The following is a 288,358-nucleotide window of genomic DNA, read 5'->3' as shown; positions in this document are numbered from 1 at the left end:
CAGCTCATTGCAGTCTCTAGCTGCAGCGAACTGAAAAGTGGAGCGACCCAGGCATCTGTGTGCTTTGGCGACCTTTAACAGAATGTGACTGGCAGAACCGGTGTTGTACGTGGAGGATGAGGGCTGCAGTAGGTTTCTCAGATAGGGGGGAATGAGGCCTATGAGGGTTTTATAGATAAGCATCAACCAATGGGTCTTGCGACGGGTATACAGAAATGACCAGTTTACAGAGGAGTATAGAGTGCAGTGATGTGTCCTATAAGAAGCATTGGTGGCAAATCTGAAAATATGATGGCCATATGGTAAAGAACATCTAGCCATGAGAGCACCCTTACCTGACGATCTATAAATTACGTTGCTGTAATCTAAACTGGGTAGGATGGTCATCTGAATCAGGGTTTGTTTGGCAGCTGGTGTGAACGAGGAACGATTACGATAGAGGAAACCAAGTCTAGAATTAACCTTAGCCTGCAGCTTGGATATGTGCTGAGAGAAGGACAGTGTACCGTCTAGCCATACTCCCAAGTACTTGTATGAGGTGACTACCTCAAACACTAAACCCTCAATCACACCGGTGGAGAGAGGTGCATTCTTCTTACCGAACCACATGACCATTGTTTTGGAGGTGTTCAGAACAAGGTTAAGGGCAGAGAAAGCTTTTTTGGACACTAAGAAAGCTTCCTCAGCGTGATAACATTGAACGTTTGCTTATTTGTCTCATTGCAGTCAGCGACACTATTACCATATGGCTTTCTCCATAAGATTAACTCCTAGGTACGGTGACCATGTGACTAATCCATTCCTTGTGCCAGGCCAGCCCCGTCTCTCTCTCTTGCTCTCTCACTCTCTTTCAGGGAGGACATCCCACAAATCACTTTTACTTAATCTGGGATTAAATGATGCAGCTATTTTTGTTGGCCTGTTGTCTGACTTTGATTCAGTGCCATGCTGTGTTGGCTGGGAGAGAGAAATACCCTTTGTACACCGTACCAGGGGCAGGCAGCTAGATTCAGCCCTGGGATGATTTTTGTCCAAGGGGATTGTCGGGGGGCCAGAACATAGCTATAATAATTTGTACACTGCAAATTGACCACAAATAAACACAAAAAGAGATTGAATTTGAAAATAACAATAATTTCATACCTTGATTACATTGAGACACGATCACATATTTGTATTTGTATTTATTAAGGATCCCCATGGCAGCAACTACTCTTCCTGGGGTCTAGCAACATTAAGACAGTTATGTACAGTTTAAAATATGACATGATATTACATTTCATAACACTTTCCCCAATACATTTAGTGTGTTCCCTCAGGCCACAATTCCACTATCACATATTTACAACACAACATCCATGTGTACGTGTGTGTAGAGTGTGTGTCTTATCATGTGTATGTATGTCTGTGCCTGTGTCTGTCTCTTCACGGTCCCTGCTGTTCCATAAGGTGTATTTTAAGCTGTTTTTTAAATTCTACTGATTGCATCACTTACCTGATGTGGAATAGAGTTTCATGTAGCCATGGCTCTATGTAGTTTATCTTGCCAATGAAAAAATAATTGAAGTAATTGGCAATATTAGTGGGTCTTTTGATGCGTGAGCCATCTGATTCAATGAATGATGGAGCTGAGTTTGCCTTTTTGCCCAAAATGTAATTTAAGGTGCTCCAAAGCTTTTTACTATCATTCTTTATGTCATGTATCTTTGTTTCATAGTGTAGTTTCTTCTTCTTTTTATTCAGTTTAGTCACATGATTTCTCAATTTGCAGTACATTAGCAAATCGGTTGTGCAGCCAGACTTATTTGCTATTCCTTTTACCTCATCCGTTTCAACCAAACAATTTTTCAATTCCTCATCAATCCACAGAGATTTGATCATTTTTACAGTCATTTTGTTAATGGAGGCATGCTTATTAGTAACTGGAATAAGCAATTTCATAAATGAGTCAAGAGCAGCATTTGGTTTCTCCTCATTACACACCACAGACCGACAAATATGATTTACATCATCAACATAGTACTCACTACAAAACTTATTGTATGACCTCTTATACCCTATATTAGGCCCAGCCTTTGTAACATTAGTTTTCCTTGATATGGCTACTATATTGTGATCACTACATCCGATGGATTTGGATACTGCTTTAAAGCAAATTTCTGCAGCATTAGTAAAGATGTGATCAATACATGCTGTTTGTAACTACCCTGGCAGGTTGACTGATAACCTGAACCAGGTTGTAGGCACTAGTTACAGTTTGAAGACTTCTCTTGAGTGGGTAGCCTGATGAAAGCCAGTCAATATTTAAATCACCCAGAAAATATATCTCTCTCTTGATATCACATACATTATCAAGCATTTCACACATGTTATCCAGATACTGACTGTTGGCACTTGGTGTGCTATAGCAGCTTCCCACCAGAATGAGCTTTAGGTGGGCCTCCCTGGTGGCGCAGTGGTCTAGGGCAGTGCATGCAGCGCTAGCTGCCCCACCAGAGACTCTGGGTTCGGACAATTGGCCTAGTGTCGTCCGGGTTAGCCGGGTTAGCGAGGGTTTGGCCGGTAGGGATATCCTTATCTCATGCGCACCAGCAACTCCCGTGGCGGGCCGGGCGCAGTGCGCGCTAACCAAGGGGGCCAGGTGTCACGTTCCTGACCTGTTTCTGTTAGTTTTTGTATGTGTTAGTTGGTCAGGACGTGAGCTTGGGTGGGCAGTCTATGTTTTCTGTTTCTATGTTTGTTCAAGGGGTGACCTAATATAGCTCTCAATTAGAGGCAGGTGGATTTCATTTCCTCTGATTGAGAGTCATATTAAGGTAGGTGTTTTCACACTGTTTGTTGTGGGTGGTTGTCTCCTGTGTCTGTGTCTGTCATTGCGCCACACGGGACTGTTTTCGGTTTGTTTATATGTTCGTTCTTTTATGTAGTCAGTTTCCCAGTTCATGCGTTCTTCGTGTTTCATGTGAGTTCGCCGTTCAGGTCTGTCTACGTCGTTTTGTTATTTTGTTAATTTATCAAGTGTATTTCGGTTTGTCTTGTTCAATAAATCATGTCATATTCCAATGCTGCATTTTGGTCAAATCCCTGCTCCTCCTCTTCGGATGAGGAGGAAGAAAGCCTTTACACCAGGTGCACGGTGTTTCCTCCGACACATTGGTACGGCTGGCTTCCGGGTTGGAGGCGCGCTGTGTTAAGAAGCAGTGCAGCTTGGTTGTTTTGTGTTTTGGAGGACGCATGGCTTTCGACCTTCGTCTCTCCCGAGCCCGTACGGGAGTTGTAGCGATGAGACAAGATAGTAATTACTAGCATTTGGATACCACGAAAATTGGGGGGAAAAGGGGGTAAACATTTTTTTTTAAAGAATGGGCTTTAGATGAGGCAGATTACTAGCCATATTACTTCAACAGTATTTAACATGAGATCCTCTCTAAGCTTAACAGGAATGTGGTTCTGAAAATAAACAGCCACACCTCCTCCTTTGGCATTTCTGTCTTTTCTGTAGATATTATAATCATGTATTGCTACCACTGTATCATCAAAGGTATTATCTAAATCAGTTTCAGAGATTGTCAGAATATGAATATCATCTGTTACTAGCAAATTATTGATTTCATGAACCTTGCATCTTAAGCTAAATCTGTTAACTTATACTATTTTTAGCACTTTTCTGGGTTGCTTGATTGTTTTCATTGCTTTACTGAGAAGCTTAGCAGAAGTAGATCAAAAATGTATCACTAGCCACTTTAAACAATGCCACTTAATATAATGTATATGTATATACTGTACTCTATATCATCTACTGCATCTTGCCATCTTTATGTAATACATGTATCACTAGCCACTTTGAACTATGCACTTTTATGTTTACATACCCTACATTACTCATCTCATATGTATATACTGTACTCGATACCATCTACTCCATCTTGCTTATGCCGTTCTGTTCCATCACTCATTCATTCATATATCTTTATGTACATATTCTTTATACCCTTACACTTGTGAGTATAAGGTAGTAGTTGTGGAATTGTTAGGTTAGATTACTCGTTGGTTATTACTGCATTGTCGGAACTAGAAGCACAAGCATTTCACTACACTCGCATTAACATCTGCTAACCATGTGTATGTGACAAATAAAAATTTGATTTGATTTGACACGCTCATGTTATTTATGTTAGTGCAGGGTACGCTGCACACAGTGAACTTCCTACTACAGTGCCTTGCAAAATTATTCACCCACTTGGCATTTTGCTTATTTTGTTGCCTTACAACATGGAATTAAAATAGTTTTTTGGGGGTGGGTTCCTGCTGGTGTACAGCAATATTTAAGTCACACTACAGATACCACAGATTCTCAATTGGATTGAGGTCTGTGCTTTGACTAGGCCATTCCAAGATATTTAAATGTTTCCCCTTATGCTTAGGGTCTGTCACATCTGCTCCTGCCATGCCCTCTAGTGTTCATCCGGTGTCTCCTTGACCTGCAGCCACTCACCCCGTACTCTCTCTCTGTGTGAGTGGAGACAGGTGTGCCGGAGTCAGAGCAGATTCCCACCAGCTGCAACCCGTTCCATAATCAAGACCTCTACAAATACTCAGTCCTGCCACTTCCACTCTGCCCGGTCGTAATCTCTGCTCAGTCAGTTTATGCTTCTAGCTATTTGTTATTATTCAAGATCCTGTTACCCTGACTGACGCTGTTTATCCTCTCCACTGCAGTTTCGCCGCTCTGACTCTGGTCCCTGTCTCTTGTTCCATGTCTCGCCACCCTGCTACACTGTTCTGTATTCGGCACACTACTACTCCCTTGGATTCACCTCCTTACCTGCTTACCCTGTCTCAATCCCATTCACTCCAGCCTCCGCATCTGGTTTCCTACAACCCACCCGAGCTTCCCCTGGCCTGCACTCCATCTCTCCCTGTTTTGCAATAAATACCTTGGTTAATTCATCCCAGTTTCCTCGTCTGAGTCTGCTCTTGGGTTCCCCTGTGCCGCTCCACCTAACAGGGTCATTGTCCTGCTGGAAGGTGAACATCCGTCCCAGTCTCAAATCTCTGGAAGACAAACAGGTTTCCCTCAAGAATTTCCCTGTATTTAGCACCATCCATCATTCATTACATTTACATTTACATTTAAGTCATTTAGCAGACGCTCTTATCCAGAGCGACTTACAAATTGGTGCATTCACCTTATGATATCCAGTGGAACAACCACTTTACAATAGTGCATCTAACTCTTTTAAGGGGGGGGGGGGGGTTAGAAGGATTACTTTATCCTATCCTAGGTATTCCTTAAAGAGGTGGGGTTTCAGGTGTCTCCGGAAGGTGGTGATTGACTCCGCTGACCTGGCGTCGTGAGGGAGTTTGTTCCACCATTGGGGTGCCAGAGCAGCGAACAGTTTTGACTGGGCTGAGCAGGAACTGTACTTCCTCAGAGGTAGGGAGGCGAGCAGGCCAGAGGTGGATGAACGCAGTGCCCTTGTTTGGGTGTAGGGCCTGATCAGAGCCTGAAGGTACGGAGGTGCCGTTCCCCTCACAGCTCCGTAGGCAAGCACCATGGTCTTGTAGCGGATGCGAGCTTCAACTGGAAGCCAGTGGAGAGAGCGGAGGAGCGGGGTGACGTGAGAGAACTTGGGAAAGTTGAACACCAGACGGGCTGCAGCGTTCTGGATGAGTTGTAGGGGTTTAATGGCACAGGCAGGGAGCCCAGCCAACAGCGAGTTGCAGTAATCCAGACGGGAGATGACAAGTGCCTGGATTAGGACCTGCGCCGCTTCCTGTGTGAGGCAGGGTCGTACTCTGCGAATGTTGTAGAGCATGAACCTACAGGAACGGGTCACCGCCTTGATGTTAGTTGAGAACGACAGGGTGTTGTCCAGGATCACGCCAAGGTTCTTAGCACTCTGGGAGGAGGACACAATGGAGTTGTCAACCGTGATGGCGAGATCATGGAACGGGCAGTCCTTCCCCGGGAGGAAGAGCAGCTCCGTCTTGCCGAGGTTCAGCTTGAGGTGGTGATCCGTCATCCACACTGATATGTCTGCCAGACATGCAGAGATGCGATTCACCACCTGGTTATCAGAGGGGGGAAAGGAGAAGATTAATTGTGTGTCGTCTGCATAGCAATGATAGGAGAGACCATGTGAGGATATGACAGAGCCAAGTGACTTGGTGTATAGCGAGAATAGGAGAGGGCCTAGAACAGAGCCCTGGGGGACACCAGTGGTGAGAGCACGTGGTGCGGAGACAGATTCTCGCCACGCCACCTGGTAGGAGCGACCTGTCAGGTAGGACGCAATCCAAGCGTGGGCCGCGCCGGAGATGCCCAGCTCGGAGAGGGTGGAGAGGAGGATCTGATGGTTCACAGTATCAAAGGCAGCCGATAGGTCTAGAAGGATGAGAGCAGAGGAGAGAGAGTTAGCTTTAGCAGTGCGGAGCGCCTCCGTGACACAGAGAAGAGCAGTTCATTCCTTAAATTCTGACCAGTTTTCCAGTCCTTGCCGATGGGAGAAAAAAAAAAAACAGTGTTCTCAGGGTGATGAGAGGTGTTGGGTTTGCGCCAGATATGGCGCTTTCCTTGATGGCCAAAAAGCTACATTTTAGTATCATCTTTACAGAGTACCTTCTATATGTTTGGGGAGTCTCCCACATGCCTTTTGGCAAACACCATACGCGTTTCCTTATTTTTTTTCATAAGCAATATGTTTTTTTTCTGCCCATTTCTGTAAAGCCCAGCTCTGGAGTGTACGGCTTAAAGTGGTCCTATGGACAGATACTCCAATCTCCGCTGTGGAGCTTTGCAGCTCCTTCAGGGTTATCTTTGGTCTCTTTGTTGCCTCTCTGATTAATGCCCTCCTTGCCTGGTCTGTGAGATTTGGTGGGCGGCCCTCTCTTGGCAGGTTTGTTGTGGTGTCATATTCTTGACATTTTTTAATAATGGATTTAATGGTGCTCCGTGGGATGTTCAAAGTTTGGGATATTTTTTTATAACCCAACCCTGATCTGTACTTCTCCACAACTTTGTCCCTGACCTGTTTAGCGAGCTCCTTGGTCTTCATAGTGCTGCTTAGTGGTTGCAGACTCTGGGGACTTTCAGAACAGGTGTATATATACTGACATCATGTGACAGATCATGTGACACTTAGATTGCACACAAGTGGACTATATTTAATTAATTATGTGACTTCTGAAGGTAATTGGTTGCACCCGATCTTATTCAGGGGCTTCATAGCAAAGGGGGTGAATACATATGCACGCACCACTTTTCCAAGGTTTTTTTTTTAAACAAGTTTTTTCATTTCACTTCACCAATTTGGACTAGTTTGTGAATGTCTATTACATGAAATTCAAACAAAAATCTATTTAAATTACAGGTTGTAATGCAACAAAATAGGAAAAATGGCAAGGGGTGAATACTTTTGCAAGGCACTGTAGGGCACACTGCCTTAGTGTTAACAGTATAACGCTGGTTCATTGGCACATGATTACCACATACAATAGCTGTAGGATCAGTAGAGGCATTCAGGGCAGTTAGAGGGACATGAATTTACATTGTGTCTTCCAATGCCCCTGAAGTATTATGACAACTCAGCGACACGATGGTAGGGATTAGCTGAGCTGGGCTTGGGTGATTGATAAGTCATTGTCTCAACGCAGCCTTATGATGCTGTGAAAGGATCCAGGAACCCAAATGATTTACATGGATCCCATCCTCCTTATAAAACAAGCTTTGTTTCCAGAAGGTATCAAAATTGTCAATCATGTTACACCCACAAAGCTACATGTCTTTTTATTTGTAGGAATACTTGGGGTCAGATTTCCTGAAGTAAAATTATTTTTAGCTGATTGCTGGTGATTTGAGTCTTTTTTGACTATAAACTAAAATCCATTTACTAAAATCTTTGGCGGGAGGGCAGGGGGGGGGGGGGAAACACAATCACAGGCCGGATTTGAGGACCGCCTGTTGCCGCCCCTGCCGTAAATGCATCATAAGCCAGTCTTAATCCCACATGTGAAATTAGACAGGGGAACTTTGTCCGTCCTGTCTTGCCAGACAGTGCAGTGGGGTAATAAAAGCACACCTTTGTTTGCCCCATCTTTCACAGATCTCTGATTGTCCTCACTTAGCAAGGCTTCCAGATTGCCCTATGAGGACAGTGAGATTAGGATAATTAAGATAAAATACTTCTACCAACACTGTGGACATAATGTCTAGGTGTCTTTTGTTCTGCAGTATGTTTATCACACTTGAACCGTACCAAGACTAAAATGAGCTGGTTAAATACATTATAGAGGGAACTGATTTAATTGAGCTCTTTTTTGAATTGCTTCACTGATGCTACTACTCACTTGGCTTCACTTTGACTGTAAATATAGCGTAGGGATTTCTTATAAACACACAACACTGTGAGAGAGAGTTCTGCGGCTGGAATATTTGCTTGGAACTATAGTGGGGAACTGCAGCATTGTTCTTCAAGGTGAACTGTCCAACTATTTCCTACTCAGTGGGCCTATTGGGGAAACAATCTATTGATGAGTCAACCATTTTGTCCCAAAATGAACTTTCTATACCACAGCAGCACTAGGAGATAGAGCTCCAACAACCTGCCTCCCTTGCCTCAGATTGGATTGTCCAATATAAAATGATCTGTGTTCGGATTTGCAGGTTAAGAAAGCTTAGGGCTTTAATTTCATGACGTCACATTAATTAGCGGACACTTTGATCCTTTCAGCCTGTAAGCCACTACATTCAGTCAGTTTGTAGCGTAGTACAGGACTTGTTGGTGATTTGTAACGGACCACAGAAGAGAATGCACGTCGGCGCAAACCGAGGCCTCTAACTAAGCACCTTTTACACTTCCCTTTCGACTTTCCCGGGTGATGCGTCTGTAAGAGAAGGGAGGGAAAAGCAAACACTTCAAAATGGGAGACAAGGATAGTGTGGAAAAGTACCTGGAGAACAATCCCCAGTTCGCTAAAGAGTACTTTGATAAAAAGTTGCGCCCCGAATTAATCACGACAGCGTTCACAGAAAATCTTGAGATCAAAGATCCGACTTCGTTCAAAGATGTCTCCCAAATTCAGGAGGCCAACATCATCTTTGACCTTGTCAAAGAAATGCAATCGGAAATCGTTATGGAAAAAGCATTGCACAAGGTCCTGCAGAGAGTTTGCATGATTTTGAACGCCGACCGGTGCAGTTACTTTGATCTTCGATCTAGAAACGGAATACCTGAACTTACAACGATGCTCTTCAATGTCACTCCTAGCACCAAATTTGAGGAGAACCTCGTCAACCCCACTGGTGAGATTGTGTTTCCAATCGATATGGGTGTAGTTGGATACACAGCGCACTCCAAAAAGATGCAAAACATTCCGGATGTTACCAAGGTGAGTGCCTTTGTCAGCAGGTGCCCAACCGCCAAAGTGCGCGTAAAATGTGTACATGCGCCACCAAAGCACCCATAAAATGTCCAAAAGCAGTCGTAATTTACACACAATTTTTCGTGTCAGATCTAAATTCTTAAAAATGTCATTTGTTGCTCAGATAAGTTAGACATTTTAATTGATGCAGATTTGAGAAGATATTTAAAGAAATATAAAGTGTTAATGCATGTCTCTGAAGGCCTAAGCCCATGAAGTTTAATGATTGTTGTCCGTCTGCTATTTTTGTTCAGTTCAATTGATGAATTTCTTGAAGGGGTTGTCTAATAGTTTTGATTATCCAGAAGTCTGACCAAGGAAAACTTCATAGTCTGATTAGGTCTACAGCAAAGTCAGCTTCAACAAGTATAAGTGAAATTACAAGTATGATGGAATGAGTAATTCATTCTAAATGTTAATGTTAACCACTTAGTTTCTACAATAAAATTATGATTTGAATGACTGTTATTCTCCTGTGTAGTGCAGAATTACAATTTTTGTTTGCCATACAACTGTCATTATCTGGTTGATTTGCTAATTGGATACATTAATTGATATATATATATTTGTATTATTTAATTCAAGTCATCATGATAATATATTGTATCATATTCAAAACAAAAATGTCCAGTTGTATGATTGCAAAGCTGTTGATGTTAAAGTATGGACGACTGAAGAGAAAGCAGGTTGACATTTATTGTCATGAATCTTGCCCCGGAGGCAGAACTGAGCGAGTCCTGCTCGATGGGCCAGCTGCAAAGTAAAAATTTGCTATATCGTAAAAATGTATGAAACAAAAATGTGCTTTTTGGACTTCATTTACAGTAAGGTTAGGGTTAGGCATTGGTGTAAGTCGTGTGGTTAAGGTTGGGGTAAGGTTTACGTGCCTACAGGACAAGATTCATGACAATAAATGCCAACCTGCTAAAACAAATCTGTAATTGCAATTGGTTAACATACTGTAGATTACTGGATGAAAACCCTATTACATGTATAAGTTAACTACAGAATTCAAGTAGGGGTTCAGTCTATGCTTTTTTTAGCCAGTGTATGTCCATAGTTTTTCTCGTTTGATTAGCCCATGATATTTTCATTGATTGAAAATCATCTTTATTACTTTTGAGACAATGGTTATATAATTGGGCCATTTACATGACATCCATTATGTGCAGGCTGCAAAAACCATAGCCAGCAGAGGTCGTTTTTTGCCTAGCGACTGTTAATTGTACTCAATAGGCCTTTTCACATGGCATTATCTTAGCCCAGGGCTAAGGAGGCTGTTAGCCCTGGGCTTATTGCAGTGTGAACGCAGCTAATGTCTTGATCCAATATACTCTTTTCTTTTTCACTTCCAGAATAACCGCTTCAGTGACTTTGTGGATAAGCAGACAGGATACAAAACCAAAAACATGCTCACATACCCCATCATGGCTGATAAAGAATGCCTTGGCGTTGTAATGGCACTTAACAAAATTGGGGCCGAAGAATTCTCAAAAGCCGACGAGGAAGTAAGTCCTGAGCTCTCAAAAGAAAAATACCAGTCTTAGAAAGGTTTCTCAGTGTTAGTAATTATGGGAATAACTTTATTTATTTTTTACAATGAATACATAATAGCACAATTCACACAGCACATGACATATACAGATACTGTATAGCCTACATTACCCCAGTAATCAATATTCATGATGTTAAGGCCCAATTTGGGTGGTTCTGGACCGGTTCCGACTGACATTTTGGTGGACAAATCGCTCTGTGAACGTCGTAGGGTCCCGTGTCTTATAGTGTCAGAAAGCCCCATATCTCCTTAGTCAAACAATCGTGTAGGATTCCAATAAAAAAATCAAATTACAAATATAAATAAAATCCTGCAGGATTTTATCCAATAAGACTAGTACCAAAATCAGATAGGGTTTTTCTATTTACATTTTAGTCATTTAGCAGATAATCTTATCCAGAGAGACTTACGGTAGTGAGTGCATATATTGTCCGTGGGAATCGAACCCAAAACCCTGGCATTGGAAGTGTCATGTCTATCAAGTGAGCCACACAGGATTCTAATTAGATTCTAATTGGATCCTTGTATTGGAATCCTGTAGAATTTCAATGTTTTTCCTCCTGTACAATTTCTATTGATTTTGTTGACGGGAATTGTATAGATAATAACATTACATTCTAAAGGATTTATCCTCAAAACTTGTTAATACACTAGAGTTAACTTGGCAGCACCCTCCAAACCTCTTAGACAATTACCTATGAAGGCGGACAGTGAACACGTGAACTATAATAACATCATGCAACCAATATTGAACTGCCACCCTTGCCACTCAAGATGTTGACCCTATAGTGGGGAACCGCCGGCAGTGTCGCCTCTACCCAGTAGCTACTGTATCTCGTGCAGCCTCAGCCACCCAAGGTCCATGGGACACAACGCGATTAAATATTTGCATCTGGTGCATCTGCATCACACATTGTCAAACTTACTGAGATTGTCCACAAGGACAAATCTCTGCACCCCCATCACCAAATATCTTCCCACGGGGAGTGTGGGAGGGAGAAAGGGAGGGAGGGAGAAAGGGAGGGATGGAGGGAGAGGAGGGTGGTACAACCCTGGGAGGGAAGGAGTTGGAGGTTCAATTATCTTCAGGTTTTTTATTTCCCTCTCCCTATCCCAACATAAAGAGGACAAAGGGAGCGTTCCCTTTTTTGTATGCATAGCTGACAAATATACAGTTGAAGTTGAAAGATTACATAGACTTAGGTTGGAGTCATTAAAACTCGTTTTTCAACCACTCCACAAATTTCTTGTTAACAAACTATAAAGTTGGTTAGGACATCTACTGTGTGCATGACACAAGTAATTTTTCCAACAATTGTTTACAGACAGATTATTTCAATTATAATTCACTGGATCACAATTCCAGTGGGTCAGAAGTTTACATACACTAAGTTGACTGTACTTTTAAACAGCTTGGAAAAATCCAGAAAATTATGTCATGGCTTTAGAAGCTTCTGATAGGCTACTTGACATAATTTGAGTCAATTGGAGGTGTACCTGTGGATGTATTTCAAGACCTACCTTCAAACTCAGTGCCTCTCTGCTTGACATCATGGGAAAATCTAAAGAAATCAGTCAAGACCTCCACAAGTCTGGTTAATCCTTGGGAGCAATTTCCAAATGCCTGAAGGTACCACGCTCATCTGCACAAACAATAGTACGCAAGTATAAACACCATGGGACCACACAGCCGTCATACCGCTCAGGAAGGAGACACGTTCTGTCTCCTAGAGATGTACGTACTTTGGTGCGAAAAGTGCAAATCAATCCCAGAAGAACAGCAAAGGACCTTGTGAAGATGCTGGAGGAAACCGGTACAAAAGTATCTATATCCACAGTAAAACGAGTCCTATATCGACATAACCTGAAAGGCTGCTCAGCAAGGAAGAAGCCACTGTTCTAAAACCGCCATAAAAAAGCCAGGGGGACAAAGATCATACTTTTTGGAGAAATATCCTCTGGTCTGATGAAACAAAAATAGAACTGTTTGGCCATAATGACCCTCATTATGTTTGGAGGAAAAAGGGGGATGCTTGCAAGCCGAAGAACACCATCCCAACCATGAAGCACGGGGGTGGCAGCATTATGTTGTGGGGGTACTTTGCTGCAGGTGGGACTGGTGCACTTCACAAAATAGATGGCATCATGAGGTAGGAACATTATGTGGATATATTAAAGCAACATCTCGACATCAGTCAGGAAGTTAAAGCTTGGTCGTAAATGGGTCTTCCAAATGGACAATGACCCCAAGCATACTTCCAAAGTTGTGGCAAAATGGCTTAAGGACAACAAAGTCAAGGTATTGGAGTGGCCGTCACAAAGGCCTGACCTCAATCCTATAGAAAATGTGTGGGCAGAACTGAAAAAGTGTGAGCGAGCAAGGAGGCCTACAAATCTGACTCAGTTACACCAGCTCTGTCAGGAGGAATGGGCCAAAATTCACCCAACTTATTGTGGGAAGCTTGTGGAAGGCTACCCGAAACGTTTGACCCTAGTTAAACAATTTCAAGGCAATGCTACCAAATACTAATTGAGTGTATGTAAACTTCTGACCCACTGGCAATGTGATGAATGAAATAAAAGCTGAAATAAATCATTCTCTCTACTATTATTCTGACATTTCACATACTTAAAATAAAGTGGTGATCCTAACTGACCTAAGACAGGGAATTTTTACTAGAATTAAATGTCAGGAATTGTGAAACTGAGTTTAAATGTATTTGGCTATGGTGTATGTAAACTTTCAACTTCAACTGTATATAAAATGAACTAAATGCTTATCTTTGTGCTACTGTACCTAAACATTTATTTTCCTTCTACTTTTTTTGCATATAAGGAATGTAAAGATTCTGTACATTCTAAGGGGAATCCCCCCCCTCCCCAAACATCTTGTGTTATTGTAACGTTGTCTATAGTATTGTATGTCATATTGTAATGTCTAATTCAAAGACAAGAAGTTGCATGAATAAGCATCATATCAAATAACTCAAGTGAGTGTTTAGAGAGTTTGTTGAAAAAGGTGTACTGTATTGGTGGTCAGACTGTAAATGAACTTGTAGCCTTGAATACCTCCCATATTGTGGTTGTGAATAAAACTGAAATTAATATAAAACAGTTGTTTTTTTGTACTGGAACAAATGACAACAAACTATCATTTAATGGGTTCAATTAAGAAAATATGTTCTAGTAGGATTCTGATTGGGGTGACAAGATCCTACAATCCTATAAGAATGGTATGGATAATTCCCCATAGGATTCAACGGAGAAACACATTTTTGATATCAATAATTCCATTGTTTATATAAATAAGTCAGGATGCTCTCGATGGTGCAGCTGTAGAACCTTTTGAGGATCTGAGGACACATTCCAAATCTTTTCAGTCTCCTGAGGGGGAATAGGTTTTGTTGTGCCCTCTTCACGACTGTCTGGGTGTGCTTGGACCATGTTAGTTTGTTGGTGATGTGGACGCCAAGGAACTTGCAGCTCTCAACCTGTTCCACTACAGCCCCATCGATGAGAATGGGGGTGTGCTCGGTCCTCCTTTTTCTTTGTATTGATCACGTTGAGGGAGAGGTTGTTGTCCTGGCACCACACAGCCAGGTCTCTGACCAACTCCCTATAGACCAGGGGTGTCAAACATACGGCCCGCGGGCCGGAACCGGCCCCCAAGGAGGTTCGATCAGGCCCGCAGGATAATTTGAAAGTGGAAAAAATGCATAAAAGACATGGAATTAATATTTTTAATTCGCTGCAATTCATGGATTATCCGCTAAGGGGCGCACTCTTTCCATCAGAGTAGAAGACAAGCCGCATCACTGAGACAGACTGAAAACAGCAGACGGTATCAATGCGCCATCTGCTGCTTGTTACGACGTTGTTAATACCTTGGTCTCTACCTCTCCGCTACACCCTCATTAGCCAAAATGTCGTTATCCAAACGGAGAAAAGTAGATAAGGAGTGTAGAATTTTCAAAGAAAAATGGACCACGTCCTATTTATTTACAGAGATGCACGGAAAACCTTCGTGCTTGGTGTGTTTGCAACAAGTTTCGGTATTGAAGGAATATAATATTCGACGCCACTACGAGACTCATCACAGCGAAAAATATGACGGCTTGCAAGGACAACTGAGAAGAGATAAGATTAACGAATTGCTGGCGGGTCTGAGGAAACAGCAGTCAACTTTCATCCAGAGCCGAGAAGTCAGTGAAGCAGCGGTAAAAGCCAGCTACCTAATTGCTAGCGAAATTGCATTAGCATCGAAGCCGTATTCCGACGGTGACTTTATTAAACGATGCATGATGAAGGCGGCTGAACTTGTATGTCCCGAGAAGCGACAAGCTTTTGCCAATATTAGCCTGACGAGGAATACTATAGCAGAGAGGATTTCGGAACTATCGGCAGATTTAGACAGTCAATTGAAACAGAGAGTCAAGTCATTTATTGCATTTTCCGTGGCAATTGACGAGAGCACTGACATCACAGACGTGGCCCAACTGGCCATATTTATTCGAGGAGTTGATGAGACATTGACTGTTACTGAAGAGTTTCTTGAGTTGGTGCCAATGATGGACACCACAACAGCCGAGGACATTTTCGGCTCTGTCGTTGCTGCATTGGACAGAGTTGGAGTGGACTGGTCCCGCGCTGTCAGCCTGGCTACAGACGGCGCGCCATCCATGGTCGGAAAGAAAGCAGGTGTCGCGACAAAGTTCAAAGACAAAGTACAAGCCCTTAATGGAGGAGATCGTTTCTGGACATTTCACTGTATTTTGCACCAGGAGGCATTGTGTTGCAAGTCGCTGAAAATGGACCACGTCATGGAGGTGGTTGTTCGCACTGTAAATTTCATCCGGTCCAGAGGTCTGAACCATCGTCAGTTTGACAAACTTCTCAGCGACAGCAACATTACCCACAGCCTGCCATACCACACTGAAGTGAGATGGTTAAGCCGAGGCGCTGTGCTGAGGCATTTCTTTGATCTACGAGAGGAAATCGGACAGTTCATGGAGAAAAAAGGAAAACCGGTGTTGGAATTACAATCTCAGGAATGGCTACGGGACCTTGCATTCTTGGTTGATATTACTGAACACTTGAACAATCTGAACAAAATGTTGCAAGGCCGCAAAAAAGTTGTCACACAGTTTTCTGACAACATACATGCATTTAAGTTGAAGCTGACTGTGGGAGATGCAACTGGCAAATGGCAACCCTGCTCATTTCCCCTGTCTGAGAGATGTGTGTGTGACCAGACCTGATGCGGACATGAAACGGTACAAAGACAAAATTGCAGGACTACTGCGGGAGTTTGAGAAACGTTTTCAGGTATTTGGTGAACTTGAGACAGAATTTTCAGTTTTTCGCTCACCTTTCACAGTTAAAGCTTCTGATCTGCCGGTCGAAATTCAGCTAGAGATAATTGATTTGCAGTGTGATGCAGATTTGAAGGGCAAATTTGCCTCTGTAGGTCTGGACAGATTTTATCAGTATCTACTACCAGGGTACCCCAAATTAACAGCCCTGGCTGCTAAAATTTTGTGCATGTTTGGGACAACCTACCTTTGTGAACAAATTTTCTCAGTGATGAATATCAATAAAACAAAAATGCGTTCAAGGCTCACAAACAAGCACTTAAATTACATTCTGAAAGTGACAGCTAGTAAGGACATGACACCTGGTGTTGATGCACTTGTACAGGCCAAAAGATGCCAAGTTTCAGGAACAAATACAAGTCCAGACTAGACTAACACCTTTAAAATGCTGCCTTAGATACTGTTTGCATTGAAAGAATACAGCTCTGTGAAGATGAATCCTTACTGTGGTGATTTAAAAAATGTGCACTTTAATGTTAGTCAGCAGCTTCAAAACAAAAGTTGTGTGATGGAATTCTACTGTTCATACAACTCCATAAATTTTCAGTATGTATTGTATGTGTATGTATGTTTCATGTATGAAGTTTACAGATTTACAGGACAGGCGAACACTTTCTTCATTACACATTTAAAATCACTCTCCTTAGTTTGTAAGGTGTACGCAGGGATTACATTTAGATTTTATATGCGTATGTGTAAGTGGTTTAAAAATTCCTTTCTTTAAAAGTCTCATTTAATCTTAAAGTGCATTACTATATTTTTCAGTACCAATTAAAGTTTTGTGCCTTTGTACAATCAGTGGGATCAGTTGCAATGCATATTTGTGAATGATAAAAGTAAATTGCACATTTGTCTAAGGAAATATGAGGTGTTTCATGAAATGTTTTGTAAAAGGATAGTTCATTAAATTTCAATATTTTCCTAATGTTCTTGTGCTTCTTTACACCAAAACAAAGGAAAGACATGATATTTTGGTTATTTATAGCAGAGTATGGTATAATTTTAATGGTCCGGCCCACTTGACATCTCCCTAGGCCGTATGTGGCCCACGATGCGAAATGAGTTTGACACTCCTGCTATAGACTGTCTCATTGTTGTCGGTGATCAGGCCTAACACTGCTGTGTCATCGGCAAACTTGATGATGGTGTTGGAGTCGTGCCTGGCCAAGCAGTCATGAGTGAGGAAGTACAGGAGGTGACTGATCATGCACCCCTGATGGACCCCCGTGTTGGGGATCAGCGTGGCTAATGTGTTGTTCCTTACCATCTGGGGATGGCCCGTCAGGAAGTCCAGGATCCAGTTGCAGAGGGGGGTTTCTAGTCCCAGGGTCCTTAGCTTAGTGATGAGCTATGTGAGGGCACTATGGTGTTGAATGCTGAATTGTAGTCAATGAATAGCATTCTCACATAGGTGTTCCTTTTGTCCAGGTGGGAATGGGCAGTGTTGAGTGCATCATCTGTGGATCTGTTGGGGCGGTATGCAAATTGGAGTGGGTCTAGGTTTTCTGGGATAATGGTGTCGATGAGCCTTTACCAGCCTTTCAAAGCACTTCATGGCTACAGACGTGAGTACTACGGGTCGGTAATCATTTAGGCAGGTTACCTTAGTGTTCTTGGGCACAGGGACTATGGTGGTCTGCTTGAAACATGTTGGTAATACAGACTCAGTCAGGGACAGATTGAAATTGTCAGTGAAGACACTCGCCAGTTGGTCAGCGCATGCTCGGAGTACACGTCCTGGTAATCCGTCTGGCCCTGCGGCCTTGTGAATGTTGACCTGTTTAAAGGTCTTACTCACATTGGCTACGGAGAGTGTGATCACACATTCATCCGGAACAGCTGGTGCTCTCATGCATGTTTCAGTATTACTTGCCTCGAAGCGAGCATAAAATTAATTTAGCTCTTCTGGTAGGTTTGTGTCGCTGGGCAGCTCGTAGTCTGTAATAGTTTGCAAGCCCTGCCACATCCGACGAGCGTCAGAGCCGGTGTAGTACGATTCAATCTTAGAGTTATGGGATCGTAAAACGGCGGCCATCTCCATCGGTGCCATTATCAAATTATTCCTGGTACAGAAACTTGATCAATTTTCTGGAAAATAGTCACCCCTTAACTGTCACTAATTATGATCATATTTATTTTACAGTTATAAGAAATGTGAAATCTTATATTAAGTCATTTATAATGTGAGTGTTGCTATATTTAGAAAGCATTTCAGTCATTTCAAGCCCTAATGCCCCACGTTTTCTAAATAGGAAGAAAATCATATACTGTAGGATTTTTCATATTTTCATCGTATTTGTACTACGTACTTGAGCTTGTGTCCTAAAAAGCTAGTACACCACAGCAATTAATAACTCTTTTTACTAGAAAGGTGAGTTCCAGACCTTTATAAAACTATGCAACATTACCAGTTGTTGTTTATGACCAACTCATGAAAAATAATTACGTTTTGGTACGTCTATTTAGGCGGAAATAATTGTTTTGCCATATAATTCAACTGTTTAAAAGCCACAAAGATACTGCCACAAAACTATTAGGGGTTCTCTAGATCATGAGAGGTGGCGATACTGCATATTCAATGTTAGCGCGGTGTGAGGGATGTATGACATCAGTAGTCTGGACGTCACATCAGATGAATGCCTGTCTGCTGTACTGATGATTTGATTTGATTTGGTTTTCAGCTCTGGAACAAGTACATGGTCTTTGCACACGTCATTGCCCTGCAGCATCACACTGCATACATGTACAATGTGGAATCCAGGAGGAGTCAGGTAAGAACCCAGTGAACCCCATCATTCAACATGAGCTGTCCGTCAACTGTGTCAATCATGCTGGCCCTTGAATACAAAGACACAGTTCACCAAGGTAATTTTCTATTAGTGTCTGACACAAGAATAAGATGATAAGATAAAATATAATTTAAAGTTTCCTGTAAAGCCATGTTATTCCATTATAACAGTTTCCCTAAAAAAAAAACGAATATCCACTTTTCTCCATTTTGTTTCACTAGGTACTTCTGTGGTCTGCCAGCAAAGTGTTTGAAGAGTTGACAGACATTGAGAGACAGTTTCACAAAGCTCTGTACACTGTTAGAATCTACCTCAATTGTGAAAGATACTCCGTGGGCCTCTTGGACATGACCAAAGAGAAGGTTTGTTACTAGTGTATAATATGCTGAGGCATATTGCTGTTTTGTCACTGTCTTGAGATGGGCGCCATTTTGGATCTGCCCCCTCTGTGGTTGCTAAATGGATACACTGAAGTCCTGACTGCTGTCTTCCCTCGCTTCATACAGGAGTTCTACGATGAGTGGCCAGTGAAGCTGGGAGACGTACCGCCATACAGCGGACCAAAGACCCCCGACGGAAGGGTAAGCATCCATTGTCCTTTTGATATGATTTTCTCCAAGCATTCTGCTCTTTCCTCTACTGCCTTGTCTATGGCACAATCACAGCCGGTGAATGTTGTTCTGTGCGTCTGCAGGAAGTCATCTTCTACAAGATTATTGACTATCTCTTAGAAGGACCCAAAGAGGAAATCAAAGTCATACCGTAAATACCAGTAGCTTCTTGGTAGAAATCATTAATTATTATTATTATTATGCTCTCTGAATGAACAAAAAAAAGTCTCCAAGTACCAAAACCTATCACTCACTCTCTTACTCCCTCCCTCTGTTCCATGCAGGGGACCTCCTATTGACCACTGGGCCCTTGTCAGTGGACTCCCCACCTATGTTTCTGAGAACGGCTTTGTAAGTTGATGTGAAAGAAGTGCATGTAGTCCATACAGTAACCACAGACGATATACTATCCACAAGCATGTAGGGCCTACTGTAGACAGGGATTTTACTGAAATATGTCTTCTTCTTCCCCTGCAGATTTGTAACATGATGAATGTTGCCGCTGATGACTACTTCACCTTCCAGGTGAGGAGTCAGGGCCCCAATTGGATGGATGGTATTAAGTATAGGATGACCTTGGTGTTACAATATATCGAGTCCTTAGCAACACGTGCTATTTGAAGAGGACCACCAGCCCTCAGATTGGTGTTGGATTGCTAAAATGCAATATTCTAGGGATAATTCTCAAAGTGTTTACTAATCGACTTCATGCCGTTTTGTCTTTCAGAAAGAGGCTGTGGATGAGTCAGGTTTCGTCATCAAGAACGTCTTGTCCCTTCCCATCGTCAACAAAAAGGAAGAAATCGTGGGTATTGCCACTTTCTTCAACAGGAAAGATGGGAAACCATTCGATGAGCACGACGAACAGATCACTGAGGTGAGTGCATAGACATCAGTCATATCAACCGCTCATACATCCTGTCATGGGTTACATGTGAATGCAAGAGGTGCTAAATACCTGTCTGCATTGTTCCAGGCCCTCACTCAGTTCCTGGGATGGTCGGTGCTCAACTGCGACACGTACGACAGACTGAACAGGATGGAGTGGAGAAAGGACATCGCCCAGGAGATGCTCATGTGTCAGAGCAGATGCACCAACACTGAAATGCAGAGTATCCTGGTGAGACCTGAGACATGTTAGAGCGTAGACCTTATAGACAGCGGAGATTCACAGAGGAAACTAGCCTCATGGGACATACCTTTGCTACTCTCTTCTCTTTCAGCTATAAAAATAAATAGAATTGGTGTGCGACTCTCTTTATTTTTTATAGCTTATATTTTATCCGCCGTTGGTCAGTACCTTTCTCTGGGTGTGCGCCAGCTCATGTTTTTTTTATTTGACTCTTTTCTCTTTCCACAGAACACAAAGGAGAAGTTTGATGCCGACCCAGAGGACTGTGATCAGAAGGAGATGTACAAACTCTTGGTAAGACCACGTGCAAGACTGTCAGTGAAAGTGGGTAGAGACACAATGATAATGTGGCCCAGAGTGGTGTTTGAATGATATTTTTGCCCTTCTGTAGAGATCAAACTGCCCTGTGGCCATAGATGTCGACCTGCTGCTGTTCTCCTTCAGCGACTTCCCTGTGACAGAGCACGGCCTCATCATGTGTGGAATTCGCTGCTTCTTTGAGCTGAACGTGGTGGAGAAGTTCAAAGTGCCCGCAGAGGTCAGTCATGAAGCCCCTGGCTAGTAAAACAATCATGTTCATTTAGATGTCTTTATTTTTGTTGTAACCTCAGCACTATACATTACATGTCCCCAGAATGCATGCAATGTATGTACTGTACATGACTCAATATATTAACAAAGCTTTTGCCTTTTCGGTATCTAATTTATTTTGTTGAGCCTAATGTTTTCCAAATACAAGGCCATGTCCTACTGGTTTGGTCATATAAAGCAGTGGTTCCCAACCAGGGGCACTAGGACCATCCACATGGGATACTTGAAAAGACTCATGAGACCATAGGCCTACTGGTAAAATGCACATGAGGGGGTACTTCAGAGGTACTCCGGGCAGAGAAAAAAACTGTTGGTGGTACAATAACCGAAAAAGGTTGGGAACCACTGATATAGATCATTAGTAAAGGCATGTCTAATTGTTTCCTCTCCACATGTACAACCAGACCCTGACCCGATGGATGTACACTGTCCGGAAAGGTTACCGTGACATCACCTACCACAACTGGAGACACGGCTTCAATGTGGGCCAGACCATGTTCTGTCTCCTACAGGTGAGTCCTCTGCTCCTTCAGTACCAATCATATCACCTGATACCTACAGTGCCATGAACAATTATTTTCCCCCTTTCTGATTTTCTCAATTTTTTCATATTTTTGATACTGTTATCAGATCTTCAACCAAAATGTAATATTAAATAAAGGGAACCTGAGTTTACAAAAAAAGTTTGTTTTTACATTTTTTTAACCCAATTCCCCTGTGTGAAAAAATTATTGCCCCCTTACACTCAATAACTGTTTGTGCCATCTTTAGCTGCAATGACTGCAACCAAATGCATCTGGTGGTTGTTGATCAGTCTCTCACATCGCTGTGGAGGAATTTTGACCCACTCTTCCATGCAGAACTGCTTTAACTCAGTGATGTTTGTGGGTTTTCAAGCATGAACTGCTCGTTTCAAGTCCTGCCACAACATCTCAATTGAGATTAGGTCTGGACTTTCACTTGGCCATTGCAAAACTTCACATTTGTTACTTTTTAACCATTTTCATGTGGACTTGATTGTGTGTTTTGGATCATTGTCTTGCTGTATGACCCAGCTGCTCTTCAGCTTCAGCTCACAGACGGATGGCCTGACATTCTCCTGTCGAATTCTCTGACACAGAGCAGAATTCATGGTTCCTTCTATTAAGGCAAGTCATCCAGGTCCTGAGGCAGCAAAGCATCCGCAAACCATCACACTACCACCACCATGCTTGACCGTTGGTATAAGGTTCTTACTGTGGAATGCAGTGTTTGGTTTTCGCCAGACGTAATGGGACCCATCTCGTCCAAAACGTTGACTCAAGTTTGTCAAAAAGCACCTGGAAGCACCTGGATGATCATCAAGATCAAATTAAATCAAGTTTATTTTATATAGCCCTTCGTACATCAGCTAATATCTCGAAGTGCTGTACAGAAACCCAGCCTAAAACCCCAAACAGCGAGCAATGCAGGTGTAGAAGCACGGTGGCTAGGAAAAACTCCCTAGAAAGGCCAAAACCTAGGAAGAAACCTAGAGAGGAACCAGGCTATGAGGGGTGGCCAGTCCTCTTCTGGCTGTGCCGGGTGGAGATTATAACAGAACATGGCCAAGATGTTCAAAATGTTCATAAGTGACAAGCATGGTCAAATAATAATCAGGAATAAATGTCAGTTGGCTTTTCATAGCCGATCATTAAGAGTTGAAAACAGCAGGTCTGGGACAGGTAGGGGTTCCATAACCGCAGGCAGAACAGTTGAAACTGGAATAGCAGCAAGGCCAGGTGGACTGGGGACAGCAAGGAGTCATCATGCCCGGTGGTCCTGACGTATGGTCCTAGGGCTCAGGTCCTCAGAGAGAGAAAGAAAGAGAGAAGGAGAGAATTAGAGAGAGACAAGATTTTCAAAATGTTCATAAATGACAAGCATGGTCAAATAATAATCAGGAATAAATGTCAGTTGGCTTTTCATAGCCGATCATTAAGAGTTGAAAGCAGCAGGTCTGGGACAGGTAGGGGTTCCATAACCGCAGGCAGAACAGTTGAAACTGGAACAGCAGCAAGGCCAGGTGGACTGGGGACAGCAAGGAGTCATCATGCCCGGTAGTCCTGACGTATGGTCCTAGGGCTCAGGTTCTCCGAGAGAGAGAAAGAAAGAGAGAAGGAGAGAATTAGAGAGAACATACTTAAATTCACACAGGACACTGGATAAGACAGGAGAAGTACTCCAGATATAACCAACTGACCCTAGCCCCCCGACACATAAACTACTGCAGCATAAATACTGGAGGCTGAGACAGGAGGGGTCAGGAGACACTGTGGCCCCATCCGATGATACCCCCGGACAGGGCCAAACAGGAAGGATATAACCCCACCCACTTTGCCAAAGCACAGCCCCCGCACCACTAGAGGGATACCTTCAACCACCAACTTACAATCCTGAGACAAGGCCGAGTATAGCCCACAAAGATCTCCACCACAGCACAACCCAAGGGGGGGGTGCCAACCCAGACAGGAAGATCACGTCAGTAACTCAACCCACTCAAGTGACGCACCCCTCCCAGGGACGGCATGAAAGAGCACCAGTAAGCCAGTGACTCAGCCCCTGTAATAGGGTTAGAGGCAGAGAATCCCAGTGGAGAGAGGGGAACCGGCCAGGCAGAGACAGCAAGACTCTTTCAAGACTCTTGAAAGGTTGTTCTATGGACAGATGAGTCAAAAATATCACTTTTTGGACGACATGGGCACCACTATGCCTTTGGTTGGAGTCATTGCAGCTAAAGGTGGCACAACCAGTGTAAGGGGGCAATTACTTTTTCCCACAGGGGCATTGGGTGTTGCATAACTTTGTTTCTGAAATAAATATGTAATTGTTGTGTTATTTGTTCACTCGGGTTCCCTTTATCTAATATTACGTTTTGGTTAAAGATCTGATAACATTCACTATCAAAAATATCAAAAGTAGAGAAAATTAGAAAGGGGGAAAATACTTTTTCACAGCACTGTACATGGCTAAGTGTAGATTGTGCAGAATAACTGGGCATTAAATCACCGATAGAAGAGTAGTTCAAACTTCCTATTTATTTAGAGAAACATTGATGCTGCCCACTAATGATACTGGATCAATCACCTGACACATCCATTTTGTTCGATAGTGGATCACCCCACCCCTCCCGTTTTGTTTGATAATGAATCAGCCCACCCTTTTGCTTCACAGACTGGCAGGCTGAGGAAATATTACTCTGACCTGGATGCCTTTGCCATGGTGGCTGCTGCATTCTGCCACGATATTGACCACAGGGGGACCAACAACTTATACCAGACAAAGTAAGGCCCCCTCTGTTTACCTATGAGCACTCAAACCACTCCCTAAATAATCACTGTTTAGTTGTCTGTTCTTGGTTTGGAAGGTGTTGTTCGGAGTCTAACGATTGTGTTACCCCTCTCTCTGACCTGCAGGAGTGGATCGCCTTTAGCCAAACTGCACGGATCCTCCATCATGGAGAGGCACCATCTGGAATATAGCAAGACGCTCATGGCTGAGGAGGTTCGAGACCCCGACTCCTGTTACGTCTGTGGCCAAAATGGCACCCTGTTCCCTATTACATTTGAGTAATTTAGCAAACACTCTTATCCAGAGCGACTTACAGTAGTGAGTGCATACAATTTTGCCAGTTATCAGTTGCCACCTTCATCCACCTTTCCAGACGTTTGGGAGATAGGACTCCTGTATCCACCTTGTCAGACGTTTGGGAGATAGGACTCCTGTATCCGCCTTGTCAGACGTTTGGGAGATAGGACTCCTGTATCCGCCTTGTCAGACGTTTGGGAGATAGGACTCCTGTATCCGCCTTGTCAGACGTTTGGGATATAGGACTCCTGTATCCGCCTTGTCAGATGTTTGGGAGATAGGACTCCTGTATCCGCCTTGTCAGACGTTTGGGAGATAGGACTCCTGTATCCGCCTTGTCAGACGTTTGGGAGATAGGACTCCTGTATCCGCCTTGTCAGACGTTTGGGAGATAGGACTCCTGTATCCGCCTTGTCAGACGTTTGGGAGATAGGACTCCTGTATCCACCTTGTCAGACGTTTGGGAGATAGGACTCCTGTATCCACCTTGTCAGACGTTTGGGAGATAGGACTCCTGTATCCGCCTTGTCAGACGTTTGGGAGATAGGACTCCTGTATCCACCTTGTCAGACGTTTGGGAGATAGGACTCCTGTATCCGCCTTGTCAGACGTTTGGGAGATAGGACTCCTGTATCCGCCTTGTCAGACGTTTGGGAGATAGGACTCCTGTATCCGCCTTGTCAGACGTTTGGGAGATAGGACTCCTGTATCCGCCTTGTCAGACGTTTGGGAGATAGGACTCCTGTATCTACCTTGTCAGACGTTTGGGAGATAGGACTCCTGTATCCACCTTGTCAGCCGTTGAGGACTTGTGGTTTTGTAATTGGAGTTGTCCATCTCCTAGACTGGCTGCACACCAGGGTTTGAGAGCCCAGTCTACCCTATATTTTCCTGTAACCCTGGGTGGGGGCCCTAACCGGGTGCTGTCAGCCGGAGCCAGCTGAGCCCGAGATTCGCGTTGGGGCAGGGGCGTCACTCCCTGAGGTAGCATGCAAGGCAGAGCAGAGCAAAATAAGGGAAGTCAGAGCAAAGCAAGCATGGCAAAGCTATGCTACCCGCTACCCCTACATAGTGCACTACTTTTGGCCAGCGTTTGCATACAAGGTAATTGTGGGAGTTGAATTCTTACCTTTTTTCTCTACTCCCCCTTTAGAGCCTGAACATTTTTGTGAATCTCCAGAAGCGGCAGTTTGAGACTGTACAGCACTTGTTTGACGTCTGCATCATTGCCACTGATCTGGCGTTGTACTTCAAGTGGGTTTTTACAATTGTTATGGTCTCTGATACAGCTGCTTTTAAACATACTAAATCAGTATCACTTGTCATGTGTGCAATGTTCTAACTTGACTGTTGATCTGGCCCCCAGAAAAAGAACTATGTTCCAGAATATTGTGAACGCCACTGAGCCAATGGAAACCGAGAAGGACAAAATCGAGCACATTTCCAACAACGCCATCAGGAAGGAAATTATCATGTGAGTAGGAATGTTCTTCTTTCCCACATCTCAGGGATTTGCTGCAGTTGTCCACTTTTCTTAAAGTCCACATTGTCGCAGTTCTCGGTTTCTTACGTAATATGAATTAATATAACAATACTGTCCCATCTTGTGTATCAGGGCCATGATGATGACAGGTTGTGACTTGTCTGCCATCACCAAACCATGGGAGGTCCAGAGCAAGGTGGATACTATATCTGTCCACCATGTCATGAAACAACACAGCAAAGAAAAAAAAAATATCCCAATTCCCTCAAGACAATATAGACCACAGGATGCTCTGATGTGTAAATTAGTACTGATACAATCTTTTCTATGAATGATCTATCTCCTAGGTGGCTCTAATGGTCGCAGCTGAGTTCTGGGAGCAAGGTGACTTGGAAAGGACCGTTCTCGATCAGCAACCCATTGTGAGTTTGTGAAGAAAACTGCTGTTTCTTTACAATATACTGTATGTTTATAGAGTAATCACACATTTTTGTTAGTTCTCTGTTTGAGTTGATCTTCCCCATTTAATTTCATTGATCCTCAGCCCATGATGGACAGAAACTGTGCAGCAGAGTTACCCAAGATGCAGTGCGGTTTCATTCAGTTTGTGTGTGCGTTCGTATACAAGGTAACTGCCTGGCTGGTTGAAGCTCAACCAAGCCCTGTTTTGTGTCTTAATTCATTGGAATCAGTTGATTTAGAAAGAATTCAACTTGTGTTATTTGTCATTAGGTATAATGTTCTATCAATTGTTTTTGGAAACGGAATCATCCTTCGAAAAAATAGATGAGATCAGTTTCTCTGTGAACCATCAATGTCATCTTCAGTGAGGAGGTCATCCAGTTTAGACCACCATGAGTGACCAGTAGGCCTATCCATCTCCAAGTTTGCATCCGCTGAACTCCACAGCAGGAATGTTTGCACCGTGAGGAATATGTCAGGTTGAGTGACTGTCCCGGGCACGAGAATGCTTGCAATAATGGGGTCTACTTGTGTGCAGGAATTCTCGAGGTTCCACGTAGAGATCACCCCAATGTTTGATGGGCTGAACAACAACCTAAAGAACTGGAAAGAGCTGGCCGACATCCACGCCGCCAAGATGGCGGCCATTGAAGAAGAGAAAAAGAAGCTTGAAGCACCAGCAGGTAACATTTGAAATACAGTCAGAACTCAGCCAAGAAATCAGGGTTGGAGTGAATTTTGAATGAAAGTCAATTCAACCCATGAATTGAAATTCTATTTTGATTTGAATTTAACAAGAGTGTACACAAAACATTAGGAACACCTTCCTAATATTGAGTTGAAACCCCATTTGCCCTAAGAACAGCCTCAATTCATCGGGGCATGCACTCTACAAGGTGTCGAAAGCGTTCCACAGGGATGCTGTCCCACGTTGACTCCAATGCTTCCCACAGTTGTGTCATGTTGGCTGGATGTCCATTGGGTGGGGGACAATTCTTGATACACACGGGAAACTGTTGAGCATGAAAAACCCAGCATAATTGCAGTTCACACTCAAAACAGTGCACCTGACACCTACTACCCCTTAAATCTTTATCTTGCCAATTTTTATTTATTTTAGTAGGCAGGTCAGTTAAAAATAACAAATTCCTATTTACAATGATGGCCTACCAGGAAACAGTGGGTTAACTGCCGGGTTCATGGGCAGAACAACATATTTTGACATTGTCAGCTCAGCGATTCGATCCAGCAACTTTTCAGTTACTGGCCCAACGCTCTAACCACTAGAGTACCTGCCGCCCCATTCACCCTCTGAATGGCACACATGCACAATCCATGTCTCAATTGTCTCAAGGCTTAAAAAGCCTTCTTTAACCTGTCTCCTTCCCTTCATCTACACTGATTGAAGTGGATTTAACAAGTGACATCAATAAGATTCAAAGATTTCACCTGGATTCACTTGGTTAGTCTACGTCATGGAAAGAGCACATGTTCCTAATGTTTTGTGCACTCACATTTTTTACATTTGTATAAGATAAGATACACTATATCTACAAAAGTATGTGGACAAATTAGTGGATTTGGCTATTTCAACCACACCCGTTGCTGACAGGTAAAAAATCTAGCACACAGCCATGCAATCTCCATAGACAAACTTTTGCCGTAGAATGGACTTATTGAAGAGCTCAGTGACTTTCAACGAGGCACCGTCATAGGATACCACATTTCCTACAAGTCAGTTCGTCAAATTTATGGCCTTGCTAGAGCTGCCCAGGTCAACTGTAAGTGCTGTTATTGTGAAGTGGAAACATCTAGAAGCAGCAATGGCTCAGGCGCAAAGTGGTAGGCCACACAAGCTCACAGAACAGGATCGCCGAGTGCTGAAGCGTGGAGCGTGTAAAAATCGTCTGTCCTCAGTTCCAAACTGCCTCTGGAAACAACTTCAACACAAGAACTGTTCGCTGGGAGCTTTATGAAATGCGTTTCCATGGCATAGCAGCCACACACATGCCTAAGATCACCATGCACAATGCCAAGCTGTTGGCTGGAGTGGTGTAAAGCTCGCCGCCATTGGACTGGAGCAGAATCAAGCTTCACCATCTGGCAGTCCGACGGACGAATCTGGCTTTGGCGGATGCCAGGAGAATGCTACCTGCCCAAATGCACACTACCAACAGTAAAGTTTGATGGAGGAGGAATAATGGTCTGGGGCTGTTTTTAAGGGTTCGGGCCCCTTAGTTCCAGTGAAGGGAAATCTTAACGCGACAGCATACATTCTAGACAATTCTGTGCTTCCAACTTTGTGGCAACAGTTTGGGGAAGGCCCTTTCCTGTTTCAGCATGACAATGCCCCAGTGCACAAAGCAAAGTCCATACAGAAATGGGTTGTCGAGATCGGTGTGGAAGAACTTGACTGGCCTGCACAGAGCCCTGACCTCAACCCCATCGAACACCTTTGGGATGAATTGGTATGCCGACTGCGAGCCAGGCCTAATCGCCCCAAAATCAGTGCCGACCTCACTAATGCTCTTGTGGCTGAATAGAAGCAAGTCTCAGCAGCAATGTTCCAACATCTAGTGGAAAGCCTTCCCAGAAGAATGGAGGCTGTTATAGCGGCAACGGGGGGACCAGCTCCATATTAATGACCATGATTTTGGAATGAGATGTTCGAAGAGCAGGTGTCCACATACTTTTGATCATGTGGTATAGTACTTTTTTAATCACCCAATGGGTGCTTAATAAAGTGATATAGTGACGTATAGAAGTCATTAACCATAACATTTTTATTGAATTAAATTTGCAGTTGCTACAACCATTTGTGGACTTATACATGTATTATATATAATCATTGATTCTTGAAGAATATAACTTATAAATGCCTTATGAGCTTAGTTCAACTGTCTGAAACCAAAATATAAGCTTGCTTTACTCCAATGTCTGTAAACAAAGTAAATGTAACCAACACGGCCTAGCCTCAAAACATGGTTAAAAGTATATTTGTGATATCATAGATGGCCAGTCCTTGCATCCATAGCTCTGTTAATGAATTTCAGAGTGGTAACATTTCTCCAGGCCCATCCCTCAGCTTTTTACCTTAACAGGGGCAGGGTGTACGCTTTGCTATTGTTTCAAGTGCTGATTGCCACTTTGATATACATTATATTCTATTGTGGCCAATTCAAATTCAACAATTGAATTAGAATTAAAGGGCTGTTTGCAGAATGGACCCAACCCTGCAAGATATACTATTGTACAATCTCCCAAGAAATAGCAACAATGGTAAATAGCCTACCATTCTTTTAGACACAGTGCCTAAGCCTTGTCCATGCACACAGATGCCAAGCCACCAGGGGCACAGCAGGCCACCGGACCATTGTTTTTAGACAGGCCTGGGCTAAACATGTCAGACAGGGCTGAAAATGGACCAGCCCATCTGGCATTTGCCCAAAATGCCAGATGGCCAGTCCGCCCCTGAGGTTACGTTGGTTAAGTTATCAACAAACTAAGACCACCTTCTTACTCTTTATCTTGCTGCTTGCTGTCTTGCTATGAACTCAAATCAATCCAAAAAATTGATTTGTCTTGCTATGTATGTTGTTGCTGCTTGCTGCCTTGCTGTCTTGCTTTCTGTTTGAACAGTAGAGGAGGCAGCAGAGGTTGGAAAGTCCAAGACCTGCACCATCGCCTAACCTCCTGGATTGTGCCCCAGTCCTGACCGTGTAGGCAGAGGATCCCTGGGTGCAGCAAGCAGTCAGTGGGGAGACCGTGTGAAGATGTGTCCCTGTGTGGACTGACTTAATCACTTCCCCTCATTCTCAGGACTTGATAAGCCAATTCTGATGGATCAACACACTCATCGCAGATGTACCAGCAGTTGACGCATTACCATATCTTGACAGCGCACTTAAAGTAGAGCTTATCTTTCACAGATAACTATAGGTACGACTTTATCGACAACTAACATAATCCAAGTAATGAAACAAACATTACATCTGAACATCTGTCAAATGGCATATACTTTATTTAATTTACTTAGACATGTATTCTGCTTTGGGAAATATCTACCTGTACATGTTTATCCATACTCTGATGATCCATAAAGATATTAGGGGGACAGTTCAGTGGACAAACTTTTATAACTGAGCTGTTTTATTAGAACAGGAAAACTCATTTCAGGAATTTTAAGAACAAATATGAGTATGAAATAACACAAACTAATTCTGTTGAAAGTCAGTCACTGTTCATTTGGAAGGATTTACTGTAAGAGCACAAGCCTCTTCCCAAAACTCAAACTTTTAACTTGTTTTAGCAAATGACAATTGACTTTACCGAGGGCTAATACAATAGCAATGCTCAAAACGTGTACACACTCCTGAGCCTTGTGAGGTTACATTTATGTTAATATTGAAAGTATATATTTTTTTGATTGTCAGAGATTTTCTACTTCATGTATTTTAAGAGTGGAGTCAGTTCAAAGCCTACGTCTTTAGATTGTATGGACTTGGTCCATGGTTATGGTTCACAGTCACATTTGAGCATCAGGTGTCCATTGTGTTCAATTTTAAACTGCACATTTCCCCAATAACTTGAAAATGTAATATATATGATGATAATATATTTGTGTATCATAAATTGCAATTCAATAACCTTTAAAAAAAAATGGAGATTATGCTACTGTATCATGTATGTTTATGCTCCAAAGAAATGTAGTTCATCACATAAATGTGAAAATGAAACCTACAATTCGCCCCAAACTGTTTTGCTTGCTATTAGGAGGCAATCCTTGGAAAGGCTCCATCACCGTCGTAAATATCTTCAGGTACCTGACCATAAGATGATTTGATGGGATTGAGTTTACTTGTCAGTCGGCTTTCGAGATCTGCACAGCTTGAAACTTTAAATACCCTACTTACTGTAGATAAAGCAGGCTACCGAAGTCTTAGATCTACTCTGTGTGAAAGGCACCATGTTTGTTTGATGGGGACAAGCCTGCAATGTGGCCTCAGTCAGGCCAAAGTTCCTCTTCTCTTTGTTTGACCATTTGAGGCTTATTTGAGGACCGGTGTAAAATTAACTTAAGCAACAATGAGAAAGTGAATTGATGAAGCCAACTGAATTGCAATGGGATTTACATAAAGAAAAACTCCTTTAGAAATCCTGCCAAGCAATCTCCTTTTGACCTACTGTAACAGGTGGCCAAGACATCTGTGGAGACATCCGTGAGTAGCCTTAAGCAGGAAACACAGGGCAGGCAAAGTTTGACTTCCTTGTTTATGCAACGTGCCCTCACTAAATCAATGGAAAATCAATCAAGAGCAGTAATCCAATGAGGGTGGCTTTGACAGCCACTCTACATCTTAAATGGATTCTCTGAATTTCTGTTCCTAGAGGTGATAGGCAGGGCAGGCTGCTTGGATTTGGGCTCCACAATGGGATAAGGCGAACAGTATGAGAAGCAGTGTGGGAAAGTGACAATCTATTCTGCTCGTACATTTAAAGGACACAAAATGTATATCTACTAATTCTATTGCGTTATCATTGAGAGAGATTAGAATTTGACATTTGATGTCTGATGAAATGAATTCTACTGTATGTACGTGTCATAAGATGTAACATGTTAACAAAATAAAGGCATTCATCAAAGTCTGTGGGATTCTTGTCACATTCTTTAAACTTGCCCACTGAATTGAACAGTTTTACCCACGACCCTTGAAATGGAATAGCGCATTGATATACAGTAGACACAGGACTAAATTGAAACACTTTGGGGTAGACAGTCCTCATGACTCCTGTATCGTGCATGGAGATTACCCTATAAAGCTGGATTAGCCCTGGGAAAAGATCAGCCAATTGCGTTGCTGTCAAGACCAATGCACTTTGACGCAATTTGAGTAAGCACATTGAGCGATGTCTGCATGAGGTGTTTCATGATCCTTATCATCCTGTGTCATCATATACAGCTTTTTTTTTTTTTTTTTTACAGTATACTGCATTAACTATACAACACATACTATACAACACATTTTTCAATCAAGGACAATTCAGAGCAAAATGTTATTCAATCTTATTTCTGTGACAACATAGGCCTGCAGTATTGTAATATGAGATCCAAACGCTTTGATTGGGTAGTAGGGCATATTTATTAGCACAGAGAAACACCGATCAAAGTAGAATAGGTACTATGGTTGACTTCCTCTTTAACCTGCATGAGTGGTTATCATGCGTTGACTCAGTGTATCTGTGGACTCCTTTAGAAAGAAGAGTAATTACTGAAGATTAAAGCCGTTGTGTCTAATCCCCGGGCAAGGGGCACGCAACTGAACTTCCTGACGAAATGAGCACACGAGCCTCTCCAGGCATAATTCACAGCTTCCTAATCGTAGCGCTACACCATCGAACATTGGTTCATATGGTTTGGACATCTATAACCCTACAGACAGAACATTGGTTAACTATAACCCTACAGGAAGAACATTAACAATGTGTTAATACATGTACTTTCCAATGCATTGGCTTTTATTTGGTCTCTCTACTACCATGGTTGAATGTTTTGCTTCCTCTAGTTCTCTTCGGATATTGATCTTTCTTGGGAGTTCTTCGTGGTTTTACATGGCACTCTATGCATATTGTAGTCTTTATTTCAGTTATTCAAAAAAAAAAGCGATTTTATTTAGCTTCAGATAAACAAAAATATTCAACAAGGACAACTTCGAACACCAAATCAATTACATCAATGTCTGGACACGTAGACTCTTGCTGGCAGAAATCCAAGGCCAGCGTGGTCAAAGAAACATGTCCTCAAAATACTCGTCAAACTTCTCCTCACTGGAAGACAGAAAATAGTCACGTCAGACTTTAAATGGCTGGTATTAGTGGTCAAAGGCCTAACAGGACATTGTAAAGGTGAGCTAATGTGAGAGTGCTAAGCTCACCTGGACTTCTCCTCCATGGTGGGGGCTGGGCCTTTCCAGTGGTCTGCCTCCGACAGGCTCTCTGGCTCCTCACTGTGTTCTCCCTCTGCTACAGGGCAGGAAGGAGACCATACAAATCAGAAAAATGTTATTCATCAAGAGATTTTCATGTACTACATTCAATCATAATGCTTTCATAAACAAACACGTAATAACAAGCTTCAACTGAGGGATTGCTGCAGCACATGAAAAAAATAGGTACAGCGCTTAAGGTTTGAAGAGGGTCTGAAGAGTCAAGTCCCGACTTAAACTTATAAGAGTAGATGGCCCTTGGTCTGCACCGTGGCTTTAGAGTTTGGCCTTCGTGGGCAACGACTGCTTTTACTTATGTTAAAGCGACAACCAAGGGTAAGCAGGCCCATACTTCAAGTGCAGCTGACAGTGTGAACGGACCGAAGCCGCAATAATAGCATGACCGTTGTCGGACTTTGCAGGGAAGACTCCCCTGAGGCTTAAGGGTCAAGCTTGCACACATGTTTTAAAAGGTATTTAAAGGCACCCGTAATGGATGTGGACACTAGGGCCAGTCTGTTCTGCTTGCTCTGAAGGTGTAAGATAATAAACTGGTTGACTTGGTAGGGAGGTGGAGAGTGAGAAGGAACGGTACCTTTGTCTGACTCTTGGGAGTCGTCCTCAGAGTTACTGGGGGAGGAGTGGTCTGCAAGGGGAGAGAGGAACACAGGAAGGGATCAGTCAGTTTAACTTGGACAGCCAACTATGTGCAGTTGACATTGAGTAACAAAAAAAAAAGCAACATGACCGTTGAAGGGTCATTAATAAGCTAAAAGTGTTCAGCCAGCTATTATGTAATATCTCAGCTATTATGTAATGGACAATTCCACAGTAAGAGTAACAGAGTCCGATTTTTCACTTAAAAATATCAAACAAAAACCAATGATTGCAAAGTTAAACAAACCATACAACTCTGTGTATAAGGGCTACTTTTCACAACTTCCACAGAAAACGTCACAAAAACAAATGTACTTTAAGAATGACGCAGATGAAAACGTCGGTAACAGAATGATGGTACAAACAGCACAAACCATCATTCTGTTTTTGCATCTGCGCAATACTTCAAGTAAATGTGTTTTTGTAAGGTTTTCGGTGGACATTTTTAAAAAGTAGCCCTTGTGCATAAAGTTGTATGGTTTGCTTAACTTTGCAATCATTGGTTTTTGTTTGACACGCATTTTCAAAGTGAAAAATCGGAGTCTCAGTGTCACTTTTCACGTGAAATTGCCCTAATATCTCAACACTGTAGTAGGCCTATTTGTTATTTCTTGTGAACCTTTATTTAACTAGGCAAGTCAGTTAAGAACAAATTCTTATTTACAATGACGGCCTACACCCATCCAAACCCGGACTACGCTGGGCCAATTGTGCGCCAGCCTATGGGACTCCCAATCACGTCCGGTTGTGATACAGCCTGGAATCGAACCAGGGTCTTTAGTGATGCCTCTATCGCAGATGCCTTGCCTTAGACCGCTGTGCCACTCAGGAGCCCAGAGTGTACAAAACAATAACACCTGCTCTTTCCATGACATAAACAGACCAGGTGAATCCAGGTGAAAGCTATAATCCCATGTTGATGCAACTTGTTAAATCCACTAAAATCAGTGTAGATGAAGGGGAGGAGACAGATTAAAGGATTTTTAAGCCTCAAGAAGATTCAGATATGGATTGTGTATAAGTGCCATTCTGAGGGTGAACTTGCAAGACAAAATATAGAAGTGCCTTTGAACGGGTGATGGTAGTAGGTGCCAGGCACACCGGTTTGTGCCAAGAACTGCAATGTTGCTGGGTTTTTCACGCTCAACAGTTTCCCATGTGTATCAAGAATAGTCCATCACCCAAATGAAATCCAGCCAACTTGACAACTGTGGGAAGCAATGGAGTCAACATGGGCCAGCATTCCTGTGGAATGCTGTCAATACTTTGTAGAGTCGATGCCCTGACAAATTGAGGCTGTTATGTGGGGAAACTCAATATTAGGAAGGTGGTATACTATGTTTGGTATACTCACTGCAAGTTATTCATGGGTGTGAGTCGGCAAATCCTTATTACTTTTACGCCATCAAGACATTAGTACAAACACCTTCTGCACTTTTAATGTCATCACCATGGCCTGTTATTTTTGTTTACCTATAGCCATAGCTGTACAAAGATATGAAACGGTGGAGTCTTGCCTTTTTGCCTCTTTTTATGTTTGTTTTTGTGTTTCTTGGAGCCTTTCTTGGATCTCTTTGACTGTGGCTCAACTTCATTTTCCTCAGACGACTTTGGTCTTTTTCTCTTGGCGATCACCTCCTTTCTCCTGAAAAAAAAAGGTCATTCGTTTCAATTTTGCCAATCGTCAAACATTAACTGTGACATCTTGACAGCACAACAAAGGGGCATAACGTGGGGTACGTGTTCAATAGATGATGATAAACTGATAAGGAATAATTAGAGATTCAACTTACTTGTGATGATAGTTGAGTTTGAAGGAGCACTCTGGGCAGAGTCCTAGAAAATACCATCTCTGTCAGTACGGCAAACAATTGGAATCGAGGATATGACCTACGAAATGATTAGTGACAAACTGCTTGATATCGCTACATTTACTTTTAAGTAAACAAAGTTTATTTTGCTTGTCGGAGTTTCCTCAGGGATGACAATGAGAGAAGGGAGTTATTCTCCTGGCTTTACGAATGCGATTTGCTTCAACATGATACTGGAGCGAGGATTTAAAGTCCCAACCCTAGCTTAGACGGCCAGTAAACAACAGAGCTCTTACGGAGTTTGACCAGTGCGTTTCTCTTCTCTCCCTGCTCCACATAGGCAAAATTCACCTCCCAGCTCTTCAGGCCATCCTCCTTCTCACAGCGCTTGTTCCCACACAGAAACTGGCCTACAGTGTCAATAGAACAGAAAGAGGATTCAACTGCATTTCCATACCGTACAGAGCAGAGCAATAGAGAGTGACTGAGTAATAATCCGTATAGTGTAAAAACAATGTACTCTCATGACGACCTGCATTTTGCAGTTTTTTTTTTTGGAAACCCTCGGAAACCTGCATCCGGGCAGGTTTCATGAAATAGAACAGACTGAGGGGAAATATTTTCAAGTATATGAAGTCACCCAGTATTATACCTATTTTAAGGCAAATTCTACACGTAGGATAGTCTGAATACAATGCGCGAAATGCCAATGTAAAGCTCAACAAGGGTGTGTTCCCCTGTGCGCTTCATTATCACATATGTCACTACTAATCAAGTCAAATTAGCTCTCAATTGGAGGAAAGGTGCATAAACATGGCTGTATCTCTACGGTTCACACCTTGTTGTGTTACAGCCAGAACTTTAAATGGATTATATTGTTTTTTGTCACTGGCCTACACACAACAACCCATAATGTCAAAGTGAAATTATGTTTTATTTTTTTTACCCCTTTCTCTCCCCAATTTCGTGGTATCCAATTGGTAGTTACAGTCTTGTCTCATCGCTGCAACTCCCGTACGGACTCGGGAGAGGCGAAGGTCGAGAGCCGTGCGTCCTCCAAAACACAACCCAACCAAGCCGCGTTGCTTCTTGACACAATGCCCACTTCACCCGGAATCCAGAAGCACCAATGTGTCGGAGGAAACACCGTACACCTGGCGACCGGGTCAGCGTGCGCTGCGCCCGGCCCGCCACAGGAGTCGCTAGTGCGCGATGGGACAAGGACATCCCTGTCGGCCAAACCCTCCCCTAACCCGGACGACGCTGGGCCAATTGTGCGCCGCCCCATGGGTCTCCCCGTCGCGGCCGGCTGCGACAGAGCCTGGACTCTAACCCAGAATCTCTAGTGGCACAGCTAGCACTGCTATGCAGTGCCGTAGACCACTGCGCCACTCAGGAAGCAAAGTCGAAATCTGTTTGTTGACATTTTTACAAATTAATAAAAAATGAAAAGCTGAACTATATTGAGTCAGTAAGTATTCAACCCCTTTGTTATTGCAAGCCTAAATAAGTTCAGGAGTCACAATTTGCTTAACAAGGTCACATAATAAATTGCACGGACTCTGTGTGCAATAATAGAGTTAAAAATGACTTTTGAATGACTTCCTCATCTCTATACCCCAACATACAATTATCTGTAAAGTTCCTCAGTCGGAGCAGGGAATTTCAAACACAGATTCAACCACAAAGATCAGGTTGGTTTTCCACAAAGAAAGGCACCTATTGGTCGATGGGTAAAAAAAAACAGACATTGAATATCCCTTTGAGCATAGTGAAGTTATTAATACACCCATTCACTACAAAGATACAGGCTTCCTGTTAGAGCTGTCGCTCTCCTCATCCTCGGATGAGGTGAGGAGAGAAGGATCTTCAGACCAAAATGCGGAGTCAGGGAAATAAGCCATCTTTATTTATAAACGACAAAACTGATGGCAACACGAAACAAAACAAAACACTTTCAAAACTTACAAAATAACAAAAACGACGTAGAACGAAACCTGAACATAAACTTACATAACTGAAACGTAAACTCACGAACAGGCAACAGACGACATCGAAACAAAACGAACAGCCAAACAGTCCCGTAAGTGAATATATATCGACAACACGAAAGACATCACAGGAGACATTCACCCACCAACACACAGTGATAATGCCCTACCTAAATATGACTCTTGATTAGAGGAAAATGCAAACCACCTGCCTCTAATCAAGAGCCATACCAGGCAAACCGAAACCAACATAGAAACAGGTAACATAGACTGCCCACCCAAAACACATGCCCTGACCAAAAACACATAAAAACTAACATAAATAGGTCAGGACTGTTACAGTACCCCCCCCCCCAAGGTGCGAACGCCGGGCGCACCAGCACAAAGTCCAGGGGAGGGTCCGGGTGGGCAGTTGACCACGGTGGTGGCTCCGGTTCAGGACGCTGTCCCCGCACCACCATAGTCACTCCCCTCTTCTTTCTACCCCTTCCACTGACCACCCAAACATTAGCTTCCCCTAAATAAACAGCTAGCACCGGGACAAAGGGCAGCACCGGGACAAGGGGTAGCACCGGGACAAGGGGCAGCACCAGAACAAGGGGCAGCACCAGGATAAGGACCATCACTGGAATAAGGGGCAGCACCGGGACAAGGGGCAGCACCGGGACAAGGGGCAGCACCGGGACAAGGGGCAGCACCGGGACAAGGGGCAGCACCGGGACAAGGGGCAACACCGGGACAAGGGGCAACACCGGGACAAGGGGCAACACCGGGACAAGGGGCAGATCCCGGCTGAAGGACTCTGGCAGGTCCTGTTTGGACGGCTCTGGCAGGTCCATGCTGGCTGACGGCTCTCGACGCTCATGGCAGACTGACGGCTCTCGACGCTCATGGCAGGCTGACGGCTCTCGACGCTCATGGCAGGCTGACGGCTCTCGACGCTCATGGCAGGCTGACGGCTCTCGACGCTCATGGCAGGCTGACGGCTCTCGACGCTCATGGCAGGCTGACGGCTCTCGACGCTCATGGCGCTCTGACGGCTCTGGCTGCTCATGGCTCTCTGACGGCTCTGGCTGCTCATGGCTCACTGACGGCTCTGGCTGCTCATGGCTCTCTGACGGCTCTGGCTGCTCATGGCTCGCTGGCGGCTCTGGCAGATCCTGTCTGGTTGGCGGCTCTGGCAGATCCTGTCTGGTTGGCGGCTCTGGCAGATCCTGTCTGGTTGGCGGCTCTGGCAGATCCTGTCTGGTTGGCGGCTCTGGCAGATCCTGTCTGGTTGGCGGCTCTGGCAGATCCTGTCTGTCTGACGGCTCTAGCGGCTCCTGTCTGGCTGATGGCTCTAGCGGCTCCTGTCTGGCTGACGGCTCTGTAGGCACATGGCAGACGGGCGGCTTTGCAGGCTCATGGCAGACGGGCGGCTTTGCAGGCTCCTGGCAGACGGATGGCTCAGATGGCGCTGGGGAGACGGATGGCTCAGATGGCGCTGGGGAGACGGATGGCTCAGATGGCGCTGGGGCGACGGATGGCTCAGATGGCGCTGGAGAGACGGATGGCTCAGATGGCGCTGGGGAGACGGATGGCTCAGATGGCGCTGGGGAGACGGATGGCTCTGGCCGGATATGGCGCACTGTAGACCTGGTGCGTGGTGCCGGAACTGGAGGCACCGTGCTAATGACAAGCACCTTCCTACTAGTGCGGGGAGCAGGGACAGGGCACACTGTATTCTCAAAGCCTACTCTATCCCTGATGCGTGGTACCGGCACTGGTGACGCCGGGCTGAGGACAAGCACATCAGGATTAGTAGGGGGAGAATATACAGTGTGTACAGGGCTCTGGAGACGCACTGGTAGCTTAGTGCGTGGGGCCGGAACTGGAGGCACCGGGCTAGATACACGCACTACAGGGAGAGTGCGTGGAGGAGGAACAGGGCTCAGGATACGCACTGGTAGCCTAGTGCGTAGTGTAGACACTGTAGGTACTAGGCTGGGGCGGGGAGGTGGTGCCGGAAATACCGGACCGTGGAGGCGTACTGGCTCTCTTGAGCATTGAGCCTGCCCGACCTTACCTGGTTGAATGCTCCCGGTTGCCCGACCAGTGCGGGGAGGTGGAATAACCCGCACCGGGCTATGTAGGCGAACCGGGGAAACCATGCGTAAGGCAGGTGCCATGTATGCCGGCCCGAGGAGACGCACTGGAGACCAGACGCGTTGAGCCGGCCTCATGACACCTGGCTCAATACCCAATCTAGCCCTCCCAGTGCGGGGAGGTGGAATAACCCGCACCGGGCTATGCACTCGTACAGGAGACACCGTGCGCTCTACTGCGTAACACGGCGCCTGCCCGTACTCCCGCTCTCCACGGTAAGCCTGGGAAGTGGGCGCAGGTCTCCTACCTGCCCTTGGCCCACTACCCTTTAGCCCCCCCCCAAGAAATTTTTGGGAGTTACTCACGGGCTTTTTCGGCTTCCGTGCCAGACGCGTTCCCTCATAGCTCCGGTTCCTCTCTCCGGTAGCCTCCGCTCTCCTCAGTGCCTCCAGCTGTTCCCATGGGAGGCGATCCCTCCCAGCCAGGATCTCCTCCCAAGTGTAGCAACCCTTTCCGTCCAAAACATCGTCCCATGTCCATTGCTCCTTCTTTTCCTGTCCCTTTCTCCTTTGACTCCGCTGCTTGGCTCTGGGTTGTTGGGTGATTCTGTTAGAGCTGTCGCTCTCCTCATCCTCGGATGAGGTGAGGAGAGAAGGATCTTCAGACCAAAATGCGGAGTCAGGGAAATAAGCCATCTTTATTTATAAACGACAAAACTGATGGCAACACGAAACAAAACAAAACACTTTCAAAACTTACAAAATAACAAAAACGACGTAGAACGAAACCTGAACATAAACTTACATAACTGAAACGTAAACTCACGAACAGGCAACAGACGACATCGAAACAAAACGAACAGCCAAACAGTCCCGTAAGTGAATATATATCGACAACACGAAAGACATCACAGGAGACATTCACCCACCAACACACAGTGATAATGCCCTACCTAAATATGACTCTTGATTAGAGGAAAATGCAAACCACCTGCCTCTAATCAAGAGCCATACCAGGCAAACCGAAACCAACATAGAAACAGGTAACATAGACTGCCCACCCAAAACACATGCCCTGACCAAAAACACATAAAAACTAACATAAATAGGTCAGGACTGTTACACTTCCTTCCTAACTCAGTTGCCAGAGAGGAAGGAAATCGCTCAGGGATTTCACCGTGAGGCCAATGGTGAATTTAAAATAGTTAGAGTTTAATGTATGTGATAGGACATTGTAGTTACTCCACAATACTAACATAAATTGACAGAGTGAAAAGAAGGAAGCCTGTACAGAATAAAAATATTCCAAAACATGCATCCTGTTTGCTGCAAACCACTAAAGTAAAACTGCAAAAAATATGGCAAAGCAATTCACTTTTTGTCCTGAATACAAAGTGTTGTTTGGGGAAAATCCAATACAACACATACTGAGTACCACTCTCCATATTTTCAAGCATAGTGGTGGCTGGATCATGTTATAGGTATGCTTCTAATCATTAAGTTTTTCAGGATAACAAATAAACGGAGCTAAGCACATGCAAAATCCTAGAGGAAAACCTGGTTCAGTCTGCTTTTCATCAGACACTGGAAGATTAATTCACCTTTCAGCAGGACAATAACTTAAAGCACAAGGCCAAATCTACACTGGAGTTGCTTACCATGAAGACAGTGAATGTTCCTGAGTGGCCTGGTTACAATTCTGACTTAAAACGGCTTGAAAATCTATGGCAAGACCTGAAAATAGTTGTATAGCAATGTTCAACCACCAACTTGACAGAGCTTTAAGAATTTTTTTTATAATAATTGTACAATCCAGATGTGGAAAGACTCAAAACTGTAATCTCTACCAAAGGTGCTTCTACAAAGTATTGACTCAGGGATGTGAATATTTCTGTAAATTAGATATTTCTGTATTTCATTTTCAATCAATTTTAAAAAAATTCGAAAAACATGTTTTCGCTTTGTCATTATGGGGTAGTGTGTGTAGACTGGTGAGAAAAAATATATGTAATCCATTTTAAATTCAGGCTGTAACACAACAAAATGTGTAATAAGTCAAGGGTATTTACTACTTCTGAAGGCCCTGTATATAGGATGTGACTAGTCAGAAGACACCTCCGTTCTGATCAACAGTCAAGAGCTGTGGTTGACCTACCGAGGTTCCTACTGCTGCGGTCTAATCTTATTTTGCACCACCAGGGCTCCTGTTAGTCCTCTCCTCCTGCAAGCAGGAGACATGAAGCAGGAAGTGGCCAGTGGCCTTAACCCTGATTGGCTATCAACAACCTGGGTTTATCTTTAGCAGGCTTAATGATGGATCCTCCAGATTGCCCAGGAGGAAAAGTGTCATGAGCGGTCGGGACTGTTCGCCCCTTCTTTCTTGTCGTCCTGCTGTTTAGGAGTCCTTAGACCTCACCTGACCCCAGGCTGCTGGAGCTGGCAACATGCCACAAGCTGCCTTCCTGACATGCAGGCTAATTAACGCCTTATCTGCCAGAATAAAGACCATTCTCTCCGATGCTGACAGCTGTGATTATACTTACCAATGGAAAAGCATAAGCGACAAGAGTTAGAGGTCACTTCTAGAGAGACAGTGTCAACATGACTTTAGGCCGCTGGAGATGGCTACATGCCATGAGCTGCACGTGCAGGCTAATTATTAACACCTTATCTGCCAGATAAGGCTCCATTCTCCCGGATGTTGGCGAGTCGTTCTAACAATAGTAGAAATTGAAATTGTGCACTAATAGACTTTTAAAAGCCTGTTATATTTAATGAAGTGACCTTTAATATAAACCACATGGAACATTTAATACATCATATTTTTTATATGAACAAAAAAAAAAAAATTGTCAAAAAAACTATCTGCATTCTGGCATGTTCCACGTCAAGTTTCGTGGAAGATTTGAACCCACTTAACCCCAAAATGTCTCCCAAGTTTTCACCATCATTGTAAAACCCTAGTTTTAATTTAATTCGTGAAGATGAATGTTTATTTCATACGATAACGGATTCATTTACGTTTGTCCTTCATTTTAAGGTCGACCCTGTCACGTAAACTGAACTCTCGTTTTAATAGCAAAAACAGTGAACGTCTAATAGTCAAATCATAGTGTAAAAGAAGGTGAGCTGATTCAAAAAGAAAAAAATGGTAATTTTCTTGGTGTTTTGTGGTAGAAAACTGAGAGTCGAGCATAACACATCAACCCTGTTACCCATAAATAGATGGGCAAGAAACGTTTTTTTCCCCCCCAACAAGTAAATTTTTGTTACGCTTACTTTCAATTGCCCCTCCCTGTTGTACACAACATGCTTCCATTCCCCCTGTCACAGGGGAGTTATGTCTGATTTAAGATCAAATCATCAACCCTGTTACGGTCGACTGAATCTTTAATTGGCCCTTTTCCTGTTACTTAAATAGACCTTTTGAGATAGGAAAACATGTTTTTTTTATGAAGTGGAACATGTGCTCTTTATGTCAGAATATTCTAATTAGGTGAAATAAACTGTTTTTTAAAAAAGAATTACACTACCAAAAAGGCACTCTTTCCGTGGAACGACTCTGGTAGCTGTGATTATAAAGCATGTTAAGCAATGAAAAGGGAGTTACTCTCTAGGGAAAGGCCCCGGTCTTAGAGATACAGCGTATGACCTGAGTGGAATGGATCCATGGCTTGGGTCCCTGTGTCCTTTTAGTTTGGACACACTGTAACTGGCTTCTATGCCGTTTAACTTTCTAAAACATACTGTAAAGTTTCACCAACAACTGTTCCCAAAACTAGCCCTTGATCACGACTCTCAGTTCCATTACATTACCCCTAAGAATCATTGGACGAAGGCGTCTTCTGTACGGGGGAGTTTTGTTAAAAGCCTCAACGCTTGGTCTGAACATTAACACGACGCATCACTTGCGGTACGGTTTTGGAAGCATAAGGACCTTCTCTTTCATATCAGCAAGAAATAATTTACAAAAAACAAATATGGTTAAATTGATACACATCTTTACAGGGTTAGTGTTACCACCCGACATCTCCATGTTACAGCGCTTGTTTACGGAAGACAGACAGAAGACCGAGGAGACCAGCTGTGCTAATTAGCCATCTAGCATGTGCCAAACACCTGTGTATAAGCGTAACTCTGTGTAAAGGAAGTGTAGTTTCTCCGGATGGAGGCACTCACAGCTGTATGGATCTGTGCAAAACTGCTACAGTAAGTGTAGCTTTTGTATTTGAAGGATTCTTTCTCGCAGACAAAAGACAAGGGCCATATGTTTTGAAAGCTGCATCGCAAGCAATGATTATTGACGTTTCTAAACGCTCAAACACACCTTCTGGGTTGTAGTTCACATGAGCGATGAACATAAAGAGTTCATCGCTCGCCTTTGACCAGCGGTATGCACTCACAGCATCAGATGTGGATGGTAACAGCCTCCCGAGTCGCGCAGTGGTCTAAACATTCTCGCCATATAGAGATAAATGATGATTATGTCGTAAATAATTCACAAATATTGTTAATAAAAACCAATGCTCATGCTACTTGAGTCAACAGTGATTAAGTGGCCCAACACTCAGAATTGGGGGTCCTGCTCCCCCACTCGACGTCGCCAGTTTACTAACCACCGGTCCTGGCAACCCATCACGATGCACACCTGGACTTCATCACTACCCTGAAAACTTCCCCTTTATCTAGCACTCCCTAGCATCTCTCTTCAGGCAGTATTGGTTGAGTTTTTATGTCCGGATGCTTCTCTTGTTCTGTACTCTCCATGTTTGCTATTATTAAACTCACCATTTACACCGGTTTCCTGTTACGATATTGAAAGACATCTGCTGTTTCAAAGTGAGCAAAATAAACTAATTAGAATATTATATAAACGCACATGTTTTTATGTCTGGGACCTTTGAACAGAAAGTATCCAACTCATGGAATTACAAACTGATTGCAGACAGACATGTCGAAAGATGAACTACTGACCTTGCTTGATCAACACATCTTCATGTGTACTAATCTCGGTTAACGCAGAACTAGAATCTTGCGTAATTGGGTCTATACTTGTTGTGGAGAGTGGAGAGTTCTGGAGAGTGGAGGGTTCTGGTTTGCGAAGTCTCCGCCCTTGCAAAAGGAACCTCTCAGCCAAACCCAACCCTGACACATCCAAACAACCCAGTGACCATAACCCAAACACCGGAACTACTCGTTATCCCACGCATCCCATTCAGTCTCGACAGATTCTACGGTTTACACTCCAGTCTCATCATGACGTAGGCCCTACGTACTTCAGACTGGGGGATTCTCCAAACACCAGCTTGGTTGGCAACAGTGTTGATTTAGGACACACTTTGTTGAATCGTGTCAACTGGGTTTCAAGGAGCACACATTGTCACATGCTAAAGTAGTTGGACACACCATTGCCATATGGGGATGGACAGACATGGTCTTAGCTAAGACAGATGGCATATAAACAGTATGCTAAGGCTCAGACGGTAAGAGGGTTAGGGGCCCTAGCGCTCCAGCGGCAGACAAATCAAATGTTATGTCGCATGTGCCTAATACAACAGATGTAGACCTTACTGTGAAATGCTTACTTACAAGCTCTTAACCAACAATGCAGTTCAAAAAATTGAGTTAAGAAAATCATTTAAAAAGTACACAATAAAATAACAATAACGAGGCTATCTACATGGGGTACCAGTACTGAATCAATTTGCGAGGGTACAGGTTAGTCGGGGTAATTTGTACATGTAGGTACGGGTAAAGTGACTATGCATAGATAATAAACAGCGAGAAGTAACGGTGTAAAAACAAAGGGGGGGGGGGTAAATAATGTAAATAATCCGGGTGGCCATTTGATTAATTGTTCAACAGTCTTATAGCTTGGGGGTAGAAGCTGTTAAGGAGCCTTTTGGACCTAGACTTGGTGCTCCGGTACCGCTTGTCGTGCGGTAGCAGAGAAAACAGTCTAGGTCTTGGGTGACTGGAGTCTTTGATTATTTTTGGGGCCTTCCTCTGACACCGCCACCAGTGAGGAGAAGACAGAAACATAAGGCTGAGGGGAGACGATCCTTCTAAGAAAAGCATCGGGTCCTTTTCTTATCAAATGAATGCCGTGCTGTATAGAGGGTGAAAAAAGGTTTATGACCCCTTTGGCAAAACAACAGCTGTAAAAGGCTTGCTATAAAACCTTGTGTATAGTAAGAAAGTGCTGTTGCTGAATCTTTCCTAGTGTGGCCAAAACAGGTAACTAACGTTCATTACACATGTTTAGATCAATACTTGACCTAACCCAAAGCAACATGACCTGTGACACAGAGATAGCATGAAACTAAAGTATCACTAGCATTGGCCAGAGAGAGAACATGCCTGGCCTCTTACACATGTAGATGATCGGATTCGAGGTCATGGATTGGTCATTGCATCCCATTGAAGAGGGAATGATAGTACAGCGCATCGCCTGTGAACTTTGATGTTCTGAGTCAGCCTTTTAATCCCGTGGCACTGCCTACAGAATAGCAGTAAACGAAAATACAAGGGCGGGATTAGCTAGAGTGACTTAATCTGGTACAGCATATTGGCTTATTCAGCTTTCTCGGAGTGGCAAGAATAGATCATTCTGTTCAATGCATTACTTAAAGTGTCTCAGTGCACTCACCTTGTAGCATTTCCCAATAACCTGTTCTATTTATGCTTTCTATCACCCACAAAGCTTTTTAAAATAATTTACAAGTGGATAATTGAATGGCTACTCTATTTGTGTAGTTACTTCCTAAGTACCAGGGAAGAAGGAGATTTATTTGGAAGCATCAATGGCAGACATCACACATCTATTTGTTTTGGGGAAATACATTTATCTGGTGATTATTTTCCACATAATGGGATGCAATGACCAATCCATGCTCTGGCTGAGAGTTTCCATTTAGGGGAGTGGAGACTTTGCTAGTTTAGTTAGTATCTAGTATCTTTTCTCATACATCTCCCCCAGAACCTAATCGAGCGACACAATTACGGTAGATTTTATTTCTGGGTTTCCGAGATTAATGTTAACCAAAAGTGGTTAACTGTGATCCTGGAGCGCCGCAGGTACCATCGAGTTTTGTTCCAACCAGATACCACACCTACTTCTAGAAATCAGCTCACCAACTAAGCTTACTGACTATTCTTAGTGGTTGGATACATTTCACCCTCCTCTCCTCAGTCGAAATCCAAAGAAGTAAACTAAACCTTACGTGCCTGCCATGTGGTATGACAAGAACAGGGTTGTCAACCCCTGAAAGCTGAGTCAAAGTAAGCACGTCTTGATCTTTATCGCCATCTAGTGGTAGAGTTCCGAATTACGTCTGACTACAGCTGTTGGTTGATAGGTACAAACGTATGTCCCCGACTCCAGGTATTGGCATTTTAATGGTGAATTGTACAAGCAATTAACTGAATAAACAACAAACGAATAAACAGAAAACAGAACTTTCATCAATGTATACATTCATAATGTATAAATGTCTCTGAATTTAAAATGTAATAAAGACTACCTTTGCCAGAGACGACTTCCTTTTCTACGCGCCATCGGAACCCAAACTGGAGGAAAAGTGCAGTCATCCTCATTAATCATATAATACCAATAGAATACTATGTATTCACACTTACATAAACACTACCGTTCAAAAGTTTGGGGTCACTCAGAAATGTCCTTGTTTTGAAAGAAAAGCACATTTTTTGTCCATTAAAATAACATAAAATTGACCAGAAATACAGTGTAGACATTGTTAATGTTGTAAATGACTATTGTAGATGGAAACCGCTGATTTTTAATGGCCAGCATCCCGGAGTCGCCTCTTCATTGTTGACGTTGAGACTGATGTTTTGCGGGTACTATTTAATGAAGCTGCCAGTTGAGGACTTGTGAGGCTTCTGTTTCTCAAACTAGACACTCTAATGTACTAATGTCCTCTTGATCAGTTGTGTACCGAGGCCTCCCACTCTTCTTTCTATTCTGGTTAGAGACAGTTTGCACTGTTCTGTGAAGGGAGTAGTACACAGCGTTGTTCGAGATCTTCAGTTTCTTGGCAATTTCTCACATGGAATAGCCTTCATTTCTCAGAACAAGAATAGACTCACGAGTTCCAGAAGAAAGTGCTTTGTTTCTAGCCATTTTGAGCCTGTAATCAAAGCCACAATTGCTGATGCTCCAGATACTCAACTAGTCTAAAGTAGGCCAGGTTTACTGCTTCTTTAATCAGTACAACAGTTTTCAGCTGTGCTAACATAATTGCAAAATGGTTTTCTAACGATCAATTAGCCTTTTAAAATGATAAACTTGGATTAGCTAACACAATGTGCCATTGGAACACAGGAGTGATGGTTGCTGATAATGGGCATCTGTACGACTATGTAGATATTCCATTTAAAATCAGCCATTTCCAGCTACAATAGTAATTTACAACATTAACAATGTCTACACTGTATTTTTGATCAATTTGATGTTATTTTAATGGACAATTATTTTGCTTTTCTTTCAAAAACAAGGTCATTTCTAAGTGACCCCAAACTTTTGAAAGGTACTGTATATATATATAAAAATACCACATACCTTGTTTTCTTTATATCTGCTTAGGTCAGCGATACAGTACTCTTTGAAGAGCTTGTCATAGTACTTCTTTGCTAGTTCTTTCTCCCTGATAATAAAAGAGCAGCTATTGGTGACCAATATTTCCAACAGTGGCAAAGAAAAGTATTTTGTTTAACAGTACTTACCATGTCATTTCTTCTTCATCCTCATCCCGCCACAGGAAGCGATGGTTTTCACGCACCACATCCAGGTCCGATTTATCATTGGCCCTTAGGTTTACAATGACAAATGACGTGTCAGCATTTTTTCATATCACACAAAGATGTATCATTATGAAGATCTCTACTCCACATATTAGGCAACGTTAAAAACAAAAGCAAAACTTACGTGGAGCGTCTGAGATCCTCCACTTTCCCACCATAATACAATATGTAGTCACTGACAAACTTTTTATGTCTCTCAAACTGAAGGTAAATGGTTAGGGAATCAATGATAATAAAATCATTCATAAAAATAAGGAACTGAATTAATATTGCATCCTGGGGGAAAAAACAAGAGATATTGAACATTGTTGCTGGGTGAAGTACATTCAGAGGGAACTTTGCTGCTATTCTGGCAGGTACACACTCCCAAACATGAATCTTCAATCACAATGCACTCTAACTTGCGACGGGGGGACCTTTTATCGTTTTCTTACTTGTGAAAGCTCATCATCGTCAATTTTAGAAGGATACAGCATTCATTGATATCAGGTGATGACGTCGGTTTCTGGCTTCCTCCCTGTGTGGGAACACAAAACACTTGCAGTCACTAACAGAAAACATAATTGACGCCAGGCAACGATGCTTCATTATGAAAGAGACCGATACTGTACCTGTCATATTCATGAGTGGCAACATCCCTATGTGCCACCTTTGTGTGTCTTGCTTTCTGAAAAGGCTTCCGCAGTAGATCCTCTTCACGTTTCCTGCAAGTCAACATGAATGGGAAAAAAATGAAAAAAATGGCATGTAGTATCTTGAAGTAGGCTAATTGTTTGGATTTGAGTTTAGATTGCTATATGATCATCTGGCCCTTACCTTTTCACTCCACGTTGAGACGTCTCCCCCTGGCCCTCATCATCACTGAAGTCGGAGTCATACCCTCCGCCTCCATGGACCTGCAAGAAAGGTAATCTTTCTGTCATCATGCTATATAGCTTGTGAGAGCTTGTTAGGCCCTCGCGATAGTAGGCCTATAATCTATTGTTTAGCCATCAAGCACAGGCAGGCTAAATCTACAGAAATAGGAAAGGTAGCTTATGAAATATTCATTGGTTCGGAAGCATGTGTAACTCAACATGGGAGGCAGGTAGCCTAGTGGTTAGAGCATTGGACTAGTAACCGAAAGGTTGCAGGATCGAACCCCCGAGCTGACAAGGTAAAAATCTGTTGTTCTGCCCCTGAACAAAGCACTGTTCCTATGTCATCATTGAAAATAAGAATTTCTTCTTCACTGACTTGCCTAGTTAAATAAAAATTATAAAATCAGCTTTATCAAATGGCCATCTCAGCAGACTGGATGAAACACCACACCGGGGCTGCATTGCAGTGATATCTGCAACGTGAAGGTCAGGATGTGGGACTGAATTGGTTAGGTAACTACATTTAACATATAGCAAGGAATTGATCATTTGGAGAGAAATTGGCACTCACTCACTTTACTTTGACTCTGGCTAGAGAGTTAACGTTTGCCCAAATGTAAGTCAGGGAACTTGCTTTAGCTACTTGCTGCTGTTGACCATGGCCATTGCTGTCGACAATATGCATTTTTTTTAGGGCAAGGTACAGTATATAAGTAGCTAGCGTTGTCTCCTAAGTTGCACACAATGTGTAACATGTGCAGCTAGCCATAAAGCATTGAAGCTAGCGTGTTGACTAGGTCCAGATACAGCTAGATATGTGATATGGATGAAACAAATGGATCAAGTATAAATACACTATAAAGTAGTCCATTTTGTCTGACCTAAGATAAAGTCGAGATACAACTACCTTTACGAGACTGTCCATATTTCTCGCCATGCTCACAATTAGCCTACGGTTTGTTTACATTGGAAAGTCTTCTTCTTCTTTGCGTTGGCAGATCGCATTCCACTGTTAAGGTGCATACACCGCCACCTACTGTACTGGAGGCCAGTCACAGCCTACCTACATTAAATTATCTTCATTAGTCCTGTTCCTCTAAGAAAGTGAAATAGAGCCCTAGACCCCCCCCCCCAACTACACCACCCAAACTCCAACCCTGTCCAACTTCTCTAACCCTTTTACACAATATCTCCCTATCTATGTCATACAGTTCACAAAATATCAACACATGCTCACCATATCCTCCACTAAACACTCATCGCACAGCCCGGTTTCATGTCTCCCTATCATTTTTACATTTACATTTAAGTCATTTAGCAGACGCTCTTATCCAGAGCGACTTACAAATTGGAAAGTTCATACATATTCACCCTGGTCCCCCCGTGGGAATTGAACCCTGGTCCCCCCGTGGGAAATGAACCCACAACCCTGGCGTTGCAAGCGCTATGCTCTACCAACTGAGCAACACGGGACCACAACGTGGCATTCAAACCTGTGTGCCCAAACCTTAGTCTACTCCACACAACTTCGTCTCTCCTACACCCCATGCTCCCCAATTCTTCCTTAACTGACCAGTGCACGTAATAGAATTGCCTCCCCTTACTACTAGCATCCCACTCCCTTTGCCAAAGATCAAGCCCTTTTGCCCCGACCAAGGACTTGACATCCCTGCGGCCCAAACGGGACCTGCCCCCTCTCTCCTCACCACACTCTTAGCCACAACATCAAGCCCAAACATCTCTACCCTCCACAACCAAATGGGCGGGAACCCAGCAAAAGCTTACCACCACTCCCATCCTCTCCAATCCCATTAACAGCATTATCATCTCCACAAAGAAGTCTCCCTTATCTGACCTGCCCGCCTTCACACTACTCAACACTGCAGCCGAATCAGAGCAAATCATCACTCAGTGGTTTTACCTCCTCCTCCACCCATCTCAAACCTATAATCATGTCCATCAACTCGGCTGCATACACCAACACATTATCAGTTAACCGCTTACATACTCTAACGTTGAAATCTGGGATATACACCCCTGCCCCCACCCTACCACTAACTGGATCATTTGAACCATCTGTATATATCCTTAAAAACGAATAAAACCAATTATCTACAGTAGATATCTCTTCACACACCTTCTCACGTCCTCATCCCATTCTCTCCTACCCTCAATCATATCCACATCTACACTTGGTTTCGTAAACAGCCACAGAGGAACATTCCCCAATGCAATTGCTGGCCCCATCTCTCTCTCCCCCAGTCCAAATTCTACCACTTTCTTAAAAAAATAAAATGGTATCCCTTTTTCTCCCCAATTTTGTGGTATCCAATTGTTAGTAGTTACTGTCTTGTCACTACAACTCCCGTATGGACTCGGGAGAGGCGAAGGTCGAAAGCCATGCGTCCTCCAAAACACAACCCAACCAAGCCGCACTGCTTCTTAACACAGCGCGCATCCAACCTGGAAGCACCAATGTGTCGGAGGAAACACTGTGCCTGGCCCACCACAGGAGTTGCTAGTGCGCGACGAGACAAGGATATCCCTGCCGGGCAAACCCTCACGACGCTAGGCCAATTGAGCGTCGCCCCATGGCTGCGACCGTGAGGCACTGCGATGCAGTGAGGCACTGCGGTGCAGTGAGGCACTGCGATGCAGTGAGGCACTGCGATGCTGCGCCTTAGACCACTGCGCCACCCGGAGGCCCCCAAATTCTACCCCTTTCTGCCCATTTGTCCACCTGTACACCCACTCCTCGCTTCCAGCAGTCCCCAGTTGCCGTGACCGCAGGATGTCCTTTTGAACTCTCTTTCAACCTCGCCCAGTACGCTAATGCAAGTTTGTCCCGCCTTATCCTCAGTGGCAGGTGGCAGTTCCCCACTATAAAGCTGCAATGCCTCAACAGGTGTCGTATTGGCAAAGTCGCGTATTGATTACGTATAAGAGAACGTTTATGATTGGAGGGGCTGGAGCATAGAGATCCTATTCAATTCTAGCTCTAATTTCTAATTACATGGCCTGGAGAATGTGTGTCACACAAAAAGAAAGGTGGATTAAATGTATTTATAACAGTAAACTGTCACAACCAATGATATATATAAACACCATTGGCCAAATCAAAGAATTTCCAACAAATGTGATGCTGGAATCAACCCATAGCCTAATACCGAATACACAAGATCAGATATTCAGGTGCTGATTTTAATAATAAAAACAAAGTTGTTTTTGAGAAGAAAAAAAGAAGCAGCAAATATGGAGACAAATCTAAATACAGTAGGCCCCTAGTCTATTTTGAACATGCACACATAGAGATCCACATAGAAATCCACAGAGTTGAGCACAGACTAGCATTTCTATGAAGTTCCGACTCGTTTGATTCGCGATGCAGTCGATACTTCAATTAAAATTCTTAAACCCTTATCGTGTACCAGAGTAGGCTGGTGGGAGAAACTATAGAAGGACGAGCTCATTGTAAAGGCTGGAATGGAATGGAATGTGAGAATGCTATTCATTGACTACAGCTCGGCGTTCAACACCATAGTGCCCTCAAAGACAAAGGAGATGATCGTGGACTACAGGAAAAGGAGGACCGAGCACGCCCCCATTCTCATCGACGGGGCTGTGGTGGAGCAGGTTGAGAGCTTCAAGTTCCTTGGTGTCCACATCAACAACAAACTGGCATGGTCCAAGCACACCAAGACAGTCGTGAAGAGGACACGACAAACCTATTCCCCCTCAGGAGACTAAAAAGATTTGGCATGGGTCCTCAAATCTTTTACAGCTGTACCATAGAGTGCATCCTGACGGGTTGCGTCACTGCCTGGTATGGCAACTGCTCGGCCTCCGACCGCAAGGCACTACAGAGGGTAGTGCATATGGCCCAGTACATCACCGGGGCCACGCTTCCTGCCATCCAGGACCTCTATACCAGGCGGTGTCAGAGGAAGGCCCTAAAAATTGTCAAAGACTCCAGCCACCCTAGTCATAGACTGTTCTCTCTGCTACCGCACGGCAAGCGGTACCGGTGCGCCAAGTCTAGGTCCAAGAGGCCTCTAAACAGCTTCTACCCCCAAGCCATATGACTCCTGAATGACTAATCAAATGGCAACCCTGACAGCATTGCCCCCCCACCTTAAAATTGCATGGTTGGTTAAGGGCTTGAAAGTAAGCATTTCACTGTAATGTTTCGCATGTGACAAATAACATTGGATTTGATTTGAATGGTATCAAACTGTATATACAGTTGAAATCGGAAGTTTACATACACCTTAGCCAAATAAATTTAAGCTCAGTTTTTCACAATTCCTGACATTTAATCCTGTAAAAATTCCCTGTCTTAGGTCAGTTAGGATCACCACTTTATTTTAAGAATGTGAAATGTCAGAATAATAGAAGAGAGAATGATTTATTTCAGCTTTTATTTCTTTCATCACATTCCCAGTGGGTCAGAAGTTTACATACACTCAATTAGTATTTGGTAGCATTGCCTTTAAATTGTTTAACTTGGGTCAAACTTTTTGTGTAGCTTTCCACAAGCTTCCCACAATAAGTTGGGTGAATTTTGGCCCATTCCTCCTGACAGAGCTGGTGTAACTGAGTCAGGTTTGTAGACCTCCTTGCTCGCACACACTTTTCAGTTCTGCCCACAAATTTTCTTTGGGATTGAGGTCAGGGCTTTGTGATGGCCACTCCAATACCTTGACTTTGTTGTCCTTAAGCCATTTTGCCACAACTTTGGAAGTATGCTTGGGGTCATTGTCCATTTGGAAAACCCATTTGCGACCAAGCTTTAACTTCCTGACTGATGTCGAGATGTTGCTTTAATATATCCACATAATGTTCCTGCCTCATGATGCCATCTATTTTGTGAAGTGCACCAGTCCCTCCTGCAGCAAGCACCGCCACAAGATGATGCTGCCACCCCTGTGCTTCACGGTTGGGATGGTGTTCTTCGGCTTGCAAGCCTCCCCCTTTTTCCTCCAAACATAATGATGGTCATTATGGCCAAACAGTTCTATTTTTGTTTCATCAGACCCGAGGACATTTCTCCAAAAAGTACGATCTTTGTCCCCATGTGCAGTTGCAAACCGTAGTCTGGCTTTTTTATAGAGGTTTTGGAGCAGTGGCTTCTTCCTTGCTGAGCGGCCTTTCAGGTTATGTCGATATCGGACTCATTTGACTGTGGATATAGATACTTTTGTGCTTGTTTCCTCCAGCATATTCACAAGGTCCTTTGCTGTTGTTCTGGGATTGATTTGCACTTTTCGCACCATCTCTAGGAGATAGAACGCATCTCCTTCCTGAGCGCTATGACGGCTGCGTGGCCCATGGTGTTTATACTTGCATACTATTGTTTGTACAGATGAACGTGGTACCTTCAGGCATTTGGAAATTGCTCCCAAGGATGAACCAGACTTTTGGAGGTCTACAATTATTTTTCTGAGGTCTTGGCTGGTTTCTTTAGATTTTCCCATGATGTCAAGCGAAGAGTCACTGAGGAGTTTAACGGTAGGCCTTGAAATACATCCACAGGTACACCTCCAATTGACTCAAATTATGTCAATTAGCCTATCAGAATCTTCTAAAGCCATGACATAATTTCCTGGAAATTTCCAAGCTGTTTAAATGCACAGTCAACTTAGTGTATGTAAACTTCTGACCCATTGGAATTGTGATACAGTGAATTATTGTCACGCCCTGACCTTAGTTATATATGTTTTCTGTATTATTTTGGTCAGGTCATGGTGTGACGAGGGTGGGTATGCGTGTTTTGTGTTGTCTAGGGTTTTTGTAGATCTATGGGGTTTTTGTAAGTGTAGGTGATTGTAGGTCTATGTTGGCCTGAATTGGTTCCCAATCAGAGGCAGCTGTTTAACGTTGTCTCTGATTGGGGATCCTATTTAGGTTGCCATTTTCCATTTAGGTATTGTGGTTTATTGTCTATGTGTAGTTGCATGTCAGCACTAGTTGTTTATAGCTTCATGTTCGTTTTGTTGTCTTGTTAGTTTGTTTAAGTGTTCTTTCTTTATTAAAAGAAGAATGTATTCCAATCACGCTGTGCCTCGGTCTCCTCACTACGACGAACGTGACAATTATAAGTGAAATAATCTGTCTGTAAACAATTGTTGGAAAAATGACTTGTGTCATGCACACAGTAGATGTCCTAAACGACTTGCCAAAACTATAGTTTGTTTACAAGAAATTTGTGGAGTGGTTGAAAAACGAGTTTTAATGACTCCAACCAAAGTGTATATAAACTTCCGACTTCAACTGTATATAATTTGGTCAGTATACATGCCATTTTTACATTTCTTATACCATTAGGACATGGTTCACTGACTTTTGGGTGTCGGAAGACGACTTCCTGTGATCATATTGGGCAAATGGACATAAAATCCTGATTTGGTACTTTCAATACTTATATATGCCGTTTGGACATTTCTTATTCCATTTGGACATGGTTCACTGACTTTTGGGTTCGGGAGCCAACTTCCTATGATCATATATGGCAAATGGACATAACATAGGCCTTATGAACAAACTCAATAAAATAAGACAAATGTATGTCCATACGGTTACTACATATGTATAATTGACAAAATTTCACCCTTGAGACCTGACTTTGTGACCATTTCCGATATGAAATCCTATGGTGGGGCACTCTCGCCCCCCAATGGGATTTTTGGTTTATGACGCTTGGCATTTGCAATATTCCGGTTGCTTTTGATGAACTGCTGTCCGTTTGAGTGGTATTTGCGATCGTGTATATGGTTTGCCCAATGCCATTCATTTTTGTCAATTTCATTGGGGTCTTCCCTTACCTGAACACTAACTTTAACCCCTACCCTTACCCTAACCATAATCCTTACTTAGTCTTAACCATTTCAAATGTAAACTTTAATGGGGTAGGGACATCCCAAGGATGTCACATCTTTTGCTCATTTGCATAGCTCGTTGTTTAAATCCAGCATTCACTTCCAGCATTTTATTCAATTTCTTCATTTTCTGCACTGTGTTATCATTTACACACTATCACATTTATTTTGTCTTAATATCCCTCTGTTTCAACAACAGCAAAAACTTTTCCTTGACAGAATAATTATTCTCCTCTTTGACTGTGCATTTTCTGAGTTTATACCTTCACCACTAGATGGTTATTGGCCGATTTCAATGGGTTCTGTACTCCTGAAGTGGTTGACTGTTTTTGTGCTTGCCAGTTAGCTAGCTGTTCTCAGCTGTTAGCAGCCAATGGCTTGCAGTTTCTGACTGGCATTAAAAACTGATGATTGCCATAATTTTTCGAGTCATTACTGAATTAATTACTAAATCAAACATTAATCCTTGTAAACAACTAATGGTAATTTATGGTAACCTGGTAAACAATTAATTTAGACGCAACATTTATTTGATACAGGCGTTTATTTGCTGAAATGTGTGCCATTGCGCGGCTATAAAAAGGGACACGAGGCTATTTAAAACTCAGCGATTTAATTGAAGTTTTACAGTTGGTTAATAACAATATAATCAAAAACCAAATCAAAATCATAATAATAATACAATTGTAATAGCCTATGTAATATGATGCAGCTAAATATATTATCCTCCTCACAGATCTTATTTTAATCAGTTTTGTTCACAGGGGGCTTACTTACCAGTTACATTTCTGTGCTCAACCAAATATTTTTTTCTTTGTAGCTCTCTCAGCGAACATACTGAATCACATGCTGTGTCTTTTTGTTGACTTTAATGGGGGATCATCCCCAATAACAGTGGAGTTCTGTTCAAGACTGGAAAAGTTCACTCCTACTATCCCACCATTTTCCGAGGACTTCAATTACAGCATTCAGAAGAATAAGAGATCTATTGTTCCCATTTGGCATAACTGATCTATAACGGAATCTTTACTGGAATCTATGAGCGCACATAAGTACAGTCAGGTAGCAGATATGATTAATGGTTACATCTCCACCCCATTTCCCTACACAAAAAAATATTGTTTTCAAATATTAGTGTTATTTAACACTGTTCAACACTGTTAAACATAGGAATTTGTGGTTTGGGGTGGATTATCCCTTTAAAAAGTTTGGATTTCAGCAAACAAAGAAAGGCAAACAACAACAGAGGACACATACTGTAGGTACATACTACGCAGTGGAGCTTGGTGGGAGAAGCTATAGGAGGGCGGCTCATTGGAATGGCTGGAATGGAACAGCGTCAAACATGTCCCGTCCATACAGTTGAAGTCGGAAGTTTACATACACTTAGGTTGGAGTCATTGAAACTAATTTTTCAACCACTCCACAAATGTCTTGTTAACAAACTATAGTTTTGGAAAGTCGGTTAGGACATCTACTGTGTGCATGACACAAGTCATTTTTCCAACAATTGTTTACAGACAGATTATTTCACTTATAATTCACTGTATCACAATTCCAGTGGGTCAGAAGTTGACATGCACTAAGTTGACTGTGCCTTTAAACAGCTTGGAAATTTCCAGGAAATTATGTCATGGCTTTAGAAGCTTCTGATAGGCTAATTGACATCATTTGAGTCAATTCGAGGTGTACCTGTGGATGTATTTCAAGGCATACCTTCAAGCTCAGTGCCTCTTTGCTTGACATCATAGGAAAATCAAAAGAAATCAGCCAAGACCTCAGAAAAATAATTGTAGACCTCCAAAAGTCTGGTTCATCCTTGGGAGCAATTTCCAAATTCCTGAAGGTACCACGTTCATCTGTACAAACAATAGTATGCAAGTATAAACCCCAAGGGACCACACAGCCGTCATACCGCTCAGGAAGGAGACGCGTTCTGTCTCCTAGAGATGAACGTACTTTGGTGCGAAAAGTGCAAATCAATCCCAGAACAACAGCAAAGGACCTTGTGAAGATGCTGGAGGAAACAGGTACAAAAGTATCTATATCCACAGTAAAACGAGTCCTATGTCGACATAAACTGAAAGGCCGCTCAGCAAGGAAGAAGCCACTGCTCCAAAACAGCCATAAAAAAGCCAGACTATGGTTTGCAACTGCACATGGGGACAAAGATTGTACTTTTTGGAGAAATGTCCTCTGGTCGGATGAAACAAAAATAGAACTGTTTGGCCATAATGACCATCGTTATGTTTGGAGGAAAAAGGGGGAGGCTTGCAAGCCGAAGAACACCATCCCAACCGTGAAGCACGGGGGTGGCAGCATCATGTTGTGGGGGTGCTTTGCTGCAGGAGGGACTGGTGCAGATCACAAAATAGATGGCGTCATGAGGAAGGAACATTATGTGGATATATTGAAGCAACATCTCGACATCAGTCAGGAAGTTAAAGCTTGGTCACAAATGGGTCTTCCAAATAGACAATGACCCCAAGCATACTTCCAAAGTTGGGGCAAAATGACTTAAGGACAACAAAGTCAAGGTATTGGAGTGGCCATCACAAAGCCCTAACCTCAATCCCAAAGAAAATTTGTGGGCAGAACTGAAGAAGCGTGTGCGAGCAAGGAGGCCTACAAACCTTATGAAGTTACACCAGCTCTGTCAGGAGGAATGGACCAAAATTCACCCAACTTATTGTGGGAAGCTTGTGGAAGGCTACCTGAAATGTTTGACCCAAGTTAAACAATTTCAAGGCAATGCTACCAAATACTAATTGAGTGTATGTAAACTTCTGACCCACTGGGAATGTGGTGATAGAAATAAAAGCTGAAATAAATCATTCTCTCTACTATTATTCTGACATTTCACAATCTTAAAATAAAGTGGTGATCCTAACTGACCTAAGACAGGGAATTTTTACTAGGATTAAATGTCAGGAATTGTGAAAAGCACCATGTTTTCACTGTTAATGGTTAATTCCACATGGTACAGATCTGGAGGACCGTAGGAACTTTCCTGTTGTTGAATTGTGCTTCTAGCCTTAACGGTTCTACCACTGTCATCCAAAAGCACCTCAAATTTAGGTCAGGCTTCATTTTGGGCCTTGTTCTATGACCTTTCTGGATGTCAATATATTACCTCGAAAACGTTAGAGACAGCTGCTCTTCACATATGTGGCTCTTTATATGCCCCCCAAACATAATCTGGAAATATATCAAATTCAGACTATACATGGATACGTATCACAACCTAAATGGAACTTGTAAGTCTTCCAAAAAGAGCAAAATATCAGGGATAAAAAACTGGTTTTCTATTATGTACGGCGGTTCGTGGGGTGCCTAATCACACATATGAAATTTTGGAAAGATGTGACCTTTTTAACCCTTCGAAACAGCCCCATGACCGCAATTTAGGATTGCACAGGTCGGGAGGACCTTAGGAACGTTCCTGTGGTTGAATTGTGTTTCTAGCCTCAACAGTTCTGCCGCTGTCACCCAAAAGCACCTCAAATTTAGGTCAGACTTCATTTTGGGCCTACTTATTTGCACGGTTGCTGCAGTCAGACCGAGCGAGCTACGGCCAAGTAGGGCATCTCCTTGAATTTGGCATGGCCTAGAGACTAGGTTGATGTAGAGGTACAGGTGACCCTGAACACGTGGCAAAAGGACTTTTGAAAATTGCCTGCACAGAAGCAGAGTTAGAGCATAACCTGTAAACCCATGTTATCCTTATGGAGAAACTCGGATGTGTCAGACTACATGAACTGGCGCGAGCAGCTAGAATAACTCTGTGGTTTATCCGCCCCAACCTCCCCCTGATGAGCCCATCGAAAACGGAGTGTCTCTGTGTGACCCAGAGGCCGCAATATGTCTAAAGCATCATTAAATCACTACTAGTCAGGCTTCATTCCGGGCCTACTATTTGCACGGTCGCTGAGGTCAGACCAAGTGAGCTACGGTCAAGTGGGGCTTCTCTTTGAACTCGGCACGGCCTAGAGACTAGGTTGATGCCATTTGTTTCCCTTTCTGTGATGATTTAAGCCTGCACATTCTGGGATTTCAGCCTTATTTGATGGTGAAGTTCATAATTCCCCTTTAGGATATGAAGGGGACCATTCAATCTTTTCATGTTGATATCTGTAGAGGTACAGGTGACCCTGAACAGGTGGCAAAAGGAATTGGATAACCCATGTTATCCTTAGGGAGAAACTCAGATGTGTCAGACTACATGTACCGGCTATATGTCAGGCTTCATTCTGGGCCTACTATTGGCACGATCGCTGCAGTCAGACCAAGTGAGCTACGGTCAAGTGGGGCATCTCCTTGAACTCGGCACGGCCTAGAGACTACAGTGATGCCATTTGCCAACACTTTCAGTGTTGATTTCAGCATGTTCATTTGGTGTCGGTTCATCACTGTTTAAACTTATTGGAAATGGACATTAAGTCAGCCATCAAGTCAGCCATCCATCAGTCAATAAGATATCATACTGATACCAAACTGTTACATACTGACACCAAACCCACTTTGTCCAACTCGTTTAGAAGCCAACTATCACATATTTCAGAGCTGGTCATATTTCAGAGCTGGCTTTCAAACCATCTTTGATGGTTTGAACGCAGGTAACTATTGCAGGCTCCGTGTATCTGTAAGCCCCACGCTGTGTCACTCCATATTGACTGTGTGTGTGAGTACAACAAATCACAGAAAATCCCATAGAGCTCTGAAACCCGCCTCAACTGGATCTATAACTTAACTTTACGATTTCTCGTAAAACACGATCGTTAAATATCTGATTCTATTTTTCCTTACACCGTAGGTTTATGTACTTTGACGTGAAGCGGTCAAATTAGCGCTGTATTACCATTTTTTACCTTTAATCCCACAAAATGTGCATTAACTCAAAGAGCATTGTGGCCTCGACGCCATCTTGTTTCTGGGCTAAAAGTACATTTGGCCACCCCTGTGCTCACCGAGTTATGTCTTCGAAGTCTGATCCGTTTCCGAGAAACGGCCATGTCCATTTGGTGATGTCCATTTGCCATATAAAGCCAGTCGCCATCTGGTGGAATTTTCCGAAACAACAGGAAAAAGACAAAAATGTTATATCACGGAAACGATGTGTCCTGGAAACTTTATTTCATGACTTCCCGGAAGACCGGGCCCTGGGGGACGACCTATGGTCGTCGGCCTATTTTAATAACACCCGAGGATTTCTAGTAAGGGACCATCCATTTGCCATATGGAGATCTTCATCAACTATAAGGGAAATGCCACAAGCGTCCCTTATGTAGGGCATGGATGTCCCAAGGATGGTTAGGGTAAGGATAGGGGCTAAAGTTAGTGTTTACGTTAAGGATGTCCCACGGACTGTTTCCACAGACCCTCCTAATGAATAGGCCGTTCCGCATTAAACATTCATGGATTTTGTGCGAGCATTAATAATAGCCTGCATCCCAGTTGTGACTAGATGGAGTACAGCTACGACTGGAAGTGACTTTTCATAGCTGGTTAAGAGAGCATTTTAGCTAACCCTAACCCTTTACCTAACCTTAACCTATTTATCCTATCATGCTACATTCATTTTCCTAACCTGCTACGGTAACTGGGAACTCTCAAAAATACGAAGTCAAATCATGTCAGTGATCTTCAAGTCGGAATGTCGTAGCACTAGAAAGAGGCCAGAGTTCCCGAGTTGGAATTCCGAGTTGGTTGTTCAAATCAATTTTTCCCAGTCAGCGCTTGTTTTTTTCCAAGTTCCCAGTTGTTTTGAACGCAGAAAAACCCATAAAACCATTCATTTTTCCCATAGAGTTTTCTAGAAACACTTCAAATGTGTGTAAAGTGTAGGCTTACCCTGGAGTGACGTTTTGATAACCGTGTAAATCTCTCTAGGACAAGGTGACTTATCAATATATTTGCCTGTATTTACCCCCCCAAAAATGAAATGCTAATTAGCTGCTAATGTGGCTATCATAAAGAACTACAAATGGCATGATGATCTGGAGAAGACTGCTGAATCGAGGCAAAGGTAAGAATCTCTGTATTAACGATATAATGTTAGCTAAATGTAGTAATGAATAATTGGCTACATTTCTTTAAATGGACTGAACTGTCAACTGTCTTGTGCAGGTTTTAAATTGACAATACCTGTTAGCAAAGGTGTCAGCTAGAGATGATGTGCAGTAGCTTGCAGGGATTTGTAGTCTCGTGTGAAGTCTACTTCGATGCTAGTTAGCATTTTCAAATCTGAGTATATGTAGAGCCAATTATATTGATAAGTCACCTTGTCCGAGAGAAATGTACATGGTTATCAAAACGTTACGCCAGGGTTAGCCTATGTGAAACACAGCCCTTGTTTTAAGTGTTTCTAAAGTCCCCTGTGGAAAAACAATTGGAACCATTTTCCTGTTCGACAGCTAAATTGTATGGGTATTAGGACACCTCCACTGTGGGGCTCCATACCACCCAGTCATAAAATAAGCGCAGATCTCTGAGCTCTCTCTCTAGGGACTGAGGCTTTCATCGTTTCTTATATATGCACAAGCCAAATAGATGCTCAGTCAGAGTTTCATAATAAAACACAGAGCCAACCTAGTTACAAAAAAATACAATATAAAATTGTGTAGCCTACATTGTGTACATTTTCACTTTTGGAATGACAACGTATTTTGGAGGATTTTATTTCGACCAAGGATCGGTGACGTTTTGTCGTATTTTCCCTGTCCTGCATTTACATACTGCGCCTTGCAGAACGAATCTTTTGGATTAGTGCCTGGTCATTGAGATACAAGCTGCATACATCACTGCATAACTCGAAGCAAATACAGACATTCAAGATTTGACATTGAAACATTTTAAGTTTGGATATTTAATTGAGGTTCATGTTCAGAAATCTTCGACGGACTGGTTGTCACCAGAGAGCACCAAAAGGATGGGATATGGAAACAAAACCCTGAAAAAATGCACGGTCTTGCTTTGCGTCGCCACCATCCTGCTTTTAGCGGAGAGCAGAAGAGTGAAGCAACCTAGATGCCCCGCATCTTGTACGTGCACCAAAGATAATGCATTGTGTGAAAATATAAGATCGGTCCCTCACAGCTTTCCACCTGATGTCTTTTCCTTGTAAGTGCTTCGAATTAAATATTCTAAATTATTTAAATAATAATATTGGCAATGGCATTATGATGGGGATATCGTATAATCTCTCTTTGTCGAGTATTAGGAACATGTTGAATGGAATTAATAACACCGCAAATAAAGCAGCTAATCGAAATAATGTACGGCTACAACCAAATCAAATTAAATGGTTGATATATTATCAATAACATGAATCTTTTGTGCCATGTTTCTATTCAGATCTTTTCTCAAATCAGGATTCACCCAAATCACTGGAGGAAGCTTCTTACACTCTCCAGCGCTACATCTTCTGTGAGTTTGACGTTACTAAACGATGTTTTGTAATATATGTTAACATGATGGTCCATGTGCATTAGCAAAGCACAGCTCTGCTACCTCAGAGGAAGAGCATGATTATGTAATAACACACTACATGAACTCAGTGGGGCGTAGGATATTGGCTGCTTAGCTGAAATAAAAACTGCTCAATGAAATTAAACCCAAAACTTTTCTCGGGAATACTGTTACTCCACTGCAGTAAATCGATTGTCTGAGGACCCACCCATATCTCACCATGATAGGCTACAGTGTGAAAACATTTCAGGAAAACATGCATCTGTGACATGGTTGCTAATGATGCAAAATTAGTCAAGAGTTTGTGGGCAATATTAATAATACTGAATAGGCTATGTTATGACAAGTTTTGTTGGGACCACATATGTTATTGTTATAGGCTTGTGAAACAGTGTTGTTTTGGAAACTCAGAGTAAGAAAACATTACAAGTGTGAACAGAAGGATTAGGCTACATGAAAATGAAGTGGTTCACATTTTTTAGCAGTGGGTTGCTTGGAAACTCAACCACAATGTGAAATATGTATATTCAAGTGTGAGTAAAAGCAAAAATGTTATAGAAATGATGTAATGTAAACTATTTTCTTAACAGCCTATTCACTGCCAACACATTTGACTCAATTGATGAGGATGCATTCCTAGGTCTACCGCATCTGGAGTACCTGTGAGTTGTACTCTCTCTAATGGATACGATCCTCAAATTACTGCACCTGTACATAGCCCATCTATAATTTAGCCCAAACAACTACCTCTTTACCTACTGTATTTATTTATTTTGCTCCTTTGCACCCCATTATTTCTATCTCTACTTTGCACCTTCTTCCACTGCAAACCAACCATTCCAGTGTTTTTTTTTTACTTGCTATATTGTATTTACTTCGCCACCATGGCCTTTTTATATTTTTATTTATCTATATATATATTTTGTTTGCCTTCACCTCCCTTATCTCACCTCACTTGCTCATATTGTATATAGACTTATTTTTCACTGTATTATTGACTGTATGTTTGTTTTACTCCATGTGTAACTATGTGTTGTTGTATGTGTCGAACTGCTTTGCTTTATCTTGGCCAGGTCGCAATTGTAAATGAGAACGTGTTCTCAATTTGCCTACCTGGTTAAATAAAGGTGAAATAAAATAAATAAATAAAAATGCATCATATGTTGATTAAATCTCAAAATATGTTATTAAATGTTAACTCATTCACAGGTTTATCGAAAACAACAAAATTGCATCAATATCACAATATGCATTCCGGGGCCTAAAAGCAGTTATACACCTGTAAGTATAAGAATGTCATATTTTACTTAATTACAATCCGAAAATGTGTTAGAACAATGGCCTTGTGTCATTTGCATATTGTGTTAACCATACTTGAACATTTTTCGAGTCACAAGCTAGTCTCAAGGTCTGAGTCTCAAGTTGAGTCCCAAGTAGAACAAGTCGAGTCTCGAGTCAAGTCCAAGACGTGCATTCTTAGTCACACGTTTTTTTAAGTCAAGTCTCAAATCAAGTTAAAAAAAAATATCTATACATGCAATGACTTGTTCAAATAAAAATATTTGTCAATTGAGGCTACCGGACAGCCTTTTCCATTATTTTGTCTACAACACATTTTGATGATGTACTAATTCATTTAAACAACAAATTCCAAATGCAAGCTTCATAAGTAAATTATGAATTTCACGCAATATTGACTTACCAAAAGAACAGTAGGCCTATGCTAGTAATTGTTGCTTGATGCCACATTGCGGGTGAGATTGCAAAGTAAACAGTTAGCCTAATATTTTTGATCACCAAACAATTTTTGGAGCTGCATATGACAATCCAACGCACCCGATCCTATGGCTTACAGCAAATCATAGGTTCTCAAACTTTTTGACCCGCAAGCTTTGAAACACTCATTTTTAGAGGTTGCGGATCAAAGAGTTTGTGAACCTATGAACTAGCGAACATATTGCTGATTTGCTGTACAGTTATAGAATCGGGTGCGTCAAATTGTAGGGAGGATTGCCATACATGCAGTTACAACAGTTTGGTGATCACGTACAAGCACGCGCACACAGGTCGAACAAGCGCGCACAATCGCTGCGCGAATGTTGCCTGTCATTACAGCCGTACACGGCTGATGATGCATTTTTTAAATGCAATATAAAGAAATAAACGATGTTTTCCACCAGCATTTTGAGCTGAAAGTCATTCATGTTTGCAATGTCACCGCCTTCCTGTAGCCTATGCGGCAGAGGTTGAGGATCAGTTGGAAGGCATGGTCTGCCTGTAGCCTTTTCTTCCTCACAAATATCGTCATTTATTTAATATGTTACATGTTCATCCTACAAGTATTGAAGGCAGTGCTAGGTTATAGTTATCTTTAGACATATAACCAGTACCCACCACTGAGGTATATAATTCACCCAACCAAGGCCTATCATCTGAAATATGAAAATTATCAATTAAATCACCAGATAGCCTATTGTTCTGGCACAGATGCGTCCGTTGCAGATTGCAAAACTGTATTTTATATGGATAATATGAACGCAGGCTACTTTGTCTGTTTTTTGACAGACAAAACCAGAGAAAATGAAACAAGTGCTTTATGGTCACTAATCGCTAAATGTGCGCCCGCCTTTGCTCGCCAATGCTGATGTCTGGTCATTTGTCAAAAGTCTCTGGCTGCATGGAGAGTAAGTGTGCTACAAAATGAATGACAAAACATTACACAACCTGGCCAGATAATTTCAAGTCATCAGTCTCAAGGCAAAGTTGAGTCCCACGTCTTGAGTTTCCAAATCCATTCTCAAGTCATCAATTTTGTGACCTTGAGTCAGACTCAAGTCAAAGTCATGTGACTCTAGTCCGCACCTCTGTTGCTTTTCCCGTGGTGCATAGCATTATCAAAACCATTGTTCACTGAGGCCTCCCATAGGTACATTCAAATATTAAGGAAATGTACCTCGGTTGTATTATTGTGAAAACTGCATATGATGCAAATCCTATTCCAGTGATATTAAGCAAGGTTAGTCTCCCTCACTTCTGCCATATCAAGTTGCCAAAGGACACTGTGGTGGGTCTATGTAAACTTGGTGACCTCGCTGACTGGGAATACTTCCAGTTTTCATTTCAGAATATTTGCTAATAGGGGAGACCGGGGATGGTTGTAAAACTTTATTATATATGTAAATCAAACTGCAAATGCATGGTGTTGTCTTATATACAAGGAGTGAAGTGTTACAATCTACCCCATGATCTGAGTTAGTTGTAAAAAGTGCTTGGTGAATTGTAACAGATTGAAAAAGTGCATAAATCATGACATGCAACTAATTTTTGAACGCCTTTATTGAGACCATGAGAGCAACATTGCCATGTTTAACATATTCGTTTGGCAGAAATAATAATAAATATAAATCTTTTTTTTGTTAATTTTTATTTAACTAGGCAAGTTATTTAACCCTCCACTAAATGGTCTTTCTCAACCAAACAACAACTAGGCTAAACTAAACACCTGAACATTTCTGGTGTGTGTGTGTGTGTGATCAGAGTCACAGTGGTACAGGCTTGGTGCCTCCATAATTTGCATTCCTAGCACTGCAACCAGACCTCCTTGGACTTGGAATTGTTAAAGTGCTCCATGCACACAATGCAGAAGTTTTCCTCATTGAAGAAATCTGAATCTTCTGGTTCAATCTGCTTTATTTTGTATTTTTATCTGAAGCAGGACACTTTTTGTTGTTGTTCGGTGTGGTTTGTTTTGGCTTGCTTCTTTCGATCTGTTTTTTTTAAAGGGGAGCAACATTTGTTTTGCCTTCTGAGTGCTTGAATGGGTGTACATCAACTGGGTTGAAATCAGAAGAGTAATCAGGCGTTTCCACCTGGCCTAGAGAGTTGGCCTGGAAGGCAGCTGGAGAGGTGGCCTGGAAGGCAGCTGGAGAGGTGGCCTGGAAGGCAGCTGGAGAGGTGGCCTGGAAGGCAGCTGGAGAGGTGGCCTGGAAGGCAGCTGGAGAGGTGGCCTGGAAGGCAGCTGGAGAGGTGGCCTGGAAGGCAGTTGGAGAGGTGGCCTGGGAGGCAGCTGGAGAGGTGGCCTGGAAGGCAGCTGGAGAGGTGGCCTGGAAGGCAGTTGGAGAGGTGGCCTGGAAGGCAGCTGGAGAGGTGGCCTGGAAGGCAGCTGGAGAGGTGGCCTGGGAGGCAGTTGGAGAGGTGGCCTGGAAGGCAGCTGGAGAGGTGGCCTGGAAGGCCGCTGGAGAGGTGGCCTGGAAGGCAGCTGGAGAGGTGGCCTGGAAGGCAGTTGGAGAGGTGGCCTGGAAGGCAGCTGGAGAGGTGGCCTGGAAGGCGGTTGGAGAGGTGGCCTGGAAGGCGGCTGGAGAGCTGGCCTGGGAGGCAGCTGGAGAGATGGCCTGGAAGGCAGCTGGAGAGGTGGCCTGGGAGGCAGCTGGAGAGGCGGCCTGGAAGGCAGCTGGAGAGGTGGCCTGGAAGGCGGCTGGAGAGGTGGCCTGGGAGGCGGCTGGAGAGGTGGCCTGGGAGGCAGCTGGAGAGATGGCCTGGGAGGCGGCTGGAGAGGTGGCCTGGAAGGCAGCTGGAGAGGTGGCCTGGAAGGCAACTGGAGAGGTGGCCTGGAAGGCAGCTGGAGAGGTGGCCTGGAAGGCGGCTGGAGAGGTGGCCTGGAAGGCGGTTGGAGAGGTGGCCTGGAAGGCGGCTGGAGAGGTGGCCTGGAAGGCAGCTGGAGAGGTGGCCTGGAAGGCAGTTGGAGAGGTGGCCTGGAAGGCAGCGGGGGATGTGGCCTGGAAGGCAGTTGGAGAGGTGGCCTGGAAGGCAGCTGGAGAGGTGGCCTGGAAGGCAGTTGGAGAGGTGGCCTGGAAGGCAGCTGGGGATGTGGCCTGGAAGGCAGTTGGAGAGGTGGCCTGGAAGGCAGCTGGAGAGGTGGCCTGGAAGGCAGCTGGAGAGGTGGCCTGGGAGGCAGCTGGAGAGGTGGCCTGGGAGGCAGCTGGAGAGGTGGCCTGGAAGGAAGCTGGAGAGGTGGCCTGGGAGGCAGCTGGAGAGATGACCTGGGAGGCAGCTGGAGAGGTGGCCTGGGAGGCAGCTGGAGAGGTGGCCTGGGAGGCAGCTGGAGAGGTGGCTTGGATAGCAGTGGGCACAGTGGGCATAAATCAGCTGCCCTCAAGAGATACTCTGACAACTTCGGCTCCTGCTCGTCAATGAAGACCCTGTTCCCACTACGGTAGCTTACAAGCTCTCTCGACCCCTTCTCCAGTGGTTTCTTTCTCTCTTTGCAGAATCTGCACAGTATCACATGACCTATGCCATACAACTTTGCAACTGATCTGATTGATTTCCCTTACTCTGTTACTTCCTTTTACGTTATTTTCAAAGTGTGGAGAGGTACTCCCCTGTGTCTTTCTTTTCCATGATCTAGGCATGCTGAAAGTAAAAGAAAACATGTACCAAAAACATCCAGTTTTAGTCGGGGTTAATTGTAACATGTTACAACTAACCCTTACCCTTGCAGCCATTAGCTAGCTTCCATTTTAGCTCAATTTTAACACTTTACCATTGCTAACTTGCATCAAATATCTCTACACAGACTGATTATAAACCTGATATAAGTTAGGTGAATGAAACTACACTTTTATACAATCACAAAAACACATTTGGTCAAAATAATTACTTTCTTACCTCAAAATCAGATTTCTGTCATTAAGAATCTGCAGAGTTTATCACAGTGACTTGCTTTTTCACAAGAGGATTCAGGACTAAACTGATCATGTGCACAGTGAATCATATGATTCTACCTCGCTCCTGATTGGAGGAATTGCAAGTGTTACAACTGTCCCTTGTTACCACCATCCCCGGTCTCCCCTACACTCCTTTCTATAGAAAAAAAGACAAACATGAGTGGACATATAAGTTTGCAGAATCGTTATTCTAAGAATGTATCGCCTTTCACTATTTTCAGTAGATTGTCTGAGTGTACTGTGTACTCTTGAAAATCTAATTATAACCAAGAACAATATGTCCTGGGGAGCAAAACAAAATGTGATATCTGCTCTGTAACCTCTCCTCCTTACTCATACTGCCTGGACTGAAGTGACGGTCAGGGCCCACCCAGTGACAAAGGGGAAACATAATGCTGAGTTCCAAGAACATATCTTTTTGGAAGTCAGACACAATGTATTGTGTTGATTCAGGACATACTGTATGTTGTGGTCTAAAACCCAATGTTTTCCCCTTTTTTAATCAGGAGCCTGGCCTATAATAACCTGGGTACATTACCCAAAGATGTTTTCAAGGGCATGGATGCTTTGGTTAAAGTGTGAGTATTTTTTATTTTCTTCACATAACCAGCAGCTTAATCTGCAACATCACCATCTAAAGTGTACTTACGTAAAACAAAAAAGTTGTCATTTTCATTCAAAATATTCCGGTTTTGATTTATGCATACTGTGTTAACCTGTTTTACCAGGGATCTGAAAGGGAACAACCTGGAATGTGACTGCAAACTAAAGTGGCTGGTGGAGTGGATGCATACCACCAATGCGATGGTTGATCAGATCCCCTGCAGTGGGCCATCGCTTTTCCAAGGGAAACTGATCAATGACCTTGTGCCCGGGTCTTTTGACTGCATAACTGCAGGTGATTGGTGCAATTATTTTAAATCAAATCAAATTTTATTTGTCACATGCACCGAATACAAAAGTGAAATGCTTACTTACAAGCCCTTAATTAACCAACAATGCAGTTAAGAAAAATACATGTTAAGTAAAAAATAAGAAATAAAATTAACAAATAATTAAAGAGCAGCAGTAAAATAACAATAGCGAGGCGATATACAGGGGTTACCGGTACAGAGTCAATGTGCTCGGGCACCGGTTAGTCGAGGTAATTGAGGTAATATGTACATGTAGGTACAGTTAAAGTGACTATGCATTGCACACCTTGCAATGTTAATCTCCTTAACCACGGCTGCTTCGTGCTATTCAGCAGTGGCGATTACACAATAGACTCAAAGACTGTAAATTAATTACCAGTCAGGATAAAGTGAAAATGATAACACTAATACTGTAGAGTATGTACCTAGAGTAGCCTACAGAACACTAAAAACAGTCACCAAGGAAGAATGCCAGTAATGTTGCCTTCTCTGGTAGTGATGGTAATCCTTATCAACTTCGACTTCAAGTCATCTGCCCTGGGCTCTTTGTGTACCTCTGACCCAATCTTCGGGCTACGCAAGAGGAAATGCAGGCGAAAAAGAGAAGAGCGGGCATCCTGGTGGGACTAAGGCGAAGGGAAAATTGTCCACCACTTCCCTGTATTCTATTGGCCACTCGATAATAAGATGGAAGACTGATCGCAGCTTTGCTGTCAACGGGACTCTCGTAACTGCAATATTCTGTTTTTCTGAAACATGGCTTTCAGACCCCCCACAGCTATCCAACTCGATGGATTCTCCATTCACTGAGCGTACAGGACATTGGATTCAGGGAAATCAATAGGGGAGGGGTATGTCTCTTCATCACCAACAATGTATTGTTCACCCGTCTCCTTTGCTACTAAGGGCGATAAAGTCCTAGACCACTGTTACTCAACCCACATGCAAGCATACAAGGCCAACCATTATCCCCCCTTAGGCAAATCAGATCATGACTCATGCTTCCTGTTTACAAACAGAAGCTCAAACAGGAAGTACCCGTGACGCGTTCCGTGGACATTTATTTACAATGACGGTAGATCAAAATCAAATCAAATTTATTTGTCACATACACATGGTTAGCAGATGTTAATGCAAGTGTAGCGAAATGCTTGTGCTTCTAGTTCCGACCATGCAGTAATATCTAACAAGTAATATAACCTAACAATCTCACAACAACTACCTTATACACACAAGTGTAAAGGAATTAATATAAATATGTACATAAAAATATATAAATGAGTGATGGCCGAACGGCATAGGCAAGATGCAGTAGATGGTATAGAGTACAGTATATACATATGAGATGAGTAATGTAGGGTATGATAAAATTGTATAAAGTGGCATTGTTTAAAGTGGCTAGTGATACATTTAATTACATCAAGATGGCAAGATGCAGTAGATGGTATAGCGTACAATATATACATATGAGATGAGTAATATAGGGTATGTAAACATTATATAATATAAAGTGGCTAGTGATAAATTGATTACATAATTTTTTCCAATATTAAAGTGGCTGGAGTTGAGTCAGTATGTTGGCAGCAGCCACTCAATGTTAGTGATGGCTGTTTAACAGTCTGATGGCCTTGAGATAGAAGCTGTTTTTCAGTCTCTCGGTCCCCGCTTTGATGCACCTGTACTGACCTCGCCTTCTGGATGATCGCGGGGTGAACAGGCAGTGGCTTGGGTGGTTGTTGTCCTTGATGATCTTTTTGGCCTTCCTGTGACATCGGGTGGTGTAGGTGTCCTGGAGGGCAGGTAGTTTGCACCCGGTGATGCGTTGTGCAGACCTCACTACCCTCTGGAGAGCCTTACGGTTATGGGCGGAGCAGCTGCCGTACCAGGTGGTGATACAGCCCGACAGGATGCTCTCGATTGTGCATCTGTAGAAGTTTGAGTGTTTTTGGTGACAAGCCAAATTTCTTCAGCCTCCTGAGGTTGAAGAGGCGCTACTGCACCTTCTTCACAACGCTGTCTGTGAGGGTGGACCATTTCAGTTTGTCCGTGATGTGTACGCCGAGGAACTTAAAACTCTCCACCCTCTCCACTACTGTCCCGTCAATGTAGATAGAACATAGGCTGCTCCCTCTGCTGTTTCCTGAAGTCCACGATCATCTCCTTTGTTTTGTTGACATTGAGTGTGAGGTTATTTTCCTGACACCACACTCCGAGGGCCCTCACCTCCTCCCTGTAGGCCGTCCCGTCGTTGTTGGTAATAAAGCCTACCACTGTAGTGTTGTCTGCAAACTTGATGATTGAGTTGGAGGCGTGCATGGCCACGCAGTCGTGGGTGAACAGGGAGTACAGGAGAGGGCTGAGAACGCACCCTTGTGGGGACCCAGTGTTGAGGATCAGCGGGGTGGAGATGTTGTTACCTAGCCTCACCACCTGGGGGCGGCCCTTCAGGAAGTCCAGGACCCAGTTGCACAGGGCGGGGTCGAGACCCAGGGTCTCGAGCTTAATGACGAGTTTGGAGGGTACTATGGTGTTAAATGCTGAGCTGTAATCGATGAACAGCATTCTTGCATAGGTATTCCTCTTGTCCAGATGTGTTAGGGCAGTGTGCAGTGTGATGGCAATTGCGTCGTCTGTGGACCTATTGGGGCGGTAGGAACGCGAAGTGAGGCGGCCATCTCTGTTGGCGCCGAAAGATAGATAAATGATCCCCAAAGCGTAAGCTATACTGCAGGACTGCTTTCCTAGCGCTGACTGGAATATGTTCTGGGACTGCACCGATAGCATCAATGAGCTGGCAACCTCAGTCACCGGCTTCATCAGGAAACACATTGCATACGTTTTCCCCACAGTGAAAGTTTTCTGCTTCCCCAATCAAAAGCCCTGGATTAACACTGAGGTAAGTGCTAAAATAAAAGACAGAACTATTGCACACTCAGGGCTACCACAGCCAACCCCGGCACTATGGCTGACATGAACACGTACAAGAAGTTCCGCTACGACCTTCGCAAAGCCATCAAACAGACAAAAGGACAATATGGGAATCCTATTACACAGGCTCTGACACTCGACGTATGTGACAGGGGCTACAGTTCATTACGGATTACAAAGGAAGACCTAGCCATGATCTGCCCAACGATGCCTCTCTACCAGACGAACTCAATGCATTTTATGCACGCTTCAATAAAAACAACCACAAGCTGTGCATGAGGGCCCCCGCCATCCCATTGGACTGGGTGATCTCGCTCTGAGGCCGACGTCAGTAAAGCTTTTAATCTGGTCAATACTCGCAAGGCCACGGGGCCAGACGGTTCTCATAATATGCAGACCAGCTGGCAGGCATCTTCACGGTCATTTTCAACCTCTCCTGGTCCCAGTCTGTAATCCCCACGTCTAGAGCTGACCACCATCATTCCTGTTCCCAAGAACTCTAAGGCTACCTGCCACCACCATGCTTCACCGTAGGGACGGTGCAAGGTTTCCTCCAGACAAGAAGCTTGGCATTCAGGTCAAAGAGTTCAATCCTGGTTTCATCAGACCAGAGTTTCTCATGGTCTGATGAAACCAAGATTGAACTCTTTGACCTGAATGCCAAGCTTCATGTCTGGAGGAAACCTTACACCGTCCATACGGTGAAGCATGGTGGTGGCAGCATCATGCTTTGGGGATGTTTTTCAGTGGCAGGGACTGGGAGACTAATCAGGATTGAGGGAAAGATGAACGAAGCAAAGTACAGAGAGATCCTTGTTGAAAACCTGCTCCAGAGCGCTCAGGACCTCAGACTGGGGAGAAGGTTCACCTTCCAACAGGACAACGACCCTAAGCACACAGCCAAGACAATGCAGCAGTGGCTTCGGGACTAGTCTCTGAATGTCTTTGAGTGGCCCAGCCAGAGCCCGGACTTGAACCCGATCGAACATCTCTGGAGAGATCTGAAAATAGCTGTGCAGCGATGTCCCCATCCAACCTGACAGAGCTTGAGAGGATCTGCAGAGAAGAATGGGAGAAACTCCCCAAATACAGGTGTGCCAAGCTTGTAGCGTCATACCCAAGAAGACTCGAGGCTGTAAACGCTGCCAAAACATTTCTAAAAATATTGTGTATTTATTCCTCGTGTTATTATTTATTATTTGTCTATTATTTATCTCTTTTTCTCTCTGCATTGTTGGGCCCGTAAGTAAGCATTTCACTGTTAGTTTACGAAGCATGTGACAAATTCTATTTTATGCTTAGTCTAATACAGTTTAAAAAAAATTAAAGATACCAAAAATGTTTTAGTCCAATCAACGTTGCAAATTATCATGTGGCGGTCCATGGTATTGATTTCTGTGTGTGTGTGTGTGTGTGCGCCATGTGAGCAAGTAGAAAATACATGTTGACTCACCCTACTTGTACGCTAGATGAATGTCCAGTCTAGCCTGTTGGATACCCTAAACTAGAGTTGGTTGCCCCCCCCACCCTCTTGGCCACCCTCTTGACAGCGGTGAGAAACATTTAGGATTTAAAGTAAATTTGACTCATTTTACCATGGGGCAGTGAGAAAAAATGCTAATTTCCTACAATCTAAACAATTTGTCATGACTTATGCCATGTTAATATGATATATGAGTGAGAATGACTGACAAAATCAATGGGGGCCCCCTGGATGTCAGGGCCCTGGGCATGTGTCCTGCGTTCCCTTCAGTATTCGGCCACGAATACTACAAGTTTAGATAGTCTAGCCAGATTAACTACCAATCTAAAAATTGTTAGCTGGCATGGCTAATTGAGTGTCTTTCAGTGACTGACATACTAAGAGAAACACTGCTGAAGGATAAAAAACCACATGTAAAAAATTGCTCCTGGTGTATTCTACTATTCTTACTCTCAATAGTAATTTGTGACCCTGATGGAGTTCCAAAAAATGAAAATTAAGCGACCGCTTATTTTGCTTATGCCTGTAGCCGGCCCTGTGAATGCCAATGCCTCCTCCTCTATTTCATGTTGGCAAAACGGTCTATGACTGTCAGTACACGCAGTACATGCACCTTCAAAAAAGATAGCTCAGATGTGCGAGTGCCTTTTGAATTTTGTATTGTGGAGTAACTACAATATTGTTTTTCCGTCCTCAGTTTTTTCCTATCACAGCCATTAAACTCTAACTGTTTTAAAGTCACCATTGGCCTTATGATGAAATCCCAGAGCGGTTTCCTTCCTCTCCGGCAACGGAGTTAGGAAGGACTCCTGTATCTTTGTAGTGACTGGGTGTACTGATACACCATCCAAAGTGTAATTAATAACTTCACCGTGCTCAAAGTGGTATTCAATTTTTCTTCCACTTTGACATCAGAGTATTTTGAGTAGACTGTTGACAAGAAAATTACAATTTAATCCATTTTAAACTCACTTTGTAACGCAAGAAATGTGGAAAAGGTCAGGGGCTGTGAATACTTTCTGAAGGCACTGTACTTGCATTCTTGTGTTCAACTTACATCATACTTCTTGTTTTTTTATTCCATTTTCTAGGATCTATATTATTATTGCTTCATTGTTGGGAAATAGCTCTCAAGTAAGAATTTCACTGTACTGTCTTACACCGGTTTTGCACGTGGCGAATAAACATTGAAACATTACATCTGTTTTGTATTGCAGAGTTTGCCTCTTATCAGCCACTGATGTTTGAGTCCATTTCAGTGGAATCCTTTACCTTTGGCATGGATACATTTGTTGTGTTTGCCCAGCCCTTTACTGGAACGTGCAGCTTCCTGGAATGGGATCACGTTGAAACTGTTTTCAGAACCTATGACAGCATTCAAAGTGAGCAATGTTTATTTTATATCCCTATGTGTGAATACAGTGTCATACTATATCTTGTGGATCATAACATTTATAGTGTATATGTATTTAGTGTTTCTCGCGAATATTGACTTCATGTTCCTATATTCTAATACTTTGTTTTTGGTCCTTGTTTTACAGGTACATCCACTGTGGTATGCAAACCCATGGTGATTGATAATCAGCTGTTCATCTTCGTAGCCCAGCTCTTTGGTGGCTCTCACATTTACAAGCGGGACATCTCAGCCAACAAATTCATCAAAATCCAGGATATTGACATCCTAAAAATCCGGAAACCTAATGACATTGAGACTTTCCTCATAGACGGTGAGTCCTTCTTCGTGATCGCAGACAGCTCCAAGGCCGGTTATACCACAGTGTACAAGTGGAACGGCAATGGGTTCTACTCTCACCAGTCCCTCCATCTCTGGTACCGTGACACAGACGTGGAGTACCTGGAGATCTCTGGTAAGCCCCATCTGATCCTAGCCAGCAGTTCCCAGAGGCCTGTCGTCTACCAGTGGAGCAAGAGTCTGAAGCAGTTCGACAGGCGCACTGATATCCCCGAAATGGAGGATGTGTTTGCGGTCAAGCACTTCAAGGTGAAGAGTGAACTTTTCATCTGCCTGACGCGTTTTATTGGGGACTCCAAGGTGATGAGGTGGGACGGCGCCATGTTCAAAGAGGTACAGACAATGCCTTCGCGGGGCTCCATGGTGTTCCAGCCAGTCTCCATCGGCAACTGGCAGTACGCCATCCTCGGCAGCGACTACTCCCTGACGCAGGTCTATCAGTGGGATTTGAAGAGGGGCCAATTTGTTCACTTCCAGGACCTGAACATCCAGGCACCAAGGGCATTCTCTCTGGTGTCCATTGACAACAGAGAGTTTCTGCTGGCCTCCAGCTTTAGAGGGAAAACTCAGATATACGAGCACATAATGATTGACCTGAGTAATAATTAATTAATGAAAACAATTAAGGAGTGTGTAGTTGATAAATGCAGTATCACTGAACACTGGAGGGGATGACTATACTGTAGGGCTATATGCATGATATAGTCCACTTATAAGAATTCCTGATGAATGCCTTGCTAGAAACATCTACTGTATCCCTTCCTTTCACATCACTCTCCTCTTTTCTTCCTCGTAGACAAACCAATTGTTGACTTACTGCAACTAAGCCCTACACTACGACAATAGCTGTGCTTTAGGTAAAGCAAATAACGAGAATACATTCAAATGTAAGTCAAATGTTAAATCTAACATTTAACTGACAAACAATTTGCCAAATAAAATGTTTACGTTTTTATAATGAGTCAATTCATTTATACGATACCGCATTTTGTATGTAGAGGGGACCACTCCAATCATGTTATCTTTCATATGGAGCTAGTTTTAGATTTTGAAATTACATTTTGAATTTAATGTAGGTCAAGATATGTAACTGCAATACTACAAAAAACATGTGTATTCTAATATGTAGTAAGAGTGTCTTTTGTTTTTAATTTAGCTGTATTTTATGTATAGTAGGCTAGTAATAAACACATTTCATAAAACCATAAATGCGTTATCTTCATGTCCTTGTTTAATAAAACACCACAATTGCATTAGCCTACACTAGTGGCGGCTGGTGGGAGGAGCTATAGGAGAACGGGCCCATTGTAATGGCTGGAATGGAATAAATGGAACAGTATCAAACATATGGAAACTGTGTTTGACCCTGTTCCAAAAACTCCATTCCAGCCATTACAATGTGCCCATCCTCCTACAGCTCCTCCCACCAGCCTCCACAGGCCTACACATATTCAAATCTTGATCATTCTATAACAAGAAGAGCACTTTAGTTAAGTACCCCAATAATGTCCACTATTCTTTCAGATTTTTTGAATAAGGTGAAGGTTGAACCGTTTGTTGAACTTGACCTGAATTTAAGGTAACGTTTTGGTTGGCCAACTGGCTTGCCCCTTACCGGTATGTCATTTGCTTGAGCGCGGCTAGAAGGGATCCATCTTTTGACAAATTAACGTCAAAAGTAAAAATAAAAAAATTGTGCATTTTAGCTACCCCTAACTCTTTTCCTAGCCTTAAACTAATTATCCTAACCTGCTACCAAAAGTCAAATCTGAGGTTAATTTGACAAACGCTGGATCCCTTCTAGCCATGACCCTGGAGAGCTGCCCACTGGAGCTGCCCCCCGTGGTTAAAGTAACTATTGCATGCTACTACAGTGGCCACTAAGGTTACATATTAAACCGGTGTGACAACTCACTCACTCGTAGACATAAAGGGTGTAAAATACATCCAAGGCATGCTCACCTGTTGCAGTTGCATTTTACAATGGGGGATTTGAAGGACAGTAATAGTATAGACGACAGAGTTCTATCGGCCGTTCACCTTAGACAGGGGGACATTAAAGTTGTATTTCACAAAGTTGGCGATGACGACGACGATGAACACACTACTGAGAGGATTAATTTACAAAGTAACAGTCATGATGAGCGGGGTAATGAAGAGGCAAGGACTAGAACAGTGGAAAGCAGTGCGAAGCAAAGATTATGTCCACCCTTGTGTTGTAGAATTGGCGGCCGCGGGGATCCCATCTCAAAGGACGCAGGAGACACAGTTGCCACAGGTAGCCTTCAAGCTAAAACTAGAGATAATTTATATAATTTAGCTAGCTATCTTTAGAGGTCTACCAACGTAACCACTTGAACACACTTGTTTGTGGTTTATTAACACAGTCCATTATATGACTGGATCTGCTTCCATCTAGGTAAAGTTGTATGACCTTTGAGGTAGACGGTAATGAGAAATTATAACCAGCGGAGCCAATGACGACCACCGTAGCAGTACATTATGTAACGGACGTAATCGTGGTTCTCTAATTACTATACTGGTAATAAATATTGCCTCACTAACTCGTTCAGATTAAACTACCTAATAGCCTATATTGCATCATTGTGGCCGCTTCACCCCCACTTTAATCTGTCTGATTATGAATTATCGAATGGTAATCCGTTTAAACATTTTCATCATCCTCAAAGGGATGACGAGGCATTTTCCCACCAGGATTAATTACATGATGTAGCTCTAGGATGGTGGACCCCGTTTTTACACCAGGAAATACCTAGGCATTTATTTAAAAACATGTAACATGGGTTTCTCACTTATAATTTAAAAGGCAGGGAGGGGTCTCCAACCTTTTTTATCATTTTTTATAACCTTTTCTACTTAAAAATATGTAGTAGCTACTTATATATATATTTGTATATATAGCTTTCAAATAGGAACATTCTTGTCTTCTTCTCTACCCTGCAACTCTTCCCCGGGTACTTGGTGTAGGCAACAAGAGGTTGCTCTGTTATACCTGGTAAGATACACTGAGTGTACAGAACATTAAGAACAACTGCTTTTTCCATGACAGACAGACCAGGTCAATCCAGGTCACTTGTTAAATCCACTTCAAGCTGTGTAGATGAAGGGGAGGAGACAGGTTAAAGCAGCATTTTTAAGCCTTGAGGAAACTGAGAATGTGTGTCTTTCAGAGTGTAAATGCCATTCACTGAATGTGAAAGACAAAAGATTGAAGTGCCTTTGAACGTGGTATGATAAGTAGGTGCCAGGCACACCGGTTTGAGTGTGTCAAGAACTGCAATGCTGCTGGGTTTTTTACGCTCAACAGTTACCCGTGTGTATCAAGAATGGTCCACTACCCAATGGATATCCAGCCAATTTGACAACTGTGGGAAGCATTGGAGTCAACATGGGCCAGCATTTCGACACCTTGTAGAGTCCATTCCCCGCAGAATTTAAGCTGTTCCGAGGGCAATGTTTTGTACACTCGGTGTAATGGCTAATAAACAGCATTTGGAATGACAGGCCCCATAAAATGACCAAATTCTGTTCTCAGTAAAAAAAAAATGTCCTGGTATGGGTCTTTTCTGTTTTTTACTCTCATATTACACGTATTCATAGAGAAACGGCAAAAATGTATCTGCGTTAGAGACCTCTAACACCCAGGAAGCTCTCCCATTCACCAGCTCTGCAAGTGTTATAATATCAAAATACGTTCTGTACTCACCAAATATGTTTCACTGATCAACTATCTTCCTTTACTCCCGTTACGGCCAGTACAGTGCCTTCAGAAAGTATTCATACCCCTTGACTTATTACATATTTTGATGTGTTACAGTCTGAATTCAAAATGTTCTCACCCATCTATACACAATACCCCATAATAACTAAATGAAAACATGTTTTTAGAAATTTACATTCACATTTACATTTACATTCAAATTTACATTTTCAAAAATTTACAATCACACCCCTGAGTCAATACTTTGTAGAAGCACCTTTGGCAGTGATTACAGCTTTGAGTCTTTCTGGGTACGTCTGTAAGAGCTTTCCACACCAGGATTGTGCAACATTTTCCCATTATTCTTTTCAAAGTTCTTCAAGCTTTGTCAAATTGGTTGTTGATGATTGCTAGACAACCATTTTCAGGTCAAGTAGATTTAATCAAAACTGAAACTCGTCCACTCCGGAACATTCACTGTCTTCTTGTGTTTTAGGTTATTGTCCTGGTGAAAGGTGAATTCATCTCCCAGTGTCTGGTGGAAAGCAGAAAACCAGGTTTTCCTCTAGGATTTTGCCTGTGCTTAGTTCCATTACATTTATTTTCTGTCCTGAAAAACTCTGCAGTCCTTAACAATTACAAGCATACCCATAACATGATGGAACCACCACTATGCTTTGAAATTTGGAGGTTGGTACTCAGTAATGTGTTTGTTGGATTTGCCCCAAACATAATGCTTTGTATTCAGGTCAAAAAGCTAATAACTTGCCACATTTTTTGCAATATTACTTTAGAGCCTTGATGCAGTCAGGATGCATGTTTTGGAATATTTGTATTCTGTACAAGCTTCCTTCTTTTCACTCTGTCAATTAAGTTAGTATTGTGGAGTAACTACAATGTTGTTGATCCATCCTCAGTTTTTTCCTATCACAGCCATTCAACTCTGTAACTGTTTAAAGTCACAATTGGCATCATGGTGAAATCCCTGAGCGGTTTCCTTCCTCTCCAGCAACTGAGTTAAGAACGATGCCTGTATCTCTGTCGTGTATTGATACACCATCCAAAGTGTAATTAATAACTTCACCATGCTCAAAGGGGTATTCACTGTCTGCTTTTTTATTTTTAGCCATCTACCAATAGGTGCCCTTCTTTGCAAGGCATTGGAAATCCTCCTTGTTTTTATTTTATAAATTTATTTACCCAGGCAAGTCAGATAAGAACAAATTATTATTTACAATGACGGCATACACCGTCCAAACCCGGACGATACTGGGCCAATTGTGCGCCGCCCTATGGGACCAGTTGTGATACAGCCTGGATTCAAACCAGGTGGTCTGTCACGTTCCTGACCTATTTCTGTTAGTTTGTTGTATGTGTTAGTTGGTCAGGACGTGAGTTTGGGTGGGCATATTATGTTTTCTGTTTCTATGTTGGTTTAAGGGTTGCCTAGTATGGCTCTTAATTAGAGGCAGATGTTTGGCGTTCCTCTAATTGAGAGTCATATTTAAGTAGGTTGTTTCACAGTGTTCGTTGTGGGTGGTTGTCTCCTGTGTCAGTGTTTGTCGCACCATACGGGACTGTTCGGTTTGTTTTGTACATTGTCATTTTGTGTAGTCTATTTTCCCTGTTCGTGCATTCTTCGTGTTTAATGTAAGTTCGTCGTCCAGGTCTGTCTACTCCGTTTGTTGTTTTGTTAGTTATAGTGAAGTTCGTGTTTTTTCGTCTTGTCTTTAAATAAATTATGTGTTCACAACCCGCTGCGCCTTGGTTCCATCACTACTCCTCCTCTTCGGTTGAAGAGGAGGAGGACCACCGTTACAGAACCACCCACCATATCCAGAATCAAGCAGCGGTGTAATCGGAGGAAGGGACAGCGCAAGAAGGAGGAATGGACTTGGGACGATGTTTTGGACGGTAAAGGTTGCTACACATGGGAGGAGATCCTGGCTGGAAGGGATCGCCGTCCATGGGAACAGCTGGAGGCACTGAGGAGAGCAGAGGCAACCGGAGAGGGGAACCGGCGTTATGAGGGGACGGAAGCCCGAAAAGCCCGTGAGTACCACCCAAAAATTTCTTGGGGGGTGGCTAAGAGGTAGTGGGCCAAGGGCAGGTAGGAGACCTGCGCCCACTTCCCAGGCTAACCGTGGAGAGCGGGAGTACGGGCAGACGCCATGTTACGCAGTAGAGCGCACGGTGTCTCCTGTACGTGTGCATAGCCCGGTGCGGGTTATTCCACCTCCCCGCAGTGGTAGGGCTAGATTGAGCATTGAGCCAAGTGCCATGAAGCCGGCTCTACATATCTGGCCACAAGTACGTCTCCTTGGGCCGGCTTACATGGCACCAGCCTTACGCATGGTTTCCCCGGTTCGCCTACATAGCCCGCTGCGGGTTATTCCACCTCCCCGCACTGGTCGGGCGACGGGGAGCATTCAGCCAGGTAAGGTTGGGCAGGCTCAGTGTTCAAGGGAGCCAATACGCTTGCACAGTCTGGTATTTCCGGCGCTACCTCCCCGCCCCAGCCCAGTACCACCAGTGCCTACACCCCGCACCAGGCTTCCAGTGCGTTTTCAGAGCCCTGTTCCTCCTCCACGCACTCTCTCTATGGTGCGTGTCTCCAGTCCGGTGCCTCCAGTTCCGGCACCACGCACTAAGCCACCTGTGCGTCTCCAGAGCCCTGTACACACTGTTCCTTCTCCCCGTACTCGTCCTGATGTGCGTGCACTCAGCCCGGTGCCACCAGTGCCGGTATCACGCACCAGGCATATAGTACGCTTTGAGAGTCCAGTGTGCCCTGTCCCTGCTCCCCGCACTAGGCTTGAAGTGCGTGTCTCCTGTCCGGTGCCTCCAGTTCCGGCACCACGCACCAGGCCTACAGTGCGTATCAGCCGGCCAGAGTCTGCCGTCTGCCCAACGGCGTCTGAACTGTCCGTCTGCCAAGCGCCGCATGAACTGCCCGTCTGCCATGAGCCTACAGAGCCTTCCGCCAGACAGGAGCAGCCAAAGCCTTCCGCCAGACAGGATCAGTCTGAGCCATCCGTCTCCGCAGCGCCATCTGAGCCATCCGTCTCCGCAGCGCCATCTGAGCCATCCGTCTCCCCAGCGCCATCTGAGCCATCCGTCTCCCCAGCGCCATCTGAGCCATCCGTCTCCCCAGCGCCGTCTGAGCCATCCGTCTGTCCCGAGCCATTAGAGCCGCCCGTCTGTCCCGAGCCGTCAGAGCCGTTAGTCAGTCAGGAGCCGCTAGAGCCATTCGTCAGTCAGGATCTGCCAGAACCGCCAACCAGACAGGATCTGCCAGAGCCGCCAACCAGACAGGATCTGCCAGAGCCGCCAACCAGACAGGATCTGCCAGAGCCGTCAGTGAGCCATGAGCGTCCAGAGCCGTCAGCCAGCCATGAGCGTCCAGAGCCGTCAGCCAGCCATGAGCGTCCAGAGCCGTCAGCCAGCCATGAGCGACCAGAGCCGTCAGCCAGCCATGAGCGTCCAGAGCCGTCAGCCAGCCATGAGCGTCCAGAGTCGTCAGCCAGTCATGAGCTGTCCCTCAGCCCAGAGCGGCTATTTATCCAGAACTGCCCTTAAGTCCAGAGCTGTCTCTCTGTCCGGAGCTGCCTTTCAGTCCGGAGTTGCCCCTCTATCCTGAGCTACCTACCTCTCTATCCTGAACTACCTCTCTATCCTGAGCTATCCCTCTGTCCTGAGCTATCCCTCTATCCCGGTGCTGCCCCTTGTGTCGATGTTACCCAAAAGTTTTAGTGGGTGTAATATGAGGGTGGTCATTTGTAGGGGGAGATGTAAGCTGGGATTGACTATGGTGGGGTGGGGACCTCGCCCTGAGCCTGAGCCACCACCGTGGTCAGATGCCCACCCAGACCCTCCCCTGGACTTTGTGCTGGTGCGCCCGGAGTTCGCACCTTATGGGGGGGGTTATGTCACGTTCCTGACCTATTTCTGTTAGTTTGTTGTATGTGTTAGTTGGTCAGGACGTGAGTTTGGGTGGGCATTCTATGTTTTCTGTTTCTATGTTGGTTTAAGGGTTGCCTGGTATGGCTCTTAATTAGAGGCAGGTGTTTGGCGTTCCTCTAATTGAGAGTCATATTTAGGTAGGTTGTTTCACAGTGTTCGTTGTGGGTGGTTGTCTCCTGTGTCAGTGTTTGTCGCACCATACGGGACTGTTCGGTTTGTTTTGTACATCGTCATTTTGTGTAGTCTATTTTCCCTGTTCGTGCGTTCTTCGTGTTTAATGTAAGTTCGTCGTCCAGGTCTGTCTACTCCGTTTGTTGTTTTGTTAGTTATAGTGAAGTTTGTGTTTTTTCGTCTTGTCTTTAAATAAATTATGTGTTCACAACCCGCTGCGCCTTGGTTCCATCACTACTCCTCCTCTTCGGTTGAAGAGGAGGAGGACCACCGTTACAGTGTCTGTAGTGACGCCTCTAGCACTGAGATGCAGTGCCTTAGTCACTAGTGCGCGATGGCACAAGAACATCCCGGCCAAACCCTCCCCTAATCCCGACAACGCTGGGCCAATTGTGCGCCGCTCCATGGGTCTCTCGGTCGCGGCCAGCTACGACAGAGCCTGCACCACTCAGTAGGCCTCAAAACATCTCAATTTAATAAATGTTAAATTCAGGTTGGAACACAACAAAATGTGGAAAAAGTCAAGGGGTGTGAATAATTTCTGAAGGCACTATGTACAGTATGTACTTCCAAAAAAAAATCTAAATAAAAATGTACAAGTAACCGGGAGAAATATGCATATGTAATTCACATATTACTGCCACGCACATGTCGGAAGTCTACAACAGCTCAATACATTGGTGGTGCCGAAGAGTCATTTTTTCGATTGCTTGTACATTTATATTCATACCTTTTTTGGATGTCCATACTGGCCGTAACGGGAGTAAATGAGATAGTCCATATTTGGTGAGTAGCGAATGTTTTTTATGACGCTTGCAGAGCTGGTGAATGGGAGTTTGAATCTGAGCTTCCTGGGCGTTAGAGAGGTCTCTCAGACAGAGATACTGGGGCAACTGACCTGGTTACATACAAATAGCCAGCTATACAGCCTAGATAGACGTGCACACCAAACAGACAGAGTAAATATTGCTGGAAATGATTGGCAGACTGTGTTACATTTGACTTTTTAAGACAAAAGTGCCTAACCAGGGATATTGTCAATGTGGCTTAGTAGCCGGGAGCTTTATGTTTATGACAGATGGAACACATGAAAAAATGAATGCACTTTCAGAATAGATTGGCCGAGCTATTGATACAGTAGGTGCGCTGCGAGCTACTGGTAGCTTGCAATCTACCTGTTGGAGACCTCTGATTTAAGGTATGATTACAAAGTGGGAAAGAATGAGCACCTACAGTACTCACAGGGTGTAAATAAAACTCACAAGGAAGTCTGACAATGGTGTTGTCTGTTCTCAGATGAGTAATGCTCTTCCGCGTCCTTCCACACTGTTTTCCATATATCTAGCCAGTACAGGCTAAAATGGCCCCTTATACTTCCTGTTCAATATGAGTCTCCCTCCATTTAGGGGACATTGGTTCATTGCCTTCTTTCTATGTTGGCAATAAACACGAGTAATCAGTAGGTACAGTGTGTGACAGGCCAACTCCCAGGTAGATATATCTAATCATATTCAACACCTCAAATCACCCTGCAGCTTTCAATTTGTCAAGAAGCTGCCAGTAATTCAGCTTTAGCGGGGATTATTTTCAACGAAGTGGCTTTTGATATCACATTTGAGTACTGTACCTCTTCCCCATCTCAGACAAACAACTACTAAATGACTTCCATCTTAGTTGGTTAATGTTCAGTTCCATTCAAGCTATTTTAACCAGTTCATGTGTCCTTCTCCCTCTGTCCTCAGAGAATAAACATTGTCCAGGACTGGGCCTGTTTTATGGCCTGCTGGCAACAGTATGCTTCTCCATTATAGCTCTTCTGGTGAAGACAATAGATGGAGTCCATGCTGTAGAAATCAGTGCCATTCGCTGCTTCTTCCAGATGCTGTTTGTGATGCCTGGGCTTATCTATTACAAGTAAGTTATTACATAACTGTATTTATACTATATTTATACTACCACTTGACCCCTTGAACCTTGATAATCCCATGCAAATATTTAACCTATACATTTTCTGTTTTTCAGGACTGGCTTCCTTGGACCAAGAGACAAGCGTATCTATTTGGTGATGAGAGGGTTATTGGGTTCCAACGCCATGATCCTATTGTTCTATGCAGTACAGCAGATGCCCCTGGCTGATGCAACAGTCATCATGTTCAGCAAACCAGTGTTCACCGCCTTGTTAGCCTGGATCTTCCTCAAAGAGAAATGCACAATCTGGGACTGTGTCTTCACTGTCTTCACTCTGGCCGGTGTCATAATGATAGCCAGGCCTCCCTTCATATTCGGTGCTCGTATAGAGGGAATAGAGGGAGACTACACCAATCATCTCAAGGGGACTATTGCAGCCTTCGGTGGTGCGTTAGGAGCAGCCTGCACTTTAGTTATACTCAGGAAAATGGGCAAAAGCGTCCACTACTATCTGTCTGTGTGGTACTATGCGGTCATTGGTTTCATTGAGTGTGTCATCACTTTGTTTATACTTGGTGAATGGACCATTCCATTCTGTGGGAGAGACAGATGGATCCTTATGCTGATTGCAATCCTGGGTATCGCTGGCCAAACGTTTCTCACCAAAGCACTTCAGATTGAGAAGGCCGGCCCTGTGGCCTTGATGAGGACCGTTGACGTGATCCTGGCCTTTATTTTCCAGTTCTTTTTTTTCAACCGTAAGCCCACCATGTGGAGTCTCGGTGGGGCATGTTGTGTGGTCGTCAGTACCTGTGGTGTGGCTCTGAGGAAGTGGTACAGCAACACACACCCAAGAGAGAGCGGTGAACCACACATCAGACAAATATTTTATTCCAGGTATAAATTAAAGGTTATCAATTAATGTGATGTTAATGTTCAGCAGTCAAGAGTGTTATGTAAACCAAAGAAGCAATATTACCGTACATCCAAATGTTACTGTGAGGTTTTGAGCACAAAGCTGGAGATTTTTTAGTATTTACATCAACACACTTAGAAAAGAGGGTTCTTTGGTAAGGGTGATGGTTCTATGTGGAACCATTTGAGCTCTTTAATGGTTCTTTGCAGTTCAGAAAACGGTGCTTTAATCTTTTAGTGATAATTCAAATGTAGGGGAGGTGGCTCATTTTAATATTTTGGGGCGTGGTTTTCTCACAGCTCTTTTTGTGCAGCCGAGAGTGAGTGTCATTCCAGTTGATATAATCTGTTGTGTTATGTCATTGCATGTTAAATATGACTGGTCAATAATAGTGTCTTGTGAGAGACTTATGTAAGGCCTCGTGTCAACGGTTGACTAAATCTCAATTCTCTCCTCAGGGACCCCCAGCCGGTCCAGAGCTAGCACACCTGATTCAACTTGTAAATGAACACAATAATAACACCCATATCATTTTAAAGATAATATAATATAGCTAACCCTCTTTATAGCACCATAAAGGTTCCATTTAGAACCTTCAAAAAGGGTTCCGCTATGGTTACAAGCCAAATTACCCTTATTTGGCAGTGGCACTACATACAGTGCCTTCAGAAAGTATTCATACCCCTTGACTTATTCCACATTTTGTTACAGCCTGAATTCAAACTCGATACCCCATAATGACAAAGTGAAAACATGTTTTTAGAAATATAAGCACATTTATTGAAAATCAAATACAGAAATAATTAATTTAACATAAGTATTCACACTCCTTTGCTATAACACTCCAAATTGAGCTCAGGTGCATCCAATTTCCTTTGATCATCCTTGAGATGTCACTACAACTTGCATGTCTGAGCAGAAACTATACCATGAAGTCCAAGGAACTGTCCATAGATCTCCGAGATAGAATTGTGATGAAAAATATGGAACTACCCAGACTGCCTAGAGCTGGCCGTCTGACCAAACTGAGCAACCAGGCAAGAAGGACCTTGGTAAGGCAGGTGACCAAGAACCCAATGACCACTCTCATAGAACTACAGTTCCTTGGCTGAGATGGGAGAACCTGCCAGAAGGACAACCGTGTCTACAGCACTTCACAAATCTGGGCTTTATGGGAGTGTTGCCAGACTGAAGCCACTCCTGAGAAAAAGGCACAACAGCACACCTGGAGTTTGCCAAAAAGGCAAGTGAAATACAAAAATATTCTGTGGTTTGATGAGACAAAAATGTGACTATTTGGCCTAAATGCAAAGCGCTAAGTCTGGAAAAAACAGCAATAACTCATCACACATTGAACACCATCCCTACCGTGAAGCATGGCAGTGGCCGGGACTGGGAGACTGGTAAGGATAGAGGGAACAATGAATGGAGCCAAATACAGGCAAATCCTTGATGAGAACCTGCTTTAGTGTGCAAACAACAGACTGGGGCAAAGATTTGCATTCCAACAGGACAAAGTACCGCAAACATACAGCAAAAGCAATGCTGAAATGGCTTCAGAACAAGAATGTGAAAGTCCTTGAGTGGCCCAGCTAAAGCCCACACTTGAATCACATTGAAAATGTGTGGAAAGACTTGAAGATTGCTGTTCACCGCCACTCTCCATCTAACAGAGCTTGAGAAAATCTGCAAGGAAGAATGGGAGAGAATCCCCAAATATAGATGAGTATGTCTGTATCAGCTTTGCACAAGACGACTCAAGCCTGTAATCGTCACCAAAGGGGCTTTTACAAAGTATTGACTCCGGGGTGTGAATACTTATGTGAATTAGATATGACTGTATTTCACTTTCAATAAATTTGCAAAAGTTCTAAAAACATGTTTTCACTTTGTCATTATGGGGTATTGTGTGTAGATGGGTGAGAAAACATATACATGTAATCCATTTTGAATTCAGTCTGTAACACAACAAAATGTGGAATAAGTCAAGGAGTATCAATACTTTCTAACGCACTGTAGAACCATTTGTGTGTGTACTGAGGTTAATCAGCAAAGCTTATATTAGCATCTTTTTCAATTTGAAATAGGCTGATGTCCTTTATTCTAATACACTGCTGGTCACAATAGTTTTTTTGTGGAAATGTTAAAAGTGTGACATAATTTTTTACAAAATGCAAAGATTTTAAAAAGATTTGCTTTGTGCAATGTGTCACAACTAGCAATACTATTTTGTTGACCCAAGGAGTAAGCTGCATAGTCAGATGACTTTATGCATCTCACATTTATGCTGCCTACAGTAGTTAAATAGTATAATATGATGGAAACTTGATATTTACAGTACAAATAGCTTTATGACAGTATACCACAGAAAACCACTTGTTGCCTTCCTTTTGAAATGTGTACTACTAATTTAGAACTAAGCACTTGACTTTGCACATTTCTGTTACATGCCGTGTCAGTTATGATGCTTTGTGTACGTGTTATACTCCTAGTTATGCCAGTGTGACTGCTGTTTTATATTAATTATTTATCAATAGAAATCAAATACATATTTCTGCTTTATCAAAAGAACTTTCTCAGACTGATTGAATGTATGACTTGTTTATTAAATATGTGGCAAAAATGCTTCTTAACATTAACTGTGTTCAATCAGTTTCTCGTAGGTCTACATAAATTGGTTATAGCAACAGTACGAACAATTTAAATTAACCATTTAATTGTTCAATGTAATTCTGAGCCCACTGTGCCCTCCTTTTTCATACACTGTTTATATAAGTTGAAATGACTTAACTGTTTATGGGACCATATTTCACAACGTGTTTGTCCTCAATTAAGGTGGACACAGAGACATATAGTATGTCTAAACCTTTGTGTGGTTCACGTTGGATTTTATTTGATTGATAGTGATTTGATTGAAACTGAGAAGTTGGATGCACTTGCTCAGAGGAGAGCATTACAGATGAGTTCTTTTACTTATTTTTTGACTGCTGAATAGAATGTTACCACCTTCATGCCTTACTAAATCCCTTCTCAACTATGTAATTATTATATTACTATTTCAGATTGTTTTATTAGATTTAAGGATTACTCTAAAAGTTGTATATTCATACACAATGCAGGATGTCATTTTTTATTCTAAAATAAATGACATATACATTTCACCTATGTGTCTTGATCTCTTGAACTAAGGAAGTTTTACGTTTTCCAGTTGATCATACATGAGCATGGCTGCAATTCCTGTTGTGACTGAACAGGTCTGACAGAATGAAGTTTAGGCCAATGTTGCACACAGTTGTTCGAACCTGGCTAAACGAAGTACTCAGTTATGAACAATGGTAGAAACAAGACTACACTATAGCTTTTCACAAAACACTGAGTCAGAGCCTTTCAGAGTAGTACCTCTAAGGGGAACCATTGTCATGTTACCCTGCGTTTGAGGTTTTCGACTTTGCCATGACCTTTCCATGGTTCTCTCTTGACCCTTCATTGAACGACAACGCTTGTGTATTGTTGTATTGTAGATGGGACAGATAACTTGAAACAGTATAGATTATTTTCTGTGTAACCCATGTACAAAATGTGTAGCCAGCAGAGGGCAGAAGGAACTTTAACATCATGCTATGTGTTCAGACTAATGATGTATTTAAACTCTGGATTGCAGATACTATTCACTGAATAGCAGGCTAGTGATTGCTTTGCAACGCTTGCAGTTAGCCACCGATTCCTCCCAAACCAGTCATTGTTGAATGTGTGATTGTATGGTCCCAATTCTCGGTTTATGGGTCTCTTTTCCAAGCTTAAAATGATAAACATTCCACATTGGCCATGCTGTCAATCCAGCATGATTTCTGCTGCGCTCAAAACAACTGTTAACTCAGAATTGGGAAATCTGACTTAAGGTGAGTCAACTAGGAACTTAGAAAAAAACTAGCTCAGACTGGGAAAATAAGTTTTGAACGGTCATCCAACTCGGAATTGTAAGTCGGGAACTCAGGCCTCTTGCTAGAGCTACCACCTGAAGATCACTGACGTCATCATGATTCGACCTTGTTTTTTTCCGAGTTCCCACCATAAACCCAGAGAACACCAGACTTTGATGACTAAACTTTGCCCACGAACGACCGCCGTGCTACTTTACTGTTCAAGTTAGCACATCATAACAAGGTGAGTCCAAAAATGTCTTGTATGCTGCTGCATAAATGATGTAATATGCCAGAGAGATATGTATACTGTAGCTGAGAAAGTAATACTAAGTGTCTGTTGTAAAGGAAGCTGATTGTAGCCCATGGGTCTCACCCTAATAATTTGGTCCCTTTCCCCTCTTAATTAATTTTGCCTACTGTTCTGACTTGGTGTGTAGCCTATAGCCTGTTTTAGAGAAATGTAATCATCAAATATTATAAGAGCTTTCATTGTCTGCTTATATGCCTCCTTTATTTATCCTACGGTTCTGACGTGGTGTACAGGGAGAACACTGGAAGAACGGCCCATGTGCTGAATTCAGTCGCTGTACATTTTCAAAAGAGCTGAACAAATAGTTATATTGACTGCGTCCGTCCAAGCTCTTAATTAATCGAAATGACGGATGGCCTCTTATCCGCTTGTCATCCCTTTATGCCATTGTTTGTACATCTCACTTGTCAGTAGAAACCACATTTACTTAAGCAATTCAGCCATATCAGCTATGTTTTTTTTAAAGGTAGTAAATGAGGCTGAAAGAACTGTTTCACTGTCAGACAAGGCTCCGCTGATAGCCAGGTGTAGCATTGGTAAGATGCTTTTGTTGGGACAGCTTAATGTAGGCCCTAAAAGTTTGTGGGCACCGTTTGTCACCGTTATAGTGCAATTAATGTATTGTTTAGTGTTGTGTTGTGTAGTGCTGGCATGCATCCCCATATTTTGGAGGGGTGTTGGTCCCACCAAGATTTACATGCTAAAATCGCCACTGATGTAATCTCCCTGAGGAGGATGAGCTGGCCAATCAGTAGTCTAGAGGAAGGATGAGCTAGCCTAACACTACTTGCATGAATATGCCTCCCGGGTGGGGCAGTGGTCTAGGGCACTGCATCGCAGTGCTAGCTGCGCCACCAGAGTCTCTGGGTTCGCGCCCAGGCTGGGCTGGGTTCGCGCCCAGGCTCTGTCGCAGCCGGCCGCAACCGGGAGGTCCGTGGGGCGACGCACAATTGGCATAGCGTTAGGGAGGGTTTGGCCGGTAGGGATATCCTTGTCTCAGTATGTAAAATGTAATGAAATGTAAAAAAAAAAAAAAAAAAATGTAATAAAAAATGTATGCACTCTACTGTAAGTCGCTCTGGATAAGAGCGTCTGCTAAATGACTAAAATGTAAAAAATGTAAATGTAATATTTTTAATGACCAGTATATGCCCACAGAAAAGCTGCTTTTTAACATACTTATAACAATTTTTAAATCAATTTCTCTCATATTGAAGGGAACCTACTTCATTCATATTATAAGTAATTATAGGTCATATTTCATAGAAATTGGAAACATTGGGCAGTTACTATAAATATTTGTTTGTTGTAGTGGGGACAGTAACATCAGTACTATAAAATACATCATACTGTCAGGAAAATGTTTTATATATTTTTTATTTTACATCTTTAGCTTTAAAAGTATGCATTAGGTGTCTGTAAAAGAATAATAGTGGCAAAAACAAATGTAGATATTAATACATGTCACGCCCTGGCCTTAGTATTCTTTGTTTTCTTAATTATTTTAGTTAGGTCAGGGTGTGACATGGGGAATGTATGTGTTTTTTGTAGTGTCTAGGGTGGTTGTAAAGTTTAGGGGGTTTATTAGAGTAGTTGGGTTTATGTTTAGTATAGAAGTCTAGCTGTGTCTATGGTTGAGTGTAGGTATCTAGGAAAGTCTATGGTTGCCTGAATTGGGTCTCAATTAGAGACAGCTGGTTATTGTTGTCTCTGAATGGGAGCCATATTTAAGGCAACCATAGGCTTTAGATGTTTGTGGGGAATTGTCTATGTCGAAGTGTTTTGTGGCAGCACTTATGTTTGTATAGCTTCACGATCGTCTGTTTGTTGTTTTGTCTCGTTTTTTTCCTTCTTTTAATAAAGAGAAGATGTATTTTTCACACGCCGCGCCTTGGTCCCCTCTCTCTCCCTTTGACGATCGTGACAATACATGCATTTCTATATCTTCCTAAATATTTCAACGGTGGGGGTGTGCCTGGATGGAGGCGTGTGGATTCAAAACAGCCCCCCGTCAGTCAGCTAGTGTATATATAAACCATTTGTTCAGACCAATGACATATATAAACCCTCGGTTGCAGATGCTGTTGTGTAGTTGCCATGGAGAGGCTTTGAAGCCACCAGTCGGCCATATTGTAACTCTCTGGTAGAGCAGTCCTCTACAGGAATTTATGGAATTCTACAGTATTTCAATTAAATGTTTCAAGTACAAAATTACATGTATTTAAGTATTGTTTTGTTATAGTGGGGACAGTAACATTAGTAGAAAAAAAAATACTTCAAAGAACATTTTATTTTGTCATTTTTATGTTTAGCTCACATAATATAATGTAAAAGTCTGCATTAAGGTGTCTGTAATATATTAAACATGTCAGAAACGAATGTAGACATTAATAAATGCATTTCTATAGCTTCCAAAATATTTTTTACAATTGAGGAGTGCCAAGATGGCTGCACTGTGGCTTCAATTGTAACGGCTGTCGTCGGTGAAAGAAGGAGAGGACCAAAGCGCAGCGTGATTAGTGTTCATCTTAATTTAATAATAAACCAAAAAACGGAACACTTCAAATACAAAAACAACAAACGTGAACGCTTCAGTGACGTCCTTTGAGCGGCGACCCTCGCCGCGACCTTGGACTGGGAACCCTAATAAAGGGCCCCACTGGACTGAGGGGCAGCTCCGGGCTGAGGGGCAGCTCCGGACTGAGGGGGCGGCTCAGGCGGCGCTGGACAGACGGGCGGCTCAGGCGGCGCTGGACAGACGGAAGACTCTGGCCTGCTGAGGCGCACAGTTGGCCTGGTGCGTGGTGCCGGAACTGGGGGTAGGCAAGATGCAGTAGATGGTAAAGAGTAAAGTATATTCAATCAAATCAACAAACACTTAAAATAAGGGCTGTGTTTCGTGTAGGTTTACACTGGCATAACGCTTTGATAACCGTGTACATTTCTCTAGGACAAGGGGACTTTTATCAATATAGTCACCTGTATTTACCACCCAAAATTGAAATGTTAATTAGCTGCTAATGAGGCTATCATAAAGAACTAGAAATGCCATGATGTCTGGTCGAGACTGCCGAATTGAGGCAAAGGTAAGAATCTCTGGATGAATTATCTATTGTTAGTTAAATTTAGCAATTTTTTATTTTATTTTATTTTACCGTTATTTTACCAGGTAAGTTGACTGAGAACACGTTCTCATTTGCAGCAACGACCTGGGGAATAGTTACAGGGGAGAGGAGGGGGATGAATGAGCCAATTGTAAACTGGGGATTATTAGGTGACCATGATGGTTTGAGGGCCAGATTGGGAATTTAGCCAGGACACCGGGGTTAACACCCCTACTCTTACGATAAGTGCCATGGGATCTTTAATGACCTCAGAGAGTCGGCAATTAATTAATTTAATTAATTTACTACCTACATTTATTTAAATAGTACATTTTGTGAACTGTCTTGAGCAAGTTTTACATTAACACAATACCTACATGAGGTCTAGTTTGATGTGAATTAGTATTTTCGATTGTGAGAGTAAATAGATCTGAATATATTGATAAAAGTCACCTTGCCCTAGTGAGATTTGCATGGTTATCAAAACATCACACTGGGGTAAGCCGACAAGAAACACAGCCCTTATTTTAAGTGTTTCTAAAATTCCCCATGGGAAAAATGAATGGTGGAAAAACGATTGGAACCATTTCTTTGTTTGACCGGAAGGTTTTATGGGTATTACGACACCCCCACTGTGGAGCTCTATAGTGGTAGAGTTATTTTCCTTCACCACACACCAGAATGATGCACAACTCAGGGAGTCTAACCAATATACAGACTCCTAATGCTAGATTGCCTACTTAAACTGCGTACTACATACTATTTACAACGTACTGTTTAGTAAAAACGACTGTAGTAAGCAACAAATATCAGCATGCTAGGCTCCTCCCACTGAGAATGCATACTCTAATACACAAATCAATTCCGTTGTTTCCCGCCAATCGTTCATTTTGGTTCAGCTATTGTCATACACGTGGGTCTGGAAAGATAATTATATTCCTCAATAGCGCGCTGCAAAATCCTACTACTGTAGATGAAAATCCGAAATTTGTATGAAATCCTTAAATTGAAAGCATACAACATTTTCACATACTATAAAACGTTATTTTTTTCGCATACCGAAAATGTCTACTATTTAAAAAAATGTTTTAAGTCTACTATTTAAAACGCAAGTATACGTATTTGGACAAGGCCACTGTCAAACTAATTGCCTCGTGGAACACTAGCCACAGACATTCCAATGTAGTGACAGTGCATTGAATTTGCATATTTTAACTACTCAGCGGCTATTGTCCAACCGCCACCGCAGCAAATGGGCTACCAACTACCAACACAACAACAGCAGGTCCTAATCAATGCTGCTAAGGGTGGCCTTTTCATCTCACTCGGCAACTTTCACGGTTTCGTGACTCGTCGTGGGGGATAAAAGTTCTATCACTTTTTAATTGAATCGCTTTTGAGGACTACATTTGCCTACATTTTGGTAAGTTATACACATTTTCTGCGAGATGTAACTAAGTCTTGGCTAAATGTAGAGAAAGCAAGTTGGAGCGCATATGCATACACGTGCCAAGGCATGCTTCAAATGACTAGTGATTCCTTACATACTGCCTTTGTAACTTTATTGATTTTCATCATGTTTATGGGTACAGACATATCACGATGCTCTTCTCTTGTATGTCTCATCTTGGTGATTTATTTTAAGTCCATTCATTGAAATTAATTAGATAAATGAACTTCAGATGAGTTATGTAGGCCTAATTGTCTGATTTCATTGCTGGCTCAGAAATGAATCATTTGCTCAGGACAGGGTGTCACAGCCAATGCTATCCATGTTTGAATTGATCTAGTCATCCAATCAAACTTTATTGGTCCATACACAGTTTAGCAGATGTTATAGCAGGTGCATGAAACTGCCTATGTTACTTACTTCTAACAATGCAGTAAAAATGTGTATGTATACAGTACCAGTCAAAAGTTTGGACACCTACTCATTCAAGTGTGTTATTTTTGTACTATTTTCTACATTGTATAATAATAGTGAAGACATCAAAAATATTAAATAACACATGGCATCATGTAGTAACCAAAAAAGTGTTAAACAAATCAAAAATAGATTTGAGATTAGCCACCCTTTGCCTTGATGACAGCTTTGCACACTCTTGGCATTCTCGCAACCAGCTTCACCTGGAATGCTTTCCCAGCAGTCTTGCAGGAGTTCCCACATATGCTGAGCACTTGTTGGCTGCTTTTCCTTCACTCTGCGGTCCAACTCATCCCAAACCATCTCAATTGGGTTGAGGGTGGGTGATTGTGGAGGCCAGGTCATCTGATGCAGCACTTTATCACTCTCCTTGGTCAAATAGCCCTTATACAGCCTGGAGGTGTGTTGGATCATTGTCCTATTGAAAAACAAATGATAGTCCAACTAAGTGCAAACCAGATGGGATGGCATATTGCTGCAGAATGCTATGGTAGCCATGCTGGTTAAGTATGCCTTGAATTCTAAATAAATCACTGACAGTGTCACCAGCAAAGCACCATCACGCCGCCACCTCCATGCTTCATGGTGGGAACCACACATGCAGACATCATCTCTTCAGTTACTCTGCATCTCACAGAGGCATGGCGGTTGGAACCAAAAATCTCAAATTTGGACTGATTTTGGCATGTAAATCTTGGCGGGGCAAACCCTCAAGATTTGGGGATGCATGCCAGCAAAGCCACTAAACAATACGTTAATTGCGCAATAACGGTGACAAACGGGGCCCACAAACTGTTAGGGCCTACATAAAGCTGTCCCAACAACAGCATCTTACCAATGCTACACCTGGCTATCAGCTGAGCCTTGTCTGGTAGTGAAACAGTTAACCAAGCCTCATTTACTGCCTTTTATTTATGTTTTGCTGATGGCTGACTTGCTTAAACAAATGTGTTTTCTAATGACAATTGAGATGTACAAACTATGGCATAAGGCGACAACAAGCGGATAAGAGGCAATCCGTCATTTCGATTTAAGAGCTAGGATGAACGTAGTCAATATAACTATTTGTTTTGCACTTAATGTACAGCATCAGAATTCAGAACATGGGTCGTTCTTCCAGTATTCTCCCTGTATACCAAGTCAGAACCGTAGGATAAATGAAGGGGGCATATAGGCAGACAATGAAAGCTCTTATAATATTCAATGATTACATTTCTCTAAAACAGGTTATGGGCTGCATGTGCACCACCAAGTCAGAACAGTAGGTGAAATTTAAGAGGGGGGGAAAAGTGATCACATTTTTAGCGTGATGCACATGGGCTACTAACAGCTTACTTCACACCACGCACTTAGTATTACTTTCTTAGCTACAGTGTACATATTACACCTGGCATATTACCTTATTTATGCAGCAGCATACAATACATTTTTTGGACTCACCTTGTCCTGTGCTCGCTTGAACAGGAAGGTGGCGCGGCAGTCCTTCGTGGGCAAATTTTGTCATCAAAGTCCGGTATTCTCTGGATTTATGGTGCTTTCAAAACAACTTGGAACTCGGGGAGGGAAACAAGGTTGAATCATGATGACGTCATTGATTGTCAGGTCGTAGCTTTAGAAAGAGGCCGGGTTTACAATTCTGAGTTGGATGACCGTTCATAACCTATTTTCCCAGTCGGAGCTCGTTTATTCCCAACTTCCAAGGTAACTTGACTTCAGTGAGTTCAAGACTTCATAGTGCCAAGTTGTTTTGAGCGCAGCACAAATCATGCTTCATTGACAGCATGGCCAATGTTGAATGTTTATCATTTTAAACTTGGAAAAGTGCCCCTTAATCCCAGATTTGGGACCACACAGACACTCTACTGAATAGCAGGCTAGTGATTGCTTTGCAATGCTTGCAGTTAGTCTGATTCCTTCCAAATCACTCATTGTTGAAGTTGCGATTTCCAACTTGTGTAATGTTTGGCAGATGAGCACTTATACTTTTTATCTATTATTTCTCTTCATTATTTCTCTTCTTATGACAAGGTTTTAAAAGGATTTGCCAGTAGATTGTCGACTTGATTCATGATGATGACTGCTAGCTAAGATTTTTGAAAATATGATGTTGACATGATCAGTCCAATCAAAGCTACTGTACATATAATGTGATTTGACGTCATTTTATCTGTGGCCAATGACCTTGAGCCTTCATGGATGGGCACTTCTAATGTAACTCTATGGCAGAATCCAAGGGGCTAGACTTCTAGTTCTACCATTAGACTTGGCAGTGATGTAGTGTCCCCATGGGTGACAGAACACTGAGCCAAACACAGCGCAACGCTCCGTATTATCTGCTGGCTTGCCCCACCACAACAGAAATCACTGAGCTAGGCTGAAACACCTGCATTTTGGAGCTGCCTTACAAACATGGTCTCTTCTCTTGAGTATGTGACTTTATTAACTCAATTATATATTTTTTTACATTGTTTACAAATTGATATGTGACCTGTATTAATGCCAAAATAATATGCATAACAGGCAAGCCCACCTGCTCTGAATGATGGGTCGCCACTGGACTCGTCAGAACAAAGGACAGATTTCCACCGGTCTAATGTCCATTGCTCGTGTTTCTTGGCCCAAGCAAGTCTCTTCTTATTGGTGTCCTTTAGTAGTGGTTTCTTTGCAGCAATTTGACCATGAAGGCCTGACTCACACAGTCTCCTCTGAACACTTGATGTTGAGATATGCTGTTACTTGAACTCTGAAGCATTTATTTAGGCTGCAATCTGAGGTGCAGTTATATCTAATGAAATTATCCTCTGCAGCAGAGGTGACTGGTTCTTCTTTTCCTGTGGCAGTCCTCATGAGAGACAGTTTCATCATAGCACTTGATGGTTTTTGCGACTGCACTTGAAGAAACTCAAAGCTCTTGAAATTTTCCGAATTGACTGACCTTCATGTCTTAAAGTAATGTTGGACTGTCGTTTCTCTTTGCTTATTTGAGCTGTTCTTGCCATAATATGGACTTGGCCCTATTTGGTAAAAGACCATCTTCTGTATACCACCCCTACCTTGTCACAACTCAACTGATTGGCTCAAACACATTAAGAAGGAAATTCCACACATTTAAGAAGGAAAACCTGTTAATTAAAACGCATTCCAGGTGACAACCTCATGAAGCTGGTTGAGAGAATGCTAAGAGTGTGTGAAGCCGTCATCAAGGCAAAGGGTGGCTACTTTGAAGAGTCAAGTATAAAATACATTTAGATTTCTTTAACACTTTTTTTTTGTTACTACATGATTCCATATGTGTTACTATATAGTTTTGGTGTCTTTACTGTTACTCTACAAAGTAGAATATAGTAAAAATAAAGAAAAACCCTTGAATGAGTAGGTGTGTCCAAACCTTTGACTGGTACTGTATATTTTTAAGAAATGTCGGAACAAATCTAACAACCCAAATATCACTAACAGTACAGTATGCAATCTATACATATGTAAAAGTTATGTTGCCTGTATAAAAAAATCTGGCAATGTTTTCAGGAATAAAATTCATATAGTCCACATTTTTACCACATGCTTTGGCTGGGATAAACCTTTCATACCTAAAGTGCACACGTCGGCAAGTTAAGGAGTGGGAATAGGCGTGGGCCGATACGGGTGCACGTCTGTTTTAATAAATCTATTTTAATATACACCATCACAAAGAGATCATTATACATTTGTTTAGGCAGGTCCTAAAACATGACTACTAATGTATTTTGTACACAAAATATGAGCATAATTTTGAGTTGAATTATGTTACTCGTTTGTGCAGCCAATGTACTACATGGCTGTGCCATGCACATGAAATCCATAGTTATTTTGTTCATTTAACAAACACACTTACCCTGATCACAGTCAACACAGAAAGCCTACATTTTATAGTAGGCTAAGAATATAGAAGAATATTTTTCCCACAACTTCACACGTCACGGGAACGTGTGGAACCGCTGTCATGGGCTCCCGAGTGGCGCAGAGTGGCGCAGTGTTCTAAGGCACTGCATATCAGTGCTGGAGGCATCACTACAGACCCTGGTTCGATGCCAGGCTGTATCACAACTGGCCGTGATTGGGAGGCCCATTTGGCCCGGCGTCGTCCAGGTTAGGGTTTGGCCGGGGTACGCTGTCATTGTAATGAAGAATTTGTTCTTAACTGATTTACCTAGTTAAATAAAGGTTACACACCCATTGACCAAAATGTTTTCTTGGCATTTACGGATGTCCCCATTACCATTAAAATCGATTTCTTTCACCTTCTTGCTGTTTTGTTGTCCAGTCGTTTTCATTCTCAACCAGGATTCCGTCCTACTTGTCAAAAAGTGAAGTTTCAGCTCTGTCTGTCCATGGCCTCTCTTCCTCGGCGCACACTGTCACTGTCCGTTTCCATCTTGTTCAGCTGTGTATGTAACATTTCATGTAAACCCTGTTTCTTGTCTGCATTGAAGTAGCGGTCCTTGTACATGGCATCGAGCATGGTGGCCACACAGTAAAGAGAATGCCACCTAATTGCTTGTTCACAGCCTGTGTCGGCAGTTTTGTTGAGCAGGCGTTTCAATGCCATGACAGAGGGTATCACGTCTGCTGCAGGCGCAGTTGATGAGCTTATTTCTCCAGTCAGTTGTTTGAATGGAGCTAGCTAGTGTGTTCATGTTCTCAAATGCCGTTGAAATGGCGGCAGCAGTATGACAACAAGCACATTCATGAGCATGCAATACGACTTTCCTCAGTACAAACTTTGTATTTATTTTTATTTCACCTTTTATTTAACCAACTGCGACCTGGCCAAGATAAATGGCCAAGATAAAGCAAAGCAGTGCAACACAAACAACAACACAGCGTTACACATGGAATAAACAAACATAGTCAATAACACAATAGAGGGGGAAAAAAGGATATACAGTGTGTGCAATTGAGGTAAGCTAAGGGAGGTAAGGCAATAAATAGGCAATAGTGATGAAATAATTACAATTTAGCAATTAAACACTGGAGTGATATATATGCAGAAGATGAATGTGCAAGTGAGATACTGGGGTGCAAAGGAGCAAAAAAATAACAGTATGGGGATGAGGTAGATGGATGGGGTTTTAACAGATGGGCTGTGTGCAGTGATCTGTGAGCTGCTCTGACAGCTGGTGCTTAAAGTTAGTGAGGGAGATATGGGTCTCTAGCTTCAGTGATTTTTGCAATTCGTTCCAGTCATTGGCAGCAGAGAACTGGAAGGAATGGCGGGCTTAGGAGGAATTGGCTTAGGGGGTGACCATTGAAATATACCTGCTGCAGCGCGTGCTGCTATGGTGACCAGTGAGCTGAGAAGGTGGGGCTTTACCTAGCATAGACTTAGATGACCTGGAGCCAGTGAGTTTGGCGACGAATATGAAGCGAGGGCCAGCCAACGAGCGCATACAGGTCGCAGTGGTGGGTAGTACATGGGGCTTTGGTGACAAAACGGATGGCACTGTGATAGACTGCATCCAATTTGTTGAGTAGAGTGTTGGAGGCTATTTTGTAAATGACATAGCCGAAGTCAAGGATCAGCAGGATGGTCAGTTTTACGAGGGTATGTTAGGCAGCATGAGTGAAGGATGCTTTGTTGCGAAATATGAAGCCGATTCTAGATTTAATTTTGGATTGGAGATGCTTAATGTGAGTCTGGAAGGAGAGTTTACAGTCTAACCAGACACCTAGAATATGTGGACAACTACAAATACCTATGTCAGAACTGTCCAGAGTAGTGATGCTGGATGGGTGTACAGGTGCTGGCAGCGATCAGTTGAAGAGCATGCATTTAGTTTCGCTTGCATTTAAGAGCAGTTGGAGGCCACGGAAGGAGAGTTGTATGGCATTGATGCTCGTCTGGAGGTTAGTTAACAGTGTCCAAAGAAGGGACAGAAGTAAACAGAATGTATACAATATCCTCGACGACCCACTGTGCTGTCAGACTCGGCATGCTCATGGGGCTGATATCGCTGGTCAAAATGTTAGTCGTGATGCTATTACTGTGTAACTCTGGTAGGGCAACCTGTGAAAAATAGCGCACTTGGTATTGTGTACCGGTGCTCGACCAGTCGGCGAAAGCAAACATCACCCACGACAGGGAACAGTTGATTGTCAAGGGCAATGAATTCCAATTATCTTGGCTTTAATGAATTTTGCCTTTGAGTTGTCTCGCTGAAATGTTCTTACTCTTTCAAATGACTGCTCGATTCACACAGTAGACATTGTGGGCTAGGTTAGGAATGCTGTGTTGCCCATGTAGCTCTAAATTTTATGTGGCGTTATTAAGTCATGTACCTACGTTATATAGGTATGCATGTCAGCTTTGTCATCGGTTTTGCACATCGGCGTTAAACTAGACATCTGGTCGATGTTGGCTTTTTTTTTAATAGCTAAATCGGCCAATGCCGATATCGTGCATCCCTACATGATGTGTTATTTCATAGTTTTGATGTATTCACTTAGTAGACTAAGTAGAAAATATAAAAAATAAACACTTGAATGAGTAGGTGTCAACTTTTGACTGGTACTGTATATTGTCACACAAAGTTACTGTACAGTCAGTGCCTTTTACCATGGAGCAACAACAAACTGCCTTTTGTTAAAGGGGCAATCTGCAGTTGCTACATCTATTTTTAGACTTATAAATGAATGAAATCCAGTGATTCTTGAAGAATTACAACCTTTACATGCTTCATGAGCTTAGTTTAACCGTGAAACCCCATCAGAACCCAAAATGTATTCTACACAATGACCAGTGAATTTAGGCCTACACTTGTTTTGTAACATAATATAAATAAACTCTGCATAGCCTCAACAGGAATTATTGTTTCAAGTTTACGGTTGCCCATTTAATAGATTTTAAACTAACACAGGCGCCGATAACTTGGTACTTGTTTTCTGTCATCGTGATTACAGCTGATTCTTTTCAAGTTCTTTTAATTTCTTACATAATTTGACATTTATCTGTAAAAAGAGGCTGTTGCTCTTCAGACACCTTGCTTTACTGAGTGTCTGCTGTGTGGGAAGTTGGCGGGTTACTCGGCCTTGACTACTAGATAAATTGACCCAGGATCAATGGACCCAATTCTCCAACTTCTCTGAACTGGTCCTCCCTTGTGCAGGCCTTACATTCCAATTACCCACGCCTTTTTTTACAGCAGGATTTTCTGCTGCCGTCCGCAGTAGTGGATGTGGACATCAGCTGTTTGTTTTATGTATCTGCCCACAATGGCTAATAACCCACCCACAACTGCCCGACTATACAGTGAGCTCAACGGATTGGGACAGTGACCTTTTTTTGCCTCTGTACTCCAGCACTTTCGATTTGAAATGATACAAGAACCGAAGTTAAGGTGCAGCTTTAATTTGAGGGTATTTTCATCTATATCGGGTGAACCGTTTTATTTATTTTTACCTAGTCCAATATTAGGGGACAAATATTGGGACATTCACTTATGTGTATTAAAGTAGTCAAAAGTTTACACACAATGATTTCATCAAGCTTGTGACTCTACAAACTTGTTGGAAGCATTTGCTGTTTGTTTTGGTTGCGTTTCAGATTATTTTGTGCCCAATAGAAATTAATAGTAAATCATTTTGCCGATTTGACATTTAGACAATTTGGCGCACAAAGTTGGCCTAAAAATAATGAAAGGAAAATCTAACTGTAGCTTATAAATTGCACAAGAATGATGCGTTTCTGCATTTAAAAAATGATTGTCTTTATTCAACCCGAACGCCACCCACCCGTCTTCATCCATACAATATTTCATGACCCTAAACCAGCCTCCCCGTGGATGTAAACGAGGGGAATGATTATGAGTCAACCTGCGCTTCAGTAGTGGATGTTGTCCAGGTAGGAGACAGACGAAAGACTTCAGAACCCCCCCCCCCCCCCCCCCTTGTCCATTGGTGTTAATGTGAAACACAAATGACAAAACCCAACTAGTGTATGCAGAGACACAACAGAATTAGGTTATAACTGACATTCTAACAGCATGATGACAGTCTCTACAAGGTTCAGGTATCAAAGGAACTTGGCTTATGTTACAGTATGTGATTGTGTCTGTTCTGGTGCTAATCTGTTTCCCTTTTGTCTTCTGCTTTTCTCAGATCCAGAAAGCAGGCATGGCTGTTGGACTCGGGAGGAGCGAGCCAAAGCGTCAGTGACTGCCTTGTCACACACCCCACTCTGAAGAAGGGATATGCAAGCTCTCAACACCGGACAGTTCTCTCAGGAAATTCCTAATTTTGCCAAGGGTCACCTGTTCTCCGGGCTGGTTTGTCAGCTGTAAAAGCTTCTATTTTCACTTCTGTCCGGAGGAGTATTACTGGCTGTGTATGTTCCTGATAAAGACCATCCCTATCCTCTACCTTTAAATAGTCTGATCTGAAGCTCCGTGCCAGGAAGGGACAGCTGGGACATTGAGCATCACTATGGCATCTGAGGACATAGAAGCTGCTGTGTGTCGTGGGACAGTGCTGGAGTCTGCCGAGACCAGAAATGACTTTGTCACTTCAGACTACAGCATGTCTTGGAGTCAAAGCAAAGCACGCCCACATTCTCACCAGCCAGAAGTTAGCGACCAGGGCAGCAGAGGCCGCTGCTCACCCCTCCCTCAGTATCTGAAGTTATCTTATGACACTGGGCAGGGGATGTTTTTGGATGCAGGATGCAAATACTGGTATTACTCTAACCCTAAACATGCTAGTGCCGTAGACCAGCTCAGCGCCACATCTCTGGGGGAGCGGGGGTTGGGTGATAGGGCTTGGGAGGCTAGTTGCAGAAGGACCTGGCACCCCAGTGAGAGACCTATCGTATCAGTTAGAGGGCACGGCGCGGAGACTCTGGCCATCAGCCTGCGTGTTTGCAGGGGGCTGCTCGGCTACTCCGGAGTCAGACTCTCGGAGGTAAGCACGTTTGTTCTTCACCCCCAGGCTACAGGTTTCATGTAAGAACCCTCTGTTATCAGAGCTCTGTGCAGCTGCAGCGGCTTTTTGTTAAGAAAGTGTTGGTTTAGCTCCCACACACAAAATCTACTCCATCAAATAGTGTTATAATCTTGATACAATCTGCAATTATTTTTTGTAGTGTGCTGTATTTTGCTCATTATTATGCTTCAGCAATTCAATCCCTCCCAACTAAAAGAACAAATCATTGGTTCACAGAAAACTTTTTAGTAGTTTTTCTTCTCTGATTTAAATGTTCCACCTGTTATACTCTGCAGGAAGAGTAAGAGGAACCACAGTCGCACTGTCTTTTTGTCCGCAGCAGTGGAAAAACTATTTGGGGGCCAGTTAGTTCTGATCCCAATATTACTGAGAGCCTGAGCTACCATTCCATTGAAGTTATAGCCAGGGAAATCCGTAATATCCACGGAGCGAGAGAGGCCCGGTTCCGTGTTAAGGTTAATTTCCTATGGACCACGTGCTAAATGTGGTGGGAGGACTTTTTGCGACGCTGAGAGGACCTGTCACCGAGCGTTTAGATGAATGGGGCCGGAGAAAGTGCAGTTATCTGGCTTCCAACCTCCCTTGTCAAAGCACTGCCATGGATGTTTAACGGACTCCACTGTGTGTGCTAACACTAAATGCGACAACGGAGTGACCATCTGTGTTGAGAGAGTCTGTGGTAACTAACCCGGCCACTGCATTGGTTAGAAATGCAGGGTTGTTATGGTTCCTTTGTGGTGTAATATGGGCAGCATTTATCTAAGGCTCGCATCTTTGCAAATAGGGAGGCCGTTGAAAAGGGTAATCATCACAGCGCCTGTCAACACGATCTGCGCTATTCATATGGTGTTACTATAGGAACAAAACAGAATGCTCACTGAATCTTGTGCTTTTCTCCCCCTAACCCCCCTTGAGTTTCTAACGATACAATAATTTAAGTGGAGTTTTATGTGAGAAATTCCAAGGTATCCAGTGTTCCTGTGTTTATTTCCACAGCGAATTAAGTGAGCCAAGACACACAGGATTCTATGGTGAAGGGATATTAGCTGGGCAACACTGGAGTAGTGAACTCAGAGAGAGGAAAGGGGCAATTCACAATAATGGAATCACGCTGAGATGTACAGTACCAGTCAAAGTTGGGACACACCTACTCATTCAAGGGTTTTTCTTTATTTGTACTATTTTCTACATTATAGAATAATAGGGAAGAAATCAAAACTATGAAATAACACATATGGAATCATGTAGTAACCCTAAAAGTGTCAAACGAATCAAAATATATTTTATATTCAAGATTATTCAAAGTTACTACCCTTTGCCTTGATGACAGCTTGGCACACTCTTGGCATCATCTATCAACCAGCTTCATGAGATAGTCACCTGGAATGAATTTCAATTAACAGGTGTGCCTTGTTAAAAGTTCATTTTGTTGAATTTCTTTCCTCAATGTGTTTGAGCCAATCAGTTGTGTTGTTACAAGGTAGGGGTGGTATACAGAAGATAGCCCTATTTGGTAAAAGACCAAGTCCATATTATGGAAAGAACTAGAGGTCGACCGATTATGATTTTTCAACGCAGATACAGATTTATTGGAGGACCTAAAAAAGCCGATATCGATTAATCGGACGTATATTTTTATATACAGTTGAAGTCATAAGCTTACATACACTTAGGTTGGAGTCATTAAAACTAGTTTTTCAACCACCGCAACAATTTCTTGTTAACGAACTATAGTTTTGGCAAGTCGGTTAGGACATCTACTTTGTGCATGACACAAGTCATTTTTCCAACAATTGTTTACAGACAGATTATTTCACTTATAATTCACTGTATCACAATTTCAGTATGTCAGAAATGTACATACACTAAGTTGACTGAGCCTTTTAAACAGCTTGGAAAATTCCAGAAAATGATGTCATGGCTTTAGAAGCTTCTGATAGGCTAATTGACATAATTTGAGTCAATTGGAGGTGTACCTGTGGATGTATTTCAAGGCATACTTTCAAACTCAGTGCCTCTTTGCTTGACATTATGGGAAAATCTAAAGAAATCTGCCAAGACCTCAGAAAAATAATTGTAGACCACAAGTCTGGTTCATCCTTGGGAGCAATTTCCAAATGCCTGAAGGTACCACGTTCATCTGCACAAACAATAGTACACAAGTTTGAACACCATGGGACCATGCAGCCGCCATACCTCTCAGGAAGGAGATGCGTTCTGTCTCCTAGAGATGAACATACTGTGGTACGAAAAGTGTAAATCAATCCCAGAACAACAGCAAAGGACCTCGTGAAGATGCTGGAGGAAACGGGTACAAAAGTATCTGTATCCACAGTAAAAAGAGTCCTATATTGACATGACCTGAAAGACGGCTCAGCAAGGAAGAAGCCACTGCTCCAAAACCGCCATAAAAAAGCCAGACTACGGTTTGCAACTGACCATGGGGACAAAGATCATACTTTTTGGAGAAATGTCCTCTGGTCTAATGAAACAAAAATAAAACTGTTTGGCGATGATGACCATCCTTATGTTTGGAGGAAAAAGGGGGATGCTTGCAAGCCGAAGAACATCATCCCAACCGTGAAGCACAGGGGTGGCAGCATCATGTTGTGGGGGTGCTTTGCTGCAGGAGGGACTAGTACACTTCACAAAATAGATGACAGCATGAGGCAGGAAAATTATGTGCATATATTGAAGCAACATCTCAAGACATCAGTCAGGAAGTTAAAGCTTGGTCGCAAATGGGTCTTCCAAATAGACAATGACCGCACGCATACTTCCAAAGTTGTGGCAAAATGGCTTCAGGACAACAAAGTCAAGGTATTGGAGTGGCCATCACAAAGCCCTGACTTCAATCATATAGACAATTTGTGGGCAGAACTGAAAAAGCGTGTGCTAGCAAGGAGGCCTACAAACCTGATTCAGTTACACCAGCTCTGTCAGGAGGAATGGGCTAAAATTCACCCAATTTATTGTGGGAAGCTTGTAGAAGGCTACCCTAAATGTTTGACCCAAGTTAAACAATTTAAAGGCAATGCTACCAAATACTAATTGAGTGTATGTAAACTTCTGACCCACTGGGAATGTGATGAAAGAAATAAAAGCTGAAATCATTTTCTCTACTATTATTCTGACATTTCACATTCTTAAAATAAAGTCCTAACTTACCTAGAACAGGATTAAATGTCTGGAATTGTGAAACTGAGTTTAAATGTATTTGGCTAAGGTGTATGTAAACTTCCGACTTCAACTGTGTGTGTCATTATTACTATAATTACAACAATACTGAATGAACAATGAACACTTATTTTAATTTAATAAAATTTATTTAGTCCTCAAATATATAATGAAACCTGCTCAATTTGGTTTAAATAATGCAAAAACAGTGTTGGAGAAGAAAGTAAGAGTGCAATATGTGCTATGTAAAAATGCTAACGTTTAAGTTCCCTGCTCAGAACATGAATACATGAAAACTGGTTGTTCAAAATTCCCATTTAAGAAGTTTTAGGTTGTAGTTATAGGAATTATGACACGTCGACTATTTCTCTATACCATTTGTATTTCATATACCTTTTGACTGTTGGATGTTCTAGTAGGCACTTTAGTATTGCCAGCCTAATCACAGGAGTTGATAGGCTTGAAGTCATAAACAACGCTGTGAAGCAAGCATTGCTAAGAGCTGCTGGAAAACTCAGTAAAGTTTGAACCACCACTCAGTCAGACTGCACTATCAAATCATAGACTTAATTATAATATAATAAACACAGAAATTCAAGCCGTTGGTCATTAATATGGTAAAATCCGGTAACTATCATTTTGAAAACAAAATGTTTATTCTTTCTGTGATATACGAAACCATTCTGTATTTTTATTGAACGGGCGGCAACCCTAAGTCTAAATATTGCTGTTACATTGCACAACCTTCAATGTTATGTCATAATTATGTAAAATTCTGGCAAATCAGTTCGCAACGAGCCAGGCGGCCCAAACTGTTGCATAGACCCCGACTTTGCGTACAATGAACGCAAGAGAAGTGACACAATTTCTCTTGTTAATATTGCCTGCTAACATAAAATAAATTAAACTGCTAGCTAGCAACTTACCTTGGTTTCTTGCTGCACTCGCGTAACAGGTGGTCAGCCTGCCACGCAGTTTTCTCGTGGAATGCAATGTAATCTGCCATAATCGGCGTCCAAAAATGAAGTTTGTCGATGTGTTATGAAAACTTGAAATCGGCCCTAATTAATCGGCCATGCCGACCTCTAGCAAGAACAGCTCAAATAAACAAATAGAAACAACAGTCCATCATTACTTTAAGACATGAAGGTCAGTCAATCTGGAAAATGTAAACAACTTCGAAAGTTTCTTCAAGTGCAGTCATAAAAACCATCAAGCGCTATGATGAAACCCGCTCTCATGAGGACCGCCACAGAGGATAAGTTCATTAGAGATAACTGCACCTCAGATTGCAGGCCAAATAAATGCTTCACAGAGTTCAAGTAATAGACACATCTCAACATCAACTGTTCAGAGGAGACTGCGTGAATCAGGCCTTCATGGTCGAATTGCTGCAAAGAAACCACTACTAAAGAACACCAATAAGAAGAAGAGACTTGCTTGGGCCAAGAAACACGAGCAATGGACATTAGACCGGTGGAAATCTGTCCTTTTGGACTGAGTTTAGAGATTTTTGGTACCAACCTCTGTCTTTGTGAGACGCAGAGTAAGTGAACGGATGCGCTCCGCATGTGTCATTCACACTGTGAAGCACAGATGAGGTGTGGGGGTGCTTTGCTGGTGACACTGTCAGTGATTTATTTAGAATTCAATGCACACTTGACCAGCATGGCTACCACAGCATTCTGCAGCGATAAGCCATCCCATCTGGTTTGCGCTTAGTCCCACTATCATTTGTTTTTCAACAGGACAATGACCCAACACACCTCCAGGCTGTGTCAGGGCTATTTGACCAAGAAGGAGAGTGATGGAGTGCTACCTCTGACCTGGCCTCCACAATCACCCAATCTCAACTCATTTGAGATGGTTTGGGATGAGTTGGACTGCAGAGTGAAGGAAAATCAGCCAACAAGTGCTCAGCATAAGTGGGAACTCCTTCAAGACTGTAGGAAAAGCATTCCAGGTGAAGCTGGTTGAGAGAATGCCAAGAGTGTGCAAAGCTTATCAAGGTGAAAGGTGGCTACTTTTGAAGAATCTCAAATGTTAAGTATATTTTGATTTAACACTTTTTGGTTACTACATGATTCCATATGTGTTATTTCATAGTTTTGATGTCTTCACATTATTCTACAATGTAGGAAATAGTAAAAATAAAGAAAAACCCTTGAATGAGTCGGTGTGGTCAAACTTCTGGCTGGTATTGTATGCCAAACAAACCATGCAACTCAATGCACAATGACTACTTTGAACGATTTACACAGTAAAAGCCCAATTACTGTATAAAATGTACAGATACAAAGTTAGCAGAATTAACTGAGGGAGATTTTATTGTAATTCTGTTACCAAACTTTGTACCTGCACAGTTCTTCCTGTAAATGTGTTTTTGTACAATTTGTCTGTGGAATTTGTTAAAAATAGTCCTTGTGCATGGAGTTCTATGGTTTGTTAAACTGTCAAATCAATTGTTTTTGTTTGGTGAACATTTTGTAAAGTGAAAAATCTAAGTCTCGGCGTAAATCCGTTACCATGGAATTGCCCACAGGAAAAGAGGGTGCGAGAGAGACCCAGCTTTTCTCTGTTTAATTGTTGCTGGACTAGTAGGTTAACAAAAGTTAGTTGAGTTGGGCAGCAAGCTAGATTGTAGTTGAAAGTTGGTAGCTCATCTCTGTAACTAGTTTGAATGTTAATTTGCATGCTGTGGAAATTGACAAGAGATCAGCCTCTCATGCAAACTGTATTAGTTCCTTGCAAGTTTCCATGATTTTATTCAAACGAGACCTTCTCCTCAACAGCTTTATTTGTTTCTCTGTTGTGATCAGAGAAACTTTACATAATCAATTCAGTTTAACAGCAGTGTTTGTTTAAAGAGACCAGACCACTGCTTTGACATTCATCACCATTAATGTGATTTTAATAATTTTTTATAGATATATTTTTGTTTGTACTTTACCCCTTTTCTCCCAAATTTCGTGATATCCAATTGGTTGTTAGTCTTGTCCCATCGCTGCAACTTCCTTATGGACTCGGGAGAGGCCGAGAGCCATGCGTCCTGTGAAACACGACCCTTCCAATTGCTTCTTGACAATGTGTCGGAGGAAACACCGTCCAGCTGGCGACCGAAGTCAGCTTGCAGGCGCCCGGCCCGCCACGCCACAAGGAGTCGCTAGCGCGTGATGGGACAAGGAAATCCTGGCCAGCCAAACCCTCCCCTAACCCGGACGACGCTGGGCAAATTCTGCTCCGCCTCATAGGTCTCCTGGTCACGGCCGGCTGTGACGCAGCCTGGGATTTACCCCGGGGCTGTAGTGACGCCTTAGACCACTGCGCCACTCGGGTTTTACCTGTAAAACACACTCCCAGCTCACGTACACCAGGATTGAACATCTTCAGGGCGAAGACGGTGTTTTTTGCTGTTTGCTTTTTAGGACTCTAATTAGACCAGATCAACTACTTTAATTTCCCCATCAAAGCAGTTATTCATGCGAACACTCATCTCTGTAAGTTTGCACATGTATAGTCTCCTGGCAACAGATGTTTTACTATTCGCCAGAGGGAATGGCGAGAAGGGTAGGTTGCTTCTCGGAAAGTAGCATGTAAGAAAATCGGCCCACCCACTTGGGAGCCAGTCCCAGCCAATCAGAATGAGTTTCCCCTCCACAATCAGAAATACTCTTCGGCCCCTGGGCTGGTGTGGTTACACGTGGTCTGCCGTTGTGAGGCCGGTTGGACGTACTGCCATATTCTGTAAAACGACGTTGCAGGCGGTTTATTGATAAATTCATATTAATTTCTCTGGCATCAGCTTTGGTGGACATTCCTGCAGTCAACATGCCAATTGCATGCTCCCTCAACTTGGGAAATCTGTGGCATTGTGTTCTGTGACAAAACTGCAGTGGCCTTTTATTGTCCCCAGAACAAGCTGCACCAGTGTAATGATCATGCTGTTAAATCAGCTTCTGGATATGTCACACCTGACAGGTGGATGGATTATTTTGGCAATGGAGAAATGTTCACTAACCCGGATGTAAATGCAGGGGTGCACAAAATTTGAGAAGCTTTTTGTGCTTATGGAAAACTTCTGGAATCTTTTTAATTTCAGCTCAAACATGGGAACAACACTTTGTTGCATTTATATTTTTGTTCAGTATAGATGGCACACAGTAGTTATAGTACGTGAATAAAATGATAGGCTTTGCAGTTTAACTTGTATGGAGTGGGATATCCGAAAGGATCTGACTAATATAGCGATTACGTTATTGAAATCTGAACTTTGACATGATGCGTTAACTACACACACAACTATACACACAATTCTAATTTTGAGGTCTTTTTCAGTCTTGGCTTGGCTGAGCTACCCTTAACTACAGGAACCCAGTCTGCTGTTTGATTCACAAAAACAACAGTCCTGACTAACCTTCATGGCCGCATCACTTCCTGTCTGTTGGGTGTCAGGAGAGCAGAATGACAGGATTCGCTGATAAGGACGCTCACTAGCACACCACTGTCACTTGCGAGCAAGAGAGACTATGGCCTTACTCATAAGAAAAGTATGAGAAAACAGGGATAGGAGTCAGTAGTATCAGCGCTGATCAGTTGTAGCTGGCAGCTGCTAGCCAGTAGCTTCCTGCTTCCATGAACCTAATCCTTGAATACAAAATCTTAGGGGCTCTGATGTTTGACAAACTCTGATTTAGATGAAGCGTAATAGATTAGGAAATTAGAAAGATATGCGCGTGGACACACACACACAGTAAAGTCCAATAGGACTCCTAATTAGCTTTCAATACAGGAAGTCCTCAGGGTCTGGGACTATCACTAGGCCACTGAATAGCTGATTTGCAGAGGCAGGTGTTAGAGCCATTCTCCATTCTCTACCTGCTCCATAGCAGTATGTTGTGCTATTCTAGTGGAATGTGACGAGGCGGTGTGTTTTTGTCCCAGTTGGGTGATGCGGTTTAGGCAGAGATTAGGGGAGTGTAACACTTCAGTTTGTCCAGATGCTCTTCTACACATAAAAGGGTGAGAAGTAAACACATCACTATTTGAGGAACCTCTGTTTCTCTAGGATGTTGTTTTGAGGCAGGACCTTCAGCTAGCCTATCCGTAAGACATATGCACTGCATATTTATTTCCTTATCTATTGAGTCAATGATGCCCTGTAGTGTGACTGTTTTTAAAAGGATTTTGATGGAACTGTGATCATGCAATCTTCATTCTGCCAGTCACTCTGTTTAGGAAACATCCTAAGTATGCAAGATAATTTATCATAGAGGCCCCATGACGTATTGTACTTGTGTGAGTACAGTACTGATGTGGGCCTCCCCCCCAGCTCATCTACTGTGGGAAAATGGCAGAGGTCCAGAAAGAACATCCCTCTTGTCATGTCCTGTGGAGAGCTTTGGTGTGTGTGTGTGCTTCACATTAAGAGTAAACAAACCTTGTCAGAGGCTGGAGGAATATGGTTTATTAAACTACTGCCTAAGGGTGTGTATCCTCCACCCTGGTCAGTGTTTCTTTAGTCATTACATACATGTCTGATGAACTGGAGCCTCGCAGTTGCTCGTCACTCACATGTTACCAAAATGACACATTATTTACCATTCATTTCCACTGGGCAGAACATAATCTGAAACACAGCCCAATAAATGTATCCAGCAAGCTTGTAGTCACAATCTTGATGTAGTAGTTGTGTGCTAGTAAAATGGGACCAAATACTACACTTTTGACTAAATGTAATACTGTGAATTTGAATTTGTCTAAATACTTATGACCCCTTCAAATGGGGGTACTAGATACATAAAGTGCTTTGATTTCCAAACGGTTAAACAGATACAGCTGTCTTCAGAACATATTCACACCCCTTGACATTTTCCACATTTTGTTGTGTTAAAATGGATCAAATGGAGATTTTGTCCCTGGCCTACACACAATACCCCGTAATGTCAAAGCGGAATTATGTTTTTAGAAATGTTTATGAATTAGTAAAAAATTTAAAAGCTGAAATGTCTTGAGTCAATAAGTACTCAACCCCTTTTGTTATGACAAGCCTAAATAACTTCAAGAGTAAGAATTTGCTTAACAAGTCACATAATTTGCAATTATAGTGTTTAACCTGATTTTTGAATGACTACCTCTTTACCTCACACATAGTTACTTGTAAGGTCCCTCAGTCGAGCAGTGAATTTCAAACACAGATTCAAACACCAGGCAGGGCACCTATTGGTATATGGGTAAAAAAAAAAAAAAAAACAGCAGACATTGAATGTCCCTTTTTGAGCATGGTGAAGTTATTAATTACACTTTGGATGGTGTATCAATACACCCATTCACTACAAAGATACAGGCTTCCTTCCTAACTCTATTACCATAGATGAATAAAACCATTCGGGGATTTCACCATGAGGCCAATTTAACAGTTACGGAGTTGAATGGTTCTGATGGATCAAAAACAGTTGACTCCACAATACTAACCTAATTTATAGAGTGAAAGGGAAACCTGTACAAACTAAAAATATTCCAAAACATGCATCCTGTTTACAACAAAGCACTGTAGTATTGCAACAAATGTGACAAAGCTCATTGACTTTGGCAGCGATTACAGCTGTTAAAGGTGATTCTAACATGTATTAACTCCAAGGGGTTGAATACTTACCTAATCAAGATGAGTTATTTTTCATGAATTGTTAACCAATATAATTTGTTCCACTTTGACAGAGTACTTTGTGTAGATTGTTGTCAAACAAGGACAAATCAATTTTAAACCCACTTTGTAACACAACAAAATGTGGAGAAAGTCAAAGTGTGTGAATATTCTCTGAAAGCACTGTAACAAGCAACCTCTAGTACAATATGTTGGTTTTAACTAGAGAGATTTTACAAGTCATTTGATTTAGTAAATAGAATTGAGTACCTAATTGAATTGATGGTTGTTTACAAGAGCACAGGCTGAGTTCTCGTAAGCCAGCAGCATGGCTGCTATTGGGTGCCATCTAGTGACAGCAGGCAGTATTTTTGGATGACTGCAAGTTTTGCTGGCATTTGAAAATGTAGATTGTGAAAGAACTGGCCCCAAGGCAGATTTCTTGGTCATTATGGAATTGGAATATCCAGTTAGCTATCAGCTGTTTCCTGTCCTTCCTCTACTTGGATAAACGTGGTTTTGTGTGTATGAACAGTGAACGCCGTTAGGGTGAGCCTGTATAGTGTAAGTATTGCCTCAGCCTGATACTCCTTATGCTTTATCAGTTCATTTTATCAGCAGATTTTAGGCTCCTTCATTCAACATTGTGATCTAGTCTGTTAGCGAACTTTCATGACATGGTGGCAGTACTTATGTAATCTGAACCAGAACCTCGGTTCCTCAATTGCTCCATGGAAACTAAAGGAATACCTCCGCTCCTAAAATGATTGCGTGAATAATCTATATCGTCACCATATCAAGGGAATAGTGTTCAATGTATTGAAGCGTGTTGTACCTAATATAATTACAGTAGTGCATTTCATTTGACAAAGTATTGATGTGTAAGCAAGTCCTTTGTTCATGGGATCACTTAAGTGCTTACAAAGCATGGAATGGATGAGTTTTCCCACTTGAATTAAGTGGATGGACTAAGGGTCTGTGTTTAGGTAAACGTCTTAACCTCCTGCCACACAGCTACTGATGATAGAGATTGCAAGACAAAAAAACAAGTGAAAAACAAGAAAATATGTTCATTTGGGGTCAGGGTTGGTATAGGCTTTTGAATTCTGAATATATAATTTGAACAGAAAAGTTTAAATGTAATGGCTTACGGTGGACATTTGTGTGACATTCCATGTTGCACTGTGAACAAAGTGTCAGAAAGCATTTCAACAGAAAGAAAGCTGGCATTTTAAGGGTTTTTTCTAAAGGTTTCTCATGCCAAATGTGGGCATAGCTGGCTAATGACCAGGATCAAGTGGTCCGACGTCCCAGGGTGGCATGTTCATCAGCTTCCCACAGTCTCAGGGGGCATTAGTGGGCAGCCATATTGCATGGGTGGAGAGATGATTGGCCCACACACTTTATTATCAGAGACTTGCTTTAATTAGACATACCAAGTAGGTTACTAAATAAACATAGAATAGTGTCAACAATCTGTTTAACTTTGTGCCTTGAAGCCCCCCCCTCACCAGATAGCATATGAACGCACCATGGTGAAAATGTTTAGAATTACAGGAAATTAGCTGTAAAACGGCAATGTTTTTTTTTTTTACATGTGTATAATACCCTGAGATTTAGCTATAAAACTGTAGGTCTGCTAAGTACTAAACCTTACTGTATTGAAAGGTTACTTTCTCTTGTACACTATAGACTTTTAAGAAATCCCAAGTAGCCTACTGGGTATCTGGAATACTGTAAGTATGTGAAATGTAGCAGAGGGCCAGCTAGATAAGACATGAGAACGGGTTGACGAGATGGTGTAGTTCTGTAGTGCTGGGAGCCTGGTAATAATGGGTTCCAGGTTGAGTCTGGAGGGAACCAACTCTGCTTTCTCTCTCAACTCTTACAGTTCTCTCTAGGCTGTGGGGTTCAACACGCTCTGTTACTCAATGTGACTCTACACCAGAACATAGTTAGGGTTTCTTGTGCAATTTGTTTGGGGTTTAGAACAATAGCTTGTTGTTTTAAAGGCCCAGTGCAGTCAAAAACGTGTCTTGCCCAGTGCAGTCCACACTATGTATTGTAGTTGGAAGAATTGTTTCTGTGATGATAATGCCTTTCTAGTGTACCAGCTGTTTGAAAAGACCACCTGAAATGTCTGCCTGTTTAGGTGGGATGGAGTTTTGGCCAATAACTCTCTGCCAATAACGGCTAGTTTTCACTCAGACCACTCCGACAGTCCTAGCAACTTTTTGCAGGAGAAATGGCTCTCTGCTTAGAAGCTATTTTTGATTCTGTTACATTTTAATTGAAAACAATCACTTAATTGTTAGACAGAAATGATTTGATATTGAGAAACTGCTGCATTGGGCCTGTAAGTCGCCTCGCTCACACTCAAGCTCACGCACTCTCACAACATGCACACACACGCCAATTAAGCCTGAACTTGTACAGTTGTGTTGGTAGAGGCAGTGGTGTAAAGTACTTAAGTAAAAATTATTTAAGAACTAAAGTAGTTTTTTGTGGTACCTTTACTATTTATATTTTTGACTACTTTTAATCCACTACATTCCTAAAGAAAATAATGTACCTTTTTTTTACTCCCTACATTTTCCCTGACGCCCAGAGGTACTTGTTACATGTTGAATGCTTAGCAGGTCAGAAAATTGTTAAATTCACACACTTATCAAGAGAACATCCCTGGTCATCCCTACTGCCTCTGATCTGGGGTATTCACTCAACACAAATGCTTTGTTTGTAAATTTATGTCTGTTTGTAAGTGTTGGAGTGTGCCCCTGGCTATCCGTTAAAAAAATGCAAAAAAATAAAAACATTGTGCCGTCTGGTTTGTTTAAGATAAGTATTTTTTTTATTATTCATAGTTTTCATACTTAACTATATTTTAGCAATTACATTTACTTTTGATACTTAAGTATATTTAAAACCAAATACATTTAGACTTTTACTGAAGTAGTATTTTACTGGGTGACTTCCACTTTTACGTGAGTCATTTTCTATTAAGGTATCTTAACTTTTACTTAAGTATTACAATTGGGTACTTTTTCCATCACTGGGTAGGGGAGGGTCTGCCCCTGGATTCGTAAACAGCTACTTGTGAAATTCAACGGGGGATAGGGATCTTTCCTAGAGGATAAGAGCAGTGCAAGTTTTTTTTATGTTCATAGTTTCCAGGTGAGGAAACGGTACCTTCTGGATCTTTCCCTGAGCCTTTTACATAGCCTAGTTACCTAGTTCTGTTTTAAAAAGAACATCACTCCTTTTTCTGGAAAGGTATTCAGCCTCTTTTTGTATTTTACTTAGCTGTCTTTTTATTTTGTTTTCAAGCATAGGTTTACAGTACAGTAATTTATCATAGTGTGTGGAGACAGCATTATCAGCATCATTATTATTGTCTAACCATTCCCCAAATACCTTGAGTCAGTGTGTGTGATCTCTGACAGTAGCGGGGTCTGTGTCGCTGCACGTCCAGCCACCGTACCCTTTCCCAACTACTGGAGTGTCAGTACTACATGTCTGTGCTATGTGTAGTCAATCAGTATTATGGTATTGGTGAAGTAAGTATGGTGGCTATCAGCCTCTCTAAACAGCATGGATTGCTGTGTTCAGTAGGCCCAAGCCAGCTCTGCTTTCCAAGATAAGAGGACGAGGCCTTGCCATAAAATATTTAGTTAGTGCTGGAAAAAGTCTAGACATCCAGTGAAGGAACTACAAACATTACCTTGTGAAGACACAGGAAGAGCGGTGGACAGGAGTTTGGGAGAGGCTCTCTGTCGCCCTGAAAGACAGTATAAAATAGGCTTGTCAGTTATTGACTTTGACTAGAGTGGATGACTGCCTGCCGTTCTCTCAGATTGTCCTCATGTTCTAACCTCTATAGTAGGAGAATGACATACTCGTCTGTGCTTAGGTCTCTGGATCGGTTGGTTTACGCTGTCTGGATGGACGGCTTATTTATCTTTATGCTGAGATACTGTACCTGACTAGCTGTAGTATAGAGCAGACTGACGCTGTAATATAGACCAGGTTGTCTCTATACTGTAACCGAGAGGGTTATTCTTGAGGGTGGTCTGGTCTGCAAGGGGTGACATGGGGAACCTGTCATTTGATACTGGAACATACAAGACGCTGTCTCTTTTAACCCTTTAAAGAGTTAGCTGGTATGAGATCTGGCACTAGCGCGTCCAATAGTGTCTGTTCCAACTCCTGTGGAGTTAGCTGGGATGTATCTGCCTAACTGGATCATGACTGGCTATTTTATGCAGTAGAAACTTTCTTATTGCTTTTTTTTTTGGCATGAACATTTTGTGCTTTTGTGTGTGTGGACGTTATTCAGAAAAATAAGTGGCAGTTATTGGGCGTGTGCTGTCTGTGTCCTGCACGGCTCTATCGAAACTGGTTGATATTACTACATGTGCTGTAAAAGAAAGAGTTGTTTGACACGAGGCAGAACAACATCAAGTGGACAACCCACTGCCTATAGTTTCAGTTGGTTGGTTGGTTTTCTTGCATGTATCTGCTTCTGCAATGCAGGCCACAAAGTCACAGCAGCTTTGCAACTAGCCAATGTGGTGACTGGCTGCTTTAGCCTAATTGTGTGTAGCCTGGTAGATTTCAGGCTGGTGGATGCCGGGTCATGGCTTCTGGCCTGCTTTTATCATAAAACAGGACGTTTTTGCCCTTTTTTTTTTCAACATTGGGGCTTTCTGTTAGTCAGACATGGGTTCAAATGCTACTTGAAATACTTGAGTGTTGGATTTAGCCTGCTTGGAGTGCCAGGTGTGCACTTTTGGGACTATTCTATTGGTTACATTGCAAGAGGCAAGACCAATCAAGTACAGCTAATATATCTTTTATGATTTTAAATCGTATTTGAACCTAGGTCTGGTTAAAAAGGACAAGAGACTAACCAGACGTGATTTATTACATATAAAGTGTCACACTGTAGCCCCTGACCATCAGAATTGTCCTTGTATTCTTGAACAGTTCAGACAACTGTATATTTATGTAAAAGCTGTGTGATGTAGTTTTCTGTGGCAATCAAATAGAGAGGCAGAAATGAGAACCAGCTAATTGACTTGCTAAGTATTAAAGAGTAGGGTTCCCCAATTACATTCAGCCGCGGGCCAGTAGTATTTGACAAAAACAGAATTTCCAACCTTAATTACATTAGGATACGATCACATATGCCTCCATTTATGCATGGGAATACTTTGGAACATTTTCTAAATTCAAATCACTTTCAGCTGATTTCTTAGTGATTTTTAGACTTATGTCCAACAATTTTGTTTACACAAATTTTGCTCATACAAATGTGGGGGCCAAATAAAATCACCGGGCCTCCTATTGGGGAACCCTGTTATAGAGGGTCTTATCCTGGTTGATGTGGCTTTAACGAGGCAAGGATGATGTTATTGAAGTAATGATATTGAAACATGATCTACCTGATTATTTCAGGATTTCTGTTATGAATATTTATTCAGCCCTTGGAAGATACATTTACCATAACTGGATGAGTCATTTCTTAATACATTCAAAACCAACATGCAGTTCACAAAATCAAACAGTCTTGCTGTCTCTCCTAAGGAGATTTGAAAGTATTCAGTGCTGCTCTGACTTCAAAGGTCTGTGAACTGACCTAACGGAGCACAATGTTCCATTCCCTTATATCATGCTGTCTCCAGAGTTGACAACCTAAACTACAGTCTGGCAATAGTGCAGCTCCTGCTCAGGCCCTCCATTCAAACCGTTGGATCCAGTCCACCCTCTTTCATATTGTCACCATCTGAGTGTGCTGTAGATCTTGTGAAGAGCAGGGACGAAGTAGCAGGGTCCTTTTGCTCAGAGGAAGGGCTAGTAAATGGTTTTCCTGAAACCGCCTGGCAGAATAGTGCTCCAGGGTTACTAATGGCAGCTGGTTTCACAGAACTGTTTTCAGAGTGGGATGAAGTGCTCTTGGAAGAGACTGAAATGAATTGGGAAGAGGTGGCCGGCCACTAAGGTCAAGCTGTTGCTTTAGACGTTTTCCTCTGATGCAAAATTGCTTTTGGACAACATTATAAAAACATCCAGATTTTTTTTCTTCGCGTTTTACATAACTCTAGGTCAATTTTAAGATTGCCAGGATTAGATGTGTTAAAGTTAGTGTGTCACTTTAACACCTTGTTTATACCAAAGTCTCGATAAATACATTTCTTCTCTTCTGTCAACAGATCCACCATGTGCTGAAAGTTGACAACCTGGTCCACACATGCAGGAAGCTCCTAGCCTTTGCCAGATGTGTGTGTCTTAGGGAGGAATGGCCCCCCTACCTCTGCCCGGCTCAGCCTAGGTACAGGTACCGGGCCAGCTCCCAGAAGACCTCGGTGTATGCCTGTCTGACCGGGGCCCTGCTGGAGGCCACCGCCGCCATCGGGGCCCGCAGTGCTCTGCCCAGAGTCACTGTGTGCTCCACTGGCCACGCCATGCTCAAAGGTAAGAGGGGGTGGGTTATAAAGGGCGCAGTGCTCTAAGGTACGGCATCTCAGTGCTAGAGGCGTCACTACAGACCCTGGTTCGATTCCAGGCTGTATCACAACCGGCCGTGATTGGGAGTCCCATAGGGCGGCACACAATTGGCCCAGCATCGTTAGGGTTTGGCCGGGGTAGGCCTTCATTGTAAATAAGAATTGGTTCTTAACTGACTTGCCTAGTTAAATCAAATGATTTTTCACGTGCGCCGAATACAGCAGGTGTAGACCTTACCGTGAAATGCTTACTTACAAGCCCCTAACCAACAATGCAGTTCAAGAAATATAGTTAAAATATTTACTAAATAAACTAATGTATAGAGTCCATGTGCGGTTGTACATCATAGTTTGTTGATGTGAACACCAAGTAACTTTGAAACTCTCGAACAGCTCCACTACATCCCCGTCGATGTTAATGGGGGGCCTGTTCAGCCCTCCTTTTCCTGTAGTCCACGATCATTTCCTTTGTCTTGCTCACATTGAGGGAGAGGTTGTTGTCCTGGCACCACACTGCCAGTTCTCTGACCTCCTCCCTATAGGCTGTCTCATTGTTGTCGGTGATCAGGCCTACCACTGTTGTCATCAGAAAACTTTAATGATGCTGTTGTAGTCGTGCTTGGCCATGCAGTTGTGGCTGAACGGGGAGTACAGGAGGGGACTAAGCACACAGCTCTGAGGGGCATTGGTGTTGAGGATGTAAGCGAATAAAAGTTACTCCAAAATGACACACTAAATTATTTAGCTTTCATTCTTTTGGGCAATAAATCATTTGTAACAACTACAATTAACTGCAAATGCATCCAACAAGTGTGGAGAGTCACAAGCTTGATATAGTTGAATACTACATTTGACTACATTTATTTATACAAATCTTTAGGGGTGTCAATTGTGACCACCTCCCTTATTGAGAAAATAAATCAACTTGTTAAACAAAATCTATTTTTCTGGGCAATTGTATTAGTATAATATAATTTCCAATTTTTTGGGCGCATAAAATATAGCTCGCTATTTGAATATTGTATTTTATCCAGTCATTATTGCTCATTATCAAGGGTGTCAATTTCGTACCCCACTGTATATCTGAAAACCATTTTACAACCACCAATAAATCAAAGGAACACTTCTTCTTTTCTCAGGGATTTCCCTCCCCTTTGAAATGAGTCATACTGAGCTTTTAGCCTACGTGTTTAGATACTTGACTCCCTCTTTAGACGGACACAGCCTTCATATGCAAACTGCTCACACAGAGAGGAGCATGGGTGAGAGGAGAGGGAGGAGTGTAGGGGCTATGTGTTTCTGTGTGAGTCGGGGGTTGTGGGCTGGCTGCAGGTGTTGCTGCGCATGGTTGAGAGAGCGTCACCTCGGGGAGCAGCAGAGAAATGAGAGCTGGAGAGGAGCTGCCGCCCCTGGGCTGCTTAAATGTGGACAAGTGCACATCGCCGGTGCTGTGTGAACAACCACTGAGCTAACAGTAACGATAGGGCTGCTCCCGCCGGCCGCGGCTCAGCCATGAAGCACTCCCACAGGATGGAACTAAATTGTGAAGACAGACGAGATTTCTTTAATTCTTTAATCTTATGGAATTGACTTTACTGTGAGTGGGGTGGACTATATTGTACGGTCAGTGTGTGGAGGCTCTCTTCACTTAAGTTACCTATCTGCCTGCCCCTGCACCTTAGCAGCCTGCTCAAGTTTATGTGAGATTTCTTCAGTTTCTATAGCCTACTCCTGTGGTTTGTCACTTGCCTGTGTGACTAGTCTCCACAGGCTGATTTCTGTCTCCAGTGCTGTCACTGACTGTTGCTACTCCTGTCGGTCTGTCCGTAGCTAGTTTATCAGGACTGTTTTAAACAAAGTTTTCTGCAATTCTACGTATTTTTCAATGGGACCGAAAGTAATTTTTGCAGTTTTAAAGCTACAGTGCCTTCAGAAAGTATTCATACCCCTTATTCCACATTTTATGTTACAGCTTGAATTCAAAATTGATTAAATAGATTTTTTCGCACTCATATACACAATACCCCATAATGACAAAGTGAAAACATGTTTTTTGAAATGTTTGCAAATTCATTGAAAATAAAATACAGAAATATCTCATTTACGTAAGTATTCACACCCCTGAGTCAATACATGTTAGAATTATCTTTGGCAGCAGTTATAGCTGTGAGTATTTCTGAGTAAGTCTCTTAAGCGCAGTGCACACCTGGGGCTTAATGTATCAATATTGCGTAGAAACTATTCTAAAATACTACTTACGAACTGAATTTAGAATGTTCGTATGCATAGAAAACATGTGATTTTATGTAACAATCCTATAAGCACACTGGTAGAAGATAACCATTGATAAACACCAATTATTCTCATTGCTCATGCACGACCCCTAATTAACCATCTCAACCAAAAAAGACACTATGATTAGTTTTCTTTTCGGAGACTGAAAGAGGCGCTGGTGTCAGAGATTGAGTACAACTGAAGGGTTTGGCTTCTCAGTTGTGGCTTGACCAGTAAAACTAAAAACATAGCTACAAAGAAAGGACCATTAAGACAATTAGTTGGTTTAGAAATGGCAAATATACTTCAAATGAGTAGGCAACACTCGCCAAAAAAGCCATCCCTCCTCAACAGCTCCCTCCTGTAGGCATGTAGGCCAACATTGCTGTTCTGCTGAATGAGAGTTGTGCGTACCACCTTGCCACCACATTCAGCAGCGTCTTTTGCGCGTCACATAACCGATCAGCTGCACATTAAGAGTGGAAGCCTTTTCTGTTCACGTAGTTTCTCGTTTTACGATGTGGGTGCCGTCTATTGCTCTGTTCATATTTCGGAACGCATTGATGGCAAAGAACCCCCTCTTGACTTCAACCTGTTGTGTGATAATGTATGGAAATTGAATGTTAGTTTTGTTGATTGCATCCAAAGAATTGGCTCATCGAGGGCTGTAAGATGTAAGATCGGCAAGCTCCTGCTGAAAAGTGCTGTTGCCAAAAACCTGGGGGTGGATAGCACTGGAATGGCACGTGTAAGTAGATCTTAAATCCTTGCTAAGATCCTATAAGATTGGTTTTGGGAAACGATATCTGTACTTTCTGCTAAAAAGTCCCACCTTTCTCTAAAGTACGCTCTGCCAAATGCAGCATGTGCCAAATCTTCCAACAGCGCAAAATCAGTCAAAAATGTAACTAGGCCACTCAGGAACGTTCTTGGTAAGCAACTCCATTGTATATTTGGCCTTGTGTTTTAGGTCATTGTCCTGCTGAAAGGGGAATTTGTCTCCCAGTGTCTGTTTGAAAGCAGAATGATCCAGGTTTTCCTCTAGTATTTTGTCTGTGCTTAGCTCTATTCTGTTTATTTTTATCCCCCCAAAAACTCCATAGTCCTTGCTGATGACAAGCACACCCATAACATGATCCAGCCACCACCATACTTGAAAATATGAAGGGATACTCAGTGACGTGTTGGATTTGCACCAAACATAACGTTTTGCGTTCAGGACATAGTTAATTTCTTTGCCTCATTTTTGGCTGTTTAACTTTATCCTTGTACAAAACATGCATTCTGTTTGTAATAGACTTCATATTCACTTTGTCATTTAGGTTAGTATTGTGTAGATACATCCTCAGTTTTCTATCACAGCCATTAAACTCTGTAACTGTTTAAAGTCACCATTGGACTCATGGTGAAATCCCTGAGTGGTTTCCTTCCTCTCCAGCAACTGAGTTATGAATGATGCCTGTGTCTTTGTTGTGACTGGGTGTATTGATACACCATCCAAAGTGTAATTGATTACTTCACCATGCTCAAAGGGATATTCAATTGGAAAACCTCCCTTGTCTTTGTGGTTGAATCTGTTTGAAATTCACTGCTCGACTGAAGGAACCTTACGGATAATTGGATGTGTGGGGTACAGAAATGAGATAGTGTTTAACATGATTTTTTTGAATGACTATTGCACACAGAGTGAATCCATGAAACTTATTATTTGACTTGTTAAGCATGTTTTTACTCCTGAATGTTTACTCCTTTAGGCTTGCCATCAGAAAGGGCTTGAATGCTTATTGGTTCAAGACATTTCAGCTTTTTACTTTTTTTATTAATTTGTAAACATTTAGAAAAAGTCCACTTTGACATTATGGGGTATTGTGTGTAGGCCAATGGAAGAAAAACGAAATATCTAATCCATTTTAAACTCAGGCTGTAACATAACAAAATGTGGAAAAAATTCAAGGGGTGTGAATACTTTCTGAAGGCACTGTAATTACCTGCAATTCTACACATTTTGCCATGACTTATGCCATGTTAATGATATCTGAGTGAGAGTGACTAAGAAAATCAAGGGGGGCCCCCTGGAGGTTAGGGCGTCTGGGCACATGCCCTGCGTGCTTGGTCGGTGTTTGGCCATGGTTACTACAAGTTTAGAAACCTGGCTAGACTGGTAAATTAGCCTAAAGATTTTTTGCTGACATGGTTAATAGAGTGACTGTCAGTGACTGACATAACAAGAGAAACTGCTGATGCACGACAACATTTCGAAATTGCACCTATATCCTTATAATCTAACTCTCAACAGTGGGGGGGGGGGGGGGGGGGTCGCTCGCTATAATTTCTTAATCTGGCCCTGATTGTCATCACAGCAGCAGTGAGTAACGTCAGACTTCATGTTCAAGGTTCTGTGTTCTGCTCGGGTCAATATACTGTAAATAGCCAGGTGATTCATCATACCATGGTTCATGCTACAGTAATTGAAAGATTCTTAGTTGGTGGCACCAACACATGATTTGCTAGCACCCCCCCAAAAATAGCAGCACACAATAGAAAAAAAGAGTCATCTTTAAAGTCATTCAGTGCTTTTATTGAGGACAATAGACTTCTTATATGGCTTTCGATAAATGCATTGTTTATCTAACCTGTTCATGCAGGAATGCATGGTTCAAGATATTTTAATGTGTAATATAATCCATTGAATGACATTTATTTTATGTTGACAAATAGGCAGTTATTGTTAAAATAGGGCACCAGAATTCAGATTTTTCCTTTGTTCAATAGATATGAATTTGCCTACATCTTTATGTGCACTAATATCATAGGCTAATTTATTTGGGGCTAATTCACCATCTTAGGAAGTGGAAACTTAAAACGTATTAGCTAGATCGCTAATTCTAACTTAATATCCATGAAGGTAGCCATGTTTAATCTAACAGTAAATTTTATGACCTAATAAACTAGCCGAGGCTACTACCCAATGAGGCCTTCACTCACAATGGCCGATGCACATTTTGCACGCTCCGTATCTCAAACCCATATCACATATCTTGGTGGTAGAATAGTTGCTATAGAGCTCAATATAAAGCGTTGTGAAATATGTTTTTCAAAAAGGATGTTTGGAGTGAGGTGAGCATGTGGAATGTGCAGCTTGCATCGATGTGATCAATTAAAATGTTTACACACAGCTAAGTCAAAGGGTCGCAGTCTGGAGCCCTGGGCCCCTGTGTACTAGTGTTCATCAACAGGCTCACAGAAAGACACAAACGGACGGAGAGCAAGAGTGGGAGTGCGCTCACAGAGGACATTGGCTTCTCGGCAGGATGTAAGCTATAGCCTGGGCCAGCTAGGCAGCCTGGGGTTGCTTCCCAAATGGCACCCTATTCCCTATATAGGGCACTATATTTGGCATGAGTCATATTGGGCCTGGCCAAAAGTAGTGAACTACTAAATAGGAATAGGGTGCCATTTGGGACGCCACCCTGGTCTATTCTATATAAGGTCCCACAGTTGACAGTGTATGTCATAGCAAAAACCAAGCCATGAGTTCAAAGGAATTGTCAGTAGAGCTCCGAGACAGGATTGTGTTGAGGCACAGATCTGGGGAAGGGTACCAAAAAATGTCTGCAGCATTGACCATCGCCAAGAACACTGTGGCCTCCATTCTTCTTAAATGGAAGAAGTTTGGAACCACTTCCTAGAGCTGGCCGCCCGGCCAAACTGAGCAATCGGGAGAAGGGCGTGAGGTGATCAAGAACCTGATGGTCACTCTGACAGAGCTCCAGAGTTCCTCTGTGGAGATGGTTGTCCTTCCGGAAAATTCTCCCATCTCTGGAGCACTCCACCAATCAGGCCTTTATGGTGGAGTGGCCAGATGGAAGCCACTCTTCAGTAAAAGGCACATGACAGCCCGCTTGGAGTTTGCACCTAAGGACTCTCAGACCATGAGAAACAAGATTCTTTGGTCTTATGAAACCAAGATTGAACTCTTTGGCCTGAATACAAAGCGTCATGTCTGGAGGAAACCTGCCTCCATCCCTACGGTGAAGCATGGTGGTGGCAGCATCATGCTGTGGGGATATTTTTCAGAGACCGGGACTGGGAGACTAGTCAGGATTGATGGAAAGATGAATGGAGCGAAGTACAGAGAGATCCTTGACGAAAACCTGCTCAAGACCTCATACTGGGTCAAGGTGTACCTTCCAACAGGACAACGACCCCAAGAACACAGCCACTCCTGCATTGTCTTGGCTTCGGGACTAGTCTCTGAATGTCCTTGAGTGCCCCAGCCAGAGCCCGGACTTAAACCCAATCGAACATCTCTGAAGATGCCTTTAAATAGCTGTGCAGCGACGCTCAATGTCAAGTGGTCTGAACACTTTCCTAATGTGCTGTACATGCACATATTACCTCTATTACCTCGACTAACCTATATATAGCCTCGTTATTTTTTATTTGATTGTACTTTTGTTTTTACTTTTAGTTTATTTAGTAAATATTTTTCTTAACCCTTATTTTTCTTAACTACGTTGGTTAAGGGCTTCTAAGTAAGCATTTCACGGTAAGGTCTAAACCTGTTGTATTCAGGTCATGTGACAAATAACATTAGATTTGAAATCTAATTTACCTGTTGTAGTCAATTATGACCCTATAATGAATGTTTCTGACTCATATCGATGACACACAGAACCAACTTTTTTGGTGTTAAAACGGCGATAGCAGCAATTGACCCTTAAAATTTGTGTACAGTAGGTCTAATTGTCTCACTGGAAAATACAACTATATCCCAGAGTTAGGTATTCAGAAGACTGAGGCAGGTTTTCCTTCAACTTTTTACCTGGGCTTTTCTCCCTCGTATTTATTTTTATTCTAACAAATTCCCCAGTCCCTGTTTCACTCTATGATGAGTTGTAATCGTTTTGAAGTTTGACTTTTAGGCCAAAAACTTTATTTATTTGCCATTTTGTCTTGTAGTATTGTTCAAGAGCTTTGTTGCAAACAGAATTAATGATTTGGAATGTTTTTTTTTTAACACAGGCTTCCTTTTCACTTTGTCATACAATGAATTCAGTGGCTGTTCTAAATTATCTTAAACCTTGTAGTGATGTCCCTGAGCAGTTTCCATTTTTTTTACCCAGCTCAGTGCGGAAAGATGGCCAGATATTTGCGGTGTTTGGGTGAAATTTTTCAATTTAAACTATTTAAGTTCAGACCCTTTAAAAAAAAATCACCTAAAATTGCATACCCTAATCTAACTGCCTGTAGCTCAGGACCGGAAGCAAGGATATGCATATTCTTGATAACATTTGAATGGAAACATTTATGGAAATATGAAATGAATGTAGGAAAAAAATAACACATTATATATGGTAAAAGAGAATCCATCTTTGAAATGCAGGAGAAAGGCCACAATGTATTATTCCAGTTTAAGTGCAGTTTAGATTTTGGCCACTAGATGGCAGCAGTGCACGTGCCAAGTTTTAAACTGATCCAATGAACCATTGTATTTCTGTTGAATCAAGTCTGGCCAAATGTGCCAAATTGGTTTATTAATACATTTTCAAGTTCATAACTGTGCACTCTCCTCAACAATAGCATGGTATTATTTCACTGTAATAGTTACTGTAAATTGGACAGTGCAGTTAGCTTAAATTCTTGTTAATCTTTCTGCCCATATCAGATATTTCTATGTCCTGGGATATGTTCTTGTTACTTACAACCTCATGCTAATCACATTAGCGCACGTTAGCTCAACCGTCCCACAGGGGGGACAATGACGGCCAAACCCAGGCGATGCTGGGCCAATTGTGCGCCGCCCTATGGGACTCCCAATTACGGCCGGTTGTGATACCATCAGGATTCGAACCAGGGTGTCTAGTGACGCCTCTAGCACTGAGATGTAGTGCCTTAGACCACTGTGCCACTCGGGAGCCCAAGTGGGAACCCACCACCCATAGATTAATTACCATACTGGACTATACTAAAAGGGATATTCAGTGTTTGCGAATTATTTTTTAATCTCTGCTGATCTACGCCCGTCTAAAAATGTATTCTAGACATGCTTTTTAAAGCTCATTGGTGTGTCTGAGGTTCAATCTTTGTTTGACATTCATTGGTCCAAAGGGACCTTACAGAGACAGGGAAAGTTATTCTTAAATCACAGGAACTACTACTTTTGCAAACAGATGTGTAGATCAATGGAGAATGAATCACAATTGAATCATTTTTTAGATTGAAATATAAGGCAGCAGAATGTGAACTGTGCAAGGGTAGACTTTCAGTAGGTACTATAAATGTGGGATGCTGAGGGCACTGAAGTTTGATGTCTGAACTACGGAGTTTAAGACGTGTTATGAAAGACAGTGGTGTTCAGCTTTCTCACCATGTTTAATATTACCTTGACATTGGAGTTAACATTTTTAGTTGACTGTGTTCATCTGTCTCTCAGAGCGTCAGCTGTGCAGCACGTCGGTGTCGAGCGCCCTTCCGCCCAACGTGATGGACATCAGCAAGGAGCTGGCCGAGCTGCGCCACCTGATCCAGTTCCCCGAGGAGATTGCTCGGATCCTGACGGAGCAGGAGCGGCAGCTTTACCGACGCATCTTACCCCTGGACTACCTCTGCTTTCTCACTAGGGACCTGGGCATCCCCGACTGTAGCAAGCACCTGCACCCCAGCCTCGAGGCCTCGCTGTCGGACCCGGCCTTGCCCACGCAGACCCAGAGAAACTCTGTGGAGGACCTGGTCACACGATTCAATGAGGTGAACTATTTTAGAAGATATGCTAATGTTGCTATGCTTTGAGTGGTCAATAACAATCCTTGTCCTAAATATCTAATAGATGGGATTCAAATAATGAAGGTCTGGATGGTTAATGAAGTTGGGTCATGTGTGTTAGTGATGGGCTAGAACAAAAGCATGTGCATATTGTTGCTCTCTGGGACCAGGATTGGTGATCACTTTTGTACTAGATTATCAAAGTTTTCACTTGACAGTAATGTGAGGTAGAATTGACCACCTCGTGGTATAGTGTATCTTATTCTGACAGTTTTACTCATACTTGCGGTGATTACACTCATAAACGGAGCCCTTTGAGCTACCCTTTACGCTGATTGACTTTGAGAATAAACAATTAAGAAAAACGTTTTGGCCACATCGGAATGAGGTCAGTCCCAAGCACAGAGTACCAAGCGGAGGAGTGGAAATAATGTCATCTTTATGTTGCGTGCCTTAACATCCGCTGGTTTTCGTTAAGTGAGCAAAACCGAGGGGGAAATTTTTTTACAATTTTATTTCCCCAAATGTGCATCCTGACCATTTTTGGGCATGTGGCAGAGCTAGAATCAATTGAGGGACTCTTCCCAATAGAGAACAAGTCTGACAGCCTCCACAGCATGATGACATGGACTCACTGTGTGCAGGGTTACCTGCTGTGTCCCAGTTCCCCAAACTGGAGCAGATAAACTGGGGGAAGTTATTGGACCGTTTAAGCCTGTAGTAGCTGTCTGGAGCGTTTATTTCTGACAAACACATTATGCTCCTATGGTGAGTTTGTAGTAACTCTCTGTCAACCTTGAATATGTAATAGTTCCATCATGCGACAACTGAACCCTAACAATGCAGTAGCACACACAACAAATGAAACAAGTTTGTAAGTACATTGTGTATGTTTTTGTTCACTGATCAAATGTTATTGACACTTGCACCAAAAGGAATACAATATTTGTTCCTGGAATTATAATTCCATTGTTATTGTGTAGCCTGTTTGACGCCAGTATGATGCACTATAAATCAGAGTGCCGCTCGGTTTTCAGTCCAGTCGATTTGGGTTGTCATTCTGATGCAACCCCTGTGTTATCAAAGGGACACCACATAACAGCTAGAGACTGTTTTAGATCACCACCGACTGCTCTCCCACCATTTAATATGGACTTAGCACAACTCCCGTCCTCCCATGGATATCTAGAATATCAGCTGCTCTGCAAAGTATGTGCCTGCCTCTAATCTACTTGGGTTACCAGTGCTTTCATGTCCACTGCCAACACTGTTTAAAACGCTGAGAAACATAACTTATTTGAATCCAATCGGACATTTACAGCTATCTCATGTACTGCAAACACTTGGAGAAGGAGAAGAGGAATGTTCTCGCTTCTCTATCACTTTGGTACCGTCTCTCAGTGACGGTCGTTCCTGGAAACGAGGGAGGAGGAGGATGGGTGGGTGATGTCTGTCATTGGGGCTCTAACTTTTTATTTAGTGCCTCTGAAATTCTCTCTGGGGGAAATCAAAATGCATCCCCGGTTCTCCAAACCCACAGTTTGGTACGTATTTCAGTTTTAGGTTAACGTTTCGGTACAGCCGGAAAATAAAATGCCATTGATCCAGATCTGATGCTGCGTTTAACTTTGTAGGAGGTGGGAATTTACCAGTTGTGAAGCCATAAATACCAGTTGGATGTGTTTATGTGATTTGGACTCGTGTCAACCATAAACTAAAAGTACAGCTGTCATGCTTGTAAACAAATGATAGTTCAAAAACCACAATAATAGATTGCTTTTTATAAATGTTTTGTTGCATTTAACTGTTACAAATGCTGTTATAGACGCCATTTCCTTAGTAGGTGACATCCGAGGTCACCATGTGGGAGAAGTGCTTGCTCAGGATGATAGATTTTCCAGTAGTACTTACCTGTGCAAAAAACTAAGCAGAGCTAATGGCTTTCATGCTCCTTTTTGCAAATCATCATTATTCGCATCATGCAGCCTTAGAATGTATTAAAAATCAAAACAAATAGTCCAACATTTGTATCACATCTAAAGTTACATAACGCTAAATTAAGCATAGGTGTACCTGTTTCTTTGTTAACTGCTCAACATAGAATAGCCGCATGTGTGCTGCTTCAATTTTCAATTTGCTTCAACTGCTTCAATTTGGAGAAAATATTAGTTATATTTTATTCAGCTATTTTCAATTGTATTCTTCATACTGTAAAATAATGCCACGGAATTCTAAGACAATTTTGTTTGCTAAATGAACTAGTGTAGCCCACAGCCATATGGCATAGCCAGATCAGGGCCTGACATTAGGACAACTCAGAGTATGCTATTCTGTTCTTCTGAAATAGACTACATTTTTTTCTTCATATCATGTTTCTTTAGAACTGTCTGAAATCAATAATGGATTTATTGTGATGGTGTAGGCTATATTACATGGATTTAATATACTTTTTAAAATGTAGGTGTTCCAAAGGTCTGCATCAGTGGTATCATGTCTGGAAGCCAGGAGATGCTAAATGTGTTTGTTAATTAACGGTCAATTACCGTGTGACCGGCAGTTATTTGACAATCACCGGCTGACAAAATTTCATGACCACAAAAGCCCTAGGTTGGATGACTCATTCCATTGCTATACACACATGGATTTACACAGGTGTAAGCTGAACACACACACGGCACCCTATCAGGCTGATCAGACAGTTCTGGGTAACTGAAGACATGCTGTAAACAGTGAAAGGATATATTTGCATGTCTACTATTCACACCCTTGCTTCACTCCAACTAGTTAGATATGCAACCATTGACTAACTATAGCAAGGGGAATATCTCTAGTCTAGCAATAGATACTGTTGTTTTGGCCGAATTGGCATCATTGATTAAGATTACCAATGGTTAGTTAGGTAGCTAGGATATATCAGTCAGCTAACCATTAACAGTAACAGCAGTTCATTAAGTCAATACACATGAAATCTTATGTAGAAATTCAGAAATCTTATTTTATCTTGGCACTGTGGCACGGTATGGGCAGTGATTTAATTAATATATTAATAGAATGGAGTTAGAAGGGTGAACTCCTACTTTGAAAGGACAGGAAGTTTTGGCTGTGCACTTAAAACCCTTTATGTGAGTTCCAAATATCTCTACCGATCACCCCAACGTGAGGTAAACAATTTTTGGGGGTTTGTTTTATGCGTATGTCAGAATGCACTCTGTTCCGAAATGTGATTGTTACGCAACAGGACAGTTAACCCACACTGCCCTCAAACCAAGGCACACTGCCTTCTAATTATCTATAGGCTATTTTTCAACTTGTCAATTTCTAATTATTTTCAACAAGTTTGATTTTCTAACAGTTTGATTTGATGTGTGTTCCACCTCATTCATTCGCATAAGAAGTAGCCCATTTCACTGTTGCGGACAATTTATGTTTGATGCTTTACTGAGCTGGACAAACTTCTCTCTTCAACAAGAGCCCAAGCTCTTCCCCAGTGTTTCCACAGATCAAGTATGAAGACATTGCGCATCTCTCGTCAGAACAAGCCTTGTAGAAACGTTTTCCCCCTGGCACATTTTCTGGCTGGTGCCTGTATTGCCTTCATTGATATTTTCCTTACAAATAATAACTTTGGACAAGTGTGCGTTCCTATCAAAGTAATTGTCTTATTTTCTGTATATCGTGTTGTTTCTACTGTAGCATACTGTATGTATGGAGAAAAATGTATTTACTATTTTATTCACATGTTTTCAAGTACTAATGACTAATCATGCATTCCTGTTCTTACATAGATTTTAATGGAAGGACACAGATGTGTGTAAAATACTTTTTTGGAAAGTTGTGCTGATTGTGATGAGCTAATGCTAAGCTATTTGCCAGCTATGTGTGGCGCCATGTTTGTTGACATCATACAATGCATTTTGGTTGTCTCGTAATCGTCAGTTTGACCAAAGATGTTATAAAAAAAACGAGGTGATGGGATAGTTCACTCGACTAACTTATGGTGCTTTCAAGACAACTGGTAACTCTGAAAAATACGAGGTCAAATCATGACATCGGTGATCTTCCTGTCGGAAAGTCTGAATTCTAGAAAGAGGCCCGAGACTTTTCCCATTCAGAGATCGTTATTTCCGAGTTCCCAGTAGTCTTGAACGCACTGAAGTCGGAGATTTCCGAGTTCCCTGTTGTTTTGAACGCAGTATCAGATTGTAACTATGGTACCTCAGGGTTGCCAGCTCATACCCCCATTTTTTATTTTGCGTATAAACTTCTGTTTCCCCCCCAATTTATTCATAAATCCCCCATCATAGTAATATTTCCTGCATCGAATCCCCCCACGATGCGTTCCACCATTTTTACCCCACATGGAATTGAAAACCCCCCTAAAATGGTTTCATCCCTGTTAGGTTTCACGCTGCGGTTAGGCTAGGCAGTAGGCTTGTACTTGGTGTGATGATCTGTGAGGTGATAACAACATATTTTCCTTGTGATTTGTCAAAAACGGTTGACTTGTCAAGTCATGTGCTCCGCTTTTTGTATACACTGTAACAAGTACATTGAAGATTTTAATATGCTGAAAAGTGGCTTAACTAAATAAATATTTTTCAGGCAATGGGCACAGCCATCTTTGACTTTGTATATTTGCGTCTTATAGTGAATGGCATTCTGGGATTAGGGAGTTTTTGTTTGTATAACATAAACAAACATGGCTGCCATCATAAATAATTTAGCTGCTGTTAGCTTAGCTGACGCACATCTCTTTTCTAAACATTATTACAATCGTCCCTTGTGCTCACCAGAGATGTGGTACATTGTAAACTAGTCTAGATGTTAGGTCGCTAACTTGTGTTTTTTTTGTCAGCGCAACATGCTGTTTAGACTGGTTTATGGAATGAGTTTGGATGTGTTCCGTGTGATTTTTGGATGATGAAGTTTGCATTTATGTTTTACAATAAAAGGTGGAATAAAGTTGTGAAGACTTATTTCCCATCAGTACAAAAACATTGTTTAGATGCTTTTCAGACAACAATGCTGTTTAGATGCGTTTGTTGCATCATACGTTCTGTTGAGACTGCTCCAATCACATATTTGTGATGGTACGCTGCAGGGACCTCTCAACAATGATCACAAATATGTGATCGTATGCGTCAAAGGGTTAACAAATGACAGGCATTCCACATTTAACCCCATCCCCATGTGAATTTTTTTTTTTGTTTGTTTGTTTTTTTGTTTGATGTGCAAAAACAAATAAGAAATTCAGTTTTTTCTATTCAAAAACAAATAAACAAGCCATTTTCACGTTCTCGATTTGCCCCATTTTAATCAAGAAAACAAATGATCTAAACGTACACTGACCATAATCTTACCTCAGGAATCTTGACATAATTGTGTCCAGGGACATAGGCTAATTATCTTGATCGCAGTAACAATAGACACACATCTTCTGTCAATTCTCCAGATCAACAATAATTCTAGCACTTTGGCTGTTCAATCGCATGCAGTATCACACCCGGTCTTTATCATTTGACTTTCACTAGGGCTGTGGCGGTTATGACATTTTGTCTGCCGGTTACTGTCATGCAAAAATCTGCATGTCTCATGGTATTTGACCATTAATTAACATTAATTTAGCATCTCCACGCCTCCATGCATACAAGCTGCTGATGTGGCCCTTTGGAACATCTACATTTTAAAGGTATATTAAATCGATATACACCATCACAATAAATCCATTATTTATTTGAGTCGTGTCTAAAGAAACATGACATGAAGAAAATTACATTTACATTTAAGTCATTTAGCAGACGCTCTTATCCAGAGCGACTTACAAATTGGTGCATTCACCTTATGATATCCAGTGGAACAACCACTTTACAATAGTGCATCTAACTCTTTTAAGGGGGGGGGGGGGTTAGAAGGATTACTTTATCCTATCCTAGGTATTCCTTAAAGAGGTGGGGTTTCAGGTGTCTCCGGAAGGTGGTGATTGACTCCGCTGACCTGGCGTCGTGAGGGAGTTTGTTCCACCATTGGGGTGCCAGAGCAGCGAACAGTTTTGACTGGGCTGAGCGGGAACTGTACTTCCTCAGAGGTAGGGAGGCGAGCAGGCCAGAGGTGGATGAACGCAGTGCCCTTGTTTGGGTGTAGGGCCTGATCAGAGCCTGAAGGTACGGAGGTGCCGTTCCCCTCACAGCTCCGTAGGCAAGCACCATGGTCTTGTAGCGGATGCGAGCTTCAACTGGAAGCCAGCGGAGAGAGCGGAGGAGCGGGGTGACGTGAGAGAACTTGGGAAAGTTGAACACCAGACGGGCTGCGGCGTTCTGGATGAGTTGTAGGGGTTTAATGGCACAGGCAGGGAGCCCAGCCAACAGCGAGTTGCAGTAATCCAGACGGGAGATGACAAGTGCCTGGATTAGGACCTGCGCCGCTTCCTGCGTGAGGCAGGGTCGTACTCTGCGAATGTTGTAGAGCATGAACCTACAGGAACGGGTCACCGCCTTGAAAATGTATTTCAGATTAACAGGAGGAGTTGTAGGCCTATGTTATCTGGCTATACTCCACGCCATCGGCTGTAGGCTTGTTCATTTAGCTGACATTATATGCTTTTATTTTATTGTATGATTAATGTAATTGAACTTAGCTGAATGAAATAGAAAGGATATTTTCACCATTCCGGAGCGAGTGCGCGTATGAAGTGGCTATATTGAGCTTAAAAGTGATCATTTGAAAAAGGTCCTATTTACTAGATTTAGAGTTATTTGGGAACTTTAGTTGTGAATATGATACTAGTCTTAGAAATCCAGACATATATATATATATATATATATGCTGCATGGTGGGACAGGACTCTACCTTAAAGGCCTGATTGGTGGAGTGCTTTAGAGATGTTTGTCCTCCTAGAAGGTTCTCCCATCTCCACAGAGGAACTCTGGCGCTCTATCAGAGTGACCATCGGGTTCTTGGTCACCTCCCTGACCAAGGCCCTTCTCCCCTGATTGCTCAGTTTTGAATTATATTGAATGTACCCATGTTCCCCATTGATGTCCTATACTTATTCACTTAAAAAAGGTTAATTATTATGAATTGTATTGTAATAGCTACAACATGACAGCTGGCAAATATTTGCTCCAACTGTTATGTCCAGGCCACGGTTTCTGCCAGCACTTGGATTAAGCCGATATAGCTTTTGTCTTAGGCCTACTATTGTGTTGGATTTATGTGCCAGTGAAACAAACGAGACCTGGTGCAATCAGGAGTTTCATGACTTGTTGTGGAGCCAACTACCAGCATCTTTTTGTATTCGGTTGGAGATGGTGACAGCGAAACCTGGGTTGAATTTAGGCTTATTTCCATTTCAATGAGTTCACCTTGGTTCATCATAAATCGTGCTGATGTAGATGCTGTGTAGAACATTAACCTGCACAGTGAGAAACACTAGTCCTCGTCCTTGGTCTTTCACTCTAGGGGTATGTCCAAAATGGCGGCACATTCCCTATATTGTGCACTACTTTAGACTAGAGCCCTATGGACCCTATAAAAGTAGTGTACTATGTAAGGACTTGAAGTGCAGCCTGGCTTTTACAGAGGTGAGCTTGTGGGGTCCATGTTCTAACTGAGTTTTGCTGCATCTAATAGGTGAGCTTGTGGGTGACCTGGTTGATCCTGACTGCGGGTACCATGGAGAAGAAGAGAGAGGTGTTCTCCTACCTGGTCCATGTAGCCAAGTGCTGCTGGAACATAGGCAACTACAACGCTGTCATGGAGTTCCTGGCTGGACTACGGTATTTATGACTGACTACACTATAGTACAAATACGTTTATTACACATCTCACTTAGTCTTCCTACAGTATCTGTCAATGTTCATATTCAGAACACACCTATTGAAAGTCTTTCTGGATGAGTGTCTTCTACAATGTACAAAAACAATGTAGATAAGATGTGGTTAGATCAATATGGAATGATTCTCTGCTCCAGGTCTCGTAAAGTGCTGAAGATGTGGCAGTTCATGGACCAGTCGGACATTGAGACCATGCGCAGCCTGAAAGATGCCATGGCGCAGCACAAGTCTTTGTCCGAGTACAGGAAGGTGGCACTTAACATCCCAGGGTGCAAGGTGGTGCCCTTCTGTGGCGTCTTCCTCAAAGAGCTGAGTGACGCGCTGGATGGGGCCGCCAGCATTATCAGCCTGCGCCACTCACCGCACGACTCGCCAGAGGTAAAGAAGTGGGCCAGGCCCAGGCTTGCATGCCAGGCTTGTAGCATAGTGGGTGAATAAAACTAGGTGTACAGACAACACCTGCCATCACCCTAAAGCTCTGAACACAGCTTTGATGGCTCTGCCGAAACCTGTTTTCGCTTTGTCATTGAGGTATTGTGTGTGTGTGTGTGTGTGTGTATTGATAAAAATATAAATGTTCATTATTTTTAGATTAAGGCTGTAATGTAACAAAATGTGGAAAAAAAGGAAGGTGTCTGAATACATTGGCGCTTCCGGAACAAGTAGTTTGACTATATAAACAAGCAGTTTGGCTATGTACACTTTACATTTAATTGCTGTTATACCTGTGTAGTAAAACTGTTATTACTACAGTAACAGGTTCACTTTACCCTGTGTTTCTCTTTGTGTAGTTTGTGACGGACTACGGCGGGCAGGAGCACTTCCTGCAGAGGGTGGGGCCAGACGGACTGCACAGCCACGAGAAGGAGGCCACGGTCAGTAACATCCTGCAGATCATCCGCTCCTGCAACCGCAGTCTGGAGACGGAGAATGGGGGCCACCACAAAGGCTTCTCCACCTCTCACAGGAACTATTTCATGGACAGGAACCTGTAAGTGACAGGATCAGGAAGGATCTGATCCCCAAATCCTAACCTTGACTTGTAGGGGGAAAACACAAAACTGACCTAAGATCAGGGCTAATCCTAAAGTGTCAGGGAGAATATTGAGTCAATCCATTCCTCTCGCCATTATACTGTGATAGCTTTCATCTAGTCTTCCCTCTACTTGAGTACACCACTCTACTGCATATTTAATGTCAGATTATCTGGGTTTATGATGTGAATTCTTTGTTGAGTCAATTTAAATAAATTGACTGGATTTCACATGACTGGATTTCACATGACTGGGAATACAGATATGCATCTGTTGGTCACATATCTTTAAAAAAAAGGTAAGTGTGAGGATCAGAAAACCGGTGTGACCAACATTTGCCTCACGCAGCGTGACACATCTCCTTTGCATAGAGTTGATCAAGCTGTTGATTATGGCCTGTGGAATGTTGTCCCACTCCTCTTCAATGGCTGTGCGAAGTTGCTGGATATTGTCGGAAACTGGAAAATACCGTCATTAAACGTCAATCCAGAGCATTCCAAACGTGCTCAATGCGTGAAATGTCTGGTGAATATGCAGGCCATTTGAAGAACTTTCCGCATCCAGGAGTTGTGTACAGATCTTTTTGACATGGGGCCGTGCATTATCGTGCTGAAACATGAGGTGATTGGGGAGGATGACTGGCACAACAATGGCTTCATGATTTCTTAAAGGTGTTTCTGTGCATTAAAATTGCCATCGATAAAATGCAGTTGTGTTCATTGTCTGTAGCTTATGCCTGCCCACACCGTAACCCCACCGGCACTCTGTTCACAACGTTGAAATCAGCAAACCACTTGACCACACAACGCCATACACGTGGTTTGCGGTTGTGAGGCCGGTTGGAGGTACTGACAAATTCTCTAAAACGACGTTGGAGGCAGCTTATGGTACAGAAATTAACATTAAATTCTCTGGCAACAGGTCTGGTGGATATACCTGCAGTCAGCATGCCAATTGCATTCTCCCTCAACTTGAGGCATCTGTGGCATTTTGTTGTGACAACTGCACATTTTAGTGGCCTTTTATTGTCCCCAGCACAAGGTGCACCTGTGTAAAGATCCTGCTGTTTAATCAGATTCTTGATATGCCACACCTGTCAGGAAGATGGATTATTTTGACAAAGTTGAAATGCTCACTAACAGGGATTTAAACAAATTTGTGCACAAAATTTGAGCGAAATAAGCATTTTGTGCGTATGGAGAATGTCTGTTTCAGATCATGAAACATGAACATGAAACATCGGACCAACTGTAAACATAAGTATTCAGACCCTTTGCTATGACTTGAAATTGAGCTCAGGTGCAGCCTGTTTCCATTGATCATCCTTGATGTTTCTACAACTTGGAGTCCACCTGTGGTAAATTCAATTGATTGGACATGATTTGGAAAGGCACACACCTGTCTATATAAGGTCCCACAGTTGACGGTTTTTGCTCTGACATGCACTAAGCCATGAGGTCGAAGAAATTGTCCGTAGAGCTCCGAGACAGGATTGTGTCGAGGCATAGATCTGGGGAAGGGTACCAATAAATTTATGAAGCATTGAAGGTCCCCAAGAACACAGTGGCCTCCATCATTCATAAATGGAATACGTTTGGAACCACCAAGACTCTTTACCGAGTGGCCAGCTCTTGGAACTGAGCAAGAAGGCCTTGGTCAGGGAGGTGACCAAGAACCCGATGGTCACTCTGACAGAGCTCCAGAGATCTGTGGAGATACGAGAAACTTCCAGAAGGACAAACATCTCTGCAGCACTCCACCAATCAGGCCTTTATGGTAGAGTGGCCAGACGGAAGCCACTCCTCAGTAAAAGCCACATGACAGCCCGCTTGGAGTTTTCCAAAAGGCACCTAAGGACTCAGACCATGAGAAAGAAGATTCTCTGGTCTGATGAAACCAAGATTGAACTCCAAGCGTCTTGTCTGGAGGAAACCTGGAACAATCCCTACGGTGAAGCATGGTGGTGGCAGCATCATGCTGTGGGGATGTTTTTTCAGTGGCAGAGACTGGGAGATTAGTCAGGTTTGAGGGAAAGATGAATGGAGCAAAGTACAGAGATATCCTTGACAAAAACCTGCTCCAGAGCGCTCAGGACCTCGGACTTGGGTGACGGTTCACCTTCCAACAGGACAACGACCCTAAGAATACAACCAAGACAATGTAGAAGAGGCTTCGGGACAAGTCTCTGAATGTCCTTGAGTGGCCCAGCCAGATCCCGGACTTGAACCCGATCGAACATCTCTGGAGAGACCTGAGAATAGCTGTGCAGCGATGCTCCCTGACAGAGCTTGAGAAGAATGGGAGAAACTCCCCAAATACAGGTGTGCCAAGCTTGTGGCATCATACCCAAGAAGACTTGAGGCTTTAATCGCTGCCAAAGGTGCTTCAGCAAAGTACTGAGTAAAGGGTCTGAATACGTATGTAAATGTGATATTTCCGTGTTTTCTTTTCTCTCGTGAAATTTCAAAAATTTCCAAACCTGTTTTTGCTTTGTCATTATGGGGTATTGTGTGTTGATTGAGGGGTAAAACAGTTTAATCCATTTTAGAGTAAGGCTGTAAAAGTCAAGGGGTCTGAATACCGAATGCACTGTGTATTTTTGTTCAGTGTAGTTTCCTGACCCTGATGGGAGATCTGTTTGTCCTCTGGGTGGAAAAGGCCTCTGATTTATGACCCCAGTTTCTGAACGGAGGGGCCTCTGGATCCAGTCTATGGTTTTCTATGGAAGTTCTCTCAACAAGGCTCAACAAGGCTGAAGGAAAGATGAGGGCGAATGTGACACCTCTCATCCTTCTTTTACTCTTCTGTTTTACTATTTGTAGCTAGACACTTCCTGACTTTTTCTCTCTGTTCTTCCTCCCGCCACCGTAGCTCTTTCAGGAGCAGGTCTGATTCGAACCATGTCTTGTAAGGTATTAGACTGCCATTTTTAGAGGTTTCCCACTAACTAACTTTGCTTTAATTGTATGAGTAGAATTTGCTATTACAATTGCATGGTGCTTTTTATACTTGTTCAACTATGCTAAATGTTTTAGAAACAGTTGAACTGTTTGAGACTGTTGCGTTCAATGGATTTGCTATCCTCAAAGTGATGTTCTTTAGGTAGATAACATGGCTGGGATGTGTTACACTCATTGAATAGAAGTTGGTGATGAGAAAATTTCCTCTATGTCCTAGAGAAGAGACAGATTGAAGTGTTGATGACAACTATTAACTATTATCTATTGTTTGATGTTCTGCTTATCTATTTCATGTCCTCTCGATTCTTCATCCTCCCAGCAGGTTTGTGGAGGGGGACCTGTCTGAGCAGGCTAAAGAGGTGGCATTCCAGGGCACCGATGAGACCCACCGGGCCTTTAGCCACGGCACGGAGCTCATTCCCTGGTACGTGCTCTCCCTCCAGCCTGACGTCCACCAGTTCCTCCTGCAGGGATCCACTGTCATCCACTACGACCAGGAGAGCCACCTCACCGCTCGCTGCTTCCTCCGCCTGGAGCCCGACAACTGCTTTCTGACCTGGGCTAATCCCCAGAGCGGCAGCCCCCCCACAGATCCCCCAGGCCTGGGTCAACACGTAGTGAGCGGCCTGGCGGACGGCCTGCTGGACCTCTCTGTGGTCAAGGCTGTGTTCATGGGCCACCAGGGGGTGGACATGTTTGCTGTGTGTCTGCAGAACAAGCTGTGTAACACCATGAGGGCCGAGGAGAATGGGGTCAGTCTGCTCTACGGGCTCCATACTACAGACAACAGGCTACTGCACTTTGTGGCCCCCAGGCACACAGCCTGCATACTGTATGAGGGCCTGGTGGAGCTGGTCAACGCCATGAGGAAGCTGAAGAAGTTCCCCGATAAGAGGCTGCACTGGCTCAGGAGGCAGTACGTCCGCCTCTATAGGGTAAAAAATGACTTAATTTAGATTGTAGTGGATAATAAGGAATGGCAGGTATATTGACTCAGTCTATAATACACAAGTATGTAGAATATATTTGTTATGTCTAATGTCCTGGGATTCAATACTCAAAAGGGAAACAGTGAGCCTCTGTAACATGAGCACAGATGCAAGGAAGATAATTTTGACTCACTTAATGCCAATAAACCTTTAGTGAGCATTCTCCTCAGACTGCTGTGTGGTGCGTTTGTTTGTCATCTCCCATCTACAATAGGAGGAGGGCAGGTACGAGGGTCCCACCCTAGCTCAGGCCATCAGGCTGTTTGGAGGGCGGTGCTGGAACATGGGCACAGAGGCCACAGAGAAGCCCAGCGCGCAGAAGAACAGCTCCACCACCAAGAAGAAGAAGAATGCTCTCGTCAGGGTTAGGAGAAATATTTAAAAAATAGTCTTAGTTTGAGAAATATAGTCTTAATTTTTTCAAAGTTTATGAAGATTTGTGTCATTGAGTGTTTCATAAATCACACAGAAATACAGCGGGGATGCCACCGATGACGAGACGAGCCAACGTAAAACCAAGAGCTGCAAGGACACCCTGTGCAGAAACGGGCCGGAGCTATATAACAGCGTGCACCAGGAAGAGTTAGGTAACCTGTTTATTAGTATTTTATTAGGGTCCCCATTAGCTGTTGCCAAGACAGCATGTTCTGGACTTGGGGCTATGAAGAGACCCCTGGTGGCATGTCATGTACTGATTGAACAGACAGTTTGGTAGTTTCAATACGTCAATATCGCTCACAAAGACCAAGGCCCTATACTACTAATGTAGTTTGAGGAGTTAGCGAGGTAACTTTGGTCAACTCTGAGTTCAACTTGGGATAACTGGTACCACGGAAGTGGCTAAACTTTTAGCCAGGTACATTTCTACGGCAACGGATCCTTCCGATCTAACCTGCTCCATGGCAGGCTACCTCGGGGCTAACTATTGCCTGGAATGTATTTTTTGTTTAACCTTTATTTAACTAGGCAAGTCAGTTAAGAATAAATTCTTATTTACAGTGACGGCCTACCCTGGCCAAACCCTAATCCGGACAACGCTGGGCCAATTGTGCGCCGCCCTATGAGACTCCCAATCACAGCCTGTTGTGATACAGCCTGGAATCAAACCAGGGTCTGTAGTGACTCCTCTAGCACTAAGATGAAGTGCCTTAGACCGTTGCGCCACTCGGGAAGCCCGACGTTGAATTGCATAGAATTCTATGTCGGGCAGAAATGAGCGTTTGAATCAGGAAAGTTTTTTAACATACTTTACCGGTTGGCCCTTTTGGTGGTAGGAATGTGAGACAATATATCTACAGGAAAGTATCGTTACATTAACGCTGGAAATGCATTCAGATTTCTATCACCTTAAGCAAATGTTTTATTTTATACCTAAAATTCCAAATCAAATAGCTAAATGATCCTTGGTATGACCATCTTAAAACAATTCCATATCAGTTTAGTAGAACCCACACCCGTGCTGCTCTGATCTGGGCACTAACTAATTTGCTAATGTTGTTCTTTGCAGCACTGACCATATAACTGGGTAGCAGTCTAGGAGTAATACAACTTGGGCCTGTAGAACGTGTTTGGTCGATTGAGATGTAAAGAAAGCACAGCCGACCTTTCCCCATCTTAGCAACCGTTGAATCAATATGTTTTGACCATGTCAGTTTACAATCTAGGTTTACATCAAGCAGTTTAGTCTCAACTTGCTCAATTGCCACATTCATCACTAGATTTAGATTAGGTTTATTACACCATATCTCACAATTATTCAGAGACATGCAACTGTCCTCCCATATACTCCCCTATATATTTATTTGGACAGTGAAACTAAAATGTTTAATTTGGCTTTATACTCCAGCATTCTTTGTGGCGATGGTAAAGAATGTATGTCACCTTTTATTTGAGGGTATTTTCATACATTTTCTTACATTCATACAGATTTTGGATGATGCTAATTGGCTAGCCAGATGTCCACGGTCTCCGTAATTGTAACGGCTGTCCTTCAGACGAAGAGGAGGAGTAGGGATTGGACCAAAGTGCAGCGTGATACTTTGACATAACGAAGTTTATTAAAGTAAAGACGAAAACCGAAAACACTTCAACAAACTACAAAATAACAAAACGACGTAGACAGACCTGAACATGGAACTTACATAAATACACGAAGAACTCACGAACAGGAACAGACTACATCAAACGAACAAACAAACCGAAACAGTCCCGTGTGGTGCAACATACACAGACACGGAAGACAATCACCCACAAACAAACAGTGTGAACAGCCTACCTTTATATGGTTCTCAATCAGAGGAAACGTCAAACACCTGTCGCTGATTGAGAACCATATAAGGCTAATTACACCTGACCTAATCACCTGACTTACACCTGACCTGCTCCTGTCTGGCGGAAGGCTCTGGCGGCTCCTGTCTGGCGGACGGCTCTGAAGGCTCATGGCAGACGGGCGGCTTTGCAGGCTCATGGCAGACGGGCGGCTTTGAAGGCTCAGTACCGACGGGCAGTTCATGCGGCGCTTGACAGACGGGCAGTTCATGCGGCGCTTGACAGACGGGCAGTTCAGACGGCGTTGGGCAGACGGGCAGTTCAGACGGCGTTGGGCAGACGGGCAGTTCAGACGGCGTTGGGCAGTTCAGGCTCCGCTGGGCAGACGGGCAGTTCAGGCGCCGCTGGGCAGACGGCAGACTCTGGCCGGCTGAGACGCACTGTAGGCCTGGTGCGTGGTACCGGAACTGGAGGTACCGGGCTAAGGGCACGCACCATCAGGCTAGTGCAGGGAACAACAACAGGGCACACTGGACTCTCAAGGCGTACTATAGGTCTGGTGCGTGGTACCGGCACTGGTGTTACCAGGCTGAGGGCACGCACATCAGGGCGAGTACGGGGAGAAGGAACAGTGCGTACAGGGCTCTGGAGACGCACAGGAGGCTTGATGCGTGGTGCCGGAACTGGAGGCACTGGGCTTGAGACACGCACCACAGGGAGAGTGCGTGGAGGAGGAACAGGGATGGTATGTACCGCACCGGGCTATGCACACGTACAGGAGACAACCCTGCGCTCTACTGCGTAACACGGTGTCTGCCCGTACTCTCGCTCTCCACGGTAAGTACAGGGAGTAGGCGCAGGTCTCCTACCTGACTTCGCCACTCTCCCTTTTAGCCGCCCCCCCCCCCCCCAAGAAATGTTTGGGGTTTACTCACAGGCTTCCTTGCTAGTCGCGTACCCTCATAACTCCGGTTCCTCTCTCCGGTTGCCTCTGCTCTCCTAATCGCCTCCAGCTGTTCCCATGGGAGGCGATCTCTTCCAGCCAGGATCTCCTCCCATGTGTAGCAACCCTTGCGGTCCAAAACATCCTCCCATGTCCACGAGTCCTGTTTTTTTTCCCGCTGTTGCTGGTTCCTCTCACGCTGCTTGATCCATGGTAGGTGGGTGGTTCTGTAATGGTTGTCCTCCTCCTCTTCGTCCGAAGAGGGGATTGGACCAAAACGCAGCGTTGTGATAAAACATGAATATTTATTAAACAAGACAAAACTAAACACACTTGAGAATTTACAAAATAATAAACGAAGTCAAACAGACCCGAACAAACGAACTTACATACACACGAAGAACGCATGAACTGGTACAGACGACACAAACGAACGAACAAACGAAACAGTCCCGTATGGTGCACAGACACAGACACGGAAAACAATCACCCACAAACAAACAGTGTGAACAGCCTACCATTATATGGTTCTCAATCAGAGGAAACGTCAAACACCTGTCCCTGATTGAGAACCATATAAGGCTAACCTGACACCTGACCTAAACATAGAAACACAAAACATAGAATGCCCACCCCAACTCACGCCCTGACCAACTAAACACATACAAAATTAACAGAAAACAGGTCAGGAACGTGACAGTAATAACGGTTTGAATAGTAAAAAATATATCCACAACTAGTCAAAAGTTTGGACACACCTACTCATTCCAGGGTTTGTCTTTATTTTTTACTATTTTCTACATTGTAGAATAATAGTGAAGACATCAAAACTATGAAATAACACAATCATGTAGTAACCAAAAAAAGTGTTAAACAAATCAAAATAGATTTGAGATTCTTCAAAGTAGCCACCCTTTTCCTTGATGACAGCTTTGCACACTCTTGGCATTCTCTCAACTAGCTTCATGTGGTAGTCACCTGGAATGCATTTCAATCAACAGGTGAGCCTTGTTAAAAGTTAATTTGTGGAATTTATTTCCTTAATGTGTTTTAGCCAATCAGTTGTGTTGTGACAAGGTAGGGGTGTATATAGAAGATAGCCCTATTTGGTATAAGACCAAGTCCATATGGCAAGAACCACTCAAATAACAAAGAGAAACGACAGTCCATCATTACTTTAAGACATGAAGGTCAGTCAATCTGGAAAATCTCAAGAACTTTGAAAGTTTCTTCAAGTGCAGTCGCAAAAACCATCAAGTACGATGATGAAACTCTCTCATGAGGACCGCCACAGAAAAGGAAAACCCAGAGTTACCTCTGCTGCAAAGGATAAATTCATTAGAGGTAGCAGTCTCAGAAATTGCAGCGTATCAATACACCTAGTCACTACTACAGGCATCCTTCCTAACTCAGTTGCCGGAGAGGAAGGAAACAGCTCAGGGATTTCACCATGAGGCCAATGGTGACTTTAAACAGTTAGAGTTGAATGGCTGTGATAGAAAAACCTGAGGATGGATCAACAACATTGTAGTTACTCCACAATACTAACCTAAATGACAGAGCGAAAAGGAAGCCTGTACAGAATAAAAATATTCCGACACATGCATCCTGTTTGCAATAAGGCACTAAAATAATACTGCCAAAAATGTGGCAAGAAGTTAACATTTTGGCCTGAATACAAAGTGTTATGTTTGGAGCAAATCCAATACAACACATTACTGAGTGCCACTCTCTATATTTTTGAGCATTATGGTGGCTGCATCATGTTATGGGTATGCTTTTAATCATTAAGGAGTGGAGTTTTTCAGGATAAAAGGGAAACGGAATGGAGCTAAGCACAGGTAAAATCCTAGAGGAAAATGTTCTTCAGTCTGCTTTCCACTAGACACTGGGAGATGAATTCACCTTTCAGCAGGACAATAACCAAAAACACAAGGCCAAATCTTCACTAGAGTTCCTTACCAAGAAGACAGTAAGTGTTCCTGAATGTCCGAGTTACAGTTTTGACTTAATCTACTTGAAAATCTATGGGAAGACCTGAAAAATGGTTTAGCAATGATTAACAACCAGTTTGACAGAGCTTGAAGAATTTTGAAAATAATAATGGGCAAATATTGCACAATCCAGGTGTTAAATGCTCTTAGACTTTACTGGACAGACTCACAGCTGTAATTGCTGCCAAAAGTTGCCTCCATATATAAATAATTTGATCTCAAATGCAAAATGCTGGAGTATAGAGCCAAATTTAATGTTTTAGCTTCACTGTCCAAATAAATATGTAGGAGAGTGTATGTTTTATAGGGAGGGACACAAAAATGTGAATACCTGAGATTTTAAATAGTACCAGATTTTTTTTTCCCTTTTGGAATCCTCTAGTTCACTGTGTTTGACCATTTATACTGTGTGTGTAACTCTGTACTTTATTGATTCCATAGAGGACTGCTTCCCTGGACCCTTCCCCCCACCGAGCTGTAAGAGCCCTGGTTCCATGGCCTCTGGTTCCCTGGCCTCCTCCCCCATCCTCTCAGGCAGCACCAAGGCCCAGCCAGGGTAAGACACAAAACCTGACCCCAGGCCTGTTCATAAGGGTAAAAACTGCCTTTCTATCACTCTGGTTTATATTTCATCTGTAAACCTAGTGTCAAATACTTACATGTCAACCTACTCATACAGTGAACCTTGTACCAAATACTTTATTTAATCGTCTTTATCTACAATATAAAATATCATTTTTAAATCTAGTGTTTTTAACTTGGAACAGTCACCAATCCCTCTCTCCCTGTGTAGTGCATGGAGCAGCAAGAGCTGGCACGGCCTAGGGAAGGGCTTCTTCAAGGGCTTCCAGGACCTCATGAGCTCTGACAGCACTATGAGCTTCATCGAGTTCGTCGAGCTCTTCAAGTCTTTCAGGTGCTCCATCCAACTTCCGACCACCTCTCTTCACAGTATACAGTAACTATAGTATATAAATGAACAGTAACTATACAAGTCCATGGTAGTGATTTAAATTCAATATGCCTCTGTTAATCATTCCCACTGGGAAGGTAGAAGGAATTCTCAAAGGGTAAGAGCACAATTATGTGCTGTGTATATCGTCCCCACACTTATACAACACATAGGCCTGCTGTACTTTCACAATACATACAGGATATAGAAATTGCATTCCATTCAGACGTTCAGAAGAAGCTTTGACAAATCCAACCAATCTTTCCGAAGGTTGTTTTGTAAAAGACACACTGGGTTCTTCTGAGGTTTCTCTCAGTTGAAAACAGACTAAGGCTACACACCGAAACAACATGTAATAATTACAAAACCATAGCATTGTCCACTCCCATTGTCCCCCAAGAGTGGATAATAATTTCCCTCTCGTGTCAATTGAATGTAAAAGCCCTTGTTCTTGTTTTGATGTGCAGCATTCGGAGCCGTAAAGACCTGAAGGAGCTGTTTGACACCTACGCCGTTCCTTGCAGTAGCTCTGGCCCAGAGTCTGCCCCCCTCTACACCACCCTGAGGACTGACGACAAGGACACGGGACTGCAGCCTGACCTAGGTATGTCTCTCACATTGTCTTACTGAAACCCTATGTGTTTGTCTGTGACTGTGTGAGTGGTTTTGCATTTGGTACTGTTCAGTCATTGTTTAAAAGTTACATAAAAAAAAAAAAAAAGGTCAGAACGTGTATACAACACCAGTCAAAAGATTGGACACACCTACTCATTCAAAGTTTTTTCTTTATTTGTACTATTTTCTAAGTTGTAGAATGATAGTTTTGATGTCTTCACTATGAAATAACACGTATGGAATCATGTAGTAACCAAAATATATTAACCAAAATATGTAGTATATGTAGTAACCAAAATAAGGTAACCAAAATATGTAGTATATGTAGTAACCAAAATATATGTGTATATATGTGTATGTATATGTGTGTGTGTGTGTATATATATATATATATATATATATATATATATATATATATATATATATATATATATATATATATATATATATATATATATATATATATATATATATATATATATACTGCTCAAAAAAATAAAGGGAACACTTAAACAACACAATGTAACTCCAAGTCAATCACACTTCTGTGAAATCAAACTGTCCAATTAGGAAGCAACACTGATTGACAATAAATTTCACATGCTGTTGTGCAAATGGAATAGTCAAAAGGTGGAAATTATAGGCAATTAGCAAGACACCCCCAATAAAGGAGTGATTCTGCAGGTGGTGACCACAGACCACTTCTCAGTTCCTATGCTTCCTGGCTGATGTTTTGGTCACTTTTGAATGCTGGTGGTGCTCTCACTCTAGTGGTAGCATGAGACGGAGTCTACAACCCACACAAGTGGCTCAGGTAGTACAGTTCATCCAGGATGGCACATCAATGTGAGCTGTGGCAAAAAGGTTTGCTGTGTCTGTCAGCGTAGTGTCCAGAGCATGGAGGCACTACCAGGAGACAGGCCAGTACATCAGGAGACGTGGAGGAGGCCGTAGGAGGGCAACAACCCAGCAGCAGGACCGCTACCTCCGCCTTTGTGCAAGGAGGTGCACTGCCAGAGCCCTGCAAAATGACCTCCAGCAGGCCACAAATGTTCGTCACATGTCTGTGGAACTTGTTCAGTTTATGTCTCAGTTATCGAATCTTCTTATGTTCATACAAATATTTACACATGTTAAGTTTGCTGAAAATTAACGCAGTTGACAGTGAGAGGACCATTCTTTTTTTGCTGAGTTTATAACCATATACAATTTCAGTAGCACATGACTTGTGACCCATGACCCTTTATTTAACTGTCCCGCCTCCACAATGGATTAGTCCACTCAGACAGGGGAGAATCAGACAGGTGTCTTGTACACCATGATTTTTGGTGCTACTGTTTGATTAAAGGAATCTCGGTCGACCAACAGCCTATCGACCAGTCGATTAAATAGGGTCAGCCCTATCTAATGTTACATGCAGATTTAGATTAGTAAGCTACCCTGGGGAGTATTGGTTAGTTAGGGAATGAATTCTAAAGATGCGGTTTTCCTGTCCTCCACAGACTTGCTGACCCGTAATGGATCGGACCTGGGCCTCTTCATCCGACCACGCCAGCAGACGTCGGAAAACCAGAAGCAGATCTCAGACGCCATTGCTGCAGCCAGCATCGTGACTAATGGGACGGGCGTGGAGAACGCCTCTCTAGGGGTGCTTGGGCTGGCCGTCCCACAGCTCAATGACTTCCTGGTGAACTGCCAGCGAAAACACCTGACCTACGACGAGATCCAAAGCATTATCCAGGTAGGTCTCATGACTGGTCCACCAGGCCGAAATTGGATGTGTCTTACGGTCTGAAAACATCTGACATAATTTGATTTTGGAATGTAATGTCCCTTTAACTTGGGACATACTGTACAGAACACAGATGTGATGCAAGTAAGACTTGGAGTATTATATTCCTGTGACGTATTGTTCAATTGTTTTCCTTTGTCTCCCTCAGACATTTGAGCCTTGTGTAAGCGTACGTCAGATGGGTTGGATGTCCTTTGAAGGTTTTGCCAGGTACCTTAACTAACGTCATTTTTAATGGGAAATTAACTCAAGAAATTCGTCAAAGGAATTTTGAAATTACGTTCATGACCAGTTTAATTAGTGGCCTTTTTCCTCAAATCCTCCCCAGGTTTTTGATGGACAAGGAGAACTTTGCGTCTAAGAACGAGGAGTCTCAGGTGAACGCGGAGGAGCTCCACTACCCAATGTCTTACTACTACATAGAGTCCTCTCACAACACGTACCTCACTGGACACCAGCTCAAAGGAGAGTCCTCCGTGGAGCTTTACAGCCAGGTGAGATCACCACTATCACCCTTTTAGATAACTGACGCAGGCAAACATATTTTCTCCCGGAAATGTACCTTTTCTAGTTTATTTGTGTAGGGGATTTCTAAGCATCGGATCAATTTGTCATCTTCAGTTTGGTTTGCCATAAGCAGGGCTAGGAGTTTTTCCAGACTGTGACCTGACCAGGAAAAACTCTGGGCTCCTACTGTACTATAAGATGAATTATGTTTTGGTGTCTTGTCTTATTATGATGGGATGTGGTTGTTGTGTTGTCTAGGTCCTGCTGCAGGGCTGCAGGAGTGTGGAGCTGGACTGTTGGGATGGAGACGACGGATCACCCATTATTTACCACGGATACACCCTGACCACCAAGATCCCCTTCAAGGTTAGTCTATAACCCTGCCACAACCCCGTCACAACCCTGTCACACTGCCGCTATTGACCTTGTGTCACAGTTTGTCCAAGATGCAGTACAATGATGGCATACCTCTTTTATAGTTTGAGTAATACTGCTTATATGCTGGAATTATTGAATAAATAGGACTGTAGTTATGCCTCATACTGTAACCCATTTCCTTCTAGGATGTGGTGGAGGCGATCAATCGCACTGCTTTTGTCAACTCAGACATGCCGGTCATCCTATCCATTGAGAACCACTGCTCTCTGCCCCAGCAACGCAAAATGGCTGAAATCTTCAAGGTACCTCCTTCTTGCTCCAATGGACATGATCAGTACGGATTCTAGCTGAACCTCGTTAATTCATTCCTTCCTTCTTTGGAGACCACTCTGATAGTGCTTTGATGAAACACCTTTGCTTTTAACGTGTCTGTGAGGATTCCTTTGGTCAATCCACTTGATCTGTTTATTTGTGTTTGAAGGCGGTGTTCGGAGTCAAGCTGGTGAGCAAATTCCTGTTTGAAAGTGATTTCTCTGATGACCTGCTGCTCCCCTCCCCACTGCAACTGAAGGGAAAGATCCTCCTCAAGAACAAGAAGCTGACGGCACACCAGGCTCCTGTTGACACTCTCAAACAGAAGGTGAGCCTGTAGGATCGGCCCTAACGTATGTGCGCTTTGTCACCTTTGGGTCTGCACGGACAATGGCCCAGGAAAACAAGGAAAATACTCAAGAGGCAGCCTGCTCTTCCCCAGTCAAGAGTCCATTATGCATCTGTCTCACACAGTATCCAGCGGACTGACTATTGAAATGAGTGTTAGTAACCAGGTGTCCATCCAACCTTTTTAATGCGAGTAAAGTAAGTTGGATAAAAAAGTTGGATAAAAAATGTCACAACAGGGCTGATGGAAACAGCAAATGTGTTAGAAAACTTTCCAAATGCCGACAAAACAAAATACAATCTTTTGAGTCTAAAATTAATTATGTGAGAAATGAAGGTGGAAATGCCTTTATGCGCAAATATTGATATTGTAACCATCTTATCGAATGTAAACTTGGAGTCATGAGATGATATTTTGTGATCCTCCCACTACGACTCGGAAAGCGTGCAGTTTATTTGACTACAGATAAGCTGTGATGAACTTCACTGTGCACTTTCACCACCCTGTGATGAGCTTGATGCTCCTTTCTATTAAATATAAAGGGTCCTATTCCGGTGACATTATCGATGCTTGGCTGCCATTTGACAAATAAAAAATCTTGCTCTTTTGTCCATAATAATCTAATGTAAGCTAAACCCGCACTATATCTGTGAATGGTTGGCTGCAGCGCACGTTCAATGGGCAAATAGAAAATGCTATACAACATTTTTATTGACAAAACCGTCAGTAGAGGGGGCCTCCCAAGCGGTGTAAGGCACTGTATCGCAGTGCTAGAGGCGTTACTACAGATCCGGGGGCATTCCCGGGCTGTGCCACAACCGGGTGTCCCATAGAACGGTGCACAATTGGCCCAGCGTCGTCTGGTTAGCGGAGGGTTTAGCCGGGGGGGTTATACTTGGTTCATCGTGCTCTAGTGACTCCTTGTGGCGGGCCGGGTGTCTGCAGGATGACCCCTGTCGCCATTTGAACCGTGTTTCCTCCGACACATTGGCGCGGCTGGCTTCCGGGTTAAGCTGGGGGGTGTTTAAGGAGCGCGGTTAGGCGGGACATGTTTCGGAGGACGCATGACTCCACCTTCGCCTCTCCCAAGCCCGTTGGGAAGTTGCAGCGATGAGACCAAAGCGAAAAGGGGGGTAAAAAAAACATTTCACTTGTATTTTTATGTGCACTACGTCATCACGCACAGACTTTTATCCGCAATAATTAAATTGGAAGGAAACATTTTCTCTGGCGGGAAAATGTGCACATTTTTTTATATTCGTATGCAAAACTATCAACAATTACATGGAAACCTGGTGGGGGTTATGGAATTATGGGCAGGCATAAGCTAAGGACAACGAACACAATTGCGTTTTATCAATGGCAATTTGAATGCACATAAATACCGTGACGAGATCCTGAGGCCCTTTTCTTTTAAGGTATCTGTGACCAACAAATGCATATCTGTATTCCCAGTCATGTGAAATCCATAGATAAGGGACTAATGCATTTATTTAAGTTGACTGATTTCCTAATATGAACTGTAACTCAGTAAAATCTTTGAAATTGTTGCATGTTGCGTTTTATATTTTAGTTCATTATACAGTACATTCGGAAAGTATTCAGACCCCTTGACTTTTTCCACATTTTGTTACGTTAGACTTATTCTAAAATGGATGAAATAGTTTTTCTCATCAACAATCTACACACATTACACCACAATGACAAAGCAAAAACATAATTTAAAAAAAATGGAAATATCAGCGATTTGGCAGCGATTACTGCCTCGAATATTCTTGGGAATGATGACCCATTCTTCTCTGCAGATCCTCTCAAGCTCTGTCAGGTTGGATGGGGAGCTGGACAGCTATTCTCAGGTCTCTCCAGAGATGTTCGATCAGGTTCAAGTCCGTGCTCTGGCTAGGCCACTCAAGGACATTCAGAGACCTGTCCCGAAGCCACTCCTGCGTTGTCTTGGCTGTGTGCTTAGGGTCGTTGTCCTGTTGGAAGGTGAACCTTCGCCCAAGTCTGAGGTCGTGAGCGCTCTGGAGCAGGTTTTCATCAAGGATCTCTCTGTACTTGTACTGTTCATCTTTCCCTCGATCCTGACTAGTCTCCCAGTCCCTGCCGCTGAAAAACATCCCCACAGCATGATGCTGCCACCACCATGCTTCACAAAAGGGATTGTGCCAGGTTTCCTCCAGACGTGAGGCTTGGCATTCAGGCCAAAGAGTTCAATCTTGGTTTCATCAGACCAGAGCATCTTGTTTCTCATGGTCTGAGAGTCCTTTAGGTGCCTTTTGGCAAACTACAATCGGGCTGTCATGCCCCTTTTACTGAGGAGTGGCTTCTGTCTGGCCACTCTAGGCCATAAAGGCTTATTGGTGGAGTGCTGCATAGATGGTTGTCCTTCTGGAATGTTCTCCCATCTCCACAGAGGAACTCTGGAGCTCTGTCAGTGACCATTGGGTGCTTGGTCACCTACCTGACCAAGGCCCTTCTCCCCCGATTGCTCAGTTTGGCCGGCGGCCAGCTCTTGGAAGAGTTTTGTTTTTTTCAAACTTCTTCCATTTAACAATGATGGAGGCAACTGTGTACTTGGAGACCTTCAGGTTGTAGAAACATCTCAAGGATGATCAATGGAAACAGTATGCACCTGAGCTCAATTTTGAATCTCATAGCAAAAGATCTAATACTTACGTAAATAAGGATTTCTGTATTTAATTTTTTATACATTTGCATACACAAAAAGAAGTGCTTTGTCATTATGGGGTATTGTGTGTCGATTAAGGAAAATGTTTTAATTAAACTTCTTAGGGCTAGGCCCCTTTTTTCAAAATTTCCGCCTGAATGATGTGCCCAAAGTAAACTGCCTGTTGCTCAGGCCCTGAAGCCAGGATATGCATATAATTGGTACCATTGGAAAGAAAACACTTTGAAGTTTGTAGAAATGTTAAAATAATATATGAGAATATAACACAATAGATATGATAGGACAAAATCCAAAGAAAAACCAACCAGAATTATTTATATTTTTGAGAGACCATCCTCTTACAATGGCACACTGAAAATTAGCTCCCTGGATGCAATTCCTATGGCTTCCACTGGGTGTCAGCAGTCTATGTTCAAGGTTTCAGGCTTGTAACCTCCAAAATGAATAAGAAATATACGTTTTTGTACAGGGACACAGTCTTGGAAATTTGTGTTTGCGTGCGCCATGAAGACAACGTTCACCTGATATTGGTTTCCTATTGAACATACTTCTTTCCGTAAGAAATATAATAGTTTGATTACATTTTAGGGTATCTGAGGAGTAAATTGAAACGTATTTTGACTTGTTGAAACAAAGTTTAGGGGTAGATTTTTGGATTCCTTTCTCTGCATGTTGTACGAGTGGATTACTCAAATCGATGGCACCAACTAAACTGACTTTTTGGAAAATAAAGAAGGATTTTATCTAACAAAACAACACTACATGTTATAGCTGGGACCCTTCGGATGACAAATCAGAGGAAGATTTTCAAAAAGTATGAATATTTAATAGCTATTTGTGAATTTATGAAACCTGTGCTTTGTCCCCAAACAATCGCATGGCATGTTTTCTCTGTAATAGCTACTGTAAATCGGACAGTGTAGTTAGATTAACACGAATTTAAGCTTTCAACCGATATAAGACACTTGTATGTACCTAAATGTTTAATATACATAATTTGTATTGCGCGCCCTCCAGTTTCATCAGAAGTTGTCCTGCTAGTGGGACGCCTAGGCTTAAGAATTAATACATTTTAGAATAAGGCTGTAACAAAAAAATTGAAGGGGTCTGAGTACTTTCCAAATGCACTGTATATTAAACTTTGCCATACAAATGGATATATCATCTCTGTGGTTAGTTGTTCAAAGTGAACCCTGATGACACTGTATGCAAGCATCTCTTTTTTTGTCCTCTCAGGAATTCTGTCATCTCTATAGTACCCAGCACACCCCCTCAGGTCGTCACACATACAGTGCCTTTAAAAAAGTATTCACACCCCTTAACTTTTTCCACATTTTGTTGTTACAGCCTGAATTTAAAATTGAATACATTTGGGTTTTGTGTCACTGACCTACACACAATACCCCATTTCAGTGGAATTATGCTTATTCAAATTAATGAAAAATTATAAGCTGAAATGTCTTGTCAATAAGTATTCAACACCTTTGTTATGGCAAGCCAAAATAAGTTCAGGAGTAAACATTTGCTTAAGTTGCATGGACTCACTCTGTCCAATAACCAAATAATAGTGTTTAACATGATTTTTAAATGACTACCTAATCTCAGTACCCCTCACATACAATTATCTGTAAGGTCCCTCAGTCATGCAGTGAATTTCATAGGCTAATTGGATAATCTTATCTAGGGTCGCATGCGAGGTGTGTGTTTATAATATGTATGTATATCAAATATTGCCACACTACAAGACCTTATACAGTGTGAACGAATGCACACAGTATATACACACGGCCCCTCGCAGTCGAGGATGATGTCAGTCAAGCTGTGTCTTCGGAAGTGACTGAGGAGCCTAGACCTGGAAGCACTCAAAGATAATGGCCCCATGTAAGAGCAAGCTTTTATGTCTGTTGACATGGTGCAATGGCTACAGGACTTTCCACTCATCATGCTCTGTTCTCTCAGACTCACCAGCTGGCCCACATAAAGGCACAGACCAGCAACGGGGCCCCGGGAGGAAGCTCTCCTGGTAACCACGACGATGATGAAGAGGAAGAAGACGAGTATGACGATGACTGTGAATCCTTGTCTGATGGTGAGAGAGAGACTCGCTGTTACTGTAGATAAACACTCTGTAACAATGTGTACAACACACATACTGAGCTTTAGTCTCTTGTGGTTTCAATGACGTCCTCACTAACTACTTTCTCTCTCACTCCGTCCCTGTAGTACATCGCCGTAACAATGTATGGTTGTTATGAAGGATAACGACTTGTATTTAGACTCTTCTTTTTAACACCTCCCTCGATTCTGTCTGTTATTAACATAAGGGAAGCCTCCAGTGGATTTACAGTAGCTCTACTTGGAGGTGCGTTTGTTTTCCTGTGCTCTTTCCTCCTATTACTCTGTCCCTGACTGTTCTCTCTCTCTTATAGCCTTGATGGTAAACTGAACGACATAAGCAGTCTCCCTCCATATACAGTACCAGCTCCACTGCATGGCTCCAAATGTAGCACTCCGTCTGTGCAGTGAGCTTGTGCCGTGGGCCTGGGTACTGTACACTTTGCATGTGTCCCTTGCTTACCTGCTTGCTGGGGTGAAATCGAGGCTTTTACTGTACCAAGGGGGGTACTGGATAGGTTAGAATTCTGGGACTTGACATTGAGGGTAATTGTAGTATTAAACTGCAGAGGGAGTATGGTTAAAGCAGAAGACCGTGTGGTTTGTGGGTTAATGGCTGATGATCTGTTTGGTTCTGTGTTGTCAGTACACACAGGACCAGTGTAGTGTAAATACGTCAACCCCCCCCCCCCCCCCCCCCCCCCCCATCCGCACTGCTGTGTCTTGATATGTACGTCCTGACCTTACTAGTGACAATGGCTCATCAGAGAGAGAAAACCAGACATCTGGTTTCTTCAGGCCCCTGTCGAAACATGGAGCGGTGGGGGTGAAAATCCCTAGCCCACTCCACTACCTCTGCGGATAGGCTCTCACCAGCCACCACATGTAACCAGAGCAGTGTGAGACAGACAGACGACACTACATTGAAACTGCACTCAACCAGTGTAATTCCTGCAGTAAAGTAACTGTCATGATGCGTTTTGGTGGAAATCATCTTTGAGTGATCCATTGCTGACATCAAATCTGTGTTTACAGTCATGTATTGTATCCTGCTGTGTGTGGGCGAGAGAAGAGCTGAAGACTCGAACTCCCAGCTCTTTATTTACAGACATTGCGTTGCATTTTGGGATTTGTGGAGGGCCACTGTTTTCGTCTGAATAGCATTTCCCCAATTCCCAGCATTGCAAGCATGTGGAATGTGTTATGGGATGGAATTCTTATCTCAGATTACCGGTAATGGTTTCACAAGGAAGATTAAATGTGAAGCCAGTGAATAACATTACATTGGAAGCAGTCATTTGAGTAATTCAAGCTGTTCTGTCTGACTCCCTCACTCAAACACAATGGTTTTGTTTCTCAGATAACGTCCTGAATGATAAACCAGAAAGGAAGTCATCAGGTGACAAGGAAGACCATCCCATCACTGATGAGATGGCCAAGAGGGTGAAGAAAGCAGACAATGCTGTAACCAAGTACAAAGGGAAGGTGGGTTTCACCTCTGACCTCTCTCTTAGCCAGGAGAGACCATAGAGATAAAACTGATCTTAAATATTAACTACGAGACACCAGACCTACAGTATCTAAACGCTTGACAAATGCACCCTAAATGTATTTTTTCCCCCTAGAAGTAATCCCAGATCTGAATCACTGATTCTGCTCTTACATTAGGTATTTGACATAGAGCTGGAAGAAGATTTATATCCCCCCCAGAACAAGAAGGAGAGTCGACACATCGCTCAGGAGCTCTCTGACCTCATCATCTACTGCCAGGCCGTCAAGTTCCCTGGTAGTCCTCCTTTAATTCAGTTCAATTAACTTGACTGTATGGCTCATTCCAGCAAATTAATGGTTTATGTTCAGAATGTAGTGCAGTGTTTTTATTCTGCCTGGTGATTTCCCAACCGTGAGCGATAACGGTGGATGTTCACAAACAGGGCTCTGAATTGATTGTAAATTAGAATCAGGTGCACATCTTCTTGGGGTATAATTCTCCAGAGCACAGCTAGAATAAACAAGCAACATTAAACCAGAGTGAGTAAGGGAAAGGAGGGGAGGAAGCGTGATGGTGCCTTTAAGCCACGGCCTTGTCTTACACTCTCATCTGTCGCTTTCTTTCTGTGTGTGGGGGGAAACAGGCCTCTCCACCCTCTCTCATTCGGCCTCTGGCAGAAGAAAAGACAGAAAGAACAGGAAGTCCGTCTTTGCCATGGATCCTGGTCGTAGTGGAGGAAGCCCCAGGGAGGCGGTACAAGGGAAGGGTACGTATGGCCCAGCCTTTCCCTTTGACCCAGACCCCTAGACCTGGGGGCGGGATGTGTAGGGACAGGTAAGGACACCCACATACAGACTCAGTCAGATTACCCCCCCCATGGGAACCAGCCTGTTGAAGGGATTGTTGGTTTTCCTTTATGGACATTTTAGCATTTGTGGCACAAATCTTATTCAAGTCATTGGACCAATATACGTGCTTTTTTTCGCTCATGTTCAAATCATCTATAAGTGACTGAGTTTCACAGTCAATTTTAGATCATTTCATGTGATTTGGACATGCTAATATATTGGGCCCATGACATGAAGGGGATTTGTGCCTCAAAATGTAAGTGCCAGGGAAACTAAACCAAAGCATGGATTGCTGTCAGACCCTGTCCATCGACTGCTTACAAGGTAAGGAAACCAATGTGTCATGTTGTAAGTTGGCTGGACTACCCCTTTAACTTTTCCATAAAATGGCCCCCTCAGTGTGCGGACGCTGCATTAGAGTACAGTGAAAGGTGCTGAGAGAAGCTGTCGTGGAGTTTTTAAAGGGTTTGTAAAAGGGTTCAAATGGGATTGTTAGAGACTGCATATCTTGGAGGTGCATGTTTTTTCTGTCTGGGCACTGAGGCTTGGCAGAGAGTTTGAATAGCTGTGTAGCTAATGCCTCTCATGATCAATCATAACCCTTCGAAAGGTTCAGGTAACTTCCAAAATAAAGGAAACCCCAACATAAAGTGTCTTACTATGGCGTTGGCCCACAACCAGCCACCAGAACAGCTTCAGTGTACCTTGGCATAGATTCTATAAGTGTCTAACTATTGGAGGGATGCAACACCATTCTTCCATGAGAAATTCCATCATTTGGTGCTTTGCTGACGGTGGTAGAAAACGCTGTCTCAGGTGCCGCTCCAGAATCTCCTATAAGTGTTCAGTTGGGTTGAGATCTGGTGACTGAGACGGCCATGGCATATGGTTTAAATCATTTTCATGCTCCTCAAACTATTCGGTGACCACTTGTACGTGTGGATGGTAGGGCATTGTCATCTAGAGGTGTGAACGTTTAAACGTTTATTTGCCACAGATATAAGGCACTTCGCACGTCATCGTTAACAGTTGGGAAAATGCCAGTGAGTGAGACAGGGAAGTGACAGCACAAAGTACTGTATGGCAGTACTTTGAGAAGTTAAATGAGAAGATGGTGAAATAAATGCAGACTTTGCTAGGTGGAATTGAGCTACAGTGGCAGTATAGGTGCAATGCCTAACCATCTGAAAGGGAGACCCAACCTGTTGCTGACTGCAGTGATCACAGCACTGATTACAGAAATAATTTTTGTTGAAATGCAGCCATTGCCAATGGTAGAGGATGGTGGCTTCAATGCCCTGATGGCATATATAGAACCAGACAACAAGATGCCTTGACGGCCCGGATGTAAAAATGGTACAATGATTGCTCTCATACACCATACTACGTGGAGGTAACAGATTGTTGGGCGTCTACGAACATGCTGTCATACATCACTGCAACGAGCCATCACATCAGTACTGACAACTGAGAACATGGAGGGGAGGGACACAGCAGAGAACCTATAACGGCATTACGTAGCATCGTTGCTGAGTGGGTGGGGGACAGCAGTAAGGTGAGTGCCGTCTGGTAGGTAGCCAGGACGGCAGTAGATTGAACTGCATTGCCCCATAGCAGTCATATGCAGGACCAGATCTGAATTGTGAATTCACGTCATTTTTTGTTTTTTTCTTTCTTCTTATGGTTTAAATCACGTGTCAAACTCATTCCGCAGAGGGCCGAGTGTCTGGGTTTTCACTCCTCCCTTGTACTTGATTGATGAAATAAGATCACCAATTAGTAAGGAACTCTCCTCACCTGGTTGTCTATCTTCATTAAAAAAATGGCAGTTTAAAGGTTCAGAAATGTTTTACATTTGCCACATCCCAATTGTCATCCTATAGGGGCAAAGGTAGCCAAAATAACAGCCTAACCAGCATTTTTACACATGACCCCAAGCATGATGGGATGGATGGATGTTCATTTCTTAATTTCTTCACCTGTGTGGAAGCACCTGCTTTCAATATACTTTATCTCTGATTTACTCAAGTGTTTTCATTATTTTGGCAGTTACCTGTACTATTTGGGTTATTTTAAATGTTAGTGTTACTTTTTCTTACTATCCTGGATTTTTTTTTTTTTTTTTAAATGTGTTCAAATCGTTGTTTGAGCTGTCTTTGTTTCTGCTTCCTTTTCACTTCTATCGCTCTGGATAAACGTATCCGCCAAACGACTAGATTGTAAATGTGTAACTGTTTCCCCCTCTCTAGGTAGCGTGGAGGGCATCCGTCTGAGCTGGGAAGAGCAGACATCGCCCGTGCTCAGTCCCAATGCCTCAGTGAGTACCATCATCCACACTCCCAAGTGCTACCACATCTCCTCTGTCAACGAGAACACTGCCAAGCGCCTGTGCCGCCGTAACTCAGAGAAGCTGATCCAGCACACCACCTGCCAGCTGTTAAGGACCTACCCGGCCGCAACACGCATCGACTCAGCCAACCCCAACCCTCTGCCCTTCTGGCTACACGGCATGCAAGTGGTGGCTCTCAACTATCAGACTGATGGTAAGGACATGGAGAGGAGTCTTACTGATAAGGTTGGTCCAGTTTAGTCCCTGGATGTTACTATGCTCAATGGAGATTCTTCATTGCAAGTTATTTTTAGTCCAGGACCAGGCTGGGACTTAATCTGGGTATGGGGAAATAACCAGGCTGGGACTTAATCTGGGTATGAGGAAATAACTTCGATATACTGAACAATAATATAAACGCAACATGCAACAATTTCAAAGATCTTACTGCGTTACAGTTCATAGTAGGAAATCAGTCAAATGAAATCAATAAATTAGGCCCTAATCTATGGATTTCGCATGACTGGGTATGCAGATATGAATCTGTTGGTCACAGATACCTTAAAAAATGGACATCACAATGGGCCTCAGGATTTCTTCAAGGTATTTCTGTGCATTCAAATTACATTAGATTTAAATGCACTTGTGTTCATTGTCTGTAGCTTATGTCTGCACATACCATAACCCCACCGCCACCTTGAGGCACTCTGTTCAGCAAACCACTTGCCCACATGACTCCATACATGTGGTCTGCGGTTGTGATGCCTGTTGGATGTACTGACAAATTCTCTAAAACAACGTTGGATGCGGCTTTCAATTCTCTGGCAACCGCTCTGGTTGACATTCCTGCAGTCCGCATGCCAATTGCACGCTCCCTCACTTGGAACGTGTGGCTTTGTGTTGTGTGACAAAACTGCACATTTTAAGGTGGCCTTTTATTGTCCCCAGCACAAGGTGCATCTGTGTAATGATCATGCTGTTTAATCGGCTTCTTGATATGCCACACCTGTCAGGTGGATGGATTATCTTGGCAAAGGAAAAGTGCTCACTAAGAGGGATGTAAACAAATTTGTGCACAAAATATGAGCGAAATAAGCTTGAAGTGCAAATGGAATTTTTCTGCGATCTTTTATTTCAGCTAATGGGACCAACACTTTATATGTTGTGTTTTTTTATATTTTTGTTCAGTATAGTCCATAACTACGTCATTTTGTACCCTGGTCAGGTGACATGGTCAGGAAAAACTCAGGGCCCTACTTACAACTTATGAACTCATAACTTTTCAAGAAACTCTAGTTGCCTATTCATTGGAAATGGATTGGACAGGGTACAATATGACCGTGTGGAGATGTATTGGGGAAACACTGGGTTATGTTATCTTGCATGTCATGGCTAATTTCTCTGTAAGGGGAAGCTCTGACCTGGGCAGCACTGAGTCAACTCAGTACCCTGGACATGGTTGCCTAGTTAAATAATTAAATAAAACATGTATTTTATTGGCTTGTCCGTTTTACACATTTATAAAGATTAGTTGCAGATTTGCAAGCTATGTTTCTCCACTCACCTGTGCCAAATTTCAAACTAAAATTAGGATAAGTGATGCTTGTGAAATAATGGATGGTCTGCTGTTGTTTTCTAACTCTTTCTCTTCTCTCATTCTCTCACCTCCCCCCTTCTCTCTTTCACTCTCCGTCACCACCTCTGCTCTCTCCAGACCTGCCCATGCAGTTGAACATGGCTCTGTTTGAGGCGAATGGGCATTGTGGATATGTCCTGAAACCTCCCGTGCTGTGGGATCGCTGCTGTCCCCTCTACCAGCAACTCTGCTCCCTGGAGAGAGACATGGAGAGCATAAGCCCAACACTCTACTCTCTGACTGTGAGTACACACAAACACACGCACTACCCTCCATATGTATTTGGACTGCTAAAACCATTTTTGGCTCTCTACTTCATAGGCTCGATACTACTTTTGGATTTGAGATCAAATGTTTCATATGAGGTGACAGTACAGAATGGCACCTTTTTATGTGAGGCTGTTTTCATATAAATCTGTTATACCGTTTACAAATGAAAGCACTATGTATCTAGTCCCCCCATTTTGAAGAAGTCGCATGTGGACAAATTCGCTTATCGTCAAAAGTTTAACATTTTGTCCCGTATTCCTTCCACGCAATGAATACATCAAGCTTGTGACTACAAACTTATTGGATGCGTTTCCAGTTTGTTTTGATTGTTTTGAATTGTATTTTGTCCAATAGGAACTGAATGGACATGAACATATGGAGGGGAGTGTACATGGATGCACACAAGCAAGCTTGCAAACACACACTTTCTATTTAAAAAGAAATTACCCTTATTTTTCAAAGTATGTTGACTGAGAACACATTCTCATTTACACCAAAGTCCTGGGGAATAGTTACATGGGAGATGAATGAGCGAATTGGAAGCTGGGGATGATTAGGTGGACATGATGGTATGAGGAGCCAGATGGGAAATTTAGCCAGGAGACCGGGGTTAACACCCCTATGATTTAGTGACCACAGAGAATCAGTACCCCTGTTTAACGTCCTATCCGAAAGACGGCACCCGACACAGGGCAGTGTCCCCAAGGGATAGTTTTGTAAATTTTAGACCAGAGGAAAGAGTGCCTCCTAATGGGCCTTCAACACTACTTCCAGCAGCATCTGGTCTCTCATCCAGGGATCATCCCTGCTTAGCTTCAGAGGCAAACCAGCAATGGGATGCAGGGTGGTATGCTGCTGGGAGTACACACACACACACACACACACACAATATCTCCCCCTCTAGGGATACACAGACACTCAACCCAACAAAAACCTATTTTAAAAAGTAGCCAAACAATATGACCCATATACTGGTCTCTCTCACTAACTAATATATATATATATATATATATATATATATATATATATATATATACACACACATTGTGTTCTTCAACATGGTTTTGATGGGATTATTGGAGCTATTTGCACCATATATACAGTATGATTTCTCTAGTTGAGACAAGGACACAACCCAATAAATCTTCCACAATAGTGAATGGGGAGAAAAAGGTCGTAAAACGAGTTGTGTAAACAGATGTTTAATTTCTTATCAAATCTGGCAGGAATATGACATATGATAAAGTATTAAGTAAAACAGAGTAATGTAATTACACGTGTAATGCCAAGTATCTGTCTTATAGTGGATTGAGATTATTAAATTCACTTTTGATATACAGTATATAATGAATTAAAGGTGTCCTTTCCCCCTCTGTCAGATTGTGTCTGGGCAGAACGTGTGCCCTGCCAACAGCGCGGGCAGCCCCTGTGTGGAGGTGGAAGTGATGGGCATGCCCGTGGACAGCTTCCAATTCCGCACCAAGCCCATCCACCGCAACGCGCTCAACCCCATGTGGTCAGAGCACTTCCGATTCCCCGTGCACTTTGAGGACACCTGCTTCCTGCGCATCGCTGTGGTTGAGAACAACAGCTACCAGACCACCGCTCAAAGGATTCTGCCACTACGGGCCCTCAAACCAGGTGAGGGAGAGGATGAGGGGGAGGGGTGGAGTGGAAAAGAGGAGGAAGAAAGTGATGACTTCAAATATTCCTGACAATTTATTTTTCTCAAGTTCACACATCAATAGCATGTAACCTATTAATAGATCATTTAACAATGATATTTAGCAACATGCTATGTACAGAGTTTGCTAGCAGCTACAGCATGGCATGTGGCCAGGTTAATACACTTCTACTCCCTGTTCTTAATGTCTGTGGTTGGTTGTCTGTTGTTCCAGGCTATAGACACATCCAGCTGAGGACGCAGCACAACGAGCCCCTGGAGGTGTCCAGTCTGTTCATCTATAGCCGCAGAGTAGAGGAGAGCCCCACCGGCACAGCCCTGCCTGCTGCCATGGTAGCACACATACACACACCCCTGAGGAGCATCTAGGGATTGCTTATATTATTGTAGCTCTCCGAACAGCATCTGATGAGCTAATTAGCTAGTAACCTTAAAGTACATGTAAGGACAATGTAGATAGATATTTACAACACTGTATTTCCCTGTCAGCTGTTTAGTTCTGAGGAGCGGAGGGCAGCCCAGCAGCACAAAGTGACTGTCCATGGTGTGCCAGGTCGAGAGCCTTTCACTGTAGTGTCTGTGAAAGAGCAGACCACCGCCGGACAGCTACTGGACACGGTCAGTCCCAGCACACCCACCCATAGAAAAATGTACACGCACAAACACACCAGACCCCGCCATGCTCTCTGTTCATAGTGGCCTATCTATTTCTCCTCTCCCTACTTTAGTTGCTGATGTCCACAGATGGTGCCAGTGAATACTTCCTGTGTGAGGAGAAGGTGTCACTGGGGAAGGAGCGCAGTGAGCGTAAGAGGTGTCCTCAGCAGCGCCCCGTAGCCCCTGAGGAGGAGATCATCAGGGTTATCAACAGCTGGCAGCCCGAAGAGGGATATGTGGGCAGAATCTGTCTTAAAACCAAGGAAGAGGTACTACATTATTCAACAGAAATGTCCCATGACTGCTGTAGAGTCAAGCTATTTTAATGCGAAACCGGTCAAGCAAATACTGTATTTTTTTTAGCAATTTCTTCATTCTAAGTGCCCCGTCCTGGGGTCATATTATGAAATACACACTACTTTCCTTTCATATGCAGTAGACGGGTTAGCTGGCAACGTCTTTAAATTGATGCGTGCGCGTCGATGGGGTTGCGATTCTGGACAGTCAGATAGCTAGCAACAATGACAAGAAGCTGCCACGTGGGGAATCGTAGGTGGCTCGTATCAGCTCGTTGCATCTTATTGATACCATGTCTTGTTTTTAGTTTTTCTTTACTCTTGTCACGTCTACTGTATGCTAATATGCCAAAAAATGCCCAAAAATCCCAGACAAGTGCTCATTGTGCAATTTATATTTTTTTTTTATAAAGATATGGAGAGGAGGAATAGCTTCAATATTGTCAACCATCCTTTGATTCTAAGGCAACCTGTTTTGTCCACAGTTGTACACGCATTGGTTTTGTTGCTTATAGGGAAAATAAGTGGTGGGCCGAACCGAAAAAACGTAATGTTGATCAATCCGTGTCGAGGGAGGAGCTGATTTTATTTTGTATATGACAGTGAAATATTGCTGTGACTAAAATTTGAGTTTGTTTTCTTCTATACTAATGTAAAGCTGTGTAACTGTGATGGACCACACACTCCATCACAGTAGGTGGTGGCATGCACCTTAAACAATTGTTTGCAGACCGTCATTATACCGAAGAAGAAATCGTAAGCTGCTGTCGGTGTGTGATGATGATGATGATAAAATCTAGCTAGCTCCCAAAGACTAAAATAAGATAAATATATTGTTTCGAGTACACTTGACATATGCAGCATTCAATACGAATTGTCTTAATCATATGAGGTAACTCCCTTAACCATTTAGCCAATTTCCTGAACGCCAGCCAATGGTAGAGTTGACTAGGCTAGCTAATGCTACTGTAAATGTCAATTTTCCTGCTTAGGTACAGTGAGGTCCAAAATGATTGGCACCCCTGATAAAGATGAGCAAAAAAGACATAAGTAATACTGTACTGAGCTATATTGTATGCTACAGAAAATTGGGAAAATATTTTTATACTAATACAATTGCTGAGAGAAAGATTTTGTTTAACAAGGAATACTTTGTTTCTCAAAAGATAGGGTTCAAGCCCTGTTTTCAATACCTCATAGCTCTATTTTCAATGTCATCCAGCAAATGTAAACACCTGGAGGTTGCTAAATGGCAGTTGGATCGGAACCGATGTATGGTCAGATGACATGACAATAGAGCTCTTTGGCCACGCACACCACTGGTGGGTTTTACGTCGAAATAAATATTAATATGCAGAAAAGAACCCCATTGTAACGACTGTTGGAAGGAGAGGACCAAGATGCAGCGTGGTACGTGTCCATATTTATTAAATGAACACTGAAATAACAAAATAACAAAGATAAAGACCGAAACAGTTCTGGCTAGTGCAGACACACAACAGAAAACAACTACCCACAAACACCAGGTGAGAAAAGGCTACCTAAGTATGGTTCTCAATCAGAGACAACGATAGACAGCTGCCTCTGATTGGGAACCATACCAGGCCAAACACATAGAAATAGAAAACATAGACAAACACATAGAATGCCCACCCCAACTCACACCCTGACCAAACCAAAATAGAGACATAACAAAGGAACTAAGGTCAGGGCGTGACACCCATACTGTAAAATATGGTGGTGAATCTTTGATTTTATCGTGCTATTTTACTTCGGCTCTTAAAGATAATGACATCATGTACTTTACTCAGTACCAGAACACTTTAGCCAAAAACCTGGTTGCCTCTGTCAGGAGGCTGAATCTTGGCCACAAGTGGATCTTCCAGCAAGACAATAACCCCAAGCACACATCAAAATCTACAAAGAAATGGTTAATTGATCACAAAATCAACATTTTGCAATGGCCATTTGTCTTACTTGAACCCCATTGAAAACCTGTAGTTTGAATTGGAGAGGGCAGTCCATAAGCGCAGGATATCAAGGATTTTAGACAGCCCAATTGTTATATTTTTTCGACTATATATAGTGGCCTGGCCTGAAACCAGACTGGATTACATTTTGAAGCTCGAAAATATCTAAGCCTAAATATTGATTAGATTTAAAATATTATGTTGCTAGGCAAGACAGTTTAGAGATTGAGCAATAGTTATTCATGTTGGAGGGGCACCACCTTTGTCGAGATGGAGCACATGGGCAGCCTTCCCCAAACCCTAGGGATAGCCCCAGAGATAATCTTCAAGTAAAAAATGTCAGGGGAGAAGATATCTGCAGCAAAGCATCAAGCAGATCTGCCTGAGTGTATTTTTTTATATCAATCTTAAAAAAGGAATGTAGCACATAACAAGGAGAAAGTTGTTCAAATGAAAACAAAGATTCACTAAAGGTTGACGGATCTTCCATCATGCCAACTAGAGTCTGGGAGAGAGAAGGGCAGTCGATTGACTGACCAGGGTCAATTAAACCACCATTTCTTTGAAATAAAAAGTGTACCAAGAAACTGCTGATTTTAAAAGCATTACTTCTCGTTTTTTCTCAGTGAAGATGCTAGAGTCTGACACAACTTGCTTAGGCAGGGAGGGAGAGACATTTTCCACGCTTCAGTGCATGAACTCTTTTCCAAAATGTAGATAGTTCACCAGCAGAGTCTGAGATAAAACTTAGAAAGTAGCAGGATTTAGCTTTCTTAATTGAGGAGGTTCATCTATTTCTCAATTGCCTGAAAAGCTGCCAATCAGCTACAGAGTTAAGTTTTCTAGTCTTGGCTCAGGCCGGATTTCTCATTCTAACAAGGTCTGAAAGTTCTATAGAGACCAAAGGATTTGTTCTGTTTTTTTACTCTAAGACGTTTAATGGGTGCGTGTTTGTCTGCCAGAGAGAGAGAAATGGATAACATAGCTAATTCAGGGTCAGGCATGCAGCTGACTCAAAGTAATAGGCCAACACTTTTTTATGCATCTTTACAGTGGCTTGCGACTGTATTCACCCCCTTGGCATTTCTTTCCTATTTTGTTGCCTTACAACCTGGAATTAAAATATATTTTGGGGGGGCTTTGTATCATTTGATTTACACGACATACCTACCACTTTGATCCGTGGGCTTCCCATTTGGACGAGCTGATCCGTGGGCTTCCCATTCGGGCTAACCGTAACAGAGCGAACAGTGGAATTCAAGTGTATGGGCACAAGATTATTACTGACAATACCCCTGGGAATATGACTATCTGTAGCAGTATGATGATAATGATGTGGGAATGCCAAGAATTGCCTGAGCAGGGGTTGGGCTGTTGAGTCAATGTTTTTATAAGAGCCTCCTCAGACAAGATACTTTTGCCACTCTCCTATTTGGATGCAAGCCATTTTTGTTAAACTGGGGCCTCTCCCAGAAGTGTTCAAAATTGTCAATGTACTCAAATCTACAGAGGAACAGTAGGATTTAAGCCAGTAGTGTAGTCAGAGTAGATGGCTAAAGTGTTCCATTCCGCAGCCTGTTGTTGGTTGAGGCCCGGAAATTAGAACCTGCTTGTCTGTCTCCTTTAGGCTGCCTGTGAGCACTCTGAAGTCAGCTTTTAATTGCTTCGACTTATGAAGATTGATGTAGTTTGTACCAACATGAATGACTACTGTGTGAGCATTCGGGTGCTCCATCACAGCAAGGACCTGGTGGTCTATGTCCTGAACATGGGCTGCAGGGAAGCAGAGGGTCCTTGCTTCCGTGACCACCCTAACTATGGAGCTTCCTATAACTACCACTAGAGGACGAGAGTGTCCCTGCGAGCCAGTGGAACGTGCTCTGGGGTGCTGCTCCAGTGGATAGCCGGCTCAGTAACCCAAGACCAGATCCAGAGGAGCTTGCAGCTTGGTACTGAGGTGGAATGGGAAGGACGGGGAGAGCGGCAGAGGGCCATGTTGGAGACGGAGCACGGAGCCTTGATAATGTTAGATAGCCACATGTCTGGACGAGAGGGCAAATGGAAGATACGTTGAGATTTTCCTCCTCTTCTACCTCTAACTCGACTCCACCTTGTCTCCGATGGTGTAGAGCAAGACACAGTAGTTCTCTGGTTCTCGTCGGTGGGATGTTTAATACCGGAAAGTGGCCCATGTTAGTATCCACATTAGCTACTGCAGAGGAGCCCAGTCTTGTAGAGCACCCTGGATTATCCCCTCGATCGTTTTGAATTGCCGCATCAAAAACTGCATGCAGCCTTGAAGTCTCCTTGGCCAGAGCAAGATGTTTATTTAGGACCCCGTTCAATGATCCGGTCTTTTGAGGCAACGAACTGTTTACACTTATCACAAGTGTATGTCAGTAAATTTGTCCTCTTTCACACGTCTCATATTTCATGACTTTTGTGGCCATCTCCAGATCAATCTCCAAATCAGAGCAGTCCGAAAGGCTCGTACTCAGAAACAGCCTTCCCGGCTACAAGAGCCTTCCCGGCTACAAGAGCCATCCGCAAAGCGAGACCAGCTTTGCCGGTGACAGCAATGTAGCCTAGCTAGTCGTGGCTAGACCTAGCAGTTAAGTCAGGACTGCTCATTATCCATTGCATCCCATTCCTTCCCGACAGATCCTATAGTGCAACTTAGGTTTACGTAGATCTGTCCACGAGAGATGAGTTGAGATGTAATGTTTTCTCACGGAGAATGATAGTCTGCAGGATGATGGGAGGCAGTTTGGTAATGAATGTTTGAATTTCATGTACTTAACATTCAGCCAATGTGAATAAATTGAGGTGGTTCAAATGATTAACTTTCCTTGTAACCTTTTTAAAAAGTTGAAGGTGCCAAAATCTGCCAATTCATTATTTTACTAACTATGACTGAGTGTGAGACATGTTTTACATAATGTCATGCATATGCAGTGGGGTTTGAAATTATTGACACCCACTGGCCTACCGGACATAATCGCAGCCCAAGAGCTCTGGGGGCCCGTGCACCTGTCATCAATTACTATTCTTTTTTATTCATTTCCATATGTATACTGAACAGAAATATAAATGCGACAAGCAACAATTTCAAAGATTTTACTGAGTTACAGTTCATATAAGGAAATCAAGTAAATAAATTGGGCCCTAATCTATGGATTTCACATGACTGGGAATAGAGATATGTATCTGTTCGTCACAGATACCTTAAAAAAAAAAAAGTAGACGTGTGGATCAGAAAACCAGTCAGTCTCTGTGACCAGTTGCCTCATGAAGTGCGACACATCTCCTTCGCATTGAGTTGATCAGGCTGTTGATTGTGGCCTGTGGAATGGTGTCCCACTCCTCTTCAATGGGTGTGCGAAGTTGCTGTATATTGGCTGGAACTGGATCACTCTGTCGTACACGTCGATCCAGAGCATCCTAAACATGATCAATGGGTGACATGTCTGGTGAGTTATGTAGGCCATGGTAGAACTGGTACATTTTCAGCTTCCAGGAATTGTGTACAGATCCTTGCGACATGGGGCTATGCATTATCATGCTGAAACATGAGGTGATGGAGGCGGATTAATGGCACGACAATGGGTCTCAGGATCTCATCATAGTATCTCTGTGCATAACAATTGCCATGGATAAAATGCAATTGTGTTCGTTGTCCGTAGCTTATGCCTGCCCATACCATAACCCCACCACCACCATGGGGCACTCTGTTCACAATGTTGACATCGACAAACCGCTCGCCCACACGACGCCATACACGTGGTCTGCGGTTGTGAGGACGGTTGGACGTACTGCCAAATTCTCTACATCAATGTTGGAGGTGGCTTATGGTAGAGAAATGAACATTCAGTTCTCTGGCAACAGCTCTGGTGGATATTCATGCAGTCAGCACGCCAATTGCACACTCAAACTTTAGACTGTGGAATCCGTGGAGTTGTGTTGACAACTGCACATTTTTAGTGCCATTTTATTCTCCCCAGCACAACTTGCACCTATGTAATGATCATCCTGTTTAGTCAACTTCTTGATTTGCCACACCTGTCAGGTGGATGGATTATCTTGGCAAAGGAGAAATGCTCACTAACAGGGATGTAAAAAAAATTGGGAACAAAATTTGAGAGAAATAAGCTTTTGTGTGTGAAAGATTTCTGGGATGTTTTATTTCAGCTCATGAAACATGGGACCAACACTTTACATGTTGTGTTTATATTTCTGTTCAGTAATATACGAACATAACACACTCACATCAAACCACAAGTTCAAGTGATTTATTGTTGCTTATAAGAGTTCTGGTTTTTATCAGAAATAACTCTGACTGTGTGTGTGTGCTCACTCAGATGGCCCGTGAGGACAAGAGGAAAGGCCTCTCGTTTGCCAGCGAGCTGAAGAAACTGACGAGTTGCAGCCAGAGCGTCATCGCCTCAGCCACACAAGAGAGCAGCCACAGTAAGGATGAAAGCAGCAGGGCAACATACTGTGTGCCTCTGACTGAGACCCATGAGTGAGACGCTCGGTCTGCAGTGTGTGGATGGAGTCCCCAGAAGGTACAGAAGTCCCTACAGTTTCCTATTGTCTTTACAACTCGGGCTTTCCCTATCGACCCTAGTAGCCCCCATCTTTTTCTTCTCCTTCTGGCCATGCCTATAAATCTGTCTTCCACAGTCAGTTTTCCTTTTTCAATTTCTTAACTTTTGACATCATTTTATTTGTACAATATTTATATAATGCCATTTATATTTTACTAAATTATTTATCACCTCATTAATTAGGATAAATGAGTCACTCAGGGACAATGTCATCTGCAGTGTTTCAAACGAAATGTTCTTCATTTTAATATTGTATGTGTAGTTTTCTATTGTTATTATTGATACTGTGACAACTAGCATAACACAGTGGCATCTACAGATTTGATATGCATTAGTATGTTTGAGTGGAGAATGACATGGGCAGTTGTGTATTGCATCATGCATATACTGTACACTCCAGATATGTCTTGTGCTGTTGTCCACTACTTCCCCCTCCCTTTTGCAGGGAATCTCTCTGCAGGACTCGAAGGCCTGGGTGGTGGAGGGCTGGGCGGAGGCGGAGAGGCTCCTCCTGGGGGGCGGTGACCATCCTGTCCTTGGGAGCAGGGCCCACACCGGCTATCTGACCCCCGCCCGGTTTCTCCCTCTGCTGAGGAACTGGAAGATCCACAAATGATGCCAGGCCCCCCTCCACCACCTTTAGAGCGCACCAGTATTCCTGAACACACCATGATGAGTTGAGTTAGTCCCTCCCGTGAGTAAAGAACTTCCCCCAGAAAGTCCCACCCTGGCTGGCTGGTTGAGTTCGATGGCGGCTCCAGGATGACGGTTCGGAGTGAAGGAATGTCGTGTTATCTGCTGGGTCGTTAGCTGCCCCCCTCCTGTGTTCATTAGGGTACACCGTAGCAAAACATTTTGCAACAGAAAAATACACAAGTGTTTCTTATTGGACAAGTTTAGGTAGTTCCTCCTTGTTTCAGTCCATTTTATTATTGTTTGGTGCCTAATGAATACATCCCTGAAGTGGTGGCCGTGTTGAGGCAGTTGCTGAATGCAGCAGCCAGCCTAACCCTGTTCAGCCTGTTTTTTTTGAGAATGAATAAAGGCCATGCTGTATCTTCTACCCACAGCTGAGTCAATGGCCTACTGTAGGCTGGTGTAGAATGTCTGCATGAACTCCAGACAGTGTATTTAGTTAAGGTGCGGGAAGCAGCAGTAACTGCGGCTCCCAGCCTTTCTCCTGCTAACAATGACGGCATTGTGAATGTGGCCAACAAGCTGGCTTGTTGTTTGATTCCCTTTGGCTGCATTTACACAGGCAGCCCAATTCTGATCGTTTGCCTAATTATTGGCAAAATAGCTGATCTGATTGGTCAAAAGGCCAATTAGTGAAAAAGATTGATGCAGGCCTTATGTCCCAGTTTTCACAGTACTGTAATTTATAACTATATAGTTGTGTATTTGATGATATTTAGTGTTTTGCACGTAGTAGTTTTGCTGTTATGTTCAGTATTTTTTTATCGCCATTTTTCCGATGGTTTATCTTGTTTGATATGAAAGAGTGCGCTTCAAAAGTATTGTGACGGTGACTGGGTTTTTGTTTTGGCTCCTTACACTCGCACTTTGGATTTGAAATTATACAATGATTATGAGGTTACTAAAGTGCGGACTGTCAGCTTTAATTTGAGGGTAAAAAATATTTTGTCATTTTGGAGAATCTAAGAATTTAATATGTTTTTGAAACACTTCTACATGAATGTGGATGCTACCATTTATTACGGATAGTCCTGAATGTATCGTGAATAATGAGTGAGAAAGTTAGACGCACAAATATCATACCCACAAAACAATGCTAACCTCCCCTGTTATTGTGATGGTGTGAGGTAAGCATGTCTTGGGGGTATGATATTTGTGCGTCTAACTGTCTCACTCATCATTATTCATTATCCACAATCATGGTAGCATCCACATTAATGTAGAAGTGTTAAGAAACATATTCTATTCTTATTTACAATAAAAGTGACACCCAAATGACAATGCATGATTTACCATTCATTTCTATTGGTCACAAAATAATCTGAAACACAGCCACGACAAACTGTGAATCCATCCAAGTTTGTAGAGTTACAAGCTTGAAGTAATCATTGCGTGCTAGGAATATGGGACCAAATACTAAACTTTTGACTACTTTAAAACACATATATGTGAATTTGTCCCAATACTTTTGGTCCCCTAAAATGGGGCATTATGTACACTTAAGTCCTGTAGTTTCTAAATGGTTAACCCAATATGGATGAAAATACCCTAAAATTAAAGCTAACAGTCTGCACTCCTCATAGTCATTTTAAATCCAAAATGCTGGGGTACAGAGCCCCCAAAAAAAAATACAGCTCACTGTATGATGGTGTATCGTGTTTGATATATTTGAAAACAAAATGAGATTTTCATTGCAGCAGGTCCAAGCATATCAGCAGTTGAGAACCCCATCACCTCTTGATAGCAAGAGAGGTTTTCGAATCCCCAGGTATAATTATTTTTGTGAAACATCAGATCAAAAGTACATTTTTAAAGGGGCAATCATCAATTTATTCATCCAAAAATGGATGTAGCAATTGCTAAGTACCCATTTGATTCTTGAATAATATAACTTTAAATTAAATACCTCATAAGCTTAGTTCAACTGTCGTACCACATCAAAACCCAAAATATAAGCTTGTTTTACTCCAATGTTTGTAAACAAACAAAATGTAAACAAACTATATAGCCTCAAACCATGGTTAAAAGTTTAATGTTGATATCATGGTTGGTCAATACTTGCATCCATAGATAGCTCTGTCTGTGAATTTGAGGGATTACCTTTCTCCAGCCCATCCCTCAACTTTTAACCGAACCAGTGGGGAGTCCGCTTTGCAATTGTTTTTACTGCTGATTGCCGCTTTAAAGTAATTTTGTTGATGTCTATTGGAGCACACACAACTATCATAATGTCAATACAGGGTTTAGCGATTTCTGATATTGTTCCCAAGTTGTTTATTGATGAAATTGATTATAGTATTATACTGAGTAGTCTACTAGGTGTTTTAATCTATGCCCATTTCAGCCTGTTGTCAGAAACTTGATTCAATGGGGGCCGTGTTGTTTCCCTCCTTACTTTAGAATGTGGATCACTAAGTGTGAGATTTGTATAACAAAGTCACTGTCTGTAGTTTTTTTTTTCAACTTAGTATAAGTTTGCTTTGAAACTATGGTGTGGCATTTCTAATGAATGATTTATATTGTACTTGGTGTCTGATCATTGGTACTGCAAAAGTGTCAACTTCCTTATAGATCTAGATACACATTTCAGCCTCTCCCCCCTGGGTCCACATAATCTCACAGCAGACAAAATGACTCAAAATGAGCCTCTGCATGAGATGTATAAATACTACAGTAGTTATATTACAAAGACCTATACACTCGTGCCCGTTTACGGGTTGAAAATGGCAGATTTAGGCACTGATAAGTGTCTAAATTGGAACGCAGTTGCTGTATAGTAACATGCTACACATTACGTCAGAGCTCTGCGCTTCACAGCGCCGTATGAGTTTTGACTGACAGCCGTTCTGAGCACCGCACGCGACAAAAAGCTGCTCCCATCCCTCCTGCTAATTGGGCAACTTTTACAAATGTTTTGTCTCGGTGAGGGGAAATGCTGTCAATCAAGAGGATTCAATGTATTTTGAAAGATGAGCCGTTGATGATTATAATAAATACCACTTTGATGTCATACAAGCCAAGCCAATGTTCACTTAACATTTCCATATCATAAAACTCATGTCATATAGAGTTTTAACGTTTGATCACTGATGTACAGTTACAAGATGACAGGGTGTCATACCCTGGGATGTTCTGACCAGAATCTGTTTATCTATTGTGTTGAAAATTCGCTTCGGAACACGCACCTGAATGCACGCGTGACTCCTTTCTATGCGCACCAAAATGACGATCTGTTTCTCTGAATTGCCTTTGTAAAAGCCTAACACTGTAAGATTGTATTTTATAACTTAGCTAGTCATGTTGGCAATAGAACAAACAAAACAAATGTGCTTTCTCTAGTTTCTCAACAGCACAGCTTGGAGGGCTCAAAAAAGCACGTTATCGTTGAAGACTGAGTCAAAGTGCATTGAAATGACTTAGGAACTGCGTACACTTGAGAGGTGTGTGACCACTTGGAGACACCAGTTAGTCTTCTCACTCAAACCGTCGTCTTAGGTTGCACCCACCCTACATTTTCCAATAATGTTCTTATGTTACTGAATGTATCCAGAGTATTTTCAAATTTCGTTATCAACAAATGCGGTGAAAAGTACAGTAAATGTAAGGTGTTTGGAGTCGGTCTTGTGTCAGGGGAACGTTGGTTTTATAATTTCCCCATAATCTCAATCTGTTGCCTCTCAATTGCTACCATGCATGTGCTTTTCATATTTCTTTTGTAAGAAACATTTCAATTTAACCCAATCAATGTAGGCCAATTCCCACGAGTGTAAAGGGTTAAATGTCCAGTATCAACAAATTTACAACCAATTAATGGGGTTGAGGGCGTGGTTAAAATTGGTACAGAATTGGTACCGGAGTGTGAAATGTGATGGTTTTCAGCTATTTTCCTGCAATTTTATACAAATTGCAGGAAATTAACGAGCGCCACAATGCCTACTTCCACATCGATAGTGGATCGGGTCGAGAGCTTAAAGTTCCTCAGTGTTCATATCACTAAGAAATTAACATGGTCCACACAGCTGTGAAGAGGGCAGACAGTGCCTCTTCCCCCTCAGGAGGCTGAAAAGATTTGGTATGATGCACAAAAAGTTATAATGCTTATATAAGTTATAATTGTCAAACTCCAGCCACCCAAGTCATAGACTGTTATTTCGGTAACACTTTACTTGACACTCAGCATCATAACATTATGACAGTCATAACCATGCCATAACTGCTGACGTAACTTGTCATAATATGGGCTTAACCCTGCCATGACCCATATATTTACACTTTTGAGACATATTGGGTTATTTTATGGCTGTGGTATTTACCACCTGTGGTAAATAAAATTGATTGGACATGATTTGAAAGGCACACCTGTCTATATAAGGTCCCACAGTTGACAGTGCATGTTAGAGAAAAAACCAAGCTATGAAATCGAAGGAATTGTTCGTAAAGCTCCGAGACCAGATTGTGTCGAGGCACAGATCTGGGGAAGGGTACAAAAAAATGACTGCAGCATTGAAGGTTCCCAAGAAGACAGTTGCCTCCATCATTCTTAAATGGAAGAAGTTTGGAACCACCAAGAGCTGAGCTGCCCGACCAAACTGAGCAATCAGGGGAGAAGGGCCTTGGTCAGGGAGTTGACCAAGAATCCGATGGTCATTCTGATAGAGCTCCAGAGTTCCTCGGTGGGGATGTGAGATCATTCCAGAATTACAACCGTCTCTGCAGGACTCCACCAATCAGACCTTTATGGTAGACTGGCCAGATGGAAGCCACGCATCAGTAAAAAGCACATGACAGCACGCTTGGAGTTTGCCAAAGGCCACATAAAGTACTCTGAAACAAGATCCTCAGTTCTGATGAAACCAAGATTAACTCTTTGGCCTGCATGCCAAGCGTCACGTCTGGAGGAAACCAGGCACCATCCCAACGGTGAAGCATGGTGGTGACAGCATCATGCTGGGGAGGTGTTTTTCAGCGGCAGGGACTGGGAGACTCGTCAGGATCGAGGGATATCTGAACGAAGCAAAGTACAGCGAGATCCTTTTTGTAAACCTGCTCAGGACCTCAGACTGGGGCGAAGGTTCACCTTCCAACAAGACAACGACCCTAAGCACACAGCCAAGACAACGCAGGAGTGGCTTCGGGATAAGTCTCTGAATGTCCTTGAGTGGCCCAGCCAGAGCCCGGACTTGAACCCAATCGAACATCTCTGGAGAGACCTGAAAATAGCTGTGCAGCGAAGCTCCCCATCCAACCTGACAGAGCTTGAGATGATCTGCAGAGAAGAACGGGAGAAACTCCCCAAATACAGGTGTGCCAAGCTTGTAGCGTCATACCCAAGAAGACTTGAGACTGCTAAAGGTGCTTCAACAAAATACTGATATTTCAGTTTTTTATTTTAATAAAATCGTCAACATTTCTAAACCTGTTTTTGCTTTGTCATTATGGGTTATTGTGTGTAGATTTGAGGGATTTGTTTTTAAATCCTGTAAGGGTGTAATGTAGAAAAAAAATTCAAAGTCAAGGGGTCTGAATATGTTCCGAATGCACTGTCACAACAGGTCTAAATATATACCATGACAGCGTTATGACCATATTAGGATGGGTTATGACCGGTTGTCACACATTATGACGTGGTTATGACACTGGGTGTCAAGTTAAGTGTTACCCACTGACATCCCAACACAACATACTCGCACACATCATGCATACTGTCGCCTCTCACACACACAGACACGCACTTTCACATATCGCATACGCTGCTGCTTCTGTCTTACCTATCCTGTTTCCTGATGCTTCAATTGCGCAGCCTCCAGATGCTGTGCAATTGTCACACCCTCCGTATGGAGCCTCTGGACCACATTACCAGACCAAGCATAAATTGTCCCTATATGTACATAGCTACGTCAATTACCTCGTCCCCTGCACATCGACTCGGTACTGGTACTCCCTGTATATAGCCATGTTATTTTTTACTTGTTATTGTTATTTGCAGTATTTATTCCTCGTGTCACTATATGGATATATGTTTATCTTTATCTTTATCTCTGCATTGTTGGAAAAGTACCCATAAGTAAGTGTTTCACTGTCAGCTGTTAACGAAGCATGTGACAAATACAGCTTTATATTGTTTTGACCCATGCTCTACCAAGGTTTTCCAGCACACAGCTTTGACCTACTACAGTATTGGATGCGGGGGTGCGTCACTTGAGTGGGTTGAGTTACTGACGTGATCTTCCTGTCTGGGTTGGCGCCCCCCCCCCCCCTTGGTTTGTGCTGTGGTGGAGATCTTTGTTGGCTATACTCGGCCTTGTCTCAGGATTATAAGTTGGTGGTTGAAGATATCCCTCCAGTGGTGCGGGGGCTGTGCTTTGGCAAAGTGGGTGGGGTTATATCCTTCCTATTTGGCCCTGTCCGGGGGTATCTTCGGATGGGGCCACAGTGTCTCCTGACCGCTCCTGTCTCAGCCTCCAGTATTTATGCTGCAGTAGTTTGTGTCGGGGGGGCTAGGGTCAGTTGGTTATACCTGGAGTACTTCTCCTGTCTTATCCAGTGTCCTGTGTGAATTTAAGTATGCTTTCTCTAATTCTCTCGTTCTCTCTTTCTTTCTCTCTCTCTGAGAACCTGAGCCCTAGGACCATACGTCAGGACTACCGGGCATGATGACTCCTTGCTGTCCCCAGTCGGCCTGGCCTTGCTGCTATTCCAGTTTCAACTGTTCTGCCTGCGGTTACGGAACCCCTCTACCTGTCCCAGACCTGCTGTTTTCAACTCTTAATGATCGGCTATGAAAAGCCAACTGAGATTTATTCCTGATTATTATTTGACCATGCTTGTCATTTATGAACATTTTGAAAATCTTGGCTCTATCTAATTTTCTCCTTCTCTCTTTCTTTCTCTCGGAGGACCTGAGCCCTGGGACCATACGTCGGGACTGCCGGGCGTGGTGGCTCCTTGCTGTCCCCAGTCCGCCTGGCCTTGTTGCTGTTCCGGTTTCAGCTGTTCTGCCTGCGGTTATGGAACCGCCACCTGTCCCAGACCTGTTGTTTTTCAACTCTTAATGATCGGCTATGAAAAGCCAACTGAAAATTATTCAGGATTATTATTTGACCATGCTTGTCACTTATGAACATTTTTGAACATCTTGGCATAGTTCTGTTATAATCTCAACACGGCACAGCCAGAAGAGGACTGGCCACCCCTCATAGCCTGGTTCCTCTCTAGGTTTCTTCCTAGGTTTTGGCCTTTCTAGGGAGTTTTTCCTAGCCACCGTGCTTCTACACCTGCATTCTAGCTGTTTGGGGTTTTAGGCTGGGTCTCTGTACAGCACTTCGAGATATTAGCTGATGTACGAAGTGCTATATAAAATAAACTTGATTGATTTGATATTGGATTATTCACACACCACACTAAGACATTATCCTATTCCACTAACATTTCAAGCTTTTATTTATTATATGAAAGCAAGCTTTTATACTTACGGTTGAAGTCAGAAGTTTACATACACCTTAGCCAAATACATTTAAACTCAGTTTTTCACAATATCTGACATTTAATCCTAGTAAAAAATCCCTGTTTTAGGTCAGTTAGGATCACCACTTAATTTTAAGAATGTGAAATGTCAGAATAATAGTATAGAGAATGATTTATTTCATATTTTATTTTCTTTCATCACATTCCCAGTGGGTCAGACATACACTCAATTAGTATTTGGTAGTGTTAGGCTCTTATCTTTGAGAGTAAATAACTCACGGACACTAGAGAAACTTAACCAAGTTTAATTCTTCCCAAAGGGTTGACACAGCTGTATTCAGACAGCCAAACATTTCTCACTATCACAGGAATATATATTCCACTTAAGACACTCCTTCTCTCCAATCCTTACATCTTATGGTTCCACAGGAAAAGGGTAGTAAACCCTTATTACTCCCTTCGGGGGATCTGACCTCACCTCCTGACCTCAACCCCTCCTTCGCTGGGTCCACAGATGTCCATCTGCTTCCCCTATAGCAATCCTTTGATCTCCTCCCGTCCACCCAGCAAATTCCACAGCCTTTCTACAGATCTCACTCCTTTATATAATAGGAGTCTGATCTATGTCTTTATCTCAATGTTCAAAATGTCGATTCCTACAGTAGCATTGCCTTTAAAATGTTTAACTTGGGTCAAACGTTTCAGGTAGCCTTTTACAAGCTTCCCACAATAAGTTGGGTGGATTTTGGCCCATTCCTCCTGACAGAGCTGGTGTAACTGAGTCAGGTTTGTAGGCCTCCTTGCTCGCACACACTTCAGTTCTGCCCACAAATTTTCTATGGGATTGATGTCAGTGCTATGTGATGGCCACTCCAATACCTTGACTTTGTTGTCCTTAAGCCATTTTGCCACAACTTTGGAAGTATGCTTGGGGTCATTTGGAAGACCCATTTGTGACCAAGCTTTAACTTCCTGACTGATGTCTAGAGATTTTGCTTCAATATGAGATGTTTGCTTCCTCATGATGTCATCTATTTTGTGAAGTGCACCAGTCCCTCCTGCAGCAAAGCACCCCCACAACATGATGCTGCCACCCCCGTGCTTCACTTCACGGTTGGGATGGTGTTCTTTGGCTTGCAAGCCTCCCCCTTTTTCCTCCAAACATAACGATGATCATTATGTCCAAACAGTTCTATTTTTTTAATTTCATCAGACTAGAGGACCGTTCTCCAAAAAGTACGATCTTTGTCCCCATGTGCAGTTGCAAACCATAGTCTGGCTTTTTTATGGCGGTTTTGGAGCAGTGGCTTCTTCCTTGCTGAGCGGCCTTTCAGTTTATGTCGACATAGGACTCGTTTTACTGTGGATGTAGATACTTTTGTACCTGTTTTCTCCAGCATCTTCACAAGGTCCTTTGCTGTTCTGGGATTGATTTGCACTTTTCACACCAAAGTACGTTCATCTCTAGGAGACAGAACACGTCTCCTTCCTGAGCGGTATGACGGCTGCGTGGTCCCATAGTGTTTATACTTGCGTACTATTGTTTGTGCAGATGAACGTGGTACCTTCAGGCGTTTGGTAATTGCTCCCAAGGATGAACCAGACTTCTGAGTTCTTGGCTGATTTCATTTGATTGTCCCATGATGTCAAGCAAAGAGGCACTGAGTTTGAAGGTAGGCTTTGAAATAAATCCACAGGTACACCTCCAATTGACTCAGGCTAATTGACATCATTAATCAGAAGCTTCTAAAGCCATGACATAATTTCCTGGAATTTCCCAAGCTGTTTAAAGGCACAGTCAACTTAGTGTATGTGAACTTCTGACTATAGTTTGTTAACATGAAATGTGGAGTGGGTGAAAAACGAGTTTTAATGAGTCCAACCTAAGTGTATGTAAACTTCCGACTTCAACTGTACATGACCATCAGGCTTGATTTGAGTGAGTTGTTCTGCATTGTAGTAATGTGGTGCCTGCCTATATTTCCTTAATCTCTTATTTTAGCAATACATATAATTGCGAAAAAAAATGTAAATACATTTTTTGGGGTCAGTAAGTGCCAAACAACTACAGGCTGTGGTGTGTTGGACACATTCACTAGATATCTGTATGCATTCCTGATATTATGTAACCATTGGCTTACCTGTGTAATAGTGACTTAACTATCAATGGACAGTTCAATACCTCTGTCAAATGTAATTTAGTTATGTTTATTCCTTTTTGGGTGACGTTATGACAGTCATAATCACTCAATCACATCATAACGGCTGACATAACTTGCCATAACACTGTCATGAGCCACATATTTGCACCTGTTGTGACATATATTGCGTTATTGTATGACTGGTCATACCTATTTAAGTGTCAAAACCCACAGTTATTAAAATATTTTTTCCCCCTGTCAATTTTTAATTTGCAAGTTTGTTTCTGAAATCCTTTGTTGCAATGAATTCTCTACAATGTTTTTACTTTTTATTTGAAGTAACTTAGGAAATTACACTTTGACACTTTCATGCATTATGACCATCATAATCATATAAGCCAGATAGGCCTATCACATACATGCCCTTATATCAGTCAAAAAAAAGGTGTCTAGTCCTGCTCCTGAAATCTGCTTTGTTTTAGGTGCATGTCTGACATTAATGTGTGCACTATTACAATGAAAATGTCATATGGTGAATAAAAAATAAATATATTTAACAGCCTACGTGTCAAAAGTATGTTTATGGTGTAATGGAATGTTTTGCCTTGTGTGGTAGGTTTTGTGAGTTTTGACACTTGTGTAGGTGTCATAACCAGCCATAAAATAATGGAATATATATCACAACAGGTGTTATGTCAGCTTATATGTTATGACGCTGTGTGTCAAGAACATATATATTTTTTTGCCTATCTAAAAATACATGCATCAATTAACATCCCATCATGCTTGTCATGTATATAAATGCCCAGTTGCCCATTATTTTGGCTACCATGGCTAAAAGGGATTTCTGTGTGCGTTTCACAAGATCTTAGCCTAATTGAACACTTATGGGAGATTCTGAAGTGGCGCCTGAGACAGCGGTTTCCACCACCATCAACAAAACACCAAATGATTGTCTCATGGAAGATTGGTGTCACATCCCTCCGATAGAGTTCCAGACACTTGTAAAATCTATGCCAAGGCACATTGAAGCTGTTCTGGTGGTGGCCCAACACCCAATTAAGACACTTTATTTGTGTTTCCTTTATTTTGGCAGGTGTCTCATTCACTTTCACTTACACTTACTTTCTCACTCACATATCTTCATAGAGTTGAGCAGGCTGTGGAATGTTGTCACACTCTTCAATGGCTGTGCGAAGTTGCTGGATATTGGCGGGAACTGGAACACGGTCGATCCAGAGCATCCCAAACATGATCAATGGGTGACATGTCTGGTGAGTATCCAGGCCATGGAAGAACTGGGACATTTTCAGCTTCCAGGAATTGTGTACAGATCCTTGCGACGTGCATTATCATGCTGAAATATGAGGTGATGGCGGCGAATGAATGGCACAACCATGGGCCTCAGGATCTCGTCACAGTATCTCTGTGCATTCAAATTGCCATCAATAAAATGCAATTGTATTTGTTGGCCAAAGCTTATGCCTGCACATACCATAAGCCTACCGCCACCATGGGGCACTCTGTTCACAATGTTGACATATTCAAACCGCTCACCCACACGACACCATATACGCTATCTGCCCGGTAGTTAAAACCGGGATTAATCATTGACGAGCACACTTCTCCAGCGTGCCAGTGGCCATTGAAGATGAGCATTTTTCCACTGAAATCGGTTACAACACATAACCGCAGTCAGGTCAAGACCCTGGTGAGGACGAGCACGCAGTTGAGCTTCCTGAGACGGTTTCTGACAGTTTGTTTAGAAAGTCTTCACTTGTGCAGACCCACAGTTTCATCAGCTGTTTAGGTGGCTGGTCTCAGTTGATCCCGCAGGTGAAGAAGCCGGGTGTGTAGGTTCCTGGGCTGGCGTGGTTACACATGGTCTGCTGTTGTGAGGCCGATTGGACATACTGCCAATTTCTCTAAAATGACCTTGGAAGCGGCTTATGGTAGAGAAATGAACATTCAATTCTCTGGTAGACATTCCTGCAGTCAGCATGCCAATTGCACGCTCCCTCAACTTGAGACATCTGTGGCATTGTGTTGTGACAAACCTGCACATTTTAGTAGCCTTTTATTGTCCCCAGTACAAGGTGCACCTGCGTAATGATCATGCTGTACAATCAGCTTCTTGATATGCCACACCTGTCAGGTGGATGGATTATCTTGACAAAAGAGAAATTGCTCACAAACAAGGATGTAAACAAATTTGTGCATTTCAGAGAAAATAGCCTTTTGTGCGTATGGAACATTTCTGGGATCTTTTATTTCAACTCATGAAACATGGGACCAACTTTACATTGCGTTTTATATTGTCGTCACACATCCTTCAGAAAGTATTCATACCCCTGGACTTATTCCAAATGTTACAGCCTGAATTCAAACTGGATTTAATAGATTCTAATACCTCATAATGACAAGTGTAAACATTTGTTTTATTTTAAATGAAATACATATCTAACTTATGTATTCACACCGCTGATTCAAAACATGATAGAATTATCTTTGGCAGCTTTCCACACCTGGCTGGATTGTACAATATTATTTGAAAAATTCTTCCAAGGTCTGCCAAGTTGATCATTGCTAGACAGCCATTTAAGACAATTTAATTTCAAAACTGTAACTAGGCCCCTCGGGAATATTAAGTCGTCTTGGTAAGCAACTCATGTATATTTGACCTTGTTTTATTGTCCTGCTGAAAAGTGTTGGTTGGAAAGCAGACCAGTTAAGATTTTATTTTTATCCTGCAAAAAACTTTGCCCCTAACATAACGCTTTGCATTCAGTACAAAAAGTGTAATTCTTTGCAGTTGTACTTTAGTTTCTTATTGCAAACAGGATGCATGTTTTGGAAAATGTTTTATTCTGTATAGACTTCCTTTTCACTCGTTTGGGTTTGAATAACTACAATGTCGATACATCCAGTTCTCCTTTCACAGCCATTAAACTGTTTAAGTTACCATTGGCCTCATGGTGAAATCCCTGAGCTGTTTCCTTCCTCTCCGGCAACTGAGTTAGGAATGACACCTATATCTTTGTAGTGACTTGGTCTATTGATACACCATCCAAAGAGTAAATAACTTCATGCTCAAAGGGATACTCAATGTCAGCTTTTTAAAAATGTATTCTTACCCATCTACCAATACGTACCCTTCTTTGCAAGGCATTGGACCCTCCTTGGCCTGAAATTCACCGCTCAACTGAGGGACATTACAGATAATTGTGAGAGGTTGTCACACAAAAAAAATCATGATATAGCGAGTCCATGCAACTTAAGCACATTTTTATTTCTGAACTTAATTAGGCTTTCCATAAAAGGGGTTGAATACTTGATTTCAGCTTCTATACACTTCTAAAAACATAATTCCGCTTTGACATTATGGGGTATTGTGTGTAGGCCAGTGACAATCTCAATGTAATCCATTTTAAATTCAGGTTGTAACAATGTGGAATAAGTCAAGGGGTGTGACTACTTTTTGAAGGCACTGTAGGGTCAGGGATATGAGTAATCAATGAGGCAGGTGGTTTAACTCAACACTTAACTGTATCCATTCTTGTCAAATGTCTGAACAACAGCAAAGAGAACGATCAAAAAGCAATGTCACCATTTTACAGTCCATTTAGAACTAAAATACAGGGCAAAGGAAAGGGGGTGTTTTCCGGTGGGGTCTGAAGTATTATGTGCTGTTGGTCTGCGGTAGAACTGCAGAGAAATCCAGCGATATAGGATCCTCTTCCTCCACTGAGAGAACACGATCAATCTGCTGCTTTAATGTATCATCCAGCAGGGTAGGGCCTATCGTGAAATAATCCTGCAACAAAATGCAAAGTGTTCGGAGACCAGATTAGCACAAAGACAATTCAGTCAAGTGGGCCTAATAACATTCTGGAATATATATATGGACAGAGAGGGAAGTGTACCTTCTTCTTTGTGGTAGGCGCTGCCACTGGAGGATTGAAGGTCATGTCTTTAGCTCTGTAGTCCTCAAACAACTCCACTGGGTGCCTGAGAGGGGTTAAAGGTCATTTACATCCAACAGAGGCTAGCGCTTTTTACATACTGCACACATCTTTGGTTAATATCTCACGCACCGTAGAGAATTACTTTAGTCTTCAGGGTTCATACACATTGACAGATGGAATTTCATTACTTTTAACCAAATTTCCATGACAACAATTGGCAGCCTCTCTATATAAAAAAAAAAGTAAGCGTGACACTGGGAGGCTGCGCTCTGATACCATGTACCATCTCCTGTCGTTGTGCAAAGCACTTACACACTTCTCAATCAGTTTCATGGGAATATACATTTAGATCTTCTTGAATTACTGTTTCGTGAGCAAATTAGAGCGGATGGTGTTAAACTATATAGCCTTCCTGGATTTTGTTTCAATCAAAACACTTTCTGCCTGGCGGCACTCGCTGTTGAGTTTTGGCCGCATTAAATTTATTTTGTTACTTTTCAGCGAACCGTCCTAAAATCTCATTAAATTAGGCGTTTTTTGGGGGTGTAACTAACGTTACACTATATTTGGTTCTGTTGTGTAGAATACTAAATAATGATTGTGATATTCCAAGACATCAATTCAACACCATTGTGTGAAGTGGCAGAGCCACGCTCTTCGCCAGAGGCATGCTTTTTGTAAGTTTCAGTTAGGCCTAACTCCTCTCAAAGTTGAGCTGGAATTTAGCCCGAAAGGATTTGATAAATGTTATTGGTTGACATGACATTGGCCTGTCTTGTCTCGCGCAGCGCAGAATATCAGATCTCATCAACGATTGGAGAAATGTTTATCACCACCAGTACCACACCCTTTACGATACATAGCTTTTCATTAGCGCAACATGACTGCAAGAGACAGGTTGGAATGTCTACCTGCAAAAGGGACAAATCAACCATTTTTTTCTAAATTAGCGGTGCTTGAATTTGTTGATCAAATGCGAGTGAGATGAGGGCAGTGGTAAGGTAGACCCCTAAAATAGCAGGTAATCCAAGAAAGAAGGCCAGTACATTGCAATACATTTTAGTGAACTATTAACAGAATACATATCGGAGCAGTCAGCATTGTACATCAAGACGCTAAACTGCAACGCGGTTCAACTACTCAAGTCTTCCTCAGGCAGCGTTGTGGACGGAAGAGGACGTGTCTCTAGAAATAGAGGTGGGGACAAGTAAATAACTACACAAAGGTATGTGGATTGGCTATTTCAGCCACACCGTTGCAGACGTGTCTAAAATTGAGCACACAGCCATGCAATCTCCATAGACAAACATTGGCAGTAGAATGGTCTTAAGAGCTCAGTGACTTTCAACGTGGCACCGTCATAGGATGCCACCTTTCCAACAAGTCTGTTTGTCATATTTCTGCCTTGCTAGAGCTTCCCCGGTCAACTAAGTGCTGTTATTGTGAAGTGGAAACGTCTAGGAGCAACAATGTCTCAGCTGCGAAGTGGTAGGCCACACAAGCTCACAGAACGGGACCGCCAAGTGCTGAAGCGTGTAAAAAAATCGTCTGGCCTGGGTTGCAACACTCAGTAATGAGTTCCAAACTGCCTCTGGAAGAAACGTCAGCACAATAATTGTTCGTCGAGAGCTTCAGGAAATGGGTTTCCATGGCCGGGAAGCCGCGCACAAGTCTAAGAACACCATGCGCAATGCCAAGCGTTGGCTGGAGTGATGTAAAGCTCTCCGCCGTTGGACTCCTGAGCAGTGGAAACACATTCTCTGGATTGATGAATTACGTGTTACCATCTGGCAGTCAAACGTTCAAATCTGGGTTTGGCAGATGCCAGGAGAACGCTACCTGCCCAAATGCATAGTGCCAATTGTAAAGTTTGGTGGAGGAGGAATAATGGTCCTGGTGCTGGTTTTCATGGTTCGGGCCCCTTAGTTCCAGTGAAGGGAAATGTTAACGCGGGGAGTATTTCTATCTGTAATTAAGCTCCCAAGTGGATCTAATTTATTTATTTAAATTGACAGATTTCCTTATATGAACTAACTTGTTGCGTTTATTTTTTGGTTCAGTATACAAAAAAAATCTACATTATCACGTCAGTGTTTAGAGGCAACAAACGTGGGACATTGGTTGCAGGACAAAGGGCCAAAATGCGAGACTCTCTCGCACAATTTGGGACATGTCACCCTAGGCCTTCTGCTATACTGTCCGACTGTCACTCTCTTCCTTTGAGCAATGGCCATCTAGTCTCGCACACATGCAACTGATGCGCACGAACACAGACGCGCTAAAGTGTCCTTCCCATTCTGGCTGATATGTAGATTTTTGTATTTGATTGATAAAAACTGTGCCTAAATAAATGACATGAATAGACATTATAATTCAATTTCTTAACTTTTTCTGGTCTGGATTTTTTTTATGCATTTTTCCAGGATTTTCATGACCATACAAACCCTGGGATTGTATGAGTATCTGTAAGAGAACTGGAGGAGCAGCAAATGGCTTTTCATAGAGGATAAATGAGATTTGAAGTTTGGGGATCCTCTTGTTCTTACCTTCTAGCGAGTTGAACAATTAGCGCTCCAGATCCTTCACTAGGAGCCCCTGCACAGAGGTGAGTGGCAAACCTCCTGACCACTGGGTGGTAATGTCTCTGCAACACAACAACAGCAACGCCATCAGCTATACCTGTGTGTGTGTGTGTGTATTTATTTTGTGTGTGTGTGTGCTTTTCGCGTGTTTACCTTGAGTGTGTGTAGCTCCCACAGGACAGTGTTCTGAGGGTTGCAGTACTCTGGCTCATCCAGCTCAGGAAGGAACACCCCACTACCCTGAGCCTCATTGTCCAGGAGGATGTCACACTTGGGGAAGGTCTGCAGAGAGGGGGAGCACAGTTTTATTAGTCACACACACACACACATGCTCTCACTCTTCATGCACTCTCTCACACACACAAAATCTCTCTCCATAATACACACAGATGCACACACACTTACATGCATCAACGTCCTGTTGGATGCCAGGATTCCCACGGTAGCGTTGGGCAGTGTGTGCAGACTGAGCGTGCTCAGTCTCTTGACGAAGGCCAGGGCACGCTGCAGGGTCACCTGTTTCCTGCGCTTGGTCAGCATCACGTCGAGACAACGCAGCACGATGCTGATGTCATCATTAGATGCACCTGGGAAGAGCATCCACATTATTTAAAGGCCCAGTGTAGTCACAAACTATGTTTTCTGGTGTTTTATATACATTTCCACACCGAGGTTGGGAAAATACTGTGAAAATGATGCTGCCCTTTTAGTGGAAGAGATTTTTTATTTTAATAAATACCCCCTGGAGGGTGGAGTTTTGGCCTTCCACGGTGACATCACCATGCGGTAAATTAATTAACAGACCAATAAGAAAGAGTTCCAAAGCTCTCTGCCAATGACTGCACAGTTTCCCCACTCCCAGGCAGTCCGAGCAAAATTCTTGCTTGAGAAATCGCTCTTTGCTAAGAAGTTATTTCTGTTTCTTTTTGACCATTTTAATTCACAGTAAGGTATTTCATAGTACCCAGAAATGATTTGATATTGAGATACAAAACAGCTGCTTTGGACCTTTTAACACTTATGAACAGCCACTCCAGGTACAGGAGGACCTTCAGAGCACAACAGATGTAGTGTCAAAGAGCCAGACTTGGATTTGAATAAGCTCCAGGGTAGTTGGACTCACCAGCATTGAGTTTGAGCAGTGTCTTGTACAGGTGGCTGTAGAACATCAGTGGGTCAATATTGAGGACATCACCTATCCGCAAAAGAGGGAAATTAATTAAAGGAACAGTATACTACGTCAACGTTCGTGATCCGGGACTGAGATAAATGTGTTGTTTCGCAGTAATTTAAGTTCTACGTGGTCCGTCTACTAAATCAGCATTTTTTGTGTGTCTGACATCACGTACCATATTGCCGCAGCATTGCGTTAGTGGAAACCAAGACTGTTCTCAGGGCAGGCGTGGTTGTAGCTAGATATGTTTGAGTCAAGTCTGACATCATTTTAGCTAACCCTAAATCTTTTCCTAACCGTAAGGCAATTATCCAAACCTACCACGTTAATTCTCCTATTGACCCTCCCAGAGATTGGCGCTAACATGGATACAAATGTTAACAATTTAAAATAAAAAACGTGACACCCAATCGCCACGTGACCTTGATACGATGTAAGCATACTGTGTCTAGAACACATATCAGCCATTTACGTCACCATGATGAAGTACATACATTCGCTGTATATACACATCGTTGATGGGTTCAATTAAAAACCAAGTGAAATCTCAAAAATAGTGTCTGCACATATACATCCAAAATATGGATTTGGTTGCAAAAAAGTTAACCTATCCTTTAAGCACATACAGTATGTAATATACACAGTAATCAGTGAGGTTTTTAATCAGTCATCGTAGACCATCACGGACCTTGACCAGAAAGAATGTTGAAAGCTGTCTGAATGCAGTGAAGGCTTTCCCGATAGGTCAGATCCTACAGAGGAGGGAAAAAAGTCATTAGCCAATCATACACGATGATGTGAATAGTATTTTGATAGGATTGGCAGAATATGTATACTCACTCCTGACTGGATAAGATGTTGAAGAACGTTCAACAAGTCATCAAAGAACTCCAGGTTGATCAGATGGGCAAACCTTAGGAGAAAAATATTTTGTCTTTAAAAGAAAGCCTCCATATTTCATAAACAAACATTTCCATTTGTCAGGAAGTGACTCATGTCTCTGGGAACAGGTAGTCTCTCTTACTTTGCCAGACCTTCTAAAACAGCGGGAAGCAGGATCGACTTTTGAGCTTTCTTCAGTATTCTGAAGTATATCAAGAACACTATGTTCAAGGTCTCTGTGTGCTAGGAGAGGGGGAACAGTTGGAATGACGGTTAGACCTTTTGCCGTAAGAAGCGCGAAAGTGTTTTCACAAAAAACAAATTGAGCCGTTTCAGGTCGGTTGTGACTTTGGGGAATAAACACTCACCAGTTTGAGCTTCTTGTCTTTGCTCTCTGATGCCTCAGCCTCTAGCAGCTCTTTCTCTAGTTTCTCTTCAGCCTTCTTCCACTGTAAGGATGACAGGACACATCCATTACACTCTTCTCAGACACATCAAAAAAAAAAATGTACACCCACAGATTGTACACAGGCAGACACACAATAAGCAAGGCAAACTGCAGTCAGCTTGTGCAATACGTTAGGAAATAAAGAACATTATGTTCTTCATTTCACCTGCCACAATATTATGACTCTTACAGTAGTCGCCAGCCACATGTTTTTTTTTATAAGCACACAACAATGAGAGGCTGGAGTCTTGAGTCACTCACTATTGTGCAGCATGTGCCAGGTGATCTAATTACTGTATGGATTTCACAACTAAATGTTTGCCAGCGAGATCTCTTATAACTATTACATTAACTGTCTGAAAACAGTGCCCCTTGTGTTCAATGCCGGTATTACCAACTATCCCAGTTTGGCACAAGGTCTGTATCAAGGATACCGCCCAAGCCTAGTACAAAACCAAAGATATTGATCAGTTTTAAGTCAGCAATTTTGTGCAATTGATGACCAATCTGAGCGAAACACACGTTAACCAGGTGCTGTAGACTAGCGTGTCCATAGGGCTGTGCAGCAGGCGGAACGCTTGACGTCCCTACACACAGGTGCGTGGGCTACTGACCTTCCTTTGCATCCTGGACAGATTCTTCCTTTTGTCTTTATAGTTCATGAACTTCTTTTTGGGAGCTGTGTCATCTGTATCTTTCTTCACCTCCACCTCCTTTATCCTCAGGCAGATGAGAACCTTGAGTAGCTGTGGGGGTGAAGAAGTGGGAACATTTTAGATATATTTCTTTAAGAGCCATGTCATAATATTGTTTTTTTTAAAGACTTGAATAGTAGGCGAATAGTACCTCTGGTCTGACGTCATAGTTTCTGCTTTTGACCAGTCCGGAGATAACTTTGACTGTCCCTAGTGAGGCCTGGCCCTGTTTGTCCTGCTTCAGTAGCTTCTTGACTGCTTCACAGCACATGTCAGACACCTGGACAAACAACATAACGGCAACTCAGTTAACAGTCAGACGAGCGACAAACACAACCCTTCATATATCTAAGATAAAACAGAGGCTTTTGATTGATAGTCAAACGAATCTTAATTAAAGAGAAACCCGCCTCTACAGAGCCCATTCCCATTGTAAAAGTCTATAGCTAATATTGTAGTGAACACCACGTGACAAGATGTAGAACTACGGGGTTGATACGGGCCTCCCAGACTCACCCTCTTGACAGGGTCGTTCATCAGGGGCACCACCGTGACGATGATGTTGTTGTGAAAGTTGAAGTGTGGCAGGGCCACCAGCAGCTCACAGATACAGCGGATGGCCACCTCAGCCAGGCCCTTATAAGACTGCAGTGACACCGCCTCGCTCCTCTTTCTCTTCTTCTGCTTCCAGTCTACGGGGCAGGGGGTTCACACAGCAAATAGTTACAACCAACAGCAGCCACTCATTAATATCAACTAGTCACAGCAAATCATCAACGTCAACCAGTCATAACAAATAGACAATTTGGCCGACACCGCGGAAATGACGTGTGCGCGTTGATGTGTCCGGAAGCTGTGCGTTGTGATTCTGATCGGTCAGATAGCTCGCAGCAATGACAAGAAGCTGCCATGTGAGAAATTGTAGGTGGCTCGTTTCATCTTGTTATTGATATCCTGTCTTGTTTTGAGGTGTTTTGACGGATGTCATGTGTATGCTAATATGGCTCAAAATTCGCTAACCAAGAACTGTAACAATGTATTTGAGCGACAAGTGCTCATTGTGTAACTGTACATATAGTTCACATGTCAACGGTCTAAGCCAACCCTGTCTGTTTTGCCCCATGTTGCTAAACAACCAACCCGTCTATATGAACTAGTCACAAGGAATCAACATCAGCCAGTCCCAGCAAGTCATCAATATCAACAAATAAAGATAGAAGTGGACTACCTTTGACCGTTTGCTCCAGGTTCTCCAGGTAGAACTTGTACTGGCTCACCAAGCCCTCCTCAAACTCCCTCAGCTGCTGGGTCTCTCTCTTCACCTTTGAGGCTTTCTCGGTCTCGGTCAGGGGTCTGATTCTGTAGGAGGGGACGATGTCCTTGAAGACCTCCATTAGAGAGACCATGACCAGCTTTCTGACCGTCACGGCCACATAGGGGTCTGTCTCCATCAGCATGGCTCGCAGCTCTTTCAGCTTCTTGATCTGAACAAAGATAGAAAGTTCAGACGTTGGATTCACACAGAAAACATCAATACCAAGAACAGTAAAACAAAACATTTCCTAAGTCTGCTTCTCTCTGCTATGTGATTATTGGTCTATGTGACATAAAATAATACTATTTTGCCATGGGGACTAGGAAGCAAGAGTAGCCCGAGGAGTCTAAGGCACAGTTCACACGCCAAACTTAAGGCGAGTCGAACTGAATAGAAATAAAGAGCGGGCTGGCACGGTTGAGAGCTTTTCCTGACGTACCAATTGGTTTCATACAACTGCTCTCAACACCGCAGACTTCCTTGTTGGTATCGGGTCAAATTCAGGCATAACAGCGACCTCTTCCGTGTTAAAGAAAGCACAACGTTTATTGTACTAAAAAGGCAAAGAAAGACGACTCGCACACCTGTGCAGCGCGGAAGTTAATGTTTGCAACCATGAATATGATCAGTTTAATGTGTATCGGTTAACGTAATCTGTCTTCAGATTTCATAACTCCCTTTTACTAAGGAAGCCCGAAGTCTCCCCATCCCTAAAATAAACCACGATAGATAAGTTAGCATAGCGATAGATATGGTAGCATAGCGATAGATATGGTAGCATAGCGATAGATATGGTAGCATAGCGATAGATATGGTAGCATAGCGATAGATATGGTAGCATAGCGATAGATATGGTAGCATAGCGATAGATATGGTAGCATAGCGATATTATGTGCAACGCAGACGTTCCATTTTCTCCGGAGATTGCAAAACTATTTGTATGTTGATGTAGTGCCCATCAGTTTGAACATGTTGAAGTCGTGTTTTTACTGTCAGTTGCTGGTTTCAAAAAGCACCAAAAACTACACTAACCATGAGCCTTTTAGTGTTTCTGCCGCCACAGAAACAGACCCTGGGTCTGTTCTAACGTCTCCACCTGCGAATCCGAGGCCATAATTGTGCTTCAGTTGTGGGTGTGGTAGCGAAGCAACCTTTATTTGCATGCAATTAACATATTAATATATGTATCACCATTTCTCCCGACAGTGGAAAAACTACTCTGGTGCGCAGCATGAAACAGAGGCGTGCTTCACATGCACTGTGCTGAACTGTCGTCAGAGTTCTGACAAGGCGCACCGCTTGGTTTCAGACGGCACTCTACTCCCGCTCTTCCAAAGAGAAAGTGATGTATTTTATTGGTTCGGTGCGGAGATGCAGGGTTGTTCGAACCAGGGCTTACGTTGGTGGTGGGGTCTGAGAGGATGTCTGATCCCAGACTAGCGATGCGTAGTTTCCTGATGGTCAGCTTCTGTGTGCGGAGCTTCAGCTGCTCCTGAGGGTTCAGGGCCGGCCCGGGCACAGCCTCATCCTCTGTGGAAACATACCAGCAACAGAGAGAAGCACCTCATCTACTGATCAGGACTGGGCTACCAATAGTTGGTCTAACAATACATCCTACACAGAGAGGATGACTGACTCAAGTCAAAGGGGTTCGCGATGCTGGTACCGTTTTCAAATTGCTCCAAGCCAGTCGGGTCACCTCCTTCCTCCTCCTCAGCCTTTTTTGCCACAACTAAAAAACAAGACAAAGCAATACAACGCAATTGTATCAATAGAGCTGTAAATTCTAAAACGTTTTAACAATATGACTTAGGTGGAAATGTAAACTTACAGGGGAAGATGTTCAGGGGTAACACATATTAATCATCCTACCAGGTTTCTCCATGCTCTGAGGGATGAGGCCTCTGATCTTGTCTTTGATTGGCAGGAGGTGAATGAGCTCCTTTTCCTCTGTTGGCTGCATCTTTCTGGGCATCTTCTCATAAGTCTCTGGCCCCTGCTGCTCCCCCTTGCGCTTTTTGGCATGCACTGGACCACTGCAGGTATTCAAGTAAGGTTAAGTGAGGAGAGTAGTTAGACATAGCTATACATTTCAACATGTGTGTTATGATCTACCTGTGATGAGATTGATAGAAAGATGGTACATAATAGTGATGGGGGGGGGGGGGGGGATACAGTTACATATAGGATATCATTTGAGACGATATATAACACATTGCAATATTTCTGCGCTAGATGGCTGTACCTGCACCAAAATGCCAGTAGTTTTCCTACATAGCTTGTTCTCCATCTTATTTTTAATAAGTAGGGCGGCAAGTTGTTTTCGGCACTTTTATTTCCATGACTGATCCATGAGAAAACGAGTGTCTCTCTCTTGTCCCTCTGCAGCAGACATATGGTGAGCAATCTCTTTGGAACATCCTATCGTAATAAAATCCCAATATTCGAATCGCAATACATATAGAATCGTGAGAACCGCAATACATATTGTATCGGCATCTATGTATAGTGATAATATCGTATTGTCCCTGGCAATTCCCAGCCATAGAACATTACTGTAAAGAAATCCGGAATGGCAACATGTGGATTGGGCTGGGCGACCAAAATATCATATCAGGATATTTTTCACGGTATGAAGCTTGGTGGGAGAAAGCTACTCAAGTAACTGAGTAAACTATAAAAACGGATGTTACACATGGTGGACTGGCGTTTTACATTTAACACACCAAACATTGAAATACCGTTACAGAAGGCAAGTACAACCCCAAACCGGTCCGTCCATCAATACAGAAATATTAAAATACAGTATACCGCCCAGCCCTACATGTGTGTACAGCCCAGCCCTACAAAAATACTGTATGGACTGTGTAATTACCTTGAAGACAGGTCTCTGGTGAGAAAGGAGGCTTTCTGAGCCATTGCCTTGATCTGCTCCAGGTCATCTTCATCCATCATGTCCAATGGCAGGGACTCCACAAACTCCTCATCTTCTTCATCCTCTGTAACAGACACCAGACAGGGACATGTAATTAACGGCACCAAACAGGACTCACAAAAACAATCGATGATAATAACTTTACATAGGTTACATAATTATTTCGATGCCATAGTGTGGAACAGTGCATGAATTGTAAACCAAACTATATGTTACTGATTACAGTACAGACATCATTCAGCTTGAGTGCTAGATGTCAGGGCCTAAATGTTAAAGCTATACTACTGTATGGGTGGGTCATCATGCTGCACACACCTGGCCTCTTCTTGTAGCGCTCCAGAGGGAGGGGGGTCTTCAAGACAGCATCTTTGATAGCTGCCCGGAGTTTCTTCTGCTCCTTGCGGTGTTTCTTGTCGTTGCTCTCTTTCTTGAACTGACGATTCTTTAGCTTGTTGTCAAGCTTCACATTGCTTGTCTTCAGTAGCCTGCGAAAGCTCGGCTTCCTCTTCTTACTCCTTGGCTGTTGGTGAGAAAAGGTCGTCGGTGCTTTGTATTCATAAGGACATGATTTGGGGTTGAATAGTTACTAGCTAGTACAGCTAGACTATGGAATGGAATGAATGCATGTCAAGCAATGTGAATTCTTATATAAGCCAACAACACATGGCAGGTAGATATAGCCAGGGTTCCTCTCTGGTAAAAATCAGTCAAAACTGCAAGCAGTGCAGACATAACTAGTTAACTAATAGTTAGTGTATTTGTATTTAGTTGAAGCAATGACGACAGGCTGTTTACAATAGCCCAATTTCTCGAAAATATGTGGATAACATAGTGTCCACTAAAATAATGGTGATTAACAGTAGTTGACAAAATGTTCAGCGTAAATTACAGCCATTGAGTGCTAACAAAATGAGTATGTACATAGCTAGACATTAGCTCGCTAGCTAGCTATACCGCTAAAACATTTCAGCTAGCAGCATTACTATCTATCTAGCTATTACACGATGTACTTACCGGAGCCATCGTAAAATACTTATTTTAAAGACGGAGCGCTTGTTTAAATCGATATCAAATAAGTTGCCTTAAGTGTATTATAATAATAGTTAGCTATAAACTGTAAAATGTTCCCACACGTGTGTTTCTTTCCTTTTCCCGGAAGTATTATTTTTCTAAGTAAAGATCATGGAAGTGTGTTCCCCTTCATAGATGAAAAAAATCAAATTAAAATAAATGCCACCTAGTGGTTGGGAAGACCTGTTTGCTTGGGTGTGTTGTGGGTGCGTGCACCGGCAGTCAGGAAACACTGACTGTCTGGGAATAAATAGACAATATTTCAAATGCAATTATCATATCTTTGATTTATTCACATAATTCATAACTTCTGGTCTGATACAGTATCACAGAGGTACTTTTTTATTTAATTTGAAATATATTTACAATTGTTCTAACTTAGTAGTAGGAAAACTGTACAATAGAGAGCATAGAAAAAATGCAAAAGAAACAATATACAACTTTTTTTATATCCAATATATAAGATATGAAAAATGTCCTGTAGAACCATGAACTACAGCATTGATTAAAACATATGTTGCATCTCAACATATAAGTGTTTGGTCAAATGTAAAGTAACAAAAGATGTGAGCAACATCGAACAAACAATGTTTTAAAAGTAAATTATGTTTCCTGAATAGGTGCTTTGCTCTTTCATTCACAACAATATAAGAGCTTCACTGTGGATTCATTCACACACAAAAGCACAATAGAAACTTCATGTGCCACACATGTTCTCTTTTGCACTTTCTATGGGTCTTTCGGAAACAAGTGCTTACTGCTCACTGTAATGAAAAACTATTACTGTTAGTTTAGTTGAGCAATAACTATTCGATGTCAAGCTTCATAGACTTAAGAAATGGATGGGCTGTGTCACTGTTTTCATTTTGTTCTATGTTGTTATATTGGTGTTTGTCCATTAAGTCATATACTGTAAATCTATGCTTGGAGGTGCATTTTCATTAAATATCTTATGTTAGTGAGATAAAATCCACAGGTGTAACTAAGTGCCTCACTCAATCTAAGAAATTCTAGACCTTTGTGATGGGACTATAAAGATGTAATGAATTGGGTCTAACTTCAGTATGTCATCATACAGTACCAGTCAAAAGTTTGGACACACCTACTCATTCCAGGGTTTTTCTTTCTTTTTACTATTATTTTAGAATAATAGTGAAGACATCAAAACTATGAAACAACCCATATGGAATCATGTAGTAACCAAAAAAGTGTTAAACAAATCAAAATGTATTTTACATTTGAGATTCTTCAAAGTAGCCACCCTTTGCACACTCTTGACATTCTCTCAACCAGCTTCATGCGGTAGTCACCTCGAATGCATTTCAATTAACAGGTGTGCCTTGATAAAAGTACATTTGTGGAATTTCTTTCCTTCTTAATGCATTTGAGGCAATCAGTTGTGTTGTGACAAGGTAGGGGTGGTATACAGAAGATAGCCTTATTTGGTAAAAGACCAAGTCCATATTATGGCATGAACAGCTCAAATAAACAGAGAGAAACAACAGTCCATCATTACTATAAGACATGAAGGTCAGTCAATCCGGAAAATTACAAGAACTTTGAAAGTTTCTTCAAGTGCAGTCACAAAAACCATCAAGCGCTATGATGAAAATGGCTCTCATGAGGACCACCACAGGAAAGGAAAGTCCCAGAATTACCTCTGCTGCAGAGGATAAGTTCATTCGAGTTAACTGCACCTCAGATTGCAGCCTAAATAAATGCTTCAGAGTTCAAGTAACAGACACATCTCAACATCAACTGGTCAGAGGAAGGCCTGATTCACGCAGTCTCATGGTTGAATTGCTGCAAAGAAACCACTACTAAATGACACCAATAAGAAGAAGAGACTTGCTTTGGCCAAGAAACACAAGCAATGGACATTATACCGGTGGAAATATGTCCTTTGGTCTAATGAGTCCAAATTTGAGATTTTTGGTCCCATCCGCTGTGTTTTTGTGAGACGCAGAGTAGATGAATGGATGATCTCCACGTGTAGTTCCGACCGTGAAGCATGGAGGAGGTGTGATGGTGCTTTGCTGGTGACACTGTCAGTGATTTATTTAGAATTCAAGGCACACTTAACCAGCATGGCTACCACAGAATTCTGCAGTGATACGCCCATACCATCTGGTTTGCGCTTAGCCTTACTATCATTTGTTTTTCAACAGGACAATGACACAACACACCTCCAGGCTGTGTAAGGGCTATTTGACCAAGAAGGAGAGTGATGGAGTGCTGCATCAGATGACCTCGCCTCCACAATCCCCCGACCTCAACCCAATTGAGATGGTTTGGAATGAGTTGGACCGCAGAGTGAAGAAAAAGCAGCCAACAAGTGCTCAGCATGTGTAGGAACCCCTTCAAGACTGTTGGAAAAGCATTCCAAGTGAAGCTGGTTGAGAGAATGCCAAGAGTGTGCAAAGCTGTCGTCAAGACAAAGCGTGGCTACTTTGAAGAATCTAAATCTATCTATTTTGATTTTTTTAACACTTCTTTGGTTACTACATGATTCCATGTGTGTTATTTCATCGTTTTGATGTCTTCACTATTCTAAAATAATAGTAAAAAAGAAAAACCCTTGAATGAGTATGTCTGTCCAAACTTTTGACTGGTACTGTATATCCATGATATACTACCATAAATACTCTAAATTCAATAAAACTGCCAATGGCGTTCAAGGCCTCCATCTTCAAGTATGAAATTCTTTAAGGTCCATTTACCATGATCAATCTCAGGTGATCAAAGCCTCTCAATTAAAGAGAGGACCATGATCATTCAAATGTTCCCCTGCTGAATCATAAACTCTTAAGTGCTGGGTTGCAATTCCTCTCCATGTCCTTGTTGTCCTTTATCAATGCATGAAATACCTGGAGAGGAGAGATCAAATCTTAGCATAAAACTGCAACCGGTCATTCTTTTTAGGCAAACACAATAACTAAATACCTGTAGGTGGTGCTGTGTAGCCTACATTGCCACAAAAAAAGCAGACTATCATACAGGTTCTTTCCTATTTATTTCTGTAACTGACATACACCGGATATACAAAACATTAAGAACATCTGCTCTTTCCATGACATACTGTAGACTGATCCCTTATTGATGTCACTTGTTAAATCCACTTCAGTCAGTGTAAATGAAGGGGAGGAGACAGGTTAAATCATGATTTTTAAGCTTTGAGACAATTGAGACACGGATTGTGTATGTGTGCCATTCAGAGGGTGAATGGGCAAGACAAAATATTGCCTCTGAACAAGGTATGTTAGTAGGTGCCAGGCGCAACAGTTTGTGTCAAGAACTGCAACGCTGCTGGGTTTTTCACGCTCAACAGTTTCCCGTGTGTATCAAGAATGGTGGGAAGCATTGGAGTAAACATGGGCCAGCATCCCTGTGCTTTCGACATCTTGTAGAGTCTATGCCCCGATGAATTGAGGCTGTTCTGAGGGCAAAAGGGAAGGTGTTCCTAATGTTTTGTGTACTCAATGTACATTCATTCACCTGTAGGTGGTGTAGTATATGAATTGTAGGACCCAACAAGTGCGAATCTATGATAAAGATGTCTTCCATATAGCAGTGGCTGAGTGATGTGTAATTTCTAAACTGCTCCTGGCCACACAAGTGGCACACTTGTGGGACTGGACATAACGACAGGCTATTTTTGAGGAATTTTGGGAGCATGACCCAGTTCACTCAATAGGCTACAGAAATGGCTTCAACCTAACCACATAATAACATTCTTGTATGTTTATTGTCACTCCTTGCAAACGTATCCATTTTCTCACTTTCATGTCTTCTCATGTTTAGAGGAACTGACCTGGGACCATTTCTTGTTTCCGTTGAGCATGGGCGCGGCCGCAATGCATGCGAACAGCCTATCAGAGCCTATATCCTCAGGGAGGCGTGTCAGAAACTGGGCGCTGCGGATGAAATCCATCTGTAGGAGCACGTCCTCGTACAGACGCAGGATCCCCAGACCCGTCCGGAACAGGAACTCCTCGCCGTCACGACAGAATACGTCCCACACGCGACACGCCACGTCCAATGGCAACGACTTACTGTACAGAGTGAAGATCCTGTACACAGACACAGAAGCATGCATTCATAAACGAACGAACGCAAGCAAGTTCACCACACACAAACAAACACAAAAAAATGTCAGTTAGCAGAATGGTGAATGCAGATTATTTAATCTATAGTTTACAGTAGCTGTGCTCTTATAACTGTGAATACTGAGCTGATAGCATGACTGGAACTAAAAGTGGGAGATAACAGCTTAACAGGCCACACTAAAGAGAGCTGCTACATACTTTAAAATGTTCACAGAGATCCCATAGGTACTTACCAGTCTATGAGATAGAGATCTGGGGTGAGGTTGGAGCTCTGGAAGTGGTTAAATAGTCTTGGGAGGTTCTCTTCAAAGAACACCTCGAATGCAGCAAAGTATTTCAGCATCTAGAGAAGAAGAACGGTAGCGAGAGATTCAGTGACGACTAACTCAGTCCTGTTAAAGTCGTTTTAGAGAGAGGACAATTTCCCACAGTGGCCCCTGTGGAAGTGGGCCTCACCAGATCATGGTCCACTCTGAAAAAGGCCAGCTGACAGGGTTTGTTGAGCAGGTTGGCGAATGCGATGAAGGCATCAGCTTCCTCCAGGTTGAGGATCAACACTGCAGCTATAAAGGACATGCCCTGGACCTTGAAGAGAACAGAACCGTCATTTCACTTTACAACCAACGTATGCATAGTATGGGAGAAAATAAGGACAAAGAGTACTGTTTTGACGTGTTACTCACATATCCCACGTCAGGTCTGTAACAGGTGTAGGCCCCCAGCACACTGTGGAGGAGATCATGATATGGCCCACCCTGTGGTTGAAGACAATCAGAGGATGAGAAATGTCATGGAGCAAACACACACACACACACACACACACACACACACACACACACACACACACACACACACACACACACACACACACGTGGGGTAAGAGATGTACTGTACCTTCTGGAAGATAAAAAGAGGAGGGAATGTGCGGGATATGTCCAGCTTGATCAGGTCCAGACTGGACTCTCTGTCTGCCAGCGATGCCCCATCTAGAATCGAAACACAAAGAAATTGTGTTAAAAACACCATAAGAGAAAGGACAAACAGAACCATTTCAGTTTGCTACAATAAACTGATCTCCAGCTTGTTTGACCTCTCTGTATCATTGTTTGTGCATGATAGACCGAGTAACTCAGCAATCAATGACAGATACAAAGACACTGATGCAGCGCCAATATTTTGTAACCTAAAACGATGCCAAGAGGAGACAGGCTGCAAATCTCTGTGTTCAGCTCTATTAAATCCTGTTGGATCCATCTCCTAAGGCTCTTGTTGGCAAAAACACAGTCTTTCTAATGCGCTACAGATGTTAGAGCTTTGAATGTGTCACTATTGACTCTCAGTACTGGACCAATGGGCAGACAGTCTGACATGATGGTAGAAACAGACACTTTACAAGATCACTGGAGGAAAAACAACAGAAAGCCTTTGCACCAAGCCTGCAAATGGCTGCCGAGTGAGGGGGATTTGTGCAGTAACGTGACGCCAATAAGTCGGCAGCACTGCTAAGTTTTTGTTCCACAATGTGTCAAGGACCTCAGATGTAAAGCAACGAGAGGAAATAGCTTTGTCTCAAACAGGAAGAGAGGAGAATGGATGTGTGTGTCTGAGGCTGAGATTCACAGTCTTGTCCCCGGAGGGCTTCTCCAACACGCCACCCCCCCCGCCTCAGACCAACCGTCAGCCTCTGTTTCTGAACCCGTCTCACTGAAACTCCTCCATCTCTCCTTTGCTCTGGAGAGGAATATTTCGTACAGCTCTGTAGAAAAGGGAGGAAAGGAAAGAAGGTTACTCTCTCAATGAGTCAGGATGTCTACTTTGCAATTTTCTGTAAACCACAAAGGCACTTTCTGGCAGTAAAACATGTAGGCCAGAAATTCCCTCCACTCACAACACAACAGGCTGGTACATCTATTCCAGCTGAAAGTGGTGAAAGTGCTCGTTTTGTTAGAAAACAAATAATAGCGCATTACATTTTTAGATGTATAACCTTGGCTATGTTAATACATTTCAATGTACTTTGTTATGTCTATTGACACACAACTTTCTTCACTTTGTATATATTTTTCAGAATGCAATTCTGATTATATTCTGCCATTGGGAATACTGAATTATGCTGGGAGTTCTATGAGTTATGACTATTGAAACACCATACATACCTGGGGTGATGTTGAGCTCGTTGCCTATGGCCAGGCTCCAGACCTTTCCTCTGACGTTGGGGGGCAAGCCCTGCCACCAGAGCTCTCTCACCCGTCGAGTGTTACGCCTACAGGGGGACACAAACAGACTGGCATGGGTCTACTGCAACATGGGAGCCCTGACCTATGCATACTGACTGACTGGTTTACTGACCAAGTTACTGACTGGCTGACTGAGTCGACTGGTTCACTGACTGATTGGCTGTCTGGCTGGCTAATTAAATGGCTGACTGGCAGAAAAACTGACTGAGTTACTGACTGAATACAGTCCCAGAGGAGGCTCCTCTGAGGGGGAAGGACCATCCTCCTCATAACTAAAACCAAATCATTGATTAAAACACACTGTTTTGCAATGAAGGTCTATAGTAACATCAGCAGCACTCTGTAGGGTAACGCCATGGTGAAGCCACAGGACAGCTAGCTTCTGTCCTCCTCTGGGTACATTGACTTCAATACAAAACCTAGGATGCTCATGGTTCACCCCCTTCCATAGACTTACACAGTAATTATGACAACTTACAGAGGACGTCCTCCAACCTATCAGGGCGTGCAGCATGAACTGACATGTTGTCCACCCAATCAAAGGATCAGAGAATGAATCTAGTACTGAAAGAATAAGCTACATCTAGTTAGCACTGCATACAATGTGGTGAGTAGTTGACTCTGAGAGACAAAGACAATAGTTCAACTGTTTTGCTGTTTTTCCAAAATTAAGGAGAAGCAAGAGAGAGAGATTTGGTAGTATTTTTTTTTAAACTTTCACTTAGGTAATGAATGCAGCTAGCTAGCTAGTTTAGCCTACTCAAACATTCAAACAGAGAGGGATGCTATGTTAGCCAGCAGGCTATGGCTATCCAACACTGGATTTCTTCCAAGTCAAGGTAAGCTTTTATTAAGTTATTGGGCCCGGGGCCCACCCGGTGTAACTGCTAAACTGCTTTCTGACTGTACACTGTACTGCATGACTATGACGTGACAACGATGTAGGCTGTGTGTAGCGGTTAGCGGTCAATGGTCATGATTTTAAGGTTAGGCTTGGAAAGGTTTTTTTGCCTGATCACAGAGAGCTGATGTGTTGTGCACTGAAGTCAACAAGCGAAGGGGAAATGTGAGAGGAGGAGAGCGTGTAGATAGTTGGGAGAAGGAATTATATATACAACGAGCAAAGTGATCATGCTGTTTATGTGGCTGCTATGAAAGTGAAGTGTGTTTGCGTGTGATCAGGGGTGTACTCATTTTGCCGATTCTGTTGAAAAATGTTTCTTAAACGGAAGCAAACGGAACGAAACAGGGATAAAAATAACTGAATTTATCCGATAGAAACTCTCATTTGCAACTGTTTGGACTAATGATTACACCCTGGAACAGCTAGATGCAGGCAATACTGTGCGAGGCGGTATTGAATGTGTCACTGTCTGTCATCTTGATTACTCAAAATTCTCTATCTGTGCACCTACGTTGTAAACTGTCATTCATAAGCTAGGTTGAAGCAACATCATGATCGGTAAAGGGGAAATTAGAGTATCACGTAGTAGCCTAAACCTATCGATGTTACATTGAGCTGGGTGAATGCTGGGTGAATGGAATATGAATGACAGTCATCCAATATGCTGCAATAGAAACAAGGCCGTGCTCATCAAAAATGTAACATCATCTTAAAACGGCACCGACCGCCACTGAACTGTACTGACTGGATACTGTACATCAAATCAAATGTTATTTGTCACATACACATGGTTAGCAGATGTTAATGCGAGTGTAGCGAAATGCTTGTGCTTCTAGTTCCGACAATGCAGTAATATCCAACGCTGCCCCATGCCAGTGGAGAGTTGTTTAGCAGGAAGTGACTAGCTAGCTAACTCACGTGTTTTCCCAGTTGGGCAGGATGTCGTTGTTCCAGACCACCATGGCGTTGGCGATGCTTTCCTCCAGCTTAAACCTCTCCTTCATCTCTTTCCTCTTCCTCTGGGCCTCCTTCAATTCTGTGGGGAGGGAGGGGGCACAAATCCTTTGGTCACACTTCATAATAACTTTTAATGAATGCGCCATTAGAAATGCTTATACATGTTAACAGATGCTTATAAATGCTTTAAACATATCTATTTTATTTTCCTTCTGCTTTACAATTGTTATCAAGATGTAAAGTGGCAAAAGTATGTTCAAGGTCTGGCGTTAGCAACGGCTTCAACTGACAGAATGAGCTAAGTAACATCTGGAGGTCTATACAGTGGACAGGTCAAATGCGGCTGACCTCCATTGCACAGCCCTGAAAAGACAGTGAAATTGAAGGGGTGAGAGAGGAATACATTAACAATACCTCTCTTCTTGGCCTCAGCCACCATCTCGTCATATTCCTGGCGGTGACGCTGGGCCTCCTCCACAGACTTGGCAGGAAGGTTCCTGCCGAGAGAGCAGAGGAGACACGGTATCAGTGTCTGTCAGTGTCAGTTTCACCGTAATCAGTGCATATCACAGCAACCGAGGACACAAAATGGTTACTTTTAGTCATGTTCAACACATTGCGGATTAAAGAGAGACTAACACCTACAAACAGAGAGACTGACTTAGCCTTGCAGACAGTGTGTTTGTTATGGTTCAGACAACACACTCAGATTTCATATATCTATTCTTAATGAGGGCCTGAGGTCTTGGATCAGAGAGAGCAGCTGAGGTGACCAAGGAGTCTCACAGACAGAGAAACTCAACACCAATTGTTTTTGAACGCCGTGTGCTTCTCACTGTGTTCTTAATAGACACCACACCCTGGCCTGAGCCTAGTTGAAAATAATGTAGTGTGTGTAATATAGATCCAGATCGCACTGAGGTTACAGTGCCTTGCAAAAGTATTCACCCCCCTTGGCATTTTTCCTATTTTGTTGCGATACAACCTGTAATTTATTTGGATTTTTATTTGGATTTCATGTAATGGACATACACAAAATTGTCCAAATTGGTGAAGTGAAATGAAAAAAAATATGCATATGCATATGTATTCACCCCCTTTGCTATGAAGTCCCTAAATAAGATCTGGTGCAACCAATTACCTTCAGAAGTCACATAATTAGTTAAATAAAGTCCACCTGTGTGCAAACTAAGTGTCACATGATCTGTCACATGATTTCAGTATACATACACCTGTTCTGAAAGGCCCCAGAGTCTGCAACCACTAAGCAGCACTATGAAGACCAAGGAGCTCGCCAAACAGGTCAGGGACAAAGTTGTGGAGAAGTACAGATCAGGGTTGGGTTATAAAAAAAATACCAGAAACTTTTTACATCCACCAGAGCACCATTAAATCCATTATTAAAAATTTGAAAGAATATGGCACCACAACAAACCTGCCAAGAGAGGGACTTCCACCAAAACTCATGGACTAGGCAAGGAGGGCATTAATCAGAGAGGCAACAAAGAGACCAAAGATAACCCTGAAGGAGCTGCAAAGCTCCACAGCGGAGATTGGAGTATCTGTCCATAGGACCACTTTAAGCTGTACACTCCACAGAGCTGGGCTTTATGGAAGAGTGGCCAGAAAAAAATAAGCAAACATGTTTGGTGTTCGCCAAAAGGCATGTATGTGGGAGACTTCTCAGACATATGGAAGGTACTCTGGTCAGATGAGACTAATATTGAGCTTTTTGGCCATCAAGGAATATGCTATGTCTGGCGAAAACCCAACACCTCTCATCACCCCGAGAACACCATCTCCACAGTGAAGCATGGTGGTGGCAGCATCATGCTGTGGGGATGTTTTTCATCGGCAGGGACTGGGAACTGGTCAGAATTGAAGGAATGATGGATGGCGCTAAAATACAGGAAAATTAATGAGGGAAGCCTGTTTCAGTCTTCCAGAGATTTGAGACTGGGATGGAGGTTCACCTTCCAGCAGGACAATGACCCTAAGCATACTGCTAAAGCAACACTCGAGTGGTTTAAGGGGAAACATTTACATGTCTTGGAATGGCCTAGTCAAAGCCCAGACCTCAATCCAATTGAGAATCTGTGGTATGACTTAAAGATTGCTGTACATCTGCGGAACTCATCCAACTTGAAGGAGCTGGAGAAGTTTTGCCTTGAAGAAGGGCAAAAATCCCAGTGGCTAGATGTGCCAAGCTTATAGAGACATACCCCAAGAGACTTGCAGCTGTAATTGCTGCAAAAGGTGGCTCTACAAAGTATTGACTTTGGGGGGGTGAATAGTTATGCATGCTCAAGTTCAGTTTTTTTTTTAGTCTTATTTCTTGTTTGTTTCACAATAAAAAATGGTAGGCATGTTGTGTAAAACAAATGATACAAACTCCCTAAAAATCCAATTTAATTCGAGGTCATAAGGCAACAAAATAGGAAAAATGTCAAGGGGGTGAATACTTTCGCAAACCACTGTAGGTCTAACCTTTCTCAAAACATTTGGCATTTTCCCTCTGCAAGGACTGTAGGGCATAATAAACAAGAACAGAAGAACAGACAAAGAAATGGAAAGATGTGACAGAAATAAAGTGGAGAGAGAGTCAGAGGGAGAGATAGTGTGGACTTACGCAGGCCTGTCCTCCAGTATAAGAGCTGTCGTGGACAGTGGCTCAAACTCCAGGTTCTTCCTCCGTCCCTGTTGAGGCTGAGTAGGGGACGTCCCAGCTGACGTTCCCCCAGGCCCAGCCTTGCCCACCCTGGCCTCAAACTCCTGCAGATACATCAAAAACCTGAATCCCTATCGCACTAGAAAACACAGCCCAAATACAGGCCAACTAGCCTCTTGGGTTTACATTTGAAAGGGAGGAAAGATAGTGGCTTTAGCCGTGAGGGGTGACAGGATCAGCTGACAGGCTTGTGGAAATCACAAGGCCCATGTAGGCGGCAGCCTATGTGGCTGGGGAGGGAGAGAGAGAGAGCGGAATTAGAGAGAGAGAATGAGGGGACTAAAGAGTGTGTGATGGTTTTTGATGACTGTGGAGAGAGCTCTGGAGAGAGGTCGATAGAGAGAGCATCCTTAGGGTGTACAGTTGAAGTCGGAAGTTTACATACACTTAGGTTGGAAACATTAAAACACGTTTTTCAACCACTCCACAAATTTCTTGTTAACAAACTATTGTTTTGGCAAGTTGGTTAGGACATCTACTTTGTGCATGACACAAGTCATTTTTCCAACAATTGTTTACAAACAGATGATTTCACTTATAACTCACTGTATCACAATTCCAGTGGGTCAGATGTTTACGTACACTAGGTTGACTGTGCCTTTAAACAGCTCGGAAAATTCCAGAAAATTATGTCATGGCTTTAGAAGCTTCTGATAGGCTAATTGACATCATTTGAGTCAACTGGAGGTGTACCTGTGGATGTATTTCAAGGCCTACCATCAAACTCAGTGCCTCTTTGCTTGACATCATGGGAAAACCAAAAGAAATCAGCCAAGACCTCAGAAAAAGAAGTTGCAGATCTCCACAAGTCTGGTTTATCCTTGGGAGCAATTTCCAAACGCCTGAAGGTACCACCTTCATCTGTACAAACAATAGCACGCAAGTATAAACACCATGGGACCACGCAGCCATTATACCGCTCAGGAAGGAGACGCGTTCTGTCTCCTAGAGATGAACGTACTGTGGTGCGAATGGTGCAAATCAATCCCAGAACAGCAGCAAAGGACCTTGGGAAGATGCTGGAGGAAACAGGTACAAAAGTATCTATATCCACAGTAAAACAAGTCCTATATTGACATAACCTGAAAGGCAGCTCAGCAAGAAAGAAGCCACTGCTATAAAACCGACATAAAAAAGCCAGACTACGGTTTGCAACAGCACATGGGGACAAAGATCATACTTTTTGGAGAAATGTCCTCTGGTCTGAGGAAACGAAAATATAACTGTTTGGCCATAATGACCATCGTTATGTTTGGAGGAAAAAGGGGGACGCTTGCAAGCCAAAGAACACCATCCCAACCGTGAAGCACGGGGGTGGCAGCATCATGTTGTGGGGGTGCTTTGCTGCAGGAGGGACTGGTGCACTTCACAAAATAGCTTCAAGGAAAATTATGTGGATATATTGAAGCAACATCTCAAGACATCAGTCAGGAAGTTAAAAACTGGTCGCAAATGGATCTTCCAAATGGACAATGACTCCAAGCATACTTCCAAAGATGTGGCAAAATGGCTTAAGGACAACAAAGTCAAGGTATTGGAGTGGCCATCACAAAGCCCTAACCTCAATCACATAGAAAATGTGTGGGCAGAACTGAAAAAGTGTGTGCAAGCAAGGAGGCCTACAAACCTGACTCAGTTACACCAGCTCTGTCAGGAGGAATGGGCCAAAATTCACCCAACTTATTGTGGGAAGCTTGTGGAAGGCTACCCGAAACGTTTGACCCAAGTTAAACAATTTCATTTAATTCTTAAAATAAAGTGGTGATCCTAAATGACCTAAGACAGGGGATTTTTACTAGGATTAATTGTCAGGAGTGTACATCATGAGTCATGTCTAGGGGTCAATAAATGCCCCCGATATCCAATGCTTTTGTTTCGTGCAAGTTAGTGTATTGACTATCTAATAGACCAAATGACTAGATGTATCACCATACATCCCTCAGCTCCACTACACAAAACATGATGCATGAAACGGCTACTGTATGGATGTCAATGGCTACATTGTCTTGTGTTGTGGCTCCTTCAAGACATTTATGGGTGTAGTTACAAAGGGGGCTATCAGAAGAAAAGGCTGGTAAGGACGGGGGAGGGGAGTGCCATCTCAGGAGAGTGAGATTTACCAAATTCAGTGAAGAAGAACAGCCACCATAGTATAAGTGGAGAAATAGGCATAGCTTTTTCACCATTTGATTGCTGCTGTCCTATAGTACTTAGAAAAGGTCAGAGTTGAACTGTGTTTAACCAACACCAATGCTTTTCTAGAGGCACACTATCATACATAATCACAAAGTATACCAGAAAAGCATATAGAGCTCTGGGACCACTTGTAATGTCAAAGTGTATATAAAATCATCACGTAATCAACTGTGTATTAATAAATGTCAAGTCAAATATATCAATGTAAGGTAAACCAAAAATATTAACATTCGCAGATAAGGTCATTTTCCCGATTTCACTAATATCATCAAAATCAATTAATCATAGCACATTTTTGGACTCATGCAGTAGTATTTACCTAAATAAGTAGAAGATTGTTTTAAAATAATGTTAAAAGTAACATCTATATTCTTAAGACATAAGTTGAACATGGTACAGTAGCTGCTTCCTGTCATGTCATTTTGATTTATAGCCGAGTGTCAAAACACTGGTTTTAAATGTCCGAATTCATAATCAATATGCTGAAATAAGTTTCGATACTGCATGTTGAAGACCAAGACATAAAAATGACTCCCTACACACTTGTCACGCTTGTGTTCAGATTACTTGTATTTTGCTAAATTAGTACCTTAAAACCTGCTCACGCATCAACATTTATCAAGCAGTCACGCCAGACAGATATTGATTAGCTTGTTCTACTGTAATCAATAGCGTGCACAGAGGAATCACTCACATGGATATTGTATGTAAATCAATGGTACTGGGACAATTGTCTGCCGCTACATGTACCATTTTTCGCTCTTCTGAAAGACAAACCACAATGAACTTGGGTATACTACATATAACAATCAATAGATGAGAACCTGTAGTGGCCATTTATCAACTCATCGCCTTGTGGGCCAAAGTTTGCGGTAGATGATCAATACGAAAAAGTAAACACTGGATCGTTTCAACAAATAATTGCTCCACAGGTAGTTCTACATGGTGACGGGTTGGCTCTCATTTGAGTGACAGCTTGACTGTCTAATCTGTGTATTTGTTAGTGGCCAGCGGCTTTTAGAAAGAGTGCATCCTGATTTTCCCATTGCCATTTGAGTTTGAAAAGGACAACTACGTTCTTACATGCTGACCACAGCGCTTGCGTCGCATGCGCGAGCGTCGCAAAATAAATGTACACATACATATTATTCAATCATTGCACTCACACTGCTCGCGCACGTCTGCGTAGCCAGGCGCTAAAAGCACAACGCGCTGCAAGTCCTGCCTCTCCCATCTCCTCATTGGTTTTTAGGAGGATATACCATCGTGGGTAATTGAAAGATGAACTGTGGTCCAGCCGGTTGTGGTAATGCACCTTAAAGTTGTTTGCCAACCACCATATAAAGTCCAAAGAAGAAGAAGCCTGAAGGAGGAGAGATTACTAGAAACGAACTCGGTTGACCATTTTATCTGTGGATTAATTGGTGGAGTAGAGGACCTCCCAGGCCAGTTTAGCTAGCAACCGCAAGCTAGCTAGCTAAATTGCCATAAATGTTTAATGCTTTTCGACCTGTCCCCAAATTAATATAATTGGTTCAAAGTTTGTTTAGATATTTTTTTCAGATATTTCAACCTGCGTGTCCTGATCGCGTCTGGTGTATGTGGACAAAATCAATTTGCGCGCATGCAGTCTGGTCAGCATTGTTAGACATGCGACGGACAGGCGCATATGATAAAAGCAACGGTACCAAACCAAAGATATTTATCTATTTAAATCAATCGATTTAGTGTCATCTTGATGACAATAAATGTTTATACTGAGTTCACCAATCTGAGGTTAAAATGATGTGTAATTTCACTTCGTTGCGTGAGGTGAAAATGCAAGCTTGTGTAAGGTAGTAACACAAACTGTCTACATTAGGGAAATTAGCGCGTTATTAAATAATCGAATACAGCAAAACAACTCAACGTGTCAATTTCGGGTGTTAGTATAGGTTGCCCAATCAAAAAATTGCAACAATGACATCTATTTCTCACTCATTTAACCATATATAGATTTTAAAAAATGCCCTCAAACACAATTTAACTAGGAGCTCTAATCTAGTTTCCATAGTGTCTGTGTAGCTGCCTGAACGTTCGCTGTCCATAATAAGGAATACAGGCAAATCTAATAGATCTATCACATTTGAGAACGTATGTAAGGAAAAATGGATTGCAACACTCTGGATTACAACACTTTGAGCCACAGAGTCGATGAGCTGCTGGAGCTACGGCAAGAGTCTCCGAGACCTTGGGATTGTCGAAGATGACTTTGATACTGTATTAAACTATGATTATTTTTTCCCCCTAGCATGCATTTTCCCCTCTGTTAGTACTAGGGTGGGCATGGGCATGAGTTGTATGGTCAATGGAAATGGTTGCTTAGCAGCCCCATGCAGATAGGAGATTGAGAAGATGACTGAAAAGGGAAACTCGAGAAGGTCCATACCCCTGCGCTTAAGAGATTTGGTGTGGACACAGACGCGTGACCGTCTGGAGTACTCTCCTGATGGAAGAAGAACAACGTTTACACTCAGTTCAATCCCTCCAAAGTGTCTATCAAAAAAAAAGAAGAAGAAGAATGTCAAGCGGTTCAGGGTAACCACCTCATTTGGATAGTTCACCTGTAGATGCTCTACAGACTATCAGCAACATTTCAACGAACAATCTATCAACCCTTGTCCTAACCCTAAGCTTAACCCTTATTCTAAACCTTAAACTCTAACCGTAACCTTAGCAGATAGTCTGTTGATCGTATGACCACCTGTGGAGCATCTACCGGTGGACTATTCGGACTTTCCAAATAAAGTGTGACCCTTCAGTACACATTCAATCCCCATAAGGAACTTTGCCCTTTGGCCTTGGTAAGGAAGATAGGCAACTTTATTGAAAGGGCCTCTGTTGGAGATGCAATTCAACCCCTACATGTAGGATAACTGCATGAAGGATCAACCCATCACCTGAGCTTCTATACGACACATTTCTGGAACACATTACAGATGGACCCTCTGACACCTAGATCCCTACTCTAGCCTCTGTCGCTCACCCTAGATGAGGTCACGCTCTTCTAGTCATAATCTCAGCAGGACAGTGAGGCTTATAAACACTCATCTCTCATCTCGTCTGCAGCTGTATGTACTAGAGTTGAGTGCACTACTAATCCAGCAAAGGGACACATTTAACTGGCTTCAGTGTCTGTTTCCATGCAGGCATGAAAACATGCATTAGTGCCTCCAATGACTGTGGAGACGGATCTGTACCTGCATGGCAGAGTAGGGGAGGGAGACAGGGAGTGAGGAGAAGAGGGAGAGCGGGGAAGGAAGGACATAGCCAGGGGCTGAGGGCAGGAGACGGCTGAGGCCAGGAGATGGGCATAATTCAAGCTCAATCGGGGCTCAACATACCAGGCAAGAGGCGTACACCTTGAATAAGACCTACTCATTACCCAGGCAGCCAGCCAGGTAGCTAGCCAGCCTCAGGGACAGAGCCAGCTGGAGCATACACCCTCAACAGCTGCAGTGGCAGATGGGCCTGCCAGGCTCCAACCTGAATGACCTGAACCGTACTCTCTCGTCGGTGTTGGGAAGGAGTAGGCAAAGTACAGGCCGACTAAAGCCTTTGTCACACTACTATATATAAGCTCTGATGCCATTATTACCAGGCACTCTATTATAGAATTCTCAGAAGGAATGATATCTGATGTTAAAGAATCTACTCGAGCTGTGAGCATGAGATGCTATCAGTATGCTACCTGGTCAGACAGGTATAGGTGAGTTGTAATAATAGGGCGTAGGGAATGATTGTTATGTTGTGTCATTGCGTGTTGCACAAGGCTGCAATTTCACTGTGTCTGTTTCAAGTGGCAACTGGTGAATCATGTGATACAAAACAAAAGGGCTGCAATGCAATGTATCATAGGTGAAGGAGTTGAACAGAAGGGGTGTAAATTACTTGATTGGAGATTAAACAGTTGTAGTCCTTTACCTTCTTTAAAACATTAAGCTATGTTAACAAATTGAGGTTAGGTACGCAAGGCTGACATAATCCCTATTCATCAGGGTTAAGTCCTGACTAGCACGTGGAAAAAATGATCTAGGCCAAATATTGAGCTCATGGCATCCACCTCGACTTTACTAGTACATTCCTAGATGACGCACTTGCTGGATTCCCTCCAGGCGGGGTCAGATAGCTTTCTCTCCCATACACAATACTTTACAGGAAGTTAGGTCAGTTAATAGGTCTGTGAATAACTACTGTAGCACAGTGACATCGGGGCCAGCGTTCAAAAAGCTTCTCAGAGTAGGAGTGTGGATCTAGGATCAGTTTTGAAATTTCAAATAATAATGAATAAGATTATATGGATAGGGATGACCTGATCCTAGATCAGCACTCTAACTCTCAGACGGGCCCGGGGCCTCCATGTCAATGAAATCCTTTTCATTATGATCTAAAAGACACAGCTGATCCTAGATCAGCACTCCTATTCTGACATGCTTTATTCATGAATATGGGCCTGGGACACCAACCTGCTGTATGGTCCTGGAGTCCTTGGGAGCGCTCTCTCTAGCGGGGACTTTCCCAAACAGCTTCCAACCAGGGACATTCTGAGACGGACCCTTCGGCTCTCTCTGCTTCTTGGGAAATAAACTCCTGACCAGACAGAAAAGCCAGGACAATGAGTGGGCCATTTTTAATGATGACACACTTATTTTATTCCCCCTGTCAGCTAAACGGTTTTGATGAGTCGACGTACTAAGAAATCAGGGTTATTAGTGTCTCTCTGAATCATTTCCTAGATCGGACAAAAGTCATACTGATATGGTCAGTTCAGTTGACACTGAAGGAGTGATATGCTGCAACTCTTATTTAACCAATTGGATCAATTTCACTTGATCCTATGTGGGATCATAAACCTTGGGGTTAACACTTTACATGAAGGTATGCTCAAAAGGGTTTACAAAGGAGTTATAAGTAGTTAATAAAACTGTTAATTACTATATTATATCAATCAAATGTATTTATAAAGCCCTTCTTACATCAGCTGTTGTCACAATATTATAGCTACCAATCATGTTGTAAGTATTTATTAGAGATGTATAAACTATCTATGAACTAATAATTGAGTGTTTCTAATTCATTTGCACCTACTGTAAAGTGTAACAACCTCGGGGATGTCCGTGTGGGAACACCATCACTACAGTATTCACTGCAGCTGGCTCCATTTCCACCAGGTCTCGGCCTGCTCTAAATGTTGAATGAGACATAGGCCTAGTTCTAGTTCTGGCTTTGTTCATTATGTCCTGGTGTGCTGTTACAATACCAATACCGAATACCAAAACAATACCGTTTTGTAGGCGAGCCAGATTAATGCCAGTGACTGCTGTTTTAAAAGGTTGAAATTGCATCAATAATATGGCTATACAGAGTATAAAGGCAAACATTGATGTAAAGCCAAGTAAGCACACTGGGACAAAGTTTGTACCTCTCGTCCTTGCAAAAAAATGCACTCGTCACCATGCAAATAATCTCAGCCAACAAATAAAACAACTAATTTACCTGCCAAAATACTCAGCGATGCTGGGTCTTTTGGACTGTAAAGCCAGTTCTGAGGGGTCTTCCGAGACGACACTCAGGCCCTCTGGTATATCCCCTGGGGCAGACAGACGTCTGCTGGACTCAAAGGTGTTCCTGGAGCTCAGACTGACGTCCATGAATCTGAGGTCACTGTGGCCCTGGGCCCCCAGCTCCACGAAGGTCTCCCCATCCTCATCCCCTGGACTGAGAATGGTGGAGGAGTCATAGCTCAGACTGTTGGGCACAGTCCTGGTCCTGAGGGCCTGAGGATGGGGTCTGGAAGAAAGATCATCTCCTAGGTGACCAGATGCTGAAGGTTCCTCTCCCTGAATGGTGCCTGGTTTAGCACTGACCCTACAGGGGTCTTTCGTTGGTGCTGGGCTTGATGGTAAACCCTGAGAGGTGAGATTTGATGTAGCACCACCAGATAGATCTCCTGCTACGTTAGCTTGTGTCCTAGGCTGGGCCCCGGCTCCGTCAGGTTCCACTCTGATATTGCAGGATTCATGATGTCCCTCCCTTGCACTCATTGCAATTGAGGAGGGGTTTTCACACTGTGTGTTAGAGAGGCATGTTGCAGCTCCATCCAAAATAATTGTTACAACTGTCTCTGTGTGTAACTTGGCGCTGCTGTGTCCTATAAATAATCCACCATTTGCAATTTTGGCCTCCTTGTCAGGGGTCATACTCCAGTTAATCGGTGGCCTAATAACAGCATCACTGCTGAGGGTGCTCTGAATAACACTGTCTGTGTCCCAATTCGAGAGCCCCTCTGGAACAGTCCGGGAGGCAGCTGTGCAGCTCAGTTTAAGCTGTCCATTGCAGGAGTGTGTCAATGACTCTACAGTCTCAGCTGCTGTCACAAAGTTCAATGGTGGATAACAGGCATCTACTTCTTCTGCAGAGGATTCCTTGTTCTTCTCTGCCAGTGAAATCCCCTGGAGAGCATTCCCGTCCATTTCCTCTCGATTCACTGCAGCGATAGCAGAGGAGTTCCCTGCCTTGGCGCCTACCATTGTTGACCCACTAAACCCGTTTGTAGCTGAGTCACAACCTGGCTCAGGAATAACACAATTGCTTACAGTGCCGCCGGATGGACTGTCAGTAACTAAAACCGTGGAACGGACAATATCCTCTCCTGCTTCACTCGACTCCCTGCTGTCACTGCAACCAGTTTCATCCCTGCTGACATGTTTAGATATACGAGCTGCCGCGTCGGCGGTACCGTGAGACAGCGGCTGGGTAACATATGTGCCGCTGGTCCCCTTTTCCTTCACATCAACACAGAAACCCGGTGGAGAAGAGACATTATATGCCTTTTCCATGTCATTCACATTCCCTACGCCACTGCTCCATAACAAAAACGCTGTGGTGGCTGGTTCAGCTTTGCTTTCTCTTTCCTCGTTATTCCTTGTCTAGCTATTATGCCTTTCATGATCTCAGAGAGTATCCTTCATTACAGAATGACGCAAATCAAAATACGGTTTCTATTCCGAGCGACGGCGGCAGGAAAAGGGGGAATATCAGTCGCCTGGTCGTGTATAATTTTTGTTATTAGAAAACCCGGCAACCGCCCCCATTTGGGCGGTGAGCAGGAGCCATTTTGAGATTCCAATGACGTAGAAGGGGAGAGCAAATCACCAGCCACGCAGACGGAAAATATGGGATGAGGGGACATCTGCTGTCCATACGGAGCTATAACACGCCTGGTTTATCCGAGACAAGTTTTTTGTTAAAGCTCAACGCGCAGGTATTCAGGCTTCGTTGGTTCAGCACAAGTATCCCGTCTTTTGTAACGGAACACACAACAATGGAGGTAGGTTAAGACCTGAAAAGAGTTGAACATTCAATAGGCTACAGTTTAATTTGGTTCACTTCATATACACAGGCCACCTGTAGAGCCCAGTTTAGTTTCAGCACCACGGACAGCGCCAATGAAAATAACCACGTGGGCAGTGGGCACTGATTCGTCTTATTTACCGGTAGATGCTTAGAGGCATCTAAATAAGAGGCTATGCCTAGGGACATCAAACGTGCAGCCTGCTGCACAGAGGGCAGACCCTATAGTCCTGGGCTTTAGCATCAACAACGTGACGTGGCAGATACACACGTTAATTTACCGTGGCATGTGCTCATAGGACCTAGAAGAAAAATAATGTATCTTTCATCTCTGTGTTTCATAATTTTCCAAGAGGCTGAATCTCAGCGGAGAAAGCATCCGAGTGAGCAAAACAGCGTCCCTCTGTCTCTTTATGTGTATGCCATCTATCTGATGCTATATGGTCAAAAAGACCATACTAGGGGCGGCAACAATAGTATTGAATGCAAGGGAAGCCAGCGAGCCTATGGCCTCCCTTGATTAAAAAAAACATAGAAAATAATTGCTAATCAGAATTGAGCGATACTGAGTGAGCTCAACTGTGAATGGGGCTGGAGCACCAAAAAAAAGTGTAAAAGGGAGCCAGTTTGGATTTGGCTTCACTCCAATCACGTCACATCAAGAGAAATAGGTAATTGACAGAAAAAACTTGAATTGTTGCATCTACTTGTGTTGTTGTCCTCCAGTGGGTAGCTAGCTAGCTAAAATTGATCCTTTCCTAAATTAGCCATGGATGGAGATAGGGATTTGGACTTGTGGTTTAACTTAATTCTCCCTACTGGCCAATGATTATAATGACAATTCTGATCCAACCATAAATTCATACATTGTGCCCCTGGCCTGAGAGGATGGAAGTTCAGTATGTAACTAGATGTAGAAGGCTAATGTTAACTAGCTAACGTTGCCCATGAAAGGAAGTTAGGCTAGCGAGCAAGCATTTTAGCTAGGTAGCCTAGGACAACAAAAAGTAAAAGTGTGTACTGTATGACAGAGTCATAGACGGTGAAAGAGAGGATGGCATTGGCATTTCTCTACAAGTAAGGTGAGTCAAGATGTTTTTTCTACTTGCACAAACGCACGCACGCGCACACATACACACACACATATAAATCAGAAACATGGACAGCCACATCATATTTAGCCTACGTTGATTGGACTAAATTGTTTCTGGTATGTTTTAGTTGTCACTGTATTAGACTAAGCAGAAGTGATTTGATGATGTTGAAATATTGAAGTTGAAATGGTACTAGAATAGTGGAGGCAGCTCCTGTTTTCTTTTTGACATGCGGTCACTCTCCGTGGTTCTAAATCAATAGTTGTTAAGTAGTCCAAAAATGTTGGAAACAATAACTTTCTTGACCATGCTGTAAGTCATGTAACTGTTTGTTACATGCAATATGCTTTGTAGACTTCACCAGACAGATGTTGCACTCCAGTTTTGTGATGAAACAAAGGTGTGGTTGAATGTATTCTGCCACTGTGTCTTCTTATTGTCTCGGCCTTAGGCCTATATATCACGGTGGCAAGGCATATGCACTAACAGGTTATAGAGAGAACGCAATTGTAACGGTTTTCCTCCTCCTCTTCATCCGAAGACCAAAACGCAGCGCTGTGATACGACATGAATTTTATTTAAACAAGACGAAAACTAAACAAACTTGAGAATTTACAAAATAACAAACCGACGTAGACAGACCTGAACATGGAACTTACATAAATGCACGAAGAACTCACGAACAGGAACGGACTACATCAAACGAACGAACAAACGAAACAGTCCCGTGTGGTGCACAGACACAGACACGGAAGACAATCACCCACAAACAAACAGTGTGAACAGCCAACCTATATATGGTTCTCAATCAGAGGAAAACGTAAAACACCTGTCCCTGATTGAGAACCATATAAGGCTAATTACAAACGACCTAAACATAGAAACACAAAACATAGAATGCCCACCCCAACTCACGCCCTGACCAACTAAACACATACAAAAATAACATAAAACAGGTCAGGAACGTGACAGCAATTATCACAACACAGGTTGTAATATGGCTTTTTGTCTGGCTTGGCTTCCACAGTGATTTTACCCATGCGCCGCTACTGGCGCAACATTTGGTAGAGATGCTCTTTGGGATTTAGTGCCTTCAGAAAGTATTCATACCCCTTGACTTATTCCACATTTTGTTGTGTTACAGCCTGAATTAAAAATGTTTTAAATATACTATTTTCCTCACTCATCAGCAAACTATACCCCATAATTGTAACGCTTGTCGTGGTTGGAAGAAGAGGAGGACCAATGCACAGCATGGTAAGTGTCCATATTCATTTAATACGAAATAATGAACACTGAACAAAAACAAGAAAACGACAAACGAACAATCCTGTACGGTGAAACAAAAACACAGAACAGAAAAATATAATCACCCACAAAACACAATGATAAACAGGCTACCTAAATATGGCTCCCAATCAGAGACAACGACTGACACCTGCCTCTGATTGAGAACCATACTAGGCCAAACACATAGAAATAGAACAATAGAACAAAACATAGCAAAAACAACATAGGATGCCCACCCCAACTCACTCCCTGACCAAACTAAAATAAAGACATAACAAAGGAACTATGGTCAGAACGTGACATTACCCCCCCCCCCCCCCCCCCCCAAAGGTGCGGCCGCAAAACCTGAACCTATAGGGGAGGGTCTGGGTGGGCATTTACCGCGGTGGCGGCTCTGGAGCGGGAGGAGGACCCCACTCCACCATAGTCTCGGCCCACTTCTGTGACACCTTAGGAGCGGCGACCCTCGTCACCGACCCTGGATTGGACACCCTAGTAAAGGGCACCACTGGACTGAGGGGCGCCTCTGGACTGGCGGGCGGCTCCTGACTGAAGGGCGGCTCAGGCGGCTCCTGACTGAAGGGCGGCTCAGGCGGCTCCTGACTGAAGGGTGGCTCAGGCGGCTCAGGACAGACGGGCGGCTCAGGTGGCTCAGGACAGACGGGCGGCTTTGGCCTGGAGAGAGAACCTGGAGGGAGGAGACGGAAAGACAACCTAGTGCGTGGGGCTGCCATAGAACCCACCAGGCTGGGGAGACCTACAGGAGGCCTGGTGCTTGGAGGAGGCACCGGAAGGACCGGGCTGTGGGGAGCACTGGAGCTTTGGTGCGCAGCCTTGGCACCACTCCCCCAGGCTAGATGACTACTCTAGCCCGGACCCTCCAGAGTGCAGGCACAGGTTGAACCGGGCTGTGGGTGAGCACTGGAGATCTAGTGCATACTACGCGCACCTCTCCCTTAGGCTCAACTCCCACATTCGCCCGGCACGAGCGGAGCGCAGGCATAGGATGCACTGCACCCTCCCAGCGCCCCGGAGACACAGCACGCAGAGCCGGCGCAGGATGCCCTGGACCGAAACTGTGTACCGGAGACCAGACACGCTGAGCAGGCACAATACGCCCTGGCTGGATGCCCACACTCGCATGACACTTTCGTGGGTCTGTCCTATAGCGCACCGGGCTATGGACGTGTACTGGCGACACCGTGCGCTTAACCGCATAACACGGTGCCTGACCAGTAACGTGCTGCTTACAATAAGCACGAGGAGTGGGCTCAGGTCTCCAACCTGACTCTGCCACAAATTATTTTTGGGCTGCCTCTCGTGCCTGTTGCGCTGCCGTGTTCTTGTCACCAACTCCATTCTCCTGTATCCCTCCTCGCACTGTTCCAGAGAATCCAAGTTGGGCTCCGGCACTCTCCCTGGATCGATCGACCACCTCTCTATTTCCTCCCAGGTTGTTACATAGTCCAGATTGCACTGCTCCAATTTACCACGCTGCTTGGTCCTTGGTTGGTGGGTGATTCTGTAACGCTTGTCGTGGTTGGAAGAAGAGGAGGAAAAGGAGGACCAATGCGCAGCGTGGTAAGTGTCCATATTGATTTAATACGAAATAATGAACACTGAACTTTCAGCTCCCTCCAAAGATTATCTATCGGGTTCAGGTCTGGAGACTGGCTAGGCCACTCCAGGACCTTGAGATGCTTCTTATGGAGCCACTCTTTAGTTGCCCTGGCTGTGTGTTTCGGGTCGTTGTCATCCTGGAAGACCCAGCCACGACCCATCTTCAATGCTCTTACTGAGGGAAGGAGGTTGTTGGCCAAGATCTCGCGATACATGGCCCCATCCATCCTCCCCTCAATACGGTGCAGTCGTCCTGTCCCCTTTGCAGAAAAGCATCCCCAAAGAATGATGTTTCCACCTCCATGCTTCACGGCTGGGATGGTGTTCTTGGGGTTGTACTCATCCTTCTTCTTCCTCCAAACACGGCGAGTGGAGTTTAGACCAAAAAGCTTTATTTTTGTCTCATCAGACCACATGACCTTCACCCATTCCTCCTCTGGATCATCCAGATGGTCATTAGCAAACTTCAGACGGGCCTGGACATGCGCTGGCTTGAGCAGGGGGACCTTGCGTGCGCTGCAGGATTTTAATCCATGACGGCGTAGTGTGTTACTAATGGTTTTCTTTGAGACTGTGGTCCCAGCTCTCTTCAGGTCATTGACCAGGTCCTGCCGTGTAGTTCTAGGCTGATCCCTCACCTTCCTCATGATCATTGATGCCCCACGAGGTGAGATCTTGCATGGAGCCCCAAACCGAGGGTGATTGACCGTCATCTTGAACTTCTTCCATTTTCTAATAATTGCGCCGAAAGATGTTGCCTTCTCACCAAGCTGCTTGCCTATTGTCCTGTAGCCCATCCCAGCCTAGTGCATGTCTACAATTTTATCCCTGATGTCCTTACACAGCTCTCTGGTCTTGGCCATTGTGGAGAGGTTGGAGTCTGTTTGATTGAGTGTGTGGACAGATGTCTTTTATACAGGTAACAAGTTCAAACAGGTGCAGTTAATACAGGTAATGAGTAGAGAACAGGAGGGCTTCTTAAAGAAAAACTAACAGGTCTGTGAGAGCCGGAATTCTTATTGGTTGGTAGGTGATCAAATACTTATGTCATTCAATAAAATGCAAATTAATTACTTAAAAATTATACAATGGGATTTTCTGGATTTTTGTTTTAGATTCCGTCTCTCACAGTTGAAGTGGTACCTATGATAAAAAAATTACAGACCTCTACATGCTTTGTAAGTAGGAAAACCTGCAAAATCGGCAGTGTATCAAATACTTGTTCTCCCCACTGTATGTTATTGCTGTAAAAAATGCATGTGTGCTAGATTTAATATCCTAATTCAACATTTTAATTACTTTGACATATTGAATAATTTTATATTACGCTAATTTCCCAGTGGTGGAGAAAGCCTGTTACTATATACATTACACAAGCTTGCATTTTCACCACATAAAATTGAGTGGAATTACACATCCTTTTTGCTTCAGATTGGTGATGCTAATATAAAAGTTTATAGTCATCATGAATACATTTAATCGATTGCTTTAAACAGATTAATATTTAGTAGGCCTACTGTTGATTGTTTTATACGTGCCTGTCCGTTGCAGAACGCCATTATAATTTTGTTACTCAAATTGCACAAACAATTTGGGACCCTCTCTGTATAAAAGTGACACCAAAACACCGATTTGAGAGTCAAACTCACTTAAATAACAGTGTTTGATATCCTATTCCGGGTCGTGATTCGTTAAAGTTAAATAACAAAGCAACTGATTTCTTGCGCCATTTTGGTAGCCTCCCATAATCTCCGTCCTACATTCTAGAATTTAGATGACTGTCTTCAACCAATTATATTTTAACCGGCGATGTAAGAATTATTCTCAGAATCCGTGTGGCATTTGAATAGTGTTCGTTTAAACAGCGCATACACCCGAAATGTTTGCCCCACATTCAATTGATTTCAACATCATATAGATAGTGATTAACGTCCCAGTATTGTCAAAAACATGATTCTCTCATGTGTTGTCTATTATACTGGAATAATTAGAATAATACTGTGAAATTGTGAAAATTATGATAATGCCCTTTTAGTGTAAGAACTGTTTGAAAAGACCACTTTTAATTTCAGCCTGTTTTGGCAATCTGGTCTCAGAGCATTTCGTATTATTCTGTACATACAATAAATCCGAGACACTGCATTTAGTATGATATGTTGCGTTTTGTATGGTTTGTATTAATTTGTGGATGTCCATCACCCATTTTGTAGATATCTTACGAATTACAATTGGTATTATATGTTACGAATTAGGAAAATGTACAATATGTTACGAATTTGCAAAATGCATGATATGTTACGAATTCTAGCTTTGTGGCTAACGTTAGCTAGCTCGCTAACATTAGCTAGGCAAGGGGTTAGGGTTAGGGGTTAAGGTTAGTGTTCATTTTAGGATTTAGGGTAAAAGGTTAAGGTTAGGATTAGGGGAAGGGGAAGGGTTAGCTAAAAAGGTTATGGCTAGGGTTAGGGGAAGGGTTAGCTAACATGCTAAGTAGTTGCAAAGTAGCTAAAAATGCTAAAGTTGTCCCAGATGAGAATCGAACTCACAACCTTTAGGTTGCTAGACGTTCGCGGCAGTAAATTAGTTAATGGACCAATAAGAAAGAGAGTTCCAAACCTCTGCCAATAATAGCTAGTTTTCAGATCACAGCCAGACAGTCCTAGCAAAATTCTTGCTTGATTAATTGTTCTTTGCTAAGAAGCAATTTTTGTTTCTTTTTGACCATTTTAATTTAAAACAATCACAGCAAGCTACTTAACTGTTAACAAGAAATTATTTGATATTGAGATAAAAACGGCTGATTGGACCTTTAACAAACAAAAAATGGCCTTACACTTACTGCGCTGGCAACCCACTTGAATCAAAATGCAACACTTCAAAAACAGGAGGTTGGTGGCACCTTAATTTGGGAGGACGGGCTCGTGGTAATGGCTGGAGCAGAATGGGTGGAATGGTATCAAATACATCGAACACATGGTTTTCTGTATCAAAATGCAAAATTCCAAAATGTGGCTGACTGTCTTCTGCAGGTTGTCCTCTAACTAGTGATGTATATGGGGCGGCAGGTAGCCTAGTGGTTGGACCAGTAACCGGAAGGTTGATGGATCAAATCCCCGAGCTGACAAGGTAAAAACCTGTTGTTCTGCCCAGTTAACCCACTGGGCGCCGAAGATGTGGATGTCGATTAAGGCAGCCCCCCCCGCTCCTCTCTGATTCAGAGGGGTTGGGTTAAATGCGGAAAACACATTTCAGTTGAATACATGCAGTTGGACAACTGACTATATCTCCAGTTTACATGTGTTTTTTTTAGTTGTGGTAGTTTCAACAGTGCATACAACCTGATTTCAACCCTAATCGATATGAATGACTTATTGCCACTTGTCACTAGTCAAAACCAACAGAGTTTATAAGGTGCTCAAGTTTTAAAAAATACAAGTATTATGATTATTATGGTTGTAGAGAGTACATTTTATTCGTAGGTTTTCAGTATATCTCAAACTGTTTCTGCATATTGGTTATTAATTTGAACACGTTAAAACTGTGTTTTGGCAAGCAGCGACAGCATTATTTTCAACTTAAGTTTTAGGAATATAAACTGAACTTTAAATATGAATTTCTAATAGTAGGACTATTGTACTTAATCAGATAAAAACTTCTGAATGAGTCCGAAAACGTGCTGTGAATTATTTATTTTTTATTATATACCAGAAATCACCAAAATGGGACTGCTCATACCATCTCACCTATTCCCTATTCACCCTCTAGACACGCCCTCTACTTCCAATTCACCACACCATAACTCACTCTGCTAATCACCACCAGTTTGTAATATTTATAAATATTTTGAACAAATTCATTGGAATATAACTGATTAAATAGTGATCAAACACACACACACACACATTTCATAACCATAATTTAACACAATGGCATTTTCACAGATTTTTTTCATTGACACAGAGGTTGCAAATGAATCCCACCCCAGTTAAATGTGAGCATAGCTCATGAGCCCACCTCTGACACTGCTCGCACTGTATCCAGTTCCCACAGGCAACACAGAATGCTTGTTACAGAACAAGCATTCTGCATCCCCTTCTTTTAGGGTGTTTGTTGTGGTTTTGGAACCTGAAGCAACCTTTTTCAGTGGCGCCACAGCTTTTTTCAGTATCACAGCTTTCTTTTTTCCTGTGCTTTCTCTCTTAGATTTTTTTGTTGCCTTGTCCTCCAGGACCCTCTTGTGGGGATGAGTCTGTCAGGACTGTACTCAGCCTTAATATTCCTAGGCCTTGCCTCCTGTATCCTTGGCTTGGAGGACAACTCCAATATGACCTCTGCAGCTGTTTGTTGTTGTCCAACTGGTACTTTAACCGAGCCTACGATAGTACACCCTAATCCTTTTCTGTAATGCTCTAGGCTACTGACAGTGCAGATTATTTCCAAGTTCATACAATAGCTAACTGATTGATTAAATATTCTCTTTAGATTTTCTATAATCAATATACTGTATGTGTATATTCTATAGATGTTTCTCTTATGTCTGATCTATGAATTTCTCTGTGGCATTGTGTTGTGTAACAAAATGACCCATTTTAGAGTGGCCTTTTATTGTCCCTATCACAAGGTGCATTTGTGTAATGATCATGCAGTTTAATCAGCTTCTTGATATGCCCACCTGTCAGGTGGATGGATTATCTCGGCAAAGGAGAAATCCTCACTAACAGGGATGTAAACAAATTTGTGCCCAAAATTTGAGAGAAACACAATTTTTGTGCGTATGGAACATTTCTGGAATCTTTTATTTCAGCTCATGAAACGTGGGATCAACACTTTACATGTTGCGTTTATATTTTTCTTCAGTATAAGTACCTCACTGTGACTGTTTTCAATTCAACTGGTCAAAAAGAAACACAAATATCTTCTTAGCAAAGGGCAATTTCTCAACAGGAACTTCGCTAGGACTGTCTGAGAATGGTCTGAGTTTTTATTTATTTATTTATTTATTTTATTTTACCGTTATTTTACCAGGTAAGTTGACTGAGAACACGTTCTCATTTGCAGCAACGACCTGGGGAATAGTTACAGGGGAGAGGAGGGGGATGAATGAGCCAATTGTGAACTGGGGATTATTAGGTGACCATGATGGTTTGAGGGCCAGATTGGGAATTTAGCCAGGACACCGGGGTTAACACCCCTACTCTTACGATAAGTGCCATGGGATCTTTAATGACCTCAGAGAGTCAGGACACCCGTTTAACGTCCCATCCGAAAGACGGCACCCTACACAGGGCAGTGTCCCCAATCACTGCCCTGGGGCATTGGGAACTAGTTTTTAGACCAGAGGAAAGAGTGCCTCCTACTGGCCCTCCAACACCACTTCCAGCAGCATCTGGTCTCCCATCCAGGGCCTGACCAGGACCAACCCTGCTTAGCTTCAGAAGCAAGCCAGTAGTGGTATGCAGGGTGGTATGCTGCTTGCTAGGACTGTCTGAGAATGGTCTGAGTGAGGAGGGGAAAACTGAAAACTAGCTGTTTTTGAAAGAGAGGTTTGGAACTCTCTTTCATATTGGTCTATTAACTAATTTACCACCTGGTGATGTTACCAGGCAGGCCAAAGCTCCATCCCTGAAATTTCACTAAAAGGACATTATCATCATTTGCACTGGGCCTTTAAGAGGAGGGGTCTTCATTGCCATCGTCAAGCATGAGTAGCTATCCAACCATTAAGTGAGATCCATTCACTATATAAAAAAGGAGCGATTGTGCAGGATGGGTTATGTGCAGTGCACCTATTCACGACAATGGACAATGTTTTACTGCGTCAGAGTAAGAAAATAACTGAGGTTCTTACAACTGGCCCACGTCCTGTTAATTAAGGTAGTTATGCGCGAGTACGGAAATCTGCAAGTTGGGTCTCCAAAACTAAGTTGAAAGCATAATGAATAAAGGGAGCACTGAACGCTAAGTGTGGAAGACGCTAAAGACGCTATCTATGATATGCGCAGAAAATAGGAGAAATTGGTCAATGGAGAAATCTGACAACGAAACCGCAGGTGCTGAAACGGACAGCTCCAAGCACAGCGTCCGTGCTCTCACCGGGTGCGTCCTGTTCATCCTGATCGTCTCCACGCTTTTTGGGAATACGCTGGTGTGCGCCGCTGTGATCAAATTTCGACACCTGAGATCTAAAGTGACTAACTTTTTTGTAATCTCCTTGGCGGTGTCGGATTTATTCGTGGCCATTCTTGTGATGCCGTGGAAGGCTATGTCTGAAGTGGCCGGCTGCTGGATCTTCGGCAGCTTCTGTGATACCTGGATAGCTTTTGACATCATGTGCTCCACGGCGTCTATTCTCAATCTTTGTATAATAAGTATGGACCGATACTGGGCAATTTCGAGCCCTTTTCGATATGAGCGTAAAATGACTCAAAGGTTTGCTTTCGTTATGATCGGAGTGGCATGGACCCTCTCCATTCTTATCTCCTTCATTCCCGTCCAGCTCAATTGGCACAAGTCAGAGGAGGAAAAGGAAACAGTGGACGACACTAATCAAATCAACCAAATAGAGGACTGCAACGCAAGCTTGAATAGCACGTATGCCATATCCTCCTCCTTGATAAGTTTTTACATTCCAGTCGTTATTATGGTTGGCACTTATACACGAATTTACCGGATTGCGCAAAACCAGATCCGGAGAATATCATCCTTGGAGACAGCCGTGGAACACGCACAGAGCAATCAGCAAGCAACCGAGAAAACAAACTCATTGAAAACAACCTTTAAAAAAGAAACGAAAGTTTTGAAGACACTCTCTATCATAATGGGAGTGTTTGTATTTTGCTGGCTGCCTTTTTTCGTGCTCAACTGCATAGTACCTTTTTGTGACATTAACAATCTTGGTGATCGCCTGTGCGTAAGTAACACCACTTTTAACATTTTTGTGTGGTTTGGATGGGCAAACTCATCGTTAAACCCAGTCATATACGCTTTTAATGCTGATTTCAGAAAAGCATTCTCTACCATTTTGGGCTGCAAAAGATACTGTTCCAGTTCTGTAGAAGCTGTCCATTTAAGTAACGAGTTGATGTCTTACCGCCACGACACTACGTTCCAGAACGCAACTATCAATGCCTCTGCGCACTGTGCGCAACGCCTGCCCATGGTCTCACACGGTGAAGATTTGGACCTACCATTTGACAAAGTCTGCGTTGTCTCTAATACCTCACGTAACCAAAGAAACCTTATCCTGCCTGCAATACTGCAGCTTGAATGTGAAGCAGACATATCATTAGATATGATGCCTTTTCCCTCAACTGGGCCCAGTGAGTGTTATGTGATTCCAGGTCAAATTGAGGATCTGTGAAACTGGTCTACATTTTGATCACTTTGTGTCTTTTTGTATGTTTGATCTACAAAAGTGCAGCTATTATCCCTATTTTCTGACATCCCGATGGTTTTATAGTGTGCAAAATTCTGGCATATCAGTGTACATAAAAGCATTGGTACAAACCCCAAGTTATTGAGTTGAAGATGAAAAAGCAAAAGATTACACTGACCAATAAATTGCTCTTTCTTATATGTAATTTTTACAACTCATAAGGAAATGTAATTATGTTAATACAATACATTGTGTACTTTAATACCATTCCACTCAAAGGAAATAAAAGATACATCATGTGTGGGCGAGTAAATCTTTGATATGGTAAAATGCAGGAACCAAGTAGTATAATTACAGATAATTGGCTATTTAATTGCAGTGGCAATTATGTGGTAGTTATCTTGTGAATGTAGCAGCAGGTTTAACTATGAAAGCATACCCACCCCAGGAGAGGTAGAGAGTGAAGAGTACAGGTTTGCAAAACATATATGTGATATTTAAAAACAAACATACATTGGAGCCAAGGTAGACATTTATGGGCCAGTTTCCCGGACAACGCAGAGTGTTATATAGTCCAAGGCCAGGCTTATCTGTGTCTGGGGGAGTACAATTAGGCCTGTATTCACAACCATCTCAGAGAAGGAAAATTGAACTAGAATCAGTTCTGCCTTGTAAATCATAATGAATTAGAGGGGGTGGGATGTAATCCTAGATAAACACTCTTTCTCTGAAACACTTTGTGAATAAGTGCCCTGGGGCTTCATTTATAACAATTGTGTGCATTTTACACTACATTTCTGCATGCGCTATTTCTGAAAAGACTGCAGAAGCACACAAATATTGAAGTGTATGAACTGGTTTCCTTTTATAAATCAAACTTGGCGTAAAACGTGTGGAGGACCACCGATGTTTTCTTTTCCAGTGACATTTGACCGTTTCTGAAACACAAAAATAATTGCAAATTGTTGTGGACCTGTAAACAGATAGTTTGAATTCAATAATGTTTTGCATTTACTTTCTCTACTCAGAAGAAAATAGAAGCTACAGTAGGCCAATTTACACACTTCAATGCAAAAAAGTCAACTGTCTGTTCACCTTTTAAATACTTACTGTATGCTATGAACCACACTCACTGGATACATAGAGCACAAACTTGAAATAATACTGAACAAAAATGTAAATGCAACATGCAACAGTTTTCTAATCTTGCCAATGAAAGAAAGTATTATAGTAGTTGGAAATATCAGTGGGTTTTGTGATGAATGAGCCATCTGATTCAATGAATGACGGAGCTGAGTTTTCCTTTTTGGCCAACATTTCATTTAAGGTGCTACAAAGACTTTTTACTATCATTTAATCTTTGTTTCATAGAATAGTTTCTTCTTCTTTTTATTCAGTTTATTCACACATGATTTCGAAATTTGCAGTACGTTTGCCAATCGGTTGTGCAAACAGACTTATTTTCTATTCCTTTTGCCTCATCCCTTTCAACCATAAAATGTTCAGTTCCTCATTAATCCATGGGGATTTAACAGTTTTTACAGTAATTGTCACGCCCTGACCATAGAGTGCCCTTGAGGTTCTTTATGGTGCAATAGGTCAGAGCGTGACTAGGGGGTGTTCTAGTATTGAATTTCTATGTTGGTGTGAGTATGGTTCCCAATTGGAGGCAGCTGATGATCGTTGCCTCTAATTGGGGATCATACTTAGTGTGGTCCTTTTCACACCTGCGTTTGTGGGATATTGTTTTGTTTTGGTTTAGTGCTATGTGCGCTACGAACTTCACGTTCGTTTATTCTTTGTTGGTTTTTGGAAGGTTCACTTTAATAAATATGTGGAACTCTACTCACGCTGTGCCTTGGTCCGCTCATTATGTATACAATGAACGTGACAGAATATCCCACCACTACAGGACCAAGTAGCGTACCATGGAGGTAAAGGAGAGCTGGACATGGGAGGAAATAATGGGTGGATGCGAGACCCTTCCTTGGCGGGAGTCGCCAAGGAGCGGCACAAGGGGCTGTCGGTCGAGCCGAGGAAAGAGCCAGAGACCGTCGGGAGTCAATGGAGCTGTTGGAGGAGGGAGGAGAGAGATGTTGGGTTGGTTAGGTGTATTCTGCACGGCATTCGCCCTGAAGAGCGTGTCATCAGTCCGGTGCCACCTGTGCCGGCTCCACGCACCAGGCCTCCAGTGCGCCTCCCCAGCCCGGTACGTCCTGTGCCGGCTCCCCGCACTCATCCACCAGTGCGTGTGTACAGTCCGTAGTCTCCTGCGACGGTCTACAGCCCGGAACCTCCAGCGACGGTCTACAGCCCGGAACCTCCAGCGACGGTCTACAGCCCGGAACCTCCAGCGACGGTTCACAGTCCGGAGCTTCCAGCGACGGTTCACAGTCCGGAGCTTCCAGCGACGGTTCACAGTCCAGCGCTTCCAGCGACGGTTCACAGTCCAGCGCTTCCAGCGACGGTTCACAGTCCAGCGCTTCCAGCGACGGTTCACAGTCCAGCGCTTCCAGCGACGGTTCACAGTCCAGAGCTTCCAGCGACGGTTCAGTCCAGAGCCTCCAGCGACGGTCCATGGGCCGGAGTCTTCCTCTGCGCCGGTGTCCAGTCCGTGGAAGGCGTCCAGTCCCGCTCCTTGGCCGGAGCCTTCCTCTGCTCCGGTGCCCAGTCCAGGCACAGCGTTCAGCCAGGCTTCAGGGTCAGAATCGCGGTCTGAGCGGGGGCTACGTCCCGCACCGGAGCCGCCACCGACGCTAGTTGCCCACCCTAACCCTCCCCATCCAGGTTCAGGTTTTGCAGTCGGAGTCCGCACCTTTGGGGGAGGTACTGTCAGAGCGTGACTAGGGGGTGTTCTAGTCTTGAATTTCTATGTTGGTGTGAGTATGCTTCCCAATTGGAGGCAGCTGATGATCGTTGCCTCTAATTGGGGATCATACTTAGTGTGGTCCTTTTCCCACCTGCGTTTGTGGGATATTGTTTTGTTTTGGTTTAGTGCTGTGCGCTACGAACTGCACGTTCGTTTATTCTTTGTGGTTTTTTGAAGGTTCACTTTAATAAATATGTGGAACTCTACTCACGCTGCGCCTTGGTCCGCTCATTATGTATACGACGAACGTGACAGTAATTTTCTTAACGGGTACATGCTTGTTAGAAACTGGAATAAGCAATTTCATAAGTGTCAAGTGCAGCGTCTGGTTGCTCCTCATTACACACCACAGGCTAGCAAATATTCTTTACATCATCAACACAGGAATCACTACAAAACTTATTGAATGACCTCTTATACACCATATTAGGCCCAGCCTTCCTAGATATGGCTACTATATTGTGATCACTACATCCGATGGATTTACTAATGCATTTTGATGATTTCATTCCTGTTTGCTGTTTGTAAATACCCTGGTAGGTTGACTGAACCAGGTTGCAGGCACTGGTTACAGTTTGAAGCTTTTTGTTGAGTGGCCAGCTTGATGAAAGACAGTCAATATTTAGTTCACCCAGAAAATATAGCTCTCTGTTGATATCACATACATTATCAAGCATTTCACACATATTATCCAGATACTGACTGTTAGCACTTGGTGGTCTATAGCAGCTTCCGACCAGAATGGGCTTTAGGTGAAGCAGATGAACCTGTATCCATATTACTTCAACAGTATTTAACATGAGATCCTCTCTAAGCTTTACATGAAGGTGGTTCTGAATATACACCCGCAACATCACCCCCATTGGCATTTGTCTTTTCTGTAGATGTTATAAGCATGTAATGCTACCACTGTGTCAAAGGTATTATCTAAGTGCGTTTCAGAGAATATCAATGTTATCTGTTACTAGCAAGTTATTGATTTAATGGACCTTGTTTCTTAGGCTACATATGTTAATGTGGGCTATTTTTAGCCCTTTTCTGCGATGCTTGATTGTTTTTATTGCATTACAGGGAGGCTTATCAGAAGTAGACATGACAATGTTATTTATATATGTAAGCTGATAGTGCAGGGTGAGCTGCACATAGTGGACTTCCTACTAGGGCACACTGCCTCAGTGCTATGATTACTGTATACAAGGCACATGATTACTGTATACAATAGCTGTAGGATCAACAGAGGCATTCAGGGAAGTTAGAGGGACATACATTAGGTTACTTACATTGTGACTGCCAGCGCCACTGTGATAATGTAAACTCAGCAAAAAAAGAAATGTCCTCTCACTGTCAACTGCGTTCAAATTCGTTCATTTTGGTACAGCGCGTGAATTTATCTGATTATCCACGGTAGTCAAACTTGAGTCATAAAAGACGAGTGAATTCTACTAGATCAAACGTCGAAATACGTATGCAATTAAGTAGTTTAAGTATGTAGTATTCTCGTATGGCTAATCGTACACTATCTTGGGAGACATCATACTGACAAGTGAAAAATGTGTAATTAACAAATGATAGTTATTCCACTACCTAAAAAACAGACAACGCAAGGTTTGGTACATAAGTGATTACATGCAACAACAATTTTTGTTTGTTACAGTAGGCTACAAACAACTTACAACCAAGGATTCACAAATAGCTCATTTATTTTGATGTGGCTGTTTGTGTGGAGATTATCCCCACCCAGATCCAGCCATGATACATCCAATTAGCAATAAGCAAACACAGTTCAAACATGACGTACAACTCTAACGAGAGTTAATCAGACAGGAATATCATGCAAAAGGGACAAAGTGCTTAGAGAACATCACGCAACCACAGCATATTAATGTAAATTAACTTCACATTATTTCAAATGACAGACACGGTTCTCACAGCGCATCCAAACACTGACAGAGGGAAATTGACAAACTACATGTTTTGTTTTCTCTGTAGTCTCGTCACCCTTGTGTGTTGTGTAAAACAAACAGCTTTCAAAGCAACACAGACTTCGTAGAGGGGCAATTTATGACAATTTAGGAGTCCTCAAATTTGAAGACTTTGCTGCGGCCACCATTACTGAATGAACGGACACTGATCCTCATCTTTTAACTGTCACTATGTAGACCAAACAATACACCTTCTAACAGGATAATGATCTAAATTGTGTCCAACTTCTGATTTACAATACTGGACAAATAAGCCATTAGGCAATAGGCACCAATGGAAGAAAACAGACTGAAACAGGGAGTGACCACCTAGGCTTGTCCAATAAACATTAATTTTCCATTCCACAACTTTTGAAACATTTTTGCTATGATGTGCCCTAAATAAATATGACCCAGACATCCCCACAAGGCAGACTTTGAAAAAACGGATTTTGACCGCTGGTTGATGGAATACATATTCCATAGGTCATTCATTTACAATAACATGGGCATAAAAATGTAAATAAATTAACACGCTAGTACTAAAAAATATATATACAATGTCTCCAGAAAAGAACTACTATAACACAGCAGTTTTTTGTTGAGTTACAGTTAGACTTTAACCAGTTGTAGTTGTCCCACACAGCGTTTGTTAGAATGGCTACAGATGGAAGTGCTTCAAATGAAGAAGGAAACAAAAGAATCTGTTTATGCATGCATTTAGTAAAGCTGTTGCTGCACCGAACATAACAGAACCAGGCTGAGACGTTCTTCTGTACAATTAACTTGTTGTTCTTCCCTCCTCCGTTCCACTTCTATCCGTCCACAGAGGTGTCGGGCTTTAATATCTGATAGGTGATCAAATACTCTGGATAGGCCTAGAGTAAATGACACAGGTGTCAGATCAAGTCAATTGTAACAGCTCGCTAGTCCTAAGGGCATGCTACCATACAATTAACACATTAGATCCAAGAGGAGCAGTACTGCAAATGGAATGTAAGTCCGATGACAAAGAATGACAATCCAGTGACTTCGGTAGTTAGCGTCAAAATGAAAGTCACACACTAATGCCAAAGCCACTAGTTACCGTACCTGCTCTCCTCTGTAGATGACATACTCTGCCAGTGACAGTCCGTTGACACTGGGCCTCCCTGTGACAGAGTGGTGTCCTGGAGGGGAGTGGGCCATCTTCATGGCACTGAACTGCAGGAAGGACTTGCCCAGAGTCACCCTGCAGAACAGCAAGTGCCTGAAGACGCATAGAACCCATCACAAACAATCAGACATCATGCCACCTCCATTCCAATCCAATCCACTTGAGCCATTCTTTCTTAACGTTGTGAAAGTCTCATTGGCGTGTTATTAGCGCCCAGCTATGGCTTGGTTAAGTTGTAGTGTGGTGACTTAGACCTCAGCTTTGATATGGCTTACTGTGGTAGAGAAACAGCAAAGGACTGGATGGCTGGTTTACCTTTGGCACACGTAGCAGGACCTGTCTTTGTGCAGAGTGCAGCCTGTACCGCCTCCTATCCCGTAGACGTACTGGTTACTCTTAGACGAGTTCTCAGCAAAGTAGATGCCTGCTCCGAACATGCCGCCTATGTACGCATGCCTCTCATCGAAACCCTTGTGGATGATGGCGTTCACAAACGGCGAACCTGTTGGGTCAAGAGCAGCATGAATGCTGGAATGAGCACTTGTGAATAGGATTTCTGAGTGTCGAAAACACTTGCACACAAAAAAAGATCAACCTCGAACACAACATGACCCAAGTGGTTTCTGGAGTGTCATGGATGACGGGTTCTCATTGGAATGTGGGCTGTGCTATTCTGTATATTATTCTCTAACCGTGAAACAACATCCGTTCATTGGAGTGATTGTGATTCTCCTCGGAGACCTCCTTCCTTCGATGGGTGTACCTCTCCCAAAGCTTCTTGTTACACACTTTCTGGATCTGCAGATCAAGAGGGGAAAATAGTGAATTAACAATACATTTCTCTCAAAGCAGGGATAAGAGAATACATTCCAATCACGGTTAATAAAGTTGTAATAACATGCACTGAATGTGCAGTTGAATAATGACTTCCATTAACTAGACTTCCATGAACTAGATTAAACTGGACAGAATAAAACAGAGCTTGCTTTCCTAATGTGGATAGAAACCAGCCAAATGTACCTTAACAATGTTGTATCTGTTGAAAACCCCTCCAGCAAGGCCTCCATCTCGGTGCTCTCTGATCGTACTCTGCAACTGTTCAAAAGCAAGACTCAAAGTCGAGTCAACATTTTCTAATTGACAACAAGATATGATCAATAAGATGTAAGACTTTGATAGCGAGTCATCGTGTTGGTTGTACCTCCTCCTCCACCAACTGAAACTCCTTGTCGCCCGACGCCAGATCTATTAGTATGGTCCCACTGTTCGCCGTGTTCAACGTAAGGTACGGGTTCAAACCTGCATCACAGGAACGTGAACTTCTTTTACTATTGCAGTAGTTCAAAACTTAATTCAGGATGTGAACTTCAATCGAAACACTGCCCTTTCATACATCAAGACCAAGTAAAAATCTAAATCTTTGATGGTTGCATTCACTAACAGCCCTTGAAAAACACTTCGTAAATGCTAAACACATTAACATACATTTGAAGTGAACCTGTGCTATGGACAACAGCATGGGTCCTGTAGTGTGTAAACGTACTTTGAGGTCCGCTAATGAGTCTCTCTACTCCTTTGATAATCTTGTGTCTGTGTCCGTAGGCATTGATACCGATCTCTTTCAGCTCCTTGTGTCCCATCTCTACCAGGACATCCAGAGTGATCTTCAAAAAGGGAAAACGGTGAACTTTAAATAATGTCAGATCTCACCTTCAGCATCTTAAGTAATGCTTCATCGGCCTATTCTGGAACATCAGATGTTGAAGACATCCTTGAAGCTTTTTATATAAAATAAGTTTATCTAAGTTATCAGACATAAGGAGCGAGCTGCGTTTTGGGGTTCAGCTTACCTGCTCTCTTTCAAAGATCTCTAGTAGGTGTTCCAGTCCAAGGTTGTTGAGGAACTGTCCGATACTCAGATCCACACCAAGAACCTCCTTCTTGTCCGTGCCCACAGCCCCAGAGGTCCCCAGGAGAGCGGGTAGTTCAGGGAAGGCAGTGCAGGTGGAGGCAGTAGCCTGGTTGTCCAGACTGTTGCTGGAGGCCAAGGTGGACAGGGGTGTGGAGCTGGCTGAGAGGCTGGGGGGGACCACCACCCCTACAGGGGAGGACATACTGATTACCTGGGGTTTATAGCAACCGGGCAGGGCTGAAGGTGGCATGGCCGCTGTCAACAAGGCACGAACATCGTCCACCTGTAGAAAGAAAAGAAAGAAAGAAAGAAAGAAAGGAGAAAGAGGCATTGTCATTAATTTACCAAGTCGAGGAGGAGAAATTAAGAATGACACAAAATATTGACGACTCAATCACAGTGCAACCATGCAGAGAAACACGATTAGACTGCATTAGCGATCTTTGCCAACACATCAATAACCCATAAGAGCATAACAAGTATGAATAAGGCTACATGCTCCTATGCGAGCAAACCCTTAACATGCATACAGTACATTCAAGTCATTTAGCAATGTGTGATGAGAGAGAGAACTTTCCAGGCATTTCATTGCCAGAGACAGAGACAGGTCCTCTCTTTTATTTAGAAAGAGGTCATGTCACCCAGTGGTTGCTGGTGAAGGTCAGGCCATGGGAGAGTGTAGAAACAAGCATTGAGAGACATTGAATCTCATCAACAACAGCGAAAACTCTGGAAAGAATTCCAAACAGACAATGTAGGTGATGTTCAACATGCTGTTAACACGAATCACAAGCACAATATACAATGTCAGGGTGTTGTTGTGATTTCATGTATCCAAGAGCAGTAGACATGACAAACAGGTGAGTGGGGTGGCTGTGAGGATGACAGATTATGCTACCCCTTCCCACACACTCCTGTGTTGGGGAGAGGTTGTCATCTCAGAGACAGGATAGCGAGTGTGTGTGCACGGATACCGTGACGAGGTCCAGCGGTGATTGGCCTTCCTGGTTGCGGAGGGCGGGGTTGGCCCCGTGAGCCAATAGCAGGGCACACAGCTGGGTCCTCCCTTTCTGCGCTGCCTCGTGCAGTGGGGTGAACGCCCACTTATCTGTGGCGTTCACGCATGCGTCGTACTTGATGAGCAAAGCAGCCACATCCACATGCTGCAAATGAGAACACATTGGACTCCACTTGGCTCTTGGTTCGTGTCTTGTAACTTTCTCTCGTTCTTTTGGTCAACTTGGATCTCAGACTCAGATATAGGACTTCTACAAGTTAATTCACCCTTTCTCTTCTACTCTCTAGGTTGACATGGTAACCCAACCAACACAGGTTTAAGAAACAAAGAAAACAAAAGGGGGAGGAACATCTATAGGGAGAGAAAGGGTAACGAATATTGGTTTAAAGAAAAATCGCAACACCCATTATTAAACAAACCAGATGGCACCATTTTCTTGTTTTTTAAATTTACTTACGGAAAACCAGGGGCACACTCCAACACTCAGGCATAATTTACAAACGAAGCTTGTTTGTTTCGTGAGTCCCCCAGATCAGAGGCAGTAGGTGAATTGGACCATTTTCCTGTCACGCTAGCCATTCAAAATGTAACAGTACTTTTGAGAGTCATGGAAAATCTATGTAAAAAGTACATTATTTTCTCCAGGAATGTAGTGAAGTAAAAGTAGCATTTGTCAAAAATATCAATAGTAAACCAAAGTACAGATACCCCCAAAAACGACTTAAGTAGTGCTTTAAAGTATTTACACCACTGCTTATTTGAGATGATCCGATCTGTGTGTGGAGTTAGAGCAAGCACCAGGCGATCGGGGAGGACTGTGGTGTGATGAGCTCATTGTTTCTCAAGGGTCTGATCAAAGCAACCTACTGGCCTTTGTTTCCAACAGTGTTTTGTGTCATAGAGACATGAGTACTAATCATTTGACCAGCATACATACTTCACCCCTCGCCTCATCACTGAAACCAATTCATGATTACTTTCTTTTTAAAAGGAGCTTGTTTTAAAGGTGTTTGTTTCGTGAGTCCGCCAGATCCTTTTTTATTCAAAAGGTATGCTTAATCTCTGAAACCTAGTCATGGTTACATTTTTAAAGAAGCCTTTGACAAGGAACTTGGCGAGTGTTCGGTATGCCAAGTACGAGGCACTGACTCTTTCATTTAAATGAAAAAAAACCTAGGCACATCAATCAAGTCTCTAGACATCCTGTTTACTTTTGTGTCTCTGGAAAATCATACCGTACAGGTAGTAGGAAGACTCAATGGACACCTTTAGAGTGTGATGGTGCTGTGAGTGTGTACAGTAGATTAGGGTAGCTGGGACTCACCCCGTAGGAAGCAGCGTTGTGCAGGGGGATGAGCCCCCCCTTGTCCTGGGAGTTGACCTCCGCTCCATGCTGAAGCAGGTACTCTGCTACCTCCAGGTTGTTGTAGCCAGCTGACACAAGACACATCATTCGTTTAATCAGAAACAGCAATTATCTGAAAATGTTGTTCTCCTAAATCCGTAGTCCCATCCTGATGGTCTGCCGGCTTTTCAGGCGCTAATGATAAGTTAGTTGAATCCGTCAAATTCAGGAGAGAAGGCCAGACTTGAATGCAACGTTTTAACTAATTGCCTTGAACACAGCTCCCTAGGAACTGAACAAGCACCAGCTGCCAAACAGCCTCCCTTCCCGTTTGCAACACTATGCCTACGGTCCAAACACTTAAAAGACACACCCTATCCCCTCAGCCCTCAAATGAAGTGGACACGTCTGATGACGTATGATGACGTCTGACGAGTATACACTTGCAGGGCAAGGGGCGAGGGAATGATTTTTAAATGGACCACCCTGGGCCGTTAATTCGTCACTCGTTCGTCCCGCGATGATTGTGATTTCAGCCACCGGTGGCTTGTGGGTGCTTTATATGCGCTACAGTCAATTATGAGTGCATGTCTACTTATATTAAATATATAATTATTAACATACGCCTACTGATAGATAGCTAATTAATTTGCTAACTAACATTAGCCTGCCTAGCTGGAACCTCTGAAGAAGGAAAATGTTTATCTATAATTTCCAAAAAACATATTTACGAGACGTATTTGTGCCGTCATGTGCATTAGTAGCACAATTTCTAACTTACAGTTGAAGTCAGAAGTTTACATACACCTTAGCCAAATACATTTAAACTCAGTTTTTCACAATTCCTGACATTTAAATCCTAGTACAAATTCCCTGTCTTAGGTCAGTTAGGATCACCACATTATTTTAAGAATGTGAAATGTCAGAATAATAGTAAAGAGAATTTATTATTTCAGCTTGTATTTCTTTCATCACATTTCCAGTGGGTCAGAAGTTTACATACACTCAATTAGTATTTGGTAGCATTGCCTTTAAATTGTTTAACTTGGGTCAAACGTTTCGGGTATCCTTCCACAAGCTTCCCACAATAAGTTGGGTGAATTTTGGCCCATTCCTCCTGACAGAGCTGGTGTAACTGAGTCAGGTTTGTAGGCCTCCTTGCTCGCACACGCTTTTTCAGTTCTGCCCACAAATGTTCTATAGGATTGAGGTCAGGGCTTTGTGATGGCCACTCCAATATCTTGACTTTGTTGTCCTTAAGCCATTTTGGCACAATTTTGGAAGTATGCTTGGGGTCATTGTCCCCTTGGAAGACCCATTTGCGACCAAGCTGACTGATGTCTTGAGATGTTGCTTCAATATATCCACATAACTTTCCTGCCTCATGATGCCATCTATTTTGTGAAGTGCACCAGTCCCTCCTGCAGCAAAGCACCCCCACAACATGATGCTGCCACCCCAGTGCTTCACGGTTGGGATGGTGTTCTTCGGCTTGCAAGCCTCCCTCTTTTTCCTCCAAATATAACGATGGTCATTGTGCCCAAACCAGAGGACATTTCTCCAAAAAGTACAATCTTTGTCCCCATGTGCAATTGCAAACCGTAGTCTGACTTTTTTATGGCGGTTTTGGAGCAGTGGCTTTCAGGTTATGTCGATATAGGACTTGTTTTAATGTGGATTTAGATACTTTTGTACCTGTTTCCTCCAGCATCTTCACAAGGTCCTTTGCTGTTGTTCTGGGATTGATTTGCACTTTCGCACCAATGTACGTTCATCTCTAGGAGACAGAATGCGTCTCCTTCCTGAGCGGTATGACGTCTGCGTGGTCCCATGGTGTTTATACTTGCGTACTATTGTTTGTACAGATGAACGTGGTACCTTCAGGCGTTTGGAAATTGCTCCCAATGATGAACCAGACTTGTGGAGGTCTACAATTATTTTCTGGGGTCTTGGCAGATTTCTTTTGATTTTCCCATGATGTCAAGCAAAGAGGCACTGAGTTTGAAGGTAGGCCTTGAAATACATCCACAGGTAAACCTCCAATTGATTCAAATGATGGCAATTAGCCTATCAGAAGCTTCTAAAGCCATGGAATTTTCCAAGCAGTTTAAATGCAGTCAACATAGTGTATGTAAACTTCTGACCCACTGGAATTGTGTTACAGTGAATTATAAGTGAAATAATCTGTCTGTAAACAATTGTTGGAAAAGGACTTGTGTCATGTACAAAGTAGATGTCCTAACTGACTTGCCAAAACTATAATTTGTTAACAAGAAATGTGTGGAGTGGTTGAAAAATGAGTTGTTATGTTTCCAACCTAAGTGTATGTAAACTTCCGACTTCAACTGTATTTGCATTAGTTTTTACTTACACTTGTATGTTGACTTCTCCATTGATGTTGTTTTTAAGTTTCCGCAGACTTTTCTTAGCGGATGTAGAATCGTCACAAATCGAGGGTGTGTCTTTTAAGGCTGCGGTTCAAACACTTAAAAGACACACCCTCGTCCTTGCCTTATGCCCTTGGGGGAATCCCCGTCACCATCTTGGAGGGCGGTCCAAATGATTCGCCAAGCAAGGGAAGTTTGCAACGTAAGCCCCTCCGCCCTCGTTTTTAGTCGGCTTTGCGAGTGTACAATTATGTTCACTCCAAGGCCTGAAACTCCCCATAATTCAATTCAAGAAAAGTCAGCAAAAACTTAAAAACAACATCAATGGAGAAGTCAACATACAAGTGTAAGTAAAAACTAATGCAAATAAGTTAGAAATTGTGCTACTAATACACATGACGGCACAAACACGTCTCGTAAAAAGTTTTTGTTTGGTTATCTTTTGGAAATTGTAGAAATAAAACATTTCACTTCTTCAGAAGTTCCAGCTAGGCAGGCTAACGTTAGTTAGCTAATTAATTTGCTAGCTATCATACGGTAGGCGTATGTTAATAATTATATATTTAATATAAGTAGACATGCACCAGCGCATATAAAGCACCCGCAAGCTACCGGCGTCTGAAAACACAATCATCTCGGGATGAACGAGTGACGATTTTCCTGCCTAGGGTGGTCCATTTAAAAATCATTCCTTCTTCCCTCTCCCCTTGCCCTGCAAGGAAAAACAGCAGCCCAACTTCCATGGCCTGATGAGGTCTACCTGGGACTCCAAGCCAAACCTTACAGAGTCCAACCCCCTGGATCCTTCATCTGCAGCCCTCGGCTTCACCCGGTCCATTCTCATTCCCCTCCCGAATCCTCATTCTCACATCCATTACATTTCTCAATAAATATTCTAAACCCTTAAACTTGTGAATGTTGGGTTGGAACAACGGCTTGTACACCCTGAAGCTCTCAATGACTAGGGTTCAAGATCACTGTCCTTACAGAAAGCTCCAGTGCGCTGACTGACCTGCCAGGTGTAGCAGTGTAGAGTGCCGTCCCTGTGCGTCTCTACAGTTAACATTATCAGAGCTGCAGAGCTTCTCGACCCGGGCCAGACAGCCCTTCTTGGCTGCGTCCAGCAGGGCAGCGTCTCCTCTTAGCAGGTCCTGCATGTCAGTGTCCCCGTCCTTCACCAGGTCTAGTGGAGTGCTCCCATCTCGGTTCTTCTTGGTCGGGTCTGCACCGTGCTGGGAGGGGAGCGATAGGGGTGTGTGTTTAGATAATCTGTGCTAGAACTGGAAGGCTCTATAGTATGTGTTCTACTGCACAGGATTAGGATGGATCTGGTCTCTCGAAATTCAAACGTAATTGTTTTCAGGGTAAGTGATGACTCTGAATCATATAAATCCAAGTGGCACTGTAGATGGTCCAACACAGTTGAAAATAGACTAGCACAAATCTGTAAGAAACAAACTCCTTACCTCCTTACCGTTTCTGTAAGGAAACGAACTCCTTACCTGCAGCAGCAGTTTGCAGATCTCGTATTTGCTCTTGGCGGCGGCCTCGTGCAGAGGGGTAAACTTCCACAGGTCAGCTATGTTGACCACAGCCCCGTGGATGACCAGCAATTCAGCCACCTCATAGTGACCGTAGGAGCAGGCGTTGTGTAGGGGGACCAGGCCACTGCAGGAGACAGAGCAAAAGAGAGAGAGACGGACACACATTACCCTTCTGAGCGACGAGTCAGGCCCATTGGAGTCTGAGTCAGGCCCATTGGAGAATAGGTAGAGCAATGCATTTTTCCTGACCAAATGACCTGACCGGGAAAAGCTCCTGGCCTAAGTCAGGACCTGTGCTCACCCTTTGTCTTTGGCATGGACGTCAGCCCCATGCAGTAGAAGGTACTCCACCACAGACACACGGTTATACCCCGCCGCAAAGTGGAGCGGGGTGGATTGACGGCCCTCTCCATCCCTACAGTTCACATTCTGCATGGTACACAGCTTCTGCAAACACAAAGACAGCAGACATGTTACCACGAAGACTACTGTTACCATTTGAAATAAATAACTTGTAATATGAGTGTTATAACAGTAGGGCATTGATTGGTCAGATTATGCCAACATGTATTGGAGATAGTTACTTTAACAATCTCCAAATCTCCAGACTTGGAGGCTTCTAGCAACTGCCAGTCAACATCAGAGTTTCCAATCAGAGTTCCCTCTGAAAGACATAAATAAGGCATTTACTGACACTTGAAACGGGACCAAATATTTCAACCCAGAATGATCATCACAAACCAGGTTCCTGTCTGTTTGTGTAACATGTAACATACTCCAAGATGTTTCCAGCCTACCTTGCAGTATCTCCTGCACACTCTCATTGCCCATTTGGGATGGAGAGAAACCTTGTAGAGACATGACGAGGGGGTCGCAGCCTGATTTCAGCAGCAGACGGCAGGTCTGGAGATGGCCACAGTGGGCCGCAAGGTGCAGAGCTGTCTGGCCCAGGTTGTCCAGGGCATTGACCTATAGGGAGATAATAGTAATTCATTGATTTGATAGGGACAGATACAATCAAATATTGACACTTCGTATTATCAAGAATCACATGCATTGCACCGAGGGCTCTAAAGGAAAAGGCATAGCTTCTTTAGAAGATCAATGATCGTAGCATGAATGACTGAATTAATGATTGATCTCTTGCTTAATTTCAATCAATGCAAAAATATATTCCTAGATTTTATTTTGTGCTCCTAACTTTAAAGTTGGGAGCACTAAGGATTTTTTTTTTTTACATTTAGAGCCCTGATGCACCATTACCCTACACACACACACACACACACACACACACACACACACACACACACACACACACACACACACACACACACACACACACACACACACACACGCTGAATCATACGCCATTAAGCAAATACACACGTTGGCTTGACCTTTATGCTATTAACAACACTATGATAACACCTGAACTTACCTTCGCCTCATGTCTCACCAACACCTCGATTATGTCGTTGTGTGAATTTTCAGAAGCCAGGTGCAAGGGGGTCAGGAAGCTTAGACAAATTACATCACAAACAAGTTAAAGTGGCTGTCATTTTTTTCCTATGGGTTGCACAATGGAAAAACCATCAGCCTTTAGTTCAGAGTCTTATCAGAGCATTCAGACTCATTTATATCTGTCATATCAACAATGGTAAGAGTAAAGTGACTGGTAATTGCTTGTGGGATAAGGGTTACTGACTCTTTGCACCACTCACTCTTTAGTCTTCTCATTTACGTTGGCCCCTTTCCTCAGCAGGAACTCGCACACTTGTTTTCTCTTGGGATAGGGAGATGTCGCTGCACAGTGCTGTTAACAACATATCTTAGATCTTAAAACACTGCTTAGGACGAAAGGCATGCACAGAGCGACCCAGAAACTTCAAACAATATACGGGATACTAGCACTGCAATTCATTGACGGTATAATCTGCAGGAACACTATCTGTAGTACGTTGGCGACTCGGTAGTGAGGTGTCTTACCAGTGCGGTTTCATGGGTAAGGGGATGCTTGAAGGTCATGGTCTCCGGTGACAGGTGCTTCTTTAGGCGGGGCAGGTCAGCTTCACGTGCTGCCTGGAGCAAGGCATGACCTCTGAACTCATCTGTCACAGACACAAGAGGTCAGCTGAGAGAGAGGGGTTCAACTATTGCACAGGGAGAACAGGACTCATTATCAAGGTGTTGCCCCTTGCCTAAAATCATTTGTTTCATTCAGTTTTATTCGAGTATTGTAGGCGACCTCTAAGCAAAAAAACAAGGTTCATAAAGAAAAGGAACAATGAAAAAGAGGGAAAAATATACATGGCTTACAGGCCAGGCGTTCTTTGAGCTGCGAAGTGGGAGACAGGTCAATGGCGCTCTGGTTGTGGCAGTTTAGGAAAGTGGGGTCGGCTCCGTAGCTGACTAGCAGGGAGCACACGTCCACCCTATTCTTAGAGGCGGCTTCGTGCAGGGGGGTGAACTGCCACAGGTCCATGGCATTCACACAGGCGCCCTGCTGCATTCCCAAGGGAGGAGCGATGGAGAGACAGGGGTCAAACAAGACTTGTATAATGAGCATTTGAATGTTCAATGGGCCTCTGGGTTAAGAAATGTACATTTTATATACAGTGACACAAAAATGCATGAGCTACATACAGGAAGAATGTGTTGCAGACCAACCTTTACTAAAATTTCAGTGACTTCGTAATGTCCATAGGAACAGGCGTTATGAAGAGGCACCAGATCACTGAAACGTCAGAGAGAGTCATCCATCAGAGAAATTGCTCGCACGGTATTGGAAAGACATACAACGCCTTCCCTGCAGCATGCGATACAGATTCAACGAGGATGACGAAAGGACAGAGACCAAGTCGTACCCTTTGTCTTTAGCATGGACGTCAGCCCCATGCTTTAACAGCAGCTGCACTGTCTTCACACGGTTGTAGCCAGCAGCCAGATGCAGAGGGGAGGACTGAAAGATACACCACAAAGGACCATTTGAAATGGATTTGTTTGTTTGTCCAGACTGACACACTCTTTGTTAGTAACATGTTTTGGGCACGACTATCTGTCTTTTACCTAATTTTAGTGCATTTGGAATTTTAGAGAGGTGATGAAAAATGTGGTCTGTTCATGAATAGTTTAGGAGAGCATGTGAATTACCTTTCGACCGTCACTGGCATGACAGTTCACATTCAATGGTGTTAGCAGGGCCATCAACTTGTCTTCAATCCCACTCCTATTAAAGCATCACATGTATTAGAAAATTTAGAGCACAATAATGGTCACAGTTGATTACAAGGCTTCTGAATGGTGGTCATTTAAAAATCTGAGATATACTCCACCTTGCACTTTCTAGCAGGTCATCTTTTCTATATTCACCTGTGATTAGGAAAGTGTGGAAACATATTAGCCCACGTATTTCCAAGATAACTTTTGTTCTTCACTGTTTTGAGTCATTCAACTACGTGTTCTGTCACTCTTGGTTCCCAGAGGAACAGTTTTATTCTGTTCCCATGCCCAAAATAGATGCAATGAGTGCAAACTAACTCAATCGTGCAATTTGGTGCTTCTAAAGTGCTTGTGAGGAACATGTTCCTCCCACTCACCGGTCAGCACTGCTTTAGTGGACGCTTCAGCCAGGTCCAGCGCTGTCCTCCCATCTGTGTTACGAATTGTTGGCTCTGCTCCGTGTTGCAGGAGCACTACAACACCAAATTCACCCATATCAGCATTTACAATATAGCTTATGTTCTACACCAACAATATGGAGAGGGCACACCAAAGTTGCCATACTTGGCTTTTACAAAAGTGATCCTTTAAAGCACATTACAGACGTATCTATGACTGATTCTTCTGGAGATGTGACCATGATACTTGAAGCTATAAGAGAACAGTCAATGTGCTTAAACAATGCATATTTTCCCAAGGGGACAGCCTCACAGGGAGGCCAGAATCCAACTGTACCTATGCAGACGTCGCTCTTCCCCTTTATGGCGGCCTCGTGGAGGGGTGTGTAACTCCAGTTGTCCCTGGAGTTGGCATCAGCCCCATGGTGCAGGAGCAGGTTGACCACCTCAGAATGGCCGAAGGAGCAGGCGTTGTGGAGAGATACGAGGCCTCCCTCATCCCGGGCATGGACGTTGGCTCCATTTTGTAGTAGGTAGTCCACCACATCCCTGCGGCCAAATCCTGAATAAGAGAGATGGTATGGATTTATAGGTGCACCTGGTCCACAGAGAGGCATGAACAGACCTACTTAGTGATTATGCTTTGATTCATTTTCGTAATTGGAAAATGACTGTTACTGCTTATTAATAAATGCATTGATACATCAAATAGCAGGTGTAATATAACATAAGATAATACAATAGTAAATCCTCAAAATAAGTCCTTTATGAATCAACTTGATATTAGGGAATGTATTGTGGATGCACATTGTACAGACGCCTTTGTGTCTGGATTATTCTGTTACAAGAAACTATTAACTGCACAGCGTGTCTTGTTACATTGTCTGCTATATTTGTTACATTTGCAGTGTGAAACATTGTAGCGAGATGTTTCCTGCGCCCAGCAACATTGTATCAACTGTTCTTACCAGCGGCGAAATGCAGCGGGGTGGATTTTCTGCCGGCGGTGTCTCTACTGTTTACATTCTCCGGTGTGACAAGCCTCCTCACGCGCTCCACATCTCCGTTTCTGCAGGCCTCGAAGATCTCCCTGTTAGGCTCGCCGGACCCGGGTGTATCTACTCCCAGGGAGACATCACCCAAGCCCAATACCCTTGAACACTGTCGGGTGGACATAAGTGGTGTGGTATTTTCGTAAATGTAGAGCTTGGAATTTGTGTTTGCAGACCACCAAAACCGTGCCACCGATGCCATGAAAAAGGAAGAGCTTCTGCGAATTTATCGCATATCGTTACAAAACATGAAAATCGCGATGAATTCCGTGACATCGACAATAAATATGACTGTCAGAGTCAAATCCTTCCTGGCAACGAGAACATCAGTGCGCTGTCAAATAAGCATCCCATACCAAGTCCACATTAAAATCAGCCTGTAGGCTGCGGCTTGGAGCTTCTATCATGTTGCAGATACGTCATCGACCAAAATATCGATTCATACCGAACCCCATTATAATTGCACAAGGCAATACATTAATTATGTAATATTGAAAGCCTCACAAAGGGTGGTTGTACGCCCCAAATAACAGAACTGCTATTCTGCTTGCAGCACTAACGATGACGTCACTGCCCTATGGTAATGAGGAAACCTTCAAAATTAAATCCTGCGTTTCAAAACATTGCAAGGTGGATAACTAATTCAAAATATATTACATTTTAATCAATGACGATTTTTATTGTGCTTATAAGCGAATGCAAGAAGGAATTTATGGAGAATTAAAAATCAAATCAATAGTTGTTAACATTATTTTAAGACCATGTTGAAAACTATAATGTTCACAGTGGTAGGTTGACAATAGTGGGCTTAAATTGAAGGGTCAGTAGGGTCTGTAGAATCTATATATGGTGTAATTTTACGGGGGACTAAATAATACGGAGTGTTGCAGTTCTAATTACGTTGGTAACCAGTTTATAATAGTAATAAGGCACCTCAGGGGTTTGCGGTATATGGACAATATACCATGGCTAAAGGCGGTATCCAGGCACTCCGCATTGCGTTGTGCTAAGAACAGCACTTAGCCGTGGTATATTGGCCATATACCGCAGCCCCTCATGCATTATTGCTTAATTATACCATGGGATTTTTGAATACTTGTTTCTGATTGGCTTGAAGGGCATTCTAGAGCGTGCATTATTTCCCTATAATGCACTGTATTTGCACGGCACAATTCAATGGACATTCATTCTTACATGTTCTATGTTTGAGCTGCTTTTGAAAGCAAAAGTTGAATTGAAAACAGTATTGGCAGTGTTGAATTAGATTTTCATAATGGCAAGCTAGGACTGATGGTTTTGTTAGCTGTTTGTTTGGTTACCATGGCAACTACTGTAGCTATCTCGTAAACTTGCTAGCTACTTCAGTGGATGTTGAACACATTTCTACATAAGGGATAATCAACGAGGGGCTATGAGTTCTATGGAAAATAACGAACGACGTGGAAGGTGTGTTCCCCCACTCTAGTGGAGCGTACTGTAACTGACCTTCCAAGGAGTTGCATTATTTTCCAGAGAACACTGAGTTGATTATCCCTTTTATACCACGACAATAATTTAACACATTTGCCAGTAGAAATGTGTACAATGGGTGGGTCTAATCCTGAATGCTAATTGGTTAAAACCGGCTAAATCTATGACGTTAAACCTGTTAAGGCTGGGGGCGCTGTTGTCACTATTTATGGTAATCGTGCAATTTTTGAAACGGCTTCCTACAAAATTCTTGATCGTACAATATGCATATTATTATTATTATTGGATAGAAAACAGTCTATAGTTTCTATAGGAGTTGAAATTTTGTCTCTAAGTGGAACAGAACCCATTCTACAGCAATTTCCCTGACATGGAGTCAGATTTCAGAAATTTTGGCCACTGTTCTGGAGTCAGTTTTAAGGCCAATGTTATTCCTATGAGTATACGGACACTGCTTACGTCTTCCCCTGGATGCCTTTACGTGATGACGATTTGAATGGGGTCGATTGCGCAATCACAGGCACTATAAATTAAAAAACCCTGTAGCTAGGAACTCTTTTCCAGCTGCGTCATGCGCGTGGAGGACACCGACCCGCACTTGTTCCAAGCATTAGTGTTGGGAGTAATCTTTCTCCGGTCATGTTAAGACTCGTTATAGGAGTTAAAAACATCATAAGGTAGTTAATTTAAAGCGTTTTATAGCAATTTATATCCGTTTAGTGCGATTTTGGGACATTTATTTCTGAGACGCTGTGAATCTCTGGGCACGCTTCCAGTTCATCCCGAACGCAGTTGGCATTTCCACATGGCAAGAGGACAGCTTTCCACCAAAAGACGATTAGACCCAAGAAAGGATCCTTTGCCCAAGATACTGATGGAAGAACAGCTCAAAGTAGGAAATTTTTATTATGATAAATCGTGTTTCTGTCTAAAAATGTTAGTGGCTTAGGACGCCATCTTTTTTGACGTAGCTTCGCTTGGCGCAAACTGTATTGAAAAGTAAGGATAATTTAAAAAATGTAATTCCGCGATTGTATTAAGAATTAAATTGTCTATCAATCGCTGTCCACCCTATATTTTTTAGTCACGTTTATGAGTATTTATGTATACGAGTAGATCACTGTCTAATATGGCGCACGGACATTTTCTCACCAGCTGGGCTACATTTCCCATTGTCTAACCATGATTTTGGTGGCTAAATATGCACATTTTCGAACAAACTGTACATGTATGTTGTAATGTGATGTTACAGGGGTGTCATCTGAAGAATTCTGAGAAGGTTAGTGAAAAAAATAATATATTTTGGCGATGTTTACGTTATCGCTCTCTTTGGCTAGAATCAATGCTGGGGTAATGTTTGCACATGTGCTATGCTAATATAACGATTTATTGTGTTTTCGCTGTAAGACACTTAGAAAATCTGAAATATTGTCTGTATTCACAGGATCTGTGTCTTTCGATTAGTGTATGCTGTGTATTTTTACGAAATGTTTGATGATTAGTAGTTAGGTAAACACGTTGCTCATTGTAATTATTCTAGTCCATTTGTGACGGTGGGTGCAATTGTAAACTATGCCATCTACCTGAAATATGCACATTTTTCTAACAAAACCTATCCCATACCATAAATATGTTATCAGACTGTCATCTGATGAGTTTTTCTCTTGGTTAGGGGCTATAAATATCTTAGTTTAGCCGAATTGGTGATAGCTACTGGTGTTGGTGGACAAATAAAAGATGGTGGATTATGCTAATGTGTTTTTAGGTAATAGATTTACATCTTTACATATTGTGTCTTCCCTGTAAAACATTTTAAAAATCGGACATGTTGGCTGGATTCACAAGATCTGTGTCTTTCATTAGCTGTATTGGACTTTAATGTGTGAAAGTTAAATATTTAAAAAAAAAAATTTTTTTGAATTTCGAGGCTCTGCCTTTTCAGTGGGGGTGGGGAGAGTGTGCCGCTAGCGGCACCCTAGTCCTAGACAGGTTAAAATGCCTATTTACTTTGTTCCATCTGACCGCTATGGGGGAAAATACAAACTTTGTTATGCACATGTGCTGTATTAGCCTTAACCTGTACATTTCCACTGTCTGTTTCTCTCAAGTAAGAAGAAGACAGTGTTTTTCCTCTTTTGTTTCTGAGTAACTTAGTCACACGGTCAAAAGACAAAGGGCAGGGCCTCCCGGGTGGGGCAGTGGTCTAGGGCACTGCATCGCAGTGCTAACTGCGCCACCAGAGTCTCTGGGTTCGCGCCCAGGCTCTGTCGCAGCCGGCCGCGACCGGGAGGTCCTTGGGGCGACGCACAATTGGCATAGCGTCGTCCGGGTTAGGGAGGGTTTGGCCGGTAGGGATATCCTTGTCTCATCGCGCTCCAGCGACTCCTGTGGCGGGCCGGGCGCAGTGCACGCCAACCAAGGGGGCCAGGTACACGGTGTTTCCTCCGACACATTGGTGCGGCTGGCTTCCGGGTTGGAGGTGCGCTGTGTTAAGAAGCAGTACGGCTGGTTGGGTTGTGCTTCGGAGGACGCATGGCTTTCGACCTTCGTCTCTCCCGAGCCCGTACGGGAGTTGTAGCGATGAGACAAGGTAGTAAGACAAAGGGAGTCTCTGAGAGTGACCAGTTTTTGGTCCATACTGTTCTTCTCGTATCTCGTGTAGAGATATGAAGAGAACAGAGGCTAGCTTGAGCAGCAGCGATAATTCTATTAGCCGAAAGGAGTAACAAAACTGGCGTTATCATTTGTTTGTACGCTATCTTCCCACCATGATCTCACACACCTGCTAATCTGCCATGTAGACAAAGGTTATAAAAGCTGAGACCCAACTCTTGTTCGTAGGACTATTAACGCTGCACTGTTGAGTGGATGGTTAACTGCTCAAGATTTGCAAATCTGATAATTAAAAGTTGTTGTATTGAAGAATCTGCAGAATCTCTTCCTTTTGATTAGAATTTCCACGACACTGCGCGATCCACTGTCTCATCAGCCCAGCCAGGCAATTTATAAACTTGATCTCCGCTATAAAAAAACATCTATACATTAACTCACAAACATTTAGTTTTCAACAGCGGAGATTTGTATAAACCTTGCGATCTATCTCTCCGACATTTGCAACATTGTTTCAATATTCGAATTCGATCTCCAGCTATACCATACTGTAGTAATGAGCTTGATGGGAGTCTGGATGAGTGAGACAGACAGGCAGGCAGGCTGTCACGTTCTGACCATAGTTCTTTTGTATTTTCTTTGTTTTAGTGTGGTCAGAGCGTGAGTTGGGTGGGTATTATCTATGTTTTCTGTTTCTATGTGGGGTTTCTCGTTTGGCCTGATATGGTTCTCAATCAGAGGCAGGTGTTAGTCATTGTTTCTGATTGGGAACCATATTTAGGTAGCCTGTGTTCTATTGTGTTTTGTGGGTGGTTGTTTTCAGTCTTTGTGTGTCTGCACCAGTTAGAACTGTTTCGGTTTTCACTTTTGTTGTTTTGTATATTCAGTGTTCAAGTTTTTGATTATTATTAAATTAAGATTAACACAAACCACGCTGCGCTTTGGTCCTCTCCTTCCACCGACGGAAGCCGTTACACAGTCAGCTTTTCCCAGCCAGTCGAAATCATGAATCAGCATGATTCTTAAGGATATATACAAATAACTTTTAATAGAAAACAGGTAAAACGAGACAAAGTGCTGTCACGCCTGCCCCCGCTCCCAGCACCAGGCTTCCCAGCATTATGCACTCCTGCCACCATCAGTACGCACACCTGCCTCAATCACCTGTTTATTACCTCCCCTTCTCTGTTCCCCGCTGCTGCATCAATGTCCGTATGTCTTTGTATACCCGTGTGCTGACGCTGTTCCTGCCCTGTTACCTGTCTGTTCCTCATTAAAAGTTCAACTCCCCTCTCCAGCGTCGGTCCTTTCAAGTGCAGCTAGTTTGCTGTCTTTCCAGCTTCAGTTTGATGAGATTGAGTTAGTTGTGTTGTTGGCTAGCTCCGCTGAACAACAGTATCCTGACGAGAGAGCACATTTTCTATGCCAGACGAAATCGTGCATCATTAGCTCATTGTTATGGGATGTATCCAAATAAATGTCACAAAAAAACAGCGTAAACAAATGCATATGCAGCTACTTCGCTGTTATTCTGGCTTCACTGTTTGACGTGACTGTAAAATAGCTAGCAAGCAAGGGATAAGAATGTTGCCAGTCAGTATGGCAATGGAACATTTAGAAAAAACAACTGGGTCGCGTCCATAGATACAGAACAAAAAGACTGAATGACTGGATCTCGTTTCTGGCAACCGAACCGATAGAACAAATGACGAGCCTGCTTGGGTAGCAACCCTAGATTTGTGTCGGGAATATATCTTGTGGAAGGATGAAATAGTATGAATAAATGAATCAAAATAAAGTTTTTAATTAAAATATGTTTATCATTATTTGAATATGTTGGTAACCTGTTGTACAAAAGTGATAATTCCCTCGAAGCTGGTGTTTGGAGGATATACTGGAATGGTTTGCAGGCCTTCGACTTGAAACAACACCATGCCAATATATCCTCCAAACACCGGCTTCTCGGACATTATCACTTAAGTGTTGAAGGACTTTTACTACACCCATTCCATAAGCTACAATGCAAATAACTGTACAGAGCATTCGGAAAGTATTCAGACCCCTTCCCTTTTTCCACATTTTGTTGCTTACAGCCTTATTCTAAAATGGATTAGATTTCTTTTTTCCTCAACAATCTACACACAATACCCCACAATGACAAAGCGAAAACAGCATATATATATTTTTTGCAAATTCATAAAAAACATAAAACAGAAATACCTTATTTACATAAGTATTCAAACCCTTTGCTATGAGACTCAACATTGAGCTCAGGTGCATCCTGTTTCCATTGATCATCCTTGAGATGTACAATGGGGCAAAAAAGTATTTAGTCAGCCACCAATTGTGCAAGTTCTCCCACTTAAAAAGATGAGAGAGGCCTGTAATTGTCATCATAGGTACACTTCAACTATGACAGACAAAATGAGAAAAAAAATCCTGAAAATCACATTGTAGGATTTTTAATGAATTTATTTGCAAATTATGGTGGAAAATAAGTATTTGGTCAATAACAAAAGTTTATCTCAATACTTTGTTATATACGCTTTGTTGGCAATGACAGAGGTCAAACGTTTTCTGTAAGTCTTCACAAGGTTTTCACACACTGTTGCTGGTATTTTGGCCCATTCCTCCATGCAGATCTCCTCTAGAGCAGTGATGTTTTGGGGCTGTTGCTGGGCAACACGGACTTTCAACTCCCTCCAAAGATTTTCTATGGGGTTGAGATCTGGAGACTGGCTAGGCCACTCCAGGACCTTGAAATGCTTCTTACGAAGCCACTCCTTCGTTGCCCGGGCGGTGTGTTTGGGATCATTGTCATGCTGAAAAACCCAGCCACGTTTCATCTTCAATGCCCTTGCTGATGGAAGGAGGTTTTCACTCAAAATCTCACGATACATGGCCCCATTCATTCTTTCCTTTACACGGATCAGTCGTCCTGGTCCCTTTGCAGAAAAACAGCCCCAAAGCATGATGTTTGCACCCCCATGCTTCACAGTAGGTATGGTGTTCTTTGGATGCAACTCAGCATTCTTTGTCCTCCAAACACGACGAGTTGAGTTTTTACTAAAAAGTTCTATTTTGGTTTCATCTGACCATATGACATTCTCCCAATCTTCTTCTGGATAATCAAAATGCTCTCTTGTAAACTTCAGACGGGCCTGGACATGTACTGGCTTAAGCAGGGGGACACGTCTGGCACTGCAGGATTTGAGTCCCTGGCGGCGTAGTGTGTTACTGATGGTAGGCTTTGTTACTTTGGTCCCAGCTCTCTGCAGGTCATTCACTAGGTCCCCCCGTGTGGTTCTGGGATTTTTTCTCACCGTTCTTGTGATCATTTTGACCCCACGGGGTGAGATCTTGTGTGGAGCCCCAGATCGAGGGAGATTATCAGTGGTCTTGTATGTCTTCCATTTCCTAATAATTGCTCCCACAGTTGAATTCTTCAAACCAAGCTGCTTACCTATTGCAGATTCAGTCTTCCCAGCCTGATGCAGGTCTACAATTTTGTTTCTGATGTCCTTTGACAGCTCTTTGGTCTTGGCCATAGTGGAGTTTGGAGTGTGACTGTTTGAGGTTGTGGACAGGTGTCTTTTATACTGATAACAAGTTCAAACAGGTGCCATTAATACAGGTAACGAGTGGAGGACAGAGGAGCCTCTTAAAGAAGAAGTTACAGGTCTGTGAGAGCCAGAAATCTTGCTTGTTTGTAGGTGACCAAATACTTATTTTCCACCATAATTTGCAAATAAATTCATAAAAAAATCCTACAATGTGATTTTCTGGATTTTTGTTTCTCATTTTGTCTGTCATAGTTGAAGTGTATATATGATGAAAATTACAGGCCTCTCTCATCTTTTTAAGTGGGAGAACTTGCACAATTGGTGGCTGACTAAATACTTTTTTGCCCCACTGTATCTACATCATCTACAGCTCCCTAGAGCTGGCCGCCCGGCCAAACTGAGCAATCGGGGGAGAAGGGCCTTGGTCAGGCATGTGACCAAGAACCCGATGGTCACTCTGACAGAGCTCCAGAGTTCCTCTCTAGACATGGGAGAAACTTCCAGAAGGAGAACCATCTCTGCAGCACTCCACCAATCAGGCCTTTATGGTAGAGTTGCTAGACGGAAGCCATTCCTCAGTAAAGGCACATGACAGCCCGCTTGGAGTTTGCCAAAAGGCGCCTAAAGGACTCTCAGACCATGAGAAAGATTATCTGATCTGATGAAACCAAGATTGAACTCTTTGGCCTGAATGCCAAGCGTCACATCTGGAGGAAAACCAGGCGCAATCCCTATGTGAAGCATGGTGGTGGCAGCATCATGATGTCTTTGAGACTAGTCAGGATCGAGGAAAAGATGAATGGAGCAAAGTACAGAGAGATCCTTAATGAAAACCTGCTCCAGAGCGCCCAGGACCTCAGACTGGGGGTGAAGGTTCCCCTTCCAACAACACATTGACCCTAAGCACACAGCTAAGACTTGTCCCTGAGGGGCCCAGCCAGAGCCCAAATTTGAACCCGATCGAACATCTCTGGAGAGACCTGAAAAAAGCTGTGCAGTGACGCTCCCTATCCAACCTGACAGAGCTTGAGAGGATCTGTGGAGAAGAATAGGTGAAACTCTGTTGTGGAAATTACCACTAAGGACTCCAAGTCAAAGTTAGATGAACAAATCTTTATTATCACGTCCGAAGAGGTTACAACAAACGTAATACTCAAAGTACAAGTCTGTCAGAAGCTCTGAAGGAGTGCTTCCTTTTCAGTACTCTTTATACACATGCACAAACTAGGCATCTCTGCTCTCAGGGTGCAATGGGTTCCCCGAGTGGCGCAGCGGTCTAAGGGATTGCATCTTAGTGTTAGAGGTGTCAGTACAAACATCCTGGTTCGATTCCAAGCTGTATCACAACTGGCTGTGATTGGGAGTCCCATGGGGCGGCGTACAATTGGTCCAGCGTTGTCCGTGATTGTCCGGTGTAGGCCATCATTGTAAATCAGAATTTGTTCTTAACTGACTTGTCTAGTTAAATAAAAAAATAAAAAAATAAGCTGATCATGACCTTGCAAACAGAGTTTCTAAGCATTGGGCCAAAGTAACAATGTGTTCCATTTCTGTTCTCCTTCTATCAGTTCCCTCCCTGAGAGCAAAGTCACAGAACATCCTAACACAATAATCATGAAACAACACGCCACAGGTAGTCACGCATTTGCAGAGACAGAGGGCACAAACATTTCCACTACACTCCCTCCTTTTATCACTATATGTGATTTAAAACAAACAACATCTTAATACATTCAGTCTATCAACAGGAGTGTATTTAGTAAATACTGATTCTTACATACAATAGGCATAACAATAGGGAAAAATCCAACTTCATATTTGATCATTTTTCCATTATCCTTTCCATTATAAGGTTGATGTGGTTTAACAACCTAACTTAAAACCTCCAGGTACTTCGTCAAACATAGATACTAAGTCATTCTTGCATATTATCATCCATTATAGAGGGAAACGGGAGTTCCTGGAGAGACAGCAAGTTATCAGTATAACCTTCTTTAGTAGCATTGAACATGATAGCCTTGATGGCCTGACAACAAGAAAGCAAAATGATAAAAAACATTAAACAAGTACTTCCTTTCACAAGTACCCCCTTGACCAGCCAATAAGTTGGCAAGTGCCTCCCTGTTTTGCAGGGCCCCCTTGCGGAGTGCTTTTACTTCTTCATTCAGAGCAACCAATGCTTCTCTAGTAGCATTTCCCATTGGTGAGCGTACATTTTACGTTTATTTAAATGTCGCCAACAAAACAAGAAACAAAGAAATGACCGTGAAGCTAAACAGGGCTAAGTGCCACTAACAAAGATAACTACCCACAAATGCGAAAGGAAAAAAAAGCTGCCTAAGTATGATTCCCAATCAGAAACAACGATAGACAGTTGTCCATGATTGAGAACCATACCCGGCCAACACATAGAAATACAAAAACATAGAAATCAGAACATAGAATGCCCACCCCAAATCACACCCTGACCAAACCAAAATAGAGACATAAAAAGGCTCTCTAAGGTTAGGGCGTGACACTGCCTTATTTTCCTTTGCTGATTACATTTTGCTTAACTTTTTTAAATAACAAAAGAAGGCTTGTCTGCTGCTAGCTATGTAAAAACAAATCTCTCATCTTCAGTATTGCCTTGGTTTTGAAGGGAGAGGTGGGTCGTCCTGCGCTGAGCTAAATAATATGAAACTCCTGCAAAATCATGAAAGCCCATTGGCTAATCAGGATTGACATACCTTGGGAACTAAAACGTTGTGGTGAATACCAATGCAATTTCGAAACCAATGCATGCAATTTCAATTATTTTCTCCAGTTAATAACAAAAAATAAACTGGCAAACGTCCAGTCAAGGCTTAGCATGCCACGCAAAGTGGCTTGCTAAGTCACAGAACATCCTAACACAATAATCAGGAAACAGCTAGTAGCTAGTAGTCACACATTTGCAGAGACACAGAGGACACAAGAATGTCCACTACAACTCCCCAAATACAGGTGTGCCAAGCCTGTAGCGTCATACCCAAGAAAACTCGAGGCTGTAATCGCTGCCAAAGGTGCTTCAACAAAGTACTGAGTAAAAGGTCTGAATACTTGTATAAATGTGCTATTTCCGTTTTTTTTAAATTAATGTGCAAAAATGTCAAATAAATTGTTTTTGCTTTGTCATTATGAGGTCATGTGTGTAGATTGATGAGGGGGAAAAACATTTTAGAATGAGACTGTAACGTAACAAAATGTGGAAAAAGTGAAGAGGGTCTGAATACTTTCCGAATGCACTGTATATGCATTACATATTGGCTTATAGATAAAAATAAAAAAAAGATTATTTGTGCCGATGTAAAAGTGGTGTTGGGAGTACTCAGTAGGGTCTTCATGGGGCACAGTTGTTTCTATCGTTGCCAATGTAATGGGCGGAGTAAAAGGCCAGCAACACTCTGTATTATTCTGTGCCCTATGAAATGACACCATATATAGATTCTACAGACCCAATACGATCCTACAGATCCAGAATACTCCCAATGCCACTTTTACACATGGAGTTGTTTTTATAAAAATCCATATGTCATTTATAGGTCTACAGTCTTTTGCATTGGGACCACTGAAATGGGTGGACTAAAAAGTGCTGCTGGATATGTAGAACTCAGTCCCCCAAGAAATAACACCATATATAGGTTCTACAGACCCTACTGAGTAATCCCAATCCCACTTTTACATCTGCACAAATAATCCTTTTTTCTATACAAACCAATATCTAATTAATGTGCAGTGTATTGCATTGCAGTGCATGGAGTGGGTGGAGTAAGGAGTCCCCAGCACACTCTATTACACCCGTTGCCCAGCACAGTATAGCAATTTACGTTTTGTAGACTTTATTGAGTAATTCCAAATACACATATTGTATTTTATTAAAACGGTATTTCTTTACCCTACACAATAGCTTTCAACATTCCAGTATTGGTGTAAACTTTCGAAAGAAATGCTGGTATAAATGATACAATATTAAAAAATCATCCTTTTTTTGAAGGCAGTTGCAATGCTGTGAAAAACAATTGTACAGAACGAGAGTTTAAAAATAATCTGTTAAGGCTGTCGCTCTCCTCATCCTCGGAAGAGGTGAGGAGAGAAGGATCATCAGACCAATACGCAGCTTCAGGGAAATAAGCCATCTTTATTATAAATACGACGGCCACACGAAACAAAACAAAACACTTTCAAACTTACAAAATAAGAAAACGACGTAGAACGAAACCTGAACATAAACTCACATCACTAAACGTTAACTCACGGACAGGAACGTTACATCTAAACGCACGAACAGCCAAACAGTCCCGAATGTGAAAATACATCGACAACGACGAAGACATCACAGGAGACAATCACCCACAAACAAACAGTGAGAACGCCCTACCTAAATATGACTCTTAATTAGAGGAAAACGCAAACCACCTGCCTCTAATCAAGAGCCATACCAGGTAACCCAAAACCAACATAGAAACAGATAACATAGACTGCCCACCCAAAACACATGCCCTGACCATAAACACATAAAAAAACAACATAAAACAGGTCAGGACTGTTACATGGGATACATAAACAAAATGTACAGTATAATATGTGGGCTTTGTTTTAGTGATAATGTGTTGGGGAGTAATGAACTACATGTAGGTCAACTAGTAATGTAACAACATTGTGCAGTATCTTGGTGGTAGTTGAACTAAATTCAAATCTGGGTAGTGTTTCAGTAGTTAATTATTTATTTTTTTGCCATGTAGTGCTGTAGCTGACTACTGGAACTACACACAACTTTTTTTTTAACGGAAAGAAAATACTGCCTAATTGATTTTCTTTTTCGACATCAGACCCGGCTAATTCTCACTTGAAACTTAATAAGCTAAATTACACATTCGGGTTAACTCCAGGGTGATCTGTTCATGCAATTTGTAGTCTATGACATTTCAGATTTTTATGATATAATCATTTATCACGAAGTAGTTTGGATGTGGTGAACTATTTTTTCATAGTGCTTGCTGCATTGCTTGCTGTTTGGGGTTTTAGGCTGGGTTTCTGTATAGCACTTTGTGACATCGGCTGATGTAAACAGGGCTTTAGAAATACATTTGATTGATTGATTGATAGTAACTTGAATTAAGTCAACTATATTTTAAGGGTAGCTTTGCTATTTGAATTTGTATTTATTATGGATCCCCATTAGCTAGTGCCAAGGCAGCAGCTTCTCTTCCTGGGGTTCAGCAAAATTAAGGCAGTTATACAATTGTAAAAACATTCACACACTGTGTACCCTCAGGCCCCATACTCCACCACTACAACATAACGTTATCTACAATACAAAATCCATGCGTACGTGTGTATCGTGTGTATATTATCGCGTGTGTACGCATGTTTCCGTGCCTATGTTTGTGTTGCTTCACAGTCCCGCTGTTCCATAAGGTATATTTGTATCTGTTTTTTAAACCAAATTTTACTGCTTGGTATAGCTTAACTTCTTTCAGTGTATAGTAATTGGTAGCTTGATGAACTATATTTTCTGAGTAGCTTCCCCAACACTGCATATTAGCACTCATTACTCACAGAGCTGCGATGCTGTTTTATAGCATAATAGGGTAGGAAGAGCTGTCCAAAAGTTCCACCCTCAGTTTTAACGTTAACACATTTCCCCAAAAGGACAAGCTCTGAGATCATTTAAATGGGTTAGTACGTTACTATTATGCACATTTTTAACACACTTTTTCTAAACGTTTAATTGTATTTTTACATTATGACTTAATTTGTATGACATTGATCCCACATGATTTTTTTTAATTAACATTTTTATTTGATGTCTTTGTTAATTGAACATGAAAACATTTCTTTGTCATATTTAATAAATAAAAAAATGTAAAAAATACTCACAGCGGAGGAATGATTTGAAATTGGAGGGAGTCTATCTCTCTCCCTTTCCCCCTGGTGCAGTTGTGTGTTATTTTCTCTCATAATGTTGAGTAGCATTTCTTCATCCGTTGAAGTCTGGTTAAGGTCGCAGTCACATAGCTTTTTTAAGTTAAAGTTAAAAGTTAAAAGAACTCACAGTACCCGCATACACGGTACCCGCAGTAACAAAACATTCGATCTGAAACGAAGTAACGGTTCAGGACCTGAAAGGCGTTAACTCACGGACAGGAACGTTACATCTAAACGCACGAACAGCCAAACAGTCCCGAATGTGAAAATACATCGACAACGACGAAGACATCACAGGAGACAATCACCCACAAACAAACAGTGAGAACGCCCTACCTAAATATGACTCTTAATTAGAGGAAAACGCAAACCACCTGCCTCTAATCAAGAGCCATACCAGGTAACCCAAAACCAACATAGAAACAGATAACATAGACTGCCCACCCAAAACACATGCCCTGACCATAAACACATAAAAAACAACATAAAACAGGTCAGGACTGTTACAGAACCCCCCCCTCAAGGTGCGAACGCCGGGCGCACCAGCACAAAGTCCAGGGGAGGGTCTGGGTGGGCAGTTGACCACGGTGGTGGCTCCGGCTCAGGACGCTCTCCCCACACCACCATAGTCACTCCCCTCTTCTGTCTACCCCTTCCACTGACCACCCTAAAACTACCTTCCCCTAAATAAACAGCCAGCACCGGGACAAGGGGCAGCACCGGGACAAGGGGTAGCACCGGGACAAGGGGCAGCACCGGAACAAGGGGCAGCACCGGAACAAGGGGCAGCACCGGAACAAGGGGCAGCACCGGAACAAGGGGCAGCACCGGGACAAGGGGCAGCACCGGGACAAGGGGCAGCACCGGGACAAGGGGCAGCACCGGGACAAGGGGCAGCACCGGGACAAGGGGCAGCACCGGGACAAGGGGCAGCACCGGGACAAGGGGCAGCACCGGGACAAGGGGCAGCACCGGGACAAGGGGCAGCACCGGGACAAGGGGCAGATCCCGGCTGAAGGACTCTGGCAGGTCCCGGCTGGACGGCTCTGGCAGGTCCTGGCTGGACGGCTCTGGCAGGTCCCGGCTGGACGGCTCTGGCAGGTCCTGGCTGGACGGCTCTGGCAGGTCATAGCAGGACGGCTCTGGCAGGTCATAGCAGGACGGCTCTGGCAGGTCCTGGCTGGACAGCTCTGGCAGGTCCTGGCTGGACGGCTCTGGCAGGTCCTGGCTGGACGGCTCTGGCAGGTCCTGGCTGGACGGCTCTGGCAGGTCCTGGCTGGACGGCTCTGGCAGGTCCTGGCTGGACGGCTCTGGCAGGTCCTGGCTGGACGGCTCTGGCTGGTCATGGCAGGACGGCTCTGGCTGGTCATGGCAGGACGGCTCTGGCTGGTCATGGCTCGCTGGCGGCTCTGGCAGATCCTGTCTGGTTGGCGGCTCTGGCAGATCCTGTCTGGTTGGCGGCTCTGGCAGATCCTGTCTGGTTGGCGGCTCTGGCAGATCCTGTCTGGTTGGCGGCTCTGGCAGATCCTGTCTGGTTGGCGGCTCTGGCAGATCCTGTCTGGCGGGCGGCTCTAGCGGCTCCTGTCTGGCGGGCGGCTCTAGCGGCTCCTGTCTGGCGGACGGCTCTGTAGGCTCATGGCAGACGGGCGGCTTTGCAGGCTCATGACAGACGGGCGGCTTTGCAGGCTCATGGCAGACGGATGGCTCAGACGGCGCTGGGGAGACGGATGGCTCAGATGGCGCTGGGGAGACGGATGGCTCAGATGGCGCTGGGGAGACGGATGGCTCAGATGGCGCTGGGGAGACGGATGGCTCAGATGGCGCTGGGGAGACGGATGGCTCTGTAGGGAGGAGAAGGAGAGACAGCCTGGTGCGTGGTCTAGGCACTGGCTGCGCTGGAGAGGAGGAAACAGCAGGAGAGAGAACCCGGAGAGACAGCCTGGTACGGGGGGCTGCCACCGGAGGACTGGTACATGGAGGTGGCACCGGGTCTACCGGACCGTGAAGGAGGACACGTGCTCTTGAGCACCGAGCCTCCCCAACCCTACCAGGTTGAATGATCCCCGTAGCCCTGCCAGTGCAGCGAGGTGGAATAGCCCGCACTGGCCTATGCAGGCGAACCGGGGACACCACCTGTAAGGCTGGTGCCATGTACGCCGGCCCGAGGAGACGTACTGGAGGCCAGATACGTTGGGCCGGCTTCATGACATCCGGCTCGATGCCCAACCTAGCCCTCCCAGTGCGGCAAGGTGGAATAGCCCGCACTGGGCTAAGCACGCGTACTGGGGACACCGTGCGCTTTACCACATAACACGGTGTCTTACCAGTACGACGCCTTCTACCTCCACGGTAAGCACGGGGAGTTGGCTCGGGTATCCTACCCGGCTTTGCCACACTCCTCGTGTGCCCCCCCCCAAGAAATTTTTTGGTCTGACTCACGGGCTCCCAACCGCGTCGTCGCGCTGCCTCCTCATACCAGCGCCTCTCAGCCTTCGCTGCCTCCAACTCCTCCTTTGGACGGCGATATTCCCCTGGTTGAGCCCAAGGTCCTCTACCGTCCAGGATCTCCTCCCAAGTCCAGGAGTCCTTGTTGCTCCGTAGAACATTCCCATACCGCTTGGTCTTAGCGTGGTGGGTGATTCTGTTAAGGCTGTCGCTCTCCTCATCCTCGGAAGAGGTGAGGAGAGAAGGATCATCAGACCAATACGCAGCTTCAGGGAAATAAGCCATCTTTATTATAAATACGACGGCCACACGAAACAAAACAAAACACTTTCAAACTTACAAAATAAGAAAACGACGTAGAACGAAACCTGAACATAAACTCACATCACTAAACGTTAACTCACGGACAGGAACGTTACATCTAAACGCACGAACAGCCAAACAGTCCCGAATGTGAAAATACATCGACAACGACGAAGACATCACAGGAGACAATCACCCACAAACAAACAGTGAGAACGCCCTACCTAAATATGACTCTTAATTAGAGGAAAACGCAAACCACCTGCCTCTAATCAAGAGCCATACCAGGTAACCCAAAACCAACATAGAAACAGATAACATAGACTGCCCACCCAAAACACATGCCCTGACCATAAACACATAAAAAACAACATAAAACAGGTCAGGACTGTTACATAATCGGTGTTTCCAAATTCTATCATGTCTTTGTAGGGGGACTCTTATTTGGAGAATAAAAAAAATCTGTGATCGTGCTGCTAGCATAATGCTGCCAGGAGAACGGTTATAAAAAAAACGAGGTATTTTCACCCATCACGTGATGAGATGCTTAAAATCCAGTCGTGCTGCTGTGCTGAGCATCGCCTCTGGTTGTGACTGCTTTTTGTAATCAAACCACTTATGAAGCATTATGCACTGACTGGAAATCGATTTATCTATGAAATAAAGGTCACACTTACTTAAAAAATATAATTTCATTATTATGAGGAAGAATATGATCATCTAATTGTCTCTCCACTGCAGTCTTCTCTTCTTAATTTGTCACTGGATAGTGTTTATTGTCACATTTTTGGAGCAGCAGGCCTATATGCCTGTTATATTCATACCACCTAAACAACCCTACAGAAAATGCTCAAAAATGGTTTATACTTCAGGAGGAAAATAATATGGGAAAGAATTTGATGCAATGTTATTATCAAGTTATTATCCCATACTGTCTAATTAATATAATATACGTCTATGCTAGTTTCATGGTATGCTGGGCCTGCTCTTGCCATATATCTCACCTCTTGTATCTGTCCAATGGCTTACCACCAGTTTTCACAATTCCATTTTTTTTAAGTGAGTTTGACCTTGGATTTTCTGTGTAAATACTGGTGTATTGGCTCCATGTCAAGTGGTTTGGACAACTGAGCAGTGTCCGATTTATCACAGATCAGATAGCCAGTTGTGCCATCCCAAAACCTGCACATGAAATTAATAATATGTTCTCTATGATAAATATTTAAGGAGGATAATTCAACCCTTCAACCAAAGAAACGCATACTGTATGTGCTATTTTCATTTTCGGATTACTATTTTGTATCTTATTGTAAATTCACTGAGATGGAAATGTATTGTAATGTTGTCTATTTATAGTCTGTATGTAATATCAAGACTCTGGACTGTTCATATTGACTATACAACTAGAAATATACCACATCCCCAACATTTTCCAAAATGGAAATATATACAGTATCAGTCAAAAGTTTGGACACACCTACTCATTCGAGTTTTTTTTAATTTTTTTAAACTATTTTCTACATTGTAGAATAAACTATGAAATGTCATATGGAATCATGTAGTAAACAAAAATACAAAGATTATGCAAAGCTGTCATCAAGGCAAAAAGGTTGGATACTTGGAAGAATCTCAAATCTCAAATGTATTTAGATTTTTTTAACAGTTGTTTGGTTACTACATGATTCCATATGTATTACAATGTAGAAAATAGTCAAAAATAAAGAAAACTCTGGAATGAGTAGGTGTGTCCAAACTTTTGACTGGTACTGTAGTTCTTTGGTTGAAGGGTTCCATTTTCAACACAAAAAAATCTGATGAAATTGATGATATGAAGTTACTTCTATTGCCAAAGACCTATGTAACTACAGTCTGGTGAGGACAAGGCAAACACACCTGAACTTCGTGTGCTAAAAATACTTCTCAGTAGCTGCCGGCCCCTGTTTCTGGCTCTCTATTCATATCAGCACCCCCTATAGGCTGTTGGGAGAGTACTTAAATGTGGGACGATCTGAATGTGGGAAGGACTCCATTTTCTATGATGTCATTTCATATGGTAGTGTGAATCATCAGCTGATACTGTATATGAACCAAATAAGCCACATTCAAAAAGATACCCACAAATAGCTCAGTAGACTATACTTATCAAAAGTTGTGGTACATGTCTACAAAGGACCATTCACCTAGTTTGTTGGCCCTATACAGTATGGATTTTATCATGATATTTTTTAAAGGGACGAGTATGCATTTTGGCTGCATTTCAAAAATATGTCCCTACTCCCTAAGAATAATTTCTGTCATTTTCCACTGGGTGTCTCTAAGTCTGAAACAATGCATTTTTCTACTCAGTTGGGTTGTTAGGCAGAATGCCAGATTAAACACTGTGGAGTGAATCCTTCAGGTAGGCCTGCCATCTGACTTTACCAATCCAGAATTCCTAACAATTCATTGTTGTGATATGGGTACTTTTCCCTTTTGCAGGGATATCAGCCAGGAAAGCATTTTGACCTGAATAAAGTTTTAACTACATATCTTGGTCAATCATTCAAACCACATCCAAATGCTAGAGGAAATATCCAATACAAGAATAGAAAAGATTTTGTTACAAATAGAAATAACCGCTTAATAGCATAACTATAACAGAAGTTTGCAGTGTTTTCTTGGGCCAGTGCCTCAAGTATAAGGAACTATAAAGATTTGGATCTGAAGGCATTCCCACACAGTATTGTTCATTTTGCCTCAGGAAACGTATTAATAATGCTGACTCATTTGAAATTACAATTACAGTACGGTGGAAGAAACAGCAGGTGAAGTCTGCCCTTTTAAAGGATATTGAATCACGTGAAACTAAGCCTCAATGGGCCCTGATATAAAGAAAGCAACAGGCACACTATTATGGCTATTTTAGGCTTCCATTTCAACCTTACTTAGATACTGTATTTAGAGAGTCACTTACACTATCTCTGTGTGTCACTAGTATGTTTTCCAGTTGCTCCGGAAGTTACTGTGTAACAGTGAGCATGCATTCTCCAGATATGCAGACCGTCATTAAACTTAACTTCCTGTTATGCAAAAACCAACGGATGTGCAAGAGCTTCTGACTGTGACCGCTAGACCTACAGTACAGTACACTGAACCAGGGAAGCGCACACAGTACTTGGCTTCAAGCCACATGGTTGCTATGAGGAAATAGGTTGCATTCAGAAATGTTTTTAGACAGACTACTGTGTGAGACACCTTTTTGCCTTAACCAGGTTTATATAAACCATATCTAGATTGGATTGTTTTAGTATTTGCTTTTACATTCGGGGATATAAAATCAAATCAAATGTATTTATAAAGCCCTTCTTACATCAGCTGATATATCAATGTGCTGTACAGAAACCCAGCCTAAAACCCCAAACCGCAAGCAATGCAGCTGTAGAAGGACGGTGGCAAGGAAAAACTCCCTAGAAAGGCCAAACCCCAGGAAGAAACCTAGAGAGGAACCAGGCTATGAGGGGTGGCCAGTCCTCTTCTGGCTGTGCCGGGTGGAGATTATAACAGAACATGGCCAAGATGTTCAAATGTTCATAAATGACCAGCATGGTCAAATAATAGTAATCACAGTGAACAGGTCAGCGTTCCATAGCCGCAGGCAGAACACTTGAAACTGAAGCAGCAGTACAGCCAGGTGGACTGGGGACAACAAGGAGTCCTCATGCCAGATAGTCCTGAGGCATGGTCCTAGGGCTCAGGTCCCCCGAGAGAGAAAGAAAGAAAGAGAGAAGGAGAGAATTAGAGAGAGCATACTTAAATTCACTCAGGACACTGGATAAGAAAGGAGAAATACTCTAGCCCCCCGACACATAAACTACTGCAGCATAAATACTGGAGGCTGAGACAGGAGGGGTCAGGAGACACTGTGGCCCCATCTGATGATACCCCCGGACAGGGCCAAACAGGCAGGATATAACCCCACCCACTTTGCCAAAGCACAGCCCCCACACCACTAAAGGGATATCTTCAAACCACCAACTTACCATCCTGAGACAAGGCCGAGTATATATAATAATAATATTATTGTGAAAGTAGATCATCCATTTGCACAGTTATAACTCAAGTCAGTTATGGAGCGGAAATTCTTTAAATATTCCTACTGCAATGATGTAAGAGTCATGTATAGCACCTTATCTCCCCATAGAGACAAGAGCGGAATCTCAGTCACGTCTGAGTAATAAGGCTTCTGATGGTGGACATTTCACTTGACACCCTCTCTTACACTGCCCTCTCCATGGCCTCTCTTCTGTCTACCACATTCATGATAGCGGTGAGACCACTCCTCCAGCCCTTCACAAGCTAAAAAGAGCTACAGTAATCTGCGCCGCTCTAAAGGCAGCAGAGACAAATATAAACAGTTTCCCCAGGACGCTTCAGTGCAGAAGTTGTCCTCACTAGCATGGCACCTAGCAGAGGATCATAACCCTATGATGAACTGATACTCTGCTCAGACAAGTTCAAATAGATTTGCTGTGTCAGTGTGGAGGTATTTCAAAGCTTACAGCTGCCTGAGATCTCAAAGAAATGTCTCCCAGCCCAGGCTCCCACTTTGGCATAGTTATATTTAGATTACAATCCCCTAGTTTTCCAACTAGAGTTAGTTAGACCTGGAATTTCACAAATAGTCTAATGGAATGGTACAAAATGCCTCAGGTCTATCTTCAAAATATGAGATATGGTATTATAGATGTCTATAATGTATAGACTACAAACTATGCGTAATTGACATGCACATATTTAGTTGCTAAACATAAAAACAACCAGTAGAGGTCTATTATGACTAAAAATCGAATTATTCTCCTCCACTCCCCATCCTGCAACGTAACCCGAACCGACTAGACATTTCAGCACCTCGGGTAGGACGGTAGACGCGCAACGCTGAGCTGGTCGCTGATTGCGCGAGCGCTCGGCGTTTGGCTTTTCCATTGGCTATCATCCGGGGTTAATTTGAAGCAGTATGCGAATCGTCCGGATGTACAGATGGAGACTGGAGAGTGCCTGAGCCATTGTCAGTACAGCTGGACTGCAGAGGTGAAGTGGGCGTGCCACGCAGCATTCAGGATTCTCAACCTTCATTGGAATGGCAAAATAAAAAAAGAACACAATTCTGTTCTTATGAAGTTAGTCCGTTTATTCATCAGCAACATTTAAAGTTTTTGGCTGTTTCAACGCTTCCCAATGAATTGCACAAGGTAAGCTCACAGTGCGTCAAATATGAAGCGCTTCGATGGAACTACTGTCATTGCATGGGGCATGAATTTTGAACTGCGCAATTAATAAAAACGAAAAGTTTCTTAAATATAATCGTTTTTCAATCCCAGGTGAGATTACATCTGTGGATGAAATATCATAAATTAACTCACTGACCAGTTTTCTTTTGCCTGTGATACTTTTTATTACATTTTCAGACTGGCCAGTATTGTTGCATACAGCTAGATAAAAGGTCACCTATTTATACCCAAGCCTACTGCCCCCATCATCTACATGAAAACTAAAAACCTATAGTCTATGTGGCACAGTCATTATCGTGTGAGCAAGGACTTGAAAGTTGGATAGCTGTTTATCTTCTGGACTTTTGTAAGCTATTGCTGATTATTTTCTGGAAAAGAATTAGGCCTATTTGAATTGTAAAAGTATGCAATATAGCTCCCTACATATGATTACTATAGCCTGCTATAAACTATTTTGAGTATTATTATCAGTGTAGATGTTCAAACTGTTCCAGGAACAAATGTATTGAATACTTTTACACATCTGTGTTGGATTAATTTAGATGACAGGTCTCTTTCAATTAATGTACCACATCAATCCCCAAAAATAACAAAAGCATTTCTGCATGCAATATTACTACGGAAGTGTGGTTTGAGTATGCCTAAAATATTGTTACCTCTTACACAGCATTGCCTGTGTACAGACTTCTTACATGAGTTCTATTACTTTCTTTGACCACATCCTGCATGGGCTTTACTATTTTCAGTTTCACCTCAACATATAACAGTTTCACCTAGAACCTTGTTGTCCTCTTGGTGCGGTCTTCTTTTTCAACAGGGTCCTACACATGTTGAACACCAGGCCGATGCCAGGTCCTATCATGCCAGTAGATGTAGCCATGAGGATCTGCCTGGCAAGCTCTCCGCCCCTCCGCAGCTTCTTCAGAACGTACGAGGACTGCCGATCGCGAAACCTGGCCAACTGCTACAAACCACTGAGGCCGTGCATCAGTTCCAAGCAAGAGGTAGAGGCTTCCAGCCTGGGATGGAAGAGTCCCAAGGCCAACGGGAAGAAGCGGGTGGTATTTGCCGATTCAAAAGGCATGTCCCTAACGGCCATCCACGTGTTCAAGGAGTTTGAGGAGGACCCACTGTCTGACCTGCAATTTGACCTGTCTGACCTGGCCAATGCCACCACCGGCCTGAAGGTCTCCATAGAGAAAAGTTTTACTCTGGACTTCCCTCAGCCTGCTGCAGATTACCTTGACTTCAGGAACCGGCTTAAGAAGAACCAAGTGTGTCTGGAGAACTGCACACTCCAGGAACGGTCGCTCACCGGCACTGTGAAAGTCAGGAATGTAAGCTTTGAGAAATTGGTCTCCATACGGATAACGTTTGACTCGTGGAAAACACACACGGACGTTGCATGTACGTACCTGAACAATATGTACGGTTATTTGGACACTGACACCTTCGCTTTCACCGTCGACCTGTCAAGTTCTGTGCCCTCACAGGAGCGTGTAGAGTTCTGCATATGCTTCACTACCCAGGATCAGACGTACTGGGACAACAACGATAAGAAGAACTACAAGTTGCTCCACAACGACACAGACGCTGACCAGACCAGCAATCCCATCATCCAGACCACCGCACCAGTTGAGTTCAAGAGAGACGGCAAGACGCCGGAGATGGAGTTTGACCAGTTCGGGAGCCCGAGGACATCCAGTGGATTCTTCCCTGAATGGCAGAGCCGGGGCCGCGTAGAGACCACGGCCCCATACTGGTGACGCAACAACAGGGCCTTTATGAGAAATCCACAAGATGCTCTCATAACATCAACTCCATTTGAGTGACAGCAGAACATTTAACTGTGTGTTCGTATGAGAGTGCTGGCTGACCCGTCTCAACAAGGAAGATATAACCACAATCTGAACCGTTAAGATGACTCACGCGTCAACAGTTGCGGTCCTTGTGGGGCCCTAGAATGGCCATATTTGTTTTTGTCACTGCAGTAGAAAGGTTCAGAATGTGTTGTCTCTTCATGTTTGTGGGTATATGTGAAGAAACAGAAATCTAGAAACAACCATTTGATCCTGTAACCACCCGTTGTTGTCACCCAGTTAACCCCCTAATCATTGTGTACCTGTACACAACATAAAGCATTGTGGTAAAATGCCATCATAGCCACACAAATATTATGATTTAAATTGCCTGGAATTAATTACAAATTGCAAAGGGCATTAAAGGCTCAGATATAATAGTGTACTCAATTTTTGCTGTGAACTAAAGCATTTTATAGACTTGGAAATGTGTTATATTATGATTTGTCGTAACATAGATGCCTTCCTTTGTAATGTTACTTTGATTGTCTGTTAAGCAGTTTGTAATACAATGGCATTACTTCACCACCTATATACACAGTGAGTAAAGCCGATTTCAAAAACAGAAAGACCACTCCAAATTTGGGAGCCTGCACTTTAATTCATATCTTTAGCATTTAGGTTTAGCATTTTGTACATGGAGAGTTGTTTTGGTGAGTTTATATCAACATAATTAGCTTTACTTTCCCTATAATAGCTGAACCTATTCCTTGGTGTTAGATGTACGGTAAGCCACCAGAATATCACTATAATGTAAGCCACCCGAATGTTGCCAGACATTGTTGCCAGAGCACCCGACTTTGCACTGACCGAAATATGGCATGCCTTTAAAATGTGAGAATGTGAAAGAATAAGACGTTGAAAGTGGAATAATTTAGGTACAAGATAAAGTACTTCATATTGAAGTTGTCTAAAATGCCATGGTACCATTTGATTGAAGACTTTCAGGTGAAAAAAACGAAAAGCAATACAGGTAAATATGCATGACGATACCCCAGCATATTATCAACACGGTGTGGGCCTAAATGGAGCACCTCCCTTTTTTCACTTACCATTTTTCCTACGTCCATTGTGTTTGTGAAAATTATTCACATGCAAACACATTCAAAGTGTCTCTTCCTAACCTGCTCTTCTATATGTTTGCTGCTACTGTACGAATGTGCTGTTCTATCTTCAATGTGGACCCATGCTATGTGAATTGTCTCCTATGGGAAAAAAAGGGGGATGAGAGTGAGGGCAGTGGGGATGTTATTTAAGGAATGTATGAGTAAGTAAGGGAAGTGCTTAAAAGGGAAATGAATGGAAAATAGGTCAGTGTTAGAGGGCTATGCTTGGGACTGAGGATTCAGAGTTTACCAGACAGTGGTAAACACTGTTAGCTACTTTGTTTCTGAAATGGAAATACGGCCGAATGTAAAGGGCTATGACATAAGCCGTGGTTTCTAACCGCCAGCATGATTTTTCTACTGCAAGGGAAGGTCTCTGTGTGTGAGAAATGGCTTACTGTTTTCTGTGTTCCTTTCAAAAATAAAAATCTAATGTTTATAGGGTGAAAGACTCCTGACTTTTCAATCTGTATTTTATGTATGAGATTATTATGTTGTCTAAGTAGTATTATCCAGCTGGGATCCCCGTATCTGCAATACCATTGTCTAAAGCTCAAGTACAACATTCTTAATGACATTTTGTGACTAAACAGGGTGCACGAATTATACAAGTGGTGTGACTCTTATAACAAAGTATATTTATACAGGGGTGACCCGTTCAAACAATCAAGCAATTGAGAGCAGACACAAACAGTCATCTGGTCATCTATGAACATTTTAACATCTAGGCCATGTTCTGTTATAATCTCCACCCGGCACAGCCAGAACCAGGCCAACCCTCAAAGCCTGGTTCCTCTCTAGGTTTCTTCCTAGGTTCCAGCCTTTCATGGGAGTTTTTCCTAGCCACCGTCCTTCTACACCTGCATTGCTTGCTGTTTGGGGTATTAGGCTGGGTTTCTGTACAGAACTTTGTGACATCAGCTGATGTAATAAGGGCTTTATAAATACATTTGATTGATTGATTGATTGATTGATAGTAGGTCAGGGTCTGGTCCATATGTTTCCAGTGTCGCATGTGACGCACGTCTCTCAGAAAGAGCAGAGAGCCTCACTTAAGAATGCTGAAGAGACAAATAGCTATGCAGGCAATGTTAACAGACGACCGTAGAGGACTGGGCAGATAGAGAGCATGTCTCATTGGCCAAGATTGATGAGCTGCCAGTTGTATGAGCATAGACCAAACAGGTCAGTGCTATTATTAGATACAGAGAGCAGAGCAGACGATAACACAGACTGTGTGAGCATAATGATCGCTCTGCCTGCTAACCAGCACGTACAGCCATTTGCTGCAAAAGCTGTTTAGAAATGCAGTTTTCATGATGTACTGACCCGGAAGAACTTGGCATGTTTGACTTTGCATTCAATCAGAGTGTAGAAGAGAGAGAATGGCACAGAGACGAAGGGAAAGAAAACTTCTCCCGGATAGGTCGAGTGGGGAGTCTTCTGTGTTTACTGTTTGAACGTCAGAGTTGAATTGAGCGAGTCAGTGACTGTCAGGTTTAGATTGGTTAAAGCAAGGAGATAGATCCGATTGAGTAACTAAGAAGCATCGTCTTGATAGCATTCAGTGGTCTGTCCCCTAGCTGAGGCTTATCACTTGTTTTTGGATTCGTCTTGTTCTGCTTCTTGACTGCCTGTCTGATACAGGGACAGATGGTCAGCGATTGAGCGTCAACGCACTCATCACATGCATGAATCGATCAGCACGTGAACAGCTGAACAAATATCACAAACCAAATAATACTATTTTCAGCTAGTTCAAATAAATTGTACAAAAACATTGTTGGAATTGGCAGAGCCTACCCTGCAAATAATGGGACCCTGAAATTATATAATCGGCTTGTTAAAAACGCAGGACACTTCAATAATATCATATGGATACGTAACATTTCACACATAAACTTACCAAGGCTATCACAAGTATGATGGACGTAGCCAGCTTTTGTGATTAATCAGACATGATCCATCTCTAGGTAGTCCGTCAACCTTCTCATAACTTGCTTATAATAATCTACTATAAGTAGAAATGGGGAAGATTTGCGGCAATCAAGCCATGTGTCCTTGTGCGTTGGTCAGGATCTCACCGCCTTTTCGAAGTCAAAAGGTCAAATACAGTACCTCAGATAGCAACTGTGGGCGCTACTAACTGTCCAGTCACTCTACGACTAGACATGTCATATTACTTACTCATTCACACCTGCCCTTTACACTGCCAATGCCTTACTCTAGCCAGCATCCCAAAATGGATCCTTTGCTATTAACACCTTGTGAATGAGCCCAATAGCCTGCCTGATGTGTGTTAACTTTGGTTACTCATCAGATAGAGTTGAATGAGTAGTTAGGGAATATAATGTTTCCAAAGACGTTATATGGTTATAATGACAAATACATTTTAATTCCATTCAAATTCCATTCAAATTCCAGACACATGTCCCTTAAAGCTGGATACATTATATGGGGTTGTCAGTGGTTCACCAATAATAGAGAATCCACTACAGGTCAACTCAGTATTGAAACGGTATCAGCTTGAACATTGAAGCCAAAGTAAAGATCGGTGTTTGTAATCAGGTTATTGGGAAACAGGATGTTTCATCATTGTTTACTGACACAGTTTAGTCATTTTCATGTTGCTGGTTACAGTGAAAAGTATGTTATTTTGGCAGGGACAATATAATGGCCTCTCTCAATTAATTGTTACAGGATCAGCACATAAGACTGGATTCAGACTTGAAACATTGGTTTTGTCTTTCCATGTACTGTACACTGTTAAAAAATCCAGTTGTTTTTAAGGTAACAGTAATCCTAACATTAACCTTACTGTTGTACTGTTACACTAAAGTTTCTTTGGTATTTACGGTAACATACTGTATTTTCTTTTTACAGTAACTTACAAGTAATCGGCTGCCAGTAAGTTACTGTAAAACAACAGATTTTTTTAACAGTGTATGTATGTCCTTAATCTTTGGACATGTTTTAAAAAATGACGTCAACTGACGTTATTGCATTCTATATCTGGTAGATGTCAGAAAGGTCAAATGAAAGAATCCATCTCTATGAACTTGAACTTCATCTCAAGTCCATGGAACTATAGTGATTAGTCAAATGTCAGCCGTGTGTAAACATATGATGTCTTTACAAGGGTAGGGTTTTCTGTTCTTTCACTTGGTCACGTAGTACAAATCACACCTTGGAAAGAAACATATAAAACACTTGCCCTCTCCCATGCTCGCTCTCCTTAGTGTTTGGATTTACTTTGGAATTACTTCATGTGGTTTTGATACATGCTACGCTGATGTGAAAGCATTGGAGCTGTGATTTTCTAATGAGACATGGCATATTGGCAGACTAAGACATTATTCAAATTCCGTCCATTATTTATTCATTATCAATTTGTCTATTGCAGAACGTTTGTAGAGTTGACACTTGTCTCTTCATTTGATACAGAGTTCTGATTTACAAAAATAGGTTGAAAATACACTGCTCAAAAAAATAAAGGGAACACTTAAACAACACAATGTAACTCCAAGTCAATCACACTTCTGTGAAATCAAACTGTCCACTTAGGAAGCAACACTGATTGACAATAAATTTCACATGCTGTTGTGCAAATGGAATAGACAAAAGGTGGAAATTATAGGCAATTAGCAAGACACCCCCAAAAAAGGAGTGATTCTGCAGGTGGTGACCACAGACCACTTCTCAGTTCCTATGCTTCCTGGCTGATGTTTTGGTCACTTTGAATGCTGGCGGTGCTCTCACTATAGTGGTAGCATGAGACGGAGTCTACAACCCACACAAGTGGCTCAGGTAGTGCAGTTCATCCAGGATGGCACATCAATGCGAGCTGTGGCAAAAAGGTTTGCTGTTTCTGTCAGCGTAGTGTCCAGAGCATGGATGCGCTACCAGGAGACAGGCCAGTACATCAGGAGACGTGGAGGAGGCCGTAGGAGGGCAACAACCCAGCAGCAGGACCGCTACCTCCGCCTTTGTGCCAGGAGGTGCACTGTCAGAGCCCTGCAAAATGACCTCCAGCAGGCCACAAATGTGCATGTGTCTGCTCAAACGGTCAGAAACAGACTCCATGAGGGTGGTCCGACGTCCACAGATGGGGGTTGTGCTTACAGCCCAGCACCGTGCAGGACGTTTGGCATTTGCCAGAGAACACCAAGATTGGCAAATTCGCCACTGGCGCCCTGTGCTCTTCACAGATGAAAGCAGGTTCACACTGAGCACATGAGCACATGTGACAGACGTGACAGAGTCTGGAGACGCCGTGGAGAACGTTCTGCTGCCTGCAACATCCTCCAGCATGACCGGTTTGGCGGTGGGTCAGTCATGGTGTGTGTTGGCATTTCTTTGTGGGGCCGCACAGCCCTCCATGTGCTCGCCAGAGGTAGCCTGACTGCCATTAGGTACCGAGATGAGATCCTCAGACCCCTTGTGAGACCAAATGCTGACACATGCACATTTGTGGCCTGCTGGAGGTCATTTTGCAGGGCTCTGACAGTGCACCTCCTGGCACAAAGGCGGAGGTAGCGGTCCTGCTGCTGGGTTGTTGCCCTCCTACGGCCTCCTCCACGTCTCCTGATGTACTGGCCTGTCTCCTGGTAGCGCCTCCATGCTCTGGACACTACGCTGACAGACACAGCAAACCTTTTTGCCACAGCTCGCATTGATGTGCCATCCTGGATGAACTGCACTACCTGAGCCACTTGTGTGGGTTGTAGAGTCCGTCTCATGCTACCACTAGAGTGAGAGCACCACCAGCATTCAAAAGTGACCAAAACATCAGCCAGGAAGCATAAGAACTGAGAAGTGGTCTGTGGTCACCCCCTGCAGAATCACTCCTTTTTGGGGGGTGTCTTGTTAATTGCCTATAATGTCCACCTTTTGTCTATTCCATTTGCACAACAGCATGTGAAATTTATTGTCAATCTATGTTGCTTCCTAAGTGGACAGTTTGATTTCACAGAAGTGTGATTGACTTGGAGTTACATTGTGTTGTTTAAGTGTTCCCTTTATTTTTTTGAGCAGTGTACATTGATTACATTGGTCTTTGGTTTGTTGGTCAATGGTAAACCCAGACAACATCCGACCCTGATGGACTACTCTCTTGTTTGTCTTCTACCTAGAGAAACTAGGGACGTGAGTGGCTTGTTTAGAAGTACGTCTGAAGCTTGAATATACCTATAGGGCACAAAATAATGAGAGTGACTGACCGTTTTATATGTCAGACAGAATTCACTCGGGGGAAACAACGTCTAAAGAAGTCTTGCTAAACTCCAAGGAACCCCAAAATACCAGACACTACCCCATAGAAGCAAAACATGGCATCTATAATGAATTCTAGTAACTCCTGATCAATCATCGTGTGTGTGTGTGTGTGTGTGTGTGATTGTCATGTCTATTACGTAATGGACCAACTTTGTTACTAGTGGGTGACATTGGGCAGGTTAGTGGGCCCCAACATCTCCAAGGTGTCTCTGTACTGTACATCATCGGAAGGGGTGGAAACTGAATATGTAACACATACTTTGTCCTAAAGTCACATGCTGTGACCATATCATGTTAACATCCTCCTCTTATATGTTGTCCTGCCAAGCCCTCACATAGAATGTAATGACATCAAAGGGGGCAAGAGGTGACATCACTAGTGATCCATAGAGCACAGCACACAAATAATGAATGTGAGCTTTTTTCCACGCTTTCTTCTTAGTCTCCATTCCTTCCTTGCAAATTGACCCTATTCTTGGCGCATGCCTCAGCTGCCTGGCATGGTGGCAGAATAATCAAAATGTCAACCGTCACTCACACTAGCCAGGGTCCTGGACTGCAGAGTACGTAACTGCTCATAGTTGTACAGAGAAACATTGTTATACAAAAGCAAAAGGGTGAAGATACACTTTACATGCAGAGTTGGATATTATTTTATGCAGTTTACCATTAAATAGTATGTATGCTTGCCATTTGTATGCTCACATTGGACAGAGAAAGATGTCCCATGTTAATATAAAGATTTTGGCAATTTCTCTTCCTTGTACTTTGAAATCTTCTTTATTTCAAAGTATTAACATTAAGTGTAGCCTATTTCCCATTACAATGTTCATAAACTAAAACTTAATATACTGAAAGTACAGAACTAACCAAATGTCATGTTTTGTCTTTGATCTTCATGTCTTGTCCCTGTGCTTCCCTCTGCTGGTCTTATTAGGTTCTTTCCCTCTTTCTATTCCTCTCTCTCCTCCCCCCTCTCTCCCTCCCCCGCTCTCTCTCTCTATCGTTCCGTTCCTGCTCCCAGCTGTTTCTCTTTCTCCTAACGACCTCATTTACTCTTTCACACCTGTCCCCTATTTTGCCCTCTGATTTGAGTCCCTATTTCTCCCTCTGTTTTCTGCTTCTGTCTTTGTCGGATTCTTGTTTGATGTTTGCTGTTCTGTGTCCTTGTTCCGCCCTATCGTGTTTTTGCCTTCATCAGATGCTGCGTGTGAGCAGGTGTCTAGTGGTCGCGTCTCCAGTCGTTCATCTCTACTGACGAGAGGATTTCAGTTTTCCTGTTTTGTTTTTACCTTAGATATATCAGGAGTATCGTTTTTGTCTAAGACTGGAATAAAGACTCTGTTTCTATTTTGTCGCTTTTGGGTCCTCCTTCATCAGCATAACAGAAGAATCCGACCAAGAATGGACCCAGCGACTACGGATTCTCTCTACACTACCGTCAAGTTCCAGGGAGCAATGCTCGGCAGACACGAGCAGGAATTGTCTGCTGCTCGTCAGGCCGTTGAGACCCTGGCCGCTCAGGTTTCCGATCTCTCAGGACAGTTTCAGAGTCTTCGTCTCGTACCACAAGCTACTTCCTGGTCTTCCGAGTCTCCGGAACCCAGGGTTAATAATCCACCATGTTACTCTGGACAGCCCACTGAGTGTCGCTCCTTTCTCACCCAGTGTGATATTGTGTTCTCTCTCCAGCCCAACACATACTCTGGAGAGAGAGCTCGGATCGCTTACGTCATATCACTCCTTACTGGGCGGGCTCGGGAGTGGGGCACAGCTATCTGGGAGGCAAGGGCTGAGTGTTCTGACGTTTATCAGAACTTTAAGGAGGAGATGATACGGGTCTTTGATCGTTCAGTTTTTGGGAAGGAGGCTTCCAGGGGTCTGGCTTCCCTATGTCAAGGTGATCGATCCATAACGGATTACTCTATAGAGTTTCGTACTCTTGCTGCATCCAGTGACTGGAACGAGCCGGCGTTGCTCGCTCGTTTTCTGGAGGGACTCCACGCTGAGGTTAAGGATGAGATTCTCTCCCGGGAGGTTCCTTCCAGCGTGGACTCGTTGATTGCACTCGCCATCCGCATAGAACGACGGGTAGATCTTCGTCACCGAGCTCGGGGAAGAGAGCTCGCGTCAGCGGGGCTTCCCTTCTCCGCATCTCGACCATCTCCTTCCATCGGCTCAGAGACTGAGCCCATGCAGCTGGGAGGTGTTCACATCTCGACTAAGGAGAGGGAACGGAGAATCACCAACCGCCTTTGCTTCTATTGCGGTTCTGCTGGACATTTTGTCATGTCATGTCCAGTTAAAGGTCAGAGATCATCAGTAAGCGGAGGGCTACTGGTGAGCGCTACTACTCAGGTCTCTCCATCAAGTTCCTGTACTACCTTGTCGGTCCATCTACGCTGGACCGGGTCGGCTGCTTCCTGCAGTGCCTTGATAGACTCTGGGGCTGAGGGTTGTTTTATGGACGAAGCATGGGCTCGGAAACATGACATTCCTCTCAGAGAGTTAGGGAGGATCACACCCATGTTCGCCTTAGATGGTAGTTCTCTCCCCAGTATCAGATATGAGACACTACCTTTAACCCTCACAGTATCTGGTAACCACAGTGAGACCATTTCTTTTTTGATTTTTTGTTCACCTGTTACACCTGTTGTTTTGGGTCATCCCTGGCTAGTATGTCATAATCCTTCTATTAATTGGTCTAGTAATTCTATCCTATCCTGGAACGTTTCTTGTCATGTGAAGTGTTTAATGTCTGCTATTCCTCCTGTTTCTTCTGTCCCCTCTACTCAGGAGGAGCCTGGTGATGTGACAGGAGTGCCGGAGGAACATCATGATCTGCGCACGGTCTTCAGTCGGTCCAGAGCCAACTCTCTTCTTCCTCACCGGTCGTATGATTGTTGTATTGATCTCCATCCGGGGACCACTTCTCCTCGGGGTAGATTATTCTCTCTGTCGGCTTCCGAACGTAAGGCTCTCGATGATTATCTGTCTGCTGAAGGCATTCAGATGGATCCCGCTAAGGTCCAGGATGTCAGCGATTGGCCTGTTCCTAAGTCACGTGTCGAGTTACAGCGCTTTCTCGGTTTCGCTAATTTCTATCGGCGTTTCATTCGTAATTTCGGTCAAGTGGCTGCTCCTCTCACAGCTCTGACTTCTGTCAAGTCTTGCTTTAAGTGGTCTGGTTCCGCCCAGGGAGCTTTTGATCTCCTCAAGAAGCGTGTTACATCCGCCCCTATCCTTGTTACTCCTGACGTCACTAAACAATTCATTGTCGAGGTTGACGCTTCAGAGGTGGGCGTGGGAGCCATTCTGTCCCAGCGCTTCCAGTCTGACGATAAGGTCCGTCCCTGCGCTTACTTTTCTCATCGATTGTCGCCATCGGAACCCGAGGGGATTCTCCCTGAAGGGCGTGTTGTCGGGTTGACTGTCTGGGGAATTGAGAGACAGGTAAAGCAAGCACTCACTCACACTGCGTCGCCGCGCGCTTGTCCTAGTAACCTTCTGTTCGTTCCTGTCTCTATTCGTCTGGCTGTTCTTCAGTGGGCTCATTCTGCCAAGTTAGCTGGTCACCCCGGCGTTCGGGGTACGCTTGCTTCTATTCGCCAGCGGTTTTGGTGGCCTACTCAGGAGCGGGACACGCGCCGTTTCGTGGCTGCTTGTCCGGACTGCGCGCAGACTAAGTCAGGTAACTCTCCTCATGCCGGTCGTCTTAGACCGCTTCCCATTCCTTCTCGACCATGGTCTCAGATCGCCTTAGACTTTAGTACCGGTCTGCCTTCGTCTGCGGGGAGGACTGTGAGAGCCGCCAATAAACGTAGGATTAAGAGTCCTAGGTATTGTCGCGGTCAGAGAGTGTGGCTTTCCACTCGTAACCTTTCCCTTACGACAGCTTCTCGCAAGTTGACTCCGCGGTTCATTGGTCCGTTTCGTGTCTCTCAGGTCGTTAATCCAGTCGCTGTGCGACTGCTTCTTCCGCGACATCTTCGTCGCGTCCACCCTGTCTTCCATGTCTCTTGTGTCAAGCCTTTTCTTCGCGCCCCCGTTCGTCTTCCCTCCCCCCCTCCCGTCCTTGTCGAGGGCGCACCTATTTACAAGGAACGGAGGATCATGGACATGCGTTCTCAGGGACGTGGTCAACAGTACTTAGTGGATGGGGAGGGTTTCGGTCCTGAGGAGAGGAGTTGGGTTCCATCTCGGGACGTGCTGGACCGTTCGTTGATTGATGATTTCCTTCGTCGCCGCCAGGGTTCCTCCTCGAGTGCGCCAGGAGGCGCTTGGTGAGTGGGGGGGTACTGTCATGTTTTGTCTTTGATCTTCATGTCTTGTCCCTGTGCTTCCCTCTGCTGGTCTTATTAGGTTCTTTCCCTCTTTCTATTCCTCTCTCTCCTCCTCCCTCTCTCCCTCCCCCGCTCTCTCTCTCTATCGTTCCGTTCCTGCTCCCAGCTGTTTCTCTTTCCCCTAACGACCTCATTTACTCTTTCACACCTGTCCCCTATTTTGCCCTCTGATTTGAGTCCCTATTTCTCCCTCTGTTTTCTGCTTCTGTCTTTGTCGGATTCTTGTTTGATGTTTGCTGTTCTGTGTCCTTGTTCCGCCCTATCGTGTTTTTGCCTTCATCAGATGCTGCGTGTGAGCAGGTGTCTAGTGGTCGCGTCTCCAGTCGTTCATCTCTACTGACGAGAGGATTTCAGTTTTCCTGTTTTGTTTTTACCTTAGATATATCAGGAGTATCGTTTTTGTCTAAGACTGGAATAAAGACTCTGTTTCTATTTCGTCGCTTTTGGGTCCTCCTTCATCAGCATAACACCAAACCTCTTCAACTCTCAAAAGGCTACATGACATCTGTCTGGTCTAGTGGGACCCTGGAATGTCGAAATCTCCTGAGAAAATAGAATGTAAACAAACAGTATGATGTAAACCATGCAGAAAGAGTCACGAAGCTCTTGAGCAAGAATGCTATATTATTGCTTAAAAGGAATACAGGAGAATTTAAGCATTACATGACCAAACTTTAATAAGAGTGAGCTTTGATTTCAAAACGACATGCCATAAGCATTAACCCCCCTATAGTCGATGTCCGTGCATCCGCACAAATCTAATTAGCATAATACAAAAATCCCTATAATTTTTTGTATTTTTAAGCTAGAGATATGTGTTTTTCGCATGGGCCGCATCCGCCGATGTCGGCCATCCACATCTGCGGTGGAAGGTGACAGGGCTACAGCTATGTTTGTAAGACCAGGAGACATCCTGAAAATCGGTCTTCTCACGGAAACGTCTGTAGCGTCCGAACGGTTTGGCCTACAAAACTAATATGACCCCTCTATGGAAAGACGAGCCTCCCACAAACACATTGTTTTGCTGAAGGTAGCCAGTGCCTACAGTGCCTTCAAATTATTCATACCCCTTGACTTTTTCCACATTTTGATGTGTTGCAGCCTGAATTTGAAATGGAATAAATGTAGATTTTTTTGTCACTGGCTTACACACAATACCCCTTAATGTCAAAGTAGAATTATGTTTTTGTTTTTTTGGTACAAATTAATAAAAAATGAAAAGCTGAATGTCTTGAGTCAATAACTATTCAACCCCTTTGTTATGGCAAGCCTAAATAAGTTCAGGGGTAAAAATGTGCTTAACAAGTCACATAATAAGTTGCAAAAAAAAGTTTTTTGATTGACTGCCTCATCTACTCTATGTACCCCACACATACAATTATCTGTAAGATCCCTTAGTTGAAAACACAGATTCAATGCCTTGCAAAGAAGGGCACCTTTTGGTAGATGGGTAAAAATACAAAAAGAAGACATTGAATATTCCTTTGAGCATGGTGAAGTTATTAATTACACTTTGATGGTGTATCAATATCTCTCAGATATACGACAGACAGACACTTCAAAACAAACTTATTTTTTAGGTATTTTTTGACGATCTGTCCTTCCATGTATGGTTCTGTTACTCAGTGCGTTTCTATGTGGTAATTGACGCAAGGCCAAATTTTCAATGTTTCATCAAATCATTTTTGTATAGATTTTGTTGTGATACCAAAAGAAGTCCTAAAATTCCAAGTCAAATAGCTAAATGATCCTTGGTATGACTACTGTGAAAACAATATGTTAGTTTAGTAAAACCTCCCGCGCCCGCCCAATACGCTGTCCCGCCCAATAGACCAGACAGATGAGATGAAAAAGAATGAGTGTCAAACTGCTTAGTTCATAGCGACTTCTGATATAATTAGTTCTCACAGTGAGTCTGAGGTGTCTACTGTACTGCACATACCTGTTGCTTTCACTTGGACATGACTGCACTTTCTAAAAGGGATGTCACATGTTCAATGAACAAGGAAATACTGAGAAAATAGAATTCAGCCTGCATCTCAGGGCTGTTGTAAATGAGCAAGGTAGGCATATGAGTTCCCCAAAATAACATTGTTGAGTAACACCTTGAGCTCTTCATCATACATTTTTCCCATATCATCCCTTTCACATGGACATTTTTTGTTTGTGTTTTGAAACTGATGGACTGGCACGGGGATTAGTGTGTGCCGAATATCCCTTGGCCGTGATGTGCTTCAGAGAGTGTGTCGTTTGCTGCAAATCCACATCAGAGTGGGCGGTGAGGACCGGAGGAGAGAGAGAAAGCACGGAGAACAGAGAAATTATATCATCCAACAGGGACACCATTCGTCCCTCAATTTAAAATGTGCTTATCACACTGACCATCGTTGTCTTGCCCAGGCTCAGACAGGGAAACTCCAGGGCCACGCGCAGAGGTTTATCCTCATAGTTGCGATTTCTCATGACTGACCTGATGTGAACAGGGAAAAACTCAGAGCCATAGTTACTACTAACTATAACTAGGTTAAGTTATGAAAAGTGAAGTTTAGTAGCTAGGGCCCAGTCTTCTGAATTATATACATTTGACTGGATCATATTCTCCAAAATGTGAAAGGGCTGTGCAATATTTGCTTATATAACTCTCTTTCCAATATCAGATTCACAGCCATGTCATTACATTGTAAATCACAAGGCTCCATCTGTAATAAACTTGGTTTAAAAGAAGCCCTCAGTCTTTATGCATATAGCAATATGTCACCCTAGGCGAAAGCCTTATATATTTCATTTCAGCCAGTGATATAACCACATAGGCCTACTGTATTTGCTCTGAATATTACTATAAACCTTCAGACAAAGATTGGTTTCT

At 42.9% G+C, this 288,358-nt stretch overlaps 10 protein-coding genes across 12 annotated transcripts; 6 read left to right on the top strand and 4 right to left on the bottom strand.

Moving 5' to 3' along the window:
• Nucleotides 1-8,796: 8,796 nt before the first annotated feature.
• LOC129828518 (cone cGMP-specific 3',5'-cyclic phosphodiesterase subunit alpha'-like) lies at nt 8,797-30,902 on the top strand. The gene is made up of 22 exons (XM_055889541.1): nt 8,797-9,390; nt 10,779-10,931; nt 19,032-19,121; nt 19,361-19,501; nt 19,646-19,720; nt 19,834-19,901; nt 20,035-20,101; nt 20,228-20,275; nt 20,478-20,627; nt 20,727-20,870; nt 21,111-21,176; nt 21,274-21,420; nt 21,878-21,985; nt 24,666-24,775; nt 24,908-24,995; nt 26,233-26,333; nt 26,446-26,553; nt 26,695-26,758; nt 26,910-26,984; nt 27,107-27,190; nt 27,563-27,707; nt 30,844-30,902. Exons 1-22 carry the CDS (start codon nt 8,923-8,925, stop codon nt 30,900-30,902), a joined length of 2,559 nt encoding a protein of 852 aa, XP_055745516.1. The 5' UTR covers nt 8,797-8,922.
• A 121-nt stretch (nt 30,903-31,023) lies between these two features.
• fra10ac1 (FRA10A associated CGG repeat 1) lies at nt 31,024-51,248 on the bottom strand. The gene is made up of 14 exons (XM_055890720.1): nt 51,141-51,248; nt 50,190-50,269; nt 49,985-50,077; nt 49,845-49,890; nt 49,498-49,574; nt 49,296-49,379; nt 49,132-49,216; nt 48,074-48,119; nt 36,772-36,885; nt 36,458-36,500; nt 36,182-36,309; nt 34,603-34,653; nt 33,957-34,044; nt 31,024-33,849 (listed from the first exon to the last, which is right to left on the bottom strand). The coding sequence occupies exons 1-14, from the start codon at nt 51,168-51,170 to the stop codon at nt 33,807-33,809; spliced, it is 1,008 nt and encodes a 335-aa protein (XP_055746695.1). The 5' UTR covers nt 51,171-51,248; the 3' UTR covers nt 31,024-33,806.
• A 12,346-nt stretch (nt 51,249-63,594) lies between these two features.
• On the top strand, nt 63,595-78,588 carry LOC129829148 (leucine-rich glioma-inactivated protein 1-like). Its single transcript, XM_055890719.1, has 8 exons — nt 63,595-64,227; nt 64,462-64,533; nt 65,166-65,237; nt 65,785-65,856; nt 70,808-70,879; nt 71,030-71,199; nt 76,844-77,008; nt 77,168-78,588. Exons 1-8 carry the CDS (start codon nt 64,037-64,039, stop codon nt 77,986-77,988), a joined length of 1,635 nt encoding a protein of 544 aa, XP_055746694.1. The 5' UTR covers nt 63,595-64,036; the 3' UTR covers nt 77,989-78,588.
• A 682-nt stretch (nt 78,589-79,270) lies between these two features.
• LOC129829147 (solute carrier family 35 member G1-like) lies at nt 79,271-91,219 on the top strand. The gene is made up of 3 exons (XM_055890718.1): nt 79,271-79,657; nt 86,977-87,148; nt 87,257-91,219. Exons 1-3 carry the CDS (start codon nt 79,363-79,365, stop codon nt 88,062-88,064), a joined length of 1,275 nt encoding a protein of 424 aa, XP_055746693.1. The 5' UTR covers nt 79,271-79,362; the 3' UTR covers nt 88,065-91,219.
• A 5,268-nt stretch (nt 91,220-96,487) lies between these two features.
• On the top strand, nt 96,488-186,033 carry LOC129829146 (1-phosphatidylinositol 4,5-bisphosphate phosphodiesterase epsilon-1-like). The gene is made up of 31 exons (XM_055890716.1): nt 96,488-96,818; nt 105,453-106,250; nt 122,322-122,583; nt 131,326-131,639; nt 139,284-139,429; nt 139,624-139,864; nt 140,278-140,477; nt 143,800-144,415; nt 144,684-144,833; nt 144,939-145,056; nt 150,116-150,230; nt 150,468-150,590; nt 151,094-151,230; nt 152,744-152,982; nt 153,182-153,243; nt 153,362-153,527; nt 153,799-153,906; nt 154,104-154,220; nt 154,400-154,558; nt 159,231-159,360; nt 160,747-160,871; nt 161,055-161,172; nt 161,522-161,644; nt 163,976-164,269; nt 165,770-165,933; nt 167,341-167,602; nt 167,860-167,978; nt 168,135-168,263; nt 168,374-168,571; nt 174,927-175,133; nt 175,621-186,033. The coding sequence occupies exons 2-30, from the start codon at nt 105,777-105,779 to the stop codon at nt 175,092-175,094; spliced, it is 5,577 nt and encodes a 1,858-aa protein (XP_055746691.1). The 5' UTR covers nt 96,488-96,818; nt 105,453-105,776; the 3' UTR covers nt 175,095-175,133; nt 175,621-186,033.
• Nucleotides 186,034-188,746: 2,713 nt separating this feature from the next.
• Nucleotides 188,747-200,636, bottom strand: noc3l (NOC3-like DNA replication regulator). The gene is made up of 20 exons (XM_055890715.1): nt 200,487-200,636; nt 199,788-199,992; nt 199,413-199,536; nt 198,410-198,573; nt 198,204-198,269; nt 197,937-198,067; nt 196,451-196,706; nt 195,739-195,914; nt 195,374-195,502; nt 195,142-195,273; nt 194,448-194,528; nt 194,222-194,322; nt 194,038-194,110; nt 193,886-193,949; nt 193,147-193,218; nt 192,429-192,610; nt 192,177-192,305; nt 191,988-192,085; nt 189,400-189,484; nt 188,747-189,290 (listed from the first exon to the last, which is right to left on the bottom strand). Exons 1-20 carry the CDS (start codon nt 200,493-200,495, stop codon nt 189,156-189,158), a joined length of 2,412 nt encoding a protein of 803 aa, XP_055746690.1. The 5' UTR covers nt 200,496-200,636; the 3' UTR covers nt 188,747-189,155.
• Nucleotides 200,637-200,810: 174 nt separating this feature from the next.
• On the bottom strand, nt 200,811-220,849 carry LOC129829144 (TBC1 domain family member 12-like). 2 transcript variants are annotated; one of them, XM_055890713.1, is made up of 14 exons: nt 219,207-220,849; nt 218,177-218,300; nt 216,100-216,156; nt 211,377-211,519; nt 209,162-209,244; nt 208,709-208,826; nt 206,806-206,912; nt 206,325-206,405; nt 205,544-205,635; nt 205,333-205,404; nt 205,106-205,234; nt 204,883-204,992; nt 204,355-204,613; nt 200,811-203,410 (listed from the first exon to the last, which is right to left on the bottom strand). In XM_055890713.1, exons 1-14 carry the CDS (start codon nt 220,547-220,549, stop codon nt 203,339-203,341), a joined length of 2,790 nt encoding a protein of 929 aa, XP_055746688.1. In that variant the 5' UTR covers nt 220,550-220,849; the 3' UTR covers nt 200,811-203,338. The 2 variants fall into 2 exon arrangements, with proteins under 2 accessions (XP_055746688.1, XP_055746689.1); XM_055890714.1 differs by lacking the exon at nt 216,100-216,156 and having other exon boundaries at nt 219,207-220,848.
• Nucleotides 220,850-230,823: 9,974 nt separating this feature from the next.
• Nucleotides 230,824-233,335, top strand: LOC129829143 (D(5)-like dopamine receptor). The gene has a single exon (XM_055890712.1). It carries the CDS (start codon nt 231,057-231,059, stop codon nt 232,425-232,427), a length of 1,371 nt encoding a protein of 456 aa, XP_055746687.1. The 5' UTR covers nt 230,824-231,056; the 3' UTR covers nt 232,428-233,335.
• A 3,658-nt stretch (nt 233,336-236,993) lies between these two features.
• Nucleotides 236,994-251,890, bottom strand: LOC129829142 (poly [ADP-ribose] polymerase tankyrase-2-like). Of its 2 annotated transcripts, XM_055890710.1 has the most exons (26): nt 251,220-251,890; nt 250,589-250,813; nt 250,231-250,326; nt 249,967-250,003; nt 249,785-249,860; nt 249,499-249,593; nt 249,302-249,368; nt 248,951-249,137; nt 248,621-248,742; nt 248,356-248,447; nt 248,073-248,151; nt 247,432-247,603; nt 247,219-247,298; nt 246,936-247,081; nt 246,593-246,758; nt 246,103-246,322; nt 242,683-242,792; nt 241,315-241,503; nt 240,279-240,623; nt 239,972-240,092; nt 239,630-239,727; nt 239,449-239,523; nt 239,121-239,226; nt 238,744-238,930; nt 238,365-238,521; nt 236,994-238,150 (listed from the first exon to the last, which is right to left on the bottom strand). In XM_055890710.1, exons 1-26 carry the CDS (start codon nt 251,503-251,505, stop codon nt 238,088-238,090), a joined length of 3,597 nt encoding a protein of 1,198 aa, XP_055746685.1. In that variant the 5' UTR covers nt 251,506-251,890; the 3' UTR covers nt 236,994-238,087. The 2 variants fall into 2 exon arrangements, with proteins under 2 accessions (XP_055746685.1, XP_055746686.1); XM_055890711.1 differs by lacking the exon at nt 241,315-241,503.
• Nucleotides 251,891-272,489: 20,599 nt separating this feature from the next.
• On the top strand, nt 272,490-276,324 carry LOC129829141 (protein phosphatase 1 regulatory subunit 3C-B-like). Its single transcript, XM_055890709.1, has 2 exons — nt 272,490-272,871; nt 273,728-276,324. Exons 1-2 carry the CDS (start codon nt 272,858-272,860, stop codon nt 274,674-274,676), a joined length of 963 nt encoding a protein of 320 aa, XP_055746684.1. The 5' UTR covers nt 272,490-272,857; the 3' UTR covers nt 274,677-276,324.
• The last annotated feature ends 12,034 nt before the right edge of the window (nt 276,325-288,358 follow it).

This window comes from Salvelinus fontinalis, chromosome 30, assembly GCF_029448725.1.
Source record: "Salvelinus fontinalis isolate EN_2023a chromosome 30, ASM2944872v1, whole genome shotgun sequence".
Classification (NCBI taxonomy): Eukaryota; Metazoa; Chordata; class Actinopteri; order Salmoniformes; family Salmonidae; genus Salvelinus; species Salvelinus fontinalis.
The sequence above is the reverse complement of the archived record's forward strand: the minus strand, read 5'-3'. Positions and strand labels throughout refer to the sequence as shown.

Coding starts and splice junctions, on each gene's coding strand:
- LOC129828518 (XM_055889541.1), top strand. CDS start 8,923: ATGGGAGACAAGGATAGTGTGGAAAAGTACCTGGAGAACAATCCCCAG. Junction 20,102..20,227: donor ATGTTTCTGAGAACGGCTTT/GTAAGTTGATGT, acceptor CTTCCCCTGCAG/ATTTGTAACATGATGAATGT. Junction 26,759..26,909: donor CATGGGAGGTCCAGAGCAAG/GTGGATACTATA, acceptor TCTATCTCCTAG/GTGGCTCTAATGGTCGCAGC.
- fra10ac1 (XM_055890720.1), bottom strand. CDS start 51,170: ATGGCGAGAAATATGGACAGTCTCGTAAAG. Junction 36,501..36,771: donor AAACGCACTGGTCAAACTCC/GTAAGAGCTCTG, acceptor GGTATTTTCTAG/GACTCTGCCCAGAGTGCTCC. Junction 34,045..34,602: donor CTCCCAAGAGTCAGACAAAG/GTACCGTTCCTT, acceptor CCTGCCCTGTAG/CAGAGGGAGAACACAGTGAG.
- LOC129829148 (XM_055890719.1), top strand. CDS start 64,037: ATGGGATATGGAAACAAAACCCTGAAAAAATGCACGGTCTTGCTTTGC. Junction 64,228..64,461: donor CCACCTGATGTCTTTTCCTT/GTAAGTGCTTCG, acceptor GTTTCTATTCAG/ATCTTTTCTCAAATCAGGAT. Junction 64,534..65,165: donor TCTCCAGCGCTACATCTTCT/GTGAGTTTGACG, acceptor TTTTCTTAACAG/CCTATTCACTGCCAACACAT.
- LOC129829147 (XM_055890718.1), top strand. CDS start 79,363: ATGGGGGATTTGAAGGACAGTAATAGTATAGACGACAGAGTTCTATCG. Junction 79,658..86,976: donor AGGAGACACAGTTGCCACAG/GTAGCCTTCAAG, acceptor CTCTGTCCTCAG/AGAATAAACATTGTCCAGGA. Junction 87,149..87,256: donor CCTGGGCTTATCTATTACAA/GTAAGTTATTAC, acceptor TCTGTTTTTCAG/GACTGGCTTCCTTGGACCAA.
- LOC129829146 (XM_055890716.1), top strand. CDS start 105,777: ATGGCATCTGAGGACATAGAAGCTGCTGTGTGTCGTGGGACAGTGCTG. Junction 139,865..140,277: donor CACCGCACGACTCGCCAGAG/GTAAAGAAGTGG, acceptor CTCTTTGTGTAG/TTTGTGACGGACTACGGCGG. Junction 144,834..144,938: donor AGAAGAATGCTCTCGTCAGG/GTTAGGAGAAAT, acceptor TAAATCACACAG/AAATACAGCGGGGATGCCAC.
- noc3l (XM_055890715.1), bottom strand. Junction 198,270..198,409: donor TCAGAGCATGGAGAAACCTG/GTAGGATGATTA, acceptor CTTGTTTTTTAG/TTGTGGCAAAAAAGGCTGAG. Junction 194,323..194,447: donor AAGACAAGAAGCTCAAACTG/GTGAGTGTTTAT, acceptor CCCCTCTCCTAG/CACACAGAGACCTTGAACAT.
- LOC129829144 (XM_055890713.1), bottom strand. CDS start 220,549: ATGGAAAAGGCATATAATGTCTCTTCTCCACCGGGTTTCTGTGTTGAT. Junction 205,636..206,324: donor TTCAGAAACAGAGGCTGACG/GTTGGTCTGAGG, acceptor TTTCGATTCTAG/ATGGGGCATCGCTGGCAGAC. Junction 205,405..205,543: donor CTCTTTTTATCTTCCAGAAG/GTACAGTACATC, acceptor CTTCAACCACAG/GGTGGGCCATATCATGATCT.
- LOC129829143 (XM_055890712.1), top strand. CDS start 231,057: ATGATATGCGCAGAAAATAGGAGAAATTGGTCAATGGAGAAATCTGAC.
- LOC129829142 (XM_055890710.1), bottom strand. CDS start 251,505: ATGGCATCGGTGGCACGGTTTTGGTGGTCTGCAAACACAAATTCCAAG. Junction 250,004..250,230: donor CACTAAAGCAGTGCTGACCG/GTGAGTGGGAGG, acceptor TCCTAATCACAG/GTGAATATAGAAAAGATGAC. Junction 238,931..239,120: donor TGAACGGATGTTGTTTCACG/GTTAGAGAATAA, acceptor TTGACCCAACAG/GTTCGCCGTTTGTGAACGCC.